At 49.7% G+C, this 285,407-nt stretch overlaps 2 protein-coding genes across 3 annotated transcripts; one reads left to right on the top strand and one right to left on the bottom strand.

The window, feature by feature from the left end:
• Positions 1 to 86,723: 86,723 nt before the first annotated feature.
• Positions 86,724 to 236,248, top strand: TOX2 (TOX high mobility group box family member 2). Of its 2 annotated transcripts, none has more exons than XM_032127045.1 (9): positions 86,724 to 87,289; positions 146,945 to 147,010; positions 174,830 to 175,075; positions 210,924 to 211,163; positions 215,493 to 215,720; positions 225,508 to 225,588; positions 227,374 to 227,781; positions 229,055 to 229,185; positions 235,039 to 236,248. In XM_032127045.1, the coding sequence occupies exons 1-9, from the start codon at positions 87,140 to 87,142 to the stop codon at positions 235,073 to 235,075; spliced, it is 1,587 nt and encodes a 528-aa protein (XP_031982936.1). In that variant the 5' UTR covers positions 86,724 to 87,139; the 3' UTR covers positions 235,076 to 236,248. The 2 variants fall into 2 exon arrangements, with proteins under 2 accessions (XP_031982936.1, XP_031982937.1); XM_032127046.1 differs by lacking the exon at positions 86,724 to 87,289 and adding an exon at positions 87,762 to 87,937 and having other exon boundaries at positions 235,039 to 235,282.
• A 28,999-nt stretch (positions 236,249 to 265,247) lies between these two features.
• SNTA1 (syntrophin alpha 1) lies at positions 265,248 to 278,868 on the bottom strand. Its single transcript, XM_032127191.1, has 8 exons — positions 278,561 to 278,868; positions 276,066 to 276,251; positions 269,068 to 269,266; positions 268,772 to 268,979; positions 268,573 to 268,703; positions 266,658 to 266,854; positions 266,396 to 266,583; positions 265,248 to 266,124 (listed from the first exon to the last, which is right to left on the bottom strand). Exons 1-8 carry the CDS (start codon positions 278,829 to 278,831, stop codon positions 266,032 to 266,034), a joined length of 1,473 nt encoding a protein of 490 aa, XP_031983082.1. The 5' UTR covers positions 278,832 to 278,868; the 3' UTR covers positions 265,248 to 266,031.
• Between the last annotated feature and the right edge of the window lie 6,539 nt (positions 278,869 to 285,407).

The following is a 285,407-nucleotide window of genomic DNA, read 5'->3' as shown; positions in this document are numbered from 1 at the left end:
GGGATTTTTTCAGAACAGTCTGGGATGTCTGAATTTCTTCTGGGCTCTCAGGGTGTTGCACCCTGCCACAGAACATGTCCCAGGATGCTGGTGGAGGTGACCTGGGGTGCAGGGAAGGGACACAAACCAGTCTAGGAGAACTGGAATGCTGCTTCCTCTTCCTCATGGACCACCCATTCTTTGTTCTCCACACCAGAGCCCCATCCAAGGAGTGCCTCTGTGGAGTGACAGGACTCATGTCCCTCCATCCCTGTGCAGGAGTGTGTTCGTGCTGACAGGGTGGGGAAGAGCAATTCACTGTGTGGGCCTTGACAACTACATTTTTTTATGTCAAGCAAAGCCAGAAGCTTGAACAAATGCCTTTGTGGTGACAGAGTGAAAGGGCTGCACAATTTTTTCTTCATTCTGACATAATGAAAAAAGGCTTTTGACAAAATCCATTCTGCCCTTTGAATGAAGTTATTTGTTTGACTAAATGCACTGACTCCATCCAAATTATTTATTAGACTTGCTTGACATTGCAGGCAACCTGGATTCCTGTAGGGCTGGGTGTGAGAGGTGGGCTCTGGATTAATCTCATCAACTGATAACAAGGCAAATCAAGCAAAGAGATGCTTTTTACTTAAATAAAAGAAGGGTGGTGGGAATCCAACCATTGCACACCTCACAGTATCCATCTGGTACACTCTGGTTGGACTGTGTGCTTCCCCCACATCCAGGACACCATCAATGAGGTTCATCCCTGGAATCCTGCATTAATATTATTGTCAGCACTGATTTTTCAGAGGTTTCACAGGAAAAAAAACCCCAAACTTATGTGCTGGAAGAAGGATTCCAGCTCCTCTCCCTGTGGGATTAGAAGTAAAGAAGGGAAAAGAAATCTCTGCTGAAGACAAAGGAAAAGGAGAAACAGGAAATAAATAATTTGATGATTCTAAGTCGTGGTGATGCAGGAACAAGGTGCTCCTCCAGTGCCACTGAGTGCTCCACCAGCAGAGCCGAGCTCTGCAGGATCCATGGGGTGTTTAAATCCTTCCAGCCACTACGACAGCCAAACCCAAGTCAGTTGTCTGCCTTTTCTTGGCATTGTACGTGAGAAGAGCAGGCTGGGTGGTGTGAACATTCATCTGGGTCAATCTTCTGTTCAATGGGACTTTTCCATCAACTGAACACAATTTTTTACCCCTATTAATATGCGCCCCTCACTGACTTGGTCTGAGCTGATCCACGCTCAGTGGAAACTACCGACATCTGAGATGCTGACTCTGAGGTTACTGAAACTAAACTCAGCCAAGCTGCATGGAGGCAAACAGCCCTCTGCCCTCCTCACTCTTCCTCCTTGCCTGGTGCTTTTGCGGTGCTTCTCAGTTGGGGTTTCACACCTTGGGGTTAACAGCTCCTGTCTGGTGCTGGTGGGTGGCCAGGGCAGGCTGGGATGGGCACCTTCAACTCGACCTTGGAGTTACTTTTTCTTGAAGTCAAGGATCGTGCGTCACAGGGAGCGGGACCTTCCACTGACGCAGGGGGAAAAATTAAATCAGTTGTTTTGCGGCTCTGCAGTGCTGGGAATGGGGCAGTGGAAAACCCAGCCATGCCGACATCCGGGGTCACACTGACTAAACCTGAGAGCAAAAAAAGGCAGAAAATCTGTGGAAATTACCAGGCAGAGTGAAACCAGGGGAGGAAAAGCATGCAAATTTCCACACTTGACTTTGGTGCGAGGATCCTGCGTTACGGGAAATGTTTGCCGTGGGGCTATTAATAAAACCTGCTGAACAAATACTGAGCCACTAAACAGCTCTCCTGCACATTAATAATCAGATCCAGGGTAATATTTAATATAGCCATTTAGTCTGTAATGGACTAGCTGTTCCTTTGCTTTTAATTACCACTCTCGTTTTAAGCTAACTGTACAAATTGGCAAGATTTATGAAGCATCACTGAACACCATACCTCAGCCTGCCTCGTGGCTCTACGATTAAAATGCTCATTTTTGAACTAGATTTGTTTAATCCTCTAAAGAACCCTTGAAGTCATTTGGACAAATATTTTAGCCTCAGTTCCTTTCTGAATGAATGTGGGTGCAAGGGAGATGGAGACCAGTTCAAAGTTGGTGCGCAGCAGCGACCGTGACACTTTGTCTGACTTTTAACGGGCAGCACAGAGACCCTTGGGATGTTTCTGGGACGAGATGGGCATTTCAGCTTGATTTCCATTCATGCTTTCTACTTTTGTCCTCTTGCTTCACGTGAGCAAGTCCATTGCTTCTGTGAGCAAGTTATCCCAAATTTATTCCAATGGTTTGTGGGTGGGAGCAAGAGCTGCTCTTCAGGCTGTCTGAAGTCTCCAGGTTTCTCTGGGTTGGTGCAGTGCTCACTTAGGTTTGTGTTTTAAATGCTGTTGTTGGAGCACTGCACCAACATGGAATACAGACACTTCCTTTGCATTACAGAAGAAGTTACTCTCCTTGAGGAGAAACATCACTGGTTCTTCCTTAGGAGATCAAATGATGAACTTGAATCTTTGCCATCCACCAGGAGACAGCTCCATCCAGATCCTCACAATGGGCAGTGAGTTATCCAGCCAAACCTGACTGTCTTCTCCCTCTATCCCTAGGTAGAAGTTGGAAGCCTCTGCTTTCTTTCCGTGCACATTCCCAGTAATCCAGCTGTGGAAACCAGGCGGATTATGTGAGGGCAGTCTGGGCTGGCTGAATCCTGCCTGCCTCAGCTCTGGTTCATGTAGGGTGTCTGTGTTCAGCTCCAGCTGTGTGAGGAAGACAACCTTTGATGCACGGGAGTTGCTTATGGAAAAGGAGCCTTGCAATGTAGTTTTTATCAGGGCTAAGGCTGTTCCTTGCCTTGGAACAAAGCGGAGCAAGAAGCTGCATCTCCTGGTATGGAATGGGAGATGACACGTCCGCTCTGCTGGAGCACAGGCAAACAGGCACTTGCCCAGGGCAGCAGCCTGAGGCACAGACAGGAGTACACATGGGATGCTCCAGGGCTTGTGAAAGCTGCTCCACACCCCTAACAGCTCCAAAGTGAGAACAGGCTCATCCCCTCCAGCACAGCTTTCTGCAAAGCCAGCAGGAGGGAAGCTCTTTCTCTTCCCTCATCACCTCCCTGCCTTCCTGGACCCCTCCTCTGCACTTGCAAATATATTACCTACATTTACCCCCTTCTTCCAAGCAGAGTGGGGCCTCAGCCAGCCCCACGTGTTGCCCGGGGCTGTGTCTGCTTTGTGCACACCCAATCCAGCAGCCACCCTGTCCCTGCATCCTATGACCTGTCATTGTGGTTCCTTCCGTCTCACAAAGCGCTGGCGCGTCTCTCTAAGTTTCATTTCTGAGCAGGGCAGCCTGTGTCTACGAGGAAATGAAAACTCGAAAGAGTGATTTGCAGTCCCAGCAAGCCCGTCACTCACAGGGCTCCTTTCTCACCCAGCCCACCTGGTCCTCACTCCGGGGTGTGGGAGGCTGATTCAGCCCCTGCTGCCCGCAGGGTCCCTCCCGCCTGGCCCTGGCACTCGCACGGGAAACCTCCCGGGGCGAGTGATGGGGGAAATCGCTCCTGTGGCTACCGGAGCCCCGGCAGCTCTGCAAAAGCCACTCGTGCTCGTGCTGGCACCTCACGCCAAGTGATGCTGCCCCAGCCAGAGACAGCCCCGGTGCCCCGCTGCTGCCCCGCTGCCCCGGCGCTGTGCTGGCTGCTCTCCTGCTCCCTGCCTTGCTCCTCTCCCTTTCACTCCTTGCTTTTCTCCACCACTCCTGCATCTGGTTCTTTTACGCTTCTCTTTCTTTATCTTGTTCTTGCCCCACTCCATTTTCTTCTGAGGGAAGGAGAAAAGTGTTGGTTCATAAACGGCCCATTCCCCTCTGACAAAGCACTGCACGTCCTGGGGGTGAGGGTCTGGGCAGAGGATCCCCCCATTCTTTGCACCCACTCGGAATCAGCTGTCATGGGCAGCCTGGAAGGTGTAAATCACGGGAAGAGCAGCCCCCACACCATCTTCCCAAGCTGGAAGCCTTCCCAAGTCATGCTGCTGCAGTGGTTATCTCCATGACAGCAGACTGAGCTATTCCAGCTCAGCTAACTCTGCCTGATTCCTGCAGAATCCTGTGGGGTCTGCTACAAAGGATCCCAGGCCCCACCTAAAGATACCAAAAGTGGAAGCTTCAGCTCTTCCTTTATGAATTTTTCCCAGTGCTGTTAACTGTCATCTGTCCTGAAAATGTGTTCCTGAGTGTTCCTGGGTGGAAAATGTTCATACTCAGCTTCCAGCCTCTTCTTGCTCTGCCTTCCCTTGGCAGAAATGTAAGCTCTTTAGTATCAGACATTTCTATCCCAGCTTAATTTTTATTCTTTTCTTTGACTTCTATAAATGTCTCATTTCAAGATATTTTTCTTGCTCTGTTATGATTTATTTGGCTGTTCCCTGGATATTCCAACATCTGACTTAATGTAGGGATGCCAGAGCTCTACAGTTCGGTTACACGAGTTTCAGGGAGTGCTGGGAGCAGAGGTAAGACAACATTCTCTCTCTCTCTCTCTCTCTCTCTCTCTCCTCTCGCCCCTGTCAGAGATACCCTGTGTGCTGCAGCAGAAATTCATGTTTAGGTGCTCGACCATCCCTCAAAGAGCTTTGGCTCTGGGTAGGTCCTGCTTGGAGCTCCCCTTTCCCAGGATGTTTTTTCCCCAGGTGCAACTTTCCATTAGGCTGGATTAAAATGATTTCCTTTCCTCTCCTTTCGATTAGGCCCTGTTTTCCAGGTGACACCAGTGTCTCCAGTGATGGTGTGGGACTGGGTCTGTGCTACTCACCAGTTCACCAGGCTGTGTGTGTGACCTGTGGGTCTGATCAGCAAGACTGCTCCAGGTGTTTGATGGAAGGATTGGAACTGGACAGCCCTCTGCCAGCTGTCCCTGCCACCAAACACTCTTCCCTCTCCCCCTTCCCACAGTGGCTCCTCTCTGGCAGCTTTTTCTCCCTTGCAAATTCAGAGTCAGGGCGCAATGTCAGTCCTGCCTCCATGGGTGGGAGAGTCATAGAATGGATTGGGTTGGAAGGGACCTTAAAGGTCTGGTTCCAACACTTTGGGCACAGGATGGAGGTTATTTTCCAGTTGTTATTAGAAATCATCCTGAAGTCAATCAATAACTGCAGACTTATATGTGGGGTGAGACTCAGAGCCTCCAGCAGCTGAAGGCAGCGGTGTAACAGCTCATATCAGACAGCTCTGCCTGAGACAGACAGTGTGAAATTACCTATTGAGTGTAAAACCCAGAAAGAAAGTTTTTTATGCGGGCCATGGCCTGGAGCAGAAAGTCTGTGTCAGTTTGGGTTTTTTTCAGTTATTTCCATAGATTTTTTTAATGCTCATAAAAACCATCCTTCCACTCTGTCCTGGAATAAGGAGACTGGCAGTGGCTGGCAAGCAGCCTGAGCTCCTGTCTGCTCTGGGATCACCCAGCTTTTCCCTGGTCTGGAAAACTTTCATAAACAATAAGTCTCTGAAAGAATAGGACTGGAACCACTAAAAGGAGGTAGTAGACTGGAGGGATAAGTCATATTCAATTAAATTTCAGAAAAAAATTGAGCATCCCGTCCTACTGTGTGCAATTATTAAAACACCAGGAACAGTCTTGGAAGGTGTTGGTTTCCCTCTCTTCACTTCCACAAAAGTGCTGAGTGACTTACAAGAGAATTAAGTCCTGCTACTCTCTTTTGCCTTCTTCTGACTTTTTAATTTGGAAGGATCAGTTTTTTCTTCTTGGCTCCACTCACAGGGAAAATATTACTCAAAAAAAGTACTTTTTAATGGTAAAAAAATTATCTTTGTGGAAACTGAGGATCTGTTTTGGTGTATCCTGTGTATGAAAACTTCATTGGAGAAAATATAGTCCTCACATAAAAGGTTTGGTTTCAAGTTTTAGGAGTCCTGTAATTACCAAGATTTTTATTAAGAAGTCTAAAATAGAGTCACAAAATACTTATAAAGCTGTAGCTAATCCAAAGTGCACAATATTTGAGTCACAGTATTTGAGATTTTGATTTTTGAGCCAGGTCTGTGATCTGCATGCCAAGGAGTCCTGGCTCAGCTGGGAGCCCTGACGTTGTGTAGGAATCTGAGGCTCAGGGGTGAGGGATGGGACCTGATCTAGAGCCACCCATCCCAACTTTCCCCCAAAGTCTGTGAAAGGAAAATCTATGGAGCCTTGAACTGGAGTGGATAAGGAGGTCAGGAAAGAGAAGAACAAGGAACAAGTGAGAACTTGAGTGTTTTGAAGGCCCACAGTAGAATTCAAAACTCCATCGAACCAGGAGGTCCAGCACTCCAGGAAGTCCATGCCACTCCATCACTGAAAGGGGTGAAAAGAGTGTCCCTTTGGATTGTGCTGTGCCTGTCTGACTGCACAATGGAACAAATCACCTCAGCAAGGGGCTCTGGAAAGAGGGGGAGTTGTCTTGGATTAACTCCCATCACCACAACCCGCCTCCATTAAATCTCCCTAAGTCAAAGACATTTCTCTCCAAACTAGTGAGAATGCGTGATAAAAATCCCCGAAAAGGTACCTTTAAAGACAATAGGTGCTTTAATATTTTTTTCTTTTGCAAGCCTCTGAGACATTTGTGTGGGATTCTGTTCTCAGGTACATAAAAGGAACTAAAGACTTAAAAATGTGAGTAAGGCAGTGGAAAATAATAACACAGGCCAGTAGCCCACACAGACTCGAGAAAGTATCACTGGTGTTGGCTGCAAATGAAAAAGTCACGAATAAGCCATGCACAGATCCCACCATGGAGCTTGAAAATCTGTGTTTTCATCAAACTCTGCCACTGCTTCTTCCAGAAAGACAAGGTTGCCCCATGTCTGTGCTCCTCACAATGTCTCTCATGGCCACTCATCCCCATTCCTGCAGGACCATGCCCAGCAGACCCAGCTCATCCACGGGCACAGCAGCCCTGTCAGGAAGATGTGCCACAGGTCATGGAGACGAGCTGCTCGTGCCTCAGCTCCTGGGTGGAAAACGTGCATTGGAGACAGCCCGGAAAATCGGCGTCCTCTTTCCATTTCCCCCTTCCTCAAGCTCATTATCCCCGTGTGTCTCTGCCTGGAAACTGGAAAGGAGTGAGTTGCCAAGGTGAAAAGCACTGCTCAGCCCAGGAGGATGGGTGTGCTCCAGGCAGCCCTGCTGTTACCAGGGGCCTGCACAGGACTTGGGGGCACTGAGGTTTCATCTCCAAGGCAGCTGATCCCGAGGTGTTTGCACCACACATCAAAGCCCTGGGACCTTGTGAAGTACCTGTGCAGGTTTCCAGATGCTCAGGGCACCAAAGTTTCTCTAGGTGAACGTTAAAGCATGAACATTTATGATGGCAGAGTTAGGAGAACTTGGAAATCATAGAATCACAGAAGGGTTTGTGTTGGAAGGGACCTTAAAGATCATCTGATTCCAACCCTCAAATACAGCTTTAAAGGAGAGAGAGAGAGCTCAAGGCTTTGGAGTAGGCTCCAGAGGAGGTGTTGGAGCTGGATGCACACCTTGAGTTCACTCCCCAACAGGAGCTGCCGGGTGTGGTAGGAAACCTCCTTCCCTGTGCAACACCTGAGCTGAGCCCCTAAACTCTCAGAGGCAACAAGTGCATTTTAAGACCATTTCATCAATACTTCAATCTGGGAAACAGATTTGGTTTTATTTTGAAATCCCTCCACCACCACCATTTTCTTTACAGAAGCTTTGAAAGAAGGTATTCTGTCACTGAAAAAAACAAGCCTAAAAGGGAGAAAACAGTTTTTAAGAGTAGGAAATACATATTTAATGAGAGATTAAGTCAACTACTTCAAAAGAAAGTGGATTAAAAATGTTTCTGGGTTGTGGTGGGGGAGAGTGGTGGCTGTAAGTGTGGGAGAAAGCCAACAATAACAGAAATGAAGACAGGCTGGGACAGCTGGGGCTGTTCAGGAGACCTCAGAGCACCTCCCAGTATCTGAAGGGGTCCTCCAAGGAAGTCAATGAAAGACTTTTCATCAGGAGCTGTAGTGGTAGTACAAGGAGTTCAAACTGAAAGAGGGGAAATTTAGGTTAGATATCCACAAGAAATTTTTCCCTGTGAGGGTGGTGAGGCCCTGGCACAGGCTGCCCATCCCTGGAAATGTTCCAGGCCAGGTTGGACCACCCCAGTCCATGCAGAACAGACCATAATCCCCCCTCCCTGCCAATGGTTTTTGAAGCAGCGTTCAGCAGTGCTTGAGACACTGAGCTGAGCATGGAGTAAAAGGTCATTTGGTAATACAATGCTCACTTCCCACACACCCATTTTCGCTTGACTAGAAACTGATAATAAGTTAACACCAGCCCCAAACAGTGCACACGGGCCTCAGATATTAATAGAGGGTTTCAGTATTGGTTTGAGATGAAAGCAGTAATCAAAAATAGGTGTGGGTGCATTAGGAATATGAAATAGGCACCTTCACAGAGAAGACTTGTAGCCACAGGAATCCTGACTTCATGGGAAGTCACAAGAGTCTGCAGTCAGCAGTTTCCAGAGCAGATGCACTTGTCAGTCCTCCCCAGAAAACAAGGGATTCCTCAGGCTTGAGCCCAGCCTGGAGTTTCCTGCACAGCTTAGGGAAACAGGCTTAGGGTAACTGGGAAAGGACACACCCTGCTGCTCCCACTGGAGGTTGATCTGATGGGATACCCCGTGCTTGGTACCCATGTCTGCTCACTTGGGGTTAGGAGCAGCCTCAGCAGCATTCAAGGGACTCATGATACATCATCAAACATCACTCAAACCGAGATAATTTTCCTGCGAATTCCAGGCTGCAGAAAACACATGGATGGGAGATCTCCTACTTGATTTTCCCTTTCCAAGCTAAGGGATGCACCAGGGAGAAACGCGAGAGCCAGGCAGAAGGCAGTGCTCTTGGTTCTCAGGGCAGGGTGGGTCCTTCTCATTCCCTGAGTGCTGCTCAGGTGTTACCAGCTCATGCTTTTTTTTTGTAGTTCCACCCACCAAGAGGATGCTGAAAACATCATCCTTGGACAGCCTGACACCAAGAGAGAAATGCCTTTTTTTCTTACTATTTTTAAATCCCGTGATACTTTAAACCCACTCATCTGGAGCATGAGCCATGATCACTTGATGCTGACAGAACCAGAAATGATCACAGTGGCTGTGCTTTGGGAATTGTCCCTCCAGCTGAGCTATGGGGAAGAGGGCATAGCTCCAAGGGAAAAGAGGAAGGAAAGAAGGGCTGCAGACAGCAGGGCCATGCCAGTATCCTTGGGGGAACAGAGGGTGCCTGTGAGTGCTCAAAGGAAAGGAAATTGTGGGACATTCAAGGAGGAGGTGGAGTTTCCACTACACACGCGTAAAGACAAGAATGTTGTTCCAGGTGCCCAGTCCTGTTTCAAGAGAATGCCAATGGAGGAAGCACTGGGAGAGGGAAAGGAAAGAGGTGGAAGGGATTCTTCCTCCAGTGGCAGTTCCCATTCTGGGCAGGGTTGTCCTACATGGCACAGACTCCTTCCTGCAGTGCCAGGCTCTGCAGAGGGAGTTTGAGGCAACCAGCAGAGCGCAGGCATGGCAGAGGCAGTGCAGGGACTGGGATGGGGTGGGAGAGGTGACAGCACTGTCAGGGTGTGCTGAAAGGTCTCACACAGCGGTGGTAGTGTCCCATCTGCAGGAGGAACCCTGTCAGCAAGTGAGGTCATCCTGTCTGAGGTGTACAACAAGCTCTGCACCCAAGAAGAGTGACTGCACAGCTCAGCAGCTTCTCACCACTTCGGGACTGACCCAGAACTCACTTACACTGGTGGGTGGTGACAGCTTTGCCTTGGCTTTCAGATGCTGCTGTGTCACTGAGTTAACCTTTCCTCGGTCACTGGGGGCTTTGGTTTTATGCTGGTGAGTCAGGAGAAGATGCTGATCATCATCATCACTGCAAAATGAGTTCTCGGTTGTAAGTCAGCCAAGTGTGGTGTTGGCTGGCTAAGGACATCTTGCAGAAATGGAAGCACACCCTTGAAGAGATGAAAGAATGCCTGCTAGAAGGGTTTGGGCTGGATGGCCAGATTTGGTCCACAGATGATATTTTACCCTCACCAAATCCTACCAGCAGGGTTTCCAGGCACAGTTGTGGCGTTGTTTTCCTGATGCTCACAGTAATTTCCCTCTTCAAAACCCAAACCAAAAATAAGGAAAATATTAATTCAGGATGGCCTCAGATATTGGAGTTCTGGCTCCAGAGAATCTTCAGAAATGACTTGGGATCATATAGTGTGCAGTTTTGAGCCAAACTTGACATAACTATGTTTTTAATGTTCCCATTAGCTTTGTTGCTTGCTAAGAGCAGTTTGGGTCTAAACACTCAGCTTCACACCCCTCCTGTTTTTTAGCTTGACATCATGCCCACTTCACTTTTCTTTGGGTATCTTTCACAGTTGCATCTGGGAATCTCAGTTAAAAATTTAAGCCACAGGAGTTCCAGTCAAAAGTGCATAAATCTCTCCTATGTGAAAGTTTCCAGATCATTCCAAGGTGGTTATATTAAACCTCCCTATTAGTAACAAAATATCATCCTTTTTGGTAAATAGAGTAAACCAAATATTCTATGATTTTTCTGTACCTCCACTGCATGACTAAGAGCTAAAGGCAGAGCTGATGGGACCAAAACATTTCCGATCTTGGGAAAAAAACCCCAAAACCAATCAGAACAAGTATCTCAGTGAAGATATAATGGGACTTCCCATTCCAGGCCACTTCCTCTGTGAGAGGGAATTGGCAAGAATCGGAAGCACAGTGCGTGGCCTGTGCAGCCCCTTGTGCTCATCTGGTCCCCTGAATACGTCGAATGTGAAATTCCATCTGGCAGCCATGTGCACTCCAAACACATTTGTGGGGAGAGGGATTGCAGAGCTGTGGGAGGCACTGCAGAAGCTCTGCCTGTGATGCTACCGGAGGAACGGGCACAGAAGATAAAACAATACCAGCTAATGCTTTGCAAATGAGGGTTTTACGGGGCTGTGAAAGGTGGAGGTGGTGAAGGAATAAGGTTTTGGTTGCTCTGTTCTGCCTTTGAGTGTGGTTATGTCCTGCCCTGCTTGCAGCAAAGGGCAGCTGTCGCTCTGGGAGCAGAGGTTGTGGCAGAGGGCTGGAAAAGCAGGAGGGGCTGCACTGGTACATGACTCTGAGCTCGCTCCTCTTTGATCTGGTGTACTAAATATGATCCTTTTGGTTGAGCTCCGTGCTTTGATTACAGGCTAAGAGCTGCGTGTGTACTTAAACGCCTGAGCAAATAGAGTGAACTGTTCTTGGAAAGCGAGCGCTCGCAGTTTAATTTATCTCACTTATCCCTCCAGTCTGGCAGCTTATAAGTAACTGCTATGATCAGAGACAAGTTGTTTCCCGTTCTATCTGGAGGCAAATAATAGTTTCACAGAAAGGGATCTGACACTCTCTGTACCTAAGTGCTCCTCACACACAGAACATTTGAAAATCACGATTCAAGTGCCGGGTGTCAGGCGAGGAGTCAGCCTTGGCTTTTTGTGGGGAAGATACTCCCTGGACCAGAGCCAGCCCGATGTGCCATGGATCAGGTACATACTGAAGGTAATGAGGCAGCAGCAACACAACTACCACTGTGTTCTTCATAATAGGGACTAATGGGGCATTGCTGGAGAGTGACTGATGCCATGGCTGTAATTGTGAGACGGATGTGTGAATTTAATAGGGCAGAGATTAGAGAGTAATCAATAAGTCTGGGCCAGAGCCCTAATGGAGCTGATATGGTGAGGAAATGCTGCAGAGCAGAACTATCTTTGCAAAACAGCTAAAATTCCTAAATGGTGTTTCAATGTTGCCTTCAAGAGTGATGGACAAGGATGCTGTACCCCTGAGGATGCAACCCCCAGAGGGGGGATTTATGGATGTTCCTGAAATGCTGGCTCTTCCCACAGGTAAGATACACACCTTTTACTCAGGGACCAACATCTTTGGTGACACTGCTCAAAACTGAGTCCCTTTCTTCACACACATTTTGGTGCTTGCTGGGCTCCTCACAGACCCACCTGCTCCTTTACAATTTCCCTCAAGAGCTGACACCAGAGCAAACCACATTGCATGGGATGAAAGCCCAAGCTATGTTTTTACAAATGGATCCATTGGCTACAAAAAATACGTGGGTTTTGAGTGAAAGCTCAACCCAAAGGGCATTACAAACATGACTCAGTGATGCCCCTGGGCTTGGGGAGGGTTGCACCACAGGAGGATATCTCCATCTTCTGAGGACACCAAGCTAGAGTAGATCTGTCCCACTGTGCACGAAGGATTCTTTGTAAAACAAAGTGGAAAGAGGCACGTTACATCTTTTTATCTGAATGACACTAGCTTAGGTAATAATATTTTACTCCCTGTGGTGCTAAGCAAGGCATAAATCCTCTGAGAATTGAAGTAATAGACATAAACCCTCCCCTCTCTTCTTCCCCCTGTGACTCCACTCCTCTCCACTCCTGTATTAATGGATATTTTATATCTGGAAAGAATTCAAGAGCCTGTAGTAGGTAGTTAAACATCCAGATGTATCAGTAATAATTATGCTCAGCTTGGGGAGGCGAAGCACTTGAATAACAGGCATGGTTTCCATGGATGGCTACAAGATTATAAACATAAAATTTATAAGTGGAATGGGAACATTTGGTTTATTTTCTCTTCTCTTTACAATCACTGCAGTTTAAATTGAAAACAGTGAAGGGTAGCAGAGCCATGCAACAACCTGAAGACTGTAAACAAAATAATTCATGTCTTACTGATGGGATATGGTCATATAATCAGTAAATTAATTTAGCCTACTCTAGTTTCACCATTAACTTTCTATTTTCTCATTTCAATGGCATTTCCCTGCCCCATTTATGTCTCTCCTCAATACATATTGTGCTATAAACCAGAAGCAAATATCTTGAAGGGTAAATAAAGAGGTAACAAGTCTACAAAAAAGATGTTATTGAAGTACATTAACTTCTACTTACTATCTTTTAAAATTTTCTTCATCCAAGATTCATTTTTACTATTTGATTGGTTTCCAATATAAAAGTAAAATGCCAAGATATTTGATTTTTACACTGAGTCCTTAGTACCTAACAGCACCAAATGTTTCCCTGAGACAAGACAAGTATTTATGACCTGGAAAGGAAGGAAAGGCTTGCAAGCCTGAGGATATGAAATCAGGATGACTCAGAACAGGAGCTGGAAAATCACTTCAAAAGGTCTTCCTAGCCCTGCCTTGGACAGTGGTTGATCTAAGCCATGATCTGGTAAGAGAGGAACAAATAATTCATATTGATTTAAAGCTGTCTTTGCTACAAAACAAAGCAGACACCTGATATCCATGTGCAAAACCTGTCTGTGCAATAACGCATCTGTGAATGTGTGCAATTAGTGCAATTAGATGGCAATTTATATGTAAATGCCCATCCAGTCAAATGTGCCTTCACTTAATTTGTGAATACACTGGAATATAATTTCAGAGGGGTTTTCTGCATTTTCAAAACCCGCCCCTTGATAACTGAGTGCAAGAATCCCACAGTGCAAACCATGAGTGCGGGGCTCTGATGGGGCGAGGTGCCAGGGCAGGGGTCTGTCCTGGGCAGTGCCATTCCCCTGGGCCGTGCCAGGGAAGCAGGAGCCAGCTCACAAGAGTGGGTTGCACCCTGCATGAGGTGCTCTGTCTCCCTGTGTGAGAGAGAGAGCTGCTGTCTCATCTGCTGGGGGATCTCTCCCTGACTCCCAGCACTGAGGGGCTGGAGCACCTCCGACTGCTGCCTCAGTGCTGCCGTGTGTCAACTCAGGGAGGTTTCAGGAACCCCATGGTGTGGGTGTAACGCCCCTGATGGAAGTGAGATCTCCCATGAGCCAAAGCCTGGGGTAGATTTGGGCTCTAGTCTCGAACAAGAACAACAGTGGGGTGTTAAAGCTGGGAGCTTTGCACAGGGATGTGGCTCATTGGCCATGACTGTCCTGAGAAAGATTAGGCTATCAGTCAAACCTTGGCTCTCACCCACTGTCCTCAGGTGACCATCAATTCCCCTTTGGCAAAAAATCCCATGGTAACAGTTCTTTGTCTCCTCGACAGGCACCCGAGGACAGAAGGACCTCAACCTCTCCAGCTGCCAGAAAAGCACAACCTCCTCCCTCATCTCTGCCTTGAGCAGCTGGGGAATTTGGATGGGTAGGACCCGTAGGTCCATGAGAATTGATGGTTGTCTCAGGTTACCATGTACGATGTCATCAAAAGCGTCTATTCTATCACCATCTTCATGAGATGTTGAAACCAGCTGGGGCAGGGTTCTTTATCTCTTCCATGACACATCCCTGATAACTCCCTCCAGGCCATATCTTCTGCTAATGGGCCACCAAGCCTCACTGCATGGCCCATCAAGTTACATCATCCCACCGGGAGATGCTCCGCCCAGGGGGAGGAACCGAGCGTTCCTGCCTGGCTGTAAGCTGAGGTTTGGAACAGCACAGGCAGCCCTGACCTCCTGGCTTCCCAGAGGACAAGAGCTCCATAAGCAGCACTGGACCTGCAGGGGAACACCAGACCCTTCTACAGGATCACGGCTTCAGCAGAGCCACATCCATCACTTCAGCAGGGCTGCAGCCACCATTTAATGGGGCTGCTCCCACGCCCTGCCCGGCAGGTGCCAGGCTGTGTCCTGACTCTGGCAGTGTCTCTGTACCCCTGCATTGATTTTAATTTTCCCATTAAATTGCAGTTCTGACTTGGGATCTCTCCCTGCTTTGCTCTCAAACCAGTAGAGCAGTGTATATCAAAAGTCTGTTGGATGAGGTAAATAAAGCACAACCTCTCCCCCTGACACAGGTTAGAGGAGGCTGCTGAAATCTCTGCTCATGGAGAGGACAAGCAGCAGTTGTGTGAGCACAATATGCAACGTGCACATTCAGGTTTACCAAGAAGAGGATAAATTTTAATAGCAGGAATATTTTAACTGTTCAACATGTAAACAGGGCTCTGTGCTGAGCTGATCAATGCTGCTTTGCAGACCACATTTGCCATGGTGCTATATATAGTGTTCCTGGAGTTTTATTTAATAGGATGGTACATTTGATCCTAATGTGCCATCTCAGAAATAATGAAGCGGAAAAGATCTTTATCTTCTGTGAAAGTTGCAGTTATTGGCAGCCATTCAGAAAAAAAATAAAAGTAATTGCACAATCTTTGGCGATATTGTATTGCTAACTGATTTCAGTGTGAAGCTTGGGTGGTTTTCATTCTGAGTTAATCAGGCAATGGACCATATATGTTGCAAATACATCACTTTCAGACACTCTCCACATATTGACAAATACAATTGCTGGGGCTGCTGCCTGAACCAAAGCTTTCTGTATCTTTGGATCCTTCTTTTGGAGCAAAATAAATAAATAAGCGAGCAGAAGAAGGAGGACTCTTCACAATGTGCTAAAAGCACTCCTCTTGCTGGAGCACGGCACTGTTCGCCATTCAGTTGCATTATTTTGGAGCAACTGATGCAGATGGCTCAGGAACTGGCATGTTTGGGATTGCTCAACGTGCTAAATATAACTCTGGGCCCTAAATTCAGCAGGACTCAGTGATGCAGTGATCACATTTTAGTGCTGCTACCTGTGGCACAGGACCTGGACACCTTGTGAGGAGCCCTCAGCAGCCCCAAGGGGTACATGTGGCAAGCAAAGAGCAAGCCAGCAGCTGCTGAAGTGGCAGGAGGTACTGGGGAGAGGTCTGCAGGGTTAGCAGACCCCCTGAAGATGTGTCTCCATGACTCCAGGATCATGATGGCTTCTCCACTGAGTGTCCAGGTCCATCCTCCAAGGATGGCACCTAAGCCGTGGGGCGGTCTCCATGCTGAGAGGAGGAGGCAGCACCAAGGCCTCCAGCTGAGCAGTGAGTTTCCACTGCACCCTCAGTCTCAAGCTCAGTGAGCATGTGAGGGGCAATGCAGGGAGTTTTAGGATTTTGAGAAGCTGTACTTTGAGTTTGTGCCCCAAAATGCTATTGAAGCTGCTTGGAACCTTCTTGTGAATCTAGTTCCATAAAACCTTTGAGCATCAGGCTTTCCTGAGGGCTGGATGAGCTCACCCTTCTCTCCCTGAGGACCTTCATTTTCTGAACAGCAGAAGCCCAGGATTCTGTACTCACACACATGTGAAATTAGGTACTGTGCACACAGTTGTGGGACAGATGCGGGCATGGAAAAGCAGGAGCACAACACCCCCAAGTGATTCCTAGCCCTGGAGTCCCAGAGGCAGCTATGGGGACAGCTGCCTTTGTGTCACATAACCAGCTGGGAAATAATCAGCGGTACCAGTGGACAGATGGTTCCCTCATTGCTGGTAGTAGCTGCAGAGCCTCTTTCTCTTCTGCTTTCTGGCAGGGCTGGTTTTGCCACCGTTCCTTCAGTTTGTGCTGGAACCTCGGAGCATTACCAGTAATTCATTGGAAAGACAGTGAAAAGTGATTGAAGAATAATACTTGTCACAAGAACACTTCCTCACAGGGTCATGGGTAGAAAGTCTATCCATTTCTAACAATATTCCCTGAAAGATATTTGGAACCAACCTGGATCCCTTTGTCTACCTATAACTCGTTGGTGGGTCACCTCAGATAGGTGTTACAAAGTAATCTGGTTTGGAAAGGCTTTCCCAAAGTTTTCTGTGTCACTCACAACTCAGAACAGGACCCTCCTAAAGGTTGGGTGAAGTTGCTCATGGTCATATCCAGTCAAGTTTTGAAAAGTTTCTAAGCATGGAGATCCTTGGGGTGTGTAATACAAAATCCTTGTTTCTTTACACTTCCTGATTTACACAGCACAGAATTCCACCAAGAATTTGGTAATTTGGGTTGGTTAGAGGCTTTGATGATGTTGCAAAGTCTGTAGGAATAGCACTTCTCACAGAAACTGCCCGAAACAACATCACAAAGGCCATACCTCCCCAGCATGCAGGAAGCCAAGCAAACACTGTGCAGTAACATCCTCGGAACAGAGGGACAGCCAGCACTGGCACCATGGGCAAGGGCCCAGCTCAGAACATGAGGCCATGGCCTTCAGGGCAGGAACCTGCAGAGCCTCATCCTTCTCCGGGCTCTATCACAACCTGGAAATGTGGGGATGGTGCCTCTGCTTCACTGTGTTTATAAAGGGTTCATCGTGAGCTGCAGGTCTTTCTGTGAGTAGCCATGAGCTGCAATGGAGATAGAAAATCATTTGTCTTACAGCAGAGATGTGATGTAATGAGAATGACGAGGACTGGACTATTTCTCAGCAACCTCCAGGGGATGAGTTTACCTCCCTGACTCTCTGCCTTGAAGATATGTCCATCCAGGGGTGTGAAAAACATCCTAAAAGGAAAAATGATACCTCACATGCTAAACCTCTTTGTATGATCACATCTCATCAGCTGCTTGGTGTTCACCGTCCTGGACACTGGGTACCTGCCCTCAGCATCCTCTAAAAAGGGGAGTTCAGGATGAGCATGGAACTCATCCTCCGCAGAGCTGGGAGGGGATGTGGCTCTCTACAGTCTGCTCAAGCTTTTCTGCCTTTGTGAGTGTGTTTCCTGGGAGTTTTGAGGCTCTGTTGGTTTGAATCCTGTTACTGTGAAGAGTTCCACAGGCTCAGTGATGTGTTCAGCAGCTTCCCCCCTCTGCTTGGTCATGTAAATGTCAATGTGAATCATCAGGACAGAAGCAAGAGTATCAAAACGGCTGCATTTCCTGTCCCAGCAGCGACATTTAGAGCATTATTCAAGTCAGTGATGGTGATAGGGAGGACTTGCAGGAGCTTATCAGAGGATCCAAGTCACAGAAGACGTGTGGTAAAGGGCACCAAATAAACAAAACCATGCCAAAATCTGAGGTGTTTCAGCCTCATTCACAGCACACACATCTTCCCTGGGCTGTTCCTAGAGATCTCTCACCATTTCCCTGCCTTGGGCTGCCTCAATGCTTTGGGACAGCTTGGCTTTACCTCCAGACACTTTGGGCTGCTCATGGATGCTCCACCCCTGCAAGTGTTCAAGGCCAGGTCAGATGGGGCTTGGAGCAGCCTGGGATAGTGGAAGGGGGGAGGTTGGACTGGATGGTCTTTAAAGTCCCTTCCCAATCCAAACCATTCTGGGATTCTCTGATTCTGTGGAGAACTTCATGAATGCTTGTGGAGGGTGGGTAGAACCCACCCTTTTATTGTACTCTCACCCCAAAGGCTCCAGACACCACCCTCAGCACAGCCCAGCCTCAATCCCTGCTCCCCAGCACCAAGGCAGACAGGGATTCCTCTTGAACCCTTGATTTTTCATCGGGAGAACATTTGTCCCAGTTAATCCACATGTTTAGCAGGAAGGATGCTGCTGAACTGGTAGAGTTGTTTCCTATTTTCCTTGACTGAATTATGTACAGGAGCCTCTGTGCTCCTACTCCCTGATTTCAGCACTCAAGCTTTGATTGCCATCTCAGTGGTCCCAGTGAAACCTGTTTTTCAGGGATTTGTTATAAAAAACAGTGAAATTCCCTTTGGGGCAGTAGCTTGACAAACACTTAATCAACACAAAGATGGGAGCTAAGCTCTAAATGATCCATTTTCAATCAGCTTCTCCCTCAGATACACTCCTGCTTCCAAGATTTAAATGAAGAAAGACTTTTTAGGGAAACTAAATTAAAAATAAAAAATCCTCCCTCCAGCCCCCATGCTGGCAATTATTTCTTCCATCCTAAAAAAACTGGTACAGACGCTCACTGGAGCGAACTGATCTGAGCAACCCTGTCTAAAATCAGTAAAAGCCCCCTTAGGCAATATCTTTTAGGTTCGCTATTTTCTTCTCTGAAACTTCTCGCTGTGATTTGAAGCGAAGGAATCTTTCTCTATTTTTAATCACCTTCATCATCATCTGTGCTCTCTCCTCCTCCTCCTGACTCCCTCCTGGGAGCTGCCCGGCTGTCTGTCTGTCGGTCACGTTTGGAAGAGTGACAGATTGCCAGTTGGAAGGGAGGCACAGTCTGGGAGTGCAGTCTTTAGCTGATAATAACTATTTCATCAACATCATTTCTCCTGTTTTACAAAGCGCAATTCATAAAAAGAAAACCCTCTCGGAGGTTCTCACAATACATAAAAGCATATAAATAAAATATAAATGAAGAAAACAAGACACATTAATTACATACAGCAGAACAGGCTCATCTAAAAGCTTGCTTGTCAGTTTTGATTTCAAGTTTGCTGGTGATATACTGCTTTTTATAGCTGCTGGAATAGAGCTGGAGAATAATCCTACCCAGAGATGAAAGGCCAGTATGGCTGGAGCCTGGACAGCAGGGCCACACACAGGCCCTGGGGTTGGGTGAACAAGAGATCCAGGGGGAACAGAACTTAACACACTGAACTACAGAGGATGAAAAATGATGGGTCCATTTCAAGGTGGGATGGAGACTTTTGAAATTTGATGGGGTCTGAGCACAAAGGAGGCACATAGCAGGGGAGGTGGGCACATCCCCAGCCCACCCAAAGCTGACCAGCCGCCTTTGTGCACCTGATGAAGAGTGTTGGGAAGGGACCACGAGTTTAATTAAGCCTGGGAACATTCATGTGTGTATGAATCAATGTCTCTATGAGACAGGGGGAAGTGCTGACGAGAGCCGCAGGGGCCAGCAATAATTCATAAGCGGTACAAAATGAAGCTGGTCATGCAATTGATACAGAGGCACAGCATGTGTTTGCTCTGAGGGAACACCATGCCAGGGGTGAGGAAAGCAGGGCTGCAAACTGCAACCCTAAGCACTCCTGGGGGCTCTTCCCCAGCTCCAGCCCTGCTGGCAGGGTGCTGGGATGGGCTGTATCTGCAAAAGTGGGAAGTGGATGGTTAAAGACAGAGTTGAAGCACTAAGAGGGACCAAAGTTTAACGGAGTGGAGTCACAGGGCAGAGAACTCACTGCAGCTGGTGCCACCACTCTTGGGGTTATAGGAGAAGAACACACAAGGTCACTGCTGTCTTGTTTTCATGCCATGGGACTGAAGGAACGCCCTGATGGGGCTGCTTTGGAATAAGAGATCTCAGCCAGGAGGGCTTGAAGACTGTCTGGGTAAAAAATGTTTGGCCAAGCAGGGAGAAATGGTGTGGGGCAGATCTGGGCTAGGGAGTAACGAGGTGCAGACTTGACACGATTTCTTTCACAGCTAGACAAAACCTGTTCTGTAGGTCTTGGGTGCCAGAAACATTTGGAAAGTTCCTACACCACGCAGAGAGGCCTTTGAAAAACTTTGTGCCGTCGTTTCTAAACCTTGCATGCAGGCCCAGAAATTCAGCTGCTCGTGCTTTGTGAGGGCAGGCCCAGAGGCTATCGCTGTGCCTATCAGTATGTGAGGGACATGTGGATAAACATATGATCAAATGAGTGTCACAGCTCCCTGGTGCCGTGCCAGGCAGCATCTGTGTCAGCTGCTGGCAGGGACTTCTGCAAACTTGCGTCTCTCTGCATCCCGGAGTTTATCAAAGATCACACAGCAGCCAGCAGCCTCTCGCAGCTGAAAGACCAAATAAATCTGCTCCTTGTCTCCCAAGGTCTTTCCTCGGGTGCTCTTATCTGTGCCAAGAGGAGCAGCGATGTGGGAGGGCGGTGGGTTCGCACACACTGTCTGCACCCCCTGGGCTGCCCGTCTCGAGGGTGTGGAGATGGTGGAGATGCCTGGCAAGGGCTGGGAAGGCAGCACAAGGCTCTGCTTTTCCATAACAGCCACAGGAGCCTCAGGGAGGGAGTTTTCCATGTAGAAGTGGGATGGATTATTGCTGGAGTGGAGGGACTGTGGGCAAGCATCGCCCTACGACCTTCGCTGCCTTGAGGACCTGCTAAGTGTAGGCTCAGTGCTGGTTTGGCTTCATTCTTCTGGGTGTTCAGGATGTGACCACCCTATTCATGGAGCTGGCAGGTGGATTTAGTGCATTTTCTCTCAACATTAACACTACTGTATTGGCAGCCCCACTGGGGAGCAGTTTTAGAGAAAGCTTAATTTGGGTGAAAAAATTGCAGGCATCTGAAAACACGGAATGCATTCAGGCTCATTATGGCTATGTAACCATCTTCAAACTTTGAAAAATATGAAACACATCGCTTTCATCATTTGAAGTTAATGTAGTTTTATTGAAAACATTGTTAAAAAAATGAAGAAAACTTTGAAATGAACAGATCTATTTTGGGCCAAAAAAAAGCATTCTGTTTTCACCATGAAGATTTTTTGCCTGATATTTACTGGTTGCAGTACCACTGGGTGGTTTAGATCATAGATCCCTGTGCCACGATCTGGGACTTCCTGGCTGTTCAGGATGCCAGTGGGGAGGGACCTGCAAGGCTGGTGCAGCTGTGGAAGAACACGGTCAACGTACTGGTGGCTGTGGATGTCTGTGCTGGGCCACCAGGGCCCAAAGTTGGGCAGCGCCTGTTCACGGGGGTTCACTGAGGAAAGACATGAACCCATTGGATTGAGTCCAGAAGGGGCCACAAATATGATCCAAGGGCTGGAGAACCACTGCTATGGAGACAAGATGGGAGAGCTGGGGGTGCTCAGCTGGAGAAGAGAAAGCTCTGGGGAAACCTTAGAGCCCCTTCTTGTGCCTAAAGGGGCTCCAGGAGAGCTGGAGGGGGACTTGGGACAAGGCATGGAGTGATATCCACAGAGTCATGGCTTTATACTGCCAGAGGGCAGGGTTAGATGGGATATTAAGATGAAATTGTTCCCTGGGAGGGTGGGGAGGCCCTGGCACAGGGTGCCCAGAGAAGCTGGGGCTGCCCCTGGATCCCTGGCAGTGCCCAAGGCCAGGCTGGATGGGGCTTGGAGCAGCCTGGGACAGTGGAAGGTGTCCCTGCCCATGGCCAGAGGGGTGGCACTGGATGGGCTTTAAGATCCTTTCCCACACAAACCACTCTGTGATCCAATGATTCTGTGATCAGCTGCTTTTATTCTCCCAATGTCCCAAAATCTCTGCTCTGAAGTACAAGCCCAAGATGGGAAGCTCAGCTCAAGCGTGCCTGGGCCAGCAGCAGTCCCCAGCTGGGCTGCATGTGGCAAAAGCTTGTTTAAATGACGTTAAACTACTGCTGGTTTGAGAAACCCCTCTGGGTCTCAGGTTGTGAAGTGCAAAGGCTCCCTCAGCACTAACTGCTGTCAAATATTAATGCAGTTCCCCTTCCAGCTCTTATTCACAACAAATTTTCACTGCAGCAGGAAATGTTGCTACCCACAGCTAGTCTGAATAGCAAAAATGTGGGATTAATTGACAGCTGTAAGACTAAACAAGGAGGCTCCTGACTAAGATACCATTCCCTGCCAGGGGAGATGCCGTCACTCCTGGCGTGAACAGCAGTGAGGGGCAGGGAAGATGCCTCCAAGGAGAGAGCCTTCAGTGGGATGGAAAGGAGGGTTCTGCTAAAAAATCCCATGGCCTCTTGACAAAACTTAACCTCTCCTGCCGGAGTCAGAGGTGACAGGACACGTGCCCAGTGTTGGATGGCACAGTGATCCCCACACTGCTGCCACCGAGCCCACGGCGCTCACTGCAGCATCTTCTCCCTCCCACGCGTCCCTTCTGCTCCTCCTGCCTCCCGCAGAGGTTGCCCTGAGAAGTGCAGGGCTGCAGGGAGCATGAGGAGCGGGTCGAGACAAATCCCAGTGTTACTCTTGTTCCTGCATACCCCAAACCTTGTCCTGGTCTGTTATCCCTCTGCCTTGGCAGTCTGGTCTTGTTCTCCAGCCCACTCACTGAGCCAGGCAAGGTGGTTGGGGAAGTAATGATGCCTTAAGAGGCCACCTAAAAGCAGAGACTAGACAGGAGTAAGGGAATAAAGGCAGGTATTTATTTGAAAGGCCTTCAAAGGTACCCCTGGGGAGCCAGAGGCCACTGCCGAGATGGACCCCGAGATGGACGATGGGTCACGAGTTCTTCACACTTTTTTAGGTTTGGTTCATTTGCATTGCAGTGTTAATTCTCCAATTAAAGCTTCAGTTAATGATGTCATTCCCCTCAGCTTGCCCCCCTCTCAGAGGCTTTTGGTTTATACTTTTTGGGCCTAGGACAGTCTGGGTGTCCTTGGAGAGCAGGCCTGGAGAGGCTTTGTTATGTCTGCCCAGCATGAGAGAGCGGAAGTGAACAGGCTACAAGGAACTGCAGAGTTACACACCAGGCAGTGCAGGAGTTGAAAAATATGAAAGTTAAAACCTAAGGCATCAGCAAAGCCTCACCAGGAGCCAAATCCACTCATGGTGGCAGCTCCTAGGATCAGGACCTGGTCTCCCCTGAGTGCATATCTGAGGCTTGTCTTGCTGCTTTGCTCTGGAGTGGAGGAGCAACAGGCGTTTGTCACCAGCATCTCTCAGCATCTCCCTGAGGATCCACGCCCTCCTTCCTGTCCTTGTCCCCTGTGTGTGCTGGCTCTGCTTGGCCACAGCCATAACCCCTTCTGTCAGCCCTGAGGAGGGATGGGGGTGTTAAAAAGGTGTTAGTTTGCCAAAGGGAGAACAAACCGTGCTGAAGTCCTGTCTCCACCAAAGGCCTCTCCCCCTAAAGAGCAGCAGCAGTTTCTGAGCTGAAACCGTGCCACAGGACACGGGCCAAGGTTGTGCAGATGGAGATGCTGCATAGACAGGCCTTTTCTGCAACCAAGCAAGCCCGAAATAACAGAGTGCATGAGTCCATCCTCCCTCTTTACTGCAGCCTTCATTTCCTTCTGACTCATTCAGTCTGGGTAATGAATTTTCTTTATTAGTCAGAAATCAATTCCTCCTACTCCTGACCAGTATTCGATGCACTGTGCCATTTCACGTTATCTGTACTTGTGTCTGGCCTGCCACAGAATGTGGCAAGGACTGGAAATTTCAAGTTGAGGGGGCTTGGGAGGCAGTGAGAGCAGGATGGCCTGTACTCCACAAACACCAGAATTCCCCATTTCAGATTTTGACTGTAAATTTCAGATTTAATCCCACCTGATTTCTCAGGGTGAAGCACTGTTAGTGGGGAGGATGGGGTGGAGACACAGAATCATGGAATCCCAGAATGGTTTGGATTGGAGGGACTTTAAAGATCATCCAGTCCCACCCCCTCCCTGCCATGGGCAAGGACACCTTCCACTATCCCAGGTTGCTCCAAGCCCCATCCAGCCTGGCCTTGGACACTTCCAGGGATCCAGGGGCAGCCACAGCTTCTCTGGGCACCCTGTGCCAGGGCCTCCCCACCCTCACAGGGAAGAATTTCTTCTCAATATCCCATCTAACCCTGCCCTCTGGCAGTGGGAAGCCATTCTCTCTTGTCCTGTCCTTCCATCCCTTGTCCAAAGTCCTTCTCCAAAGAATTTTTTTTAATATCTCCTGGAAAATTCACAGAAAACCTTTACATTTTCAGTGGTTGTAATGGCATATAACCAGTAAATATCTTTGCCAAATATGACTTCTCTCCTTTTGCAACAGTCAAAAAAAAAAAGTAATTCTGGTGTTACAATTCTCCATGTAATGTGCATTTGCACTTTTCCCTGGCTGTATGTGAATCTGAATGCCACAGATATTCCCAGTTTCCCTGTGTGGGTAAATGCTGCAATGTAGGAATGTAATAAAATCCCAGGGAGTGTCACAGGGGTCTGTTGAACACACACAACTGCAGTGTCCTGGGGAGGATCTAACCAAGCCCTGGAGAACATCTGACACCACAATTGCCAGCCCAGCCCTGTGAGTGATTCCTGCAGCTCTTCCCTGCTTTCCTTCTTTTTCCCCACAAATTGCTCCTGGCTCCTGCTGGGTGTCAGGAAGGTTAATGGAGAGGTCAAAACTGGGCAAATACTGGAAAAGTTGAGTCTGCAAGGTAAATGTGGCTGTGCAAGGCCAGCAAGTCTCTGCTTCTTAGAAAAAAACCAAACTAGTTCAAGGTTTTCTTTTGACCACAATGAAAACAGGGCTCAGGAAAACAAATTATAAAGTCAGAGAGAGAACTGATAAACTCTGCTAGTCCTGCTCAGTGCTTTGCATTTCTTCTCAGTAAGAGCTATGAACTTGTAAGGTTTTCACGTTCAAGGTAGCCAAAATTCTTGTAGAAAACAGGAAATGAAAGGAAGGGTCCTAAATACATATTGAGTGCTCATTAGAAGGTTACAGATTGAGACCTAAACGCTGCAATAGCTCTGCTGGGAAACTCCAGTGACCCAGACCACTGCAATCTGCTTTGGAAAGCCAGTCCAAGGAGAAGCAGCAGCAAGAACAAGTCCAGCCCCTCTTTCCCAGGAAGGTGTTGTTAGGAATGCAAAAGGTGATTATTTGTACTAAATTTTTGCTGGTTTCAAAGGAATGCACCTGAAAAGACTCGTGAAGGATGAATATGGACAGCCCATCAGAATGGAGAAAAGCAAAGCTCTTTTCTGCAAAAGAGGCAACTTTGGAAAGGAGGAAAAAAAAAAAGAAACAAAACACAAGTTCTAAAGATTTGGGCCTGACTGGGGGAGGGATTTTTTTTTTTAATTACAGGCAGTAGTGAGGGGTCTGTAAGCCAGGCAGTAGTGAGGGGTCTGTAAGCCTGTACTTTGCAGTAAGGAGGAAAGAAATCACACTGTTCTACGAACAGCAGCAAGGGTTTCCCAGAAAGCCCAGAAGACTCCTGATCCTGGATGGCACATCGATCCAGCACTGTCCTGCTGTGTTGGGATAACCAGGTGCCATGAAGGCATCAAGAGAGCTGCAGATTATAAGGTCGGGGGGAACACTCTGATCAGAACGAGATACTCAAGAAAATGTTCACTGTTCAAGGTGAATCACTCTCAAAAAGAGAATTAATGCTAAGGAAACACTGAAGACCTCTGGCAGAAATAATCTCCAGCAGCCTGGTGTATGAGGCTGTGAAGAAGGTGTTTATTTATAGAGCTCAGCAGAGCAGCTTTCCTGGTGATTGATAATGTTGTCTTAATGGATCATCCCATGTGGGAATCCAGGTGAAGAATCTCCTCCTGTTTCTGGGTTGAAAAGGGGAAATGCAGAGCCCTGCTGGGAGCAGTGAGATCCAGGGAACAGGAGCTGTTTATCTCACAGACCAACCTGCTGCCTGTGCTGGTGCATCTCCCATGTCCCAGCTTCTTGTATGTCCTGCTTGCTGCTCCTTTTCCCTATCCCAGCTCCCTGGAGTTGTGGGAATGAGGGAGATCATCACAACCCCGTTCATCTTCCCACTTGAAGAGTGTCATGCCCTGTGACTTCCACATCACCTTGGAGGTGACAGTTCTGCTGAATGTCAAGTCCCAAGCCTGGAAGAAGAGCCTGCAGCTCGTCCCAGACTGCATGGAATGTGGTCCCGAGAGCCTGGCAATGAGGAATGGGCCAACTAAGCACAACAAAGCCATTCAGCAGGGGAAAGAGGGTTGCCAGTGTGGGAGCTCTGGGGTTCAGTCTGGACCGGGCGTAGACGAGAGATCTCTGAAGTCAGATCTTGGAACATGCGGTTTATTGCAAAGGGCGTGGGTACAGGGGCACTGCTTAGAGCTGCAGCTGCAGCTCTGAGCAGGCCCAAGAGAGCAAGAGAGTAAGCGAGTAAGTAAAGAGAGAGAGAGAGAGAGAGAGAGAGAGAGGAATGAGAGTGAAGAAGAAGTGATGAGAATAGAATGGAATGGTGAAGTCCTGGTTACAATACAATAAATCATCTTCTGTACTGAATATTCTAATTGTCACTAACCAATCTAATACAAGATACAAATCCTATAGCATTTACATACAGCCTATAAGAGTTCTTATATTACCATAGAGTGTTACATCTTAACTCCTAAAAACTACTCTTTGGACCCCTTCTGCTGAGCTAGTAGGGTCTGCTCTGACCCTTGGACCTGCCTGCAAGCAGAGGGTATTGTTCAATCAAGAGGGGATTACCTTCAGTCGGCCATACCATTGTTTTCCAGTTGTTCAGTAACTAAGACTTGGTATTTCAAAAATGGCTTTCATTTCGATGTCGCCTGTAGTTTTCATATTCCCAAAATCTTTTGTCAGGCAATCATATTTATAAGGCTTTCCTGTTTCATCTTCCCCAACATGCCAGGATATTTGGAAGCTGACAGCCTGAACTTTGCTGTAGATGCTCACCTGCCAGGCAGCCCCACACGTAGGCAAGGCATTAAAACATGACCCTGAGCGGTGTCTCATGGGTTGGAGAGATGAAAGTGGGTCCATCTGCAGTGGAGTCCATAGAAGTGCATTCATACAGGGAGCAGGAGGTTGTAAACCACACTGGTAAAGATTTTCAGTGCTCACTTCCATCTCTGTGGCATTATTTCATTCCATCTAATCAGAGCTGCCACAATAAATTTCCCAGTCTCTGATAGAAGTCTGAGAGATACACACAGACAGCTGACAGTGAATTCAGTTTTGAGTCTTTAAAGATTTACCTCTTTCTTTCTCTAAGCTGGTTTTCTTGTGTTCAGTGACAATCCAGGAAAGGTGAGGCATGGACACATGCTGGAGTTTTCAGCAAAGGCAAGATGTATCAGCATTTGGGTCACAAGCTACCTTTAAAACCAAAGAATAATAACATTTTCTGAAAGACACGTCTGCAGGCATGGTCTAAAAACATTTTAAAATAATTTAATCTTACTGACACCTTGATGACAGGATAGAAGCTGAGTTTCCAGATCGGATGAAATTTAAGGTGAAATGGTGAGGTCTCAGCCATTCTTTCTTCTGGCTTTCTGAGGTTCTTGATTCAATGGACATCTCTTGGACAATTAATTTTGGGATTTTTTCAGATGCCATCAGAGATGAAAGCAGTGTTGGCCCATGAATGGCACCACTCAGAACAGCTGTAGTTTCTACCCAACCTCCATTGCTGGGATGCCAGCACCTCAGAGACAGCTGAACCCTGGGATCAGGATGGTTTTGGTGGTTAACAGGCCTTGAGAAATTTGTGGCAATGTCAGAAATCTTTAACAAGCCAAGTGGCTTTCTATTTACATATTTACATCTCTCACCTGATCAAGGCTTGCTCCTAAGTCCCCATTCCCTGACAGAAAACGGAATCTGGTTTTTTTTTTGCTTTGACTAGAGCTGGGTGAGCAGAGCCAGCATCCCAGAGAGGGCAGCTCCAGGCAGGGGACTGCTCATGAAGATATTTTGTTTTTCTTTCACAAACACAGTTCCTGGTGCAGGTATTTAGGGAACAAACAGTCCTTTTGTAGACAAAATATAACTGGTTTGTCATTACCTTGAGAACAAACTGTTTGTCTCTCCAGTTGTAAACACACTGAGGACAGCTATTTAGTCCTGCCACTACAATTAATAGTAATTTAGGTCACTTTTGCAGTACACACTGGCTGCAGATGTAGTCTCCTGGAGTTTCTTGCTGTCCTGGTAGCTAAAGGTTAGAAGGAAGAGAATGATGTACCACTTCTTCTCTACAACCCACAACTCACACACCAAAATGCAGAGAAAATGCTGCAAGCAAACAGCTCCTTTGTGTCCATGCGTGTGTGACAGACAGAAAACACACCCGTGCTTTCCTGGCAGAACATTTCTTGTCAGGCACCAAAGAGGCCAAGAGCTTATTTAACTGAACATGAGAGGAATTTGCAAATCACTTGGGTTTGCCACCACTCCCAGCAGCCTCACAAATGTAAACTCTTCTTCCTCCCAAACTCTTCCCTCTCTGAGATCAGACACTGTCATGCATCATGTCCTGTGCTAATTTTTCTCCTCTCCAATTATTTTCCAGCAGGAGCCATATATTTGTGGGAGAGAAAAACTCCTCCTCTAAGCAGTTTCTCGCTGTGTTTCTGGGTCATCAAAGATCTGATGTGCTCTAAGGAAGAAGATAAGTCAAATTCTGCTGTTCAGGACTGGAATTGAACTCCTTGGCTTTCTTGGCTGGCCCATTATAGAATCATGGAATATCCTCAGGGGAAAAGGACCCACAGGATCATCCAGTCCAGATTCTGGCCCTGCACAGACACCCCAACAACCCCACTCTGTGTCAGAGAGCATTGTCCAAATGCTCCTGGAGTTCTGTCAGCCCTGGGGCTGTGATTGCTTCACATCCACCCCCAAATTTCCTGACCTGTGTGGAAAGGCCCCTTCCAGGTGAGTGTGTTTGCACCAGAAAAGGAAAAACCCCAGGATTTCAATACCATCAGGCTGCAACATTGTTCCTGGCCCTCGTTGTTCCTGACAGCACAGGCTCAGCACTTCCATTCATCCATCTTTCAAAGTTTTGGGGCTGTTCCTCTTCCAATCAATCAGCTTCAAAATACTGGGTAGAAAAGTCGTGACACCCCGACCTTTTAGGTTGGAGAAGAGGCAAAATATCTTTTTTGCAGATTGCAAGAAGCAAAATTTGGCTTTTCCGGCGCCCATTAGCCCCATATTTTATACCAAATGAGAGGTAACAGGAAAGAACTAAAGTAGCAGTGGGTTTCAAGGAGAGGGAGGTTTGGTGCTGGTGCAAACAAACAAATGTAGAAGGGATGTACAACAGGAGCGTACCTGGGAAAAGTAAGAGGAGTTCCCCAGTGCTGGTGGATCCCCAGGTGTCCTTTGTTGTCCAGGAAAGTCTGGGAGAGAAGAGACCTAAAAGAGAGCTCAGATTGGAGCCCTGGAATGGACAGATTAAAAAAAAACAACTCCGGGAAAAATGTAAAAACAGAGATTATTCACTCTGCACCTGTATCCCCTTGCCTGTTGCTAGCAAAGGATCGTCCTAGCCTTTTGAGAGAAATCCAAGGGCTGTTGCTTGTAATCAGACTAATATTTGACAGCTGGAGAATAATAAATACTCAGCTTTCAGACAAGCAAAATGTTATTGTTTTACAAAATCATAACTTGAGTGTGGTAATTAAAAGCATTTTCATCAGGCATTGCCAATTCCGCCTACACGTCAGTGCTCACAACAACTTGTCATCCGGGTGGGAATGGATCCCAAACAAGGGAAGAGCTTTTAAAAGTGGTTTTTCCCTATTATTTTTAGACCATTTTCTACAGTTTTCTGGATTGCTGGGGAGCCAGGAACCTGCAGCTGATTAAACCTGTCTAAGAAGGGGAAAAATAGGGGAAATTTCCTCAAGTAAAGAGTTGTGAAAAGGAATATAACCAACTTTTCTCTGTGTCTGTGGTGGAGAGGGGAGAATTCAAAGGGCTTCTCTCATGCTGGGAAGGATCAGGAATGTAGACAAGAATTAAGGAAAAGTGGCTTTTGACTCCAAGGATAGTGAAGCACTGGGGTGGATCAGCTAGCAGGGCTGGGGAGAGAGGGAGAGGATATAAATGGGAGTGTCCAGTACTGAATTATAAAAGAAATAAGTTTGATAGGTTTCTGTCAGAAAGAACAAATATGAAGGTAATATTGTTTGGGATTAAATTTGTGAGGTCCCTTCTAGCCCCACTCTTTGGGATTTTTGCTAAAAGGCAGACTTGTGTGGCCATGTCTCCTGTGCCTGATTCAGAGCCAGCTCACAGAGCTCCTCTTACACCTTCAACTCACTCCTTGGGCATCCAACAGGCAAGCTCTGGGGTCTGGCATAATAAAACCTGCTGAATCTTTTGGCTTTGCCATGTGCAGGACACTCCACAAACAGGATTGGGGTCTGATCCCTCACCTTTAAAATGCAGGGAAGTTGCATCTAGCAGGGCTGGCATGTCCTGTGCAGGTCTGTGAGGGCAGGCAGGGAGCAGCAGGCAGCTGAACTGCTGCATATGGAAGGCAGAAATCCCCGAGGGCTGGCTCAGTGTGTCACACAGTGTTCACAGAAACACTTGCCATTGAGTCTAATTTATGATTATCCCACTCACTTCAGAAAATCCTGTTTATTTTTCCAAGACATTAATTTTTCTGACCGCAGAATAATTTTTAACCCAGTTTGTAGTCAGATGCCTGGAATGCTGCTGCTGCCTACGGAGCACGCTGCTCCTGGTGAGCACCTGGCACTCGTGGGACATGGAAGGATGAGGACACAAAGATGGGCTCCCACCAAGCCACCTGCTCCCCTCTGCTCTGCCTGATCCATTCCTTGTCTCAGGGTCTCCATCCCAAGCACCTGCTGTGCTTTCAGTGGAAAAAATTCCCGTGATATAAGAATTTTGTGTTGAAGTGGTACCTAGTAGAAGAAAGAGAAGATGGACAGATCACATTGCTGTCCACTGTCCCTTGTCACAGAAGCTGTGGTGGCACCACTCTGGGCTATCTGACCATCCTGTCTGACTCTCAGTTTAAGCCAGCTTTGCCTTCCAGAGCAGGAAATGTGCAGTACATCCATAACGACATTCCAGCAGGCATTGTCTTGTTCCCAAATTCCTGTGTTCATCCTGTACCAAGAGCAAGGCCATCTGGAGCAAGCCTGGATTCACCACAAACCTTTTCAAGCCAGCCTGAGGAAGGTTTTAAACTTCCTGGTGCAATACATTTTGCTAGGAATACTTTTTTTTTGCATGAAGACTTTAATAGTTGGCCCAGGCTGTTCTCCCCTCTGTGGGGGAGATCACCATTATGACCTTTGTATAATTTATTTTCATACCAGGAGGAGATGAGTGAAAGAGGTCACATGTAGGTAACATTCCCACCACCACTGCCACTTTCACACTGCAGCCTCAGCACTGGAAAACAATTGCAGCCACCCTGGCTATTCCCCAATAATCAATTTAACCTCCTTTAATTAAAGCAGAAGATGGATCATCAAGCGCCCATAACCTGCTACGAAAGTGTGTTTAAAAGATCCCTTCCAGTCACTTTTTTTGGCAATAGATGAGCTGATAAACTTAAAACTTTTAGGCTGGGAAGATCATATTCCAGAGTTCCACGCCACCCATGGGGTCAGGTTGGGATTTTAACAAGAGCTGGTTGCAATGCTCTCTGTGTGCCATGACTGCTGTGCCAGTTTGCATTGCTGGCAGAGATGAGGGCAATGGCATTGCTTTCGAGAAATATTTTCTGCAGCTAAATATTTTGTTTGGGGAAGTAAATTACTGCTGTTAATACCAGTTTTTAGCTGCAGACAGCAGGCTTATTTTTCCATCTCAAGGGAGATGGAGAAACAGCCTTTGGGTGCAGCTTTGGAAATGCTGATGTTTGCCCTCACCCCTCATTGGCTCTTGCAGGTGTGTGACCTCTGTAGCAGATCATCCCAACATCCAGTTTTCAGAACATGTCATTAGGCTGGAAAACAGCACTGGATCCTGCAGGGAGCTGCCTGGAAGCCAGAGTTACTCCACAATGGGCTAAGGACATCCTAGAACACTGGCTTAATCCATGGATTGTAACCCAATCCTTCTGGACTGGTTTGAGGACAGGATTCCTCCTCCACTGGGGTGGGGGAAAGAGACACCACTGGCCTCCCCTCCTGGGGCTGCAGGTCTGGATGCTGGGCACTGCCCAACACTTCTTTCCCTGACAGAAAAGAGAAAAAATTTCCTAATTCCAGGGAGAGATAATTATCCCAGACCAAGTCCTCGGTCTCTAATCTGCAAACAGCTGCCAGTACATAATCACCCTGCTCATTAAAAGTGACAGTGCTCCAGCTCCTCGCTTCACCCACACCCTCTCCTCCTGCACTTGCCTGACATTCTGTCTCATCTCCTCCTGCTCCTGACTAAGAGAGCTGATCCCTTTCCAGCAGCACCATGGACAAGGAGAAGTGGTGATGGCTCTTCCTTCTCGTGCCCTTTCTGGAAAATCAAGGCAGAGCTGAGCCCATGAACCTCAGATCATCTCTGGCTGCCTTTTGCTGCTGCTTGGGCCTGATCCTAATTCAGGCCCAACTGCATCCAATTGCTCCCCCATATACAAATGCTCTTCACTTGATCCCAGTGCCAGAGCTGTTATCAAGGCCATCACAGCAAAAAGGACTGAATGTTTCTGTGGATAATGAGAAAAGTCACTACAAGGGAGTGAAGTTCTCCTGGTGTTGGGACTGGAGCAGAATGCTCAGAGCAGAAGCTTCTTCTCAGTGCCAGGAAGCTACTGGTGTCTCTGTGGCATTGGGACTGTCTCAGCTCTTCTTCCTTGGAACCTGCTCCTCTCTGACACTGCTCAGACACAGGATATGGAGGCACATCTCCTCTTCTACTTTTACTCAGCAAAACTTTAAAAAGTTGTTCATCTGAGGTGTCTTCCAGCCTCTTCTCTCAGCACAGTTCCTGTCTAGCACAAGCTGAAACAGCAGCTAGCACTGATGTCTCCCAATAAACATTTGCCTGTTGAAATTGCCCTGTTTTGCAGATGTTCTCATGTTATTCTGAATTAAATGAGACACCAATTTTCTATTTGGAGCAGGTTGATGTCTCAAGCTGCCTGCTCCTTTTGGAGGAGAAATTGGGAAAAAGAAACGCCTGCTGAGTGGCAAAAAGCCTCCTTCTGTCTGTGTCTCAGGCACAACTCTGTGTGCTCGTGTGTGTGTGTGTAGAGCTATGTGAACTCCACTTGCCAAGGTGGAAATGATGACAGAAAGCCAGAGAAAGGTTTCATTGGCTCTAAAATTAAGGCACCTGCAGGACTCTTGCGTATAGTCCCATGGGAAGTGGGTTTTGAAGTATCTGGGGCCAGTTTTAAAGTCTGATTTTGAAGCAGCTCCAGCCTGTGTGGGAAAGGCTCCTGGGAAGCTGCTGTTGGAGCTGTCTCTGCCTGCTCTCCCTCATCCCTTCTGGGGCCAGCGTTGGGCCTGACATCCTAATAGCTGCAAGATCCAGCTAATCCCATCACACCAGCGAAATGGCCCTAAATCATCCTTGTCTGATTCTTGACTCCAAAGAGACGTTTCATGGGTGATTGTGAGTGATACAGTGTGTGGTAATGGATGTATTTAAATGGGATTTATGGGTGACACCTGTCACATAGACCCTTCCATCAGTGACAGGCTGGAGAGATTTACACAGTGACACTGAGGTGTGAGCTGCTGTAAGAGCTCCCTCAGTCACTGGCAGAGTGTTGGAGCCTTACAGAGTTCGTCAGGAGCACAAACTGGGCTCCTTTGGCCGCTGGCTGATACAGCACCAGACAAAATCAGTGGCAAAGACTTGAGTGCATCATGGCATCTGTCCTTAGAGGATTTCCTTAGCCCCAAAGCTCTGTTTGCCTTTTCTTCAAATATTGTGGGAGGTGTTTTAGTCAGTCCTTGGTCACAAGAGCTTCACAGGAGCAAGCAGCATCCCATAAGGGCCCCACCACATGATTTCTCCTCCCTCCCATGTGCTTCCCACAGTTCATAGTGTCCCAGAATGGTTTGGGTGGGAAGGCAGCTTTAAAGTCATCCAGTGCCACCCCCTGCCATGGGCAGGGACACCTTCCACTAGCCCAGGCTGCTCCAAGCCCTGTCCAAGCTGGCCTTGGGCACTGCCAGGGATCCAGGGGCAGCCACAGCTTCTCTGGGCACCCTGTGCCAGGGCCTCCCCACCCTCACAGGGAAAAATTTCTTCTTAATATCCAAAGTGGATCTATCCTCTTTCATCTTAAAACCATTCTCCCTTGTCCTATCACTAATTGCAAAATGTCCCTCTCCAGCCTTCCTGTAGGTTCCCTTTAGGTACTGGAAGACTGTTCCTGTTTGCTGGTGACTCTGGCTGAGGTGGACACTCCCCCAGCTGTGTCACCAGGCTGTGTCCTCCATTCCTGCCCAGACCACTCAACCCAGCCTCCTGCTCCCCGTTTCTCCAGGATCCACCCTTCTGCCTGGATCTCCAAGCTGAGGTTCCAAATGCTCTCCTCCACCTCCTGCTTTCCTCCATCTCCAGAAGACACCTCTGCCAGCCCCATCCAGAATATCCTTCCTGCCTTTCCTGCTGGAGGATTAGTGGGGATATCTGCAATGAGATTATTTCTAGGAGACCACTGACACTGGCCTGGTGTTACCTCACCGTGTCAGCTCTGCTCAGGCACAGCCAGGCTGCACAAAGCTTCCAGGCAGGATTTCTATTGTTCAAGATTTCATTTTGTGGGGGAAGACTGGTAGATTGTTTTGGTTTTTCCTCATTGCTTTTTCCCCAAGATCTGTCTTTGGCTGTTTATGTGAGGCAGTTCATATCACAGCACTCCCAGACACACACCAGGCACGGATCAAACGTGAAGTCACCAATCAGTCTAAACATGCCCAGTATTCACAATATTTTGCTCCCTGAGCTATCAAAGGCAGCTGGATCCTACCTTGAATTGACCTGTGGGAGTTGAATGTGCGAGAACATTTTCTCAGCAGCAATGATACATTTCTTGCTTCTTGAGCTTTTGGGTTTTTTAATATATATCTTTATTCTGCCGTAAGGCAGCCTTGGATTTGTAAAATTAGCCTGTCATAACAAATTCATGTCCTCATCAAAGGCCGCTGTTGTGCTTCCTCCCAGACTGGAGCATTCACAGACTAAAGCTGCATTATCACAGTAATTTCAAAGTTCAATAGTGTACTTTCAAAAGCAATTGCTTTTAATGCAGTTTGTTACATAACAGCAAATTTAGACTTACACTTTCCTCAAAATGAAAATTAAATTCTTTAAATAGTAAGTCAGCTCCTGTTCACTCTTGTCTTTGCTTTTCTTATTCTAAAATGATCCAGCTACACTTGGTGCCCCTGAAAGTGCAAGGTTAGAAGGACTATATGAAGTCTTTTTAGCACAAAAAAAAAAAAGGGATTTTTAAGCCCAGAGAAAAGTGGATTCCACATTTTAAATCTCTCAGAATTCTCAAAGGTCTTTCACATCACTCTCTGGCCTGAATGAGAATTTGTGCAGAGAGCTCCAGGGCTGACTGGGATTGAGAGTTATGGATGGCTGTGCTGGAGATTGGGGTTGATGAGAAGGGGATATTGATGGAAACCTTTCTGATCAGAAAAAAACACTCAGCAACACTAAAGTCCTCCTCCTTCTGATGCAGGACACCACCTTTATTCTGCTGGATGAGTCACAGCCCTCTCTTGTCAGCATGGAACAAGTTCATCTCCTTCAATTCTTGTCTCCTTGCATTTCCTTGTTGGGATTTTTCTCCTGGCTCCACAACTTCTCTTCCATTTCATTGGTCAGGACACTGCCTCCTCCTCCAGGGTATCCATGGGGATGCCCATTTTGGCCATTTCTTGCCCACAAAGAGCAGCACAGCCTTTTCTTCTACACCCACTCAGCATGTCCCTCTCTCTGCCTTGGATGGTCTTGCCTGAGATCCATCTCATTTTTTTGGGAGGTGCAGAGTTTGGACATGTCCTACTCAATGAGCCACCAAGAGCATCTGTAGCTGGCAAGAGAAAGGAAGACCTTGGGAACCACAATTAACTTGACCTTTCTGTTTTATGTAGTTGTCTTCAGAAATATCCTCAAAACCACCTCGATATCATTCTGCAAATCCATCCTGAAGACTTCCTTTCCCCTGGCAGGAAACCACAAGTCCTGGGTGCATTAAAACCATCATCTATCACATTAACCAATTAAATCACACTGTTTGGTTGTATTCCCTCCTCTTTCTCTACCCCCTATTTTATTTTCCTGTGGTTTATGGTTAAACTGTAAGTTTTGGAGGTGCGGTCTTTTAATCAAATTTGTAATAATAATAATAATAATTTGACAATACACATTTCTAATTAGTTGGGACAGATTTTGATTTGTGAATCTACACGGGAGGATGCTGGCTAATAAATGTTCAGATTACATCCCACTGGAATCACGAGGAGATTTTCCTTTGTTTTTCACAGGTGCTGGCTTGTCTTGTAATATAATTTGGGGCCACAAACGCTGAGCTTGGTTACTGCTGAATCAACAATCCATTGTTTTTTCTGAGAGCTGTGGCCTAAACTGTCAGCTTTGGGAGCCTAAAGGCTCTTGAACTCAAGATGCTGATCATCCCAAACCACCATCCAAATGCAAAGACATATAATAATTTATATGAATGTGAGCTGAAAAGCTGCTGGAATTTGAGCCTTTAAGTCCAGCACTTACTCTGCCATTAATTAAGGTTATCTCTTTATTAGTCATTTCCCTTGTTAGGGCTCAGACAGCACCAATCCTAGTGAATAGAAGATTCTCTTAACCTTGCTTTTCTTGGCAGTTTGGGAAATTATAGTTTATTGGTGGCAAATAAATTCTTACCAACTGGTGCTCTGAGTTACTCAGGGAAAGAAATGAACTGCAGCAGATCTGGAGCTCTCGGGCCTATCTGCGTGCTGGGGACAGATTTTATCCAGCCTCTTCCCTTAAAATAAGCTCCATAATCAGCAGAGGTAATGTGAGAAGATGTAGCAGATGGGCTTTCCCAAGGAGCAGGCAAACAGCATGATCCATGTGGGTTTTGGGAAGGGTGTGTGTGGAGCATCGAGGAAATGAATAGAAACAGGTGCTCTCTTTTGAATAGTGATTTCTGGGCTTGAATGCTCAGAGGTGTCAAGGGGTTCCTGGTTCAACCCAGCTGTGGGAAGTGGGAAAAGTGTAAAGAAATGGGAGCAAAAAGGGTAAAATTGGTTCCTGAGGTCACTGTCACCCAACACCTCTTGACTCCTGTGTAATGGTGATTCTCACCCAAAAATGTGCTTGCAAATACAAGGAAATTGCCCAAGGGGCTTCCATGTTCAAGGAGGACCTGGCTGCTGTGGTTTGGAAATAGGGAAGGCTGAGAGCACCCATGGGTTTGCCACCAGAGTAATGAAGTTGGCTTCTCATGACAAACCGACGACTTGGCCATTCAAAAAAAGTTCAAGGGCCTCTGAAGTTTTATACCTTTGCTAAAGGCTGACTCAGTCACAGAAGAAATAAAATTTTGGCTCCTGGCTGCCTGTCATTCCTTGCTTAATCATCTCAGCATCAAGGTATGTTGGAGCATCCGTGCTCCAACACAGAGGTGAACCAAGACCAAGTGAGTAACAACGAGCAAAGAGTGAAAGCAAAAGGCTGAGTATCTCAGGATAAAGTTCACAGGATGAATTAATGAATGATTTTCATCGAGAAATGAGAACTATATTCTCCAAGGAGATTACTCACAATGAACAATTCGATCAGCTCCAGCCTGAAGAAAGGAAAAGGGGAAGAATAAATAGTCCTTCTCCAAAAGGAAAGGCTATTAATACTGCAGTGTCTTAATGGCTCACACGAGGACCATTGTTATCAAGTGTATTTATTAATAGCCTGGATGCCTGAGCATTCATCTCAGTGCATGGGCAGTGAAAAGAAAATTTGTGGATAAATACAAAACTACGTGAAATGATCAAGTGTCGAACGCTCGGTTAGGAAATTCCACAAGTTCCATGATGGGGCAGTGCAGTGGCTGAACGAATTTGGTGCATAAAAGGCAAAGTAATGGGAATTGGAAGGGACAATCTGGACTATTTATGTCCATTAATGGGTTTTTAATTGACTGTAACTGCCCAATAAAAGCTCATCATGGATGTGAAATGCGATGAGAGCATCTGCCTGGTGTGGTGTGCAGAAGCTGTCAAAGAGCAAACAAAATCTGTGAGCTAAGAAAGGGAACAAGGAAGAAATGGAATCAAGCAAGGTCCTGGAGGGTCACACTGCTGGAGACCTCTGTGCTTGGATGCTCCTCTCCAGGTCCCACAGCACTGTAAACCCACTGCTGTCACCTCCCCAGCTCAGAACAGCAGGAGCTTGGGGGAGACAGCCACAAGTGAAAATTTTCCAGACTTCAGTCCACCAATGTCTCAGAGAAGTCTCTGTTTTCCAGCCTTGACACAAGCATGTTATCTCTGCCATGAGGTCAGATCCCCTCCTACACAGGGGGGATTATTCATAGAATTATTTAGGTTGGGAAAGACCTCCAAAGTCATTGAGTTCAACTGTTAACCAGCACTGCCAAGCCCACCACTATCCCATACCCCCAGGTGCCACATCTGCCCCTGGTGTTCCCCACCCTGACCTTACATAAATGAGCTCAGGACAGCAGCCATCAGCCCTGTGCACTGTTAGTACCAAAATAGCAGCCAACATAGAGGGAACTGCTCCAAAACATCTTCCAGAGTTGGAGGTTCCTCAGGACCCAGCAATGTCCTTCAGCAATCCAGGTTCCTTGTCTTCCTTTAACAGCACTAATTACCTGCTCACGCACTGTGCTGAACCATTTTAATGTTTTAATCCCACTTCCCCAGGCTCCTTCCTTTGGAAAATGAATACCTGTTGTGGGGAGGGAATTTTGTGATTCTTGCATGGAAATCCCTCCCTGTGCGGCAGCAAATCCCAGGCAGCAGCATGGATCTTGTCTCTCACCCCTTCCCACATGGATTCCTCCATCACCTGTTCTGCTTCTGCGGCTGCCTTCTGTGGTTTTCACAAGTCTTTTCTTCCCCTCACCTTAACCAACGATAAACTTCACAGTTTCTGTAGGAGAAGAGGCTCTTCCCTCACCTGCCCTGTCCCCTGGCTGCCCTGGGGTTGCCTTCACACCCATGAGATGTGTTTGATTTGGGTGTTTGCAGGTGCTTGGGGGATTTGGATTATAAAACTTTACATACAATTTCATGTGACCCTGAACTGCAGTGCTGGCTTTCTGTACCTGCTGTTTGAGCACCTGTCGGCAGACAATGAAACTTCTCCAAGCTTCCTGCTTCAAAATCTTCCCTTATCCTAAGCCTACCACGGTGGACAGGGATGTTTGGCAGAACATCTTCCTTGGAGTACAGCTTGTCTTCAAACCCCTTCCATGTAGTGCACTTAATACACGTCATGTAGCTCTCTTCCTTTTCAGCTGCTCCATGCGCTAAGTTAAAATCCAATCTCATGCCAATTCCATAAACAAGCTTCCAGCTAGCATTCTCTCCTCTACTCCCTGCCTGGGTACTTAAAATCTTCCATCACTCTGCTCTTTCTACATATTTTATTGTTGGCTCAAATCACCTCCCAGTCCAGTCTTTATCCCCCGTACAGAAAAGGAGAGATGGTTTTCCCATCTCCCCATTTATTGCATTTTCATCTCATAAGGTATGTGGCTAAGCGAATACTCATGGACAAATCCTTCAAGTAAAACTGATGTATGTAAAATATTGTACAAGCAGCAGTGATAACTCCAGTAAGGAAGGCCCCAAATCTGCATAATTCCACTGGCCTCACTGGAGCAGGTCTTCATACGAACCGAGGTAGATGGAAAGTGTTTCCAGCATTGGCCACATTAGAAATTGCTATTTTCAGGTCCTATTAATAAGCTTGCAAAATGTTGTCCTTTGGGCTGAAATTGCCTATAATCAGCACCTATCCCACAGTGATTTCTCCCTTGTTTTGAAAGTTTGTGCAGAATTAGGAGATCTGCTTTTGAATACAGTAAAGAGGAAAATACCTTCTTTTTTTTTAAGTCTTTCTGACCTTTTTTTCTTGGCAGCTCTACAGCTGAATTGGCTGTGGATTGAAAGACGCAATTTGGCAGGAAAATAGCCCTCATTGGGGAGCAGTGCAGGGCTTTGTACTGCAGGAAATTGGGTTTGATTTGCCCACGCTACAAGTATTCAAAAATTGCAATCCGACCATATGCAGTGGAGGGCTTTTGCTAAGCTGATTAGAGGACATGGAGACCAGGGAATAGGACTCTGCATGAGCCAGAGAAAAACGGAGTTCCTGAGGGATGGGCAAGGGGACCCCAGTGTGGTGGAGAGGGACGCTCAGCTCCTTCCACCCACAGCAGAGAATCCCAGAACGGGTCAGGTTGGAAGGGACCACAGTGGGCTCATCTGTTCCACCTCCCTGCTCCAGCAGGGCCATCCCAGAGCACAGGGCGCAGGATTGTGTCCAGTCAGTTCCTGAATAACTCCAGTGAGGGAGACTCCAGCCCCTCTCTGGGCTCTGCTCAGGGCTGGCCCTGCCCAGGGCAGCAGTTCTGCCTCCTGGGCAGGGCAATTGCCGGGCTCAGGCCCTGCCCGTGGCTCTGGTGCCGCTGCTGGGCCCCGGAGCAGAGCCCGGGCCCTGCCCTGAGCCCTCCCTGCAGCCAGGGACACCCAGGGCTGAGGGCCCCTCTCAGCTGGGGCTCCTCTCGAGGCTGAGCAGCCCCGGCTCCCTCAGCCTGTGCTGGGCACGGAGCTGCTCCAGGCCCTTCCTCAGCTGCGCAGCCTCCGCCGGCCCCGCTCCAGGAGCTCCCTGGCCCTGCTGGGCTGAGGAGCCAGAGCTGGGCACGGCACCCCAGAGGTGCCCCCAGGGCTGAGGAGAGGGGCAGCATCACCGCTCTGCAGAGGGCAGGAACCGCTCCTTCGTGTGAGGCTGGGCTCGAGATGGGCATGAGGCAAGAGTCATCCACAAGCTGCCTTTAGGTCCTGAGCAGCCTTTCCCCCAGCTCATGCTTGTGGTTTGATTTTATGTGTTGAACAGTCCCGTCTCTGCTCCCCAATGCCTGTACAACCATGTTATTGCCATGCACAGGAGCCATGCTGCTATTTTCAGTGGCTTTTTCCTGGTTATTTGAGACCTTGTAGGATTAGATCCATACTGCATGATGAAATAAAATTTTTCCCTAGGTTGCCTTGAACACTGGGAAAACTGAGTCTGCAGCAATAAACCAAATCCATATTTCTAATCCATTTTAAACCAGAAAGGAGATTTTTCACAAATTTCTCCAGCTATGAAGATTCTTCAAATCCCCTTCAGTCCCTTTAAATATTAAATCATTCTCATGCACACACCAGGCATAGCCCATCTCAAAAAGCAGGAATACTGGCAAATCATATTCACATGCACATTCTTCAGAGCAGTTGTTAAAATTGTGGGTGAGCTGACTGAATTAGTGGAACAGAATATTTGACTAAAATAAAAATATCTTTGGGCCTGACAACTGGAAATCAGTTTGCAACAGTGATTTCTGATAGACAGTTGTACTGCATGAGCAAATTCCATGCTTTGGGAAAAAGGATCAAGAGACAGGATGAATAAGAGATATAGTTAATAATAACTAAGCATTGAAAAAATTATCCTTCTGAAACATGGTGCTGGCCATCCTGGACTGCTCCACTCTCTTTGATACAGAGCTGTGTTTTCCTAGCAGAAATAATTAGGTTTTAATTCAGATGTAGTTTCAACACCCTTCTTTCATGCTGGTTTTTAGCTTGCTCTGAAAATCTCCCAACTGAAACCGAAGTGTGGGGATAAACTAACAAGTGACCAAATAAATATATCCACAGAGAGGGAGAGATTTGATTAAATGGAGCTCTTCGCATTGCAAACACCTTCCACTGTGATTTGCCAGGGAGATGAGGATGAGTTGTTGCAGGACGAGTTTGTCTGATCCATGCCCTGCCCACAGCCTTCGTCATTCATGGCCACTCACTGAGATGTGCAATTCATACATTTTTTTTCATTCTGCTTACCAATACTTCCCTCCTTCTTCACAGCATGAGAGCACACAAAGCACTAAGAGGGAGGCAGCACTATTCCTGCCCTGCTCTGCAGCACAGAACCCATTAATTGCACTTTTGGATATGAAGCCCAATTAGGTACCTGCATATAGAGCTCAAAGCTCTTTAAATATGCAGGAAATGTTCCCCTAACAAGTAGCCTTCACTACTTGGGAGATGCTCTGGGAAGTTCCCAGTGACAGAGGAGTGGCTTTTCTGAATTCACTGTCATTGGGATGGGTGATTGTGCTTGGGGTAAAGGTGGCAGCAGCTGGTTCAGGCATGTGAGGGCTGGGGCTGCTTTTTAACCCAGTTCTGAGGAAATCCTGCACCTCCAGGAGTACTGAAGATAGTGGCAAGGAGGATACTATTATGCAGCTTGATATGAGTTATAACTCAATGAAAAACCTAGACCAGGGTCCCCTGAGATTACACAGGTGGTCATTGAGCCCCTCATGTTAATGCTCTGTGGCTTTGCTCTGTGGCTGCACTTCTACCATCACACAGTGATCATATCCACGTTTTTCTTCCTTGGCCACCTGCTCCCCCACGACACTGGACATGTAGGGACAAAGCCATGGCATGATTTCCTGCCTCTCCACCCATGTCCTTTAATTTGGATCTAATGTTGTCTTTTACTACCTGTCCTCAGTTCTCAGGGCACAGATGAAGAGCCACGGGCTGGGTTTCAGGGTGAGAGGAGGTAACTGGTGCTTGCAGCAAGCCAAGTGTCTGTGCAGGGTGAGGGGAGCTCGGGATCACCCAGTCCAGCTCCCCCTGGCCACGCTGTGCTTTGGGATCCAAATGTATTAAACAGAAAGTGAGCTTAGGAATGAAACTGCAGCTCTTAGGACCAGCTAATCCCGGTCGTATCAGATTCAGAAATGGCTGCTGATCCAGAGGAAGTGGAAAGAAGAGCCCTTAAGAGAGTGAATTTATATTCTGAGCTTTTGCTTCTCACTCACAGCTGTCTGAAAAACATCACTCCCGCCCGCCCCGAGCTACTCAATGAGAAGAGCACAAGGAGAAGGAACAGCTCAGATCTGGATGGGCTGTTTGTCAGGTATGAATTCTCTCATCCAGCCACTCTCACTTCTATTCAGCACATGTAATGAATGTCTGAAAAATCTGGAAATTTATGTTCAGATCAATGGGAGCTGATTAATTACCTAAGATGTATTCAGATAACAGAGTTGAGAGGAAAAGCAAAGGCAATGCTTTCAAAAATGCTCAATGAAGTAAACCAAGTACATTGCGAATATGTTTAAAGGATAAGTGCAAAGACGACCCAGGCAAGCGAGGTATCAAAGAAAGGAGACATCCGAAAGCCAGTCTTACAATCAACAACATAGACATGAAGGAGAAAAGAAATCTCTAAAGCTATTAAAAATCTGGAAGCCTATTAAAAATGGATTAAAAAAGGTACAAGGAAATCAAATCAAGAGACATGGAGTGGCACTTGCGAAAGAAACTTTTAACGGAGTGGAAAAATTACTCTGTGATCCAAGTGAATTTAAATAGTGGCTCCAGTGATGATGGAGAGCAGCACTTTCTGATTTCACAGGCCAGCAACTACCAGATGGAACGTGGATGTTCCTTAAGTCCATGGGAACGCTCCAGGGGGTTCATCCTGCGTGTCCAGCTATGCTGTCCTCATCTCAGCTGATCAATGATTCCAGTGATACTTGAAAGTCCAGGCTCTGCTCTGCCTCCTGCTTCAGCAGCAGCACTGATAACCTTGCCCATGTCTCAGTGGTGTATTTTGAATGGGGAAGAGCCCCGTGAAAGCCAGCCAGAGCAACAGAAGTGCAAGTGAGAGCTGAACCGGTCTCCCAGCTCCTCCCTGCACAATCAACACTCTCAACACCCAGGAGCTGCCAAGGGCCCTGCAGAGATGTGCCCAACCTGCACTTCTAGATACAGCTCTGAGTGGGTTTAGGCTCTTTGTCCATGGAGTTGAGTCTGAGCCGTGGAAGGGGGTGAAAGCTGAGTTAATATTCACACAGAGAAAGCTGATGGATTGATGTCCAGTCTCAAAGCACAGCCCTTCTGGAAGGGACCAACATTTTACCCAGTAAGTGATGGGGAATCCCCTCTGCTGCAGCATCAGCTTCTAGAAACACCACAGCCAAGCACCAATATCTTGGGTGAAAGCAGGTGCTTGTGGAGGTTAGAGTGGCCTTTCCCAGCCCTGCCCTTCCAGGTAAATAGTGCCCAGGCCTGGCATTCCTGTCTCTCAACTGAAAATCTACTGGCAGTTCTATTTTCCCTCACTTTCAGTTTTATTTTGTCTGTACAAACATCAACATTAACACCCAAAACATTACTTCAGTGGCAAAGGAATAATAGAGTTGCCACAAAACAGGTGATTTTCCCAAGGGAGTCATGAAAGGTTGAACATTCAGAGATCCTAGAGGCACTTGAGTGGTGACCATCATTGCTGCACCTCCAGGAGAAGCACCCAGGCAAGTCTGGCTGTGCTGAGCCACACCTTTCACGTCCTGCCCATCCCCTTCTTTCACATCCCCCTCCCCAGCTGTAAGCCCAGAAGATGAGAAAAGACCTCCAGCATCCACACCACAAAGCCCACCAGGAATGTCTCCATCTCTTCTCCAAGCCAAGGTTAATTTCCTCCTTCCCCTCATCTTCAGGAGACTTTTCCAGATCATTACTGCTCTTCTATTAAAAATCTTCTCGTAACTTCCCAAATGCTTTCATGGCCTTCATGCTGCATTTGTTCTTGTTCCAAGACAGTCCTTTAGCTTAAGTAGTTTTCTCCCTCCTCCCTGTTTATTCCCCCTTCTCTCATTGCACTCAGGGCTCTTTTGGTCATTGTTTGTTCCTCCTGCACAGGCCAACCCTTCCTCTCTCCGGGCAGATGAGCTCAGCCCCTTCCAGAGCCTTTCCCTGCCCATTCCCATCACTGTCCTTCAAGGGGTGAGAGGGCTGCAGAGCTCCTGGATGTGGTCACACCTGGGCAGGGATGCAGTACTCACATTCACCCATTCCTAGTGGGAAAAACATTGCCTGGGATAAGCCTTTTCCAGAGCTGCACCATGCTGGCAGCTCCCCATCCCCTGTGACAGATGAGTGGAAACAACTTTCTCTCCTGTTCTGTCATTTCCAAGTGATGAGGCCCAAGCTCCAAGCAGAAATTCCTGTTATTACTCCCAGCGTGCACAGCTCTGCACTTTGTACTATCACATTCCATTCTGCTTCTATTACTTCCCTCGTCAGGATCATCCAAGTGTTTTATTTGTTATATTTGATCCGATTTTCCATTTACCTTCGGGTCTTTAATTATTCTTTCCTTGCAAATTTATTCTGAGCTTTGCATACCGTTGATGTCTCTAGCTGCCCGGATCCTTTCTTTCTTTTTTAAAATAGGAGAACTGGGCTTGTCATTTTTTCTGCTCGATTTATGTAGTAAAAATCCCGGAGAGTGGACTCATGATTTCGTGTGCCAGTTCTTTCAGGAGTCTGGGTTGGATTATTTATTCCCCCTGGCTTCAGTGCATTAAAGCTCTTTCAGTTTTGCTTTCACCTTGGATGCTGAAATTTCCATTTTTATAAATCTCATGCCCATTAGTGATTGTTCCTGTGCCCTTGTGTCCTGCAGCAGCCTCTTTATTGAAAACTGAAGTAATTTTTTTCTCCAACTACATTTGTTTTTTATTTCATCCAACTTGCTTTCTTTTTTGTCTGTGTGACCTAAGATTTTTTATTTAAAATATACTTGCAAGTTGTAACTCAGCTCGAGTTTTGGCAAGTCTCATTCTAGTCTTGCAGTTTCTGCACTCTGAGGGGGTTTGTTGATTCATCTCCTGTCCCTTTCAAGGTCTTATTCCACCCCCTGCCATGGGCAGGGACAACTTCCACCGTCCCAGGCTGCTCCAAGCCCCATCCAGCCTGGCCTTGGACACTTCCAGGGATCCAGGGGCAGCCACAGCTTCTCTGGGCACCCTGTGCCAGGGCCTCCCCACCCTCCCAGGGAAGAATTTCTTCCCAATATCCCTCCTCACCCTGCCCTCTGGCACTGGGAAGCCATTCTTCCTTGTCCTGTCCCTCCAGACCCTTGTCCAAAGTCCCTCTCCAGCTCTCTTGGAGCCCCTTTAGGCTCTGGAAGGTCTAAGATGTCTTCTCTTCTCCAGCATTAGGAATTTCTGCCATAAATTCGATAGAACAACCTCTGTTCCCAGGGTCTGCAGGTGACCACAGCCCCTCTCCTTCTGGGAATACTCTAAACACTGTTTTTGATATCACTGGATAGCTGAAGAAACAGAAGTCAGATTGCCTTCTTCTGTTCTTATTTTGTAACAATAAGAGCAACCTTGTTCCCCTACTCACCCAACAGCAAAATCTTATGGCAACAACAAAATAAAAAACCGAAACAAGAAACTTTTCTGAGAAATTAGCAACCTTTTCTCCTGCACATGTGGTTCCTGTGGTTGGAGTATTATTTAAAAGAGCTCAGGTTACTGATATTGCAATTTAGATCTGACTAAAAAAAGACCCCTCTGCCAAAAGCTGAGGTTTCTCCTCTGCATTTCTTCTACTTGAAGGTTCCTCAGGTGCCTGAAAGTGCAGGTCTCTGGGTGGGTTTTAAATGGCCCAACCAAACAAAGAAAAAGCATTTTTAGGGTCGGCCAGTGTTTGAGAAGAGAGCCTGGAGAGTCTTGCTCCACAGCAAGATATTCTGCAGCAAAAAGGGGGCATCCTACACCAGCCATCTTCATCCTCTCTTTTGTTTATTTCTCATCTGTTTGGGTTTTCTTTTGGTTTTGGTTGGTTGCCTGGTTTGGTTTGGTTTGAACGAGATTCATCATTTCACTGAAATACTACGACTAGGGAGGCACAGCAAGCTCCACTCATTTTTAGAGCCCAGTAGGAAGCATTTTCCACCCCAGTGAAAAGTGCTGAGATGTTAAAAGACTTTCCCAACTCATACCGAGATGAAACCATTGTTGAAACCATCCTTATTAAAAAGAAGAAAGCATGATGTCCCTGAGTTTAGGGCCACGCAAACCTGGACCCAGCTCTGGCTTTTCCTTGAGCTAATCCAGCACCTCATGTCCAACCCAATCCTGTGTTCCCTCAGGAAGCTCAAGATTCTGCTGTCCCCAACACTTTTTAGATGTTCCAGGAGGGACGGGAGTCTCCTCGTGTCACACAGAGCCAGGAGAGCAGAGTTGCTGGGTGAAACCAAGGGAAGAATGAATTCCCGTGGGTGTGAGACTGGGGTGGATGGGAGAAGGCACCTCAGGGAGAAGGGAAGGCCGTGGGAGCAGCAGAAAGGGATTGCTGAAAGGCAGGGGAGGATCATATGAATTGAGAAACACATGCACTCACCATCTCAGGCACCCAGAGATTTCCCAGCTCTTGATTTCCATATGGGGGAACCTCACTGAGGAACCACTCTGGGGGGGCCCAGTCCAACCCCAGCTCTCCTGACGGTCCTGAGGGTCCCCTGCTGCTGGGTCCTGCCAGATACATCCTGCAGATCCCATTTGTAGAGTCCCCGAATGCTGTGTTCCATGACACAAAGCTGTTGGGACAACCTCATAAATCTGTCTTTGGAATGACGAGTCAGCTCTACTGCAAAAGGGAATGAGGACAGAGATGAGTTCTTTAAGTGCATTTGGTCAAGAAAAGAGTCCTAGTTTTTGTTTGAGCCGTTAACTTTCTTCACAGTGAAATAATTCCTTTACTAATGAGGTCCAGCCCAACTTAGGAAAAGAAAGTGAGTCCATTCATTTGTTATTCCTCTGATTAACGTGATTTTAGGCAGTGATTTTTCCCTATCAGACCTCCCAGATGCGATTATTTGCCAGGCAATAAAAGCTTTTTCTAATGAAAGCCAGCGTGCACTAATAAAGACTAGATTGGCCTTGACAATGACACCTTTTGCTCCAATTCATGCAAAAACTGCCTGAGAATGATCTTAGGAACACAGGGAAGTTTTTGTGAGTGCTGTTGGTGGAGCCCATGACACCACTTTGTGAGGGATTTTCCGTAGGCTGCATTAGTGGGACTGGGCCAACGCAAATCTCAATCTGAGAGCTCATCACACACTAATTTACTGCAAGTCCTGCTATAAATAATGCATCCAGCAGGGAGCTGAATGGCCCTTAGTGGAGTAATGCATTCAGGCTTCTTCCTCCCACAGAGGCCAAACCTCACGTCTGTGCTGGTATCAAAGGAGAACTTTTCCAAATCACCTTGGTGACTTAGGATCAGGATAGGAAAGACTCTGGGATTTAGCCATCTTACATCTCAGTCAAGATATTTATATCTCTGTCAGGCTATTCCTGACTTTATTGTCAGGAAATGCTGGCTGGAAAGCAGAAAGCAGGCAAAAGATCTGCTTAGATACTCCATGGGGATGAGATGTGGGTTCCCTGTGGGGTTTTCCAGTCACTCCAGTGAGGGCCACCAGTGGAGGGGAGGACAAGAATGGTCACAGCTGCACTGTCCCTAGTGCTGCTGGAGAGGGTGGTCTGAGAGACCCTCAGGGCAGCAGCAAGATGCTCTTGGCAGGATGGGGATGAGGACTTGTCACAACCTCAGTCTAACACCTGCAAGACGAGAAAATTATTGGTCAAAATTGATTTTGAGAAATGGGCTCAGAAGATTTTCTGAAAACCCATTTAAATGCCTTTTTTCTCCCATCCAAGAGGAGGATCCAGGTGATCCAGCCTTCCTGCCATTGCTTTTCCTGTGCAGTGAGGGTGAAACCTGGAGCTCCTCGCAGAGCTGTGCAGTCTGTGCCTCTCCAGGTTTTCAGCACAGGGGCGGTTTTAGTGACAGACTGGGTATTTTTGGTTTCTGTTCCACCTCTTCTCTCTCAGGAATCTAAAGAGATCTTGGCTGACACCTTCCCTGCCTTGTGTGTTGTTTTGCTTTTTTTTCCCTCCTTATTCTTTCAGTTAACTCCCTCTTGTGTCCCCTTAAAAAACCCTGAGGGAGCTCTGGTCTTTCTACCCACAAACATGCTACGGCTGTGTGGGGTTTGTACCATTCAAGATGAATAATGTACATTCCTTGGAGTTTTCATGCCTTTCCTTCCCTTTACTGGCATTTCAACAGTGCCACAATTTTTTTGCAGCCTTCCAGTCTCTGACACAACAAGTTCTCTTGCTCCCTGTTTCATTGTGGGTATGTTTTGGCTTCGAGTCCCCTCACGTCCTTCACAAGGGCGGTTTGCTCTCTCTGTTCATGAAGTTTCCATGGGGCAGGAGAGGCATTTCCGCAGGCCAGGAATCAGTGAGGACCCTACCAATCTCCAGAGTGTCCCCAGGATGTGGAGGCTTCTTCTGGGGAGTGAGCTGAAAAAGCAAATAAAGAGAGTTGTGTTGCATGTTCTACTTCGTCTTCACCTTGGAAGGGTGTTGTGCACGTACCTGGGTATGGAGCAGGGATGTGCTGGTGCAGGTGAAGGTGCCACGTGCCCAGGGATGGTGTTGATGGCTTTCTTGGGCAGAGATCCTCAAACCAGAATCATTTTTGCCCAGCATGGAGTGCAGGGGTGAAACAAGACCATGCTCACACCCAGTGAGGCAGTGCCTGAAGGCCAGATGCTCAGAAGCTGATTTTTGCCAGTTGCTCTGAAGAAAACCTTTCAAACTCTCCTAAAAATTACCGTATAATTGATGTTGCTCCTTGGGACCCTTGAGATGTGTTCTCCTGTTTGTATGACAGCGAGTTCAACAACAACATATCCACAAGCCCTGAGAAACAGCGCTTGGAGTCTGCCCTTGGGATCTAGTTTGAGATGCAGACACATCAGGGGCACCCTCGGCTGCCCGGGGCCTCCCCTTGTCCCCTCCAGGCTCCACATCCACTCCTGCCTTGCCCATGGCTCTTCCTACCCCACAAACTCCCCATCCCCAAAGCCGAGCCCTACAACAAGCACTGGGGCTACGGGGTAGGAAGAACACAGGTCCCACTCTGGGCAGCCACCACCACCAACTGGTATCAAAATTCAGCCACTGGAAACTTGGGTTTGAGTCAAATCCATGGTTACACCATGAGAGTCCCCAGCTTATTAAGCACGGAAGCAGCAGCCCAGCTTTGTTTGAGAGAGGATTTAGGAAATGTAACAAGCTGTTTTGCTGTTAGATGCTGAAAGGGGAAGAACAGAGCTGTAGTAGTTGTGTTGGTTGTTGTTTGTTTTTTTTCCCTGAGTCCCTTTTTATCTTTTGGCAGCCCTTTGTACAATTAAATAGCTCCACGGGGATGCCATATGTTGCCAATAGTTTTACACTTCTCAGTAGTGGGAGGCTGGAACACTTTCCAAATTGACATGATAGGAACCCATTACAAAATTCTTCTCTAAGAGGAAGGGCTAAATGTTCTGTCAAGGAACTGAATTAAAAATAGACCAACTGGTATTGTTATCTCCCCAAAAGAATGCACTTGGCATCACGCACGACGTGGTACATCTGGTGGTACATCTCTGCTCCTGGAAGCCCCAGCAGGAGCCTGGGGGGCTGTAAGGGGTGAGGGGCAGGGCTGGGGCCAGACCCCAGGGGAAGAGGGGTCGCTTTGGGACCTGCCTTCCTTTCCCTACAGCAGCTGAACTATGTGGTCCAGCCAAACCCACTGCCCTGGGCAATGTGCTGTCCCAGAGATGTCCCTGCCTGCCACCATGGAGGACACCACAGGAGGACCTCATGGGACTGTCTGCACCTGCCTAAGCTCCAGCACCCTCCAGATAAGCTTTTTCCTGGTGTGCTGAGCACAGTGCCGCCCAAGTGCTCCTCCTCAGGTCAAAGCTGGGAAGTGTCAAATCCACTTCAGCGCAGTCCATGGGTGCAGCACACAAAACCTGCCCCAGATGGATTTTACTTCCCTTGTGAGGGTGGGCAGGCCCTGGCACGGGGTGCCCAGAGCAGGTGTGGCTGCTCCATCCCTGGAAGTGTCCAAGACCAGGTTGGATGGGGCTTGGAGCACCTGGGAGAGTGGAAGGTGTCCCTGCCCATGGTATTTAAGCTCCCTCCCAACCCAAACCACACTGTGATTCTACAATTCTGTGAATTGATTTTCTCACCATTTGTTGCCTTCATGAAAACAGCCATTTTTGCCCTCCCCCACCTCCCCCTTACCTTTGGCTGCCTTGTTCTTTACTTGTTTGCTCAGTGACTCCTCTCTGCAGGGCGGGTTGCTGGTTCTGCTGTGGGACCCGTGGGGACACATCCAGCACGCAGCTGTGGGCGGTGGAAGGGGGATCTCCTAATAACTTGATAACAGATGTTAAGTAAATACCACATACTGGAACAAAATGCTTCACTTCACCCTCAAGCAGGGTGGGGTTAACTACCAGAACTGAGTTGTTTACCTTGGGCTGAAATGCCTGAATAGGGGGACTTTGAAAATCTGCTCCCATTAATTGCTGGTTTCCACAAGGGCTTCTGTTCTACGGCAGTGACAGCTTAAATAAGCAGAAGTATTTTCTTTTTGTCTCAGTTATGCCTCTCCTACACTCCTAGAGCATCATTCACACAATCAAAAATTGCCAGTTTGCCGGGTACTACAATGGCAGTCAGAGCTGCCCCTTTATTTACTCTGATGCTGTGCTGTTATTGAGTTAGTTAAAAAAAAATAGATTTCAGAAAGCCTCTGTGATTCTCTACCTGAAGTTTCTGCTGAGAAACAGTAAACCAGCAGCAAAATAAGGAGCCTACCAGGTGGCAATGTTGGGTATGGGTGAATCGGTCTGGTTTTGGCGTACCTGGCCCTGGGACTGAGCCATGCCAAGCCTCTCTGGATCTCTGGGATGAACCTGCTCTGGTGTTGTGGTTGTGGAGTGTGTGCTGGGCACAGGGGAGCGCTGCTCAGAGGAAAGGTGTGTTAACCTGGCTGCACGACATCTTCATGGGGTTTGGATGCCTCTGTGAGCTCAGTGAACATGTCTGTGCTTATAGACCTCTGTAGGTCTCTCTGGAGCCGTGTCCAGGGGCAGATGCAGCAGGAGATCAGCAGTGTAAAAGGCACCCAGTGGCATAATTCAGACAACTGGACTATTACAGTTGCCAAAACAAGGGATTTCTCATGTGTCTGCCAAAAAAACCCCCTCAGAGGACAGTACCTAGTGGGGTAGAGCACATCCAGCATCCCGCTATAGCAATGTTATTTTGGCAAATTATAAGTTAGAGCGCAACATGCTCCACTTTTTTTTCCCTTTTTGCCCTGGGGGTCTCTAGATCAAACGCCACCTCAGCTCCTTCTCCTCCATGCATCCCACCATGACAGCCCACAGCTACAGGGAGGGCTGGTCCCCACCCTGTCCCCCCTCACCACAGAGCCTTTGAGTGCTCCCCATGGGCTGAGGAGGCCTTTGGGTCACCCATTTCTGGGGGGATGCTGCGAACCCTCCGTGCCTTTGGTGGGAGCAGGTATGGACCCACCTGGCCCTGAGTCGAGTCCAAGCCAGTATCTTGCCCTCCAGACAGGAGGAAGTGCCTGTAGGCTAGAGTAAGTCAGCACTTCAGCCTCTGAGACCAAATCCAGCCTCAGGCAGGTGGAGGATTTCAGGTTCCCTCACAGAGGAGCCTGGACCTGGCTGCTCTGGCTCCCCTTGTGATGCTGCCAAATTTGAACTGGGCAGAATTGAGGTCTTGAAGGACTGCACAGAGTTGGAGTGGCTTCCCCCTCTTCTCCTTTCTGGGCCCTGAGTGTGGTCCCACACGGGAGGATCAAGCCACCCCTGGAGGGGGGAGATCCATTGTGCCTTTCCTGGGATCTGCAGAGCTGCTTGGCTCATGGAGGGGCTGTGGGGGAAACCTGAGCTCTCCCTGTGCAGCTCAGGCTGGATCATCGAGTTCTGTCTCCTCTGAAGCTCAATGAATCCAGAAAACCATCTCCCCTTGTCATCTGTGCTAAGAGATTCACAGCACCTGCACAAAAGTGCTTTTATGTCTGCTTCATGCATATTGAGAGTTGACATTAAAAGAGGGGGAAGGAAAGAACAATCCATTAGGATCTGTGCACTAAATCCTAGATTTCAAACTGACACATCTAAAAATACCTGTGATATGAAAGCAGATACAGCATGATAATTATATACTGCAGGTCTATTGTACCATTGTGCTCTATATGGGATTCCAGGAGCAAACCAGCCTGGTTTAAGTGAGGAGCCTTGCTGCTGGATGGATTAATATCAGCAGCATCTCAAAATGCTCCAGACCCTGGACCTCTTCAGTGCTGGGAGTTGGCACTGGGTGGCTCTTCCTTGCCCAGGTTTGATGTATTTCTTTGAAGAGTCCTTTGGTGGCTGGCCTGAAACCAGTTTCTTGTGTGAAGTGGTTAGCATCTGTGCCTTCCCACTTTCTGGAGAGATTTCTCATGTCCTTGGATGCGGTAGAAAGAACGTGTCATGAAACTACTGGCCTTGGGTTGGCATGGGGGAGCCACCCAGGCTCTGAATCATTTAACCACGGGAAAGGATGAATTTTGTGTGTTTCTGGCAGTTTCCTGTAGTTAAAAACTTCAGTGAAAATTAAGATTAAATTGTAGGCTCATTAGTTAATGATTTAATTTCATATAAATAGACCCAGTAAATCATGTTCATTATTGCATAATAACACAATGATGTGTTTGTTTGTGTTTAAAATGATCTCCATAAGATGCACCATCCGTATCCCTGCATATGAACCATCTCCCAGCTTTCCCACTCTGACTCAGTGACAACACGGGACAGATTTGCCTAAAAATCAAGCCTGCTGCAAGAAGTCTGCTGCCTGCCTGAGAAAACATGGAATATCCTTTTCATCCAGGCAAAACAGCAATGCACTGGTTTGGAAACAGCTACTGAGGGAGCAGGAAGGAAGACAGACCCACGCTGCAAAGTCCCTGGTGTCACCTGAGTGTCCCTGGTGCTGGGATCTGTGTTGCATTTTCCACCTTGCAGTGATTCTGAAAGCCAAGTCCTGGTCAGGTGGGGTTGGAGAAGGTCCCATTCCTTTGGCAAAGGTTTTTTGGGAACCTCTAGCCAGCTCTGCCAGCCTCACCTTCCACTTCCACTGTGATGATAGTTGTGGGTTTAGCTGGAGAAGAAGCCGGCTGGGATCCTCCAGATGAAAGACTCTATAAAAAGGCAAGTTATTCCCTGTAATTTGAAAGTATTGCCAACCCCAAATGTTAAAAATTTCTGAGGTTCCCAAACCACGAGAACCAGCCAAACTGTCACAAGGTTTTCACTTTTAATTGGAGCTCCTTCTTGTTTTCCTTCTGGTTTCTAGCCTGGGTTTGGGACCTGTTCTCATTCGCAGTGAAAAGTCACTACGAAGCACAAACTCTCTGGGTTTCAGAAGCGAAACCCAAATCTCTCCATCACGTGTCTCTCTCAGAGATGGGGCTTCTAAAATGTCAGAGAGGGGGGAACATCCTGACAACAGCTCCAGAGTGGAGCATGTGCCCCTTTGGTTCCCGTGCATGTCTCACACGGCTCCTTGCACCTCTGCCCCCCTTCCAGCCACTCCCAGAGGACAACACGGACCCCAAAGGCAGCTTTGTCCTTTCCCTAGGAGAGCCAGGGCAGCTCTGTGGGAGGAAATCACTCCTCCTGCTCTCTGAGAAAACCACCTGCATTTAAGTGGGTCAAAGAGAGCTGTGAAGTTCACACGTCCCTGCTGTGAGAGCAGGGCACATGCGACAGGGAGGGTGCGGATCTCACCTCTGGTGCTGAGCTCTGCTGCCAGCAGAGGTGGCCAGGACAGGGGATATGATTGATATTGGTGCTCAGTGCTAGAAAACCCCTCAGGAAAAGCCCCAGAGGAAGGTGATTCGTTTTTATAACTGCTTGTTGCCTAACAGGGATGGTCTCCCCCGTGTCCACCCCTCTCCAGGCAGTGACTTCTCTATGTTTTAGGGGTACTAAAAACAAACACCACCCAACCACAGTGTTCCAGAACTGGGGTTTGAGCCTCTTTGTGCCTCTTCCTGTGCTCAAACCACAGCTCAGGCTCTCAGCTGAGCTTCTGAAGCACCACAGCACAGGCAGAGGTCTGCTCCCACAGACCCACCAGCTGAGCCATATGAGCAAGGGTTACAGTCCCTTGCCAGGGCACAGAACCTGGCTCACATACCTTTCCTCAGCAAATGTGGGAAACAGATCCCAGGTCTTCCAAATCCTTCATTTGTGCTGTTCTAGAAGTAACTCCCACATGAGGCATGGCCACTTGTTCAGGATGCTGAATACGTGGTAGGAGCATGAGTTGGAAATGAAACCTTCAGGGGCTGAGATGGGCAGTGCCACACTCCCAGCGATGAAAGGGCTGGAATGGGATCCCCCAATGTGCTGTGGAAAAAGCTGCACCTCTGTGCCTCAGCTTCCCCCTCTGCTGCTTCTGGAGACAGGATTCCTGAGAAATGCTGGATGAAAGGCAGGAGTAGCAAACCTGAGAGGACAGAACAAGCTCAGATTTGCTTAGGAACCCCCCTGGCAGCAGCAGGAGCTGCAGACAGCTCTCTGAGGTGGACAGGGATGGCCCTGGGGATGGGATTCCCTTGCCTTTGGGGCTGCTTTACCATTACAGCTCTTTCTGTCAGGCTGCTTCAGCATCTGCCCAGAGCAATGAGGCTTTTTCCCCAGTGGAGACCCCTTCTCTTAGCACTGACAAGACCCAGGCCTCGAAGGAGGAGTCAGGGAGCAAAAGGCTATGAGGTGGGTGAAGATAAAACACAATTTCAGTGACTGTGTAACCCTGGCTCTCTCCAGACGTGCTTTTTCTTGCTTTTCCTCCCAGCTTCCAAGAATCTGTCACAACAGTGTTCCACTGAAACACCTATCCCTGGCAGAAACCTTACTTTAGTTACCATTGTTTGTACAATTTCCTATGAATATACGCTGCTGTAAGGACTTCCCTGCTTGTTTACGGTCACTCACTCTGCAGTGCATCTCCTTATCAGTACCAGGTGTGTGTGTAACACCGAGAGAAATTCTCAGAAACAGCAGCTCTGAAATCCTACTAGGAAATTAGGACAAAGGGAGATACTACATCTTCCCTTGTTATTTTTTCAGAGAGAGGAAAAGAAGTTGCAAAGCAGGAAGAGAAAGGGGGTTGTGTGAGTAGCAGAAAAGGAAAAATACTAGGGGGAAATTTAAAAAACCACATGTGCATGGAGAAGGAAAAAAAGAAGGGTTAAAGGTGGGGGAAGGCAAAGCCACCTGTCCCCATGGGCGGTGCCTGGGCTCTGTTACTCGATGGCTCTGCAGCAGGTGCTGCTCTGATCCCACATCCCGCCCTGCTCCACCGATAACGGCCCACAGCACCCCTGCCAAGGGCCTCATCCCAGCATTTATGGCTCTTTTCTGTCTCCAAAGAATCTCTGGGTGTGGAGCCCCAGAAACACGTTGTTTGTAAACCGCCTGTGAGGACAGAGGTGCGCTGTCCTCCTCTGCTTGGGCTGGCTGAAGAGAGAAAGGAGGGAAATTTGGGAGAGAAATGAAATAAAAATGTCCTGTGGGTAAACTCCAGAAATCCCGTGTAGCTTGGCTGCTTTTTATAGGATTAGCTACTCCTTTGCATCATCACATGGGGATAGACCTGTCAAACGACCACAGATTACTGTCGCTATTAAGGTCACCTACAGGAGCTACTCCGGATTCCCTCTGATAGCACAAAACCTGAATCTATTCAAGCAATGTAAAGTAAGACAGGCTGTGACAAATTTCTAAGCTACTTCCCCGCCGCTTATCCCGCCTCAGCCACGAATCTCCGCCGTCGGTGTGCTGAGAACACGGAGCAGGGGCTGGCAGGGTGGGCATGGCCAACGTTCGGGAAAATCAGGCATCTCCTGTGTTTGCTGACAGGAATGAGAATGATATTTGTTTTCTGATAACGAGGCTGGTACTTTGCTCTTTCGCAAGGTAGTTTGAAAAGCAGTTACTCTGGGGAGGGATTTAACTCCTTCCAATAACCACTGTCCCTGCCTCTGCCCACGGAGATGACATAAAACCTCGTGAAGCTCCTAAATTCTCACAGATATCCAGATCCCCTCGCTGAGGGGAGGAAAGGTCCATCCCAAATGAAGGTCATTACTGCTGAAGTTTTTAGGAGTCTGGCAGTGACTGTGTTTCACAAAGCATCTCATCCCTGAGAAAAGTGCTGTTGGGCCTGGTGCCTGTCTCTGCTCTCACACCTTCACGGTGGGAGAAGGAGCCTGGGAGGACCATTTGGGATGCAAAGCCCAGCCCCATGTGGGGACTGGTTCCCTGGTGATTCACATCCTATGGGAGGAGTGGTGGTGCCCACACCACTTTCTTTGGTTGAGGCACTAACTAGTTAATCAGAGAAAGTCGACTAGGAAAAAATTATATTGGTGAGCACTCTTTGCCAAGTGACAGAAAAAAGATGGTGATTCATTTCAGGGGGTAACTGTAGTTCAAAGCTCCTCAGAGAAGGTTAACTACTTGTGACGATATGCCCAGAAATAATTTATTTGGCAGTGGATGAGAAAAGACAAAAAAAAAAGTTGAATACACTATTTTTGGATAGTGCTGGTGAGCCAGGACCAAGGAAGGAGCAGAACATATGGATGGGTCCATGCAGCCAAACCCTGATGGGGTGGTGGGTCCCACACACACCTACACCCACAGAGCACTACAGGGACAAGCAGGAGCTGGGCCTGCTTGGATCCTTGTCCCTGGTGTGCCCAGCCCTGTCCCTCTCCCACCCTCAGCCTCCTCGAGTTTCCATGCTCCGTGGTGGGCATGGGGCCAGTTTGCTGGAGGAGCCTTGGAGAAAGAAACCCTTGATCAAGGGGTAAAATTACTTGGGAAGTGAGAGCTGTCATGCCAGGCAGAGCCGGAGCAAGAACCCCCTGATTAGTATTCCTAGAGCTCTGCACATTTTCAGGAGAGAAGCACCTACATTTAGCAGCCAGAGTAAATATCAGGCCTTAATATTGTGTGTTAATAGACTCGCTTTTGCAGCTACTGATGACTGTAGTTTTGGAAAATTTATTGTTGCTATAAAATGAGCCTCTCTCTCTTCCCTCTCCCTCTCTCTTCTGCTAATTGACAAAGAGGCCCAGTAATTAAAGGACAATAAAAGTTTTCCAGTAATTAGTTTCTCTTGTTTGGTTACAGGCCATCAATTGTTCTTTAATAATACCAATCGTTAGCATGCAGTAGTCAGTGGGCTCTCAAAGGCTTCTGGGGCACAACCACTTACCAACACTACACATTCCATTCCCATGAGGGCATCCTGCATCCAGCGGGAGATTAACCCTCTCCTAGGATGAAGCACTGCTACGCTGCCTTCATGTTTTGGGGTAAACAGCTCACATAACTAATGACCAGGAGATGGCAATTAGGGAAAGGTAATTATCTGTACCTGGGGAAGAGCACGGGGTAGAGCAGCTCACGTGGGCACAGGGCAGGGCTCTGGCAGCCCGGGGTTCTACCTCTGTTGGGAGGCTGCCCTTCAGCACGCCCTGCCCTGCTAAAATTCATGGCAAAATATTCTTTCAAGGTCTAATTTTGCAGAGGGGCATTCCCACTGATCCCAGAAGGATTAAAGGATGAAGTACTGAAGGGGTTCTATAAGAAAGATGGGGACAAACTTTTTGGCAGGGGCTGTTGAGACAGGACATGGGGTGATGGTTTTAAACTAAAAGAGGAGAGATTCACATTAGATATAGGAAGTTTTTTGCAATGACAATGGTGAAACACTGGCACAGATTGCTCTGTGAGGAGATGGCTGCCCCATCCCTGGAAGTGTCCAAGGCCAGGTTGGATGAGGTTTGGAGCAAGCTGGGATAGTGGAAGGTGTTCCTGCCCATGGCAGGGGGTGGAATGAGATGAGATTTAAGGTCCCTTCCAACCCAAACCTCTCTGGGATTAAGTGACTACTCTGGGATAAGCAAATCCCAGCTGATTACAACTTCGTATCTGCCTCCCTGAATGCTGCATTTAGAGCTTGAGGCTGAATTTGTTTGTGAGATTTGGCACCCATCTAGGGAGGGCTGGAGACAGCATTCCCTGTTGGCCTCTTTTCCTTTGCTGGACCCAGCTGAAGCTGAAATGAGAACAGATCCATAGAGACTCTCTCCAGGAGAGACCTCAGCCCGCAAAGATCTCAGGCTCTGACCATCCCACATCAAACTTTAACCACAAGATGAGGTCCCAGTTTAAAACAGGTGCTGAGGATTCCCTAATGGTGGAAGATCCCACATCCAAGAGAAGTTGCCTCTGACAGCTCCTCCTCTCTACTGATGGTGCAGGTACCTCATCAGGCCTGGGTGTCTAGCCTGGACTGAGATCCCAACCCAGCTAAGCTCCCTACCACCCACCTGCCTAATTTCAGGACAGATGGATTTGAGGGAAGTACTTAACAGGCAAAGAAGAGAGAAAATCCTTCTCCTCCACAAGGTTTTTCACGGGCATCTTACTTATACACCTGACTCGCAATTCATTTGGAAGTTGTCTCTCAAATGAAATCCTTCTTTGGTTTTGTGACTGCTGACAATCTTCACTGATGTTGCTGGTTTTTTCATCACCTTGGACGCTGTGGTTCCTGGAGCCCTGCCTAGCAGTGTCAGCCACCAATCAAAGGGAAAAAAAAACCAACCAACCAAACAAAAAAACCAAACCAAAACAAAAAAAAAACCACCTGAATCTCAGCATTGCAGAGGACAGATTAAAAATACAGCCTTCAAGTTTCAGAAAGAAAATTAAAAGCCCCTTCCCACCTTTTATTCACACTGAGATACAGATGAATTCTCATGGATTTTTTTCCCTAAGGCAGAGACTCACTTTGGGGAGATGTAGCTCCCAATTTCTGAGTCCTCAGGCTTGCAGTGGAAGGGAATTTTGCAGCACCTCTCAAGCTGCAGCCTTTCCCTAACATTCACAGCAAGCTGGATTTATTATTTCCTTCTCTTATTCCATCTTCTCCTCCTTGCCTCCTGCAGCAGGTCCAGTGGGAGCCAGGAGAAGTTCTCCAAGTGATCCTAAACTCACCTCCCTGATGGAGCTTTTATGGACAACTCTCAGGGATGGGGTTGAACATCAATGGAATCCAGTGGAAGCTGTTTCCAGGGAGCAAAAAGGATCCCTGCTCACAAGCTGGAGTCCTCCCTGGCCTGGAGGAGCTCCTCTCCTGCAGGCAGCTCCTGCCCTGCCACTGCCTGTCTCTGCTTTCCATCAGAAATTCCTCACGTGCTGCAGCTGAACAGCCCGGTAGGCTCCCATGAAAAAAACCTTGATTTTGTCTAATCAGAATTTTCTGACATTTCCTGGAAGATTCCCAAAGAGCACTCAAACACTTGAGGAGCCTGGATCCTGGATGTGATTCCTGTCCATAAATAGCCAGGCTGAAGTTCAGTTAAATAATCATGGCATCCAACCGTGTGGCCCCTGCCAGAGCTTGGCACAGGCTTGTCGCCCTGAGCCAAGCACAGCGGGGTTGTGCTGGGGTGTCTCAGCCTTCCCACTGTGTCTGCCCAGCTCCTCTTCCTCACTGTGTCCTTTTCTCCTCCTCCTCACCCTGGGCACACTCGTGCGCCAGGAGGTGCTAAGGGACAGCAGCCCAGATTCCCACAGCTCTCCAAGGCTTGGGGAGGAGCTGTGGAGCTGCAGAGGAGGCTGGGGGGCACCAAGGTCTGCAGGGAGGTGGATGAAATGTGGGCAAGTGCCATGAAAGGCTCCCAAGGGTGGTTGGTCTTGCTGCAGGGCAGGAGGGAGATGCTGCTGGTGCACACCTTGGGTCTCAGGCACTTGGCTCTGCAGGCCCCTTGTGGCCTTTTCTCCAGCGCAGATGAACACTCAGCAAAGCCCATCTCCCACACAGACCCCAAAACCTTTTCCATGCGGTCCTCAGATTTTCCATGCAGTCAATGGATTTGCCTGCAGTGAGTCCAGGTGAAGCTGCAGCACCACACAGCGAGACTTTGTCCATAAAATTCAGGTACAGCTTCTCCCCTCCTCATTTCAGGCTTCCCTTGGTCCTTGCCTTGGCACAGGTTGCACAGTATTCCAAGGGATCTGCTGCTGTCCCCAGGGCTCTGGGCACCTGTCCCAGCCTGGAGGCCACTTGCAGGCGGACACCAGGAGCTCTCTGGATGGACCACCCAGAAATGAGCCCAGGGCCACTGCAGGGGGCTCTTCATCCTCCCTTCCTGCCCCAGCCCAAAGAGTGCAGAGGTTCTACTGACACCTCCCAAGGCACTGAGCTGCTCTCCCTCAGCCATGGCAGACTCTTCCAGGTCCTCGTTAAACACCTGCTTTCCCATCTATCTCCTACACATTCAGGATTAGACAGGAGCTGAAAATCATAAGCAGAGAAACAACTCAGAGCATCATTCCTCCTCTTTCTCAGCCTCCAACAGCTGATTTTTTCAAGGAATCAGCCTAGCTCCATCACAGCTGGTGTTAAGGCATGGAGCACGTCCAGCACGAGGGATAAACCTGGAATGTGACCTTCCTTGTGCTGAGATGGATCCAGCCAGCAAGACTTTTTCTCTGTTTGTCACTGTTTTCCTCTGTGGCATCAGATTTTGGGACTCTTCCAGCAGTTCACTAATGGAAAAGATACAAATGCAAGGGAACATGGATAATGTACTGATGTTTCTGCTTTCACCCACTCCCCTAAACGCTCCCTGGGAGGGAGCTCATCAGAAATGGGGGGTGCAGATTCTCCTTCAGGCAACTTAGCAGCAGCGTCCTCTTCTTCTACAGTGGCAGAGGTGTCTGCTCTTGCAAAATGCTGAGTAGCCTCAAATCCTGCTGCAACCAGACAGGATGGGGAGCAGCTTCTGCTGCCCATGACAGGGCCCTGCATGAAGCCAAGCACCTGTCATCACTTCACCTCGATTTTTTTTCAACAAGAGGGATGAGTGTTATCAGACAAATTCTGCACAAGCAGTTTGCCCATTTCTGCCTGTGTCTGGCAGAGGGAGGGGGATCTTAGAGACACAGGCTGAATTCTTCTCTCCATCCACCTGATGCAGCCCTGGCTTGAATCTGTACCCCATCCTTGGCTTCAGGGATTGCAGAGTGAAGGAAGAGCTAGCTGTGTGTATAAAGGAATAATTCTCTATTACCTCTCAGTCTGGATGATGTGACATCTCCTTGTGGGCAGGGCAGGGTCCATGCACTCCTCCCTACATCTTTGTAGAATTATTTTAACCTCAGTTTAATCTGAGGGGAGCAGGTTGAAAGGAGAAAACTTCGGTGCATGCAGTTATTATTTCAGAGAATCATGGAATATCCTGAGCTGGAAGGGACCCACAGGGATCACCCAGTCCCACCCCTGGCCCTGCACAGACACCCCAACAACCCCACCCTGGGCATCCCTGGCAGCGCTGTCCAAATGCTCCTGGAGCTCTGGCAGCCTCGGGGCCGTGCCCATTCCCTGGGGAGCCTGGGCAGTGCCCAGCACCCTCTGGGGGAAGAACCTTTCCCTGATATCCACCCTGAACCTGTGATACTCATCAATCTGATAAAGTGATAACTATCAAAATGCTGTGGGAAAAGCTGGCAGGGCAATTGGGGCATGAGAAGCTGCTGGCTCAGTGCTGGGGGGCTGCAAAGGGTTTACATAAAGATTGGCTTTCCCTGTTCTCCCTATCAAAATGAGCTTCCCAATATCTGGGTTTGGCCCTGCTCCTGGAGTCCTACGAAAAGGCTGGACACATCTTCAGACTGCGCAGATGTGGTGGAAAGACAGGGGAGGAATGGTTTTGGCAAAACCTGAGGCGTATCAGAAAACCCATTTCTGAGACATGGGTCTTAGGGAAAATAAGTGTAATTCAGAGTGTTTGAAGCATCTCCTAATGCTCTTTCATGTCATATCTCAGAAATGGCTTGGCCTAGAAACTTCAGATTTGTTTAATTCAAGAGCCCTTGACGTAATCTAGCACACATGAGGGCTTCTGAGAGGCTGCAGTGCTTATTTGGAGTTATTCTCTTCTGAATTACAAATATATTAGTGTTTCACCAGCAGCTGTGACAGTGAAAAGTTAAGACAGGCTTTCCAGACTTTGTAAAACAACCTTGGAGTCCTTTTCCAAGATCCCTGTGTCAGACTTGTTTCACCCACAAAAACGGTGCAGCAAGGACTGCTGAGAAGCACTGGAAACCAAAGCCAGCCCTGATGCCTACATCTGCCAGACCTCAAACTTGCTTTTTTCCCTCAACTAACATGGAATTCCTTTCTCCTGACTTCAGTGCTCCACTCTGGTGTCACTGCTCCCCTGCCAGGTGTGTTCACAGCATCATCCCAGAACTGTTTGTGTAGGAAGGGACCTTAAAATATTATCTCCTTCCACCTCCTGCCATGGGCAGGGACACCTTCCACTAGCCCAGGTTGCTCCAAGCCCTGTCCAACCTGGCCCTGGACACTTCCAGGGATCCAGGGGCAGCCACAGCTGCTCTGGGCACCCTGTGCCAGGGCCTCCCCACCCTCCCAGGGAAGGATTCCTTCCCAATATCCCATCTAACCCTGCCCTCTCTCAGTGTGGATCCATTCCCCCTTGTCCTGTCGCTGCAGGCCCTTGTCCAGGAAATACTGTAATAGACAGGCTCAATGCTCAGGCAGAACCTGATTTCCCTCCTCCCAAATGCCCTCAGAAGCCCTTCCCTGGGGTTGCCCACCTCTACTCCCCTGCCAAGCGTGTGCCACCTTCTTTTTGTGGCCCAAGGGTGGGCTGAGTTTCCACTCATCACCCACATCCCATTTCAGCCAAATCTAAATAAAACTAAAAAGTGTCAGACAACTCCTGGCAACAGTTCATCTTAGAGAAGGAGGAGGGAGCCAGCATGAAGTTTGGGAAGAGATCTATTTGCAGTAATAAAATTGGAAAAAAAAAAAACCCTAGTGAAATTTATTTCCTCTCTAATGGCCAGGGTGACTGGGGGAGCGTGGATTTTTTTTTTTTTAAATAATTATCGGAGCTAAGGAGAGATGTTGTGGACAGGGTGTTAATTAGACCTGATATACTTGGGTATATTGCATTTCATTAGGAGAGTAAATAACCCCAGCAGATTTTAATCCTGCTGGCAGTTCGCCAAGTGCTGCAGAGGGATTATCTTTGAGGGTTAAAAGTAGGCCAAGGAGCTAAAAGCAGCCTTTCACGAAAGAAGAAGGCCAAGGATCCAGGTTAGGAGTGGTAGGCCAAAGCTCTGGGATAATCAGATTGAATTCCTCGCCAGAAAGTACACTAAAAAGGAGATAAATCCCAATTGCCTCATTTCTGCGGGCAAACAGGAGGGAGGCGAATCTGGGCACTTTCTCCAGCTGGAAGGGAAATGTAGCCTGATGTTGTTTGTCTTATCAGCCCCGGGCTGATGGAGCTGCTTTGGCTGTGGGGGCTGAGGAGGGGGAGCCAGCACTGCTGCCAAGGAATCCTGAGGGCAGCAGAGACCCCTCGGCTCAGCCACAACAGAGGGGACAATGGTCCTGGGGTGCCACAACACCTCTGTGGAGAGGGGAGAGATATCCCCGTGGAGAGGTCACCCCAAAAGCCTTCAGGTGCCTCACAGCTCTCATGCACACCATGTTTGTGACCCCTGAGTCATTCACCGGGGAGGGGACGCTCAGGGGAGAGGAGCAGAGTGACCCTGCTTTGCTTTGGGTGGGATTTTAGGGCAGTCTCAAACAGCCAGCATTCACTCTATAGGGATTTAGTTACTTCTGGAACGAGCTTCTCTGGTACAGGCACGCATGGAAATGAAGCCCAGAGGTGAGGCTTTAAATTGACAGGAAATAGGAAACTCTTCCCAGTCCTGCCTGTGGTGTAATTGCTCAGAAATTGGGGGAGCTGACCCTGTGCTCCCCCAGGATTTATCTCAGAATCACAGAATGGTTTGGGTTGGAAGGGACCTTAAAAAATCATCTCGTTCCACCCCCTGCCATGGTCAGGCACACCTTCCACAAGACCAGGTTGCTCCAAGCCCCGTCCAGCCTGGCCTTGTTTGCTGCAGCTGCTGCTTGGGAGCTCCTTCTCGGCAGAGATCGATGTACTGACAATCAGCAGAAAATGTGCAAATAAAAGGTAAAAATAAGCTTGAGCTGTGACCTTCTCAGAGCCTTCAGGAAGCAAAAAGAGTTGAAGGAAGCGAAGAGGGCCTGCAGGGTGAATGGCCATGTCCCACTCTTCATCTGCCTCCTTACTGCAAGCAAGTTTTGAATGGAGAAAATCAGTGCTGAAAATTTCAAGTTTCAAAACTTTTCAGCCTGGAAATGAGGGAGAAATTAATTTTTTGTCCTTTTCACTTGGGAGTGTGAGTTGTAAATCACTCGGAGAGCTATTTCAGGGCAGGACTGGAGTTTGGTGATAGGATGGCTGGATTGCTGTGACAGAGCTTAATTCAATTAAAATGCAGTTGTATGCTGAGAAGGGACCCAGATTCCTCACCAGTGACTGCAGGGAGCTGCACAGATGTAGCCATGGGAGGGAATGACACCATTTTATGATCTCAGCTGTGAGTAAAGCTGTTCTAAACGTCCTGTGCCCACAAGTCATGACAGTGCTGGTCCCACAAGAACGCCTTGCAGTCAGGGGATATCTTTGGTTGGAGAAATCATGGCAAAACCAGTTTGCTAAACAAATGAAAGAACTGGAGAAGAGCAAGAACAGCTAAACATCCCCATCCACTGCAGTGGGGATGAGAAGAGCTCACTGGAGAACAAGTCTCAGTGGCATCTTTGGTGTCTGTGGTTCCTACCGTCCTTAACTGGGCTGGAAATCCTGCTCATGGGTCCTAGACTTTAGTATGAAACCAGTACTTCCAGTCTGGATCTTCTCCTACATCCTTGATGTAGTGATCCTTTGGAAATGAGAGGGGAATGAAGCCAACCCAAAGGGAGGAGTAGATGCCAGGGATGAGTTTTGCATTTATTGGGGAATCAAGCCTAGGAAATTGTTTCCTTCCCACATGGCTGCTCGTAATTCCCCTTTGGAGATGGTGCTCATTAATGCCTGAGAGGCCTCAGTGCCGTAGGTGGATGTGAAATAACAGCAGAGCATCTGTTAGGAGGTCTCAAAATACCTAATGCTTCGACATAATCATTACTTCTAAAGCTGAACAGGGATTTGGAATGTTAAAATTTGAGAAAATTAATTAAATGTAAGTTCAGGTATGGGAAAGGCCAAATTTCAATGGGAAAGGACTCCCACACAGTGCCTAAGAGCATGGCTGATCAATTCAAGAGGTATTTGTTATTCAACCATAGGAGAGAATATTGCTAGAAACAAAGGATTCTGTTTGTTTCTTTACATCTGTTAATATAATTTATTTTGTACATTTCTTTGTATTTTATTCATATGCTTAGATATAAAAATATGTATTTATATTTATTTATAACATTGCTAGAAACAAAATCTTCTCCTGTGTCATACCTGTTACATCTCTTACTCAGGATAGCAATCCTATACAGAACCTGATTTTCATGCTAGTTTTCTGAAATCACCGTGATTTAATCACAACCTTAAAATTAAGAATATTGAAATGTTTTCCTGTCCCTGACTTTGATGCTGCCTGTGCCCAGCACTGCTCCCTTCAGCCAAAGGGAGCAGCTGTTGGTGCTAAGTGAGGCTACAAGTGAGAAAGCAACACAGCTTAAATGACAAAATCTTTTTAATTAGGTACAAGGGACTAAACTATTCATCACATAGACCTGTTCCTAAAAGCCCCAAACTGAGGTGAAGAGGTGATGGATGATGAAGCACAGGAAAGAATAGGAAGCAAACAGCAAGAAAGGGATTTAGTGGCTTTTATGACTGGATTACTCGAAACTTTCACTTGTGAGCCCTGACTCAGCCCCAGGGAGGTTCTGTAAACAAGGATTTTAGCACAGTGTCCACGTGGTGGGATAAGGTGTTTTATTGCCCAGCAGTTTAAAAAGGCTTCATCCTCTAAAATATAAAGTATTAAAGGGGTTAGTTCTCCAGCTTTGACAGGTGTGTGTGATTCCCTCTCTTGGATACCAGGTAGGTGTAAGCTACTGAATATCTGTTGTTTTGGGACTATTTTATGTCCCCTGGGTTTGAGGTCAGGTGATAATGCCTGGTACAGAGAAGGGAAAATCAGGGTGCCATGTGTCATTTAAAAAAGAACAAGTTAGGAGATGGAACAGCAAGTTTGGGAGTAGAGAGCTGAGGGGATAATTTGTTTAGTAAAAAGGCCATGGAAGGGAAAGGCCTTCTCCCTCATGGAAGGGAAGAGGTCTCTGAAGAGTATCAGGAATGTTTATTCCCTGAAGTGTCCGGGTTGGAAGAATTCCTCCAGCCAGCATGCAAAGCTCTATCTGCTGTTGCTGTCAGTCACACACCAGGCTGCTACTGAACAATTAGTATTGTTTGCAGGCAATTCAAGAGTGGAAAAAGTTCTCATGATTAATTTGGAGCATTTTATTAGAGATAAAACCAAATTCCATGTGATTGAGGTGTCCAGTCATAAAGCTCTTAAAAACAGTCAGAAAAACACTACAGCTGAGGCTGTCTGTCTGTCCAGCCAAATCCTACACTTTGGTTCGTGTCCAAATGGCTTCTGGCCATACATCAGTAACAGAAGTGACTTCAAATTTATTGCCCACCTGATACTGATGCCATGATGATTTTTTTCCTTTTCTTTTATACCCCTTTTATATACCTTTTTATAGCTTTTTCTATTCTTAGTGGTTTTTAGCCTACATTCTTAGACTTATTTTGTTGAGATAGGAGACTCAACATCTTAGAAGCCCCAGACCCCAAGGTCCCCTCCAGAACACATTCTGTAAACTAAGATAGAACCATCCAGGGGATGGAGAGGGGGGCTCACGTGAGCCTCTCATTGGGGAATCTTTGATAGATTGCTAATTAGTAACACCTATAATGTTAGACCCGATCTATCATGGGTGGGCATTGTGGGGTGCATTTCAGCACATTCCATCTGGACGTGGTGCACCTGAGGGTCCTTAAAATAAATACTGAGGTAAAAACCCCTTTTTCCTTCTAACTGTGTTTGATTCTTGATTTTAAGACCAGGCAAAGGCATCAATACCAACCGGGTTTGAAGCTTTGCTCAGGGGTAGAAAACTGTTCCTCCTGTGGTCTGGCTTCGGCTGGTGCTTGGGACACCTGTGGCAGTTGGGCTAAAATCAGGTTTTCCCATAATAATCTGTTTGAAAAGGACGCTCAGGAGGAGATGCCACTGGCTGCTGGAGATGGAACAGGAATGCGATGGGACAGGAGCACAAGCACCAGTCATTTAGTGCCCAGCTTTGCTCAGTAGGAAGCAATCCCACTTTGCCTCCATTAGTTTCAGGATGCAAATGAAGAGAAATGAAGTCAGCTTTCAGGTTCCTGGGGATAGATGACATTCATTCACTCCGGCATTCAGCTATTTCTGTTGTTTACATTTGATGCCTCTTATAAATACACAGTTGCTGATTAAGAAGAAATATTTTTCTAAAGGTTTGCTTAATTTTTCACTTCAAAGTCAATCTTTAAAAACCTCTCTGCCATTATCAAGCCTGCAATGGTTTCATCCTAATCCTTCTTACTCTCTCCATTCTTATCCTTTGCTGAGGGGAAATGATAAAATTTTTTCTGACACAGAACTCGGATCCAGTGCTGAAAGATAAGCTGTTTCAAAATAAAATCATGGATTTCAATTCCAAGCATTGGTTAATATTGCCATTTTTATAGATCCTTTCCTACTGCAGATTGAACAAAGCATATTAGCTAAAAGGCCTTCTCCTGGAATAAGAGCTCATACTTTTCTAACCCTCCTTCTTCACTCCAAGTTTCCACTTCTAAGCATTGTCTTTCTACAGTAATGAACATCCAGAGATCCAACCCAGCTTTATAATTAAAAATTCCGTCCAAAGTAGGTCTGGGAAACTTCCAGTGGGTGAGAAAGCTGTAGGTGAACTTAGGTTTAACTGGTAGCTGGGTTTGTTCTAAGACTATTTTAAGATGCTTAAAGCTTCCCTGTCTTAAAAACTGGCACTTAGATCTTGTCAGACACACTGACAAAAAGAGAGTGAAAAAGGATGCACGAGTGGCCTTGAGCACCTGTCTTTGCAAATTCCACGGTCTTTCAGTGCAGTTTGCATTGGAGTAAAGGCTGTGAGTGCTTCCAGGTAACAACCAGAAAGGTCTGCCCAAGGGTTCAGAGGAAATTGTCTTGTCTATTGGAATGAACTGGCCCAGCATGGTTTTTTGGGGTTTTTTTGATGGGTGTGACCTGGAATAGTTTCACAAGAGTCAATAGCATTACCAGCTGGGGAGTGCTGAAGCAAAAATCATAGGAAAATGTAGGTTCATAACACAGATTTAGTTAAATATGCGTGTTGAGATGGAACCAGAGGGTGGGAGGTCTGCTCTGTTTATGCTCTGGCTGTTTTACTTAATTTTGGGGATGAAGCAAAGCATCCCTGACAGTGTGTACACACACCAGCCATGAGCTGGGCCTACAGGGTAGGATACATGGATTAATCTAAAATATTGCGTTTGCTGCATCCTTAGTATCATCAGGGAAGTGTTAACCCAAGGAAGGAGTGATGGTTCTGGGGCTTCAACTTTCCCTCACCCTATCTCTCTGCTCCCTAATGGACACTGATATGGAATTAGAGCCTGCAAACAGCCAGCAGACAAACCCAGTGCCTCTGGGTTGCTTGCTCCTTGTCCAACAGCCAAAAAACCATGGCAGCAGCTGGAGCTCTCCCTGGCCCTATAGGGATTGCAGCAGGACTGTGCCAAACCACAGCCTGCCATTAATAGCCCCACAGATCACTGCCACAGGATCCTGCCCACCTAGAATCATGGAATATCCTGAGCTGGTAGTGACACACAAAGATCATTAAGTCCAACTCCTGGCCCTGCACAGGACAGCCCCAAGAATCCCACCAAGTGCCTGAGAGCATTTTCCAAATGCTTCTCGAACTCTGGAAGGCTTGGGGCCACTTGTCTGTGGCTACAACCACTAAAGCACTTCCATCAGCCAGTCTCCAGCTACAAATTGCAATTAGCAACACCATATTACAAATCCAAGTGGTAAATAGTCCTGGAAACTCACAGCCAGGCTGGAAGCTCCTGCCTTTAAATCCAAGTACAGCTGTGACCAACACCAGGTTTGTAAAAAGCTGGCAAAGTCCTGCATTGCTGGAAGTTGTTCCAGTGAATGCTGTGTGCCAAGAATATTGTGTAGCTCTGAGGAACATCTCTGTCCCACAAAACCTCCTGATGTCCCCCAAATGTTCCTGCAGGAAAACAAGAGGGTGTCCTGGTTACAAGAGAGGAGTGCCAATGTGGATGTAACCAATCTGTGCATTCTATTCCACTCTGCCTGGTTTTTGACAAATTGTTCATGATGGGTTATTTGCAGGAGCTGCCCGGTGCACCCCGACTCCTCAGGCTACGAGCTGGGTGTTAGATGAGAGAAGGAAGAAGAGGCACACCCTGCGAGGCAGGGCAGTGTTTCTTTCCCTTCACAAAGAACTCAGCTATGATAACTCCTCTCTGGGGAAGCACCAGCGCAGTCCGACCCAGCCAGAGAGGTCTCTGCTTACGGGCCATCCTGGGCTCAGTGGCACCAGCACAATGGGCAGCTGCAAGGGCTGAGACCATCAAGGACTCCCAAAATATCCCATGACTCACAGGATGACATCACTCCATTGTGAATCCCCCAGTCCAGCCCTGGGGAAGGTACTGAACATTTCTGGAAGTTTGGAGACTGGGGACACCGCACACCACTACTGGTTAGATCCAGAGGAGGACCAGAACTTCCACAGGATCACTGCTTTCAACTCCAACCATAATTTCAACAGGACTGCAATCACCACTTGATAGGACTGTGATCGCCACCCTGAGCAACAGGGTTGTACTCTGAATTTGCAAGTTTAAGCTGGTTTTTCTGTATCACTGCATTTTTTGTGATCTTTCTATTAAATTGCAACTCCGACCTATAATCTCTCTCAAGGTATTTGCCTGGCATTCATTTCTCCCCTCCCAGTTTACTTTCAAAGCAGCACAAAGGTCTTTACCAGCATTTTGGGGTTTAGCAATGCTGAGGTAGGCAGAGGCTAACCCTCAGACCCCAGAAAAATCATATATTCCCCTGTAAACCATGAGACACCTTAGGTCAGGTGTCTGAACTGGGACCCATGTGGTGGACAGAGCAGATGCATGAAAGACTGTGGGGTTACTGGTGTCAGACTGCAGCTTTTCCCATTGAACTTAATATTCAGGAAAGGTAAATCAGGGAGGGTGGAATGTCAGGACTTTCTGCCGCTGGTGTGGAAAATGAAGTGTAAAGTCACAGAGTCAATGAAGGTCTTACGTACCACGTAGAGCTGCTTGCACAGGAGATAAGGGTGGAACTGTACATCAAAAGCCCCCTTGTCCCCTACTCCAGTGTCTGTCTGTTACAGCAGGGATACTGCAACACGTGTATCAGACAACGAGGCCCATGGAAAAGAAATATACATGGACTGATTCTTGGTAGATGTTTCAGAGAGATATTTATTTCTCCAACCGCATGGCCGGAGCTCTGCCAAGGAACTGTTCAATCATGGGACCTGAGGGTCCTTGCCCATGCAGGGGAACACAAAACAACCAACGGGGAACGAGGCTGACCAGGGCCAGGGAAACCCCCTGCCTCCCCCCCAGGGCCCCTCTCCCAGGACGCCACAGCAGGGGGGAGGGTCCCAACACTTCACCTGTTTATTTTTAACAAAAAGAGATTTAAAACTTAACATTGAAAACAACTGGATAAACAACAAGAACAGTTTTAAAACAAAACAAGCCACCCTCCTGAGTCTTTAAATGTCCAAACAGATTCTCTGGAACATCTTAAGGCTGACAGAGGGGAGACAGGACTCCCCGGGCATGCTTTGTGGGGAAACTGAGGCAGGAGAGGGTTTCTTCCATTTGTACCTGTTGGAACTCTAAACAACAACAGATAATTTCTTCCCTCCCCCTCTTCATCCCCCATTCGGCATTGGAAAGGGATTTTTGGGGAAACAATTGGCAAAGGCATCATTTTGTGAGGGAAACTATGGGTGAAAAAACAGGTTGGGAACACACTGGGGGTAATAGGATATAGGGTAAAAGGGAAAGGTGGGATTAGGAAAGGGAGACTGTAGGGACTGTTTATAATGCGGATATTGTCTAACATGACTATGATTTTTAGCATATATACTGCCTTTCACAGAAACACCATCAAGCCCAGTGACCTCTGCTGCTTGTAACCCTTTTCTACCTTGCACAATTTTGAACTCTACTACTTCTCCTAAACTTGGGATGTATTTTTCAGGGTTATTCTTTTTAATAGCAGTTCTATGAATGAATATGTCTTCCTGGTTGTCACATCTTGTTATAAAACCATAATTTTGTTTAACATTATACCATTTTACTATTCCTAAAACCTTAGCTACGATGATTTTTTCCTTTTTCCGAGTGGCTGCTGTTTTCTGTCTCGCTGTGTTCTTGCTTTCTCTTTCTCTTTCGCTTGCTCCCATGTTGGAATTGCCAGGGCTGCTGGGGCCGCTGGAGCTGCTCGTGCCTGCGCGCTCTTCCCGGGGTCACATTCGGGGCCGTGCGGGCCGGGCCAGGCTGCGCCGCTCAGCTCCCTGCGCGCTGCCGGCTCTGCTCTCAGCTGTGCTGCCGCTGCCTGGAGCCTCACCCACGTCTATCCCGGGCCCCCAAGCGACAGCCTCCTGTGCCCTGCTCCAGCGCACGTTTCAGCTAGGCACGGCTCCGCTCCACAGCCACCGCTGCTGGCCGCTGCCCGCGCACCGCGCCTCTCACGGGGCTCGCTCCACCACGCGCTGCGCGGGGCCGGGCGAGCACCGCCGGGTCCCGCCGCTCCCGCCGCGCCTCGCTCCACTGCCGACACTGCAGCTCGCGCCTCTTCGCCTGTGCGCGGGAACTGCCTCGCTGCTGCTCGCAGAGCACTTGGTCCATGTGGCCTGGGTCGCACGGGCCCTGAAGCAGTTTTAACTTTGCAAGGACACAGCTGACATTGCTTGACAGTCTCAGTAATTAAATAATATTCATGAAAATATTCTTCCATTGGCATATATTTTGACTCAAAAATTAACCATGTCCAAACAGTCTTCCAAAAGTCTTTGGTAAGAATCAAATCTCAAGAAACATAGAAAAAGTTCTTAACTATGCCAGGAAGTGTTTCAGTTCTTTTTGAGCTTGAATTAAGCTAAAATTTACAAATTGTTGTTCAAGAACCTTTTCAAGTTTAAGATAAATGTCCATATGCAGCTCTGAGAGCCAAGAGTCTTTCCACGGTTCCTCCATAGTTTAGAGATGGAACAGCAAAACAAAAACAAGAAGAGAAATCCAGAGATTACTCACAAATCAGTCGCTGTAGGGATCGGGGATCATTCTGCTCGCAATTCTGCACCATTTGTTACAGCAGGGATACTGCAACACGTGTATCCACAACGACGTCCGTGGAAAAGAAATATATATGGACCAACTCTTGATAGATATTTCAGTTTATTTCCCCAGCCCACGGCTGGGGCTCTGCTGAGGAACTGTTCAGTCATGGGACCCAAGGGTCCTTGCCCATGCAGGGGAACACGAAACAACCAACGGGGAACGAGGCTGACCAGGGGCTCGGGAAACCCCGTGCCTCCCCCCCAGGACCCCTCTCCCAAGACCGCATGGCAGGGGGGAAGGGATCCTGACATCTGTCCTCACCCAGCATATTCCCAGCTTTGATCCAGATTTTCACTGCTGATCAGAGATACCTTTTCTTAAGCAAATTTTGTCACAATCAATACATTCCTAACATTTAGATGAATCCTAAATGTCTAATTTTTAGGAGGTGTCATCCAAAACCCCAAACGCAGGCCCAGCCTGATGTTAATGAGATCTGAATTGTTGCTTTCAAAGCGTGAAATTGGTGGCGATATCTTAAGACTGAAAATGATACACTGGCAGCAAGCCCTGTTTCGTTTGAGAGGGGGGTTTTGTTTCACAGCATTGATGGGTCTTACTTGTTGTGTTTTGTACATAAAACCTCTCTACCCATTAATGACACCAGGAGGGGCTTGCCCACTTTGGTGACTTTTGTGTTTGGGGGCTATAACCATCAGTTCATCTCCGTTTCTGCCACACTCCACGTTTTCTAGTAACCTTTGGGAAGTGTTCACTTCAATTTTATTCACCAGAGACAAAATGCTAATCTGCTGGCACTTCACATGGTGAGGGAGAGAAGGAGGGGAAGGAAGGAAGACCTATGTGATCTATTCATTCATTATTCCACGGCACATGGGAAGTCATCTCTTTACATGATTGACCTGCCTGGATTTGATTACAACACACAGCTAACCTTTTCCAAATCTGGTGGTGTCGTACAAGAGAAGGGTTGAAGGCTGTTGCCATGGTATTAAGGTATCTCTTGAGAAAGAGGAAGGAAAAAAAAAAAGAGAGAGAGAGAGAGAGAGGAAATGATGCTTCTTTACTTCCTAGCCAAGTATAAACAAGAAACACACGCACATGTTTTTGTTTTGGAAGAGCTTTCAGCTTCTTATCGAGTCTCATCTATCACGGTGTTTCCTTGGGAAGGGAAGGACGAATTGTCTGCTTTGCAGATCAGTGTCTCTTCAGAGGGCGGGGAGGGGGGTGACAATTGGAGGGAGGGAAAAAAAAAGAAGAAATCAGTCTTGCCACCATTTATGATTTATTCATGAGACACGTGAGTTTTGCATTTAAATGTGACATTCTCATGATCTCAATATTGTATATGCAAATCTAAAGATTTCTGCATCTCTCCACATGCCCAGCTTAAGTCTCGCCTCAGATCCACAGCTCTGCAAATGTAAAACCAGAGAGGTTCACACAGCTTCTGCTTCTCTCCCTGTTTGTTCTGTGATTCAAAGACTGGAAGCAACACCAAACTGCTCTTAAGAGCAGGGCTATAATTTAGATGTCATTATTTTTTTAGTTTTTTTTTTCTGATAGTGAACGCTTGCAGGCAGGAAATTACCTGTAGGTTCATGAATGGTTTAACTTTCTGAGGTCTTGCCTTGCCTGAGGTTTCTGAGCCCTTTTCTCCTAAGGCAGGCCACTTGGGATTAGCACAGAGTCTGAGCCACCCTGAACAGAGAACTTACACCTTGAGCAGTGCCTGCTTCAATGCTCCAACACAGATGTGTCAGTTGTCACTCAATAAATAAGGGGGAATGACCTTGTTTGCAGATTTTTAATGACTGACAGAGTAAGACAAAAGTACCAACTCAAGGCCACGTGTAACGAGGCTTTGAGCACCCTGGTCTAGTGGAAAGTGTCTGTGGCAGGGGGTTGGAATGAGGTGAGCTTTGAGGTCCCTTCCAACCAACCATTGTGTGGTTCTGTGAAATGTGCTGATATGGAGAGGACCGGCTCAATTTGGGACACAAGCTGAACCTCAGTGACATCTGTCGGTCTCTGTCCCCGGCCAAGGCTCTGACTCCAGGGCCACTCAACAGCATGAGAGGTGTGAAGGCAGACGTCTGCAAAGTCACACAAACCCTGCTCCCAGCTAGACCAGGATGTCCCAGCTCCTGCCCAGGAGAGACCTTTGGCCCAGTGTTTGCAGGAGTGATTTGTGTGGGGAAAACCCCGTTCTGGGGGCTTTGCCTGATCCATGTGGCTGCAATGCTGCTTCATGATCTTCTTACTTAGTGAACCAACCAGAGCATAAATATTTTTATATGTTTTTGGGTCAGCTCTGATGAAAATATTTCTCTAATAGTTATAAATGAGCAACCCCAGCATCCATCGATAGCACTAAAATTTGTAGTTTTTATAGCACTTTCTGACATTCATCGCTCAGCACCTGGTTTTTGTCATATTGAAGCCAGAGCTTGCTGAAGTTGATCACCTTGTCTTCACTTTGAGGTCAGGGCCCATATCAGCAAAAATCTTCCTTTTGGTTTTGTTATTTTAAAGCCATAAATGTTTTCTAGCTATCCATATAGCCTAATATCCCATCTCCAACAACGACTGCTTAAGGAAACTGGAAAAGAGACAGAGCTTGTACTGAATGACATTTCACAAAGGTGTTATCTTAGATTTAGGAAAATCTGAATATAGACATTTCCTGATGTCATGTACTCAGGTCCAACTAATTGCTTTCGAGAACTTGTCCCTTTCAAACCCACCTGCACATTTGCTCCCCCAGTGTGTCAATGAGTGTCACAATTTAATTTCCTGTGTGGTAGATTACTACTTCTGGATAATTTAATTCTGTTGATGCCTACTGTTTTTTTCCTTACAAGCATTAATAAAATAGTTGTTCCTGAGCGTCCTTCTCTGTGCTGCTCATGATTTTAGGAGCCTGTGTCGGAACTCCCTCAACAGTCTCTACTCCAGGCAAAAATTCTTATGTGTCTACCTGACCTATTAGGAGCTGCTCTTATGGAAGCAGCTCACAACTCTGGTGCTTTGAACTTGTCTTTATAAATGTTCCGGTTCTCCAATATCCTTTCTGAAAGGGAACATTAGGGCTGCCTGCAATATTTACAAAGATGGTACAGCAGGAATTTATGCACTAGCAAAACGGCTTTTTATGTTCAGTGTTTCATCCCATGAACCCCAGCATTCTTGTTGCATTTTTGACCATCCCTGATTGCTGAGCTGATGATTGTTTTGGAGAACTGAGATCTTTCCCAAGTGACACAAACAGCCACAGCCTATCTCAGGGCTGGCGTTGCTCTGCTCTCATTTGCAGTACGTGGCATTTCTTGTCTTTGAATTCCCTCTGCTGCTGCATCGTGCCTGGTTATTTGGGTGGCTGTCCCACAACACTTCTCCTCCAGCAGCAAAGCTGCTCTAGGAATATATCTGGATACTTTGAATTGTGTGCAAACATCTTTGTTGTCTTAATTGATCTCCTTTCCAGACCAGTGATGACCACACAAACCCCAGCTCACATCCCTGTGGGGTTCCCCTGGCCACCTCTTGCTCAGGTGAGACCATCCTTTTTGTCCTTTGTTTCCGATCTCCAAACAAATTATTTATCTCCACAAGGCAACCTGCTTCCAGCCCATGACACTGGCTCAGAGCCCACAGTGTGACTGTGTTTTCCTCTCCCAATGATCTCAAACTTGCATTCAGCTGAAAGACAGGGAAAGATTAGCAGGAGGGGGAAAAATCTCTGGAATTAAATATTTTTTTAAAATAGGGGTTTTTTTCTGTCATTCTCACATCCTCTTATGCCACATCTTCAGTACTGACACAAGCACCTGAAGCAGCACAATTCATAGCTGGCCACACTGGGAGCCCTGTTTTAGCAGGCAGGGAAAAGAAGCTCGTGCAGGGATTCCATTGTTATTTAAAGACACGTTATCAGTTTTAGCCTGCACTTAAACACGGAGAGAGAAAAACATTGCTTTGCAAAGAAAAATAAACCCAAATATGTTGTCCTAAATTCAGACTGACTTTCTTCATTTACTTGTGTTTAGCCTGGATTTAGTGGCCGGGGTCTGCAGCCATGCTCAGCTGTGCTGAATCAAAGTGGTTTATTCCCGAAAATGCCCCAGTGGTGCATTTTCTCCTGCCCAGGGCTCTCTGCTCTGAGGAACATGAGAGCCTGTGTGCTGAGGGTACTGCTGGAACACCTTTGGACATCATTTGGGGCTGATTTTGTGAAGAATCATGAAATCCCAGCATGGTTTGGGCTGGAAGGGCCATTAAAGACCATCTCATTAGACTTTCTGCCATGGGCAGGGGCACCTTCCACTCAACCAGTTTGCTCAGAGCAAGAATGAAAGGGACAGGGGGAATAAGCAGAGCTGTTGCACACCCTCAAACATGATTTAATTCTTGCAGGTAGGATTCACCTTGCTAAAATCTGCTCATGCCTGCACATTCACATGGAGCAGGGGTGTGTTCTTCCCACCAATGAAGAATGCACTGCCTTGCAGACCTTGGTTTCTGCAAACGTGGCCCCTGTGAATGTAATCAATGTTGTGCAGAGCTGCTGAAACCGAAAACAAAGCCAGAATGGTCATTGTGCTAAGTTTGGGTTCCTCATTGTTCATTGAATTACATCAGTGTTTTCTTTAGTTGCACAGTCAGCTGGCAAAGGTTTGTTTGAAATCTCGAGACTCTCCCCTTTCAGGGGAAAACATGAATTTCCGGAGATGTGGGCTCTGCTCTGCATCACGGAGCTGGCGCTGCCATGGCCCAGGACACGACGTGGCAGCCCAGCCAGACCGGGGGCTCAGCCAGCCCACGGCCCCTCAGCCAGGGCTGAAAATGCTGCCATAGGAAAAAAGAGTTCTATTTTCTTTTTTTCCTTTGTATTTAACTTGATCTGCTAAGTAATAATTTAAAAAAAGGTAATTATTAAAATTTATTTTGTAGAGGATCCCTCTCCCCAGCTCATGACCAGTGTTTTGTCTTGCTGGCGTTTTGTTAAGGTGATCCCACAGGGTAAAAATCCTGCTTTCTCCAAAGACTCCTTGGATGCAGAGAGTGAGCAGGGGCTGCACAGCCTGTGCTGCCAGGGCACTTCCTCCTGGAGGCTCAATGCCCTGCCTGGTGACATGGTGAGTTGTGTCATTGTAGTGTGGGAACTCCTGAAATTCCCCCAGAAATATCAGGATGGGAATCAGAGAATAGTTTGGGTTGAAAGAGACACTAAAGATTATTCAGTTTCGGCCCCTGCCATGGGCAGGGACACCTTCCACCAGCCCAGGCTGCTCCAAGCCCTATCCAAGCTGGCCTTGGGCACTGCCAGGGATCCAGGGGCAGCCACAGCTTCTCTGGGCACCCTGTGCCAGGGCCTCCCCACCCTCACAGGGAATAATTTCTTCCCAATATCCCATCTCACCCTAAACTCTGTCAGTGGGAAGTGATTTCTCCTTGTCCTGTCCCTCCACCCCTTGTCCCCAGTCCCTCTCCAGCTCTCCTGGAGCCCCTCTAGGCCCTGGAAGGGGCTCTGAGTTCTCCCTGGATCCTTCCCTCCTCCAGGTGAACACCCCCAGCTCTCCCAACCTGTCTCCAGAGCAGATGGGCTCCAGCCCTTGGAGCATCTTTGTGGTTCTCTTCTGACCCTCCATGACCCACTCCAGCAGCTCCACGTCCTCCTGGATGCAGTGCTACAGGAGGGGTGTCCTGAGAGTGGAGCAGAAGGGAAGAACCACCTCCCTCAGCTCACACCAGGACACATCTGGCTTTCTGGAATGATGCCTTCATGTGTGAAGTCCTGCAGCAATGCTGGGACAGGGAATGACTGAATGCTTCAGAGCCTCAGTACGGATGGAGTCTGGGTGTTCTTGGGTGTGGCACGCACGTGCTTTTGAATGGGAGCCATTGCTCATTTACATTTAACTTAATTTCCCTCTAAAACTCTGATTTTCATCATCCACATCCTAACTTCCCCCAGAATGGCAGCCCATGCTGTCAGAGCAAACTCTTCTGGAAGCTGAAGTGGTCGGAACAGGAGCTGTCAGCTGGTAGAGTTTGGCTTTCTGCAAGTTGTATTTTTGTTTGATCCAAAGGGTGGACTGAGGGGCTCAGCCTGCACAGCACAGCTGATTCCAGGCTGTTTGCCTTGCTCAGGGATGGGTTTCTTGCCTTTTTTCATTGTGTGGAGGAAAATAGTGATAAAAAGGCATAATCTGGGATGACGTTTATTAAGAATCAAAGCAAAAACCCATTTTGGAGAAAGCTGTACAACATCCATGTTGTATGAGTTTCCTAAGAAGCCTGAATAATTTAGGAAACTAGGGAAGAGGCTTTGTCAGATGTTGTGATGCTGCTTTTATTTGTGCAGGCAGATCTTGTATAATAACATAGAGAAACTGGCCAAGGTGGAACTCCAGCCCAGAAGACCAAGGAAAGGAGGCAGGAGTAAAAGGCAGGATGGAGAAAAGGGCAGTAAGGGCAGCAACAGTGAGTAGGGGAAGAAGAACAGGAGCAGAGACTAAAAGGAAGAGTGTGGGTTGCATTTCATCAGGGTGCCCAGAGCTGAGGGCCGAGGTCTCTTCAGCTGGGCCTGAAGCAGACAAAGCTCATCCTGCACCACTGATGGGAGGAGGCACCTTTGTAGTGAAAACTGGACTTAGCAAGGTTAACCAGCTTGTGATTTGTATTAATTTTGCAACTTCTTTCTGCAGAGAAAGAGAGGTGGGGGGGAACAAGTTGAAAATATTCAAAGTATCTCATTGCACGTTTTAAAAATGAACCATTTTCGGTTTCCACTTGGAAAGAAGGCCTCTGTCTCCTCAGCAGTGTAATTATCCCATGATAGAAAGGGCAGGAAGTAACCTGGCACTGAGCTGAAAGTTCTGTTTCAGGCAGGGGACGTTTTGGGGTTAACCCATGATAATTCCCTGCACCCTCCCTGGCATTGCTGGAGTCTTTAGTTCTGCCATTTAAATGAAAATCCATTATTTGTCCAGCTCAGCTAATAACACGAACCAGCATTTCCATGGGCAGCAGAAACCCTGGAGGAAGGCTGCCAAAAGCCCAGGGAGTCAGAGCTCCTTTTCATGTCCAAAGCTGCAGCCTCTGAAATGCTTTAGCAATGCCATTACAAATGCCTAATGTCGGACCTGTGTCTCCCTCACTCCATTAGCCCTGCAAGGATGATGACAAACCATCTGAGGAAGCAGGAGTCATCCCAGGTCAGGCTGAAAGGGCTAAAAACCTCTGACAATCTCCAGGTTCATTAAATTTTTTTTTTTTTAAAAAGGTAACTTTCTGTCACTAGGAATGTATAGTATAATATAATATAATATATATTTGGCAAGTGGAAGCTGGGATGTAATTTTAGCCTTGATTCTAGCGGTGTATTTTGGGTTGTCGAGCAGGGGTGCAGCCTGTCTTCATGTGTGGGAATACATGCAAAACCATTTTTAAAGTGTAGTACATGTGCTGCACTTCAGCTCAGAGGCTACCCTGGGAAATTCCCACCCTGCCCCAAAATGCCCAGTGATGATTTGTTGGGTGAAAGCAAAAGCAGAGACTTGGAAACACAAGAAAAAACCACAGCGATGAAACTGAGCTAAAATGCATTTTGACATTTAATCCTAGATCAATTGGCAAATCTCACAATAGATATTTTTTTTCTCATCACCTTGGCAAAGCAGAGCCATGGGGAACTACCAAAAAAAAAACCAACAAAAAAAAGAATTAATTTTGAAGATCAGCCGCCAATCTTCTCCCTGGGCTGAGGGTGAGCATGGGAGCTCCCGTGCACTGTCGAAATACAGAATAAGTTTAGAGAAAACCCAACTATTGCAAGCTCAGGAGATCATTTATAAAACAAAAGTCACTCTCTTCCGCATTGAGGAGTCTGAGAGCTGCTCTGAGAAAGATTAATCTTCTGGGTAGAGGAGGGGAGTGTTGGCTTCACCCCTCAAAATGAACCGATGAGATGATTCAATTGCTTCACTTTCCGAGCGCGAGCCCGAACACTCACTCAGAGCGTGGTTATAAGAAATGACTCCTTTACTTCAGGAGGAAGAAACTGAAGAAACTGTTAAACTTGGTCACAGTATGTGACATCCTTGAAATCAAAAGCAATACTTCTTCTCAGCGACTGCACAGTAAAATTAAAGATACGAAGCCAAATTCATCTCTGGTGTAATTCTCTTGCCAGTGGCTGGGGAGACACCTGGGATTAATTTCCTCTCTTATACAAGTGGCACAAGACCCTGACAAATTGTTTCAAATGTTTTTTGTAGCACTTAGTTAACAGAAACCTTATTCACTAAGTGTCCCACACCTGGGAAATGGAGTGGCTCCAAATGTGCCTGGCTGAGGATGGGAGCTGGGGCTGATTGCAGCTCCCACCCCCTTCACGTGGGCACAAAGTGGGAAGCCCATGTGAATGTACTGATTTCTCATGGAGAAGAAACGCCTCTATTGGGGAACAGGTGATCAGGGAGGGAATGTGCACCTTGGCTGTCTGCCTTGGTGAAGGGACAGTCTTTGACTGGATCTGTGGGCGGAATTATTGCCCTTGCCCCAAACTCCTGGGTTATCCCATGGCACCTTCCCCAAAGGGTGACAGAGCTCGCTCACCCCTCTGTTCCTGAGATCCTTCTGTTTGGCTTTGGGGTAGACCTTGCAAATTCTGTGTGAGATGTATTTCTGCTCCTGGACATACATTCCCATTCTTTGCTCACAGTTTGCCTGTGGAAAGCTTATGTTTTCCTGGAGGAATTCTAAATGGCAGTGTGGTGTGCCGGTGCTCAGCATGCCAAGGTGAGAGCTGGGGCAGCGCTGTCCCAAACCCCCCCAGATGGATCAGGCCTTCATCTCCAAACAGTCCTGGGTCCTCCCTCCTCCCCAGAGCACAAGTTCCTCTCTCCTCTGAGCCACCCTTATCTTGCTGCCCCAAATTTGCAGGAGCATCCCAGGCCAGGTCAGGTTTAAACAAGCACAAAGCGTTCAGAGTCTTTTCTTCCTGTGGAGCAGCACGAGGAAGGAGGGAAGCTGCTACACATCCCTGGGAAACGAGGATCCCAGGCAGCTGAACAGGCAAATAATGACCAAAGTCAAATGCAAACTCAGGATGGATGTGTATGCAGAACCCATGGTCAGGGTTTTCAAGGAAGCCACCTGCAGCTGACTCCCAAGTCTGCTTCTGGCAAGTAAATTCGTTTCCTACACATCTTGGAGGCTTTGATGCTTTGGAAAATCAGGAGTGGCTTTGGGTATGGGTTTAAGGAGGTGAGGTTAAGGACAAGGTTCTCCCTTGCCTCATGCGTTGAAACCTCTGGCCAGCAGAAGCAAATACGTGTGACCTTTGAGAAGATCCTGAAGGTGAGGAGGAAGGTTGCCCAGAGAATCTGTGGCTGCCCCAACTCTGGAAGTGTTCAAGGCCAGGTTGGATGTGGCTTGGAGCAACCTGGGATAGTGGAAGGTGTCCTTGCCCATGGCAGGGGGTGGAATGAGATGATTTTTAAGGTCTTTTCCAACCCAAACCATTCTGTGATTCTATGAAGAAGGGTTCCAAGGTTTGATGCATCAAGGTATCCAAGCACTTGCATCATCTTGAACACAAGAAGAAACTTGCTGATATATTTTACAGTATTGGGACCTTTTGTCTTTAGCAAATTCATGTTAATGAAGATTTTTTTGGGGGGAAAATTATTTGCATCAGCCAGGTTGGTATTTGACCAAAGGTGAGATGTTTTCACTCGGGCAGAACAAAATTGTAAGTCAGTGTTGTCAGTGTCCTTAATACTTCCCTGTCATGTTTGAGCTTGTTTTGTTTTGTTATATTTGGGTTTCTGGAATGTTTTATCCTATCAATGACATTAATTATGGAGTAATTGCCTTAGTAGCATGTAACAACTCCCTTCTTTTTTTTTTTAAGAGATTTTCACACAATGTGTAAACTTTGCTGTGTATGTGCTGCATTTCTTGTGTCATGAGATAACGTGTAGACAAAATAATGTTTTTCCTGTCAGAAATTCAATGGGCATCTAAAGCAAAGTGACAGGTGGTTAAATAGCTGCATTTAAAGGATGTCAAGAAGATTTTTTGGACAGGTACCAAAACCCAATGCCAAAAAGAAGGCCTAATACCATCTGTTTTGTTAGCAGAGAGATGCAGTTTTACACTAGATTTTAAACGACACGAAATGCCAAATTCATAACCTTGTTCTGTGGATTGTGAATGTTTCTATTTACCAGCACAGCTCCTGACCCAGAGCCCACACAGGTAAACGAAGACATTTTCAATCAGCTCCGTTTTAAAGCCACAGGAAGCTCTTTAGCTGCATTTAATTTTGTTTTGTATTACATGTAAATCCAGATGCAATGTGGATTTAATTAATCCAATTTCACTGCATTTAAATGTACACATTTGCATTGTGTTTATTGGCAATTGGCTTTATCCATTTGTTCAGCATTTTTTGTGACCACTGAAACTACTGAATATTTAGAATCCCTCTACTTGCAAATGGGAATGAGTGGTGTAGCTCTGAATTAAATCATTCTCAGACATAAACTGGGGATAAGACTAAAATGTCAAAATATAGCTGCATAATACAGTGGGGAAAATGATATCAGTATTTTAAAGTAATAAACTGCACTGTGCTAAATTATTTTAAAAATCATTTCAGCAGGCTTTTTAGATGGTTTGTTGAGAGGAGGAGGACTACTTTGAAACAAATAATGAAACTGATAGATTCGGAGGCTTTTTCCTGCTTCTGAAAGGTGCCTTTGAAATGATGATTGTTCAGGTTTAGCCTAATATTTAGAAATACTCACTGTAGAGTTTTCCCTTCTTTGTGAGGAGTCCGTGTGGCTTAAATGGGATTGCTGAGATAATCACACTCTGCTGTTTCTGTTCCAGGGCTAACATAAGGCATGAAATGTGAGTTGTCATGTTGGGAGCTCGCTCCTCTTTCAGCCACCCAGCCAAAGCAACTGCAAACGTTCTGGGGTTTGGGGGGACTCGGCTGGGCAAAGAAAGGAAAAGACACCGCTGTTTTCAGTCTGTTTGGCTGCTTGGCTCAGGCCTCTTGGGGATCCTGCAGCTCCAGTGGTATTGCTGGTTCCTTTCAGCCACCCCAGACCACTCCTGTCACCTGTGAACACCTGGGCAAAACCCAAAGTCTTGACCTTCTGTAGTATCACAGCAAGCCCTGATAACAAGTCTCTCCCAATCTTTTTTACAGGCTCCCTTCAGCACTTGGAAGGGGCTCTAAAGTCTCCCTGGAGCCTTCTCTTCTCCAGGCTGGACACCTCCAGCTCTCCCAGCCTGCCTTCAGAGCAGATGTGCTCCAGCCCTGGGACCGCCTCCATGGTCCACTGTCGATCCTACGTGGAGAGGTGCTAGAGGAGAGCAGGAGTTCACACAAATCTGCATCTCCTGGCAGACCCCATTTGCCCAACAGCAGAGTGCCACAGGGACAGAACACATTGAAACACGGGGAAAAACAGGCTGAAGGAGGACTTAGCAGCAGGCACAAGTTGGAGGCTTTCTGGACACGTGGTGGGGCTGGGCAGGGGCAGGAGCTGCTGATGCATGGGCAGAGAACCATGGATGGAGGCTGGAGACACCTGTGGCTCCCCAGGCCCTGGCCAGGGGTGATGCTCAGCTTCACTGGGTTGTCTTCTTCTGACAGTCTGAGGAGGAGAAGCACTGGAGACATGAGGTGAGCTGAGAGAACATTCCTCTGATGATGAGCATTCCCTCTGCCAGCTTCCCTTGGCATATATATGTGTATACATACATACATATATATATATATATATATAAAGCATTCTGGCTATTAATAGCAATAACACTTTGTAACACCGGGTGTCTCAGATCAGTCTCTGTTCGAGGTCTAACAGAGGCAGATGAACGTGCAAAGTTTGACTGGGCTGAGCGGGGTAAATCTGAGGAAATGGGGCTTCATTGGGAAAAAAATGAGCTCTGAAAGGGTCTAAAAGGGAGCGATGGGGTGTCTCAGGCACTGCAAATAAATTGGGTTGTATCTGCTGGGGAGTTGCTGCACATTTGGTGATGAAATGTGTTCATTTTTGTAGGAAACAACGGAATTAAATCCTGCTTTTAGTGGGAAAGTCAATTCTGCCTTAACTGCAAAGCCACTAGCAATGACTCCACAGTATAGGAAATATAATAATTATGATAATTAATAAAGATAATAATACAGTCAAACCTTGCTAATGACTCAGAGGCTGCTTACTAATTACTGAATTTTGTGGATAAACAAGCCAGAATAATGCATCATAAAATACACTTTGTTCCATTATTTTGACATCTCTCATTTAGCTTTAATTATTTATACTTCCTAATATACCAGTCACTCTACTTGGGAAGGTTTTACAAAAATAATGAAGCTTTAATAATGTGATATGTCAGTTCAGTATTTGCTGAAACAGGGAGACAGGAAAACCAGTCCTTTTGGGGAGTGTGTAAATCAGGAAGGGCACAGATCAGTGGAGCTCAGATATTCAAAGTTTTAATGCAAAATATTAGACATCTCTATTATGCCTTTGACTGGGAGCCCTCGGAGCAGCTTCCCTGGTGGAGAACTCCTGAAGCCGATCTGCTTTGCTGCTAAATGCAGAAGGATCAATGCTGGCTCCCCAGAAAAATCACACGGTTTGAAAAATAATAATAAATGTGAAGCAGTTTTTGTGCCCAAGTCAATTTTTATCCTTAAATCAATTTTTTCCACCACCACGAGGGCTGAAAGCTTGTTTTTCATTTAAATGAGAGCTAAGGTTTTTACATAATCACTTGATTCCTGGAGCTGGCATTCCCTCGAAAGCCCAGCCCGCCTCCCCCCTCCCTGAATTTGGCAGGAACTGGCCCTACTCTTGCAACGAAAGACGCTGGAGGAAGAACTCAGCATTTATTTAGCTCAGTTTTCCAGCTCCAGAGAGTCCTGAAGGGTGCATGCTGGAAATGAGCCTTCGGAGTCATGAGGGTTTTTTCTTAAAAAAAACAACGAAAAAAAGAAAAAAGAAGAAAAAGGAAAAGAAGCAATTTCTCTTGGAGATTTGCCAGCACTCTGACTCTACCAGCCCCGTCCCAGCTCTCTGCCAGCATACGGATCGGTTGCTGCAACTTTCAAGCGTTTCCCTCTGTCTGGGGATGGGATAACGTACTGCAAAACCACTCTGTCTATAATACTCTCTCCCACTGAGCTGCTTTTCCAGAGGGATCTGTTGTGAGCCTCTGGAAGGGCGCGGGAGAGCGCGGAGCCTGCGGCAGCTGGGCAGCGAGGGGGAACCCTGCACGCCCAGCCTTTTCACCTCCGAGCATCCTCCCTCCCCACGGGCGCATTTGGGTTTTCCATGCTGCTGTGCCCTGAAAGTCCTTGCCCGTGGGAGTAGGAGGGGGATGCCAGGGAGGGTGGTCTCGGATGGAGCTGCCTTCCAGCAGCGGGAATTATAAAGACTGGGATGTGTGGAAAGCCGAGGTGGGGGGAGAATGAGGATCTCTGTGCCCTGGGGAGCAGGAAGCCAGCGCCGGGTGCGGGGTTCAGCCTGGCTGTTCTCTCCAGGCTGGGAGAGCGCATGGGGAGGCGCAGGCCTTTCGGAAATAGGGCGCAGGTAGGGGTTCTAAATGGGGGACCTATTTGGGGTTCCTACGGGGGTCCTACTTCTGCTGGATCAGCGCGCTGGAGAGCATCCTTCATCAGCGGGTGGGCACCAGGTGCAGAGGGAAACGAAGCTGCTGGGCACCGTCCCGTGTCAGGAGAGGGCACACCGGGCACGGTGCGGGCTGTGGGGCACAGAAGATGTGACAGGGTCCCCACCGGGCAGCGGGAACCGGTGGGCTGCTGTTGCAGCCTTCCCCTCGCCGGGGCGGCCGGGGATGAAGGACGGGGAGCGCACCGGGCTCCTCCGAGGGGCTCCAGCGGCGCTGCCCGCGGTGCCCGAGCCCCCGGCGGCGGAGGAGCCGCCCGGCCCCGCCGCGAACAATAGCGGCCCCGGCGCGGGGCGGTGCGGAGCGGGGCGGGCCGGGGGCCGCCGCCCGCCCCCCCGCGCCGCCGCCCGCCCTCTCCCCGCCCTCTCCCCGCGCCAGAGGCACCGCCGCCGCCGCAGCCGGGTCCATGCCCGCTGGAGCCCCCGCCTGCCGCCGCCCGCAGCCCCGGCATGGACGTTCGGTTCTACCCCTCCGCCCCCCCCGCCGTGGGCTCGCTGCCCGGCGCGGACCCCACTTGCCTCGGGCCGCTGGATTATTATCACTGCAACAAGGTACCGGGGGGCGCGGGGGGTCCCCGGGCTCGGCGCGTCCCGCCGCTGCTCCGCGGGCACGGGAGCGGGGGACGGGGACGGAAAGTGCCAGCGGCGCCCGGCTCCTGCGGGAGGGAATTTTGAAAGTGGTCTGGAAGCGGAGCGGGGGGAGCCGTCGGGGTCCCGGGCCGCCCCGCAGCGGGCGGGGGCAGCCCGAGCCCGGGGCTCTGCTCGGCGGGGCGGGCCGGGAGCCGAGCGCGGTGTCCGTGTGTCCGTGCCGGCTCGGTTTAACCTCGGCTCCGGGAGCGCTCGGCCCGGGGCGATGCGCGGGCTGGGGGGGTTGTTGTTGCGATTGTTGTCGGGTACTTTTTCCTGTTGTTCTTCGCCGTGTTGTTGTTTTGCACCTTTTTCGCGAGCTGCGGAGCCACCGGGCCGGGTCGCGGCTCCTCTCGAGCGGGGTTCGGCCCCGTCCCTCGCCTCCGTCCCCTACCTGCCTGCGCTCTCCTGCGGAGGGAGCACCATCCCCGGGCTGGGGGTGTCCGTGTGCCCCCAGACCTCCGTCACCCGCATTTTCCCCGCTCGCTGCAGCTGCGAGGCGAAGCACCCTATTCTTGTAACGGGAGAGGGATGCTCAGGGGATATTTGAGAGCGCGGAGGTGCTGTAGGAAATTTCCCTCATCCTAGAGAAGGCGAAGCGAAGGGGATGGATGCTACTTCAGGGATAAGGAGTTCTCTGCGAGCATCGCCTTGCTCGGTGTGGGTAAACAGCGCTGATGTTTTCAGCTACAAAGCCGTGGGATATAGATCCCTTTGGAGAGACTGGGATCATCCCAGACGTAATCCTTGCTGCCTTCCGGGCCAAATTCGGGTAATTGCGTTGAAAAAAAGTTAATAAAAAGAGAAAATGCTCTCCTGCGTCCGTACAGCAGCTCAGGATGCTCTCGGCTCACCTCACTGTTGTGATACTTTGGGATCAAACTCTTAAGACACAAGCAGAGGGAAAGGTGTTTGGCTTCCCAGACGCGGCTAATTAATCTTTATGTATCAAGATACGTATTTAACTGTTCGCTGTCATTTGGCTTATTTATCTCTTTTTATTAAGCTGTAGCAAACCGAACAGTTCTCGTTTATTTTGAGATGCCGGATTATACTGAAAGGAAACAACTTTCGTTGTTTTCGCCTGTATGTGCGTACTGCTGGCTTCAAAGTGTTTTATTGTCGTCACCGTTGCTCTTAAAACACTAAATATGCTCTTACAATACTAACGAGAGCTGCTTCACCTGGGAGCAGGACATTTGTCCAGCTGAAACATCAGCCCGTAGTGTGTGAAAGCAGAAATCTGGGATCATGTGAGCGTGTGCCACTGGCAACTGCGGCTGCCCCCAAATCCTGCTGGCTTTCGGAACTCGGTTTTACCAAGAAGTTGTTGGATGTCAACACGGTTTACTTTGCCTTCCAGTGGTTTGTGCGGGAGCTGGGGCTCGAGGCCGTGCTCGCAGTGTCTCAGGCTTGGGGCTGCGGGGTCCCGTGTCCCCCCGGCAGCGCCCGGCCGAGCCTTTGGGGCGCGGGGCCCCTCGTCGTCAGCTCATCCGTGGCCTGAATCCCTGAGATTAGACCCGGATTAGGCGGTCGCAATTGATCCACAGGTCCTCGCTGCCGGGAGGCTGCAGGAAGTCGCCTCTTCTGGGTATGCAGCGAGCTCAGCCCCGGCGGGTGCGATGGGTGCTGGTGCTGGCCGGGGTGGATGGGACACCGGAGAGGAGCACCCCAGGTACTGACCACTGCCACCAGATGCTGCTGTTGTCACTGCTACGGAGGATCTTAAGGCAGCGGCAGAAGAAAGGAAGTGACTTACCCTTTGCTAATAGTCAGGGCGCTTCCCCCTCCCCTCCCCGCTTCTTTTCTTTTCTGAGTTATCAAATGACATTTGCTGATGCACAGCCGTGCACGTTTGTCTGTGGCATGAGGCCGCTGGAATGAAGCCAGGAATGAAATGGGCTGACTCTGTTTCCCTGACAGACTGCAGGTATAAGGGTTGTAACTTCAGCATCAGACCGTGGAGCAGGAGGAAGTGTCTCCTGCTGCTTTCCCTTCGGATAACTCCGGCAGGTGCGGGGTGGGACCCAGCCGAGGATCACCAGCAGCCTGCTGTTCTCTTGTGCCTGCCATGGAGAGCACTTCCTGAGCGCTCCTGCTTCCTGGAGCCACATGGGATACTGGGAAACTCCAGAACCTCACACCGGTCCCAACCCCATTGCTCCTGTCCGGTGCTGGTGGCTCAGCCCAGGGCTGGGCTGAGACAGTGTCTGCCTCAAAGCATTTCCACTTGAAAAGCTACCGAGGAGGGTAGGGTGGCCTGGAAAAATCAGAATTCTCCCGCTATGGTGTGCAGATACCCCGGACAAAATCCATCTCTAGGAAGGACCTGGGCAAGGAGAACTTACAGGCTCTTTGCTGTCCTCCTGCTTCCCTGAGTTTATGGGGGGGCTCTAAAGCCCGTTGATTTAAAAGGCTTGTTTTGTTCAGGTTTTTTTTCTTTTGTTTTGATTTTCCCCTTCATTTATTTATTTATTTATTTAGGGGGAGGCAGCAAAGCTGGGCTGTGCAGTGTCACTGTGCATAAATAACTCGCTGGGAGCACGGCGGAGCTCTGCCATCGCCGTGAGCTGCCTTAGCCCAAAGCAGCCTGAAACGTTAATGGAATTGTTTTGTGCACTTACTGGACATGATATTGTTACCGGGAGGTCTCCAGTCTCGCCTGCATGCTGCAGTCAGCCACAATTCCTCTTTGCAGCTACACAGGGGCCTACTGCATATCAGCATTTCCATTTCTGAAAGGACAAGGGGTGTTTAGAGGGGTAATGAAATGGGAGTGTGTGTTCAGCAGAGGCCTCCCCAGAATAAGGGCATTTTCACCCTTTCTTTAACTGCTTCCACAGCACCCCTGGTTTCCCTGGAAGGGCTGGCCACTGGGAGGGATGGAGAAGGTAGTGAGGGGCTGGACACCCACAAGTAGGTAACGAGAGCCCTTCTGCCCCATCAGACAGGGTGAGAAGGAGCCCTCCCTGCTGCCGACTGCATTTGGTGAGGAGATCCGATGGATCAGGAGTGCTGGTGGCATCGAAGCCGGTGAAAAGGGCTCCCTGTATAAACCAGTCCCTGTCACTGGTGATCCTGCACGGAGCAGCCTGCCATGGAGCTGGGAAGCGGAGCCGGCCCCAAACTTCCCGGCGCCCAGGGAGCTGCTGCTCGCAGCCTGGAGGACTGAAGCTCCTTGGCAGGATTTTTAGGGCTGCAGAGTGCTCAGCCCAAGGTGTGGGGGTGATAAGGAGCCACCTGAGAGGACAAGCTGCAATGAGCATTTCCCACTTCAGAGTGCTGGCCCCTCCATCCTGTGGGCTGGATCCAGGACCTGCTCCATCACTGGGGCAGTAGGAACACCTCTGGTGTCTGCACAGGACCACCAGGGACTGGGGAGGTTCAGCTGAAAGTGTGAGGAGCCCTCATCCAACCTGCGACACCCGTCCCTGTCATCGGCCACCTGAGCGCTGCTAAAGGAATCACCTACCTCTGTTTTGGGTTCCTCATTTACATTTGTGTCTAAAGCCCTTTTTCTGTCCTCTCTGGCCTTTTTCCTGGGGCATTGGTACCTGCTGCAGATCCCTTCCTGCTCGCTTGTCAGGAAAGCTTTCACAGGGTTTTGAGCTGTTTGTGTACAGTGCTGGTGTTTTGGGTGAGAGCACCTTGTTCCTGCACCACCTAAGGGGGTGTTGCCCCTTTTGGGGCATTTTCCCATCCCTCCAAGTGCTTTGAGAAAATGTGGGGATTTTTCCCACTTGACCTCTAGGGAGATTCTGCAGCTGTATTTCACAACATGTAAACCATGGTAAAAAAATGTGCATTTTAGTAACACCGAGGCTCGTTCTGCTCTCAGCAGAGCTTTAGCACCAGGATATGGTGTGCTGGCTGATGCACCAGCATGGAAGGGTTTTTCCTAGATCCTAAATTGTGTGGGGGGGTCCACAAAATTCAACAGGGAGTTTTTCCTTCTCAGCCCAGGCAAAATTGCCGTGGCAAGGGAGGCCTGTGACAGGAATCCTGCCAGAGCACGGTACCCTGCGCTCTTTCATGCAGGCTGTGCAAGGATGCTGTGATGCAGGAGGAGTGATCCTGCTCCCTGCTCCCCAGGGGCATCTTTGGGGAGTGAATTATCATCTCTATTCTTCCTGCAGAAATAAATTTAAATATAAATTCTTCCCGGTTGCTTCTGGTGTTACAACGATCAGACTGGGTCAGCACGATGCTCGATTTCCCACCAGCGGAATTGATGGGGATTGATGGGGGGCAGGAGGAGGAGGACCCAGCCTGGGAATACCAAATCCACACTGCTGTGAGACCCTGGGAGTGCGCATGGTCCTTGGGAGCCCCTGTGCTGGGGGGCCCTGTTATTACCCCTGCAGCGTTTCTGTAGGACTCATCAGCACCATCAAACCTCTCCCCAAATTTTCCTAGTAGGATGCTGCAGCTTTGCCTTTCCAAACACACCCTGTATCTTGCCTTTTAGGCTGATAAATTGACAACAATTATTTTGCCAATACACTGTCATAAATTATGGATAATTAAAATCTACTGGTCTTGTGATGGGTATTAATCTGCAACCAATGCTCTCTTCTTCTTTTAAGAACCCTTCAGAAATGGGATCTGAGCTGGTACGAGCCGGAGTCGATGTAGCAAATGCATTTCTGTGAAATGTTCTGTTTTGACTTTTACAATAAATTGTACATTGCAGTGATAAACATGGTCCCTTTTTCCCTGTTCCAGAACTGCTTTGCCATTCTGGAAGATAAAATGCATTCTTTCCCTTCCTACTTCCAAAGCCAACTCTGTTTTGAAGTAGCATAAATCTTTCCTTGGAGATGGAGGATTTTGGATGGAGAACAAAGTCCAGCAGATTTTTAATTTGGGGCCCATCTCATTCTCATTTGGCAGGCAGCTCCTGTTGATTTGCAAATGTAGGGGTTTTTTTTTCCAATTTTTTTTCTTTTAGGCCCTGAATGTAGGCAAGGGCTTCCTCTGAAAAGTGTTTGAGCTACTCAGTGGGACAACCCTGCGTTCTCCAGAGTGGTCTTTGATGGGTTGCTCAGCAGAAAGTGTTTGAAGCTCCATTTTTTGCCTTGGGCTTTAAGTCAGGGATTGGGAACTAAATAATGAATGTCCATCCATTCATAGAAAATGTTGTTCTCTCTGCATGCACAGAAGGGAGGCTTTAATCTGGTTGTTTTGGGAACAATGGGAGATGTTTTGAAGACCAGTCTGACTTGTGTATAACAAGATGTTTGTTTGGGCTGCTTCTCAATAACCTTGTCCAGGGCCTGATCCATGGAAGTCCTTGTAGCAGAGGAGACATCACGAGACAAAAAATACAGGATCAAAACTGTACAAGTTTCTCTGATTTATTTATGATTCCTCAAATCAATGATTGTCCCCTGAATCAGTGTTCCAAAGCCTGTGGGTGTTACATCACCGTGACTGCAGGGTAAATCCATGAACAGCTCTGTGCTTGGACCTCTGAGCCTGCAGCAGGCACCAGGATCAGCCTGTGCATCTGTAATGGAGAAAGCATTCCATGAATAAACTGTATTTCCCTTGTAACAGACCAGAGCATCCTATAACTTGGGGAGTGCACGGCTGATCCTCGTGCCAGGCCAGTGGGAGAGCACCTGGAACCTTGCAGAGCTCTTCCGCCTTTTCCTCGTTGTGAGGGTGGGCACTGCCCGCTCCTTTCCTGGGAGTCGTTGTTACCCCTGTGAGATTTCTGCAGCATTTGCAGAAAAATCTCTATTTTCCTTCTGCCTTCGCTTTGCATCTCTTTCCTGCTGGGCACAAGGAGTGTGAGGTGAGGATGCTCCACCACCACGGACCAGCCTCACTGGGAGGGGGGAGTGTTTTCCCCTTGAGGTGCAATTTTTCCCTATTACGTTTGTGCTCCTCTGTTGGTTTTTTTTTTCACAAAATGAGCTCCAAATGCTTTTACCATAAGTTGGGTTATATCTCGCAGTATAAATGAAGCATATAATTGTGTTTTCCTAACAGCTCCACATTAAAAATAAGTTATTGTGTTGCTAATGTGTTTTTCCTGACAATTTTCCATCCGGTGAGTGCGAGGCTTCTGTCTGAACTGTCATGCAGCAGCACCTCTGCCTCCTCTTGAGCTCTGATTCAGTATTCCTCAAGTCAGGCTGAAGTGTTAGTGTGATTAGAGCTTTCATACTATTAATCCCTAATTGGAGGTTGGAGCTCTAATGTTCCACCTTTGTGATTTTACACTCGTTTTAATATAATTAAATAATGCATAATGCATGTTCTATAATATTGCACATAAATTATATGTGACATATACTGTATTCTACGGTGTATATAAATTAGCTGTTATCTAATAGATGATCTAAATTATATGATGTATTATATATTGTACATGTCATTATAGTGGATACTTGGGGCTACAAAGCTCAGCTTCAGCAGGAAGAAATCTCCCAACAAAACTTACTGGAACAAGCACTGATCACACCACCCTTTAAAAAACAGGAAAAAAATTGGTAGAAAACAGCATTAAATTGCCTGATTTTGCAGCTATAAGACCAGATTTAAATATATTAATTGTCTGCCTCCCCCATACCTTTTCCTATTGTTTCCCTCTGGAGGTTTTGTTCTGACGGATGCCATTTCTTCCCTGAAAAATGGCCCTGGCTGCCGCGGTGCTGCAGGCGAAATCTTTGCGTTGTGCCACAGAATCTCTCTCCGCCGTCCTCATCTTTTGCATGGATTGCTTGACCTCTGCAGATATAATTAAATCTCTTCCTGACGACTGTGAGATTGCAGCTCGGCTCCGTGGTGAAGGGAACCGGGAGGGAAGTGTTAAACGGGGCCCCGGGCCAGGAATTGTTCTTATGGAGAAGTTATTGGAGCGCTGGTTTGTGTTGGTAGCTGCACGTGGCTCCAGAGGAACCTGACTTGCAGAAATCGGGCCAGCCTTGGTCCAAGGCAGCTTCTTGACCTCTAATTCTGGGCTGGACGTCGACACAGGAGGTTGAATTTTGCCAGTGTTTAAAATGTAGAAGGTTTAATTCTTTTCTGTTGGTTTGAGGACTCAGCCCCTTGCTCTCATGCTGCCTTTTTCCCTGGGTTCCTAAGGATCTCATGACCTCGCAGGTGCTAGAAAAGGGGGGTGACAGTTTGAGGACCTGTGGGGTGGGTGGCAGAAGTTGCTGCGGCTCTGCCCTGAGCCTCGTCTCCCCATTCCTAACGAGCATCATCTTGCAGGCAGCAGAGACCCTCAGCCTCGAGGAGAAGGTCTGGGACAGCCCTGGCACTGTGGTGCTCAGGGGAGGTGGAGGACAAGCCCTGGCATGTGCCACCCTCCCCTCTGGTGATGTGCCACCATCCTCACTGTCACCCAGGTTGTATTTTCCCCATGACCCCATGGATCCTGTTCCACCCCCAGTGGCAAGGAGCACTTTTTTATCGGATTAGCTGGATCACATTAGCAGGTTTCTCTTCCCACAAAACCTACCGATGAGTCAGAGTTTCCATCCCCGTCTGGGCTCGTCAGGGAGGCTCCATCCCCTTTCTTTCCAGCTGTCTGCCTGTGCAGGGTGCTTTTCCTCTCCACTTTAGAAAAAACAATCATCTTCCTCTCCATCTCTGTTCTTGCCAGTGGCCAAGGCTGGGAGATAAGAGCTGTGTCATGGCTCTGCCTTTTATCCTCTTCAGGAATGGCCTAGATCTCCCTCTCCAGAAGCAGCAGCTCAGTTCAGGCCCCCCCAGATATTTGGGGGTTATTTTAGGATTAATTTGAGCCACTCTGAGCATCCCTTGCAGGAGATCCAGGTCCGTGGAGAAGTGCAAGCAGAGCCTGGGACATCTGAAAGGCTTCTCTCTTCCAAAGATGTGGATCTCCATGTTTATACCGATGTAACAGTTTCACCATTCCAGCCAGGGTCACCCAGCAGTTTATTCCTGAACATCTCCCTCTCCCTGGGAAGGTGGTAGGGCTGTGTGGGCTCTTTGGGAGTTGTCAAGCCTTTTGAAAACCCTCCAATGCAATAGTTTTAGTGTGAAGGATGCTGCTGCGAGGGGGAGGACTTTGTGGTAGAGGAGAGCTTAGCCTCATGTGGTGCTGGTCCATGTGGGGAGCTGGTGGAGCTCAGTCCTGTTCCAGCAGTGCAGGCTGAGCTCCTTTCTCCCCTGAGAGCTGAACTCTTGGTCAAGGATGAGCTGTTTGATTCCATACACCATCACCTCTCCTTTGTGCCGTGGGGAAGATGCTCCCAGGGACCTTTGTGGTGCTGTGGGAGGGTGCAGGGCGGGCTGCTGAAAGCCCCCAATGTAAGAAGGACGTGGAGCTGCTGGAGCCAGTCCAGCGGAGGCCACGGAGATGCTCCAAGGGCTGGAGCCCCTCTGCTCTGGAGCCAGGCTGGGAGAGCTGGGGTGTTCACCTGGAGAAGAGAAGGATCCAGGAAGAGCTCAGAGCCCCTTCCAGGGCCTACAGGGGCTCCAGGAGAGCTGGAGAAGGACTTTGGACATGGGTCTGGATTACAGCTCAACAGGGAATGGCTTTAACCTGCCACAGGGCAGGGTGAGATGGGATATTGGGAAGGAATTCTTCCCTGTGAGGGTGGGGAGGCCCTGGCACAGGGTGCCCAGAGAAGCTGTGGCTGCCCCTGGATCCCTGGCAGTGCCCAAGGCCAGGTTGAACCGGGCTTGGAGCCACCTGGGCTAGTGGAAGGTGTCCCTGCCCATGGCAGGAGGTGGCATGAGATCCAGCCCAAACCATTCTGTGATTTTGTTGCATTGCTTACAGTTACTGAACCCTAACATATTTTTCTATTTTTATCAACAAATAACAAATCCCTTCCCTGTTTCTCAGTTTTCTTGGGTGCTCCCTTGAACAGAGGGACTTTATACACTGAGCCATCTCAGAACATTGTGCCTGGAGTGGAAGAATGATGTATTTTTAGGGAATTAGATCTGTAGTCTCTACTGTCAGAAGAGGGGCAGCGTGCCCTGGAGTCTTCAACAAAAAGAGGAGAAACTTTGACAGCATGGAAATAAAATGTACGAAAATTTTAGTGACTTCTAACTGAATTATCTTGGTTTGTCTCAGCTTATGCAATGGCCCAAAAAAGTATTAGAATACTGTATGAAGAAGAAGAAGTACTGGGAAGAGGTGGGACATAAAGCACAGAAACTGGGGCTTGTAGCGCTGGAAAATACTCCCCCCCAGTCGGATCCTGCTCTGTTTGTCCATGCTCAGCCTAGGAAGGCAACTTTTCCCCTGCTACATTATCTTGTCTCTAAATGGCGTTCAAAGGAGAAGAAGAATGTGCTGTTAAAAATATCAAACTTTTGGGAATGGCTGGCAGACTTTAGCACTGATAAGCATTGCTGATTGAAGATCAAACAGCCCTTGAAGAAAAACCTTCCAGCGAGCGCCATGGGTCCGGCCCTGCAGCCAGACAGTGAGGTCAGCCTTCAATCCAGGGATATTTAGGGACCGACACTGGAATTATGGTCTGGGCTCCTCTACCCCAGACGGATGCTGGCGACATGGTGGTTTAAACTTGATAAATCTGTTCAAGCTGAGAACAGCATTTATTACGTGCCAAGAGTCTGCGTTAGTAGGTGGTAGTTTTATATATCTAATTTTTTTTCCTCCACTTAAGATAAAGAGGAAAGGCTGCAGGTCATAATGTGAACTGAAGACTGCTGGCATTTGTTTTTTAATTAATTGACAACCTGCATTTCTGTGTCAAGGTGGCAAATTAATAGTGGGTGGCCATCTGTTTGCAAAGCAGATAGTTCTGGCTGTGCCAAACATGTGGAGTATTTAACCATTTGATTTAAATCAGATCAGAATGGTGGTGGTTTGAACACTCTATTAAGTTGGTTTTTCCATTTAAGTGCTGGGCTTTGAAAAGCGGAAAAATACTGAAATGGTCTTTTTAGCTTCGTAAACTTGCAGGCCTTTAAGTGAGTTGTTTGGCATGTTTGGCCTTCTTTTTAGGAGAGGCCAAATCCTGGTGGGAATAACAACATGGAGCTTCAATCACCTGTGGAAGTGGGGTACCAAGTCTGTGTGAGAACACCAAAGAAACAAATACATGTTAAAAATCAGAAAGCAGCTCAGGCTGCAAGAGACCTCTGGAAGTGTATTTGAGCTAATTTCAATAGCACCTTCTGGGATTGAGATGGCAGGAAAGAAAAATATCAATAGATTTTCTGCTCTAATACAGTGAGAGTCTCAGTGGTGGTGGCTGCAATCAAATGCTAAATAGAAAGTTTGCAATAAAAAGGGCTTTAAGTTAGAATTAATAAAATGTGAAATGCCTCGTTCCTTGGAAAACATGTGGTATTGACTGAGATTTAGAAATATGTCCTGGGAGCAGGGATCTGGATTGCAGGCTCCAGAGCTGGCTCTGGCATCCGTTCCCTGCATGCATTCCTATTATTTATTTATTATATTTTAAAAAAATTTTATTTTTTGCCTGGAAAGGTCACAATGTGCAAGATTGAGAGGAAAGTCGTAAAGAGCTGGAATCAAGGGCAGCCTTGCACAAAATGATCATCCTCTTTTCCCATTCCTTCACCTTCCTGTGCTGTGCATGGCAGGGGGATGATCTTTAAGGTCCTTTCCAACCCAAACTGGATTCTAAGCCAGGATCCTTGTATTGCAGGAAAATCCAAGTTTATCATGGAGACTTTCCTGATCAAGTTAGATTTTAAGTCCTGCTATCCAGAGCTGCCCTCCAGAAGCTCCACGTGAAGCCACGGATAGTTCCCATTTTCAGGAAAGCACTGCTTGAATTCCCTGGGAAATGCGAACTTTAACATCCTCGTGTTTTGAGGAATTGTCTTAGGATGTTGATGAAGCTCAACTGGAGCTTCTCATTTGCTGCCAGAGATGGAAATCTTGGATAGCTCAGAGGCAGGAAGAGCTTGGTGCTGGATCTGGGGCTTGAGCTTGTGTCACTGTCACCGTGCCATGAGCATGGGGACAGTGCCAGCTTGGAAGGGATGCTCTGCTTGGCACAAAAAGGTCTCGAGAACAGGCTGCTTCCTTGCTTAGCACAGTTACAGCAGGAAGGCTGCAGGACCCACAGGCTCCTGGAGAGCTGCTGGGGTTCTTCCCGTCCCTGGGACACCAGGCTGCAGTGCCGAGGGACCAGATGTCCTCAGAAGCTGTGAGATAGGGCTGCTGGTTGCTGTCCTGCTCTCTGGGTGTGGGCATGTGCTTCCAAAAACGTGGAGATGTGGTGCCTGGGGACATGGTTTAGTGGTGGCCTGGGCGGTGCTGAGTTGATGGTTGGACTCAATGATCTTGGAGGTCTTTGCCCACCTTTATGGTTCTCTGATTTTCTGATGGCAGTGTGGGACATACAGCAGGACAGGGGCCAGCTGGGCCACCTGAAACTGGGGGCTTCATCCCTTCGGCCATTGTGGAGCCACTAACGAGGCCAGTGGGATGATCCAGCCTTCCATGGGGCTTCTCTGGATTTGGTTTGGGCTCCTTGAGGCTGTTCTCCTGCCAGGCCAGGAGTTGGACTTTGATGATCCTTGAAAGTCACTTCCAAGTCGGAATATTCTGTGATAAACAGAACCTCCCAGAGTGAAACCCAGCAACACCAGGCTGAGCTGAGTTAAAAATGAAGACACTTGTGTGACTGAAGGTTTCGGAGTGCCGTGCGTTGCTGGGCACAGTGACAGAGCCAGGCTCTGCGGGGCTGGTTGGCCAGTGAGCTCCATGCCTTGTGTCCCTGCCTGAGCTCTGGGGAGCCCCACAGTTAGTGGGAGCTGCTCATCCCTCACAGCCCTGGAGCCCCGTGAGGCTCAGCTTTGAGCCCTGGTCATGTCTGAGCGTGGCAGGCATGACTGGAGCACCTTGGTGAAGCGCAAAGCTGGGTGGGAAGGAGGTGATAATGGAAAGTTTAATTCCCTGCTCGTCTCAGCCACGATTTGGGCTTGGTTTCCCCCTGCGGAGGCTTCCCCTCTCCCTCTCTGCTGTCCAAGTGTTGCTTCTGTTGCATTTGCTATTTATTTTCTCCCTAGCCTGGGGGCTGCTGCGAGAGGTGTCTCTTTGCTCTGCCGGCTGTTCCTGATGCTTCCTTTTCCTTGCTAATACCAATTGTTTCTGCCAAAATCGCTCAGTGGTGTTATGAAAACCTCGAATCACACGCTAACGCTCCGATCCGGGGGCTCCCAAAGGCGCTGGATCGGATTCGCCCCCGCACCGGCTCCGCTGCCACCAGCCTTGTGCTGTGCCAGGGGTCCCCTGGGCTGCTGAGCCAAAGGGTGGGGTGGCACTGGCCATGACAACCCCGGCCATCTGAGCCAGCGTTGCCACTGTCACCGGCAGCTTTAGTGGGAGGCAGGAGAGCTCCCTGTGAGGCGCTCAGGGCTGGGATTGGAGCTGTTTGTAGGGCGCGGTACCTGCGGAGCAAAGCTGTGTTTTCAGCACACGGGTTTGTAGCGGTGTGGGTGGATGCTCTGGGAGGGTTCTGCTACCACTTGGTGCATCTCCACCCCATCCCTGCCCTCAGTCCAGGGCAGAGCCTGCCTGAGCAGTCCCTGTGCTTGCTGCCAGCCAGCTCGTGGAATTGGAGCTCCCGGAGCACGTTCATGGAGATACCGTGTTCCTCCAAGGCTCCGGGGTGGGCACCTCTTCTCCTCAGCCAGATAGTGTTCTACCCAAACCAGTTATTCACCTGGGACATGATATTAGCAAAATCCTAATGAGTTTCCAAGTGCTGCTTTATATGATTTGGCAGCCAGGATTCTCTCAAAAAAGAAAGAAAAAGAGAGAGAGAGATCCACCATTGCTGTGTGCCCAACCTCTTCCCCATCCACTCTACTGCTTTTGAGAGATTAAAAAGAGATTAAATCCTGCTGAGCTGGCAGGTGATGTTGATGAATGTTTGGAGGGGATTAGGGTAAATCCATTCCTCCTTCTGATTAAGCTCAAGATTTGAACTCATTGATAAAATTTGTCCAGGTTTTACCTCTGAAACCTCCTTTGAGCCGGTGAAGGTGTAAATGAAGGCAGAGGTTGTTCTCAGAGCAGAAATGATAATAAATTAGCTTTTGTAAGGCTGATGGAGGTTTCAGATTGCTTGGCATCTACAACTGTTGCAGTGTCCAGTTAATCCTCACTGCCACAGAATTAAAGGATGCCCAGGTCGGTTCCGTGGCTGGGGGAATCTGGCCTGGTGCTCCTGCTGCAGTGCAGCACAGCTGTGAGATGCTCTGCAACAACCAACCTGCCTGTGCAGGACCCTGTTTCCATGAGGCACTCGAGTTCCCACTAAGAAATGCCATTTCTCAAACTAGGGATGGCATTGAATGGACACAGCTGTGGATTGGGGCTCAGGGGCTACATCCAGCCAAAGCTGTCTGGGTGTTCTGGCACTGTTTGGGTTCTGTGGTGGCATTGCAGTGGGACTGGAGGTTAAAGAGGATGTTCTGGTAGCCTCCAGCAACTGTTGGACCCTCTGGTGTATCTGCATGCATCCTCCAGCATGGGGACAGGGATGGTGGGACTCCAGAGGGTGTTCCTACAAGGTGTCCCAGAATCCAGAGGATTGTCCTCAAAGGAACACTGAACCTGCAGCGTTGCCATTTGGGCCGAGGAGCAGTGCTGGGACTGGCACCAGCAGCGTGTGCTGGGTGGTGCTGGGGCTGCAGGAGAGGATTCTGATTCCAAAGATGTATTTGGAACAAGGTTCAGCATCAGCACTGAGCGACTGTCCTGGTGGTGGGAGGAATAACCTTCACTTCTCCGTGTTGCCCGTGGTCAAATGAAGCCCTTGAGGTGCAGGAAGAGCTGCTGGGAGGGCAGGAGGGCAGTGGTGGAACCTCCACCCTGGAGGAGTTTTATAAACCAGGGCTGGGCATTGCTGCCAGAGCTCTGCACTGCCCATGGCATCCATGACATGGCAGAGAGGGGGAAAAGCTCTGTGCAAGGCCACTTGGGTGGTTTTGGTGAAGAGCTCCCACCTGCTGCTCTGTTTGGAGTCTTCCCCTGGGACTGCTCGCTCCAGAGGGCATGGCTTGGTCATCCCAGCTTTTCATCCCACCTGTGCCCACCTGAGCTCTGAGTTTCCCTGCATGGAAAGAGTGGTAGCAGCGGCAGCTTTGGGATAGCAGCTTGCAGGTATCTCTGTGCTGCTGAGCAAAACTGACATTTAGGAATCACCTGGATACAGGTAAAGGTGCCAGGTGACTGATGCTGGGTGTGACCTGGAGTTCTGGGCTCTGTCAAATAGGGCTGAAGTCAGAGGTGGTCTGGACAAGCAGTGTTGTGGCACGGAGGACACCGGGATCAGGCTTGTTCCCTGTGGAGCAAATCTGCTCCCTCTGAGCTGCTTTGGATTTATCCAGCCATAGCAGCAAACACAGCCCCCTCCCAATCCTCAAGGATGCTGCTGGGGTGGGTAGGAAGCCTGATAATGTCACAGACAACTGGGAATACTTTCAAGAACATAACTGGGAACAATTTAAAAATAATTTAGAAAGAAAGAATTTTTTGTTTCGGTGTGTCATTGGATTATATGCTTCTCTAGAAAGCAGGAGGAAAGAGATCTTGAAATTAAATGTATTATTAGACTTCCTTAACTCTCATTAAGGAGGAAGATTTGGAGGGAAGTGTTTTCCAGTTTCTTCATCGTGTTCCTGCACAAGCTGGTGTTTGCCAAGCTGGTATTCTTGACTCCTTCAAGAAGAGCAAAAATGAAAGTTAAATTCCTTGTATATTGGAAAAGAGCATTTGGTATCCATTGTTTGTGGTGATGGTAGTTTGTTTAAAATAAAGTTACCTTTGTATTTGCTTAGTTTGACTCTAAACAGGAGAATAATGGCTTTCATAATGTCTCTGTTAGAGGAGTATTGTTTGAAAGCACTTTGGGCTTACATTAGTTGAGTGCAAATGAATTCCTGCTCTGGAGCAAGCAAACCCCAGCGGGGCTGGATGCTGGGAGCTGCCAGTGTGATGTGGGGATGTGCATCACACAGGTCTCTGGGGGCCAGTTCTTGATGTAATTCTTCATGCTCCTCATCTTCCCTCCTCCCTTCACTCACCTCAGTGATGCAGCATCTCACCCCCACAAATAGGTTTCACATTTACATCTGGAACTGGGGGGCACTGGGCAGCGTGAGGAGGGCAGCCAAGAAGCTTTTCAGTGCTTTAAATAAAGCCTCTCCATGTGTCAGCACATGAGTAAACAGACTTTGGTGAAATAACTTCTATGTGCTCATCTGAACAACAGCAGACACTTGCAGTTTGGGGGATTTCTTGGTTTGCTTTTTTCCTAACTGTGATGGGAAAATGGGAAGCAGTAGGAAAGCGCTCACAGCTGGCGCTCGGTGTGTCAGGAATTGCACCAGTAGCTCTGGGGTGTGTGAGGTGCCTTGAGTGAGCACCAGAGGCTCCTGTGCACCCGTGTCCAGAGCCAGCTCCCAGAGCTGTAGATACACACACAGGGTGGGAGCTGAGGCTGCTGAAAACTCAGCACAGGCTGCTTTTCCAGCAGTATCCAATGATGTGGCTGCTCCTGGATCCCTGGCAGTGTCCAAGGCTGGGTTGGACAGGGCTTGGAGGACCCTAGGATAGTGGAAGGTGTCCCTGCCCATGGCAGGGGGTGGATTGAGATGGGCTTTAAGGTCCCTTCCAACCCAACCCACTCCGTGGTTCTGTGTAACACAGCAGGTGTGAGGAGAACAGCAGCTGGGGGCTCTGCTGTCCCCATGCCCATTGCAAGCAGCTGTTCAGACCCGTGTAAATGTTCTGTTCAGCCACAGAACAGCATGGCAGGGGACACATGACACATGCAGTCAGGGACCACCTGCTTGCCTCTTTTCCCTTCCCAGAAAATAATGAGGACATTTTCTTAAAAAGCAGCTAAATGCATTAGAAAGAGAAGCCCAGATGTCTTTGTGCAAAGGTGCCAATGCTTTTATTTTAAGCTTAATGTTGCGTTTAGTTTGTTATCTGCGAATTATAAAACGTGGGTGGGGATGACTTGGATATCCTGCTGGAGGGATTAGCTCCCCACTGTGAGCAGGGGCTGTTTTCTGTGCAGGGCTGGCTGGGATGTGCTGCTGGGGCAGCTCTGGACTCTGGAGCTCTGTTCCACAGCTTCCCCCAGGATGCAGCGTTCCAGTGTTCGTTGTGGCAATGCCCCTTTTCTGTCCCAAAGTGAAACAGAGCTCATAGCTGGTGCGAAGCCATGAAATTATGGGTGGTAAAATGCTGTGCAAGCTCCAGCTCTTGCATATTCGGTTCTTAGAGGGGGCCAATAAAGATGGGGACAAACTTAGGCAGGGCCTGTTGCTATAGGACAAGGGGTGATGGTTTTAAACCAAAAAAGGGTCAATTTAAACTGGATATAAGGTAGGTTTGGTTTTGTTTTTTTCACAGTGACAGTGGCAAAATACTGGCACAGGGTGCCCAGAGCAGCTGTGGCTGCCCCTGGATCCCTGGCAGTGTCCAAGGCCAGGTTGGACGGGGCTTGGAGCAGGCTGGGACAGTGGAAGGTGTCCCTGCCCATGGCAGGGGGTGGGACTGGATGGGCTTTAAGGTCTCTTCCAACCCAAACCATTATTTCTGGCGAGGAAGTACCCAGAGGATGCAAACCTCCCTGCCTGCTTTGCAGGCAGATGTGCGGTGGTGGCTGTGGAGTCTCCCAGCTCTGCATGAGCAGAGGATACAGATGAGCTCTGCTGGCTTCCTCTGTGGCTCCTGTGGGTACAGAGCTCTGTGTCAACTTAGGAGCTCGGGTGTTGGGTATTGTTGCAATGACGTGTGGCCCAGCAGAGTTTTGAAGCCGCAGCTGAAGAAGGTCCTACTGGGCACTTAGGATGGTTCCTAAAAGATATATCTGAGATGGACAAAGAGTGTGGATGTGTGGGTGTTTAAGGGAGAGAGAAATCATACTCCTACCAGGGAATTTCTTTCCAGGGTTATTTTTCAGAAGAATCCCAGTGCTGTGAGTTCTGCATTACCAGTGTGGACACATGGTACCCCAGAGCAGAGCAGGGCCCTGCCCTGTGTGCTGGGACAGGTGTCTGACACCAGACTGGTCCTCCCTGTCCTGATGCCAGGGAAATCCATGTTCTTGCAAGCCCTGGCTTGGTGAGATTGCAGCTGGGCTGTGGCCTCTCCCTCTGCTTTGATGGGGAGTTTGCACTCTGGGCAATCATCAGATAATCATAAGAAAGTACAGAGGTGATGCAAGTGAGAAAGTGTGGTTTGAGCTCAGCTTTAGCTTCAGAAGACCTTGAGAACATCAATGCCATCAGCATCCTCCAGCTGTGTTACACAGAGGCTGATGCAGGCACCAGTGGTTTGCACCAGGCTGCTGCCCTTGGCAGAGGCTCTGAAACAAACGGCACTGGTCAGACAGCCCTGGGGGGCTGCAAAAAAATGTGACTTCAGCCATCAAAGAGTCAATTCCACCTCTGAATCCCTGGGCACTGTGGTTGATTAATTTGTGGAGTGGGTTCCTGAAGCATTCTGAGGCACGTGGCTCTGGTTTTACCAAAATCATCAAAGCTGAAAAATTCATCAATCCTATTCCTTCCTCCCAGTGACCACACACTTGGCAAAATTCCCCCATTTTCCTTCCTCTTTCTCTGTGTGTGAGGTGTCCCAGCTTCCCACATGAAGGGCTGCAGGGAGGAGGATGCTGCCTGTGCTGTGGGATCCCTGGGCACTGCTCTGAGCCATGACAGAATGGAGCTCCAGCTCTCCAGGCTTGCAGGATGCTCCCTGTTTAGCATGTTGTCTGTTTCTTTTCCTTTTGGAAAACTGTGGAAAAAAATAGTAGAAGAGGAATTTACCTATTTTCAGGCTCCTTGCCTTGATCCAGTGGTGAAAGGGTTAATGGGAGAGGTGGCCACTGGACTGGTAACCACTGTCCCCATGGGTTTTGCTGAGTTCCTAAGCAATGAGCTTCGGCTCTGGAGTAAGATCCATGGTTTTGGTGAATCTCATGGGCTGCACAGCTGTCCTGTGTCCATAAAACTGGGGCTTCTCAGGGAAGGGTGGTGCTGACAGAGGGAATTTCCCCAGTGCGTGGCCAAGTCACTGCTGAGTGGTGGCATCAGAGGAGGGTCCCTGGAGCCCCCACAGGGTGTTGGCTCGGATTGGTGTCTCTGCATCTGCCTGGGATGAGGGAGCTGTGCAGGGGAGGAAGGGGTTGAGGTCAGTGCAGTGTCTAACAGCGGTGAGCACCTGGCTGTGCAGGGAGACCTTTCTGTTGCACTCTGCTCTTTCCATGTAAAGGATTGCAAAGATCAAGCCTGGGCCAGGACAGAGACCCCACTCCCCTGGCACAGAGGAGGTGCCCAGATCCGTCTCCAGGCCTGTGTCCTGTCCTCAGAGCCTTCTCTGATACTTTGGGGCTCCAGCTTGTGTTCCCACCTTCACCGATCCTGAGCACCAAGGAATGTGTGAATGGGAAGGAAAGAAGCTCCAGTTTACCCACATTTGTCACACTTGATATGAGCAGACTTTAATAATGAAAAAAAAAGAAAGAAAAAAAGAAAGAAAATCTTCTAGCATGAAGCCCAAGAGATGGGTGGATTTAAGTGCTATTAAGAGATTACTGGTAATGCCCAGCTGTGTGTGTTGGTTCAGCTGCGAGGCAGCAGCAGCAGCTCAGCAGCACAGTCTCATTCCTCTTGCAAGTGCAGCCCATCCCTGAACTGTGGAGCCCCATCTCTTCTCAGCAAAGGCTCTCTGGTGTCCCCATCTCCTCTATCTTTTCCTCTCTGCTTGTTGCATCAGGCTCCAGGAGCCCTGCTGGCAGCATCCACAGGGATGGGAGGGAAGCTTTCCCTGGGATGTCCGTACTTTGATCAAGATGCCACTTGCTGTGGGACATGGACCTGCAGCCCCAACATTCCTGGTGTTGAAGGATGAAACAGCTCCTGGCACTGCTCCTCAGGAAGTTGTGGCCTGAGGTCAGGGTGAGGGGCCTCAGGTGGAAGGTTTGTGTTCAGTGGCTTTAGTTTAAGTCCTTCACATTTCCTATCACAGCTCCTTGATGACGATGATGATGAGTGCTTCTCTCCACCAAGTCACTTTTGGTGGTGAATTAAATCATTGCATTTCCCCCCCACCCTTTCCAGTATTCAGTGTTCTGAGCTAAATTAGAATAGGAATCTTTTCAAACCATTCCCTTAATAAAAGTATTTAGTTAATAGATGATGCATAGCTCACACAGCTTGCAAGAATCTGACATGGGGTATCATAATATTATGATATTTAACAGCAAAACCTACTGCATTATCAACTTACCTCTATAGCATGGAGGAGGCAACAGCTGAGGCATAAAAACTAATGCTTCAGTGTGACAGAGCTAAAATTGAACTTGGCAATTACCGCGTGCCTGATTCGCAGTATTGTGAAGTGAAGCTACTATATAAATCAGCTCCAGTAATCACAGGGTTTAAAATTAGTCAGTTACTATTAACTCTGCCAGTGTTAGCATATGCTGAAGAATTATAAAAGTGAAAGGTATGGAATATCTAAAGTACAGGTTTAAAGTAAACCACTTGAACAAGCTCCCAGTGGGAGGATTTGAAGTTCATGCAGAAGTGAGGTTTTGGATACTCTGACAAAGGGTTGTGGAACACATTTAATTGCACATTGCTGTCTAATCTTTTGAATGCTTAACATCCTTTCGAAAGCACCTTTTCATGTTCCCAAGACTTTCACAGTTCACAGAGGGTAGAGTGATGATTGAATTTAATTTTTCCTCCCCTACAGGATTTTTTTTTCAGAGCAGCGCAATTCAAATAGTTTGCAGAGCTCTTCAATGCCAGGCATAGAAAAAAGGAAACAGCAGGATAATGTTTTAAAATCATTATGGGGAAGTGAAAGGCTGCTCTGAGCACAGCACAGAAATTAGCAACTGCTATGATTGCTAAATTTTTATTCCATGCAAAATTCATGGAATTTGCTGCTATGAAAAATAAGGGAGTCAAGTTATTTAATAGGATTCTAAATTATGTAGGACACACAAATATTTTATATGGAGCAGGGAGCTGTGTGTGTTTCTGTAGGAGAGCGGGGGCTGGGAGCAGCTCTGCTGGGGTCAGGTGGCTGCTGCCCTGTCCAGTCCTGCTCCCTCATTCCTCTGCTTCATATCAACGTTTTCAGCTCCATTTTGGAATTAACACTGTTTTGGCCTCAGTGACACCTGACTGTGACGAGTGTGCTTGGGTCTGTGACCTCTGGAAGCTTTCTAGGAAGGGTGAGGACAGGCAGCTGCCTTGCAGCAGGGTCTGTGCCCCTTGCTCTGGGCTTGCTCTGTCGGGGGACGTGTCACCACGTGCTTCCTCTTCTGATCACAGGGACCTCGTGCTTGTGGCTTTTGTTGTCGGGGCTGTGCTGTCCCGGGGTGATTCTGAATGAGTTGCATCCAGTGTCAGAGTGATGGAAGGGATGGCACAGTCCCCCCGGGTCTGTCAGCCTGCCCTGGGCTGCTCCAAAAGGATGCTCTGGCACTTGGTATCATTTCAAATGCCTCAGTCCCTGGTTTCTCCCTCTTGCATCCCCTCCAGGGAAGGTGGGCTGCAGTCTGATGGGGTTTCCATCAGAAAAGCTGGATGCTTTTCCTGCCAGTGGATCTAACCCCCTGTTTCCTTACCTTCCCCACAGCTCAGGTTGAGCCCACAGCATCCCCAGCACTCCCTGGCTTTGCCCTTTCCATGTCTGACCTTCAGATTCTCACATAAGTCACGATGACTTTTGTGGGTTTTCTTCCCATGATTGCCTCCTGTCCATACTGTTTTGTTCAGTCACACCACATCTGGTTTTCCAGGATAGGCACCTTGTGTCTTGTTTCTGACTCCAGCGAAGTGGAAACATTGCAGCAAATCCGTGCTTTAGTCTTTCTTTACTTTTAGTCCCCCCATGTGTCCTAATTATTTAGTGCAACTTGTTCAGCCAGTGGTTTTGAAGATGCTCCTGCTCTGGCAGGGATAAGGGTCAGATGACACTCATTTTTCTCTCTTTCTCCTTTTTTTTTTTTTTTCCCCCTCTTTCTCTCTTGCTTTTTAAAATAGAGAAACCAGAGGAGTGGCAGCAGCTGGACCATGCCATGCTCCTGGCAAAGAGCACACAGATGATGGTTTGTTAATCAAGGTGCAGCCTCATCAGATGGAATTACAGAATCACAGAATGGTTTGGATTGAAAAGGACCTTAAGGCTCATCTCATTCCACCCCTGCCATGGGCAGGGACACCTTCCACTGATCAACCTGGTCAACCTGGCCTTGGACACTGCCAGGGATCCAGGGACAGCCACAGCTTCTCTGGGCACCCTGTGCCAGGGCCTCCCCACCCTCACAGGGAGGAATTTCTTCCTAATATTCCACCTGCCTGTGCCCTCTGGTAGTGGGAAGCCATTCTCTCTTGCCCTGTCATTCCATGCCTTTATCCAAAGTCCCTCTCCAGCTCCCCTGGAGCCCCTTTAGGCCCTGGAAGGGGCTCTGAGCTCTCCCTGGATCCTTTGTTTCTCCAAGTGAACACTCCCAGCCTGGCTCCAGAGCAGAGGGGCTCCAGCCCTTGGAGCATCTCCGTGGCCTCCTCTTCGCTCACTCCAGCACCTCCACATCCTTCTTACTTTGGGGCCTTACTTTGGGGTGGATACAGCACTCAAGGTGGAGTCTCATGCGAGAGGAGTAAAGGTGCAGAACCCTCTCCCTGTCCCTGCTGCCCACGCTGTGGGATGAGCCCGGAGGGATGGAGAAGTGAACACCAAGGGCTGTTTGGGTGCTGCTCTGCACGTGATCTCAGAGCTTGTTCTGTGCTCTGTGATAAAGACTGATGCCTGTGAAGGTCACTGTGCACTGATGAGCCTGTTTGCCATCACACTGGGGACTTTGCATTTTGGAAATAGGCTCCGTTATTGGCCTCATCCTCAGGAAGGCGTTGCTTTATCAGTCAGAGTTAAACCTTGCTGCGTTCCATTAGAGGGTTTTGAAATATATAATTTTCAATTGACTGGTACAGGGTAAATTGCCCCCATTCTCTCTGCCAATAACTTTAAGATTCATGAAGAATTTATCAGTACATTTAACACTTCCACTGAAACTCTATTTCGGAGGTTATGGAAATGAGCTACAAATGAAAGTCACAATTCAGAAAGCAGGAAACATGCCTGTGAGTGAGGAAAAGGCTGTCACTGGCATTGTGAAGAAAGAGAGGTATAAATAGGGCACTGGGTTAGAAAGCAGGAAATCTGCGTGCTGTGGGTTTTACTTGGAATTTCTTCTGGTGACCCCAGATAAGATTGTTAACTCTTGTCTCTGCAGGCAGTTGTACGTGCTCGTTCTGGGCTCTGCTTCTGGCTTTTGGGATTGTCTGCATGAGCTGACTGTTTGAAAGGGGAGCCGCTCCATCAATCATGGGCGTGTGGTTTTTGTGCTTAGGAAGGATCACTTCACCAAAGACTGGATTCCTCAATATTTCCTGTGGAGTAATATTTAGTCCTGTCCCCACACTGCACAGTGAGCTCACGGAGAAGGCTCTGTCCTTGCAAGCAGCCAGGGGAGGGTGGGTGTCACAGACATAAGGACAATTCCTGCTGCATATCAACTTGGTGCAGTCGATGACCACAACTTCATGTTCGGTTTTATTTTGATAGACAAGGTGAAATAAACATTCTAAACCAAGAGGGGTTTTCTTATCTCCTTGATGGGCCCGAGAAGAGGCTCCCATGTGAGCCATGGGTGTCCCTGTGTGTCAGTCCTTGCCTGCAGCCTCCTCAGGACCGAGCAGAAATGGCCCCAGTTACAAGGCTGTGTCCTGGGACATGTAAAATTCCAGTTTCTGAGGTTTCTGCCCAAAACATGCTGTGGTGTTTCGGCCTCCTACCAGCACTGCTGAGTGTGTAGTGTCCTAATCAACAGAACACAATCTGGTGTTTGTCACATCCTTCAATATAACGTTGTTCAAGCGTTTGGGATTTTGTCCAACAAACACCAGATATGCCAATAGTCTGGGGGGAGCCACCAAGGTGGACAGCTGGAATGGGAAAGGCAAAGAGGCGGGAGGGGTTATTGCCACTAAATAAGGCACTCTGCAGCATCCCACCGCAGTGAGGTGCAGGAATGTGCATTGCATCATGGAATCATGGAATGGTTGGTTTGGCTTGGAAGGGGCCTTTAAATGTCACCCAGTCCAACCCCCCTGCCATGGGCACCTTCCACGAGACCAAGCTGCTTGGAGCTCCATTCAATCTGGCCTTAAACACTTGGGGTTCAAGGCTTGGGGCATCTTCGTTCTCTCTAGGCAACCTGTGCCAGTGCTTTACCACCCTCATTGTAAAAACCTTTGCTAGTATCTTATCTAAATTCACCCTCTGGCAGTGGGAAGCCATTCCCCCTTGTCCTGTCCCTCCAGGCCCTTGTCCAAAGTGTCTCTCCAGCTCTCCTGGAGCCCCTTTAGGCTCTGGAAGGGGCTCTAAGCTCTCCCCAGAGCCTTGTCCAGGTGAACAGCCCCAGCTCTCCCAGCCTGGCTCCAAAGCAGAGGGGCTCCAGCCCTCGGAGCATCTTTGTGTCCCCCTCAGGGGAGATGGGGCTGTTAGAAAAGCCATCCCACCGTGGTGTTTAGTGCCTTCAATCCATACTGAGACAAAACTAAGCCTGTGAGAAGGGGCCTGGCCTCTCTGACAGCTCTGCTTTCAGTTCCTGGGCTGGCAGCTCCAGAGCCTGTGTAGGTCAAGGGGTCGTGCAGACCTTTAATAAAATGACAAGTGAGTATGATAGTTCTGCCTGTTACCGGTTGTCAATTTGGCCTAGGGAGTTATTTCAGGCTTGTGCAGCCTAAAATTTTCTCACAGCCTGAAATCACATCTCCAATAGAAATAATAACCTCCAATTGCTCCCATCCCTGCATGCTCTGTAATAAACAAATGGTGCTTCCCTGGAGGTGTCACCCCGGGAGCGCTGGCGTCGAGGAGTGCTTGTCTCATGGATGAAATTCAGGAGTCAGGATGTTTCCCATGCAGCTCCTGACTCTGGAGAAGTTGGTAGCAGTGGATATATTTTGGTCTCGGCTCTGTTCTCCGAAGGTTAAAACAAAAAGAAAAGGTGATGATTGCTTTGTACCTGGGCAGGGGGGCCTGGTCACCTCTTGCAAGCTGAATCTGAATCCTTCAGAGGAAAACATGAAGGATTCCCCATGTTTCTTATTCTTCGATGTCCCTTGTCCTCATGCACCATCTCGCTGTGGATCCCAGTGCTTTCACAGGGACATTCCTGATGCCAAACCTGTGAACTGGTGACTCCATGCAGCCAATCACTTTCCTGTCTTTGACTACAATGAAACCCCCAAAACTGAGCATATTTGGAAAAGGATTTGCACTGCCTGCATGGCCCTTTGCAGAAGCTGTAGCTGAAACTGGTGGGGACAGAGCAGTCACACCCCTGTGTAAGCAAAAGCAGAATTTGTCCTGTCCGTGGAGCACACAAACATTTGCTCTGTGGGCTCTGCTCTTCTCTGTGCAGGTTGTTTTGTTTCCTGTGGTGTCTGTGCTGCTGTTGAGGCAGTTCCACGAACCTCCTGTTTCTCCCAGGGCTTGTTTTCGTGGCAGGTGTTTGCTGTGATAAAATATTGATGGGGAGGAGGAAGGAAGGCTCTGTGCTCTGGCTGGCCCAACCTCACATTGTTTTTCAGGTGGGAGGTACAAAAAGGGTCACATGGTGATTTTAAAATCAACCAGGGTCAAGATGGAGAGTCTGGAGGACCTGTGGAATTGGAATATAGCTGGGTTTTGGTGCAGCTCAGGATAACTCTGTTAAATGCCTGCCTTTGCCTGAAGTTGGGGCTGGATGCTGGCAGGGCTGCTTGGCCATGGATAGAGGGGCTGGGTGGCAGATGCAGCGAGGTGTCCTGGGATGATTTGGGGAGCTCAGCAGGGTGTGCCAAGCTGTGCCACTGCACTGGATGTCTCAGCAGCTGAGGTCACCATATGGTCTTCAAATGCCCCAAAATGCAGCGTGTTCCAGCTCTTGTTTTCTTTGTTGATGTCATCAAACTGTAAGAAAAACTGAAAAGGCATCCTAAAAACCAATGGGCTCCGATGAGCAGAGCAGCTCTTGACCTGTGGCCTGCCTGGATCCTTCCAGGAGGAGACTCCAATGTGATGCCAGCCCATGGCACGTGGTGGGCACGGGCTGAGCCCCAGCCTGGGTGCCTGCTGCCCACCTGTGGCAGAGGAACTGGCACAGGTGGCTGCTGTTGGAGCATCCCCTGCTTGGCAGCTGGGCTGAGGGAATGAGCTGCTTTGCACCCCTGTAGGACCCACTCCTGATGGTGAAGGGACACTCGTGGGGCTGGGACAAGGAGCTGCATTCATTTCCTTTTAGACTCATTACATTGCTGCTTTTGTGCTCTTGCCCAACCCTCTCCTGCCTTTTCTTCCTGCCTGCTCTTCCTGCCTGCTCTGATTTTCTGCCCCAGCAGGCTGAGGCTTCCCCAGCTGTAACTAAAGGTGGAGTGCAGTGTGTGTAAAGTGATTTTGTACTGGACAGAGATGCTGAGTATTTAATACCCAACCTGTAACCTGCAAGCAGGAGAGTTTCTCCCCTCCGTTGTACGTGGCAGGTTGGGCAGGTAGGACCTTGCTCCATCACATTTCTGTTTCTTTCTGTAAATAATATGTTGGATGATCCCTCTCCCTTCCCAAGAAAGAGCAAACCCTGATGCCTCTGGAGCTGTTTTGTGGAGCATTGAGAAACATCGATGTGAACACGGTGAAATCAGGAATGAAGGGAAGAAAACCAGATGAGACAACTGTGAGGGTGGAGAGTTTCCTCTGGCAGTGGAGATGGGACCTTGCTGCAGCAAATGCAAGATTGAGTGGGGTTTTCAGGAGCTGTGGGAAAGTTGCACACAGCAGGGTGGCCTCCAGTGAGACCAGTAAAGCTCACTGGGTGGCTGTTCCCTGCCCACACACTGCAGGGCTCAGCAGCTTGGCCTTTGGTATTTTATTTTTAATACAGATCTGAAAATAAACCCTGCTTTTGTCTTAATTGAAACAAAAACAGGAGGTGAGTGCCCCAGAACTTCACTCTGCACAAGCTTTAAGTGGCTGTGGGTTTTGTTTCTAGCTACTTATAACCACCCGATGAACCGTTTCTGTTGGTTTCTTTTATTTTCTTTTCTATTTTGTTTCTTTTTCTATTTTCCCCACGTGAAGAAAGGCTGAATTTTTTTCTGGCCAGTTCGTAACTCTGCTGTTCCCAGCTTTTGCCAGTAGCAGCTGTGTTCATCCTGGCTGTAAGCGAGCGTGCCCCAAATCCATGTGCACGTGCCAGGTCTGAATGTGACCTCCAGGCAGGATGTGAAATGACTCTAAAAGCCTTTCTGCAGCAGTGCAGGTGGAACACACCGTGGATTTGCTGCTAGCAATGACTGATGGCAACAACATGAGCTGCAGGGTGAGGGCTGCAGTGCCCCATCAGCTGCACTGGAATTGCCAAATGCCACTGGGAGTCAAGGACCTCCGTATGGGCATGAGGTACTGTCCACTCCTCTGTGTCCAGGTTTTGGCTGGGATAGAGTTAATTTTCTTCTTAGTAGCACAACACAGGGCTGTGTTTTGGGTTCAGCATGAGAATAATGCTGATAACACATTGATGTTGTAGTTGTTGCTAAGCAGTGTTACCCTAAATCAAGGACTTTGCCGTTTCCCAGTCTCTGTCAGCCAGCAGGAGGGAGCATGGCCAGGACAAGTGACCCAAACTGGCCAGGGGGATATTCCATACCATTGACCATCATGCCCAGTATAGAAACTGAGAGGAAGTTGGCCAGGAGGGACCAGCTGCTACTGGGCACTGCTCAGCAGGTGACAAATGATATCACTTGTCTTTCTTGGGTTTCGTTCCTTTCTCCTGTTCATTACAATTACTATAATTAGTACTATTAAATTTTGCTTTATTTCAGTTATTAAACTGTTCTCATCCCAGCCCATGGGTTTTACTTCTTTCTGCTCCTCCTCCCCATCCCACTGGGAAGGGGCAGTGAGGTGGCAGCTTCCTGGTGCTGAGTTGTTCTCTGGGGTTAAATTGCCACATACCTGCCGCAACTAAATATCTGCTAAGAGTTAAATAAATGTTCACTCACTCCTTGACTAAGGAGAGATAGACCTGTGCTCAACTCAAAGGGACAGCCAGCAGCTGATCCATGGGTTTGGGGTGTATTTTTGGTTGTTGCAGTGACCACTTCTGCTTCATACTTTTTTTTTTCCTCATTTCTATGTTCCTTTGGACTTGCTGTCCCTGTTCCTTGTCACTCGTGGCCTGTGCTGCCCAGGGACCACCAAAATCCAGCAAGGGCCTGTGAGAGCTGATCCCCAGAGTTGTTCCAGCCTTTTGCAGTTCTAGGCAATACGTGGGTTTAATTAGTCATTATCCAGACACCTTCTTATATGGGGAGTTTGGGAGTTTTTTACGCTTTCCCAAAACAGTAGTTCTTTCAGAAGAAAAGGTGTTGAACTGGTTGTCCTGGCCAGCTGCAGCAGATCCTACAGTGCAGGATTCTGTGAAACTAGACTGCTGTGACTGCTTGACTAAGTTGGCATGTGGGTATTGAGAGTAAATGCTGGAGCAGGGAGGAAGATGAAAGTCAAGATCTGCTCTGGTTGGAAAATGGGAGATACTTGCTCTCTTCAATATTCTGCTCTTAAATGATGATAACAAGATGATGCCCCTTACTGCAAGCAATGGAAATGCAACAAATGTTTACCTGGTTGCAAACCTAGATCTCGTTGAGAAAGGGGATTAGCAGCTTTTGGGGAGTGATATTCCAGCTGGGGTTGTCCTGGCTTTTAGTTCTTTCTTCCTTGCACAGCTTTAAAGTCACAGTACCCAACTACCAGCTTAATAAACCATGGATTAAAAATGCCTCAGTCCTGTCTAAAAACCTTTGAATCTGGTAATCAGAGAACCACAGAATGGCTTGGGCTGGAAGGAACCTTGAAGAGTATCTGGTTCCACCCCCTGCCATGGGCAGGGACACCTTCCACTAGCCCAGGCTGCTCCAAGCCTCATCCAGCCTGGCCTTGGACACTGCCAGGGATCCAGGAGCAGCCACAGCTTCTCTGGGCACTCTGTGCCAGGGCCTCCCCACCCTCACAGGGAAGAATTTCTTCCTCATATTTAATCTAAATCTCTTCCCCTTCATTTTAAAACCATATTGCACCAGCTGATGGAGCACAGACTCCTAGCTCAATATTTCCAGGACTTGGTTGTGGTTTCTGCATTGTTCTGCTGGGGACATGCTCAGTGTTAATCATAATTTGTGGCTGGCATTGAAATAGGCTCAGGAAGGAGCTGCTGGTTGCCTTGGTGGCGGTGAGCAGAGCCAGGGAGCTCACCTCTGCAGGGAGGAGTGTCCCCAGAGCATGGGCACCTCTCTGTCCTGCCCTCTGCCCTCGGCCAGGTCAGCCCTGGGGCAGTGTTTTGTGCTGGCTCGTTCTGTTCTCGCCCAAAGAGATGCCAGCCCCTGCCGTCACTGGCATCTCCTTACAAAGAAACGCAGCTACTTCTTATCAGATAAGCAGGAGAACATTTCTGATAAAGATACGAAGACAAAGTCCTTTAGATAAAATTTGTGTGAATTATGAGGCCTCTGAAAATAGCTTGTTCTTAGAGGTTTGCAACCACTGGCGTGATGCAAGACAGAGAGTCCTTGTTTGTCAGCCCGGTGGCAGATGTCAGCTGAAGGATGTGCTGAGTTACACTTGGTCCGTGTGCCAGCAGACCTGGCCAAGCCTGTGAGCCTGGGTGAGGTTCCCGTGCCACTGATTCTCCTGGCCGCTCACAAATCGGGTGTCGATGCCATTGTGTTTCACTGAACGCGACGCCCTCGAGGTATTGTTCAAGGAGCAGTTCTGTGTGGCTGACTTGCAGCCTGTTGGATGTTTGCAGGCAGTTTGGCGTGGTTATTTATTGGTTTTTGTGGGGCTTGTGCACAGCTGAACAAACGAACGCTCATTCCTTCGAGGGTTTGCACGAAGCACCTTGGAGCCAGCTCGAACGAGCAGCCTCAGCCTTGCTCTGCATCCTGTCAGCTGTCCTGGGCTGCACCAGGAGAGGGGAAAGCAAAGTCCCTTCCTGCAAAGGAGAGAGGAAAAAATAGTTGTCTCGTTAATAAGTCAATTGGCAATTGTATGTAATTTTTAAACTTTATTTGAAGGCTCCTGACTCAGATTACCACTCTGTAACCCTGCCTGTTTTGGTCAGAGGTGTTGCTGCCACGTGCCCCGAGCTGGGTCATGGCTATTCCCCCGGCCAGCTTGGGATGTGGGATCAGCCCCGACAGCTGCGGCAGGTCCCACTTAGGGCATCCTCCCACTTCTGGGAACAGCAGCTGCAAGTGCTGGCCCCATGAATTTCTATTCATGGAAATACTGTTTATTACAGAAAACAAGAAAGTTAAAGATATTTAGCAGTAATAAGGCCATCACATTATGTCACGCTCACCAAATGTTTGACCAGCCTGCCTTGTGGTGAGCCCCACCTTCCTCACAGCCACAGAGATCTGTGTCTGGCTGACACAGCTCTGATCCCCTCACTCACCAGCAACTCATCCTCCTCATTCAAAGCTACCTGTGCTGGCCCTTCCCCTGCTCCTGGGGCACAGTGGGATTCCCTGTACCCTGCTGGGGTGTTCAGGCGAGAGCCTGAACATGAGTGGCATGAGCTCTGTGCCCCTCCAGCTCGTGGTGCAGAACCACATTGTCAGCGTGTGGTTACGTTCTTATGTTCTCTCTCTCTCAGTGGGAAGGATGCACCCTGCGAGAGGGGAAGGGTGCAGGACCTTCATTGTTCTGGTCACCACACACCCCAACCACTTGAAGCCATCACTTGCAGATCGTTATCCTGCGCTTCTGTCACGTCCTGTAACCACCTTCCTCTTCCGATCGCAGGAGCGCAGGGCGAGATCTGGCGGGGAAGGGCAGTGACTCCCCAAAGACAGAGGGTTTGAGGGTTTAAAGACAATTAGCTTTGATTCTTCTGTGTGTGGCACGTGGCTCTGGACCAGCGTGGGACTCAGAAGGCAGCAGCCCCCCAGCTGGGCAGCGTTTCAGTGTTGATTTAAGCCTTTCCATCAGGCGTGAGGCATTTGCCATGATCCTGTTAATTTAACAAACCTTTGGAGCGATTGCTGCCCTGCGAGCCGTGTTAGGATAAGGACATTCCCTCAGGCAGGCAGATCAGCATCCAGCCCGAGGAGTGGCAGTGGAAGGAGGGCATCCCTGTCTGAGCAGAGATGAATGAAATGATGCTAAAAGCCACGCGAGGGGGAGCCCGGTGCCGGATCCTCCCTGGGCTGGGCCCCAGGTGAGCTCGTGGCACGATGAGACAGATGAGCAGGGCTCTGTCTGGGTTAGCAAAGCCTACCAAGAGCACATTCATTACTTATTTATGCAGCCCAGATCTTGGTGTGACGCATGCAGCACAATAGCTAAAATGACAGTAATTAGAATGGATCCGCACTCAGTGACCCAGGGAAAAGTGAAAACCCAGGGAGATAATCACGAGCGAAAGAGGCAACACACACCAGAAAATAGTGATGGTTACAATTTGAATGAGGAAACGAGCTCCTAAAGCAAACTAGCTCCTGGAAATCCCATTAACGCTGACAAATATCCAGCTCCAGGATTCGGGAAGTATCACAGTGAACATCTGTTCAGGTAAATAATGAGGATGAATCCAGTTGCTGTTTGGAAACGCTGCCTGCTCCCCTGCTTGAGGTGAGCCTGTTAATGTTCTCTGCCTGGTAAAAGTGCCTGTGCTCGTTACAGTGCTAACAATTATAATATTCTCTGTGGTTGGGGATTAGGGAACACCTGGCTCCCACATTAACTGCAGCGCTGAGGATAACCCCCGCCCCTCGTATCAGGGATGATGGATTGCCAGAGAAGAGCTGGGGAGTGGTTTTAAACTAAAAGAGGAGAGGTTTAGATTGGATGTTAGCCCTGGCACAGGTTGGTCAGAGCAGCTGTGGCTGCCCCATCCCTGGAATTGTTCAAAGCCAGCTTGACCAGGACTTGGAGCAGCCTGGTCTAGTGGGAGGTGTCCCTGCCTGTGGCAGGGGGGTGGAACCAGATGAGCTTTGAGGTTTCTTCCAACCCAAACCGGTCTGTGAGTCTATGAAAATGGGTGAGATTCCAATAAATTCAAGTCTGGATTCTGTTTTGATTTGTTCACTGACTGTTGCAGGTCTGATTTTAAATCTGAACAAATTTTGTCCTCTGATGTTTCTTGAATCTGTCTTGGGTTTGTTTACTTTTCACAAGGAGGCTCAGCTCACGAGCTGAAGAAGTCCTGAAAGGTCCTCTCTGGAGACAACTTTGCACTTAGCTGGCTGGAGAACTGACTTATTTAGCATCACCATTTTGCAGGCACCCAGCATAAATAATTTACAGCCATAAAAACAACCCTGGAAAAGAGCCTTTCTCATCCAGGAGTGCTGGAAGCATCGCACTGGCTTTGGACACGGCAGTCCTGTGGAGTCTCCGAGGTTTTCTGGTTGGCTTTGAGTTTTGTGAAGTGGAGATGGATCAATCCATCCACCAGGACATGTGGGATAGTGCGTGCCTTTGGAGAACAGCCTCTCCTCCTGCATCCTTGGTGACACAACAAGTGGCACTGTCCGGCTCCTTTGGTGCAGGAAAATAAGGACAGTTTGGTCCAGGTTGCCTCTTGGCCAGAGAACAAAGCTGTAGCTGGATGGGGAGAACATTCCAGGCTGCTCCACATCCACAGGGAGTTGATCAGGGCTGGGTCAGATGCTTTTCCAGGGCTTTGTTCATGTTCGAGGCCCATTCATGTGTAAAGGAAGTTGGCAGCTCTGTGTGTGCGCCCAGTGGTCCTGCCCTCCACCCCCAGGAGAAACATGAACACTTTTGGGACAAAAACTGCTGCTTTTCAGGGTGCCAGTGAGAGCAAGACCACCTGAGCTACCCCTCAGAAGTTGACTGCTGTTTAATTTTCTGTCATTAGTACTGATGCTGAGGGGCTCATGGTCTGTCCTTGTCCACCCCTGGCGTGGTGGTTTTCATCTGGGACAGGCCAGTGTGCCTTGGAGCAACCTGGGATAGTGGGAGGTGTCCCTGCCCATGGCAGGGGGTGGAATGGGGTGGCCTTTAAGGTCTCTTCCAACCCAAACCTTTCCACAATTATATGATAAACTGCGAGTGATGGAGCTAAACAGGGAGGGCTTTTTCCTGAGTTGGGGTGTTTTGGCTGGAGCCTGGTGTGCAGAAACCAGCCCAGAGTGAGCAAGATGGGATCACTTTGATCCCCTGAGCATGCAGAGCTGCATTTCCAGGTCCTGATGCCATCCCTGCCATCCTCCATGGAGTTCTTTGCCTGCGACAGGACACCAGAATTTTGTCTTGGCTCTGTTTGCTCACCAAAGGCAGTGCTGCAGTGGGAAAAACTGCAGGAAAAAAAGAGCTGGAAGAAATCCTTCTTATTTTCTATTGTTTTATCCTTGTAGTAGGATATTTTTTTTTTCTTTTCATGTAAAGTGTGTTAAATGTTTCAGAAGTGACAGGGCTGGGCTGGGACCCAGCACATGCGGGAGAACAAAGCGTGTCAGCAAGTCCCTTGTCCCCTGGCTGGCTGACAACCCTCTGTTCTGGCTAATTTTTGGTGTCATCAATCACAAGTAGCTAGACAGCAGCCTCGGTGTGCCCTGTGTGCACCGTGGAGCTCATTGAGTGACCTATTAGTGCTTCCAGTTAATTCTGGTGACATATTTATAGCAGGGAGATCTACAGCACCGATTTCCTACAGGACACATCAGCCTTTGACATCAGATTAAGTTATAGAGTCCCTTTTCCTGGCTGGATCAATAGGCAGAGTCAAACAGAGCCTCGTCTATATGCAGATGAGGAGGATTAGATTAAATCGGCAAATGTCAGTAATGGCTGTTTTTCCCACCAAGGGAAGAATAGGAAAGGGAAAATTTCCATCATTAATAATTGAAGTTTGGGGGGGGGGGGGGGGGGGGAAGAAATGAACGTATCATATACCGCTCCTGCAGATAACAGGGCCCTGCTTTTGCTGATAATTCTGTCTGGCAGACAAGTGCTAAAAAATTATTATGATTATCACTGGGTTTCTGAATCTGTTATGAGTCTTCTGCAGCCATGGAATATTTTAACAAATGGCCTTTTGTAGCAGAGCTGAAAATACTATCTGTGGCACAAAAGTGTCCGTAGAGAAATACAGACAAAATAGTTGGAAATGAGATTGGTTTAATTTGCCAAAATGAGGAGAATAACAAATTCTGGTGGAAAGCAGCGTGGCTGGAGTGGGTGGCTGTCTCCCTCACCAGCTCCCAGCATGGCGGGCACTGGCCAGAAATCCTTCCCTGATCCCATGGAAGTGCGCTGGGGCTTGCTGGGTGTCACAGTGCTGCTCCAAGAGGCTGCCCAGGGGTGAGCAGAAACCTCCAGAGGCAGTTAAAAATGAGCCTTTTGTGTCTGTTTGCAGTGCAATGTGTGAAAATGCAAAATTCTACAGGCTCGAGAAAGACTTTCCTGCTCTTTTTTTGCGTTTTCAGGGAAGGCTCCCAGTGGTAGCCCAGGGTTTTCATGTGCAAGCCATATCTGCCCATTGTGCTGGCAGGGACCCACATTCCCATCCAATGTCCATGAAACATTCTGGTCCCTCTTCACTGCTGCTACTCTTCCTGCTGCCAATAATTTCTCCAGGCTGCACAGCACTAGGGGTCGTGGTGCTCTGCAGCAAAGATCTGTGCTCCGTGCTCCCTTGGCTTCCAAGAGCCCTAATCCCAGCAAGCATTCCAACAACAACAGCCCGTGTAAATCACACAAGAAATAATACATGGGAAGGAGTCAGCGTGAATTTCTAATTAACTAAATTTGCAACTGGTGCACACAAGTTAAAGGGCATGTGATTTATCACCTGTCAGTAAAAATATTGGTTGTAGCTTGTGCTTCCAGTGCTGTGGTGTGTGCAGAGCTCAGCTGGGGAGTTAAAGGGCATCTGATTTATCACCTGACACCAGCCATATTGGTTAGAGCCATCACAGCTGGGGTGGCACAGACACCACATTCCCATCGTCACCAAATCGCCACGGCTTGGGCATTGCTCCAGCAGAGAGATGGGGAAAAGGCTTCGTTTCAATAAATAGATAAGGAAAAGAAAGAGTAACAGCTGCTTTACCCAGCTGGAAGGGACAACTGGAGAGCAGTCAGTGCAAGGTGAGGCATGATTGGCCTGGTGGTTCCCCAAGGATGTTGGTTCCATCCTTGGAAGTGTCCAAGGCCAGGTTGGACAGAGCTCAGAGCAACTTGGTCTAGTGAAAGGTCTCTGTCCATGGCATGGTTGGAATGAGATGATATTTAAGGTCCTTTCCAGCCCAAACGATTCTATGATAATTCTGTAAACTAACTCCTCTTCTTTGTCCGTGGAAGTTTGAGTTTGTTGAGACCACACTTTGGGAAACCTCTTTGAATCCAAGCTCCTTCCTAGATACTGGGAGCTCTGATTGTGCTTCCTGGCCTGAGCAGAGCTTGAACTTTTAATACTTACAAAAACTAGATCCTTCCTCTTCCCAGCAAAAAGATGAAGGGGCTCAAGCTGTGTGCTGTGTTGTGGGGCCTCTTCCCTGTTGAGTTCCAGTGCTGTGGGTTCAGGTGCAGGAGGTTCAGCGCAATTTCAGCATGACCAAATCAGCCTGGTTATCTCCCTACGTCGGGCTCCAGTTTCCAGGGGTCTGTGAAGAAATCTGGGGGGACCAAGTGTTTACTGCACATGGAGGGTTGGCCAAGCTGCATTCCAGCCTTTGGCATCAACACATACTTGAGAGTATCACTCTGCATTTCTGTGTCTGTGGTGTCCTCTTTTGTCACCTGGTAGGCTTGAGGAAAGGTTTGGGTTTTATAGGCTTTTCTCAAGAATTGAGTCATCTCTGAGAAAAAGCAGCTGTAGCTGGAAGTGGAATAGATGAGTTCCTGCTCTTCCTTGTGAGTCCCCACCAGAACAGTGCTCCTGTCAGGCACAGGAGCTGTGCTGCTGGAGAGGAATCCTGTGAAATGCTTCTTCCCAGCTCCTTGTGACCTTCAGCAGGCACTTTGGGTAGTCCATCACCTCCTGGGGTTTGGTGACGTCTGCCACGTGTCTGTCAGATTTAGTCATCAGTGGTGTGAGAAGCGAGGCCAACACAGTTCACACAACTGAGCTCCACCAGAACATCAACCTGTTGTGCCTGCATCATTCTGACCTTAGATGTTAAGATTGGGGTAAGGTTTGTGTGTGATATGACAGTTTTTGGAGTATCTAATGGAAAATCCTGAAAGCTTTTCTCTCAGTGTTTGCGTGTGTAGTCATTGCTGTTGGCTGCAAACTCAGAGGATCCGTGAGAAAGCTCTGTGGACCACAAAAACCTCATTACCTAATGTCTGGAAATACAAGACATGTATGAGTTCAAGTAGGAGCTACAGTAAATCATGAGGCTCTTGAGGATGGAGGAAACTCTTTTAAGTGAGCTTTAATTACCAAGCTTGAAAAATCTCCCAACCCAGTGCTGAGTAGAAGTCGGTGCTGACTGGAAGGGTTGGGTGCTGAACCTGGTGTTTTCAAACCGAATCAGTTCCTGGATGAGGCTTACAGAAAGCTCTCAGATGATGAGCAGAAGCTCAGGGTGGTGGGAAACTGTGTTCCTCACCTGACTGCTCCCCCTCCTGCAGGTGAGTTAGAGCAGGTCCTGTGTGGGGCAGGGAGTGAAGCCCTGCCTCCAGCTCATCACCCAGCTCTTCTCCTGGGCTCTCCACTGTAGTCTTGCCTTAGTTCCACTTTTTTTCTATGTCCATCTCATTTTTGGGTTTGCTCCTTATGGTCCCTGTGACCCACATGCCAAGATTTAGTTGCGATGGCGTTTGGTTTTTTAAAGTTCGTACTCTTCCTCTTGCTCTGTGCTCTGAGCATTTTGCAAATCTGGGCGATTATTTATCAGGACAACCAAAGTGCCCTACTAACAAGGGAAATATTCCATCATCTTTGTGTCTTTTCTACATAAAATAAAAGTCTGGTGGAGTCTTCCACACTCCAGGGTCTCAGAAGGAGTGCAGGAATGAAAAACAGGCCCTGCAACAGCGCTTTGCTGCTCCCTCGGCTGAAGGATGGAAGGAATCAAGGTAACACGTTTATTTGACAGGGAATACTTTGTGTACTTGTGTAATCCGTTGATCTGAAAATTAAATCACTTTCTTCTTCATCTTCCGTGCCATTGATCTTGGAGTCATTAGTGGAGGTACAAGGCGTCACGGTGACATGTCCCCTGCCTCGCACAGCCCTCGCGGAGCACAGCGTGCATCAGCAGGTGCTTTATTCGTGTGAGGCAGTCTGGGCTGGGCTTGTCCCAAACCACTGCGAGGGAAAAGAAAAAAAGAAGAGTTGTAAGACTCTCACAAATGTAGTCTATTTTCCCTAAGAGTTCCCCTTTCCCTGGTTTTGGAGCTGACTCCCACGCAGTGGGCTCTGCTCAGCTGCCTTCAAGCTGGGGTTTGTGGTTTTACAGTTGGGTGCCTGTGGCTGGGGGGAGTGGGGGGAAGTGGGGCTGTTATGGGGTGCAGGAGGCTGCAGAGCAGCACCCACCTGCTCCCACAGCTCCTGGTTTCCCAGCCTTGTGCCAGCCAGGCTGGTTCAACACCAAGGGAGCAAATTGGGCCCCCAGTCTCAATGTTCATAGGTGTATACATACATGGTTATATATGTGAGGCTCTGGTGTTGTCTCTGTGTGTGGATATAAATACAGAAGTATATAATACCAGGTGTGTGTGTGAATTTGCATGTGTGTACAGTATATGTGTAATTTCCACAGTATTTTAGCTCAACCTCACTTACAGTATCCCCTCGTTGTAGGAATGCAATCCATTTGTGCTTTAGAGATGCAGACAAAAATGAAAAGTTGACAAAGTCCACTGGAAGACTTAAATACAAGGTCACCTTGAATCCTGTTTACAGAGCAACTATTTAAATAAAGCAATTGTTTCAGTTATATTATATTGAGATATTTCAATCTAAAGGAGGGGAGATTTAGATTAGATATGAGGAAGTTCTTTACGCAGAGTGTGGGGAGGCCCTGGCACAGGGTGCCCAGAGAAGCTGTGGCTGCCCCTGGATCCCTGGCAGTGCCCAAGGCCAGGCTGCATGGGGCTTGGAGCAACAAGATTTAATGGAAGGTGTCCCTGCCTTCAGAAGGACAAAGGATGGCTTTTGAACAAAGCATCCCAGCCCTGCCATCCATCATGGCAGGAGTGGCTGTGGGCACCTTGCCACCACCCTCTCCTGGGGCTGGCACCCTCTCCCTGCATGTCCCCCCTCAGCTTTCCAGAGAGAGCTTTTGTGCTGCTAAAGCTGTTATTTAAAACCCTCTTCTGCTGCTTTATTCCAGCTGTGAGTGATCCCTTAAAAACCATAGGCTGCTTGCCTGTGAGTGCTTTTGGGATGGAGGCAGTGTGAGACCTGAGCAGGGCCAGGGAGTGCTGTGCCATGGCTGAGAATAGATTAAAGGAAGGTGGGTATTGAAAACATTGGGCGAAATAGCACAGCACATGGCATTTAGGATTGAATCCTCCAGCAGCCTTCCAGTTGTTTTATTGCATTTAGTCACTATCCCACAGGGATGGACATGCCCAAAAGGAACAGGCTCGCTCCCCACCATGCTGCTTCCCCTACACCTTTCCCTACACCCTCCTCCCAGTTGGATTTCCTCTGTTGAGCAGGGTGCCAGGTAACCAGGGACAGGTGCCAAGAAATCAGCCCCATGTTTCTGCTAGTGCAGAGCATCGTCCTGGAAAGCAGAGCACAGGGCTCAGTGTCTCCCACCACTGGGAGGGATAAAGAGAAGGCAAGATAAAAGAAACAATAATATTTTTACACTTACTCTAACTCAGGTTCAGTTTCATATTTCATTAATTATTGTTTTGTCATGTTAGGAGCCTGGGGAGGAAAACATTAATCACAGGTTTTGCTGAGTGCTGTTTCAGTAAGTAAATTAATTTCAGACAGGAAACTTGTTTGTGGATATTTGGCTCCTTCCCGCTGTCAGCAGGCGAGCTCGCCGTGCTTCCCGGCACCCTGCCGAGGCCCAGCCACCCCCTGCCCGACTTTCTGGCACATTTTTGTTTCAGGATTCACTGTCACCACAGCAAGAAGAGCTTGCAGGTCCCCTTGGGTTTTCTTCTGCTTGTTTTTGTTCGGGTTTTGTTCTTCAGTAACTTCTGGCAGAAGCCAAGGCGAAGAGATGCTGGGCATGGCTGGGACAGGAGGTGGTAGCACCCATGGGATGCTGCAAAAATCCAAACAGGTCTTTGCAAAACTCCTCTGGCCTGAGGCAGCTGTGTGAGAGGAATCTAATAGGCAGGACAGAGCATTGCCCATTGCTCCTGTCCCCTCTCCATCCCAGATCACTGCTCACCCTGGCCATATCCCACATCCTTCTCCGGACACAGGGCTGTTCCATCATCTTTATTTGCGCACTCATGGCACTGGCGAAATTCCAAAGGCGCATTCCCATCTCTTTTTATGAATCAAAGCCAGCATTTCTTTGTCAAGGAAGAGAGCCCTGAGGTAGATCTGGTTAATGGCACTCAGCAGGTTCCCCCCATCCCCATCTGAGAAGCAAGCAAGGAGCGTTGCTGGCTGAGTGTGGATCAGAGCGGTTACACCTCAGCTCCCCAAGGCAAACCTCCCAGGTGCTTATTTTGGGAGAGGGCTTTACATCCTTTCTCACTTCTGGAGTTTGTGACCCCAGATAAAAATAAATACCATGTAACTGCTCCTGTTCTGGGTTATTTCTGGCAGCACCACCAAGTAACTGAATTTCAGAGGGCTGTGAGTATGTGTGTGTGTGTGTGTGTGTGTGTGTGTGTGTGTATAAACCAGTAGATCTCAGTAAGATAATCAATAATATGCAAGAGGAAACCAGAACTTTTTCCATTGGTTTTATCAGATATTGTGGTCAGTAGAGGCAATTCAGAGCAACTCGGAACCCGATTACATTCATTCTTCCTATAATCACTCCATCTGTTTACCATATTCAGTTAAAGTGGCTTGTTTGCTACATCCGCTCTGCTGCCAAAATAACCTCGTTTACTCTTGCAAACGGCTTCTGCTGCTGCTGCTGTAGTGTTCCTGCATTGCAAATACATTCTTGGCTGCAGCCCTGAGGTTTGGATATACTGTTCTTTGAATCCTGACGGGGAGTTGATTGGTTGGCAGCTCATTCACTTTCAAATACCATTTGAATGACAGGAGGCTGGTTTGGGTTCTTTTGGAAACATGGGCTTTGCTTTCACCTGCTGTGGAGCTGAGCAGTCTCTGAGCTCCAGGCTGCTTCCTTGGGGTGCTGGTGCTCTGTTATTTCTTTTGTGGTTGCCATTGTTTTTGTTGGGTTTTGCAAATTTAAGCTTCAAACAGAAGATTCTGTTAAAAATACTCAGGTTGCTGCTTGATGGAAAGTTGGACATGGAGCTGGCAGGAGCCTGCTGCAAGTGCAGGGTGCAGGGGAAGGGTTTGCCTGCACAACCTGCAACCAGCAGCAACCAGCAGCCTTGGATCTGTGGGATTGGGTTGTTCTGCTCATTTCCTCCTGTCCTTTGTTTTTGCTGGAATCATGTGCGGGAAGCGCGGCTGGGATGGGTTGGTTTGGTGAGAGGTGTTTGGGTGATGCTGGAAGAGCTATCCTGTTTGGGTCCTGGCATGTTTTGGGTTGGAAGAGACCTTAAAGATCTTGTTTTAATCCCCTGCCATGGGCAGGGACATCTTCCACTATCCCAGGTTGCTCCAAGCCCCGTCCAACCTGGCTTTGGGCACTGCCAGGGATCCAGGGGCAGCCCCAGCTGCTCTGGGCACCCTGTGCCAGGGCCTGCCCACCCTCACAGGGAAGAATTTCTTCCCAATATCCCATCTACCCCTGGCAGTGGGAAGCCATTTCCCCTTGTCCCGTCCCTCCAGGCCATTGACCAAAGTCCCTCTCCAGCTCTCTTGGAGCCCCTGTAGGCCCTGGAAGGGTCTCTGAGGTCTCCCCAGAGTTTTCTCTTCTCCAGGCTGAAAAACCCCTACTCTTACCCTGTCTTTACGGGAAGGAGGGCAAGGAAACCTGGCCAAACAATTTAAACCCTGGATTTTTGCCTTGCATTCTTGGTCTTTGCCATGGCCCAGCCCTCGCTCCTTACCCTTGCATGTTGAGTGAACCTGCATGAGCACTGTTGGTGCAACCACAGTTACCTTGGCCCAGCAGCTCCCTGGTCTCCAAGGACCATTGGCCAGGTTGGACGGGGCTTGGAGCAACCTGGGATAGTGGAAGGTGTTCCTGCCCACGGCAGGGGGTGGAACAAGATGAGTTTTAAGGTCCCTTCCAACCATTCCATTCTGGGATTCTGTGATATCACCATGTGCTGCTCCATTTTCTATCACCCCACCTGGGATGGGGGAAGCAGACAGTGCTGAGCACCAGGAGGCTGCATCCCATGGTGGGATTTCATGTCGCCCTGCTGCGCACCTGGATCTTGTCCTCTCCCTCCTAGTTAGGCTTTGCTCCCCTGTGTGAGGTGCACCATCACTCAGTGGGAAGAAGGAGCTTTGTCTCCTTGATGCTCAGGAAACCGCTGTGGAAACAAAGACCCCAAAACAACCCAAAGCAGGGATGGTTTTATGGTGCTTTTGAGTTTCTCATGCCTCTTGGCTTAGAATGTGATTTTAGTGCTCAGAAATGAAACCGTCTTGAAAACATTGTGGGGTTTTTTTGGTTGTTTAGGTGGGCAGAGCGAAACTGCTCATAGAGAGAAATCTAAAGCCAGAGGTGAATTTGTCCCCTTTTGTTTTCCTATAATTATTACCTTCTGCTTCAAGATATGTAAGCATTTTTTAAGCCTGAAATTCTGCTTTCAGTGTACAAAGCCCTGATTTGTTTCACTATGAATTGTGGCTCTGACCCAGCCCCAAGTGGGAGCTGCATCTGCATTACAAAACTGGAGATAGGAGGCTGAAGTGGCAGGACAGGGGGATTCTCCTTTCAGTGAACTCATGGGCTTTGCTCCTTGCCAGGAGCATCATGAAGTGATTCATTGCTGTGTTGGAGATAAGCACAATTATCTGGATTTCACATGTGGGGACCTTGACAGTTTTTAAATGAGCCCATTTGGGGCAAGATTAGAACACTTTTTCCCAGGGCACTGGGAGTCCCACCAGCTCCTCACGCGACCCTTTCCCAGGAATAGCCCCCATTCTGGGGACTTGCACCCCTGCTTCAAATGATTTGCCAAAACTAATGATTTTATATGTTGTCATAAGTCTCTGCCACCTCCTTTTTGGAGAAAACAAGGCCTTTTCCTTTTTTTCTCCCATGAAACACCTCTGTGTTTCAAATGTCCTCTCTTGCCCCAGGGCTTTGGTTTCCCATCTTTCTTCCCTTGTTTTCTCATCTCTCTCTGCTGAGAAGGGGGGGAATGGAACTGAATTCAGCACCTGGAGCCAAGTGTGTGCTGACAGTTTGGATAACAGCGTTACAGGATTTTCTGTGTTCTCTTCTCACCTGTTATTTTTGCTCTCTATCATTTTGATATTGCCGTGCTTTCAGTGGAGGTTTGCATGGGGCAGCTGACATGATTGCTGGTCTTACCACTTACTGCTCAGAGAATTTACCCCCTGATAAAATCTAGAAGGATTTCAGACCCCTCCTTCCTGCATGGAATGCTCTGGATTTGTCAGCAGGGTTTCTCCTGCTCTGATGTTCCCTTCTGCTTGGCTAGGTGGCTCAGAAATTCCCAAGACTTTGCCATTTGTAATTAACCTAAATAATGTTCTTTTCATCTGCAAACTTTGTTTCAGTCTGCAGCCTAGTTTTCAGGTCATTAATAAAGATATTGGGCAGCAGGAGACCTGGTTAAATACTTCTGCTGGTGTGTTGTTAATTATTTCCCTCTCGAAAAATGAGTCCCAGGCTTTAGTTTTGTCGAGGCCCTGAGCAGCGTCAGGTCTGTGCTCAGTGTCACCCGCATCTAAAGCCCAGTTTGGTTAAACCAAAGCTCAGCTTGGTATGGGAACTCTTCACACAGTCTGGTAATAATTTAGGCTTAAGTCAGTTCCTTACAGAGCAGCTGTACTGAAATGAAATGTCAGCTGAGAGCATCCACAGCAATGGAGGTTGGTGCAGTGAAAATGCACCTTTATTGAAATGGGCTGAAACTCGAATGGAGGTGGGTTCAAAGCTTCACATTTTCTTTGTAGAGAGCTCTGAGAAGAAATCTTGGAAAGCATCAACACATTGGCTCTCTCAAAACCCTCATCGCTGAGGGTGAGCCCCAGGATGCTCTCTGGGACCGTCGCGATCTCTTACAGCTCCTCTGGCTCTGTTTTGCTGTCACCAGTCTTCCTCATCCTACCACAGCTGCCCCTTTTTTCAGGTTTGCTTTCCAAGCCTCTCTTATGACCAGATGTGGCATTTGCCAACCCTGAGCTCTTTTTCAAAGCAGCTGCTTTTGCTGGTGATTTTGTGCCTGTCACGTTTTATAGGCTCCTTTGGGACTGTCATGCTCGGAGAGGCAAACCTAAAAATGCTCTCACCATGACATAAGCTGGAGTTTAAGCTGCTGATAAAATGCTTGTGCTAATGGGATGTTTGGGGTGGGTGGTCTGAATCCTTATCCCCCAACATCACCACAAACCCTGGCTGGGAAGCCTCAGAGAAGGGCAGAGGGATGTGATTGCTGTCATCCTCTTCACTGGCTGATGGGAGCACGGCTTAGCAGGGGTGGGAGAGCAGAAACTCCCCGGGAGGGGCGCAAGGAGTCTAATTTCTGAATTCAGAGGATAATAATTAAATGCCCTCAGGTGCTGTACTGGATCAGGGGGCTGTCGGGTGCCATGTCCCAGGCTGCTCTGAGAGCCAAGAGATGGATGGGTGCGTGGATGGATGGATGGATGGATGGATGGAGGGATGGATGGATGGATTGAAATCATGTACCAAAATGATGGTCTCTGGGCTGCCTGCAGTAAATGTCTCCCCGCAGGCTGAAACTACAGCCCTGGCAAGCAGCAAAGGTAAATGTGATTTGCACAGAAGGTGTTTGCTGGGGGCTCATCTGTGTCAGCACTTGCAGCTCCTTCAGAGCCAGCCATGTTGCCTCTCGTTTCCGCTCTGACTTGCAAAGATTTATAGATATATTTTTAGACTGAATATATTAATACACTCCTTTCCAAGAAATATAAACGATGAGCTTCCTGCTCTCTGGGAGATTCATTATGTTTTGCTTAAAGGAACCAAAGTTGCTTTCCTTTCCAATGAGCACACAAGTGTCTGGTCCCACTTAGCGACTGGAGAAGGTGATTAATTCCTCTGGTTTTGGAGGCAGCAGCGAAACACGGTCTGGAGATGCAGAACCACCCTGCAGCCTCGCTGGGGCTGAATTATCTGGCACAATGGAGCCTGTAATTAGCAGGTGGAGAAGTTGCTGCACGTGGAGCATTAGATCACAGAAGGACAGGTTACAGGGCAACTGAGGAAACAAAAGATTAGGCCCAGGCAGTAACAAATAAAGTGTTTTCATCTCTCCAGGATGCTTAAATCTCTGTAATACAAACTCATATAAAGAAAACCTTCATTAATGTAAAAGAGTTCAATCAAAACAGTCTGGGCCTGTTGTACCACATAACATGCAGCACTGGTATAATTCCTGCTGCTCTCTGTCAGAGCAAGGAGGATTCCTTCTCTTAACAGTTAGGAAAATTCTGGAAGTGGGGAAAAAAAGGTATCTTTATAGAGGTGCAGGTGAAATATAAAATGGAACATATTCACTAGAGGGCCTGAAATCTTGGTGTGACTTCCTGAATCAGGATGCAGAGTATTGGTGGAAATCACTTTTCCCCATGAAATGGTTTTGGAGAAAGTGTGGGATACTAATTGTGAGCTAGTAAATGGGATCTTTTTAGGTGTCTGACTCAGGCATGGTGGAAACCTGAGCAGAGAGTCCTTTTCTCTGGAAACATGGGGATCAAAATGATCTCATGAGACATCAAAGCTGACTCGAGTATCATCTCGTTAAACCCTGCATTTGGGGATGTTGTGTCTTGGTGTGTTTTTACAGCACATCCTTCCATGCCCCTTGGAATGTTTCGAGCAGTCCAGCTCTGGGGTGGTGCCCATCCCATGGGGTGTGCCCATCCCATGAGGTGGTGCCTGTCCCCTGTGTGCCCTTGGTGGCATCACACCAGTTTGAGAAGCAGCAGGACTGGGTGCAACTCTGCTGGTTGTCCCTGTTGGCACATTCCTACCTCTCTGTCCACACACCTGCGGGGTGGCACGTAAGGAGGTCCCCTGCCCCCCCTGTGCTGTGGTAAGGAAGGAAAAATGGCTTCTCCTACTTGTGCCTTGACCTTGTGGGCACCTTCTTGCCCAAGGCCACGCTTCGTGGTGGCACTGTGGAGATAACTGCTCCTTTGGGAGCTCTTTGGTCAGTGGATCCATCCTTCCTGAGCTGGATGTGCCTTTGGAGATATGCTCCTGATTCTGAGGCTCAGGAAGAAAATGCGACCAAGGAAGAGGGGAAAAGCTGCTGGTGGTGCCCTGTGCCAGCCTGCCTGATCACCTGGGCTGTCCTGGGTTTGACCAGCAGAATGAGTCTTATTGCTGAGAGCATGAGCTCTGTGCAGGAGGGTTTGTCCCTTTGTGCAGCACCTGGTAAACTCTTCCTGGCGCCTGGCTGGAGTGGGGCAGTCCATGGGCACAGTGGTTATGGGACAGTCCCTGCTGCTTAACCCCACTGGCACAGACAGGATGGACATCCTGGGAGGTGGGCAGTGGGGCAGGGCACCCATCTCCTCAGGCTTTCCACGGCACCTGGCCTTGCAACCTCTGTTTGGAGGTGCTGGCGGCGAGCGCGCTCAGGGCCAGGATCCATCCCAAGGATGAAACTGTGCTTATGTGGAGAAAAGCCAGACCCAGCAATCCATACACAGCATCCCTCACGTGTGCTGGTGGGAAGTGGCCCACGGTGGGGAGGGGTGCTTGCAAGGACCCGGCCCTGGAGTCCCTTTGGCTTGTCAGGTGATGTTTTCTCCTCTGGAGACGGGATGAAGCCCATGCAGGTGACTGCTCTGCCAGCCCAGCCCACACGGTGGACAGCAATATTCCATAATACCCCTCACAATTGTTCCTTTAACAGGCGTTGCTTGGATTATGTATAAGAATTAATAAATATTAGAGTGGATTTAAGAAAGTGGATTTAAGAAAACCCTTTGGTGTTGGGAATTGTGACTGGCAGCCAGCACCACTGAGAACAGCTCCTCTGTGTGCCCTGGCAGGCTGAACGTGAGCTTCTTTTCTTGTAAGGCCCATGCTGGGCTCCTCAAGGCCATTCTGGTGGCAGCTCCAGTGTCACTTTTGTGGTTTCTCAGGCAGGGTACAGAGTGCTGGAGCACAAGGATTTCAGCAGGGGTTAATGTTTCTTCGTTGGTGTGGCTGTGCTGATTAGTGCCTGCACCCACACAAGTGACAACAGCCAGGCCTTGGCATTCCCTCCCCATGGCGAATCCACAGCAGGCCAATTTGGGGAGTGTTACGAACCCTGGAAGGGGTGGCACAGCCATAAATCCTGCACGATCCGAAGGTGAGGGCTGGGGGAGGAAGATGGGAGCTCAGCTTGTCAGGGCAGCTCTTACGTTTTCCCTTTGTCAGCGTGAGCTAATGTTGAACAGGGCAAATCCTTCCCCCCAGAAGGAGCCTGGCAAGACCTTCCCGGTGAATATATGAATAGCAGTTGGGTAAACAGTGCATCTGAATTTATGAACGATTTGACACCGACAGGCTGGAACGAACTCTGTAATTTTATTGTGCTAGATTTAGTAGGTCAGACATATACATGCCAAGTCAGAATGACATAGAAAACCTTTCTAAGTCAAATTATTGCTTGAAAACTTCTCTTTTTCAAAGGCAAGGCCATGAGTTTTCATGCTTACTCTGACACATTTTCCTTCTAACAGTGCAACATGAGTCTTCAGGACAGGATTTGTCATGTAGAAGAGAGAAAGAAACCTGAAGAAGGGGGATACTAATTTCTTAATGAAGCAAGGCCTTTTCTGGCCACCTCTGCTGTCCTGAGATAGAATGTTGGATACCTGACTGGCAGGAGTTTAGGGCAGAAGTTGCAACACTGAGCATATTCACACTGTGCTATTCCCAGTGGTGCTAAAACCTTTCAAGCTCCTGGGTCCAGCAGCTACCAGCACCTCCAGCCTGCCTTTGGAGCCCTAACCCTTAATAAGATGGGAAATTATTTATTAGGAGCTTTTTCTCCTCTGAAGAGGTTCAGGGAAGGCTGGTGAGGTTTGCACATGATGGCTCCTCACCGGAGCATTGGAATGGGGCAGAGCCACGCTCTGCTGCCCTGCACACTCCAGCAAGGAGCCACAGGGGTGGGTGAGGTTGGAAGAATCCAGGACCTCAAAGTTGTCATCCTGAAGCTTCTTCCTGCTCTGGTAACTCCTGAGTGCGAGCAAATGCAGTTAGAAGGAAGCCTGAGTTGTTAATAAAAGCTTAGCTCTTCTTGTGGGTAGCTTGTTTCAGAGTGCAAACAGAACAGAACAGAACCAGGGCTCCAACAAGAAGCACAGAGGGCTCCCCACCACACTCATTTGCTTTGGGGCGAGCTGAAACGGTTTTGTCCTCTGTTGCTTGTGGCCATTCTCTGAGATGTGGCTGGCTGAGGATCTGGGGCTGGGCTGGAGCCCAGCTGTTGGCAGATGCTCAGCAGTGCCCGGATCACGGAATCCTTTGGGTTAGAAAAGACCTCCAAGATCATCAAATCCAACCATCCACTGAGTGCCACCGTGCCCACTGAGCCACACTGGGACGTGCCACACCTCTCATGTTTTTAACACTTGCAAGGATGGTGATCCCTGGGCAGCCTGTTCCCAGCAGGAACTCCCAAGCAGAAGTCGTGCTTCCCCTCCGTAGCCAAAGGCAAGCTGCTGGCATATCACCCCTGCTGGCTTTGCTCCCTGTGAAGAGTGGGCACCCATCCCGTTCCCAGGGCTCCTCCCTGCTCCCCTCCACCTGCCTAAGGTGGGGGCATTGGAAATAAATGATCTTTGAAGGCCTCCCAAGCCAAACCATTGCATGAAGCTGTGGTTAACCCCACAACAGGGCTGGGTGCAGGTGGGTGCCATCACCATGGGCATCCCACTGGCTCCTTGCTGACGTTCCCACTGGAGCAGCACAACCCAAACTCCAGAGGTTCCAAACAGATTTTTCAGCCCAGTCCTGACCTACTTGAAAGTAGCTTTTGCCATCCCAGGGAAGTGGGTAATGGGAGGCTGCAGTGCCTTCGGAACAATTACAGCTCACAGCAGTCCAAATGAAAATGTTTGTTGAAAACAACATGTGCATAATTAAGGCTTAATGAGCCCTTGTCTGTTTGGAATCTGCAATTAGATTTATAATAGAAAATACCAGCAAATGCCAAATAGCTTTAAAAGAAGACGAGATAAAAGATAATTTTGCTGCAAATCTATAGTAATACTGTAATTTAATGAGCTGGAAGTGTTGCAGAGAAAGACTGTAAGAGCTTTGGACGAGTTTGTATTGTGTGTGTTTATCTTATCTGCCCATTTCCCTATCTATAAAGCTGTCAGTCTTGCTTTTAACTGCTTGGAAAAAGGCAGGACTTTGCTAAAATCAGGAAGACTCCCTTTGTTTATTTTTATTTAAGTCATTAATTAGTCGGGCAAAGCTGCTCTTTTCTCATTCTCATCAACATGCTTTAAACTCCTTCTTAGGGTTAATAATAGTAATAATAATAATAATAATAGTCATAATAATATCTTTATTCAATTATTTACAGTGAGGCGGGGCATAATAATAATAATAATCAGAGGTGGTTTTTTCTGATTAGTTTCATTAATTTTAATGAGTTTTTAACTGTCTTTTCAAGATGTTGACAATTTTCAGCACTAAGGCAGATATTTAACAAGTAAACCTGAGGCCAGCTTGGCTGCAGTAAGCACAGAATACCTTTAGCCCTAATGAAAAAGTTAGAGGGCCGTAAAATCTGGTGGAAAGATTAATAAAGTGAACAGAGGGGTAGCAAAAAAAGGAAGAAAAGCTGAAATTGGAAGTGCTTGAGGGAGATGGTTGGGATATTTTTTCATATTTAATAGCTGAGGCTGGGAATGAAGCTTTGGGTGCTATTAAAGGAATCACAGCCATGGCAATGGGATGGTGGGGCTGTGATGTGCACAACCCCCTGGAAACACAGCTCAGCAGCTTGGTGTGACCAGCCTAACTCAGCAGTTTGTGAAACAAGGCCACAAGGATGTGGTGGTGCTGCCTGGGGAGGCACCTTTCCGATGCGATGTTATGGCCCGTGGGAAATGCTGCTGAGCTTCAGCTTCTGTAAAAGCCTGCCTGTGCATGTCCTGGCCCTCCGGCGTGTGAAGTTCCAGCTCTGGTGCTGTGTTTGCAGCTTGGGTCGTGCAGTTCCAGCCTCAGCCTCGGCAGCAGTGATGGGAGCCTGTGCACCCCATGTGTCTGCCCCTTCCCAACCCTGCTCCTGACCCGCTCCATCCGCTGCTTCCCATGGTTTTGCCCTTCTCAGGGACATGGAACCACATGGTTCCTCTGGATCAGGTTGCCCCATCCAGCCTGACCTTGCAATTTCAGAAATTACCTTCCTTATCATCCTTGTTTTGGGGTTGGGTTTTATTTTGTCTTTAAAGACCTCAGTTTTCATTAGTTTTATTCTCTTTGAGTCAGGAACATGTCCAAACATTGTGAAATGGATTGTACTTTGTCAGCCCTTTTATTTTTTTTTGCAAGTCATTCTATGTACCACTGCAAGAGTATATTTGCATACAAAGTGGAGTGCAGAACCACAGAAAGCAGGTTTTTGCTGGTGCCAAATATCTGTGTGCTGGAAACTATTTTCTAAATTACTGGCATGGAAGATCTCTGATTTTTTTTTTTTTTTTCCCTCTCAACTAGCTGGTTTTGCATAATGTTCCCCATGGTCTTGAAAAATCAATTATTTTTCCTTATGCTTTGCAAGAGAAGGAAATAGACAAGATCCTGAATTCTGGGGGGCAGAAATGTACTTTTGCTTGGAAAGAGGTTTGGGTTGGAAGGGACTTTTAAGCTCATCTCATTCCACTCCCTGCCATGGGCAGGGACACCCTTCAGTAGACCAGGTTGCTCCAACCTGGCCTTGGACAGTTCCAGGGATGGGGCAGCCACAGCTGCTCTGTACAACCTGTGCCAGGGCCTTACCATCCTCTGAGAAAAAAATTTCCTGATAATATTTAATCTGTGCTCAAAGAACAGGGGCTGTGAAGTGAATTAAAGGTACTGTTTTCCTTTGTGAATATCAATTGAGTAACACATGTGATTTTAGGATTTATTGGAGTGAGTTAGGAGGTACTTGGGATCCCGGTTATTTACCTGTACAGCTGCCAGCAAAGCACTGAGATTAGAAGCAAAATACATGGTCTTAAAAAAGTGCCCAGCTTTGAGGCATCTCCTCCTCACTCCTCTGACAGCTCAGTTCCTTGCTTCGTTATTTACTCGCTGTGCAGTCGAGAAAAGATAAATAGAGATTTCCAAACCCATTCCTGCTCCACGTACATCAAACCCAGCGTCACCCAGCCACTGCTTGTGCTGGCAGCTGCCACCTTCGCTCCCCAAGGAATTGCTTTGATTCCATCCAGGAATTCACTTCAGGCGTGCAGCTGAGCATCGCTGCCCATGCTGCACGCTCCCTGGGCGAAGGGGACCCAGTTGCAGGGTGGGAAAACTTCCCTGCTTAAGGTTTCTTCATTCCCAGCTGCTCCCTCGCCTCCTTGGCTATTCCAGTGCCATGTGCAGCCCCTCTCCAGTGGCACCTCTGGCTGCAGCCAGGGCTGTTGTTCTGCTGTTGAAATCAGCATCTCCATAAAAGACTCCCAGAGCAGAGCCAGGCTGGTAGCTGCTTCCCAGGCACACAGGTATCGACTCTATTTTTATCTGAGCCCCGAGGTTTTATCTTGCAGAAAACAATGTTTCTCGGCACCTTTGACGCTGGCACTGTTCTAGCACAGAGTCTCCGCAGCTTCTTTTAGATCTTTGCATGTTTTCTGCCTCTCTCAGTTTCCTGTGAATTACAAGTGTTGCTGGAGGAGCAGGCAGTGCAGTTATTGCTCCTCAGCACTTATTGTATTTATTTAATGCACACCAGGCCAGTGCCAGGATGGTGCTGCATCCCTGATCCCCTCACCAGGTTCCCTCAGCTCTCCCGCTCACTCAGCTGCTGACGGGTGAAGGACCAGCTCAGCGAGGGCCTGGTAGTTATATTTTTTTGCAGATAAACTCCTCGAGCACCTGTGATAAACGGCTCCGGATGTGCTTGCCGTTTGGTTTCCAGAAGGAAGTGATGTACATGCCTGAGCCTTGCAGCGACAGCGCTGCAAAATAAACAGTGTTGAGCTGGTCAGCGATGGGCTGGGGAGGTCCTGGGTGAGAGCAGCGGGTGCTGCTCACCTCCCAGCAGCCTGATTTCCTCATCCATGCCCAGACTTGGAGAGAAATCAGGAAGGATTTGGTTTTTGGCTGCAACTCTAGTGAGCTCTTGGTGCCATGGAAAAGGATGGAGATCTGCTGAGCACTCAGTGCACCAGGGCAGCTCAATGCACCAGCAGCAGCTCTCCCCAGCAGCATTACACCAGGCTAAACGCTAAACACAATCATCTGAACACAGTCAAAGTGTATTAGATCAACATCTGCCTTCAGGGGCAAAACCTGCTAAACCGAAACCCCAACCCCTCCTCCATGCACAGCGAGGTGCAACCGTGAGCAACTTTGGCCTTTAAATTCATCACCCTTTCTCTGAGCATCCTTCTCCTCAGTGCAGCTGGGAGAAGAAGGGGAGGCTGGATGGGTGGAGGATTAGCTGCTCTGTGCTGCTTTTGCTTCTTGTTGGAGTCGCACGAGAAAGGGTTAAGCAGAATTTTGATCTCTGCAATATTTTCATGCTTATACATTCTGTTTCTCATTTCCATGACAAAGATGGTAGGAAGAGCAGAATAAGGTACAGAATTTGCAGAGCAATTTTAAGACTGTAATGAGAACAGAAAATAGTAGGGGGAGAAGAATTGTAATTAGAATATGAAATGGGAAAAAAAATTAATCTATTTCCATGTCAGTCTTAAGACTAAATTCTGCTGCTCCCTGTAGCTTTCAGTGGACGGGTTTTTTGTGTGTGTATGTGAAGAGCTTGAACTCCTTTGCAGGCTCAGAAAGATCCAGGTAAATGAGTTTAAGGCCTCATTCCCCCCCCAAATAATATAATAACAATAATTTTGTGTGCAGCGTTGACAGGAAGCCAGCCGGTCTCTTAGATAAATGAATGCTGTCACTCGAATAGTGGTGGCATTTCAGGAGAATAAAAGGGGGTGCTGCAGAGGTTTTGGGGTGAAGGTCTGTGTGAGTATTCATGATCACGTGTCACAGAAGCCTCCAAACACCAAATATTGCCAGTCCTGAGGGACATCTGTGTGTCCTGAGCCCCCCAGGCAAAGCTGGGCCCCCCACGTGGGGTTGTGCAGTGCCTGGCCCAGCTGAGCTCTGAGTATCTCCAGGGATGGAGATCCCACAATGATATTTGACCACCCACATGCTAAAAAATGAGATTATATCTGCCCACAGAGCTCCCAGGAGCCCACAGGTCTGGGTTTATTACTCATCTCTCATTTGTTCAATTGCTGTTCTGGATCCTTCTCAGCCACAGTGTCCTTCAGCAAGAGGTGGTGTTGTTGGGCCCAGCACAAACTTCTCTGGAAGGGCTTAATTTCACTTGCTAATAATTTCGGTGTCTGTCTCCTTGATTTCAGGCTGTTAGAACCCTGCTCTCATTTCATTTTTTCATGTACATCTTTGCTGAGCCCCTCTAACACCCTTTTATCCCTTCCTCACCCCTTTTTCCTCATCCACATGTGCCATTCCACACCTCGGATCCTCCTCGCAGTTGCCCTCTCTCTTTCTTCTAACAGTACAGACGGCAAAATAATACTTGATCTTTCATTCTTTGCTCTTTTCCTGATTGTTTCTAAAACCTGAATGGCATTTTTGGCAGCTGCTGAAGGCTGAGCAAAAGTTGGAAGTGAGCTGTCCAGAACAGTTTCTCTTCTGGACAGCAGCAGCTATTTTAAGGCCCATTGTCATGTCTGTCGTTGGGGTTGCTTTTCTTCAGTGCATTACTTTGCATTTATTGACATTAAATTTAATCTTCCATTTCCTCAGTGCCACTTAGTGCAGCGAGAGTCCTAATGCAGAGCTATTCAAAGGCACTTTTAGTTTCGGCTGGCCTGAATAATTTCTGTCTCATTAATAAACTGAACCCTTGCAGATCAGTTATGTGATGAGCTGGATAGATTTTAGTGCAGGTGGGTCACAGACCATGATCTTCTTGCTAAAACCTACGGAGTGTCTTGCTGTGAGCAAGAGAACCTTGACCTGGGTCCCATGACATGTTGGGTTTTGGGGTTTAGAGCTGGTTTTCGAGGAACCTTGTGAGAAGTCCAACCAGAGAGATCAGTTCACCTTTCCTAGGGGCTTGCTGACCCTTCAGCAAGCTCTAAGTGGGCTGTGAGGCACAAGGTCCCTCTGTTGGCTCCCTCTAGGCCTCCTTGGGGTGTGTTGGAGTATGACAGGTTCACGCTGAGGGAGTTGGACATGCTGGTGTGGAACCTTCCCCTTCCCACTCCAGCTGGTTTGGGAGTACAGACAGAAGATCAAACATTTAAAATCATTGAATTATTTAGGTTGGGAAAGATCTATGGGATTGTTGGATCCAGCCATTCCCCCAGCACTTCCAAGGCCACCTCTAACCCATGTCCCCAGGTGTCACATCCATGTCTTTTAAATCCCTCCAGGGATGGTGGCTCCACCACTGCCCTGGGCAGCCATACCAGAGCTGGACAAGCCTTTCAGAGAAGAAACTTTGCCCTAATCTCCAATCTAAACCTCCCCTGGCCCAGCCTGAGGCCGTTCCCTCTCCTCCTGTCCCTGTTCCCTGGCAGCAGAGCCCGACCCCCCCGGCTGCCCCCTCCTGTCAGGGACTTGTGCAGAGCCACAAGGTCCCCCCTGAGCCTCCTTTGCTGCAGGCTGAGCCCTTTCCCAGCTCCCTCAGCTGCTCCTGGGGCTCCTTTCCCAGCTCCGTTCCCTTCCCTGGGCACGCTCCAGCCCCTCAATGTCTTTGTTGTCATGAGGGGCCCAAAGTTCCCTCCCACTGTTTTAGGGCAGGTGGATGAATGTCGCTTGGCTGTGCAGGTTCCTTAGGATTTCCTTGGTTGGTTTGATGTTTTCCTTCTGGCTATCCCAGTGTGAGAGCTTCTCAGATGGGTCTTTCCAAGGGAGATGCTTCAGTTTCAGAATTTCTGAATACTCACTCCATCAGTGTCCAAGCTGGTGCAGGTCATTCCTTCCTTTTCCACCTGGTTGTAGTTTCTTGACAGCCTCTACCATACCTTGGTCCCACCAGCTCTGCAGGTTTCCTGCTCCTGGTGTATTTGAGAAAAAACTGCTACTAGGCTTTCATCCTACTTAAAACAAACAAATCAACCAAACAAGCCACTTTTTACTGTAAGGCTTTAAGCCTCGAGACTTCAGCTACATCCATCTGAATTTCCCCAGGGATAATGTATGAGAGTATTGACTGCTTGTGGAAAACTCAGCCCCTCAAAGCCCCGGTGGCTCCTGTGGATGCTGGGTTTGTGTTCTGCCTCTGACACCTGCTGTGGGGTTGTGCTCCCTGTTAATGCCATTTGTCCCCAAACAAATCGTGGTGCGTGGCCGGGCTGGAGATGCCGAGCTTCCCTCGCAGGGCACTCCTGGGGGGAGCCGTAAATCTCGTGCTGAACTCCTGACCCTCCCTGACAGGATCAACTGAGGGGCTAGCCAAGCATTTCAGCACACAAATAAATAATGCTAAGTAGATCACTCCGGGCCAGAGGTTGTGTAAAGACCTTAATGGGGGAACTGCAGTTAAAGAGATTAAGCTAACCTCAGCCATGTATTCCCTGAAGAGGTGGGATGCTAAATTACTCCGGCAGGAATTTGCTCAGCCGGCAGCAGCACTGGCAGGGGCAGGGCTGAGGTGAGGATTTGACATCCCAGAGGTGTGTCCAGAGAGGATCCTTACCAGGACCAGCATCCTTGGGTCTGAATGCCTCAAAGGGCTGAGCCTGGTGTGCAGGAGCAGCATCACGGGGATGCAGGGCATGGAAGTACCACGGCCAAAGTGCACTCACAGCAGAATGTACCACCCAAACAATACTGATAAAAACCACTTGTGGATAAAACTATTTCTGTAACACTTTCTAAAGAAGAGTTATGTTCCCCCATGGTGGGAACGGTGCCATTGGAAGCAGCTGAATGAAGCCCAGCAACACATGGGCTGCAATATTTTTTTCTTTAATTTTTTTTTTTTTTTAATGAGGAGTATTAAATACAGGTTAACTGTGATTTACAAGTTTTCTTGGGTCCTAACTTTTATTCACTAGAAACCTAAAGGCATTCCTTGCGTGGCATTATTTTGGGTCACTCTGTCTTGGTGCCAGTGGTAGCTGAGGTGTAGCTTGCTGGAAAACAAACCCAGCTGCATTCCAAGAATCTCCCGTGAAAGGTGATATCCCCAGTGCACCCAGTTTGGAAATGAGGTTGTCATGAGAGGGAACCTGCTGCCCATCTCCTGTGTCCTGGTACAGGGAGGCAAACCAGAGGTGAGTGTTTATAGCTCTGACCAGTAGGAACCACTGGAGGCATCCAATTTGTTCTTAACTGGTCATTTAGTAGCTCCTTGATGCTGATGGCTCTTAATTACTGCTGGATTTGTATTAGCAGTCCACATTTTCAAGCTCTAGAACCTCAGTGGACTTGCAGTTAAGGTGCTCTGGTCTAGTATTGCCAAAAATTAGTGGCAGAATTTAGGTAAGACCCCTCCAAAAACAAAAAACTCAAAAAAAACCCACAAAAAAACCCACCCAAACACACCACACATAACATAAACTTAAATAAAAAGTTTGGAAGGATTTTGAGATCTTGCAGGTATCACAGAAGGTATTACTGGTGTGAACTTGGCCAGCATATTCTGGTCGAGTGGAAGGTGTCCCTGCCCATGTCAGGGGAGTTAAACTGGATGATCTTTAAGGTCCCTTCCAACCCAAACCAATCTGTGATTCCCCTGTTTCTTACAGAGCTGAAATTTCCATCTCAGTTCGTGGCTCTCAGGAAATAAAAAGGATGTGATCAGATTCATAATAAAATTGTACAAGCTGGCAGTGCCATCCAGGAAAAAGTAACACCTTCCTGGAATCTTGGCAGGAGGTTGTGTTTCTTTCCACTGGGTCCTTCCCAGTTAGCAAACATTTGTTCTCCCTGTTTGCACAGAGCTGGAGATCCCACAGCTGCTGCACGTTGGGGTCTGTCCCAGCCTGCTGCCTGCATTTGTTTTTCTTACTCATATTCATCCTGCTAACATGGGACCCGTGTGACCTCTGGGCACATTTACAGGTTTGAAAATAATGCTGTGGAGCAAAAATAACAAACCAAAGTGAGTCTAGAAAAGCAATAAAAGTTTTAAAAGTGCTTTGTACAACAACATCTGAATTGAGCTCGGTGTATGGGCTGATAGAGCAGCAGCGCCAGCTGCAGCTCCCCTGGAAGAGCCGTAGTAAAAGAATTCTATTTTTAATTAAATTCTTCATGAAAGACTGAATTTCAGAGGGTGATTCCTCACAGAATAGAACTGTCCTTTTATCTTTTGTTTGGACCCATAATACTCAGTAGGTTGTCCCATGGAGGGCTGCAGTCATGGCTTGGTCTCCATCACCCTGCTGTCCTTGGAACTCCCTCTCTGAATGGGGTTGGCAGCATCCATGTCCTTATCCATCAGTGCCAGGCAAAGCCACCTCCTACAGCACAAGATGGAGTCTTGCCTGTCCTTTGGGTTGGAGTTCTTGCCACCTGCAGACCAAGGCAGTTCAGTGGAGTTCATTTGACTTTGCTGCCAGAATTGTGGAATTTGGGGCACTTTCCCTTCCTTTTTCCCTTCTCTCTCACCCTTCCCCTTCCCCCTTTTCCTTCCCTTTTCCTTTTTCTTGCCCTCTTTTCTTTCCCCTTCCCTCCTCAGCTTCGTGCTCATTTCTTGCAGGAGAGGGCAAGAATCAGCCACAGCCACTGCTTTGTTTAATAAGCTGCTCCTATTAACCACAGAATGATAAAATTAAGGAATTGCAACCGAGCACAGGGATGATAAAGACAACAAGAGCACAAGAGGATGTTCCTTTTGAATTAGGACTTGAAAATGATCCCTGCCACATCATTCAGTGCAGGTTGGATTTTGGGGTAAGGAGGATGATGAATGGCTGTATCCAGGTCTGGAACAGGAGCTAGAGTGAAGGAAAAAAAAAGGAGGAAGCATTTATAACCAAGGGGAAATATTAAAATTTCTGTTTCTACCATAAATTTACCTGGAATGATGGGGTTGATTGTTTTGAAGTGCATTCCGTAGCAAAACAATAATGAGAAGAGGGAGGGCACATTACTTATCTGCTCTACCTGGCTGCTGCATAACTGGCAAACATCTAATTGAAAAAATATCCTGATGGGAGAATTTCTAATAAATTTGTTTGCACCCTCATAGCCTGGAGGAGAGGGGAAAAAAAATCCGATCAGCAGTGGGGAAATTCCAAAGTTTCCATTGCATTTCGAGTCTTGATTTTCAGGCTCGCTGCTCAGCCTGGCAATCAGAGGAACAGTAATTTTGAAGGCAGGATTCATTACAGTTCTTATGAAGGCATCAAGGGCAGAAGGAGTTGTGGAATGGAGGTATGGGAACAGTAGAAAGCCATAAAAAAATACATTCTGGCAAGCAGAAGGGTATGGAGAAAGGAGAGTGTTTGTCCTGCTCTGGGACAATCCCTAGTGAAGGATACTTTTGGTTTGCTGAACGTAACTTTCAAGGTAATTTTTTTCCTGGAGAAAAAGGCTGTAGCCGGGTGTGGGTCGCTGTCTTCTCAGGGGTAGCAAGGGGTAGAATGAGAGGAATGAACCTCATGTGCACCAGGGCAGGTTTAGATGGGATATTAGGGAGAATTTATTCACTGAAACAGTGGTCAGGTACTGGAACAGGTGGCCCAGGGCAGTGGCGAAGTCACCATCCCTGGAGGGATTTATGAGAGGTGATGTGGCACTGGGGGACATCATTAAAGGTGGCCTTGGCAGTGCTGGGAGAATGGTGGACTCAGTGGTCTTGGAGGGCTTTTCCAAGCCTAGAGATTCTGTGATTCTCCACCAACCTCTGGCACCTCTGCTGCCAGTTCAGGTGCCCCTGCTGGGGTCGGTTGGGTTGTTAGAGGGTATTTAGACTGCAGAGCAGGTTGGGTCTCCGTGCCTGGAAGCACAGCAGCTCCAGCTGGAACTGGCACTGGCTGTGCCAGTGACCATCTGGCAGGTGGAGGGAAATCCAGTTTAAAGTGGATGGTACCCAGCTGTCTTCTGGGGAAGTTGTTTGGTCCAGTGCTCATTGCATCCCACAGCTCCTGCCTCACTGATGGATTTTGCAGAACCCAGCAGCTGCACAGGAATCCTCTCCCACCCTGCTGCAGGTATCTCTTAATGAGGGCCACAATACCTGCTCCAATTTTGCAGCTTTTAATTGGTTTGCTCTGCTGTGCCAGAGGACAGTTTGGCAATTAGAGGATGTCTGAGGCCAAGCAGAGCCCTGTTACCCCCACTTGGCTTTACTAACTCTGCTGACTTTAATAGCTAATCCTGTAGCTCTCCGAGAAATGGAAGTGTAATTAATTGTCTAGGCTGAAATTCTTCACCTGGTTTTATTTAGATTTCACTTTTATTGCTCTTAATATGGCCACTTTCTGTTAAGGCATAACTGGAATCAGCTTCATATCAGAGAGTGAGAGAACAGGCGAGGGGTGAGCGATCTCCAATTCATCATGCTGCCGGTAAGGGCAGGAGGCTTGGCTCTTCTCCTTGTTAAGTGCAAGGTGTCATTCACAGCTGGTACCTCCATCCTCATCTCGGGAGTGTTTTATGGCACAGCCCATTTTTATTGCCATAATTAATTTGTGAACTCAGCCTTGAGGCCTGCCCCTGCCGTACTTCGAGCCGGAGACAATCCTGGAGGGCTTTTTTCCTTCCTTTGGAATCAGAGTAAAGGAAAAGCTCCTCTTGTAGCTAATTAGTGAGAAGAGTTGTAGTTCTCCATGGGGCTTTTGTGGCCTGGTAAGTGGATTAGCAGCTGGGAACTGGCTGTGGAGACACAGGAGGATGGGCTGTGCTCAGGCTGCCTGGCCCAGCCATGGAGCAGGGTCCTGGCAGAGCAGGCAGGAGAACAGGAGATGAGGGGATGGATGTGTCAGGAGGGGCAATCAGGCTTTGCACAGAGACCCCTCCTGAATGCTCCAGAGTGATGCTGCATTGCTGCAGTAGCTTTGCTTTGGTGTTGAGGGTAATGCAGAGGTCTCTAAGAGGATTGCATGGGACCTGCCCAAGTCCTGGACATTTCCTTTGCTGGAAGTTGGCTTTTAATATCTGATTGATGGTCTAGTAGGAATTTTAGCAACAGCTTCTTTAGGGTGATCTTTGCTGCAGCGTACATCTGTGGGTTCACACATTTGATTTATTTGCTTGAATTGGAGTGGTTCATTCTTTATTTCACTGAAAAGATCCCATATCCATGCTATGCTAGCATGTCCCATTGCAATAACTGGGATGGTGGTGTGCTCATACACGCTCCAAAGTGTTAAAACAGCAGCTCAGGGTTTTCCTCTGGGAATTCTGGCTCTCAACATGAAGAGCCAGGAAGGCATTTGGGATGCACATGAGCGAGCTGTGCAGATGGCATTTCATTAACTCTTTCTTTTGCCTTTCTAGTTTGATGGGGAGAACATGTACATGGGGATGAACGACAACGCCCAGGAGTTTCTATCGGCCAATCAGGTAAGTGTTGTTTTGCTGGGGTGAGATTTTTAGGGGGACTTAGGCACAAATTCCAGGAGCTCTCTGTGAATCTGTCCTCCTAGGATATCAGGAGGGCCCATGGAGGAGGTCAGAGCCCAGCTGCTGCTGAGGAGCAGTGGATGCACTTGGTAGAAGGAGTGGGATGCACATCCATCCGGGTGCTGCCTGCCACTGGAGCCTGGCTCTGCTGAAGAGCTTTGCTGAAAAGCTTTGCTGAAAAGCTTTGCCTCAGCATCCCTCACTCAAAATGAAGGAACACTTGGTGTTTCTGGACGCAGTGAAGTTTCCAAGTATTGTGTGGAGTTCAGGTGTCTCCTCCCTTCATGTGGAGTATTTCCTGTAGCTAAATAGATTAACAGTTAGGGGAGAAAAAGGAATCAAAGGGTTCCTGTTTTGGAGCTAGAAACCCACGTGTGGGGGACCAGAATAGAAGTGTTCATGTCTTGCAGGCGCCTGAGCCTTCCCTGGGCTTGGATACACATGGAAAAGACATGGAGTGGGGCCCTAAACCTGTGTATGGGCTGGAACATGATCTTTAAGGTGATCTTCCAACCCAATTCTGTGATTATATAAAGTTAAGCCCGTGTTTAGGTCCTTCTGGGACAGGAGGACTTCAGCACATGCTTTTCTGTCCCCCTGCCCTGGAGATGAGAGATGGTCCCTGTGCATCCCTCAGTGCTGGCCTGGCATGGTTAGAGGTGCTGCACCCTCAGCACGAAGCACCTCATCACGTGCAGCCTTGTGAGGGAAGGTGACAGTTCCTTGCTCACACATTCCAGCATCCCATTTTTGGTTGTGTTGGGCTGCTTTGTTGACCACAGACACACCCCCGTGGGCCGCCCCCTGGGGTTTGGGTCATCACTATGGATTACAAGGGTAGTGAGTCACGCACGGTGCTCCAGTAGCAGCAGGGGTTAAACTCCATCCATGTTACACTGGGAATGGGATGAAATCCTGTAGTTTGCCTCCTTGGAGCATGGCAGTGCATTGGCTCATTGCTCAGGAGAGTTGCTCCTGCCTTGGCTCTGGAAGCTGGCACTGGAAGCCGTTGCCACCATGGCATGGGGAGAGGTTGTTCTTGTGTGAGGAGCATTTCCAGGGTGGGGTAGGAACAGCAAACTTCGTGCTATTGAGTGATTCAGCAGAAACAAATACATGTTCAGCCAACAACGGCAGGGGGTTGATCATTAGAGCCAGGAATTGCCAGAGGGTGAGTAAATATGGGAAGGAATGGGGTGATCCCGAGGTGCCCCAGCCAGGGCTCAGCCCTGTCCCCCCCAGGCTGTGCAGAGCCACAGGTGGTGGATGCTCACAGGGCAGTTGGTGTAAGTACTTTGCCTTTAAAAACCCCCAAGGGACAAGGATTTGACAGCCTCGCTGGGAAGGGTTGGCAGTGCTGGCAGAGGGACCAGCCACAGTCCCTGGCCATGATGTGCCAGCAGGATCAGGCTGGATTTGGGCACAGCCATGGCCAGCATGAGCCATTTGCGTTTCCTTCTTAGCACCTATCTCATCCCGTTTCCCTCACGGCTGGGCACGGGAGGGAAGTCAGAAGGGATGCTCTGGGGTTTGCTGCACCTCAAGGAGGAAAGCAGGGATTACCATGTGGTGGAGGATTCATGTACTGAGTGTGATCCCAGAGAAAGATCAACCAAACCAGCTTAGATCCCTGTGACCTGGGCAATTGGAGTTTACTCTTCATTTGCTCTCTGTTCACTTGCTGACCTTTATTTCCTATTTTGGAGTAACAGTTAAGGACGGAAAGGGAGGAACCCCCCACTGCAGGGATGGCTTTGTGCTCAGGAGCTGCTCTGATGCTTTCTGCACCAGCAAAAGCACTATAGGGAGTAACATGCAAGATAAATGGGGAACTTTGCCTTGTTTTGCATCCCCAGTTCCCTCGCTGTGCTGGTGTGGGGCAGTCAGAGAGGAGCTGGGAGTGGGACCAAGGAGTACAAGGGTGCAAGGTGGCATCTGAGGCTCTGTGGGAGGCTGCAGTGACTCCCCATAACCTCATCTGGTGTTCCAAGAGTGTAACTGGAAGGGAAGGTGAGGATCCCAGTTCATGGCCTGCAGGGATGCCAGCAGGGGTTCACACCCAGCATGAGCTTTGGCCGAGGAGGATGGGGAGCAGCTTCCTCCTCACCCTCCTTCATCCTCATCTCCCTTTATTTACCTGCACATCAGCATTTGTTTACTGGTTTTACAGCCCCAGCCACGACTTCAGTACTAATGACACAACTCTGTTATTTAAATGGGGGTTCCAGATGGCTTTTTATTGTTTGCTAAACCTGTTGTAACCCAAAGGAGTACATTAAACAGCAGGAGGGGAGTTTCACAATCTCACCTCAGAGGCTGCTGAGCCACCAGATACCTTTACAGCTCGTGTGGGATGTCCAACAGCCCTCGGGTTCCATCAGGACAAAGGCAAATCTTACACACTCAGGACTGGAACCATCACACTGCAGTAGATGAGCCTGGTGGGTTGGGGTTTTTTCTCCATCATGATCCTGCAGCTCCCTGGCAGCGGCTTTGTCTCAGCTCCTTGTCTGGTATTTGATCTTAAGGAAGTTCTTCTGTTCAGCCTGGGGGAGAGAAGGCTCTGGGGAGAGCTCCGAGCCCCTGCCAGTGCCTAAAGATCTGGCAGTGCCTCCAGGAGAGCTGGAGAGGGACTTGGGACAAGGGTCTGGAGTGCCAGGACAAGGGCAATGGCTTCCCACTGCCACAGGGCAGGGATGGATGGGATATTGGGAAGGAATTGTTCCCTGTGAGGGTGGGCAGGCCCTGGCACAGGGTGCCCAGAGAAGCTGTGGCTGCCCCTGGATCCCTGGCAGTGCCCAAGGCCAGGTTGGACGGGGCTTGGAGCAGCCTGGAATAGTGGAAGGTGTCCCTGCCATGGCAGGGGTGGGATGAGATGATCTTTAAGGTCCCTTCCAACCCAAACTTTTCTAGGTTTCTGCAGTTTCTCACAGCAGAGTGTGGTAAAGCCAGGATCAGGGTTCACTTGCCTCTCTCCTTCATTATTCCCTGCCCAGCTGCCAGCTTTGGGGGAAAAAAGAAACAAAACCCCACAATAAAACCCTTATAAAACCCCCACAAAGCACCCTCCAAAGCATGTGGAAGCTAGGTGAGCTGCTCCTTCCCTTCATCCTCCTTGTTGGGATGGCTTTTGTGCCATGGCTGCAGCTGCTGTCATCCCAGAGGGGATGGACTCAGCTGAGGACAAAATGCAGAAATAAAGGAGCCTAAAACATAATGAGAGCACTGACAGCTCACGCCAGCACAACCTGCTTGGGGAAAATAATTCCTCTTGTTCCATCAAATAGGAGGGACATTTGACCCCAGAAGTGAGTCAAATGTGAAATGTAATTCAACCTCCAACAGAGGCCAGAGTATAAATGCAAGCTGACATCTGATCAAACCATCACGGACATTTGACCCCCAAGATGAGTGAGGTATCTCTTGTGTCTCATGGAGTCAGCAGAACATCATTCCTCACCCCTGTCAATTTTCCTTCTTTCTTTCCCGCCCCCTTCCCCAAACAAAGGCAAGGAATTAAGTAATGCAAAAAATCCCAAGGAATACACAGATACAAAGTGCTCTGAAAGATGAGTAAAAATGCAGTGGTGCTGGTAAAAGAAATAAAAACACCTGCAAAATCAGTAGGAAAAGATATTTATTAAGGTCTTTGTGATAAGGAGAGTAACACCAGGAAAGGGAAAGGCTGGGCAATTCCTGAACAGGAATGAGGTTGGTTTTATTTGGCATCGAGACTCTTGCACTTGCAGGAAGAGTCCATGGGTGCTTTAGAAACATGGATTAACTACAACTGGGAATCTCCTGTAAGAAGGTATCATCATCCCATGTTCTGGGTGAAGAAATGCAGGAGCTGCCGTCTCAGGGAGCTGGGGATGATGTGAGGAGGTTGTGGGGACTGCCAGGCCCTGGCATGGCTTTGGGGACCACTGTTCCTTGGCTTTTGGGAGCAGGGATGTGACTCTGTGCCTGGTCAGTGTAGGGACATTATGGAAAGCCTTAGGGAGGGGTGTTTGCTGCATTTCCCCACCCTCCGTGAGTATCTCTGGCTGCTGGCAGGGCAACAGGCAGCTCGAAGGAGGAAAGAGCTGATTATTTGTCACTGGACAGTTTGGATCCTGTGCTCTGCCTAATCCCAGGAGATCTCAGTGCATGGCTTATTCCAGCTGAGCAACCAGCCCGTTTCTGTCCCAACAAGCTAATTTGTGTGACTCCTCATGGAAAGGCTGTTCCACAGCAGTGCAGTTTGTTCAGACCAGGGAGAGCTGCATCAGTAGCTCTTTGCTTTTGGAAATGAGGGCACAGACAGGAGCCACTGCTCTACTGGTAAGAGTTGAAAACCTGAGAGTTCAACTGAAAATAGGAGAGTTAAATTGACAAAGTTATTTGCACATCATTTGCTTCCCCTGATGCTATTCCTGTGTGTTGCTCTTGCTGGCAGGCTCATGCTGCCCATCTGTGTACCAAAAATGTCAGGTCTTGGCTGCCAGGTTTGCACAGCAGCACTGAGCAACCTGGTCTAGTGGAAGGTGTCCCTGCCCATGGCAGGGGTGTGGAACTGGATGGTTTTTAAGATCCAACACAAACCATTCCAGGATTCTACAGCTGAAAAAGCAGGATGCCTGGAGAAGCTGTGGCTGCCCCTGGATCCCTGGAAGTGTCCAAGGCCAGGCTGGATGGGGCTTGGAGCCACCTGGGATAGGGGAAGTTGTCCCTGCCCACAGCAGAGGTGGAATGGGATGTGCTTTAAGGTCCCTTCCCATCCACCCATTCTGGGATTCTATGACTGAAAAAGGCAGGATTTCAGCCAGTGCTGGTGAGACACGTGCTGCAGATGACAGCAGGTGTCTCACCTCCTATGTAGAGCAACACAAGGGACTTCACCTTGGGGTCTGGGCATTAGGGTGACACTGGGTAACTTGTGGATGGGGCTGTTTACACTTACACTGCCAAGAAAGCAGATCCATGGGCAGGGATGTGTTTCTGTGGGGCAGGATAGGTGTAAAATAGAAGGTGGATTTTCCCTGGCTGTGTGTGAATCGAGGAGCCCCGCTGGGCATAGGGGTTTTGCTGACACCCCAAGGGAGATGCAGTTAAGAGAGATGATATTTGTCCTGTGCACACACATCCACAGCATCTGTCTCCAGCCGTGCCCCTGTACAAACCTGTGTGGGGTTAGCCACGGCCAGCCCTTCCCGTAAGTAAAACCTTATAAAATGAAGGTCTTGTTGCCTTTGTAAAATTACAGCTCAGGCCTGTTACTTTGGCTAGAGAAGGACTGTGAAAAAGTCCGTGAGAACAAAAACAATTCGTTTTTACTGATGAGAATGTAGTATCAGCAGAAGCAAGAAAGTTAAACAGTAGAAGGAGAAAACAGCAACATATCTGCACCTGTTATTTTTCTGAATGCTTGAGTGCTTATGCTATAAGTAGCCAATGGTAGTATGTTGTAGTTAGCAAGAGCCAGTGAGTCTGTTGTAATAGTTTAGCAGCCAATGAATCTGTAACACGAATGATAACCTACAAAAAGTGCATAAAAGAGGCTGCTTTGTTTAATAAAATGGTTTTTTGGCCCTTGAAAGAGGCACTGTCTGTGTGTGTCGTGACCGCCCCAACAGCGACATTCCCGCACACGTGGGATCCATCTGCAGATGTCCCCACGTGCCTGGATGTATATAAATCAACATTTATCTACTGTATCTATTGCCCTTTATCTCTCTGCCTCCGTATATCTCCAAGCTGGGGTCTGTATTAGCCATAATAGATACAGTGAGTCACTGATCTGGTGGGTCAAATGGTCAGGGCTCTTTGATCAGCCGTCAGGATACATTACTACTGGGGCCTCCGGTGGGGCTGGAATTACAACTTACATTTGACTCATTTCTGGGGTCAAAACGTCCCTCTTATTTGATCGAATGACAGAAATTGTATAATTTGTATATATCCCTGAGCCATATGTGCTCTGAGTGCCACTCTAATGTGTTTTATAAAGGCACAGCTGTCTTGGTGACTTATTTAAAATGGGATTTTGAAGTAGTCTTCTTGCCGTTTAATGTCCTCATTCAGGGTTACACAAGGTTTATCAAATAATAAATAACATTTAGAACATTGCTTTTAACATAACAATGGCTTTGCTGGTTATAAGGAACTGGGCGATCCAATAAAGCTGTGTTTGGTAAATAAGTGATAATGCAGAAAGCAAGGATAGGATAATTAGAAATTAATTATGTGCAGGAAGCTATGGATACCTTCCTCATGTTCTGCTGAGGCTCCAGATGAGACAGAGCTCCTCTTGGCAGCCTCTGCTATAAAATATGCCTTCAACCCCTGTCATAATACTGGCAGACGTGTTGTCCTCCCACCCATCTTGACTGAATCACAGAAAAATGTCAACACTTGATGAAATAAACCTGGGGCTGGGGCAGATCAATGTGAGTGCAGGAGTTCCCCATCCCTGCTGGGGATCACGGGGCCAGAACACAGTGACTGAAGTGGCCATAGAGCCCTGGGCAAAGGGAGGGTAATTGGGTGCTGCTAATGAAGGTGAGGGTCACCCTGCCCTCATTCTTGCTCCTTCCTCCAGAGAAGGAAGCTGTAAAATGGAACCAAGGTGGTCTCTGGTTTGCTGTCAATCAGTGGTGGGGCTGCTGTGGCACTGACAGTGAAGTAACAACATGCAATTACTCAGGTGTGAGATGTTCTTATGGCAGTTGGTCCCTGACCGACCAGATGAGTGAATTTGGAAGAGTTTCCAGCACTTTGTTTGTCCCACAAAGTGCAGTAGGTTGCTCACAGTCACCAGAGCCACTGCCTTGAGCCCAGGATTGCTCCACAAGGAAGGCAGGAAGAACCCAGGAGATCGTACACATGGCTAAGCAATTCCTTAGGGCAGGCCTTCTCTTGAGTGCTATTGTAGGGTCTGCACAGGAAATTAGAGCCCATGGTGAGGTTATTCTTTGTGCAATTTCCACTCAAGCCCTCTAATGAACTTTGGTGTTTCTAGTTAATCCTTTACACACGAAGAAACTTGTTTTAACTTTCATGGAGACACAGAATGGATTGGGATGAAGGCACTCCTTAAAAGTCATCTAATTCAAACCCTCTGCAAGGAGCAGGGACATCTCCAATCAGATCAGGTTGCTCAGGGCCCTGTCCAAGCTGACCTTGGATGCTCCCAGGGATGGGACATCCACAGCTTCTCTGGGCAACCTGTGCCAGTGTTTCACCACCCTGTGAGGGAGTAACTGAGCAGAGCGGGTTTGGGCTCTCCATATTCTGTCGATTTTTGGCCTGATCTGTGGATCACAGGAACAGATGATATGAGAAGTTGTTCAGTGTTAAAGAAAGTCACTTATGTAAGTGAAGGTTTTAAAAAAGGGGCAATATGGTCTCCTTTTCTGAGGGGGCATGGAGAGCTCTGGTGCTCCTGAATCTCTGAAAGCAGTCTTGTGGTCTTTACTCTCTTGTACCTGTGCAGAATCTTGGTCTCTTCCAATCTGCAAATAATCTGTATTTTCGAAGCCTGGAATTGGCCCCAACAGGGGCAGAGCAGACCTGAAAGCAAATAGCTGATGACTCCCCAATGCCTTTACAATGATATATTGCAAATACTGCAAGAACATAGAGCTACATGTGTACAAAAGACCCCTGGTGAAGAGAAGAGAGAGGTTTGTATAGACTCTGAGTTGAAAGAGGATGACACAGAGTTTGGGAGTGTGCACTGCAGGCCCCCATGCTAAGATACAGATTTTGCTCTTTCCCTGCTGTTCTTTGAGTAATACTGTATAATTTCATATGTTGTGCTGGAGAAGAAAAAATAGAGGGGAGACATTGATACATCCTAAATGCCTTCCTCAGCAGACGACTCAGGAAGAATCTCATGTACTATTTTAGAATGAACAATAGAGTGTTACATGTCATTTATTATATTCAGCAGCTAATGGAAACCCTTCCAGGCGGGGTTTGGGGATTGAGCACAACCACAGCTGATGATCCAGGCTTGTGAATTTTGCATGAACTCCTGCGTGACAGTGGAATTTTTGAAAGGTGCAGTCAGGAAGCGATTCCTGCAGCTTAGTCATAGCAAGAGAAGGTTTTACTGCTGGTGCAAGGCTGGCTATAGTGTTTACATAAAATAATAATAAAAAACCCTTTGGTATTACAAGCAGAATGAACATCATCTTTAACCCTTGGTCTCATGGGACTCCTACGTTTTAGCAATAGAGTGTTTGAAAAACAGCCACCAAGCATCCCAGTGTGAAAAACTAACGCAATTCAGCCATTCTAGACCAAAATGGATGGTGTCTGCTCCTGTTGCATTCACTCTGGGAAAAAAAAGGGAAAAAGAAATAGCATCTTAAGCAGCTGAAGACACCTGTCAGGTGGCACGGAGCATCTGGTAGAGATGGCAAACACTGAAACTGTTGAATTTCATGTGTAGATATTTCATCAAGGAGATTGCTGATAGGTTTAGGTTTAGGGGCAAAGGCAGGAGGGAGAAGGAGATCTTCAGGTGCACTGGAGGACACACACCACCCTTGGCAGCCTGAGGGCTGGGCACAGCACTCACCACTCTCCAAGGTCTCCCTGGAGACCACAGCCAGCTCTGGCCAGTCCCAGCAGTTACCTTTCCTTGTCTTTCCCATGTCTTTCCAAGGTTTTCCAGGATATGAATCAGCTCAGAGACTATTTTGACCCAGTGCTAAAGAGTGTTTGTATTAAGCAGCACATCTGGTTGTAGCCCTTGTTCTGTGAGGTGTGGGATCAAAACGTGCCTGAGGATCTTCAGCCAGATCTGGGATTTCTTTTGCAGTGAAAAAGTCTATAAACAGTGAAACATTTAAAAATTAATAATAAAAAGCCAGTCTGTGCAGAAGATTGGCCCAGGGCCGGAGGCAGCAGAGCTGCAGCTGGGGAGGTGGTGGGAACCCAGGGGCTGGCAGAGAAGGAGCAGCAGGATGATGTCCATCCCCCCGAGAAACAGCTGCTGCTGCATCTTGATCTGAAGGTTTACATATAGAAAATACTGATACCAACATGAGTTCTGATAGAGGACTGGACATGGGTGGTCCTTGATGCCAAAATGCCATCGTGCCCACCAGTGGGGCTGAAGGAAAGGTGTATCCCAGATCCCAGAAATGCTCCCTGTGTGCTGGAGGCTGAAGGAGATGGAGTAACTGGGACTGCTTCAGAGCACCATGGGGCGCAGCTGAGGTCCAGTCAGACTGAACAGGATCTGCTGGCGTGCAGGGTGACTCCTGTGGCATGAGGACACATGCTGGCTGTCCAGCAATGCTGCTGGGCTTGTAAAGCCAATGGCTCATAAAAGAGCAGCAAATGACAGAGGAAGGCAGTGTGCTTTAGCCAAGAAAGTGTCACTTTATCAAGGATTTCCCATGTGCTCAGCACTGCTGTAAAGGGACTGCACGTGGTGTAAAGAGAGCCACTGATGGTCAGCATGGCCCAGGGCAAGGTCCTGCACAGGGGACAACCTGGAGCAGCTCTGGAAGGAGCAGATCCCCTTTAAAGCACAGCTCTCAGGTTAATATGGTGCTTATGTGTGCTTTAAACCCTCACTGGGGCCCCTCTGGTCAGCTCCTGCTGCTCCTGGGCTGGTCTGGAGTGGTGGCAGTCACTTCAGCCAAAGGCAATCCTGGAGCTTTTATCCACAAGCTGTTTGTGCCTTCGGATCCTCCAGCTCCTTGTGCTGAGCTACTTCCTCGGCACGTGTCTCCCGAATTCCCTGCTGTGACAGGGAGCCACGTCTGTGCATGCCAAGGGTTGATGCTGAGCTCTGCCAGTGCAGCCCTATCGCTCTCGGGGAGCTGTGATGGGCAAGGATTTCCTCCTGTGTCCTGTTGCAGGGAGTTGGGTTTGGCTCCTGCAGGGGCTGGTTTGCTGCTCTAATGGACCTCTGGGGAGTCACTCTGGATAACTCTGTTTATTTGTGGAAATGCAGCTCCGTGGGCCATAGCAGTGTGGATGAAAATACCCAGCCCATTGCTCTTGGGATTTCCTTTCCCAACTGATTGATTACTTCTTCCCTCCTCATCGGAGACCCAGCCCGAGCCGGTGTTTGGGTCGGCTGTCACAACACGGTGATTAACAGAGGAGCCACTTACTTCCAGCAGGAAAATGTTATTTTCCACCTCAGCATTTGGATGAAGGCCTGGGCAGAAAGGAAAGCCCCTCTGTTGCCTTGGCTGAGGACAGAACGAGCCCTTCTCTGTGTCAGCTCTGAGGCTGCCCTGGGCGCATGCAGGGTTGGGCTCCATTCCAGCCCCATGAGAGCAGGACCAGCAGCAGAGCATCTGTATCCAAAATAGAGTGGCCAGCAGGATTAGGGAAGTGGTTGTCCCCTGTGCTGGCACTGCTGAGGCACCTCGAGTGCTGTGTCCAGTTCTGGGCCTCTCACGACAACAAAGACATTGAGGGGCTGGAGCATGTCCAGAAAAAGGGAACGGAGCTGGGAAGGGGCTGGAGCCCCAGGAGAGGCCGAGGGAGCTGGGAAAGGGGCTCAGCCTGGAGCAAAGGAGGCTCAGGGGGGACCCTGTGGCTCTGCACAACTCCCTGACAGGAGGGGAGCAGCCAGATGTGGGTCAGGCTTTTCCAGGCAAATATCAATAGAACAAGAGAAAATGACCTCATATTGTGCCATGGGAGATTTAGATTGGATATCAGGAAGAATTTCTTCACTGAAAGGGTTGTCAGATGTTGGAGTGGGCTGCCCAGTGAGGTATTGGAGCCCTCATCCCTGAAGGTGTCCAAGGAACACCTGGCCATGGCACTCAGCGCTCTGGGCTGGGTGACAAGGTGGCAATTGGTCACAGGGTGGACTTGGATATTGGAGGGCTGTTGCAACCTGATTGACTCCGTGATATCAGGGCTCTGCAGGCACTGGAGGATGATAAGGGCTGTGTATCCCAAGTGCAGCCATCCAGCTCCTTTTGCTCAGAGCCAGGCGTTCACTCCGACCTCTCCTCGCTCGTGAGGTTGGGCAGAGCAGGGACCTGAGTGGGCTGGGAAGAGAGTGCCACCAGTCCCTTGTGGTTCTGCTCCTTTGGGGAAGGCTTAGATCTCTCCCTCTCAGGGGACACACCAGGCCAGGCTGGTCAGAGCCATGGTGGGAACCACAAATCAGAGGCATTTGGGAAGCTTTGCCAGGGAGGTGAGCTCTGGCACAGGACCCAGCTGAAGGCTGCCTGTCACAGCAGCTCCACGAGCTCCACGTTTGGTCCATGCTCCCATCACCTGTTTGGCACTTCTGCCAAGGACTGTGCGGGGTCTCACCCATCACTGACACCACTTCTGTGATCAGCAGCCTCTGAGCCAGCCTGAATTAAATTTATCTCAAACTAGCAAATCCATCAGCTGCCATCAGAAGTGCCAGCCCTGGTGCTGTCTAGCTCAGGTATATACATCTGTGTACACTGGAAAGGGCAAAATATGACTTGGCTTTTATTACTTTAATTAAAACATGAGCGAAGAGTATGAGATTCATATTAAATTGTATTTTCCTGGCTGCTGTGGGAAGGAGCTAACTGATCTGATTACCATGAAGATTACAAACTATCAAAGTGAAAAAGAGCTTTTTGCAAGTATTTCATATTAAACCTTCAAACATAACACTTTAAGAATAATTATAGTTGTATTACTGGAAAATGATTCATGAATTCTGAATAAATATAAGACCCTTAAAGGGAAATGTTCCAAGACCACAGTTTTCATTCCAATCTGATGAAATTTAGTATCATTTTGCAGCTGTAGAATAGAATGAAAAAAAATATGTACATAGACTGTATTGAATATGTGTCAGACTAAACTAATGAGATTTTTTACATCAACTCTGAGCACGAAAGCAGACAAATGGAATAGCCATCCTCATTTTCTATAATAGAAAGCATCTAAAGGGAAGGCAGAAAGGATCTTACTGCTCACAAGTCTTTATTCCACCCTTGATTGTTAAATAATATATTTTAAGTTCTCATATCTCGCCCGCAGAATGTTTGAACTGACACTAATGGGTATATAAGAGAAAAGAGTGAGCTCTTAAAAAAAAAAGTGAGGAAGGGCTAGGATTGGGAATTTTATTAGTATTCCCAGTGGGCTGTAATAAAGATACTTTTCACACAATACAGTGAATGTTTACAGCAGACAGTTTAGTTTCCTTCCAACAATTATGAGAGAAATTGAATCTCAGGAAATGTTAGTTTTCACTAAAATTAGACATAACAATAAAGATACCCCTGAAAGTTTATTAAGGAGGGGAAAAAAAAAAAAAAGAAAAGAAAAGCCATCAGTCTCTGGAAGACAATTTAGCAAATTTATTTTAAGAATTCCAGATGACTTCTAAACAAAACCACACACCTACGTAGCTCTGAGCGCTCAGGCTCCCCATGGGAGCTGCTTTTCTCTTGAGAAGCTTTTTTCCCCAGGCTTCTTGAATTCCTAGTGCATTTTGGGGGCGAATACCCAAAAGGTGCTTGTTTGCAGCCTGGATCCAGCTGGAGGACGATGCCCATCACTTCTGCAAGTAGATGGGGCACCAGGTAGCAGCAGATCATGTTTTTTGGGTACAAGTCAGGGTGCTGCAAGCCTGGGAACCCACACTGGTATTGAGAGCAAGTTATTGGGTGCTTGAATGCAACTTCAAGAACAATCTGACCGTGCTCAGGCAGAGATGCTGGTGATGCAGAAAAAAATAAATAAATAAAAAAGGAAAGGAAAGCTGCTCTGTAAAGTGCAGGAAACACTGGAGTGCTCTGAGCAGCTCATGTGATGGTGTTTAATTTTTGAAACACCACGAGTGGAATATGCAGTGGAATTCTGCCTGTCCTGATTTCCAGACTTCTGCATCGAGGAGTGCTGCAATACCCCTGTTAGAGACACCTGCCTTCCTCTCTTTTTGTCCATGCAATCCTCCATTTCTGACTTCTTTCTCGCTCTGTTTCAGTCTGGAAAGAGATTCCTGTTATTTGCTACCAAGAATAGGGATGGGAGGAGAAGTGGTGAAAGCTGATGCAGCTTAGCTTGCAGACATTACTTCTCTAGTAATTTTCCTCAGAAGGATCTGTCCCATTTTGATGCTTTTTGGTGACACCAAGTGGGACTCGAGGTGCCCAGTTTGGTACTAGAATTGGCAATAGAAGCACTTGGCTCTGAGTCATCCCAGTTTATGGAAATATCTAGGCCTTGTGTGGGCTTGGATTTGACAGATAGCAGCTGCAGCCCTTGAGTACGCTGGGAAAACGTGAATTTTTACCACGGGGTTGATGTTTTGGCTTTGTTATGTGCAGCCCTGTTTTGCTCAGAGCCTCCCCCTCCTCTCCATCAGCATCCCTGCCTCTCATTTTGACTCTTCCACTTCTGTCTGTTCCCCTTGGAACAGTTCAGGTTCTACCTGGTGTGTGTCTAAACCAGTGAAAATAACAGAAAAACCTCTCCAGCTGCTCAGTGAATGGAGGGTTTCAGTTGCTTTGGCCTCTGGAGAGCTGGGGCTGGTTTTCTCTTCCCGCCTCATGCCTTGTGTGTTGGGTTGGGCGTTGTGGTCGTGTGATGATGGTTGGGCTGGTGTTGATGTGAGCCCTCTTGCACCTTCTTTTCCTCTGCAAAGCCATTCCCTGTGTCCACAAATGTTGTCCATGGCCTCTAGAGCTGCCAGTGCCCGTGCTGGAGTTGGTCCCAGATACAGGCTCCTGGCTGTGAGCAGCAGATTGATGCCCTGGCTGTCCTTCTAGATGGACAGTTGTCATTACTTTGGGGAGACATTGCTATTTTGATTATTAAGGTGGCGGTTTTCCTTTTTGCCTTCCTCCTGAAAGGATGGCTCCTACTCTCACTGCTCATTTTGTCCAGTTTGCTTAATGCTTTAGAAGGAATTTGATGAGTATCTGATTTAGGACATAGATGAGCCTCTCACAGCCATGTGTGTGTTCCTGCCTTTTTTTAGATACCACAGATAAGCCTGGTTTTATTAAAGAAAAAAAAGTTGTTAAAATTGTTAAAGATAAAATCTGTTTGTTTCCCAAAATTCACATATTGGAGGTTTAAGGCTGAGATTTTCACGCCTACACTGGGGAGTTGGATACTTGGCCATGCACCATGTTCCAGTTCTAACAGTTCTGTCACGAGTCTCTTGGTGCTTCCTGCTTTCCCTAACAGCCCCAGCACCTTTGTGCTCCTGTGACATGACAGCTTCTGCTACGGATAAGGGAGGAAAAGAACAAAATTCTTGGAGCTGTGGTTGTGGAGGAAGAGTCATAATTGTGGCTCTCAGGAGCTCAGTAAATGCGAAGGAGGTAGAGAGACATCCTGTGTGATTATCATGGAATGCTTTGGGTGGGAAGGGACCTTAAAGTTCATATGGTTCCAACTCCCTGCCATGGGCAGGGACACCTTCCACTATCCCAGGCTGCTCCAAGCCCCGTCCAGCCTGGCCTTGGGCACTGCCAGGAATGGGGCAGCCACAGCTTCTCTTACCTTGACATCCCATGGACTGGGAGTAGTGGGTTCAGGGGCTATGGTCAGTCAAAGGTTGGGCTTGATGATCTTGGAGGTCTTTTCCAACCTCAGTGATTCTGTGATTCTGTGACTGGCACGTTGCTGAGTTCTGTATATTTAGGATCTGCAAGGAGTGTGACATCCCAATCCCATGGGAAATCTGTCATAGACCTCCCTTGGCCAACCAAACACCATCACTGCCATTGAACTGGGTCGATGCTCTCTCTGTCCCACCTCAGGGTTTGCTTTGGCAGAGCTGACTCAGCAGTATTTGGCTTTGGCACATCTCCCACATGCTGGAGCCAGATTCTGGGGCTGAGGGTCTTTGGGAAAATGTGGGAAGCTGATTTATCACCCCGGTGATTGCAGTTAATTTCCTTTCCCCATTTCGGCAGCTTCCTGGCAGCCTGAAATGTTTGGCAGTGGATGGATGGGTGAAGAATTTCAAGCTGCTCTTGGGGGTAAAGAGTAGAGAAGGGAGGGAAGGATGTGGCATTTTACAAAGCTGTGGTGCATTCTTAATTTTAATAAAATAAATATAAAGAAAGGTAAGCAGCACCTCAGCTGCTGAGGTGACAGGCGCTTAAGAAGGACTGAATAAATACATAAAACATATTTGCTGAAGGCATTTGTTGTTGGAAGTTTAAACATTAAACATGCCTCCTTCGTCTGATACCATAATAAAGCAGGGATGTTCAAAGAGCCATTAGCGGTGCTCTGACTTCAGCTTTACATCTTCACTCATGTACCAAAGAACCTGCATTACATCAGCAATGCCTCCGTGAGTTTTGCCCCCAGAAGGGAGGGATTTCAATGTGGGCTCAGGCTTTTTTGTGGTGCATTTCCCTCTTCCTATTGATCAATGTGGCTGTTTTGGTATTGTTTCCCTTGTAAAGTGCTGGGGCAGGTCCACAGGAGGCAGCAGCTCTGCCTTTGTCCCGCTGTCCCCAGGCTCAGTAAGTGCTGGCTCGGGGCCTGATGAGACAAATAAACAGGTTTGTGTATTTAGGTTTTTAAATTACAGGCTAAGGAGGAACACAGATACTCAATCTATTAAGAACTAACTAGGTGGGTGATTCAGTACCATTTGTGTAAATGGCACTAACTCTGGTCTGCCTGCACAATTTATTAATACTTCACGGGAGGAAAAAAAAAAAATTATTTTAATCTCATAATGGATGATGAGCTGTGAAATTGCTTCTGCAGCAGCTGGGCACCCTGGGGGAGGTGCTAGATTGCACCACATTATGCAAGCCATCCCCACATCCCTGCCTTCCTTGTGCTAATCACACACATCAAATCTGGGTGATGGGGAGGGGGGGACACTGCTTCTGCTGGGCTTGATGTCTTTTTGATTTCTTAATAGCTACAGTTTTCTTGTCAATTTGCTTTGGGGTCCCAAGCCTGGCTTGGGAAGCGCGAGGCCTCAAATCTGAGTGGATTTGTGGTGATGCTTTGTGCTTCAAAGGTGCTGGTAGAGGAAATAACAAGAAATGTAGCAAAAGTACCGGGTCTGGTCCAGTGGGTGATGATTTAATCCGGCTGATAGCCACACTTTGAAGGGAAGGGCACCAAGAGCTGTTACTGCTCTTTGCTCTGCCTTCATAGGACTGGGACCATGAGCAGAACCAACATCCTGAGTGCTGTGGAGTCTCCACACTAAAAGCAGAGCCTGGGGTTAAGTGCTTTGGTTCTCTGTGGGAAGATGGTGCAAGGGGAGCAAACCAAGGGGTAGTGTGGGGCATTTAGGAAAAAATTGTAATTGTCCCTTTAGGTCCAGCATGGGATTGTCGGTGTTGGCTTCACAGGCGTGTGGTGGTGTGCTCTTGGTTGTGTCTCTGGTGGCTTCCCACAGCACTCCCAGTGTGCCCTGGGTGGTGAGGGCCACGCAGGGCTTCTTTGGGAAATGTCTCTTTGCAGATGAAAGAAAAACACCAAACAGGGTATATTTTGGGGTAAAAGAAGTCTGGCTTGCAGCTGGGTTGTGTTGCCATTGTGGCTTTGCTGGGGGATCTTGCTGCAGACCACAAAGCCCCAGAGCAGAGGATGGCTGTGAATGCCACGTGCCACTAGCAGGACATGTCTTTTGAGATGAAACTTTGGAAAATGCGGTGCAAACAAATCTTCCGTGCAAAGCATGGCACAAAGGCTTTGTTTAATCCTTTAACTCCACTCCTTCAGTTTGGAGCACAAGGGAAATACTCTAAGACAAAATCTCAGAGGGAACAAGCGTGGTACAGAGTGTAGTTTCCTTCCTGCTCTGGGTCCTTCTGGCTCAGCTGAAGCCAGGTTGAATTAATTTCTTAGAGTGCTTTTTGCTAATTCTTCCTTGCCTGCGCCTGTTTTTGGGCTGCCTTATCTCTTGACCTGCTTACAGTGCATTATACACCATTGTGTAACATACCCTGGGCTCAACACTCTCCACCAAATCCATCCAGCCCTACAATGGATTGCTGTGAGTGCACTGAGCTCATTATGCAAGTTCAGTATGCCACGAGACAAAAAAAGACAATTATGTAAAACCTGTACTCAAATAATTCCCTGAAATGCATGATGTTCTTGAGTAGAATATGATATTCCTTGTATTCACTTCCAGGCGAGATCCTAGGGAAGAAAAGAAATGGATTTGTATTTGTGTGGCCTAGTCAGTCTAATTTTAGATCCCATTGGCTGCTGTCTCACTGGATGTACAGAGTCTTTAATACATTTTAAAACCAGGGAAAAATCATTATAAACAATTTTAAGGAGGCTGATTGTGAGGCAGATGACAGAGGCTGCTCTTTGCCAACGTGGAGCAGAGCTTGCACGTCTCCTGGCTTTCCCTGGAGCGTTGCCACGTTTGCTCTGAGAGACTGGAGAAGAACAGCCACGAAAACACGCAGTGAAAGGAAACAGTTCCCTTGTCAGCGTGGGTAGATAAGGAAAAAACAGGTGAAGTGAGCTGCTACTCTGGGTCATCCAGGAGCAACTGTGCATCAAACGTGTCCCACAGCCCTGGCCCTGCATGTGGAGACACAACAAAGGGTTTTCAGGAGCCCTGGTTATCACTGATGTTTGTGTAAACCAATACTGAATTCTTCTGAAAACACTGTCAGCAGGAATTGAGCCTTAATATCCCATCTGGATGGGGCTTGGAGCAGCCTGGTCTAGTGGAAGGTGTCCCTGCCTGTGGCAGGGAGTAGAACTGGATGAGCTTTAAGGTCCCTCCCAACCCAAATTTTCCGTGATTCCACGATCTGCTTGCTTGGGAGTTGAAGGTCTTTGCTGCAGGGACATGGAGTTGCCATGCAGAGGAGGTACCTGGTGGCATGAGAAGGTGGCTCTGCAGGAACAGTTGTGCCAGCAGGCTCATGTGGAGCTCCCTCTGGGGCATGCGGGGCGCTGGCAGGGTCCTGCCCTGCCCTCTCCTATGAGGCAGCTGCTGCCTTGCTGTGAAAGCAAGAAAGGCTGAGAAATCTGATTACATTTTTTTCCTCTTTATTCCTGGGGGTATCGACTTCCAACTCATTTTTGTCTGTGCCACTGGGGAATTAGGGGTCTGTCTGTCTCTCTTTCCTCAGGAGGATAAACACAGCATTCCTAATCCTTTCTATACCACTGCGTGCTGCACTGCTGCCCCTTCCCTGTATATCTGCCTTTATGGAAACCGTAACCTTTGCTTGAACCAGAGACTTTCCTGAACAAGAGCCCTTTGGGATCTGAGTGGGCTTTCCTGGATACATTTTTAATAAACACAATAATTTGACTGCAAACCCATTACCTATCCCCTGTTTGTTCTACGGGATAGTCATTTCCATGCCTGCAAAAGCCACTAACTCACAGGGCAATCAAAGGAGGAATGACAACCAGGATAAAATTGGTCTGTGTTGTGATAAAGCCGTCCATCTTCACGTCGTGCTCTGGAGCTTTATGTATTGCCTATAAATAATGGCCTCAAAAAGATATTAAATCTTTAGAAAAAATCAAGCCTAATTGTAACTATATTTTTGTTTTCCATTTTGGTTTATGTACAGTATATGACTTCTGCGGAGACATTTTTATTCCAGGAAAATGACAGGCCAACAAGAAGCCATAATTGCACTGATTTTTAGAAGTGCCTGCATTACTACAGATCTGATGTACTGCAAGACATGAATCAGAAAAATTCTATTAAAAAATCTCTTGAATGGCTGACACAGGAGTATTATCCACGATGATTAATTTGACTTGGTCATTATGAACACAGACAAGTCTGACAAAATTGCATTTCATTCCCCACTGAATTCATAAAATCACTATACACATAATAAGAAGTTATAGTTCTCTGCTATCCACTATTCTTGACAGGATTCCAGTTCTGGATGAGATACTGATTAAAAAAAAAAAAAAATAGAGGCAAAGAGAGAGTTGGGAGCCTTTTTGAAAGCCTACAATAAGGCTGATTTCTTTTGCTATAAATTGTTCATAGAACTCCATTATTTTTAGCTTTTTTTTTTTTAGTGAAATGGTGATGCAGGTCAAGAGCAGCTTGGACAATATCAAACCTGACTGTGAGCTTGTGGAGGGGATGCAGCAGAATGCCCAGGCTGAATCTCAGGAATTTTTCATCCTTCAGATAATTATAAATAATCGGTACTTTGTTCTTCATTTCCCATCCACACAACAGACAGGTCGAGGCCAGAGACTCCTGAGAATGTTGTTTCTGGCCTTGGTAGCATGTAAAATAACCCCCCAAAATGCAGAATTGGATGCAAGCCTCCAAAAAAAAATGTATTTTGGTGTGAACTGAGATTTTCTGTTCCCTGTGGATATTGTTCCCTCCACAGCCCCATCCTGCTGAGCACTACAGCAACAAAACACAGCCTTCCCTTTGCCACTGTGGCAACTTCCCAAGGATATCAAAGGTTATTAGGACAAGCAAGGATGTTTAGGACCCTCTGTGCGCAAACGGTTTTATGAAACACATATTTTGATAAAATTTGTAGAAAAGAAACCTTTTTTGAGCTGTCAGATTTGGTTGAAACCATCCAGCAGGCTCGGCTTTGGGAAGAGCTCTAGCTCCAGGACTGCACAGGATCTATAGGAGATGGGAGAAGGTCACCTCATGTAAAGTTTAAAGGTATAAACATCCAGCTGATTCAATGGTGAAGCCATCCAGAAGAGCTGGGGTTGACCTAGGCATGGCTTTGTGCTGCAGTTGTGGTGGCATGCAGGGTCTGCATCAGAGCAATGCCCACAGAGTGGGAGAAACAGGGAGTGGGGAGCTGTGGGTTTGATCTTTGGGACAACCAACACTTGCTTGTGGTTTTTGAAGAGAATAACCTTTGCTCTGGAGGCAAGCTGGGAGAGCTGGGGGTGTTCAGCCTGGAGAAGAGAAGGCTCCAGGGGGACCTTAGAGCCCCTTCCAGGGCCTAAAGGGGCTCCAGAAGAGCTGGAGAGGGACTTGGGAGAAGGTCATGGAATGACAGGACAAGGGTAATGGCTTTAACCTGCCAGAGGGCAGGGATGGATGGGATATTGGGAAGGAATTGTTCCCTGTGAGGGTGGGGAGGCCCTGGCACAGGGTGCCCAGAGCAGCTGTGGCTGCCCCTGGATCCCTGGCAGTGTCCAAGGGCAGGTTGGACGGGGCTTGGAGCAGCCTGGGATGGTGGAAGGTGTCCCTGCCTCTGTCAGGAGGTTTGGAATGAGATGGGCTTTAAGGTCCTTTCCAACCCAAGCCATTCTGTGATTCTATGATTTTAAATCCCACTACTCTGGATATGGAAGAGGAGCACACTCAGAGGGAGGAAGAGCCCACTTTCCCACAGGTTCCCTGCTGCTCTGCTGTGCTCCCAACCTCTCGCTGAATATCGTGCAGACACATCCAGGGCACATTTCTGTTCATGCAAGAACTCATTTTTTCCCTTTTCAACAGCATTCCCCTAGTAAAAAACCTGAGCATGTGAAAATTAATGTAGCAGGGGCTGGGAACACTTCAAAGACAATTTGTAGATTGTATGTGACTGACTGTTAATAAATACTTCTTCCCAGTATTTATCCACCTCTCCCCACATAATTCATTGGCCCTGGTATTCACACAGATCTCCACGTGCGAGGATGAGGTAAATCAATTTCCATTCCTAAGACCCAGAGCTGCTGACGCAGAAAATCAGCACTGCTTCACTTCTTGGCACAGGCCTTTGGGAATCACAGGTGTGAACAGGAGCCCTCTGCCATCCCTGCCTGGAGAAGGGGTGATGGAAGGGGCAGCCCTCCTGGACACCCCACAGCCAGCACCCATCCATTTCCCTTGCTGGCCCCAGAGCATTTCTCTGGAGTTTGCAGTGGCCAAGTGACTTCCACTTTCTCCTGCCACCTCAGCTGACATTTCTGTCCCTGTGGCTTCAGTGCCTTGAGACGAGCAGAAAACCCCTCTGCCTTCTGTGCTGGGGAAACGTATCAAAATCTCCTTCTTGATAATAGGATCATGCCTGTGTGAGTAAAGGGTGTAGTGGGAGAGATCGAAGGCTTCTGAGGAAATGTGGGCAGCTGGTCCTCAGGAAGTTTCAATTTTACCTTTTTCCTTGTGTTTGGACTCTTTCTGTGGCTTAAGGTGTTCTCTCAACCTGGAGTTCACTGCAGTTGCTGTGACCAGTGGCATGTGGTGAATCTTTTAGATGTGTGTAGGGAGTAGGGAATGTGTCTGTATGGCACATCCATCCACGTGCTTCTCTGTGTCCTGACTCCATCTGACACATCATCCAGCTTTGGAAAAGTCGAGATACCCCCAGAACCACCTGGCTGCTCCTCTGCAGCTCCTTCCCTGTGTGGTGCTGGTGAGAGAGTGCTCTCCCTGGGACACTGCCCTCAGCCCTGGGAGTGGGGTCCTGCTGGGACTGGGTTGGGATGATTGCCATCACTGCTCGTGGGATGATGTGGGCACCCCATAACCCCCATGTGCTCCTTGTGCACACCGGGAGCTCAAGCTGTAGCACCTCTCAGCCTCACAAATATCAATGTTTTCCTCACTTTGCAGACTTGCCAGGCTGGTTTGGGTCTCTTCAGACCCATCTCATCTCTGAAGTGTCAGGAGGGTCGCTGTGCTTTTGCATTAGCTCCAGGAAAAACCCAGTTGGATGAGGAATGGCACAGAGTCCATGGTGGTTTGTGTCATCAGGATAGATTGCACCAGCCTCGTATTTCCTTGTACCTTCCCAAGAACAAATGTTCTCTCTCAGGCTCGTATTTACTGTTGAATGCCTTTTGACAGGACAAATATTTACCTGCAATAATACTACAAATCTTTATCCTTCTCACTGAGAAAAATATTTCTCTGAATCAATGCTTGGCTGCAACTCCCGGATCCTCACGGATAATCACACAGAACATGACTCAGTGGAGAATTGGGGTCACTGGACATTTGCCATGCTGCCGAGGAGGAGAATGGTTTTCCAGGTCCTTGGTCAACTCATGTCCTCTGTGATTTATACCAACATGCAGTGCAGAGATGGTGCTGCCTGGCTGTGGAGTGGTTTGTAAAGGAGGACAGCGCTTTCTTCCCCTTCCAGGAGGGGAAAGGCAGGAGGAAGCTAAAGGCATCATTTATAGACATGCTCAGCATTTGTCACTGCCTGCTGAGTCACCTGCATGAGAATTTGTAGTGGTTTTTAGAACATGGCTTGGTTGAAGCCATGAAGATTTTTTGCCTTTTCTTTTATACCCCTGTTATACCTTTTTACAACTTCTGTATTCTCAGTGCTTTTTGCCTACATTCTTGGCCTTGTTTGTCAAGCTGGGACTCAACATTTTAGAAGCTTCGTAGCTGGGGATCAGTGTGCCCCAGACCCCAAGGTGCTCTCCAGAACACATTCTGTAAACCAAGATAGAACCATCCAGGGGAAGGCTCCTTGGGAAGGGGGGCCCACTTGAGCCTCTCATTGGGGAATCTTTGATAGATCTGCTAATTAGTAACACCTATAATGTTATACCAGATCTTTTGGGGCATATTGGGTGGGGTGCATCTCGATGCATATGAGCTGGATGTGTGCACCTAAGGATCCTTAAAATAAATACCAAGGTAAAATCCCTTTTCCCCTTCTAACAGTGTTTGACTCTTGATTTAAGACCAGGAAAAGGCATCGTGGTCATGGCTTTGGCTGAGTCACAGCTGGTCCCTAAGAGCTGCTTGACAATCAGACATCTGGACGTCCCTTGGCCCATCCTCCTCTTTGCTGTGGCTGCTGGGAAGGCTCCCCCAGGCTCAGGGATCTTTTGTTATGGCATGCCTGGTGGGAGCTCGTGGGGGCTTGGCTTTATTTACAGTCCAGGAGGAGGTGCAGCACAGGAGCAGAAGGTGAAGCAGCAGCAACATCAAGAGTTGTTCTGAGTGCCATGGCAGAGGCTGAGCAGGGTCACTGTGCCCATCAGGCCATAACCCACAGATGTGCTCTGTGTTTGCAGCAGAGGAGCCGCCTGCCATCAACAGAGCAGTCCCCAAAGCTGCCTCCTGCCTGAGAGCCTTCTCCTGCAGGCCCCGGGCATTTGGGATGCCTCGTGTCCATCTCTGTCTCCCTCTCCTGAAAAGCATCAGGGAATACAGCAAGGCCGGGAGATCTTGGCACGTTGTCCCTGTCGTGGGAGCAGTGTTGGCAGGAGACCACACTGGGGGGACTCCAAGACCTGCAGCTCAGCAGTGGGGCCTGGCTGTGCAGGTCAGCCCCTGCTCTTGCCAGAGGTTCAGGAAGTCTGGCTTTCCCCTCAAATGATTCTGAATAAAATGTCCCCAACCCTGTGCTGTGAGCTGGGAGGGAGCAGCCAGTTACCTGTCCTGAGTCTTCTTGGTCCTGGACATGGCCGGGGTGTCACCTTGCCAGGAACCAGAGCCTTTCTCTCCATTACAATCCCCCCACATCACCTCCTCTCCAGTCCTCTGCCTTCTGACCCTGAATCTGCACCTGGATGGAGATGGTGCAGGGACCCCTGCTCAAACTTGGATTTCAAGATGGAAAAATTGTTTTAAAATACAATTTTGCTACTGTTGGAGGTTGGTTGTACCTGCTGCATTGCCATTCTGTGCCATTGCTGGGGGATTATGGGGCAGAACCAGGTTTATGAGGTGGGGAGGCCCTGGCACAGGGTGCCCAGAGAAGCTGTGGCTGCCCCTGGATCCCTGAAAGCGTCCCAGGCCAGGCTGGACGGGGCTTGGAGCAGCCTGGGCTAGTGGAAGGTGTCCCTGCACACAGCAAAAGGGTTGGAATGAGATGATCCTTCAGGTCTCTTCCCAGACTATTTGATGATTCTGTGATAACCGTGGGGCTGTGCTCAGGGCAGTTAGATCCTATACAACCCCTATAGCTGGTGCACAGGGGTATTTGGGGGGCTGAAAGCAAGGGGGGCACTCAGAGAAGGGTCAGTCTCGCTTCTCTGACAGGGCCTGGCTCCATCCTGTGCCTCCAGCCCACTGCAGGCAGGGCTTCCCTGCTCCAAGCAGCACCCGGCATCGAGAGGGTTTGCAAGAGGAGACTCGTTGTTTCCGCTGATTTCAGTGTTTTAATTTGAAGAGGAATAATGTGTAATCACAACAACTGTCATCTGTTTGACAGTGGAAAATCCTCGATCTGTTTTTGTGCACAGTAAATGGGCAGCCATTCAGCAGCACGAGCTGCTCGGCGCTCGGAGTCCTGGTGGGATGAATGGCTTCAGACCAGCCCACTAATCTAATTTGTAATGTATCCTTAGAACGTATAATTGGCTGTTTAATTTAATTCAAATTAACATAAGAATAGGAAATATAATCTGCCACAGAGCCCACATGGCGGTGGAGGGGAGCACTGGGTGTTGCTGCAGAGGGGTTGAGGGGACGGCTCTGTGCACACCGTGTGAGACCGCTCCTTGTGGGGACGGAGCTGTCACTGTGGACATGTCAACACGTGCTGTGCTGACAATAAATCACCTCTTTTCCCAGCCTTCTGAGTGTCTGCGAGCCTCATCCCCCTTCCTTATCTTTCTGACCATCTATTTAAAACACACATAGAGGGAGGGCAGCCCGCTTTGGAAAGCTCGGTAGCGACAGGGTGTGAAAGCTGGCAGGCGCCGAGTCTGATTATGTTGATTGGATATTGTCTAATCTGATTTTGATTGTGTACAGCTTTGATTGTAATTTTGATACGTCTGCAAAATGCTGTAGCTATTCGGAAAGCTTTGTGATTTAAACAGGTCTTTTTTTCTTTTCTCTTTTTTTTTTTTTTCCCCTGAGTTGAATAGAACAGAGGCAGAAACGTGCCTGGGGGTGAGCAGGGCGCTGGGGCTTTGGCACTCTGTACAAAACCACCTCAAAGCCCTTGGGTGAGCTGCTCTGCAGCAACACAGGGGACTCATAGTTTTGAAGAGAGCTTTAGGAAACTCTGAGTGGGTTTTACATAATTTAGTTAAGTACAGCAAAGCCACTTGCTTATATACCTGATACCAAAATAAACCAGCTGGAGGAACAAGTTTGCTGTGCGATGATTTATTTAAATCCCTTTCTGTAAAGCATGGAGTGAAATCCTCTTAAATAACTGGGAAAGAATCAGTGTACCTCGAGGAGCATAGTCCAAATGGAAACCCAGCTACGAGATGTATTAAATGGGATCTCTCTTTACATCCCCCCAGCCCGCTGCCTTCCCTGTATCATAACATTAGACAGAAGCTGACTGGAAAAAGAGCTGGGCTTGAATTTCCCCTGAACAGTAACAGTTGGTGCAGGGCTCTCATGGCCCGGGGTCTCTCTTGTCATGCTCCTGTTTCCCTGCTGCCAGTGGGAATCTCAGGCAAACACGAAGCTTTGGGTCAGACATACAGAACCTGCTCTTGAATCACAGAATCATCAAATGGTTTGGGTTGGAAGGGACCTTAAAGATCATCACATTCCCACCCCATGCCATGGGCAGGGACACCTTCCACTATCCCAGGTGGCTCCAAGCCCTCTCCAGCCTGGCCTTGGGCACTGCCAGGGATCCAGGGGCAGCCACAGCTTCTCTGGGCACCCTGTGCCAGGGCCTGCCCACCCTCCCAGGAAACAATTCCTTCCCAATATCTCATCCATCCCTGCCCTCTGGTAGTGGGAAGCCATTTCCCTTCTTCCTGTCTCTCCAAGCCCTTGTTCAGCTTCCCTCTCCAGCTCTCCTGGAGCCCCTTTAGGCCCTGGAAGGGGCTCTAAGGTCCCCCTGGATCCTTCTCTTCTCCAGGCTGAACACCCCCAGCTCTCCCAGCCTGCCTCCAGAGCAGAGAGGCTCCTGCCCTTGGAGCATCTTTGTGGCCTCCTCTGGACTCTCTCCAACAGTTCCATGTCCTTGTCCCGTTGTGGCCCCCAGAGCTGGAGGCAGCCCTGCAGGTGGGGTGTGCTGAGAGGGGAGGAGAGAGGCAGCGTCCCCTCACCTCCCCGCTGCCCACGCTGTGGGCTGAGCCTGGCACACAGGGGGTTTCTGGGCTGCCAGGGCACAGGGCTGGGTCATGTCCAGCCTTTCCTCCACCAGAATCCCCAAGTCCTTCTCTCCCAGGGCTGTTTTCAATGTTTACCTCTCCTGGTCTGTGCTCCTGCCTGGATCGCCCTGACACAGGAACAGCTCCTTGAGCTTGGACTTGTTGAACCTCGTTAAGGTCCTGTAGCCCCACTTCTCCAGCTTGTCCAGGTCCCCCTGGATGACATCCTGTCCTTCTGCTGTGTCAACTGCTCTTTTTGTTTCTTTCTGCAGTGGGGTGATGGAAGGTGGGGGGGTTCAGCTATGCAGAGGATGAGCCTCTTCCAGCCGCAATTGTGGGGTGAGGCAGGAGTGACCCCCTCAGAGCCACGGTTCTCCCTGGCAGTGCCCTTTCACCAGTCCACAGATCCCTCCTTGCTCCCTGCTGCCTCTCCCACTGACTTCTGTACTCCACTTAAACACAGGCTTTATTTTATTTTGTTAAGGACTTTCTCCCCGCAGCCTGCGGTGCTGAAGAGCACAAATCCAGGGGTGAGCTCTGGGACAATGGATTATTAAAGCCTACAGTGCTTAAATGGTTTTTAAACAGCTGGGGTTTTGCTCTTAAATCAAGTATTAAGTCCAAATCCAACCATGAAACTAGGTGATCTGGGAAATTTAGCTTTAGCATGTGTATAATACTATAGCTAATCAGAATTTCATATGCTACAATAATATGTGAAATAGTAGATGTTTAGAATAAGGCTCCTCTGCCAGAGACTCATTATATTCTGCATTGATAATTAATAATTTTGGATAGATTATGAAGAAAAAATGCTGTTGTCTGAAGTCAAAATGATTGCCCAGGTGCAATAACATTTTTTATATAAATGGGAATGCTTAGAAGTAAACAAGCCATGAGAAAACATGGGGAGCAGACAAGAGTTCCAACATCTCTGCATGTTCATGTCACCTCGAGGGAGCGTTATTAGGGAGGGGAGGGAACGCTTCTCCAGATGAAATTTGGGAGAGGATATAAGGAAGGACAAATCTCCATGTGTGGTGAAGTCATGCAGGCTTTCTTTAAAGGATTTTCTTAAAGTGATGGCCATGTTTCCAAATCTCCCTCCCTGGTTGTAGCTGGAGTTTTTGAGGATTCAGCGGGAGTTAGGACAAGAGAAAATGGCTTTAACCTAGCAGAGGGCAGGGTTAGATTTGGTATTAGGGGAAAATGCTTTACTCTGAGGGTGGGGATTGGTTGCCCAGAGAAGCTGTGGCTGCCCCAACCCTGGGGCCAGGTTGGACGGGGCTTGGAGAAACCCGGGATAGTGGAAGGGGGGTGGGACTGGATGGGCTTTAGCATCCCTTGCAACCCAAACTGTTCCATAATTCTGGGAATTTTGATCCCAAGTAATTGTTATTTCTACAGCTCTAATTCTCACAAAAACTCTTCAAAATACCAGCTGTAGGTTGAAAGCTGAGCTGGGTGCCCAGAGAGAGACTTTGACCCAGGAAGGCTGCAGCTGGTCAGGCAGCAGCCGTGCCCTTCCATGGCTGTGATCCAGGTGTGGAAGTTTCTGCTGAGGTTTTGGGGGCTTTAAGACGAGTAGGGATGCAGTGTGGGAGAGGGGAGCAAGGGGATGCCTCGAGTGGATTCACAGTGTGTTCCTGATGGATGGTGCAGTGCTGCCACACTCACACTCTGTCTCCTAACTCATTACAACCTGGCATGCAGAGCTGGACATGCCTTTTTTATTACAACAAACCCATTTCCACTGCAATCTGTATTTCTTAGAGAAACAATCATTTTCCTTTGCTGAAGCAGCAAGGCAGTGACACTTTGCAAAATGTCTCTTTCACGTTTCAGACCTACAACAGTCAGAATGAGAGCAACGAGGACTACGAGATCCCTCCCATAACGCCTCCCAATCTCCCCGACCCGTCCCTCCTGCACTTGGTGGACCACGAAGCTGGATACCACTCCCTGTGCCACAGCCTCCCTCCGAACAGCCTGATCCCAGCGTATCCCTACCAGAACATGGACCTGCCGGCCATCATGGTCTCCAACATGTTGAGTCAGGATGGGCACCTCCTCTCCAGCCAGCTGCCCACGGTCAGTGCCTTTCCCCTCTCTGTCCCTTTCCCCAAAGCTGCTCTGTGTTTCCAGCCAGGAGGCAGCTGAGCAGAGAAGGGTGTTGGGGATGAGCTGTTTGCCGTGAGGGTTGGGATGAGCTGGTGCTGCCCACCAAGGCCGGGGTGTGTTGGCAGAGGGTGCGGTCACTGTGCTCATGGTACAGTTTCACACTTAGTTTGGGGTCCTCCTGAGCCTCATTAACCACTTGGGATCTTTTCCCCACGAGGGTCTTTTCCCCCCTTTGTGGAGCATCCTCCCTGAACCGAGCAAAGTGCACGTGCCCCATCCCCCAGGGCAAGGTGACCCAAGCCAAGGGTGCCCCCAAGCCAAAGCCCCAACGCCCTGTGTCCTTTCTCTTCCTCTCTGCCACCCCTGTCCCACTGCCAGGGTGGCACCGGTGGCACCAGCAGGAGGAGCACGGGTGCTCCCTGAAGGGAAAGCTGTCCTATTGATTTCAGGGGGAACAGGATCCCTCCTCGCACTCACAAACTCAAATTGCCTCCTGGCTCACGCCGTGGGAAGGGGATACCTTGCAAAGGTTCGAATGACTCATCTGCAGGGATAAACAAGGCTGGGATAATGAAGTAAAGTGAAGCTCTGGGAAGAAACTCCAGGGCTAATTAGACCTTCTGATGCTTCTGCATCAGCAGCACTGAGGAAAGGCTGTGAGTTGATTTTGACAGTGATATTGAATTAACACTGCTGCTGTTTGATACCATTTTCCTCTTTAGCAGCGTTAGCCCTGTGGTTGGTTTTCGACATTGTTTTTCTCTAAGATCATTGATTTTGAATGACATTGATATCAAACAGAGTTAATTTTACTTAAAGAGCATGGCTGGGAGCCTGGCCCTGCCTGGTTTGGTGTTGATTGCTTGAATAGATAAGGGTCTGAAAGGCATTGGTATTTAAATATTTAAATGGGATATTATCTCTTAGTCTAGGAAAATCCCAAGGCTTTCTGAAGTACTGATGAGTCTCTGAGTTTCATTGTTAGTGTGTTTAAGAGAAATATCATGTTCTGCCCATCAATATTGAACAGAGGCATATTTCTATGGAATTAAATATTACTTAGGGCTCTGTGTTACCTTTTAGGTTCTTAAGTGATTAAAACATTCATTTCTGAGACAGAAAGACTCAATTTCAGATGAAATATTTTTCCTTGGTTTAATTTAAAGCACAGCCCCTTTGCCTGACCCCTATTTTCATAACATGATAATTTTATCCTGTGTTGATTGTCTCATTTTTGAGAGGTGATATTGCACTTATAAATCACTTTCTAAAATACCTAAAGAAAAAAAGAAGAGGGGGATTTATTAAGCAGCTTCTCTGCGTCTGAAATAATTTATTTTGGAGTAGTCCTTGGGAAATGTTCTCTTTCTTACTTTATGGTACTGTTTTACAAACGCAGCGTGGTGACGATAAATCAGGGCTGAGCCAGAGAGGATAAGAAGGGGCCTTAGTGGGCTGTAAACGTAGAATAGAGAGATTAAGATTTGTTTGCCCCTTACCACAAAAATAAAAAAAGTCCAGTGAACCCTGAATTTCCCAGCTGAGAGTGAACTGGAACTGTTCAGTTTTGGAAACCCTCGGAGCTGTGATACATCTGCAGAGGTCCCAGCAGGAAAGGGAGCTGTGTTGCAGTTTTAGGTGAGAATTAAATCCTGCCTTTTTTCCACTGAAAAGGAACACCTTCTGTTCCTTTTGGTGGGAAATTGAGTCTCCCTTTCCTCCAGCAGCAGCCCACCATGGCAGCGTTGGTCCCAGAGCACACCTACAGCTCCTGTTAGTGCTGAGGGGAGCAGCGCATGCACGTGAGGGCACAGAAAAGTCCTGGAGAGAAAGCACATCTTAAACTCATATGGTTAATACCCAATAGCACCTTCCAGTGCCTACAGGGGCTCCAGGAGAGCAGGAAAGGGGTTTGGGACAAGGGCCTGGAGGGAAAGGACACGGGGAATGGCTTCCCACTGCCACAGGGCAGAGATGGATGGGATATTGGGATGGAATTGTTCCCTGGGAGGGTGGGGAGGCCCTGGCACAGGGTGCCCAGAGAAGCTGTGGCTGCCCCTGGATCCCTGGCAGTGTCCAAGGCCAGGCTGGAGAGGGCTTGGAGCAGCCTGGGCTAGTGGAAGTTGTCCCTGCCTGTGTCAGAAGGTTTGGAATGAGATGATCTTTAAGGTCTCCTCCAACCCAAACCATTCTGGGGCGTGTTTGCCAACACTTGCAGAAAGAGAGGGATTATTTCACCCAGGCAGTGATGGGAGGCCAGTCTGGGAGTGAGCCTTGCCTGCACAGAGCACGGAGCAGGTGGCTCAGCGTGCAGAGGTTTTGGGTTTGTTCCAGGACCAGCGTTGCTCATGCAAATGCTGGAGCTGGAGCCTCTCTCCTCCCTTGCTGCTCTTTGCTGCAGCTCACACAGGTTTTTGCACACACAGCCATTTCCTGCCTTGGTTGCCACGTCTGTTGGTTTGAATACAATGACAAACAACAAGCAATTCATGGTAAAATGTTTAGACATTGGTCAGACTTCTGCTCTAAAAATGTAACTTGAGCCTTAGGGGTTTTTTAAGCCACAAAAGAAAAAAAAAAGAACAAATCTCTAACTGCTGATAAGACATGAGCCAGGACTTACCAGGAGCCATAGGATTGGTATTTTTTCTTGAGAGCTCAGAAGTGAATAAAGAAAATCCAGGTGCAGGTTGCTGTCCCCTGTATGTGTCTCTTGTCCTGGGATGCCCTGACATTACCCTCAGACTGCATTAAACCTCCCAGTGCCTCTCAAGAGCTAGTCTGCTGCTCCCATTGTGCAGGTGACCGACTCAGAGAGAGTTTAGTCAGCACAGAAATTCCTGTGGCAGGGGAGTGAAGGTGGATTTGCTGTGTGCCAGCCCCTGTTCCTGGCTCCAGCTCACCCATGGGCTGTCAGATGGAGACCCTCCTTTGAGCAAAGCAGCTGTGCCCTGATGGGGAAACCCCAAATCCAGCATCACTTCTGCTTCCTTATCCCTTCAGCAGCATCACCCAGAGCAGCCTCCACACCACCACCCTGCCCAACCGCATCTGCCCATGGACCAGCTCCACGTTTCCGTGTCATGGCTCTTCACTGCTGCTTCTGTCACTTTATTTCCTTTTTTTTTCCCCCAGCCATGAGTTTTTAGAAGTTAAGGGAGTTTTCAATCCCTGATTGGGGTGCAGGGAGCTGCAGAGCAGGGAAGCAGGGATGGATGGACAAGAGGAGGCAAAGTGATGGCACAGGATGTGATCTGTGAAGAACTGCTGGAAGGGGGTGGGGGAGGGCTGGGGCAGGGCTGGCACATTTGGGGAAGGTATTTTAATTTTTTGTGTTGATGACAAGAAAAAAACAGACAATTCTTACTGCAGGGGGTTAGTTTTTTCCTCTACTGATCTCTCTTTTTCTATGGGAAAAAAGGAAGGGAAGAGAAGGGAAAGAGGAGGAATGGCAGGAGGGAAAGAAAATGGGAGAGATGTGACTGTCACTGAGAAATGGGAGTAATTAGGGAAAGTTATCAAAGAGGAAAAAAACATGTTTTCCTTGGGAAGAGAATAACTTTGCTCATGGTGAACATCCCAGCAGTGTTACAGTGTGGACAAGCAGCAGCTGAGCCTTCCAGGGATCCACAGGGAGTCCTGCTGGGCTGGGATCACACTGGGGCCAGAATCTGGGGATGTGGGGAAAGCAAGGGAGGGGGCAGAGGTGTGCTGTGGATCAGTGGTGAGGTGGGTTCCCGCTGGGTTAAGGAGCTGCTGGGAACAAATGAGATTTCTGAGTGGATTTGGCAGAACATTTTTGACAGAAACAAAGGGCGCTCAAGGTCAGAGCCCAGGAATCTCCAACGCAGCACAAACGTATTTCCATGAGTATTGGACAGCAGCCAGGAGGGCTGGGGGTGCCTCTGCTTATCAGGTGGGACAGTGCTGGGGTGGGGGGAGCCAGGAGCCCCTGACTGGTGGGACAGCACTGCCCAGAGCCCCCAGCACTGCTCCAGGACCCCACAACTGTGCCTGGTCACAGGATGCAGCTACACAGTCCAAAAAAGCAGCCACCCTGCTCCCTCCTGCTCTGCCGTGGCCAGGGGCAATGTGGGCACAGCCATGTATTTCTGCATATGGGAAGAATCATTTTGGGCAGGTGGCTGCTCTTGTGAGCCAACATGAGCTTTGGAGAGCTGGCTGGAGAGACTGACACATCTCCTTGTGTCCACGTCTTCCCATTGCTTCTCACGATGAGAGATCTTTGTGACTCCTTTGGAGGCTCTAACATTTCCTTCAGCCCACTGGGATGACTTTTTTCTGCTCACAGCAAGCTGGTGCAAGGAGGAAAGATTTTGTTTCAGCTTGTTGAGTGGCATGAAATTATTTGAAAAATATTTAAAATCCTCCGAGGCAAAAAGAATATCCACGGTGTAAAATGTCACACTTCCAGTGAGCTGTGGAGCCCCTTTGGGTAGAGGTGAGAGAGTAAAACGGTAAATGGGGGTGAATTGTAGAAGCAAGGTGAGTGCCACCCTGAAATTCCAGAAGTTTTCAGTTGACTTCGAAGAGCTGCTCCCCAACACAACGGGGCTTTGGTGTGGAACAGAGAGGAGAGCCCTAAAACAAACCAGCAGTAACCCAGCTGCCTGTGTCCCATGTGAGAAATGGAAAAGTTGCCCTTTCTCAGAGCTGGGATGTGCATTCCCGGGATGCTGTAGGGCTCCAAGGACAAGCTTCCCCCCTGGTGCTCCTCAGGCTTTGAGGGAGGCTGTCCTGCAGGCAAGGTTGCAAAACCAGAACCCAGATTGCTCCAAACCCCATCCAACCTGGCCTGGGACGCTTCCAGGGATTGCTGCTCTGGGCAACCTGTGGCAGTTTTTACCATCCTCGTTGTAAAAAAACTTGTTATGTCAATTAAATATTGTCACAAAAGCCAAGAAAGCTGTGCCAGTCTTTCCTGCAGGCCGCTGGAAATCCATGATCCTGGTGGGCAGAACAGTTTATGTGCTGTGGGCAAATACTTCCGATGCATCAATACTTCCATAATTTTGAATCACTGCCTGTTAAAATAAGTTATTTAAAATAATCCATATCCCAGTGCAGTGTGCAGGCAGCATTGCCCTTCAAAGCAAGTTCACACTCTTCAGGAGAGCCTTTATAAATAAATAAACCAACAAGAGCATTGGTCAGGTCACCAGCAGCAAAAACTTCCCTGAGTTCCCCTTGTTTCAGTCCTGGGTAAGTTTTCACTGGCAATTTTGTGCTGTGAGCTTTAAGGTTTTGAATAATTCGGCTTTCTGCTTATTAGTGGTTCAGTATTTAAAAACTAAACTCCCAAACATGAGGTGGAAAATAGTAATAACACAACCCTACATGAAGGGTTCTTTGTATTAAGCAGAGCCCTGTTTGCAATTCCCTGCTAGTGTTTTTCTCAGAGGCAATAAATGAAAGAAATATGTCTTTTTAAATTTTATAAAACTCAGAAAAATGGTTTTAAACAGCTTTTCTTCACCTCCTATAATTATTTATTTTCAAACAGTCCTTCAGGGTAATGTTCCGTTTTCTTATTTCACACTCCTTTTTCTCATAAATGAACCATCACTTCAATAAATCATTATGAAAACAGAGACTAACACAAACCCTGAAAGGTTGAAAGATTTATGTAACACATTTATGTTTTCCATTTTCTCATTCTGGTACTCCACTGCTAAAGCTAAGCTAATAAAAGCTGCTATTAATATTTCTTGTTGCCTGGCAACCACAGAGAGGGAGTAATAGCTTTAGCTAGAAAAATAGATGACCGATAAGGAAAAATTCAATTCTTTTATTATCTCAAGGGAAAATGGGCTTTTACTGGAACATTATGATGTACGAGTGTGAAGTTGAATACAAAGGATATTTTTTCAGTTGTTTTTCTATTTTTAATGAACATTATTTTACCTTCACAAACTCGTTTAAGGCATTTGCCCCACCTACTTGTGAGCTTAATTTAGCAACACCCACACACGCTTCTGGCTTTAAGTATCTGTTGGCATTTTCACTTGAAAGCCCCTTCCCTCTGCGCCTCCCCCCGAGCTGGAGGGCTCTGTGATAAAATTTCACTCCAGGTCGGAACCTGGGAGACAAGATTCCCAATCAAAGAGCAAATTGTTCTTGTGTGCGTTCAAAACTTGCTTTCTCAGAGGAAGGGGCTCGTGTGGAGAGGTGTTTTCTGAAGTTTGAGGTGTCGTGGCTGGGCTGTCTGTGCTCAGGGAGAGCAGGAGTGACTACTGGTGCTGGAGGTACGAGTGCAGAGCTGCTGCCTGTGGGCAGAAGTGTGGATGGATCCCTCTGGGAATACCGAGGCTGGGGATGAACAGATCGAAAACAGCCTTGGGAGAAGGACCTGGGGGTGCTGGTGGGTGAGAGCTGGACATGCCCTGGCCATGTGTGCCCAGAAACCCAACCATGCCCTGGGCTCATCCCCCAGGTGAAGGGGGAATTCTGCCCCTCTGCCCTGCTCGGGTGAGACCCCAGCTGCAGAGCTGCCGCAGCCCTGGGGCCCAGCACAGGAAGGACCTGGAGCTGCTGGAGTGAGTCCAGAGGAGGCCACGGAGATGCTCCATGGCTGGAGCCCCTCTGCTCTGGAGCCAGGCTGGGAGAGCTGGCAGTGCTCACCTGGAGGAGAGAAGGCTCCAGGGAGAGCTCAGCCCCCCTTCCAGGACCTAAAGGGGCCTATAAGAAAGATGGGGACAGACTTTTTATCAGGGCTTGTAGCAATAGGACAAGTGGGAACGGTTTCAAACTAACACAGAGTTGGTTTAAATTAGATACAAGGAAGAATTTTTTTACAATGAGGGTGGTAGAACCCCAGCACAGGGTGCCCAGAGAAGCTGTGGCTGCCTCTGGATCCCTGGCAGGGCTGGACAGGGCTTGGAGCAGCCTGGGATAGTGGGAGGTGTCCCTGCCTATGGCAGGGGGGTGACTAGATGGCCTTTAAAGGTCCATTCCAACCCAAACAATTCTACCTATGAATACAGGTCCTCTTCTGTGGGAAAGGTCCTCCCTGAGTTTCCTGGTCATCCTGAACACCAGCAGAAGCTCCCTGTGGAGGAGCAGCCCCTCTTTTCACATGGCTGAGGCAGCTTCTGAGCAGTCCCTTGCCAAGCACTGCTGTGAGAGAATTGGGGTGATGTGGGTCAGAGAACAGCAGAGCTCATGAGCACTGGGCTGTGCATGAGAGGAGTGAACCTGAGGAACCAGTATGGTTCACCCATGGGTATCCCATTTCTGAGACATGGGTAACTAGGGTGTCATGATACACTTTTCACACAAGGGAACTGTTGTGACAGCTGTGAAGCAAAGCAAACGTGGGCTTTGCTTGATAATGAAAGGATTTCTCCCTGAACAAGGGAAAGGGAGGAGACAAGGTGTCACTCCGTCTGCCAGGCCTGGGAGAGGGTGACTGTCACCTGCCAGGGTGGAAATCTCACATGGGAATCTGCCTTTTTTCCTCCAAACCTGTCCAATCCAAACCATTCCAGGAGTCTATGTCCCAGAGCAGGGGATGCAGGACAGCATTCAGGTGGGCTCTTACCCACAGCCCCACATCGTACTGCGCTGGAAGGGCCCTGCACAGTGAACCAGTGCGTGTGTGTGTACGTCTGGCTGCAGAATTGCCTCTGCTCTTTTGGTTTTAGGTCACAAACTGGGTCCTTATCTCCCACTACTCACCTCTTGGCCAGAAGCCAGTGGGTTCCACCCCGAAGTGTACCCACTGCTCCCAATGAACCAGCATCTCTTCTTCACTGTTTGCATCCCCCCTTTTAACTATTCCATGGAAATGCATCCTCCTAAGCTTTCCTTTCCTCTCCTTGAGCTGGTCACTCTCTCTGATAAACCAGTACCTTCGGGACAGTCCCAGCAGCGAGAGTCTCCTCATCAGCCATACCACCCTTGGCGAGGGCGCAGGCGGATCCCGGAGCAGACGCCGGGTGAGAGGGTCCCTCCTGTTTGTGCTGTGCCTGCCTCAGCTGCCATTAAGCGCCGGTGACACAATTTGCTTTGCTTTTACAGCACTTTCAGATTGCCCCGCCTGCACTTAAGCCCGCCCTTAAGCAAACTCATGTGGAGCTCTAATCAGCGCGGTTTGCGTAAGGCCGGGGAGGAGGAGGAGGCTCGCGGTGAGCAGTGCATGTGTATCAGCGGTGTAATTAAAATATCAATTACGCCGTGTTGACAGCGTGCCAAATAACTGCCTCTCGTGTGTGCACTAAACTTAATCACTCCGAAGTCTCCTCACCAGGCCCAGCGCGGTCGCGGTGCCAAGCACAACACAAGCGCGGCGCTCGCTAAAGCGCGGCTGAGATATTACTTTGTGTAATGGTGCCGCGCTCCAGAGCTGGTATCATGTTCTGGAAATTATCTTTTAATGTACAATTTGTATTGCTGAGAAATGTCACTTACTTTGCAGAACGTCTCGCTGGCATAAAACCGAAGATTTATTCCTGTCATTTTTTTGTCTCCTCTGCCATGTTGATAATAAGGAGTCTACTTCATGTGCGTAATGCCTGTGTCAGTTTTGAAATTTGGGGTTTCATAAAAGACAGTGGTATAAATAAAACATCATGTAAATTAAAAACATAGTGGAAAATAAAATCTCTGAATTACGGGAGCAGATGTGATGAATGCAGCATGAAGGAGGTTTTCAGAACAATATCAAATAACTCCAGTAAATATGTTCAAGGAATGGGATGGATCTTTTTTAAGACCTGATACTGATCTCAAATGTGTTTTTCTCTAGTGTGGAGACATGCAGGTGGATGCCTGTTCTTAGCCCAGTTTTAACCCTTTAGGTTTAGGCTGTATCCATCTTTGGGGTGAAATTTCTTTCTCCTTCTTAGCAAAAATTCCCACTTCAGCAATTTTCCTGGGTGAGGTTAAAAATCCATTTTGCCTGCATCAAAAGAATCCTGCAAATGAGAACACGCTTTTCAAAATGAACTAGAGATTTGGAAGAGTTTCTTTGGAGTCTGGGACGTGGCTTTAGGGAAAGAGTGGCCCAGCATGGGCAATTCCCCATTTCCTGGTGGAGGATTTGTCACCTCAGCCCCAGGAGCTGGGGCTGGTGCCTGGATGGGCTTTCCTCAGCTTCTTGGGCTCTGCTGTACTGTGGGATCATCTCTGCCATCTTCTTCCTCCCTATCATAATTTTTTAAAACACAGGAAATTATGTCAAAATTGGCATGAGGAAAGATAAAAATATGGAACAGATAATGTTCAGAAAGTGTTGGGCTTACCCTTGTCCGTGCTGACTAATCTGGGGCATTGTGAAATGTCTTGCCTTTAGTTGCAGCATGAGATAAATGATGCCAGAACATCTCTGCTTAAAGATTGGTTGCCTTTGGTGCAACAGTTTTAGGCGTGTTTGAACCTCGGGGATCCCAATCCCTTTGGGAACAGTAGGTAAAGATAACAGTGATGTCTTTCCAGGGTCTCTCTGCTATCCAAGAACTGGGTTTATGCAGCAGCCAGGGCTGTGTGTGTGCCAGCACTGCAAAAGGTTCATGTGAGAGCTGCAGGCAGGATCCTCCTCCTTCCTTGAAGTGTTGGACAGGGCTTGGATCAACCTGGTCTAGTGGAAGGTGTCCCTGCCCATGACAGGAGAGTGGAACGAGATGAGCTTTAAGGTCCCTTCCAACCCAAACCATTCTGTGATTCCTCTGCTCCTCACTGAATGTACTCAGCCCTCTCTCAGCTGATTAACCAGAAGCTGCTTCACCCTCCCTAAAATGCAGCCTTTGTGCCCTATTTTGTGCATGTGACCCAATGGTGCAGGTCATCCGAGGACTTGTTTTTGTTTGGGTCGCACACAGGAAAACTGAGACATTTCCAGGCAGGAATAATCCCCAAGGCACGTGTCTCTGCACCTTCTCCTGCCTCCCATTCCTGCTCCCAGACCGTGCCAACAAAGCTGAGCTTTCATTGCCACCTCTGCACTGACAGCAAGGGCCTAATGTGGGGAAAGGAAGGTGGTTTTGCCAAAGAGATGGAGCTCCCTGCATCCTCCTGGAGCTTGCACCCTATGCCACCATTGTTTGCTGTCCCTTCTGCCCCTGCTTCTCCCCTGTCTTCTCATTTCCATGGGAATAATGAGATGTGGTGGCTGTGGGCCTGTGCCAATGCAAAGAGTCTCCAAAAGACAAGTGAAGGGTTTTAATTTTCATCATAACCTCTGCCGCACCTTCAAGTGTTAACGTTCCTACGTGTGTTCACACCCCACATCATAATGCGACATAAAGTCTTCTTTGAAGTGCAGCAGGCAGCTGTAAATAGAACAATTTTTTGCCACTTTTTAACCAGCATCACCTCTGATAGAAGAAAAACCAAAGTAGCTTGTCTGGCAACTCTTTGTCATCCATCTTACGCATTTTGATCAATGTTGCAGCCCATCTTTAATTGCCTTTATCCCTTTGTTCAATCATATTTATCTCATAGCTGTCACTGGCCTCCCCTTAACATGTTACCAGGGTGCATTAACCTGCTCCAACAATTACTCACTGCCCCGGACAAGGAGGGGCTGTGTAACTTTGAGGTTCATTCCCAATCACACATGTGCTTTGCTTTCCATTGCTTTTCCAGAAGTTTCAGCCCCAAATGGCCTTGCAGTGACTGGTGTCGGTGCCATTCCCGTCCCGCCCCGGGCAGGAGAGCACAAAAGGATGGAAATTTCCACGGCTTTTGTTTCAGCTGTAGAAGTTATGATGACTGTTCACTGCTGTAGGTGTGTGCACGTTGAGTGAGTCTTTTTGTGTCGTTTAAATGGGAGCTGTTTTTAGAGGCAAATAACAGAAAGTGCTTACAATAAAAATAATGGGCTGTAACAGGCTTTGTTATGCAATGAGGAGATCAAAGAGCCACATCAGCCACTCGGCTGAGCGCTGGAGTGACAGGAGGAATGGTCCCTAATTGGTAGGTAAGATTTCCTCAGCTGGTAAATAGAAATGGTAATCCCAGCCCTTTCAGAGGAGTTTCCCCCTGCCAGTGGCCTCGGCGGGGCTTGCTGTGAGTGTGAGTGATGGTGCGGAGCAAGGGAGAACACAAACAGCAATCCTGAGGCACATGTCCCTTTCTCCAGCAAACACTCCCAATCTCTACCTGCATTTTGGGTGTGAATCTGGGAAGGTCCAGCTGCCAAATTCAGATCCCACTCCAGAAGACTGAAAGCTCTGAGTGTGAGAAGCACACCCTGGAAAAAACTCCGGCAGCCCGTGCTTCTGAGTGGTACAGGCTGAACCACTTCACATCCCTGTAGCCCCGAGAAATCAAAGTTACCATTTAAATGAAGAGAGCTACTTGAGTCCTGCCTCTGTGAAGAGGTGTGGGATGCAATGTCAAGAGAAATTATAATGATTGCTACAGATGCAGCTTGTCACAGAAAGAGAAAAATGTTTCTGCATCTGATGCATGGCAGCGAGCCAGTTGGTAATGTTATATGTCCGAGTGTTTCACTCGGGCTCTGCTGGCAGCAAAGCATTCCTTAATGCTCTGCTGGGCTCTTACATTTGTCTCCCAGTGCTGCAGAATCCCATTAGGAACCTCCCGTTTACACCACGGAAATTGTTTGGTCTGTGCTGAGGGCGGTGCGAGGAGGGAGCCGGGTATTGCTGCAATCCTTCAACATCCGCGGGAATCGCCGGGGTTATATTTCTCACTTATCTCTGCTGCGGTGGGCATTCCTCATCAGGGATCGAGGTGTCCTGGAGCCTGCAGCAGGCAGCTGTAGGATACCAGAGCACTGTTGGAGGGAGTGGGTTCTGCTCCTTTTCCCAGGGCTGACCCCAATGTCTTTTTGTCCGAAGCCTGGGTATCAATTTGGAGTTAAAAGAGTCCAAAGGTGGGTCTGTAGTGGCCAACATGGGCAGTCCTGTCCCACCAGGGCTGTGTTGGACATGGTTGTTGCCCATGGGTACCTGTCTGGTCCCTGTGGAAAGGGGCAGCAGGGCAAGTGGAGCTGATGGAAGGGGAAGTGGCAAACTGGGAGGAACATTCCTTCTCCTTGTGCTCCTCCTGAGGCAGACATGGATGAAATCAGGGCAATTTGAGGTGTTGCCACAAAAAAAAGGGACCAGCAAAGTACCAGGGAGTGGCTGCCCTGACCCAGGACCTTTTCTGTAGAGGAGAAGTGTTTTTTGCCAATCTCTTCCGTTCTTGATGTTATTTGGCAAACACTAAAAAAAGATTGAGGACTTGGGCACCTCATGATTTGTGGGGGTCTCTCAAGGTTTTCTCATTACCCTGGATACTCTGTTGTTTATGCTTTTGTATTAACGATGCTGAATGTAGGCAGTGAGGGATAAAACTGGAGGGTGACACAAAGAAATTGGACATATTTGGGACAGAAGAAAGGAAATTCACAGAGATGTAAGCATAGGAGGGAAATGGACTGCAAGATTGCAAAGACGGTTTGTTCAGCGTTGATAAATGTGGAATTAATGCATGTTGAGGAGAAAAATATTCACTATTCATAAAGCTTGCAGTGCTCTGGACTGATGCCAGAAAGTACGTCAAAAAACCTTGTGCGGGGATAAGGGGCCAGAGAACAGGATAAACTCATGGAGGGGGATGGTTTGGAGAGTTGTACGCTCTGTTCTGTGATGGTCATCCCGTCTCAGGCAAGAGGGAGGAAAAAACGAGGCTCAAAGAATAGAAACTGAAATGATTATGGGTATGGAAAGATCCTCTGCGATGGCAGATGCTCAGTTTGAGAAGAAGGCAGATAAAATAATTGAAAGTATAAAAGTGCATGGGATACACGAGTGAGAGCAGCTACATCAGGAAACGTCATGGGAATTGAGATTTGGGATTTCAGAGCAATCAAAGGGAATACTTTTGTCCACATAGGTGAGGATAAACTCTGCGACTTGCTGAGAGTGAGGGTGAAAATGAAAATGACAAAAACACATTTTTTAAATGCTTATGGATCTACCAAAAACATGGGGAGTTGCTGTAGTAGATGTTAAAATGTGTGTTGGTGGAGAGGTGAACGTTGTTGTTACCTGCAGTAAATTCAAAGCTGATTTCTGGCTGGAATTAATCTGAAGCTGGGAGCACCAGGTCCCATCTCACCTGTATCATGTCTTATTCCAGAAGGGAAGGTGTGGTGGAATGGGACCATCTCTGCTTTGGGCTCCTGGGAGCAGTTTACACATACTGATTTTGCCATAGAACATTGTTAAAAACCAGTGACTGCATCAACTGTGACTCCACTGTTACATAGAAATGCAAGCAATGTCTCATTTTCCTCTGCATCCAAATCCTGGATCCTCTTCTCCTTGACAGGGTAGGGATGGAGATTTGGGCACACTCCCAAATTAAACCTCATAGTATTAGTAACTCCTTCTTACTCAAAACATTTTTAACACATCTCATCAACATCCCCTTCTCTAGCATAAAGAGAAGGTCTGTCCCAGTACCTTTTTTGCAATTCCTACTGCTGCCAGGCCCTTGGGACAGACCAGCCTTTGCAAACCACCTCTTTGAACGTGCACTTTCCACGTGGGCCTGGTTTGCACGTGCAGGACTGGTCTCTGGAAGAGCCCAGCTCCAGCTGTTAGCACAGGTTTTGTGCTCTTGGTGCAAAACATCCATCTGCCACTGCCAACCCACCTGCTCCACCACAGAAGGTTTCTGCCCAGTGCTGGAGACAATCCCGCACATAGCTCCAAGTTTCACGCTGGTTGGGCTTTCTCATGGCACGTTTCCAGTTCTAAATCAGTTCTCTGTGTCTGTCCTAGGCACTCTCGGATTATTTCAGCCTGTGCTTTTTAGCAGCAGTCTACAGACAGTTGGCCATCTGGTTGGCATTAATCTGGGGGAGGAGGAGGCACGTCTACCTGCAGGAAAATGACTTCCCTTGCAAAACAAGTCCTGTCAGCTTTCATGTTCCTGTTGAGCTGAACCAAGAACACCCAGTTCTGGTGAGAGAAGAAAATGGGATAGCTGGGACATAGTCCCTGCCCAGTTGTCCCCCGCACAACCCAAAGCTGGGATCAGCAACTGAAGTTGAGCTTTAGCTTTGATTTTCATGTCTTGGCACCTCGATGAGGTGGAAGGTGCCTGACCCCTCACCCAGCATGGTGAGGCAGGTCACTGCTCAGCCTCCACAGCCAGCTGGGGTCAGTTTGGTTGGTAATGTCGGCTAATTCTCTCTTTTGGGAAGTCCGATCCTTTTAAAGCTTTTGTTTCATGGTGGCACAGGGTGGGATTCTTGGGGTTGGCCTGTGCAGTGCCAGGAGATGGACTTCAGTGATCCTTGTGGCTCCCTTCCAGCTCAGGATATTCTATGATAGGATTTGTGGCTACCACAGCCTCACTCCCCTTACAGCTGCCCCATAAGAAAATACATTTGGGGTTGTTCTTCCTCTAACAGAGCTGAGGGTACAGTTAGGCCCCTGTGTGGGATGTTGGAGGTGAAAGGTCCAGAAATGAACCACATTGTGGAGCTCAGAGCTTCTGTGGATACTGAGCAAATATTTGCTGGTGACAGAATTGTCTTCATGGCCCAAGAAGTTACTCCAGGGCTCTCCTGGGGTGTCTTAGATGCCAGGCAGCTGTAAGTGAAGAAGAAGGTTAATTTTAAGGCCTCCACACTGCAGGCTGAAGGATAGAAAGATCTGTACTTATGGGTCCTCATATTGCCTTCATCCCATCAGCTCACTGAGAGGACCCAGCACTTCTTGCTCAGCTTTGTCTCCTCAGGGGATTCATTTCTTCTTCGTCATCTGCCTGTTCCACCAGAATTTCAGCCCCCTCATGGAGGCCAGGAGATGCTCTATGACATCTACAGAGAATCTGAGAGTTGCCCTAAGAATTAAACCCAAACAGCAGAGACCAAGACAGAAAAAAAACGGGGTTAAATCCTTCCACCACAGCACATACTGAACTGTGGAGTCCTGGTTGTGCCAGGAATCCCTACAACTTGTCCCAAGAACATCACAAGGCAGATTAGACATCCCTGTCCCACCTGGGGTACGGCTGATTTTGAAAGTCCTCCTTTTATAATCGAGCACATGTAGTTCTGCCATGGCCGTGCTGGTTTACAAGGCAGAAATCCAGTTCCTGGAGGGCTGGAAGCTGAAGCTCAGCACGGAGTATTCTGCCCTGATGAGGAGATTGTATTGATGCCAAGAGGAAGAGCAATTCCACTGCTGATTCCCGGGATGTGTGTGTAGCTAAGCAGCATGAGGTGAACATTTCCCCTGCTAACCCCGTGGCTACTCGTTTTACAGTCAAGATCTGTAACATTAAGCTGGTTGTGGAAGGGCTCCCATGTGGAATTCTGCCAGCAAGTCCAGCAAGTGGGACTTCTTTCAAATGGGGTTTTTCTCTGGCTTCTCACAGTCGCAGAGCATTGATGAAATGCAGCCTGATAGAGCCTCCCTGGTGTGGATTTCCAAAGAATTTGATGGAATAGAGCCTGGATCTGCTAGGATCACACAGAGCTGCATTCCTGGGCTCTTTGCACATGCAAGGGATGGTTTGTGTGTGCCTGTCTGTACACGTGGCTGTTGTGCACCGATTTTAGGCCTGCACAGGAGAACTTCTCTCTCTGCCAATTCTGCCTTTTGATTTTATGCTTTGCATCTTACGCCTCAAAAATCCAGGACTAAATTGAGGCCCCTTCGACAGTTTGGATTTCCTGATCCATAATGGTTGATGGGAGCTGGAATTCTCCTGAGTGACAGTTTGCTTCATTCCCTTTTGCTTTGCTTTCTCATTGAAGTAGAAAAGTCATATACAGTACAATGGCTTTAGTGCAGTCAGCAGCAATTCAGCCATGCTGATTTATTTGAGCCATTCACTGAGAAGTCCTGCCCTGCACTGGAAGTGCTGGTGCCCGTGAATTTCATGTTGATTTTTACTGTTGCTCGTGACTGGTCAGAGGTTTTAGTTATTACAACCAGATTTTTTTCTGTTGTGTTCCCTGGGTGATGCTGGACTCAGTTAACCAGCTGTCCTTGGAGGATGCATGGACAGAAGTGGATCTGGCTGGAGGTTACTGCAATTTGGGAGTGGGGTTCTTGCAATGATTTTAAATCACTGTATTTACATTGCTGCAGTGCTTGTGTTGTTGTTGCCACCTGAGCACTGTAAATAGGTGTGAGGAAACAAGCAGTAACATTTTTAGCACCTGATCGATCACTTGGCACACTCAGACGCTGTGTACACCATGAATTATAATAACTGGACCTCAGTTATAGCTCACATTGAAGGTTCACCAGGGACAAATTAGAGGAATAACTGCAATTATGGCTGTAGCAAGATGGCTTCTTTGTAGTCCATCATCTACAGTAATTCAAAAAGAAGCTTACAGAGTCCTTGGAAAAAAAAATTCTCACTGGAAAAAACAGGTTTTTCAGCCAAAGTCAAGAATAAGATTCCCAAGTGCAGGGCAGTGTCAGTGTTGACTGCAGACTATAAAAATACTAAGTACCAAGCCTGGGTATTTTGTTAGAAACATTCCAAAGGTGTAATGCAGCACATTAGTAAGCCAGCTTTGTGGAGTGATACCCAGGGTGGGCCTGAATGAGTCCCCCAGGTTTCTTTCAGAGTCAGAAGCTCTCCTGGAGTGTGATTCATTGAACTGTCTGAAATACCTTCCCTGGGATGAAGCAAATGTCTCTGCAGGGATTCGAGGAGGATCAGACCCCGGCTCAGATGCATTAACCCACATTTTGGGTGTCTGTGTTTGCACACGTGGTAATTTTTCCAGGAACAGTTTCATGTTGGAAGTGAAGCTTAGTAAAAAAATTCACATTCTGTCTTTGCAACACACTGAAGAGACACGAGTAGACATGGACATGGCAAGGAGCAGCTGGAGGTGGGAGTGAAATCCTGGTCCTCAGAGGGCAAGGCAGTGATGGGGTGGGATGAGCAAGAGCTGAGGTACAGGAGGGAAGGGGCTGAAGGGACAGAGGATAGCTGTGATTTGCAATCTCTTCAGCTGATACACAAAAAAGGAACTTCATAGAATCATGGAAAATCAGGACAACATTTGCCAGCTTCCAGTCTGCTGGCACCTGTCTGGTTTCCCAAGACTGCTCAAAAATTATTGAGTGAGGTTTTGTGATGACATCAGCAGCTCTTTGAGGATTCTCCCATGAATTTTGCCAGGCCCCATGGATTTGTAGGGATCAAGCTGGAGCAGCAGATCCTGCACGATTCAGGATCAACTGGGAATTGATCATTCTCACAGTCCTGATCCTCCAGCTCCAGGCACTGAGACCACCCTTGGTCCATCATCTGTGTTGAAGACAGAAGCAAAGAATGCATTAAACACCTCTGCCATGTCCGTGTCTCTGTTTGTGAGGGGACATCATCACCGCCATCCTGGAACTCACTGATGTTATTTCTACACTGCCTTTTGCCATTAATACATTGGAGGAATCTTGGCAGCATTCCCGCTGGTGTCACGAGAAGGGCCATTCCTCAGTGCATCACCCACTGCAAAGGCAAAGCAGCAGGACACGACCCTGCAGCTGTGCAGCAAGGGAGGTTTCCTGTCTTCACCTCACGTTTCTGAAGGGTTAGAACACCCAAGAGCCTCGTCTGCACCACGGTGCTGCAGCCCAGCCATGGCTGGGTGAGCTGTGTGTTCCAGGTGTGCCTGCAACTGTGCATCAATCCCATCCGGCTGAGGGAGAGTTTTAAAGGGAAACATTGAGCGTGGTGTTCGCTAAAATGTCAGTAACAAAATTCTTCCATGGATCAGGAGTTTCCTTCCCATTTTCTCCCACATTTAAAACCTGACAAATTTTAGTTTCAATGCACTGTCCGTCCTGCCTCTGCAGATTCTGCTTCTGGGGTGGAGGCAGCTCTTGGAGCCGTCAGTCTCACTTGGGCCACAAGATGAGGAGATCCAAAGGGAACATCAGTAATGACCCACCCTATTTAGGGTGCTGGATACAAGGATTTACCCACTCCCAATCCTCAGGGCTTCAAGCTGAGCAAAGTGGCTTTTCCCAGTGTGTGTGAGTGCAAATTGCAAGGCTGGATGAATTACAGCAGAGTCTGTAGGAGCTTAGCCACCTCTCTGTTTCTCAGGGAAGCAGATCGAGCCCTGGATCTGGGAGCATAAAGGAAAACATGTCGGAATCATTCATTGACATCACCAGGAGCGCTGCAGCTCTCCGACTCACGTCAGAGCTGGATTGATATGGTTACAGGAGAGCGTGTGGCTTTTAGTATTCTGGGAGAGCTGCTACTGTGGCAGAGAAAATTATTCATGGATCAAAAAAAAAAGAAAGGCATTAGCTGTACAAAGTGTCAGGATTGTCTGTGTTCCACCGCGAGGCTGAAACGAGATGCCAGCTGTGGTAAACGAGAAACAGCTGGAAGAAACACCAACAAAAATGCACAGATTAGTCTTGAAAGACCCTTGCAATGGAAGCCAAGGTATCACTTACTAATTTATGGGGAAGTACAGTGGGTGCAGAGCCCCGAGCTGACTCACAGGCAGGTGAACTGGAACAAGAGGGATCACAACAGAGCAGTGGAACAGTCGGATGCTTTCTGTCACTGGAAATAAAGGTTGAGGTGAACAGATGATCTGCCAGCCACAAAGCCGTAATTAAGAGATGCCAAAACAGCTTTTTGTTCTACAGCGGGGGGAAAAAGAGAATGCAAAGATCACAGAGGAGACAGTGGTTCCTGCCGTGCACGCAGAGGAATACAGGAGGGAATAATCTTCCCTGTGAGGAACCACATTCAGATTCCAACAAGCAAATGCTGCACAGAACATTGAGTCCTGTGGTGGAGGCATACCATGGAAAAAGGAGCAGATACAGAATTACCTTAACGCCTGAAATCTTTTAGTTGGGTCCATGGTGGAGTGTTAAAGTTTGACTGGGTGAGTATTGCCAGTGGAGCCGTGGGTGGTCAGCAACAATCCACTGTCTCCACCGGTGGACGTAAAGCTGGGTCTAAAATACCTGTAGGTGTCTGGAGGAGGTACCACGGATGCATTTCAGGGTTAGGAACATCCAAATACAGTGCTGGAGGAGAAGCACGTGTGGACTTTGCTTTCCTTGAAACTGGGCCTAAAATCCTTCAAGCGATCCCAGGCCACAAAAACGCCACAGCCAGAAACAACTTTACAAAAACATTGTTTCGTGAAACTTCTGCGGTTTTGAAGCTGCTCGTTCAGCTGAGCCATCGGTAATTAGCGTTTAAACACTCTGTGAATATTCATTAGCTTTGCCAACTCTGCTGGCAGAGGAAAATCACTCGTGGCATCCAGGAGGGGTCGGTGGTCAAGACCCTGGGCAGGGATGTCTCCGGAGGGAGCTGGGAGCTGCTGGGGATGCCCGGCCGGCTCTCCCTGCGCTCACCTGGGGACACGGGAGCCACAGAGCAGCTCCTGGGCACCGCAGCCATCAGCCGAATCTCCTGCTGGGATGGATAAACTGCTTGGCCTTTGGTCTTTCCATTCATCCACGTGCTAATGAGATTACCCCCCACCACACGGGGACAGCGATACAAGCCCCTGAGCAAGCCAGCAGGGTTTGGTGTGTCCGTGAGAAAGTCCTGGCTGGTGTTCTCTCCAGAAAAAAATTCCTGTTTTTTCTGGGAATAAAGCAACAGCTGCTGTTATTTCCCCACCTGGCAGCTCCAATCTGAGAGGGTGGAAGTCAGTGCACAGGAGGGAACATTTGAGTCTGGAGGGTTTTCCTGGACCTCACTGCACTGCTGGGAACACTCCGCAGCCCTGGAAGAGTCTGAACCTCCAATACCTTCGGTCTCATGTCACCAACCTTGTTTGCAAGGGAGAGAATATTTTAATTTCTAAATTTACCTTGTGTGTTATGTGGTGCTGCTGAGAAGCCACAGCCACCGAGTCCCACGATGTCATTTTTACAGTCTCTGGTCAGAGCGGGATCTCGCTTTGAAATGAAAACGTTCAGGCTTAAAATAGAAACCCACCCAGAATTGTACAGCCTCGTGAGAATGACTTTTTAGGGCTGCTAAAAATGCCCCATTAAAAGACTATGAGGTGCTGCAGAGCCATCAGGCTGCCGCACAGAGGGATTTTATGGTTCCTGCATTTTATTTCCTAATTTTGACAGACCAAAGGCTGGAGAGCAGAGAGCAAATATTCCCAGTAGCTCCAGTTATCTCTGTATTTCTCCTGTGCAGTGGGAGCAGGGCACAGCACAGCTGCTGGGACGCCAGCTCAGTCTCGGGGCCACCCCACAGGTGTCACCCCAGGATTTGGCCTGGGCAGTTGGGAAAGCTGTGGTGCCAAAGCTGTGACGTGGCCACACGTGCCAGGCTTTGAAATCCTGCCAGTCCACATGTTCAAGGCAACCAGGAGGGAAAGGAGAGCCACCCAATATTAATTATGACTTTTGAAGCTTTGCCTAATTACATTGTCTCTCTTAAGACAACGACACAAATATTTATGAGTGGGACTTTTTATTCTCATTGTAATCAGTGACATAAATAGGTAACACCTTTATAAAGAGTTAATAAAAATGTGTCAACACAAGCTCCAGCACAAACTATCGAGCAGTGTGCAGTAAAACATTCCAGTGTTTATTGTATTGATTGAATATTCATGAGATGCCAATTTAAATTACAGTTCACAACTGTTGCTGTGTCTAATGAATAATTTAAACAAGTGTGGCCAAAGAGATTTCAACGCTGCATTAGCAAACTGCAAGGGATTAAGCAACAGAGAATTTATAATTAGCTTTGTATATCCTATAATAAATTCATTGGAAAGATGGTTTTAATTATCCCACATGTTAATTCAGAATTCAGTGCATTAATTTTCGATTGAAAAGTAACCCTTTCTTCCCAGATAATGTATTTGGTTCTTCTTCCTCTTCTGCATCTCAAGAAGAGAGAATTGCAAGTGTGGAATGGCTTAATTTTTGCAAACTCATCCATCGTGACACAGCATTTGTACCTGCCCATCTCAGGCCTGGAGCAATTCCTTTTTTCCATTTCCAGCTGGGGAAGCTGACACCAATGAGATCAAATCCCTTCCTACAAGCTGGATCCAAGAATCCTGCTGGAGCTTCTCCCATATTTATGTGCTGCTGCACATCTTCTTTGATACACTCATGGCTACTTGGGCAATATTGTCAGTTCCTGGCAAACAAGTCTGTGAAAGTGATAAAAGTTTTTGGCAGTCGTCTCCTATAAGCAGCTTTAGGGTTTTGTTTCAGAAAGGAGAATGTGTGTAGATAACAAGTGTAAACCCCAGAGTTTGAGCTGAGGTTGCTGAATTCTTCAGAGCAGAACAGGGATGGTTTTGTCTCTATTTGTCAAGTTTATAAAGAGCTTTTTCTGGGGGAGATTGGCCCTTTTGCCCATTGGGACAGAGGCTGCAGAGTCCCTGCTATTTGTCCATATGCAGGACAAGGAGGGCAGCAGCCCTGTGCCTGTGAGGGGCTGGGGGCTGCACTGACAGCAACAACAGCAGTGTTGGCTTTGACCTCGGGTAACAAGGGGACAGCAACATCCTCAACAGCAGAGAGGCCTGAGCTCCTCATCAGTTGGTGCTCGGCCCTTAGAGAGCGTGAGAATTTTTTGTGCTTTTGATGCCATGAAGATTTTTTGCCTGTTCTCTTATACCCCTGTCATACCTCTTTACAACTTCTGTATTCTTGGTGCTTTTTGCCTACATTCTTGGACTTGTTTGTTCAGCTAAGAGACTGAACATTTTAAAAGCTTTGTAAGTAAAAGATAGCGTGCCCCAGACCCCAAGGTCCTCTCCAGAACACATTCTGTACACTCAGATAGAACCATCCAGGAGAAAGTTCCTTGGAGAAGAGAACTCATTCAAGCCTCTCATTAGAGAATCTTTGATAGATATGCTAATTAGTAACACCTATAATGTGATACCAGATCTTTTGGGGGTGTGCATTGCAGTGTGCATTGAGGTGCACCTAAGGATCCTTAAAACAAATACTAAAGTAAAATCCCTTTTTCCCTTCTTACTGTGTTTGACTCTTGATTTTAAGACCAAGAAAAGGCATCACTTTTCCCTCCACCTGCTCCCCCTAAGCCATCCCTTCACCTTGCTGGTTGTCCCTAAAGCCTGTTTGTATATACAGACACAATTGTAGCTCTTGCAGAACCTCAACACTTGTGCTGAAACTCCCTGGCCAGAAAAAACCTGGGAAGTATTCCAAGGAACATAAATCCTTACACCTCCGTGAAGCCACCCATGCTCAAAGCTTGTCTGGGAAGCTCCGAAGATGTCTCGTGGTGCATGTCGGGGAGGAAAGCGCTTCCTTTCCAGGTGGTTTTGTTTAATTCCAGGGCAGCAGGTTAATGAGATTGCTGGGATATGTGACTTGATCTGGAACGTAAACACGAGCCTGGCACGTGTCCTTGGTGTCTGATCAGATGGAAATGCAAATGCGGCGCCGAGCGTGGTGCGCCATCCAAAATGTTTTGGTGACACAACGTGCAAGACAAAATAACGATCAATTTTTTAATTGAAATGTTTTCTGTTGCATTTGAGTCCTGCCATATCCATCTAATCAACAGCCTGGCACCGAGGGGAATGTGCCTGAGCCGGAGGTGGAAGCTCCTTCGGGAGCGTGGAACACCCAGGGCTGTCCCAGGAGCCACCGGCTGCATTCAGACTTCCCCAAAGACCTTAATTGCTGCTTTAGTGCCTCTGTCTTCTGGGTTACTGGAGTTACTTAAGTTGATGAATGGAGAGCATGGCTGGAATGCGGTAATGTTGTTGTTGGCACTTATTGATTAAACCTCAAGACTCAATTGATCAAGCTCCCCAGTGCCGGCATGTAATCCCAGGGGGAAAAATCAAGCCTTTAATGGGGTTATGCTTTACTCTTGGTTTACCACTTGGGGTTATATGTTTTGGGAGGGAAGGAAGTGTTTGTGATGGCCTGAATCCCTGCTGTTACCAGGATTAAATGGAGACTGGCAGTAGGAACACTTGTTATTGTGGCAACCCAGTCCTGGGCAGACCCAAGCCTCATTTAATATGGCATATCTCACCTCCAGGAACTGAGTGTCTGGGTGTTAGAAGGAAATAAATGAATCTCTGAGGTGTTTGTTATCCATCATGAGGAAGCCCAAGAGGACAGAGATGCTGCTGGACTGAATACTCTTCCCCTGGTCCCCCTTAATACACTACATTTAATCTAATAAACTGCATTGCACAGTGCAGGCAGTGCAGCAGCTCAGGTTGATGCTGCTGCTGGAACCTAGGTGAGCACTTCCTACATCTGTATGGCATCAATTCTGCACTTGTGTAGGTTTTGGCCTGTCTGTAACTTGGAAGAGCAGCCGCAGTTATATTGGCTGGCTAAGAAATGAGAAGGATTTGCCGTTGTCGGGAGTCAGAACAGAAGTTACGGCATCTGGCTCTTGTGGCGGGAGTCGGTGCTCAAGTTTCCCTTCCCTGTTCCCTCCTGCAATTAATTTTGTACATTCAGAGTCGTTTGGGCTTTTTCACACCTATTTTAAGAGTGTTCAGCATTTGCTGTAATTAAAGGCAGGAAGATACCAGACTGTGCCTTCTGGTAACTGTTTGTGTGACGCAGCAAGGTCGTGGCACATCCTGCAGCTCTCGGAGGTTCCGCTCTGCAGAGCAGGAGCATCACTGTGCTGGTGGAGAACTGGTGTGCTGGAGGTTTGGTTTTGTCTCAAATTGCTCCAGCAGAGCTGGGCTTTGAAAATCCTATATTTTCCCAACACATATTCAGCCATAGAACCACCTCCCTTCCCTGGATGCTTGTATTCCTGCTGATAGGAGACTCTCATGAAACACTTATGACAAACTAACACAATAATCCCAGCAATATCTGGCTGCAGAGGGAAACTGAGTGGGGGCAAAAAGGGGGCAGCTCATTGCAGATGTGCAGAAGAGCTGTGGTTTGTGTGCAGATGTGGGATCAGCACTGGGGACCCAACTCTTTCTAATGCTGCAGCATTTCTTGTGGTGCTTGAAAAGTGGGCTGTTAGACTTTGCAATCGAAAAAAAGCCTATTAAAATTCATTCACAGAGTTTAATCCCACTGGGATGAGTTCTCTATCTAGTCTTCCCAGTTTCCTGTTGTGTTCTAAAATTGCTTCTTTTTGCCTTCTTCTCCTTCTTCTTTTTTTTTAATGCTCCATGCAATAAAACGTGGAGGTCTCTCATTACCTGCGAGTCTATTGCTTTATGTGAATGCAATATCTAAAATGTGTGAGAAGAGCCAGGAGAGACATAAAGCAAAGGGAAGCTGGGAGTGCAGAAAGGCTTCAATCAGCTGCGCGAGCACAGGGAGAGGGCAATAAATGCTGGAGGAGGTGAGGGGGCCAATGTGGGGAAGGGGGAGTGTTTGTGCAGCCGTGGGTGAGCGGGGTGTGCAAGTCCCATGGGTGCTCTTGCCAATGTTAGTTTTTATCCCCCTGAGAAGCAAAACACCTGGATTTACACAATCCAGCATCTTCTCCATCCAAAGGGAAGCTTCTTGCCCCCCTGCCAGGCTGGGCATCGTTCCATGGTTCTCACCAAGTGGTGCCCAGGGGTGTCCCGGGGTGCTCTCCCTGGGGAGAAGGATGGGGAAGGGCTCGGTGTGATCCTGCCTTGGCAAGGGCACACAGCAGAGCACACTTTGGCCCTGCCCATGCTGCTTCCACAAAAATTAAATTAAATTATTGGCCTCCAATCCATCTGGAGCAGAACTTTGGTCCATCCCAGCAGTTCAAAGTCTTGTGAAAAGAAGGCTGAGCTGTAACACAGGATGTTAAACATCTAATAACATCGAGGATGTGGTAACCCACCAGGAAAAGCAAACTCCCCAGGGAATCCCTGTCGAGCTGCAGATGGAAAAAACTTGCTGTCTCTAGTGTTTGCCTGCTTTCCCTTTTTTTTTTCTCTTTTTTTAATGCTTAAGGTTATTTACATGACACCAGATCTCTGCTTCTCAGGAATTTATTTGTGTCTCAAATCCTGTCCTTGACCTGTGGGATGGCTTTGCTGGGCAGGTGATGGTCCCATGGGGTGCACAGCTTAGCAGGATCCTAAATTCCCACTCATGAGCAAAAGGGCACCTCAGACATGTGGCCAGGGACCACCTCTAGCCCCACACAACATGTGGTGTCTCACCCCAGCCTTGGGAAGCAGCAAGTTCTATTTATAGAGGCATTTGTTGTAGAAGGTTTTAACGCTGGCCTCTGACTCCGTGTTTCACCTGTATCTTTGGGATTAAAAAGTGAAAGACAAAAATTAAAGAAAATCTGATATATAAACAGGTCTGTCACTGAAAGATCTTTTCCCCTTGCTTGGAATGGCTTTGCCTCACTATTACACTCAATTAATGCTACAAAAACACTCCATGAGACAGTTTTTCTGCTCCTCCATCCACCTCGAGTGTGGAGACAGAAATCCAGACTAGGAAATTGTTCTGGATGGGCTCCAAGGCTGATGGAGACCCTTCTCAGTTCCCAGCACCCTCTTGGCCCCCTCAGTCCCTCACCTTCACCCATGAATGTTTTATCACTTGCCCCTTTTGCTTCTCTTCCCCTCCATAGCTGGTTCTCCCTGTCTTTCCAATATACATGTAGGGGGTGTGACAATTTTATTACGTTTTATACCCCCCATGGGCTATAAAAGAGAGGGGCTCAGGGTCTGCTGCTGTTTAATTACCTCCCAGTGCCCATTCCTGGGAATTCTGGCTGCAGCTTTTGGCGATGGTGTTATGGTGTTATGCCTGGATGAGCGTCAATTCCCTTCCTCTACAAATGGGTTTTTGCAAAATCGCTAAATAACGCATTCAGAAAACAGGCTGGAAATTAATGGGATAGATTATTTGCAAACATGTTCACTGAATTATCAGGCTTGTTCTTTATCCATAAAATAATGTACTTTAAAAAAAAAAATGGAGTTTATTGAAGATGTTATTTACAGACAGTTTCTCCAGCTGAGAACTGCGGGAGCACCGATGGAGCACATGCACAGCCCAGCTGCTTTTCCAGTGCCAGGGGCATCCCACCTCCTCCAGACACATCACTGAATCCTGGAATGGTTTGGCTTAGAAGGGATCTTAAAAGCCATCCACTTCCAGCCCCATGCCACGGCTAGGGGCACCTTCCAACAGACCAGGGATTTTTCCACTAGAACCAGAATTTTGCTTGCGTTTTTCTGGGCTGTTGGGCTCACCCCTGGCCCTGGGAAATTGAGTTTGACAAAGGACACGTGCTGTCCCTCTCCCAGTCCCCACAGGAATAGTCACAGCAATTCCTTTCCTTCAAGCAGTGCCCCCTAAGACTCAATGGTGAAGAGGCAAGACACCTGGAAAAAAAGTCAGTGGAAGGCTCTGAGCACCCTGGTGGGGTGGAAGGTGTCCCTGGAAGGTGAGCTGTGGGGTGTCCACAGTGCAGCTGAAGGGGGGTTGCTGGAATGCAGGGGTTCAGCTGTATGAAACAGCCTCAAACTGCACCAGGGAAGGTTCAGGTTGGATATTTAGGAAAATTTCTTCACTGAAAGAATGGTCAAGCACTGGAACAAGCTGCCCAGGGCAGTGTTGGAGTCACCATGCCTGGAAGTGCTCAAAAAACATGTAGATGTGACACTTGGGGACATGGTTTAGTGGTGGAGCTGGCAGTGCTGGGTAAGGGTTGAACTCAATGGTCTCAGAGGGCATTTCCAGCCTTGGTGATTCATTCTCTGCAGTCCAGGTTCCCATCTCAGCAGCTGGTGGGATTTGGGACTCAGGGTGGGCCAAGCCCTTACAACACTTTGGTCGTCTCCTGAAGAAGGAGCACCCCAGCTGAGGCTGCAGGTCTGCAGCAGGGCTGGGAGGGAGAACAGCTCTGGAGCCGTGTCACTGACACCTCGAGGTGCTTGGAAACCATAACCTCTTGCACTCTGTGTAATCACTCCACCAGCACAAGAGAGAGGAAAGCCCAACTCCTGCCTCCCTGCCACTCCCAGGGGGTGGGAGTAGCTGGGATTTGGAATGTCCAGCCTCGTGGACATCTCTGCTGCACCAATCCACAATAATGCTCTTGCTGGCAGATGACCACGGTGGGGGTTGAATCACAGGAAAGTAACAACATTCAGTTCATGCCATGCTGAGCTGGTTCCTTCTGGCCGTGCCCTCCCAGCCCCGGGAGCGATGACAATATTAAGGAGCAATATTCCCTGTTTGCCAAGCAGAGTCTCTACCCTGTTTAACACCACAGTTCTCACCCAGAAGTTACAGTTCTTTCTCTTCTGATGAAGTGCTAATTGTGTTTGGAGGATTCCTTCCCCTGTAATAGCAGGATATCGTAGCACGAGATCACGGGCTGCCAAAGCGCCGAGCTCCGTGTGTCAGGCAGGTGCTTCCCAACACCAGCCCTCAGTCATTCCCTCCCCTGCCTGCTGCAGGCAACTTCTCTTTGTGGGGAAAAAAACCAGGCAGAGGTGATCAAGGCTGGAAAACATAAGGAGCAATTTACACAGTAACAGAAGCGGATCAAAAAATCCTCAGAGACGAGGAGACAAAAGTCATCTACAACCACAGAACGGTTTGGGTTGGAAGGGACCTTATAAACCATGTTGTTTCAACCTCCCTGCCATGGGCAGGGACACCTTCCACTATCCCAGGCTGCTCCAAGCCCCGTCCAACCTGGCCTTGGGCACTTCCAGGGATCCAGGGGCAGCCACAGCTTCTCTGGGCACCCTGTGCCAGGGCCTTCCCACCCTCACAGGGAACAATTCCTTCCCAATATCCCATCCATCCCTGCCCTGTGGCAGGTTAAAGCCATTCCCCTTTATCCTGTCCCTCCAGGCCCTTGTCCCCAGTCCCTCTCCAGCTCTCCTGGAGCCCCTTTAGGCTCTGGAAGGGGCTCTGAGGTCTCTCTGAATCCTTCTCTTCTCCAGCTCTCCCAGCCTGGCTCCAGAGCAGAGGGGCTCCAGCCCTTAAAGCCTCCTCTGAACTCACTCCAGGCTCCACATCCTTCCTACACTGGGGTCCCCAGAGGTGGGGGCAGCTCTGCAGGTGGGGTGTCACCAGAGCAGAGAGACAGGATCCCCCTCTCCCCCTGCCCTCACTGTGCATGAGCCCAGGATACAGATGGGTTTCTGGGCTGCCAGTGCACACGGACAGGTCATGTTCAGCTTCTCATCCACCCAAGTCCTCCTCAGAGCTGCTCTCAGTCCATTCCCACATAAACACAACTGGGAGAAGCCCTGGGAGCCTTGTCTGGGGAACACTGTGTGGCTTTAGGGTGAAGCTTCTTGTTTGAAAGCATTGCATTTGGAACTGCCAACATTAATTGGAAAGATGGGGGTTTTATTTAAAGCACCTAAACTAGAAAAGTTTCTTTTCTCCTATTTGTCTGCTCAGGTTCCCTCTAAGCCATCAGGCTGAGCTTGTCTGTACATGGCTTCAGATAAGTGACTGAGGAGCTCTGCTAATGCTGGTATTTAATAATTCTTGGAATATTGGGGAAGCTCTGGGGGACTAGAAAAGAGCTAATGTGCAAATATTTAAAAAGGGAAACAGAACAGCCCAGGTAATTACAGACCTGTCAGTCTGTCATCAATCCTCAGCAAAATAATGGAGTGGCAGATCCAGGCCTCAATTAATAAAGAATTAAGGGAAGGTAAGATAATTAATGCCAATCAACATGGGCTGATGGAAAACAAATCTTGTCAAGCTAACTTGATATCTTTTTTGATGAGATTACAGGTTTGGGTGATAGAGGTAACAGTGTTAACATAACATACTGAGACATCTGCAAGACATTTGACTTGGAAGCACAAAGTCTGTTGAGAAAGTGGAACAATACGAACCCAGTGTTGCACAGGTTTGGTGGGCTGGATTGTCACTCTGTCTTCCTGGAGGGTTTTTTTTATGTTTCTGCCAAAGGAAGCATGAAATAATTGCCAGCAGAGCTGGCAGATGATGATGCAGTGAGCAGGAAGGTGGCAGAAGACAGATGCAGAGCTTTTGGCATGGCCTGGTAAGCTGATCCCAAATGAAGGATATGGGTTTAGAAAAACAGTATTGCCACCCTTGCAGGAGCAAAAAAGATCTTTCAAGGTGAGGACTCCTCTCCTTATAGATGGTGGCTCTGGAAAAGGGGTGTGAGATGCTTTGGGTGGGTGCTGCTGAGGGAGAAGTCCAAAAAGCATCCAGAGCAGTGAGCAGGGTGGGGAACATGGAGAGAGTGCAGAGCTCTGTGTCTTTGGCCAGAGCAGGAGGGGGTTGATGGTGCTCTGCAAGTGCTCTGGGGAAGGACAGAGTGGTGAGAGCCTCCAGTCTGGCCAGTGCTGGGGTGTGGGCTCCAGGGCTGGCAGCACAGGCTGGCCATGGACGCTGCACTCTAGGCTTGCTCCAATGTCACAAGTGAATCCACCCCCCTGGGCAGCTTCTGAACCCCACCCGACAGGGAGGGGTTCCCCAGCTCCTTGCAGCCCTCCTCTTTCCATCCCCTCCTCGTGTGGTGCCCCAAGGGCTCTCAGAGATGCTTTAGGTCCCCTGTGTCACAGCCACCACAACAAAAGCAGGAAGGCTCATGAAACCGAGGGCTGGGGAAAGCTGTGCCTTCAAACCTGCCCCAGGGCATGTCTGTGTCTCAGAAATGCTTTTTTAAACCATGAATGTGGATTCTTCCTCTTTGCTGCCTGGCTCTGAGTTCAGAGATGCTCCTTCAGATCATGTTTGCAAACTTGAGTCTGGAAAACCTTTCTTTTTCCACTGTGTTCAATGAAGAGAAACTGTAATTTTAATGTAGATCCAAAAAATTTCCATGTGCCCAAACCCCCAAAGCTGGCACCAGCGGTTCCCTTGGGCTCCTGTGCTGCTGCTGCTGGGCCAGCAAAGCCCCCCCATGGCATCCTGGAGGGGGTACAGATCCCCAGGAGCTGGCAGAGGGTGCTTATTCCCTCTGGGAACTGGATGCATCCAGGAGGGAGGTGACAACCACAGCTGGGAACGTGAGTGCGCAGAGAAATCCTCTGCCGTATGAGAAATGCCCCCCCACCTCTACCAAAATAAATTACTTCCTTTTTAAATCCTTTCCAACTGTTCCCCTCATGTTCGTAATAGGATGATCGGTGGAACCAAAGATGTGGCTGTTACTTTAAAGGATAAATTAGTTTGACTCTTAACTCAATAATTAAAACTGTTATGGCTATGAGCCTGCAGGGATAATGTACTATTATTATAGTCATTTGTTTCAATTAAATGCTTACTGATTTTACAATAGCAGCTGGGCACCTGTGTGAGATAGCTATTACTCTGAACAAGACATCTCAAATTCCAGCAGAAATTTGTCACTGCACTAAAGCATTTTACATAGACCATGAAAGTTTATTAGGAGCAGTTACAAATCGGGAAGAGGAGGGGTGGTAATTGGGGATATATTTTCTTATCAGCTCCTCTCTCTCCTGCTCTCTCTCTTTTTTAAGTAAATCATCTTTAAGCATTTCAGCTATGGTGATGCGTTTACATTGAAACTTCAATACAGAAAAAGCCTGCTGGGAAAACTTTGCTTCAAAGCTGTTCAGCAGATAATTCCTCTCCCTGGTTGATTGTGATTATAATGGCTTGTTCTTGGGAACAAACCCAAGGAGAGGGAAGCTGTGCTGTGGATGAGCCTGGTGGCTGCCCCTGGAGTAGCTGCTTGCCTTGCCTGGGAGGAAGACCCTGGATGAGGAAGGCTCTGACAGCTCAGCTCAGCTCACCCCACCTGTGTTACCTGACCCTGGGAAGGGTGGGAGTCCTAGAGTCATGGAATGGTTTGGGTTGGAAGGGACCTTAAAGACATCTCATTCCAACCCCCTGCCCCGTCCAGCCTGGCCTTGAACACTGCCAGGGATCCAGGGGCAGCCACAGCTTCTCTGGGCACCCTGTGCCTGTGTTTACCACCCTCACCAGAAAAAATTTCTTCCCTATATCTACTCTAAATCAACTCTCTTTTCGTTTAAAACCATCACCCTTTGTCACAACAGGCCCTGCTAAAAAGTCTGTCCCCATCTTTCTTATAGGCCCCTCTAGGCCCTGGAAGGGGCTCTGAGCTCTCCCTGAGCCTTCTCTCCTCCAGGTGAGCACCTGCAGCTCTCCCAGCCTGGCTCCAGAGCAGAGGTGCTGCAGCCTTTGGAGCATCTCCGTGGCCTCCTCTGGACTCTCTCCAGCAGCTCCAGGTCCTTCTGATGTTGGGAATCCCTGGGCTGGGGCAGCTCTGCAGGCGGGGTCTCACCTGAGCCAGGCAGAGGGGCAGAATCCCCCTCACCTCTGCCCACGCTGTGGGATGAGCCCAGGACATGGTTGGATTTCTGGGCTGCCAATGCACATTCCCAGGTGATGTCCAGCCTCTCATCCTCCAGCACCCCCAGGTCCTGCCTGTGCAGTGGGGTCAGACAGTGTTGTGTGGCAAACTCCAGCCAAATTTCTCCTTTCCCTGCTCCTTGGGTAACATCACAAGTGGTTCAGCATGGATCCCACCCGTGGGACTGCAGCCCAGCCGAGCAGGCAGCAGGGCTGGGGCAGCTCGGAGCAGCACTGCTCCAAGGGCAGAGCACACCACGGGGGAATAACACAGGAGCTCTGGATTTGTGCTTCTGCCACCAGAGCACAGTGTTTGTTCAGGGTGCGGCCGAGACCAAGGAAGGTGAGAGAAGGACAAAAATCCCATGGAAAGCAAAGGCAGAAGGTGGTTTTCGGGGTGGGACCTGCCTCAAGGCTTCAGTCAGGAGTTAGGATTTAGCAGGAGGCCATTTCATGACACAGCCATCCCTGCCAGATCCTGGCACCTGAGCCCCGGGTCTGCTGGCTGGTGCTCCACCCCATACTGCTGGAAAGAGCTGCTTTTTACATTAAAATTTTGGGGAACAGTTAATTTGAAGCTGGGCTTGACACACTTGAAACATTATCTGTGTTAGCAGAGCACCCCAGTCCCTGACCGGGCTTTTCCCCATGGCATTTGTCACTGAATTCCCCTTCTCCCCAGAAACAGGGAACATGGACCATGTTTTTCTCTCCTTCTTTGGATTAGCTGGAGCGTTTACGGGCCTGATATGCATATTCATTAAAAGAATTGAAATATTGTGGAAAAAAAGAAGCTGTCTTTGAGTTAGCACAGCCTTTGGGAATCTGCTAAGTAAGATGCACTTAATTACTTTAGCTATGACTACATCACATTACACTCTGGGTTTCCTCTCTGAGATGCAAAACATCTTTTGAGCACAGGCTGCAAACCCATCCTGAGCCTTTTGCAGCACCTCGTGGTGAGCTTGTTGTGCTGAATTCCCGGGATGGAGATGGGATCTGACCTGGCTCTCACAGGCCCTGCTCCTGAGGAAGGCGCTGATCACATTTGGAGGGTGGTTATTTAATTCCGTGTTTCCGTCGGGCGCTGTGGTGCTGCCGAGTGCTTCGGGGAGGGGAAAGGCATGGGACAGCCCCACTGAGCCCAGTGCTGGGATTGCACCTCACAGGACCAGGTTGTTTTCTTTCACACAGGGAGCGTTGCATTCATTACCTCCTTTCACTTTGGTTTGCCATGATCACAATTTCATTTGCCATTTACTTGCCTGATGAGGCCATTTGCTGCAGGGAAGCATCTCAAAATCCTGCTCCTGGGTCTCTCTTTTCTTGGGGGGGGGGGGATATCACCTGCTTTGGGTGCCCCTGAAATCAGTGTCTGCAGGATCCTGCAGTGGGAAGCAGGAATAATCCTTTCCCTGGCTTGAGTCAGGGCCATCCTCACCCTTAATCCTATTTGAGGAGCTCCAGTGCTGCACTTGAACCGCTCACCTTCATTTTCACCCCAAACATGTTACATCTGGAAAACATGAGTGGCTTTTCCACCACTGCTGGGGAGACCAGGAGCCATCACCAGGAGTGATGGGGAGGTGGCAACCTGGTGTGTTGCTTCCAAAATTGCACTTAAAAAAGAAAAAAAAAAAATAGAAGTGGAGAGAAATGCAGCAAGTGCCAAATGGTGGAGGCAGTTCCTGCCTGTCCAGACACTGCTCAGCAGGGTGCATGTGAGGAGCTCTGCATGGGTCCTGCAGAGCCTCCTGGATAGGGGGAGAAGAGATGGAGATGTGGGAGAGGAGAGAAGAACCAAGAATATTCAACTAAAACCAGTTTCTTGTCATACAATTGTGGAATGCTTTGGGTTGGGAGGGACCTTTAAAGCCCATCCAGTACCACTCCTGCCATGGGCAGGGACATCTCCCACTGTCCCAGGTTGCTCCAAGCCCCGTCCAACCTGGCCTTGGACACTGCCAGGGATCCAGGGGCAGCCACAGCTTCTCTGGGCACCCTGTGCCTGTGTTTTACCACCTTCACTGTAAAAAACTCCTACCTTATATCTAACCTAAATCAACCCTCTCTAAGTTTAAAACCGTTCCCCCTTGTCCTGTCACCACAGGCCCTGAGTAAAAGTCTGGTTTTATGGGGTCCCTTTGATGAGGTGAAGAAATTGAGAGGAATCATCTCACTAAGATATCCTTGGAGGGGGACATCCCAGCACAAATGCTGTGTCTCAAGAGGGGTCTGTGATGGGGTTGTGAGCAAGGGGCTTCTGGAGGGGTTCTCTGAGCCAGGCTCTGGTTCCTGGTTTTTTCTACAAATTTTCAGAGGCATTTACAACACGTGGCCCATATCCATAATTGCACTCCTGGACTTGTTCTGCTCTGATGCATAACTAACATGCACTGTAAAGAAAAAGTGTGTGATTACATATTTAATGGATAAACAGAGCCGTTGTGGTCTATTGGCCACATAATAAAAGTTTCCCCCAAAATTGTTTTAGTACAGTATTTCCTCGGAAGACTGCTGTGGCTGAAACCGTGAGCAAGCTATTTTAAACTTCAGAATTTTTGAAGCCACGTCTCATAGCCTTCCCCATTTCTCCAACACCCGTCTTCTAAACTTTCCCTTCATTTAAATTTAAAATAAGGACAATAAATTATTCTTTTCCTTAGCAGCTGGCAGATCTTCTCCAACTTGAAAGGTCTGGATTAAACTGACAAAACCCAAGACAAATGTACATTTTTTGGCTGGGATTTGGGAATAGCTGGCTGCTCAGCAGATGGGTGCTGTGTTCCCACCTTGCGTGGTCCCTGTCACTGCCTGTCTCACCCAGGCCCCTCCCATGACTTCTGCAAATTCAGTTTTAAATGCAAAAATTGCCTCTCTGCTGCCTCCTGTGTTGCCCAAGCCTGGTGTCCATCCCCATGGCTGCATCATCCTCGATGTCTTTATGACCAGGAGAGGCCAGAGCTTGGCAGTAAGGCACATAATAAGGTTTCAAGGGCACATAATAAGGTTTTAAAGGCACAAAAATCTCACCATAGTTAAGCTCTATGCCCCTAACCAAAGCATAGTTAAGCTCTGTGCCCCTTTGCCTCTAAGCAAAGCCAGCCCTGCTGCCTCCTTGACACCACCAAAGCCAAGGGCAGCAATTCAGTGCGGCCCCTAAGACAGCCCCAGTCACGCTCCTGCTGTTGAAATGCAGGAATATATTTAATTCCTGTGAGTTAAATCCCTTCCCTTCACAATTAATGCAGAAGAAGGGCAGATGCAGGGAAATCTGTTCCCCTGACACTGCTCCTCTACTGACGGAGAGTCCAAAGGAGAGCAGAACGTTCTGTCGGGTGTGGTGTAAAGCTCTTGATTCCTGACCTGCAGCAGTAAATCTGGGTTTGCATCTGGATTTATGTCCTCTGAAGCCTATGGAGCCCTCACAGGTCTTCCATGGGTTTCCTTCCGTGTGTGTGCTGCTGATGGAGTTGGCAAAGCTCCCCTGGTAATGAGAGATTGCACTTCAGAGGGCTGATTGGGAGCTCGGGTCTTTAAATTCATGTTAGCATTAATCAGATTAATGTAGAAGGGGAAAACTCTGGGAAACATTTCAGATAGGGTTTGCCTCCCTCACACTCCATGGCTGGATGAGGCTGTGCAGGAGCCAAACTCTACTAGATGGGCAAGGATGGATCCTAGGGGAAAATGGGGTTTTCAGGGAAAATGGTACAAACTGGAAATGGGGTCTTGGCACAGGAAACAGCAGGGTTTGTCCTCATCTCATCTTATCTCATCTCATCTCATCTCATCTCATCTCATCTCATCTCATCTCATCTCATCCCTTATTTGCTTCTTGGTGTACAGGAGATGGACCTGCTGGAATGAGTCCAGAGGGAGGCCCTGAAGATGCTCCAAAAGCTGGAGCAGCTCTGCTCTGGAGCCAGGCTGGGAGACCTGGGGCGGGTTCACCTGGAGAAGAGAAGGCTCTGGGAAAACATTAGAGCCCCTTCCAGGGCATAAAGGGGCTCCAGGAAAGCTGGAGAGGGACTTTGGACAAGGTTCTGGAATGACAGGAAAAGAAGGAATGGTTTTAAGTTATAGGAGGGTAGGTTTAGATGGGATATTAGGAAGAAATTCTTCCTTGTGAGGGTGGGGAGGCCCTGGCACAGGGTGCCCAGAGCAGCCGTGGCTGCCCCATCCCTGGTCCAAGGCCAGGTTGAATGGGGCTTGGAGTAACCTTCCCTTCTCCTCATGATTTGGCCATAAATTGCTCATTTATTAACCTTTTTATCTGACCCCTGGTGGGTGCCAGCCGCCAGTGGTCCCTGAGGCAGGCAGGGGCACCTTCTGAGCACACAGACCCACACTCAAAGCTGATTTAGCACCTCATGGGCACAGCAATGGGTGCATGGTGCCCAGCTCTTGCCTCGTGTGGAAGGGATCACCAGGAAGACTTTCCCAGCTGTGTGGACCAATTTAAACAATAAACCAGCCTCAAAGTGATTTGGCAGTATGGCAAATAAATAAATAAATGAATGAATTTTGTAGTCACGAGCGATCTCCTCCTCACTCAGATCCAGGAGATGGTGCACTCGGACGCCGCGTCCTACGAGTCCAACCGCCAAGTGCCGCTGCTCAACCGGCCCGGAATGCTGGGCGGCCCCATGGGTGCCCTCAGCCAGTCCCAGCTCATCTCCCAGATGGGGATCCGGAGCGGGGTCACCCACGGCTCCCCCTCGCCCCCGGGAAGCAAGTCTGCCACCCCATCTCCCTCCAGCTCCACTCAGGAAGAGGAGACCGAGTCGCATTACAAGGTACGTGCGGTCGCGCTGGGTTTGATGGGGAATGGCGTTTTTCGTTGTCCTAAAGAGCATAGACTTCTGGCCTTGTTTTTATATTTATAGTGGGAGACTTTCCCAAGGAGGAGGGCACTGTTCCCAGCCTAGGGTGAGGCCCAGCGTGGCAGGCTGGCATTCACACAGCGGGTTTGGAGATCAGAGTTGTTCTTCTGCCTTCACGTTTTACCAGGTCCATCAGGCTACAGAATTTCCTGGGATGATTATGATGAGCAAAGCAGGTTCAGGGCTTAGGGTCTGCAAATGCTTGGAGCTACATTAGATTTCTGGTGGTGGGTAGAGAAGACTGAAACAGGAAAGGAGCTCATGGTGGTATTTAACTGAGCTCATCGGACGTGGCTTGCTAAGGAAAATGAACAGGAATTAAAAGAGGAAGAGTCTTCTGCCTTTTTGTTCAGCCAGGTGGTGTTTGAAGTAGTCAGCAATGTCCCAAATGGTCTCTACAGCCAACAAAACTGCTGCTGAGTGTGACACCAGCAAACCCAAGGAATTCCTGGGGGTTTGGGCACGTCTTGGTTGTTGTCCATCTCTCTCCAAATGCAGCAGCAACAGCCAAACAACATGTGCTGTGTTCCAGGAGCCTGTGGCTGTTATTTACTGAGAGCAAAACTGCAGCAATCACCGTGCCTCTGTGCCTGCAGGGCAATCGCTGGGCTCCTTGGGGACTCTGATTAAAGCCTTCCATGGAAAACCTTCTCCTGGAAGGTGCTGACCCAAGGCACTGGTATTGAAACCTTGTCCCACCAAAATAGGCTGTTGTGACAGGGTTTGAATGTATAACCAGAGCAGCAAACAGTGCACGGGCTGGAAAAGTAGGAAAATGCTAGGACTGAGCAAAAACCTCTCCCTCTTCATGGAAATCCAGGAAAATGGATTCCCATCAATCCTGTAGTTTTTCATCCATTGCCAAACTTCACTTCAGATTGAGGCATTTCAAAGCAGAGTGCTTGTGTGGGTGGAGAAACAGCTTCAGTGGATTAAAACTGACAAGAACGGTTACACGAGGTTAAAAACAAATGGAATTTTTCAAACTCTGTGATTCCATGTTCACTGTGGGATGGGTTGTGCTGCTGGATCCCGTGGTCTGCCATCTCCCAAAGCCTGCGTCACAAAGCTCCAGGCAATGACCTGGGAGCTGAAATCTTCCACATCAAGAGAAAATGAGTTTCGTTTAGTGACACACCAGGTTCAGTCTCTCTGCCTCCATCAGCACCACCCAACTTTCCTGTCAGCCCCCCAGGAGTCCCTGAGGAGGACACAGCTTCAGGGTTGGATCTTCTGTTTTCTTGAGCCAGTGGTAGCCATGGGGTAGGAAGGGTTTGGAGATGTCCAGATGATGACAACTTGCAGAGATTAGAATTTTTCCTAATCCTTAAGGCAATCCCTCTCATTCTTCTGCCCTGTAAACCCCCCAAACAGGTGGGAGTGATGTGTTTGATGGAGGAGGAGATGCTGAGTGTAAGGAAAGCAGCAGACCCACGTTGTGGCCTGCAGGTTTCTGTTTGCTTTCTCTGTCTGCACAGCTGCTGCCTTCCCCCATCAGTCATGTTTCACGTGGCCATTAAGGGCTTTTCTGCAACAAGGCATCAAAATGACATTCAACAAGCAGAAATTAATCTTGTGAGCGAGAAGGTCACACGTGAAAGAAATTAGTCCAATGCCATCAGGTCCTTCAGGTCCAGCTGGTCCTCTGAGCCAGGGAGCTTATGAATTTCAGAGGTCTCTGAGCCTCACTGGTGCATTTACCTGCTTCATAACTTGGGTGGTGGGTGCACATGCACTGAAGGGAGAGGTGGCTACAGCCCAACTCCCAGCTGGATTAGTGGTCACTCTCCATAGTTATTAAAATAACTATGGTGATCACAGTCGTTAAAATCAATGCCCATGAGGTTTCAGCTCTTCCTGGGTTCAACATCTAAAAAGGCACCAAGTTTCTGGGCTCACATCATTGCCCCAGTCCACATCTGTCATCAAACAGACCTTCTGCCACCTCTCTGGGGCAGGTCCAGTGCTGGTGGCCACCATGGGCAGGTGGCCACACTCTTCATCCCCCTGCCCAAGCCTCCCTGGTCCCTTTGACCGTGAGGATGACCCTTGGGGGTGCAGATGCTCTGGGGCAGCGAGGCACTGGCTCACTGGGAGTTGACTTTAGCCATGAACATGGTTCAGGTTGGTCAAGCCTCTTCTGAGGTCCAGACCAGGCTGTTGTCTCCTCCCAGGTGCGTGTCACACCTGGGAAACCCCAGGAATACCAAACCCTGATCTGCTCTGCTCCCTGCTGGGGACTGGTGGCTCCAGGCAGCCTTGCAGCATCTGTTTTCCTTAAAGCCCATGTGCTCTTTGGTTCTGCCTGAGCTGTAAATCCAGCTGGGGTTGTGCTGCTGCTGTTCCAGCTCCTTGGCTTGGTCAGTGGCTGTGTGGGAGCAGGTCCCCCATGGCACTCCACTGAATCAAACAGGATCACAGTTAGTTAAAATACCATCTCACTTCCTAATGGGCTGAAGCCCTGTCATGCATTTTTTTTTTCCTTCTAATAAGCTGGCCTTTCACCTCCAGGCCTCCCATTCAAGCCCATTTGGGCAATTTTAAATTAAATGCAATTTTTTTGGTCTCTCTGCTCATTCACTAATGGTCACTGTCTGTTTGACAAATGTCACTGCGCTGATACTGAAATTAATGACCAGTCAAGAGCTGCAGAGCGGAGAACGGGAACGCTGCTGCCCTTTCCTCCCCGTGCCTGCCCTGTGCCAGCCTCTTAAATCCTGGCACTGCCAAGCATGTGCTCAAATTGACAAATCCATCAGGAGAAGAGGCTGTTTGTCCCCAGCTCGGCTGGAGGCACAGTTTTCACAAGATCTTGGTGTTTAGACCAATATCTTTCCAAGCAATTCAACAACCTGTGCAGCTGATGGCAGTGCCTTGAGCTCAGGGTCTGCAGGTGGAGGGGCTGGTGTCCTGTTTGCCCTCAAGGATGCAGACATCCAGCCAGTACTTTTATTCTCTGTCATCTGGTGTATTTTGGTTTTCCTTCACTATAAAATAAGGGTAATGGTGCTTCCCTGTAGTGCGAGCTTTCACTGGCCACAGTTAATGCGTTGAGAGCTTTGATGGGTATCCAGATGTTTTCCAGGGTTTTTTTCCTTTGCACATCCTCTCATGGAGGCTTCTGCAGTCCCCTGTATTCATAGGATCACAGAATATCCTGAGTTGGACCCTCAGGGATCACCCAGTCCAACCCCTGGCCCTGCACAGACACCCCAACAACCCCACCCTGGGCATCCCTGGCAGCGCTGTCCAAACGCTCCTGGAGCTCTGGCAGCCTCGGGGCCGTGCCCATTCCCTGGGGAGCCTGGGCAGTGCCCAGCACCCTCTGGGGGAAGAACCTTTTCCTAATGCACTGCACAGGGCATCCAAGGGAGACTGATACAGGATTTTCTTTCCATGCTGCCTTCGGTGGAAGCATCCTTGTTTCCAGCCTTGCTGTTTTACTTCCCAGCCCAGTGGCAGCATCTCCTGTTCCCTGTGTCCTGCTCCCCTGAATTCCAGCACCCATTGGGCACTGAGTGTGGACAGGGCCATTCCTGGTCATCGTGCTGCACCCGGATCAGGCATAAGAGTGAACAGCACGTGCAAAGCATTTCATTCATACAATTAAAACAGTTCAATTCCTGCATATTCCTCTGGATAGGAGTACGTACATGTTAGCAGGATGGAGCAAATTTTGGATGGCCCTGGTGTGATGGTTAATGTGGTGCTGGTGTTGCTTGGTCAGTGCTCAGAGCCCTCCTGGAATGGGGGGGTGAGGGAAGTCAGGAGCAGCTTGCAAAGGGGGCTCACTGGGATGCAAATCAGAAACCATGTGGAAGCCAAGTTTGTGGAAAACTGATGGACTGCTAAAGCAATTAGCTAGGAAGAAAGGCATTTGAAGAGGTTCCAGAAGTGGATCAAGGAGTGAGTGAGCTGGGGAGGAGGGTGGGAAAGGAGAGTGACGGGTGATGAGTGTGTGGAAAGCCCTAGATTTGGAGCAGGAATAAAGGGGCAAACCCAAGCTGTGAGCTGGTCTGCCAGGAGGCACCAAAGCAGGCTCAGGCATCCACCAGCAGTTTGTGCAATGATCCAAGAGGCTCCTGGGGGACAAAGAGACCCCCAGGGCTGCTGGCCCCTCTCCATGCTGGGACCTCTCCACTTCCCATTCCCCCTCTCATCTCCTTGGCTCAGTAGCTGTAGCAGGCACTTGTATCAAACCACTCCCAGATGACTGCTAAGGTTCCTCTCTTGGTTTTACAGGCTACTGGAGAGAAAAGACCCTCAACAGACCTGGGCAAAAAGCCCAAAAGCCAAAAGAAGAAGAAAAAGAAGGACCCCAATGAGCCTCAGAAGCCTGTTTCGGCCTACGCCCTGTTTTTCAGAGACACACAAGCAGCCATCAAAGGGCAAAACCCCAACGCCACCTTTGGGGACGTGTCGAAAATCGTGGCATCAATGTGGGACAGTTTGGGAGAAGAACAGAAGCAAGTGAGTTACTGAGTTATTCATTTCTGTCTTTCAGCTCTGGAAATGTGCATGTCCACAGCGCAGAGCATCTTCCCCAGGCATGTTCAGGGCATGGCCAGGAGCTCCCACAGGCTGAAGTGCTGGACCAGAGGCTGTTTTCAGGAGCAGTGCTGAAGTGCCCACTGTGCAAAATTGCTGGTGTTGAGTGGGGAAGAGCAAATTTTTATGACAACTAATTATCCTTGATAAGCTCATACTCTGCAAAGCCATCAGTGGCCTTTCCCTGACATGGGGTTTACAGCTTGAGATGCGAGATGGGTTTGTGTTTGCTTATTTACTTACAAGGAGTGACAGCCAACCGGCTAAACACTATTAACTCCCTGTATTGCTGCCTTCAAACCCAACGTTCAGGCTTTAAAAGCTTCAGAAGGAGATGCCTGAAGTGGCCTCACAGAGGAAACCTTCCTGCCCCAAAGCTGTCAGCCACTTTCCGCCTGCTTCATGTGGAGAATTCCAGGTCCTGCTTTCCCTGCTTGGTTGCTGCTGAGTTGGTTACAAAAGCCTATAATTGCTTCTTGCCTGTTGAGAGAACCCCAGGGAACACTTCCCGGGGCAAGGATGGCTTTTTATCAGGCAGAGTGAGATCTGACACGGTGTGTGATGTGTCCCAGACCCAAACAGGCTTTAGCTGGGAGCCCTTCTCCTGGAGCCTGGCCACAGCTCCAGTTGGGTGTCCATGGCCAGCACTGGAAGCAGCTTCATCTGGGGAGAGAGCAGCAGGGAGGGGGAAAATCATTTAATTGGAAGTTATGGTAGGAAATAGCCTTGATTTCTACCCCACATTGAGTCAGGAATAAGAGCAGAGAAACTTCAGGGATGAAAGCCCTTTTGCTGCTTCCTTTTCTCCTCTTTGGGTGGATTACTTTAGGATCATGCAGGCAGAAATTCCTCATCTGAAGAGGGGAGCAAGGTCAGGAGGGTGACCCCAGCCCTGGGAAGATGCAGGATAGGGGCTGGGTTTGTGCTGTTGGTGCAGGGTGTGGGAGGTTCAGGAGTGTGGAAAAGCTTTATGTCAGCTCTTTCTTCTCCCTGCATCCCTCCCAGCACCTCAGTCTGCCCCTCCTTTACTCCACCTGGTTACAAACATTGCCACAGTTTGGGCACTGAGCGTGGCTCAGAGAGTGAAAGCGCTGCTGCGACCCTGACTCAGCGCTGTGCAAACGCTCAGCTCTTAATTAACAGCAGGGATTAAACCAGCCCGTTTATCTTCCCTGCTAACTCTCCCTCCTCCTTCTCTTTTATGAGCTCGCAGCAGCCTCGCCGTCTCTTTACACATGCTTTCTAAGTGGCTCCATTTCTCCCTCTGTAATTGATTTAATTAAGTCATTTGTTCCTTGTCTGAATGCTTAAATATTAACTTCCTGGCTTTGTCTCCAGCTGGATACTTCTCTCCCACAGCAGTTACCTCCCTGGCTGGAGGGACACAATTTCTCTTTGGCTCTGGGACCCTATGGCTGGTTTGTGTGATGTGGCACGTTCACTGTGGAAGCGTCTGGCTGCAGGAGAGTTTATTTAGCCCCTGTTTGCTTTCCTCTGCCAGCATCCCTGGTGAAGCTTTTTTTAGGCTCATGAGGCAATGCAATGGAAAGGGAAAACGGAAAAGAAAATTTTAAAATGCCTTAAATATGTGAAAACAAGTGCCTGGGCTGTCCTGTAGGTGTTTCCTGCCCAGGGCTGCAGGATATGGTGCACACATTCCCAATGAAGGCAAGCAGACATTCCAAGTGCTCTCCTGGCACATCTGGAGAGGGGATGGTGACCGAGCAGTGCAGCCAGGCATCGCTGGCCAAAATCCTGCCACCACCTGGGAGTCCAGCCTGCCATGTGGCTGCACCAGACTGTGGGTCAGCCCAGCAGCAGGCAGGATTGTGCTCTGGGGAGGGGTGGAAAAGCTGGAAAAGGGAAGTGTTTCATCAGGGACACAGCTCTTAGCTTTGTTGACAGCAGTGGCTTCATGTCCTCTCTGCAGAGAGCAGCACAGACGACGGCCTGGGGAAAAGCCAACACAGAGATGGCACAGCAGGCAAGCAGGAGCCAAATCTGGATGCTTTGGCTCAATTATCACCAAAGTTGTAGTTAAAGAACACTTCCCCTCTTCCTGGCTTAAGAGAGGGTGGATTTGAGGCTGTAGGATCTGCTCTGGAGCTGGTCCCGCACTTGGATTTCCAGAGGTGCAGACCCCAGCCCCACCACACAGTTACTGAGCAGTTCTTTGTAGCACTGGAGTTTCTGCTTCGGATGAGATTTGCACTTTATTCTGTGCCTTCCAGTGGGCCCAGGGTGGGCCCAGTCCTGGGTATGCTTTGGTTCCCACCTTGCAGGAGAGCAGCAGGCAGGGAGCAGCCAGAGAGGGGGTCCAAGGGAAGCTGGTCCATAAACCCAGGGCATTTCGTGATTCCCCACACATGAGCAGCCCCTGACACGTTCCTGCTGTGCCTGCTCCGTGTCCATCCACCCTTCCCAGCTCCATCCTGCACACAGGGGGTGCACAGAAGTGGGGTGGCCCCCGTGCCAGTGGCACAAGGCTGAGGGAAGCCCAGTGCTGGTGGCTTGTAGCCATGCCAGCCAGTGCCTTGGGCTGGGAAGGGTGGTCCTGTGCCCCATCCAGAGCCCCAGCCCCACTCCACAGACACCTCCTGGAGCATTTCTGCTGGAAGCAGTGACATGCCACCCCTTTGCCAGGTAGCCCTGGCCAGCACACAGAGGGTTAATCCTCTGCCATTTGTGCTGCTAATGATTACATGCACTGTAATATCAAAGCTGTAGCTATTTATTTGCCATTGAGCAGGTGCTGCTGCTCCCACAAAGCAAATTTGCTTTCTCCTCCTGATGAAACAAGGAAAATAAAGGTTGCTCACGTCCCATTTCAGATATGGTTTTTTTTTCCCTGTGCACCAGCTGAAAGACAAACACAGAGAGGGAACCAGAATGCATATTATGCAAGAAACCATATAATCTAGCAGCATCTTTGATTTGGCTGCTGCTGTCACAGACACGCATTTCACAGAGAGGCTTTTTTCTCCCCCCTTTCTTTTGTTCTTACTGGTTTATCATTTGTGGCTTTGTCATTTTGTTCCTTCTTCTTCTTCTCTTCTCAGCCTCTTCACAATGAATCTTCATTTTCCCTCTGACACACTTGTATCTAAATTTCCTTATTTCCTGCCTTTTTTTATTTATATCTGTTGCCTGGTGATTTGATCATGCTGTGGAATACAGGATTAGCAATCTCCGTGTCCTTGGGTACTGCTCAAGGACACCTGTTCGGCAAAGCACCGTTTTCCTCCCCATTTTAACCCCTTCCAGTGTGGCTGTAGCACAGGAGTAAATAACAATACCTTGAATATCCCCAGCACTGCGTTAGCAGGACGTTGTAATCTTCATTCTTCAGCAGCTGGCGTGGCCCTTCCTAAGGAGCTTACATGGGAATCTGAAGAATGTGACTCAGGGAAAAAAATATATATTAATACATCCTCTTTGAACTTTGCAAATAGTTTAGCAGCTGTTCCTGTAGAGATAGCTTGGACTTGCTGCAGAGTGAAATGCTAATTCAGCCATTAGCATCCAATGGGGTACCTGTCAGAGGAATCTGCCTGCAGCTCCAGGTCCCAGCTCCAGAATCCCGTGGTGCCTCGGTGGGAGTTTTTCCCGTGAGCACATCTCAAGCAGCGTTCCCCAGCAAGGTTTCAAAGGGCTGCCTGGTTTGACAGAAATTAGAAGAATTTGAGCACTAGATTGGAGCAAGCGCTGCTAATTTCCTAGGAGGATTTTCCCCTGGCACGGACAGAGTGCCGGCAGCCCAGTCCCGGTCTGTGCCACCCACAGCCCCCTACTCTGTTTCCACAGGGCCGCCATGGGCCAGACCTGCTCAAGAGCAGGTGACACCAGCCCTGGTGGCTGTCCTCCCTCAGGGGGATTTCCTGGCAGTGCCAAGCCTGGAGACTCCCCGGAGAAGTCGCTGGTGGGATTCACTCTCCTCTGCCAACTTCTAATCTTCCCTCTCTGAGCACCTCCCTGTTCCCTGGTGTATTTTGGTGAACAGGAGGTTGGATTGGAGCCAGGCAAGGATGGAGAGCACAGAGATCAATGCCAAGGTGGCAGCTGCAGGAGTCTCTGGAACCAGCTTCTTTTCGTCAGCAAATCCAGCCACAAAGTCAAAGCACTGGGCCGGTGTGTCCACAGACCCTGGGGACTGAGAGCAGAGGAACCAGGGAGCTCCTGAGCAATCTGCTGAGTGAACCCTTGGCTAACGCAGGACTTCCCATCTGAAATGAGCAAAGATTGGGCAAAACCAGCATTTTCAGTTGGGTTTTTGAGTCTGGGCGCTCCCCGAGGACACAAAGGTACCAGAGATGAGTTCTTGCTCATGCTTCACCAGGATCAGCTCAGTAATGCTGAGTGACTCCGTGGCCAGATGCAAGTGGGATTTTCAACCACACAAATGCACAGCCTGGAGAACAACACAGCTCCAGGCATAAAGTCACACTCCAGGGGTAAACTACCCAGCAGAAGAATTGTCTGCTCAGCAGAAAGTGATAGATCACCCATTTAATCAGATCCATCTGCTCACTGAACCTGATACATCAGCTGCTGACAGGACACTGCAGGTGACTGCAGAGGGACAGAGGCATCGTGGGCCAGCTGTAAAGTTGTTCTGTGGAAGAGCCACCAGAGGGGAGAGATCCCATGGGAACAGCCGTGCTACAAACTGCCCAATTCCAGCTTTGTACCAGGTTGTCAGCGCCAGAGCCACCATGGGATGAAATTTCCTCCTGCAGCCCCAAAGCCCTGGCAGCGAGGGGCTGGAAGGGTCCAAGCAGTTGCCCTGGCCTGGAAGGAGGTTTCAGCATCTTCTGGGCATCGAGGAAAGCCATGCACCAGAGAGGAGTCAAAGCACCAATCCCAAACAAGGCTTCAGGAGAGGTCTGGTGGAGAGCAGGATAACAATGGGGAGGATGTGAAAGGTCAGATGTGCTCTCCACGAGTGTTACTTTTTGTCTTGGAGAGCAAGATCCGAGGTTTGGAAGGTGAATGGTGTGTGCTTTTCATTGGAGGTTAGGGTTTGGATCTGTCACCCTCCTGTTCCCTTTGGAATCTTTAGTGGATTGTCCTGGGAACACGCTTGTGCCCTCACATGGAGCGAGGGGTGACTTACACCCCATGAAGTTGAGGCAGTGGAGAGCAGGAATCTCTCAGGATGCTTTAACCAGTGGTAATTCCTGCTTCATTACAGGCTCCTCCGTTCATTCTCCAAAGGAATTGCTCCACAGCACTGTGTCTCCACCAGGATAAAGCAGGAGCTCTCCTGAAACCCTGCAAATACTTCCCATAGCCAGGGTCTTCCCTGTAGGTATCCTCAGGGATGTTGACCTCAAGACTCACACTCCAGACCACGGCTTTTATTCTGAAAGCGTAGCTTGGGTTAGTTGTTTTTAATGGTGGCAGGGACAGAATAAGTCTTGCCTGAGAAGGGAATACAGAGGGGGGTGCAAGGAGGTGAGGAGGAGCTGGGAAGGAATAGGGATAACGTGTCCGTGTTCCCTATTTGCCTTCCCAATGGCTGTGGGGAGGATGTGTGGAGAGAAGGGTGAATGAGGCAGGGAGGACGTGCTTTGAGTCATCCCGCGAATAAGCCATCAGCTATGGTGATCTCAAGACTCAATATCTTGCAGGAAAGTGCATAATGGTTACAAGAAAAACCCTGCAGATTTACAAGCAGAATAAAAGCCAAATTTACACATCCGGGAGAAGAAAAAAACCCAGTCATGGAATCATGGAAAGGAGGGCAAGGAGGGACTTAAGAGGTCAACCAGCCCATACTACTGCCTGAAGTCAGGATCATCTCTACTTAAGCCATTCCTGATGGATGTGTTCCTAATCTGTTCCTAAACCCTCAGTGGTGGAGATTACACATCTCCCCAGGCAATGTCTTCCCGTGCTTAATTATCCTTACTGCTCCCAAGGCTTCCCAGTGCTTGCCCAACATTTCCCTTGGTACAACTTAAGCCGATTTTGCCTCTTTTCCTACATGCAGAGGATCACTCCGTGCCTCCTTTGCTGCATTGTGGTGGCTCCTCCTGGTCTTCCCTCCCAGCTTTCCTCCTGGAGACCTTTCCTGCACTTCCCATCTCTCCTCTCCTGATGTTCTACCTCTTTTTTGAAGCAAAACACCCCGAACTCCACTTGGGATTGCAGCAGAGACCTTCCAACTTGGGGTCAGTGCGCCCCTTGATTTTTTGGGGGAGAGTTTGAGTTCTCCTCATCATTCCCCAGGCTTGGGAAGCAGCATTCCTGCTGGAGCAGGAGGGCTGGGATGCAGAGGTTAGGGATAACAGCTCTGGCTGTCACTCAGTGCCGGCGCGACACGGAGCCGCTCGTGGGCGTCAGCGGGGTTTGCAATAATTGTCTTCTCTAATTAACTGGTTATCAAACAAGAACATTTCATTACGGCACAATTACTGGCTGCTTTGCTGAGACACAGAGGTGTCAGGATTACGATCCCAACATATGCTTCTTACAGCTCTGATTTTTTGTTTTCATAATCACTAACCATTTTTGCTTCCTCCCCACCCCCCTCCCCAACCCACCCACTCACTTAATGACTAATGAATCCTCCTGCTAATGAATAAGGAAAATAAATCAGTGGGCATGGCAGGTTAGGAAGAAAAACATGCAAAATATTTTGAGGATCCTTAAATCTGATAAATTACTTCAAAATTAAAATCCCTGGGAGAAAATGGGATTTAATTAGAAAGTAACATGGTTTTGTCAATGTTTAAATTAAAATTTTAAAGGTTATAAATGCTGTGCTAGAGCTGCCAAATCACAGAGGATTTGTGAGGAGTTTTGTTCGGATCCCACGTCAGCGTGGTGATTCCCCCGGGACAGAGAGCTCAGTGTCCTTCACGGAGCCCTGTGTGGGTGCAGGAAGCCGCCATGTGCAGGGCAGGACTGCAAAATTCCCAACAGGAGACCCTTAGGGATGGTTCTTTACAATGAGGGTGATGGCACAGGGTACCCAGAGCAGCTGAGGCTGCCCCATCCCTGCAAGCGTCCAAGGCCAGGCTGGACAGGGCTTGGAGCAAGTGGGACAGTGGAAGGTGTCCCTGCCCCTGGAAGGGGTGGATCCAAATGGTCCCTTCAACCCAAACCATTCTGGGATTCGATGATTAAAACCCAGGTAATCCACCAGGAATCTTCCAGAGCTTCCAGTTCACTGGAGAAACATCAGTGAGCACAATCCCCGAGCTCACCCCATCACCCTTCTTGGCTGCCCTGCTCGTGGCCAGGCTTGAGCCAGGGCTGGCCCAAGGAGCACAGAGGCTCCTGCTTGGAGCAATCCCCTCTCCCTTCAGCAGGATGAGCCACCTGGCTGCCCCTTCCCAGTCCTGCTGCACCAGACCCCACCCAGCAGCACATCCCAGTACGAGGGAGATCCACGTGCTCTAAAAGAGACCAGGACAGATGAAGAGTGCCATAAAAAAAGGGTTTAGCAGGAAAAGCAGGTGATGGGGATGAAGACAGGCACAGGTTTTATTGGTTATAAATTTATTTGCATTCAGGTTTAGGAAGTCTCGTTTACCTGCCCTCTCACTGTCCAGAAATTGCAGGTTTTTCTCCAGGCAAGTCTTGCTAATAATTAAATTTGTCTCGGCATATCTCTGAATATTTTGTTTTCCCACCATCCTGGAAAAGAAAAATGGTAAAACCACTCTTGTATTTTGCCATTATAGAGGAAAAATAATTAAATATGTTCTCCATAGATCAGCATCCAGCTGTGGCCACTCTTAAACACTGGCCTGAGATACAGGAATTCTTATTTCATTGCTGGGAGGGCATCAGGTACCACACTGAAGAGCATCCACCAGCTCTGCTGCTGAACACAATAAATTCTGTGCTGCTGTGATGGGCACAAACCTGCTCCAGTGGAAGGTGTCCCTGCCCGTGGCAGGGGGATGGCACTGGATGAGCTTTAAGGTCCCTTCCAACCCAAACTGTCTTTGATTCTATAATAAAAGATGTGGAGATTGTAGAGAAAGGTAATAGCTTTTATTAAGGGCACTGATACAGTTTGAAGAAATAGTTACTTTTCACAGGCAAGCTCTTCTTCAGGCTGACATTTTGAAAAGCAATTTTGTTCTGAATGGAGCAAATATAATATTTCCTGAATACCATAAAGCCAAAGACAAACTTAGGGAAATGCTCCATTTCAGAAAATTGCCGTCTGAGACCTCCAGTGTGTCGAGTCAAAACGTTTCATTACAGGACTCGCCGTGGTTTAGCAATGAAAATAAGGCTTTAAATCCATTTTTAATAGAATTTATCTGTACTGATTTTAAATTCACATTCGGTTCAGCTGCTGGAAGGTTGCTCTCCCTTCAGAGGTCAGTGTTGGGAGGGAGTCTGGGGTGCTGCCATGACCGTGGAAATTTGCAGGGGAAATGAGCTAAATCATAAAATTGTGGAATTGTTTTGGTTGGAAAAGACCTTTAGGATCATCCTGTCCAACTGTTTGCCCTGCACTGCCAAGGCCACCATGTCCCCAAGTGTCACACCCATAGGTCTTTTAAACGCCTCCAGGAATGGTGACTCCACCACTTCCCTGGGCAACCCATTCCAGGGTTGGGCAACCCTTTCCATGAAGAAACTTTTCCCAATATCCAACCTAAATCATCCTGGCGAGAGGATGTGCCCATGAGCCTTCAGAGTTTCAATTGCTGGAAACTGTTGTCGGTTGTAGAGCAGAATTAAATACATGCAAATCTGTTCTAATTGAAATCAACTTTCAATGCATCACTGAGGAAGGCTTTGAGTTTCCAGCAGAGAAGAGGGTTGGTGGGTGGTTTTCCTGGGAGTTTCTGCCTTTATCCTGAAATTTTTATTCCCTTTTAAATTAATCCTCTCGCTTACCCAGTTAATCTGTGTAACCCTTCAGGGACTCACTGCTGGGGACAGGCTGGGTCACACCTTTATTTTCTTGAAGGTCTTCACCTCCATGTGGAGGACCAGGATCCAGGCAGGAAGGGGGCCAGCACTGACATGATCAAGAGGCATCTCTCATTATGGGGAAAGATGGAAGAATAAATCCTAATTCACTCCTCCAAATCTTGTATTTTTTTTTTTTTTCCTTAGGGAATCAAACTTTCCTGCTTCCCTGCAAGCTCCAGCTCATCAAGTCTTTAGATGAGGTGAAAATCTCAGCTTTTATAAGATGAGAAAGCAGTTCCCAGGCTGGCCAGGCTGCAGAGTAGAGCTGGAGTTTTGAGCTCTAAAGAATTAATATTGGGAAAGCCAAAAAACCAAATGGGTAGTTAAGGAATTCTGACTGTTTCACCTGTTTTTAAGCTAGTCATCATCACAGAATCATAGAATGGATTGAGTTGGAAGGGACTTTAAAGACAGTCCTGTCATTTGAGGATTTTGACTTTTGTTTTGCTCTTCCAAGAGCCTGGATCACTCTTTACTCTGCTTCCTGTTGGGAAGAGATTTCGCTGTGTTCACAGATGGTCTCTCTTACTAAATACCTGTCTAAACACACAGACTGCTCTGACCAGAGATGCCTCCAAAATTCCCAGCATGGTCCAATCCAGGGGCTTCATTTTCTTGGTTTGGGGTCAATTCCTCTGCAGCAGAATTTTTTCATGCACACGGCCCCACCGAAGGGGGGTCCCACTGAGCAGCTGGGGTGCAGCCAAACCTGGCAGCCCCCTGTTCCCTCTATTAATGATTGTCCATTCCTTGCTCCTTTCAGGCATACAAGAGGAAAACAGAAGCTGCCAAGAAGGAGTACCTGAAAGCCCTGGCTGCATACCGGGCCAGCCTCGTCTCCAAGGTACAGAGGGGTTACAACTCACAGAAGCCTCCAGGGAGAAGCAAATTTATCAGAAATGCTGTGTAATTGTGATATCAGAACTGATACTGGCATTAACACCTTCCCAAGGGGCTGAAAGAGGGGCTCTGCAGCACGGTCAGGGCAGGAGCTGGGCTGTCATCTGCCCTTTAGCACCCTGCAGTGAGACCCCACTTTGGATGGGTTCAGCAGCAGGGGAGGTTTCATCAGTGCCCCTGTGTGGGGTGAAGGGGTCTCTGCTGCCTGTCCCCACTGTTCCTTGCCCGCTTTCAGGGTGTGAGTGCAGCAAAGGGGTCAGGAGGACAAGGTGACCTCAGGGACTGGTGCAGGGGAAGGTGACACCCAGTACTGGGCTCACTGGTAGCAGCATCCTGCTGCACCCTGCTCCATGAACTCGGGCTGTCCCACCTGCTCAGGAGCCCAGGTGTTGCTTCTCCTGTGCATGCTCAGCCTAGGGCAGATTTTTAGGGAGTTTTAAGGAGTTTTTAGGGAGTTTTATGGAGTAAGACCCATAACTGTGGGTTGATGAGATGTGAGCACATGGGTGCTTAACACACCATAGCCAGGCCAAACCCAGAGAACCCATTCCAGTGCCTAACAGTGACATTTCAGGGCATTTCAGGCTCATACAGGGACTCCCAGTGCTTCAAGACCACACTGGGGAGCAGTGATGGGCCCAGTCTCTGGACATGGGTGCCCATCCCAAGGGACCTCACAGCTTGCCTTCCTCCACACCTCCAGAGAGGGGACACAGGCATTTTTTGGCTGTGAATTTGGGGTGGCTCCCGTGGAGCTCAAAATCTTCCTGGCTCAGGGGTAATGCTGCCCATGGGTAGTGAGTGGTCTCCCCTCAAATCTTCTCCTTGGTACTACACCACATCCTCAGAGCTTAATCATCACATTCAGCTGCCTTGGGATTTAATGTGATCTCCCAAATCACCCATCATCTGCAGGATCTGTGTGGTGGTGGTGAGCTGGAAAGGCTCAGAGCCCCTGTGCAGACCGGTAGCTCCCAACTTCTCAACAGAACAGCAGCAAGGACAGAAAAAAGGGGTGGGAAGGATTTGTTGGGGATTTAAAACTCTTGTCAGTCCCTCTGGAAGCCTCTGAGGGTCTTGCCTTGAAAGTGCCTTGCAGCAGTGTGGGACAGGAGTCGTGGAAGGCATGGAAGTCATGGAGGCATGTGTTCTGTGGCTTCATTTTCTTCCCAGTTTCTCCAGCTACTCTTCTGCAAAACTTTGTTTTGACCAAAGCAGCACAGTGTGGTCCTGACTGCTGGGTGAGAAAGGATCAGTAGTATCACTGCAGAGCCCATCACAGGACAAAACCCTCGGTGTCCAACCCAGAAAACTTGCCCTTGTCCTTCTCTTCTTCCTGCCGAAATGAGGCCACCACTGTCCCGTGCATTATAGATCCACACAGGGTGGGGAAAGCAGAGGGTTTGTAGACCCATTTCCCCGTTGGAAGCAGCAGGGATTTGTCACCCACCCAAAGCAGTGAGCTGCTGGTGGGCAGTTTGCCTCTGCACTGGTACATTCCCCTGGTGCTCCAGGCTCTGCCAAAGGCACGGTTGAGCTCCTGGGCTTTAGTTTTCCAGATATGGATGCTGAACCCAGCCCGTGGCCACCCCACTGGGAGTTCATGTGCTGGCAGGTGGCAGAGGAGCAGGATCCACGGGGAGCTCATCTGGACAGATGGGTATCTCAGGATGCATATCCATGTTTCCTCTTTCCCTTCCTCACCACCCTCCATTCTGTTTTCCCACAGAGCTCCACCGACCAGGGGGAGACGAAAAGCACCCAGAGCAACCCCCCTTCCAAGATGATCCCCCCGAAGCAGCCCATGTACCCCATGCCTCCGCAGGCTTCCTCGCCCTACCCTGGCCTGGGCTCCTTCCTGTCCCCGTCGGACCTGCAGAGCTACCGTGGCCACCCCCACGCCGGGCTGTCCCGGACCCTGCCCTCCAAGCCCCTGCTGCCCAGCATCAGTGCCTCCCCCCCGCCCTCCTTCCAGATCAGCCCCCCGCTCCACCAGCAGCTGTCCTTGCACCACCCGCAGAGCTCGCTCCTCAGCCAGCCCCTCAGCATGCAGCAGGTCCCCCAGCAGCCCCTCCTGTCCCCCCCCATGGCACTACAGGTACAGCCCCCCATGAACGCCTCGCCTCCCGGCCAGCAGGTGAGTGCTCGGGGCTCTCGTGGGTTTGGGGTTGTTGGGTGTTGGCGTTGTCCCCAAGGGAGTCTTCCCAGAGATGGGAATGGAGCTGGGGAAGGGGCTGGAGCCCCAGGAGCTGGGAAAGGGAGCAAAGGAGGCTCAGGGGGGACCTTGTGGCTCTGCAAAAGTCCCTGACAGGAGGGGGCAGGGGGGGGGTGGGGCTGTGCTCCCAGGGAACAAGGACAGCACAAGAAGAAATGGCCTCGAATTGTGCCAGAGAATGTTTAGACTGAAAGTTAAGGAAAATTTCTTTGTTGGAAGGGTGATCAGGCAGTGGAACAGCTGCCCAGAGAAGTGGTGGAGTCACCATTCCTGGAAGCATTCAGAAAATGTGTGGATGTGGCCCATGGGGACATGGGTTAGTGGTGGGCTTGGCAGTGCTGGGTTAATGGCTGCACTCGATGATCTTGGAGGTCTCCTCCAACCTAAATGATCCTATGACTTCTCCAGCACAGGGATTGGGCTTTAGCTCTGCACAACGAAAAGTGGTTTCTGTAATTTGGTGATAGCATTATAGGGGATCCTCACGATCACTCATTGGGGTAGGAGCTGTTGTTGAGGGCAGCATTTTGCGAAACTTCATTCCACATAATTTGTGAATAAAATATAAAATATAAAAATAAAAAAAAAAGAAACCACCCCACATTGCCCTAATTTGGATATTTTGGAAAAAAAAGCATGTTCTTTGTCAGGTAAATGCCACAAATCTGGTTTCTATACATTGCCTAATGGATATAAATGTAATTAAACCCACCCCAAAAAATGGGGAAAACTGATCAGCTTTCAGCTAAAGCAGCCCCTCAGTGTCCTTGCTGAAGAGCCAGTGGTGGCAGCTCAGGGGAACAGTGTTGTTCGTGTGTCTGTCCCTTGTTCCTGAGCACTGGGATGGGTATCCCAGCACGGCACAGCAGCTGAGCTGCACTGCAAGTGGGACACTGGCTTTGGTGGCCAGGCTGCAAAAAAACCTAAAGGCTTTTGTGGCTGTGTGCCCTCCACAGCCATTGCCAGCCCTGAGGAGGGAGGTCCTGACAAAAAGAGCAGGGAAGAGGGATGTAAAATGTGCATTGACACCGTGGTCTGGGCTTGGATCCCCCCTCTGTCCCTGGGGCTCCTCCTGTGCTCTGCCCTGACAGCTTTTGGGGACAATGCCTGTAAATGTGATTATGAGCTATTATTACATCTGCAGTTCTCTGCTCTGTATGCTCCTGTAACCCTCCTTTTCCTCTGCACCCTGCAGGACTTCTCCCATATTTCGTCTGAGTTTCAGAACAGTGTTGGACCCCGTTCGCCTGGTGCATCAAACCCTCCAGGAAGCACTGAGTGGGACAGCGACTACCCCAGCAGGGAGTGTGGGGTCAACCACTGCAGGCCAGTAGACAAAATAGCTCACTGCTAGTGCACATCTGGGCTGGGACAGTGAACAACAGCTCAGTGTCTGCCCTAAAATGTGCAGCCAGTTGTGGTCAGGGAAGTTCAAGGCTCCCTCATTTCTGTAGGCTCACTGAAGTGATGCTATGGAAGCAGGTAGCTTAAAAATCATGGATAAATTCTTTACTGGACATGAGAAGATTTAATTTTTTTTTCTTTTTTTTATTTATTTCCGTTCCATGGAAGGGTTAGACACATTTCCTTCTGGAGCAGTCCCCCCAGCAGAGTCCCTGGAGGTTTGAAAGCAGCCATGTCCATAAGGCCAGGCCTCAATGTGGCCTTCCAGTACTTAAAGAGTCTTATAAAAAAGTTGGAGAACAACTAATTTCAAAGGCAGATGGTGATAGGACAAGGGGGAATGCCTTTAAACCGAAAGAGAAGAAATTTAGATTATATGTGAGGAAGGAATTGCTCCCTGTGAGGGTGGGGAGGCCCTGGCACAGGGTGTGCAGAGAAGCTGTGGCTGCCCCTGGATCCCTGGCAGTGCCCAAAGCCAGGTTGGATGGGGCTTGGAGCAGCCTGGGACAGTGGAAGGTGTCCCTGCCCATGGCAGGGGGTGGGATTGAGATGGTTTTTAAGGTCCCTTCCAACCCAAACCATTCTGTAATAAGTAATGTCCTTCTGCTCCTAAAGCAATTGCCCTTCTCACTGAGGCCACAGCCTCCCATAATTGTCTGCACCAGCAGGTCCCTTATCATTCCTGGGCATTCACCCTGACAGTGCAACAAATCCTCAGTCCTCCCCAGAGCCACAGGATGCTCCATGCCCCTGCACCATGCAGGAAAACCCCACAGACCTCTGCAGAGATCTTCCCCTTATGCCTTACAAGCTCTGGCATGAATGTGCCAGCAGGCCGGTCCCTTCAATGCTGCTCCAATTCCCCAAAAAATGAGAACATCAGGTCTTAAAGCTGGGGAACAGGGAGGGTGTGGAAACCACTTCCAACCTCTGCCTAACCCACTGCTCTTGGCTCAGCCCTAATAGCTTAGAGACTCTGTTGTGCTCCATGGAACATTCCCGGGGTTCCCTGTGGGAGCAGGCTGGGGAGGAGGCTGGATACCATCAGTGTTGATTTTCTTCAAGTGCTGGAACATGGTGCTTTCAGCAGAGATAGCAACCCGCTCCAAGGCTTTTCAGAGCACGGCTCCTGTCTGTGCCAGCAGAACACTTACAACTGCTGGGCTGGGCACAGGCTGTGCAGGCATTTACTTCTTCCAGGGAAATAAATAACTGGCTGATCCATTAGAATATCCCTGCTGTCTGCCTGACATGGAGAGGTCTGACCTTTGCATGCTCCTTCCTGAAGTCTCTGCAGACAGCGTGAAAGAAGGAACATGATCAGGACCTGGTTGTAAAAGTCACTTCACACGGTGAAGCTAAAGGTGCTTGGAGGGTGGTGGCACATGGATCCCAATTCCCAGAGGTGCTGGGCAGATCCCAGGGATGAACTCCCCTAGAAATAAGCGTCACTTCTTAAGGGATCAGCTGGGAAAACATTTGATTCCCTCTGCAAATCCCACTGCCTGGGTCCCATGCAGAAAGCCCAGGGCACTCCAGAAGCAGGTGGAACGTTCCCATAGCAGTGAGGATTGAGTTCTGTGTTGCTAAAACAAGCTCTGTGGCATCTGGCTGGAGTGCCACACTGTAAGCAGAGGGCCCATGCAATTCATTATCAAAGCTCATGCATTTCATGCCTTTGTCACAGCAGAAATATCAAATTTCATGGGTTTATCGCAGCTTCCTGGGGAAAAAAAAAAGTCACTCTAAAACCAGACATTATGCAGAGACTTCCAGATAATTGTTAGAGTAGATTATAGCAAGGAACTCAGATGGATAGAGATCAGTCCTGCAGAGAGTGCTTAGTGCACTGAAAAATATCATAGTGTCTGCTCAGGAAGGAGCCCATCTCCTGTGACTAAAGACACAGGAGCTGCTGGCAGCCAGTGCCCAAAGCTGGATTATTCTCATTTGTTGCAAAGCCTGGTGTGCCAGCAGTGCCGTCAGCTCCTGCTTCTGCTGCCCTGGGATTTGCAGCCTTGGTTTCCCCTCTGCATCACCTGGAGCATTCCCAGACATCTGCAGGGCTGCAGTTCCCTGGGTCTCAAGGTTGCTCACAAGCCAAGAAAAGAGATGATCTGGATCTCCTCATCCAGGGCGAGGAACGATGGGACAGGGGGGAATGGCTTCCCACTGCCAGGGGGCATGGTTAGATGGGAGATTGGGAAGGAATTCCTCTCCATGAGGGTGTGGAGGCCCTGGCACAGGGTGCCCAGAGAAGCTGGGGCTGCCCCTGGATCCCTGGCAGTGTCCAAGGCCAGGTTGGATGGGGCTTGGAGCAGCCTGGGACAGTGGAAGGTGCCCATGGGAACGAGATGAGCTTTAAGGTCCATTCCCACCCAACCCACTCTGTGATTCCATGATCTTCCTGACTCTGCTGCTTTCTCCAATGCACTTTGTACTAATTTCCAAGTGATGTTCAAAGTTGTCCTTGGGCTCCTCCACAGCACCTTGCCATGAGCTGGGTGGGTCCAACCATCAGCAGAGCTTGAGCACAGCAGTGATGAAGGAATGTCTCACTGGGTTTGGTTCGTCAGTGCTGGCCTAGGTCAGTTTGGGAAATCTCTGGATCATGTAATGGCCCATTTCAACCTCAGAAGTGCATTCAGCTTAACTGCAATTAAAGCAGCACTGTGAGGAGCAAAATCTGGCTGGAAAGAGAAGAGATTATTCCTTGATGAGATGTAATTCAGCTGTAGAGTCCCAGATTCCTGGAAGAGAGGATCGTCCCAACCTCCCCAGCACACAGAAGGCCCTGTTGGGTTATGATTTTTATTTCATGTCTAACCTTGATACTTCTTTAGCTTCCAACATCTGTTGGCACTGGGTTAGCTGGGGTAAAACCTCCCAAGCCTCGTTTTCTTTTGTGTTTGTCATCCAGATAACTTCTGAAAACCTGACAAGGTTGTCTTTCTCTCTGTCCTTTATCTAATAAGGGAACTGCTGTAGGGATTTTTGTTTCCCAGCCTATCCTTGCTAGTTAAACTGCCATCAAAAGACACTTCTTCTCTCATGCCCTGCAAATTCTGGGATCCTGTGAGCAGACACTCCTTAATTCATAACTCAGCCATTCTGGAGAGAAAGTTTTAAATGTTTCTTAGCTCCTGCTCTCCCTATTCTTGATGACTTTTTGCTTACTGACTTCTATCCAATTTTCCTGGCTCTTTCTGGGCTGAAGCCCAAGTTGTCCTAGATTGTGAGCAAAGACATGGGGAGCATTTCTCAGCTCCTGCTTGGTGTTTGACTATCACTTCCCACAAGCGACTGCAGCACACAATTTCAATGTTTTTTTTGCCACCACATCACAAACTCCTTTCCCAGTCCCCTGTCTCCCTCACCTGACAGCCTGATCCTGGCACTTGCTCTTTCCCAGGCATTGGATTCCTCTGTTTCACAGTGATTTTCTCCAAGGGAGCTCCCTCACCTCTACCAGAGGTGCAGCTTGGTTTACAATCACGTGCAAGTCTTCCTTAATCCTTAATTAAATCTTAACTCCTCAAAGCACCTCCCTTGTTTTTTCTGCCTTGTTTTGTGATTACAACTCTCTCCACACCTTCTTCTGGGGTTGTGTCCTTTCCATCCTAAAACATTCTATGATTTACCTTTGTCCCCTCACATTTAGGTATTTTTGGGATGACACTGAACTGGATTCATCTTTCCACATCCTCTCATTTGCAAGGCACGGATTAGGTTCTTTTTGGCTGCCATCCTTTAGCAACTTTTCTCCCCTCTTCCCACTCTCCTTTAGGCTAAAAGATGGGACACTGTTCATTACACCTTGTCCAGTCACAAAAAACCATGTACAGCCACTAGATCCAGACATTTACAACCTCCCTAATTCTTTCCAACAATGAAGTGATCCTCTCAGAAGGGGAGGGAATTTTCCAAATCAGGAGCTAAATGAGCAAACACTATAAAAAGGCAAAAATAACCCATCACAACTGCACTTAGTTTGGATTCAATTATTTATGGTAATACTTCATAATGAACTGGGAAATGCTCTGTAGTGTGTTGTGTAAAATTAATGAAGTTTTAGGACTGGAATACCTCGCTGCCACTCAGTGGCATTAAATCTTCTCTGAGTGCAGGAGCAAAGACTCTGCATTTTAAATGCAGATTATAGAATGTGGAGATTAGCAAAGGGCAGGGTCTGGACTCTATCAGAAGCCAGCTCCATCAACAACAGCCCTGCCTTGCTGTCTGCCCCTTCCCTGTTATTCCACTCACAAACACACCCACACCAGAACCTCCCAAGCCTTTTAACGTTCTCCACCACATTTTAAGGCCAAGGTCTTTATGGAGCCAGTGATGTTCCCATCATGTCTGTGCAGGTGATAAACCCCACTGAACCCTGGGTTTCAGAGCAAGACCTCCACAGATCATCAGCCAGGGGAGAGGGATTTCAGCCACTTCCCTCCCTACTGTGTTCTGGAAAAAAGAGCATCTGGGCTCCCTCTTTGGGCTCTCCTTGCGTAGTGTCCGAACGAGCACACTTTATCCAAAAGCAGCTCTCTAAACCTCCATGGCTCAGCCTCAGGTGTGCTGAAGCAGGGGATGGTGGCCCCGGGGCTGATGCCAGGCAGAGCATTCCAGCATTATCCAGGTGGGATCTGCAGGGACACCCAGAGCTGACCCTGCCCTGTAACCTCAGCAAGAGCAGCAATTAAGCCAAGAAGAAACTGATACTGTAGCTCTTACAGTTAATGAAATTGAGGAAGAAATAAAATTGCACCCAACTCTTACTCTTAGGGGGACCTTCTCACTCTCTACAACAACATGCCTGAAATTTAGGGTTAGAGTTAGGGTTACCCCCTAGGACTAGGGTTAGGTCAGGGCTACCCCTTGAAAGAGGGTGTAGCCAGGTGGGGGTCGGTCTTTTCTTCCAGGTAACAAGGGGCAGGACAAGAGGAAACAGCCTCATGTTGCACCAGGGGAGGTTTAGATTGGGTATTTGGAAAAAAATTCTACAGGGAAAGAGTGTTCAAGCATTGGAAGAGCTGCCCAGGGCCGTGGCAAGGCCACCATTCCTGGGGGGCTTTAAAAGCCACGTGGATGTGACACCTGGGGACGTGGTTTAGCAGTGCTGGGAGAACGGTTGGACTTGATCTTGGAGGGCTTTTCCAACCTAAATGATCCTGCCGAGCCTCTGCCTGGTCCCCCTGTGTGCAGCCCCCCCTTGATGCCTTTTTCAACCTAGAAATGAAACAACACACACTTTTGAAATAATACTTGTGTGGGAGGTGGTATAAAGGTGGATTTTTATTGGAGGCCTCCAGGGGCAGTTATGGTGCACACAGTTTTTGTAGGTTTGGTAAATTAGCATAATTGACACAAAAGCACCAATTAGGAGCACAAGTGATGATGCAATTCCCCCTCGAGTTAAGGCCCTTCTAATTCTTCCCCCCACCCCTGGCATGGGACTGTACTTTGGTGATGAAAATGTGTCTGAAGAGCTGTTTCTCTGCCTTGGTAGCCAGGGAGGACTAAGATAGGAAATGGAATACATTTTGTCTTTCTGCCTAGGGGAAAGGGCATGGAAAACTCCTGGGAAAACCAGCCACTAATACAACAGGCTACAAACACACATGTACAGAGAACCTAGACAAGAAAAAAACAGGGAAAAACCAAACCAGCAACACCCCAAAAGCCACGGCGTGGGCACAACCCCTGTGCCAGCTCCTCCCCAGCCCCTTCCCCGCCCGTCTCACGCCCGTCTCTCTCTGCTTTCTCTTACAGCATGCTGCCAAGGGACAAGGCACTCTACCTCACCTAAGGCTCAGCATCCCTTTGGGAGGAGGCTCAGATGAAGGACACTTGAGAGGGTCTATCCTACAGCCCACGTGGGGAGGCACGAGCAGGTCGGACGGGCGGGACAGCTGCCACTGCACCTCGGCGCTGGCTTCGTTTCCAGGCTCTAAGAGCAGTTTTCTTCTTTTTTTCCTCTTATTTTTGAACTCTAAATAAAAATTTTTTTAAAAGTCTACTTTCCGTGGAAGCCCCCCCCCCCAAAAAAAACCCCACCTCGTAAATCGCAAAGAACAAAAAAATAAACAGAGAAAATTCAAATTTAAAAAAAAAAAAAAAAAAAGAAAAAAAAACCTAAATAAGTGCAAAACCGGCAAAAAAAAATAATGAAATTAAACTAAGGACACCGTTTTTCTGCTTGCCATCAGCTTAGCTACAGACTATTTTCCTAGTGAACTGCTTTTAGACGCAGCATAAACCCAGGTCTGGTGTCCTGCAGCATTAGGCCAGCTCAGTAGGAGGATGCACTCTTTTGACTTGCTAACAGCACTAAACTTTGTGCAAGAAAATGTGAAGTTTGTGTGAATATTGTACATGCAAAGGCCTTGGACGGTCTGGCGAAAAAAAATTACAAAAATAAATAAAAACTATTGCTAGGTAGGTGGGGGAGAGAGCAGAAGGCAAACTACGAGAGGACAAATGTGAAAGAGATCATGAAAATATAATTTGTTGGATAGTTGTAAGTAGTTTACTAAGTGTTTTAGAGCTGTGCTAAAGACATCTTTAAGATTTTTTTGTGAAAGAAATTAGTAGTTTACTTTATAGTAAAAGCATTTTATATTAATTGTAGCACATTTTTTAGTTATACATAGAAGGGAGATGTGTATAAAAAACCAACAAAAAAAGCCTGCCAAACTTGTTTCTATTATTTGTACAGCAAGAAATGGACAATTTATATCCATGTTGTATGGCATTATTATTTTTTTCCGGCCATATGTCCATCTATTTAAAAAATTGCTGACAATGATTTTTGTCTATTTATGAAAAATTAGAGAGCATAATTACAGTTTCTCATAAGGTGCATTTTTGGGGGTTTTTTTTATTTTTTATTTTGTTTGAGGGCGCTGCTTTGGCAGCACCTGGCACATTCGGTTCACAATGCTCATCTTACCTTTCTTTATAATAAAACGTATGAAAAGTAGAGCTGCAGCAGTCTCTCCTTATTCTGGGGGACACCCTCGAAGTGGCCCCTGCCTTGTCCTCCTCAGCTTTCCATCCCTCCCTCCTGTCCCATCACATTCTCACCTGCCCCAGCCTCTTCCCACTCCGCAATATCAGAGCCAGATTTCTCCTAAATATGCCGTGATTAAAATAAGGGAGGGGGGGGAAATGGAACTTTATGAAAACCTTCCTTGAGTTATCACGGCGAGGAGATAGGATTCACTCCAGGGAGAGCTGCTGGGATGTGAATTCTTTGTGTGTGTGGCAGGTAAGTGGCCTTGAGACTCTGAAATCGCAGCAAGCAGGTTTCCAGCCCTGGGAGAAGGTCTGGACAGGATCAGGACTGGGAGTTTTGGTGACACCAGGTCCTTGCGGTTGGTCCTTCTCTGAAGGAAGGTGTCACCCATGATGTCCATTCCCCTGCACCCCAGCGGGCAGCGCCAGCTGTGTCACCTTTGGGTCACTGTGACAGTGGATTTGGGGGCCTCCACTGAGCAGGTTTGTGGGACAGCAGTGCAGAGAGCCACTGAAAGGTGACCTTGCCAATTTAGGAGGAACTGTGCAAAGCAATAACCACATTTTTAACAGATTTTTGGTCACCTGCCTACATTTCTGCAGGGCTGCCCTGCTGCCTCTGCTTCTCTCAAAGGGCTGGTGGCTGCTGTGGGGCACCACGGGGGGAACAGTGACCCATTTCCAGCCTTTGGGATGTGGAACCATCTCAGGAATGAAGGGCAGTTGGCTATTAGAGAGCCTGGAGCATTAATGAGAAATTGTGAGGCTTTCCAAACCACTTTAATCCCTACTAATCTCTAAATTTGCATGGTAGCAGCTGTGCTTAAATGGTATTCCAGCTGTTGGCTAATTGTCATGGACCTGGAATTGCTCCAGGGAAGCGACTGGGAGTTGAGCCTCCCATCCACCATCACAGTGGCTCACAGATTCACAGGATGGTTTGGGTTGAAGGGACCTTGGAGCTCATCTCCTTTCACCCTCTGCCATGGGCAGAGACACCTTCCACTGTCCCAGGCTGCTCCAAGCCCCGTCCAACCTGGCTTTGGGCACTGCCAGGGATCCAGGGGCAGCCACAGCTTCTCTGGGCACCCTGTGCCAGGGCCTCCCCACCCTCACAGGGAAGGATTTCTTCCCAATATCCAACCTAAATTTAAACCTCTTTCGGTTTAAATCCATTCCCCCTGTCCTGTCACTATCTGCCTTTGCTGTTCTCCATCTTTATCAACCTCTTCAAGTGGTGAAAGGATGCATCCAGTTCAACAAAAGGGTTCAACCCCAGCCCTCAGGGTCAGGACCTGGGGCTCTGGGCCAGGCAGGGATGGTGTGGCTGGGGGAGCTTCCCCCTGCTCTGAACCCTTGGTCTGTTATTAACAGTAGTGGAAAATTCAGTAGCTGGGACTCAAGAAGCCTCACAGCAAGGTCAGCTCTACCTAAACCCTGTCTTTATGCCTAACCTCCCTTTAAAAACCTCTAAATTCCAGGCAGATAACCTAAATCTCTCTCCCTACAAAGTAAATCCCTTGCTTTGGAACATAGGGAAGAATTTATTGCTTTCCTTGTTGTGGTAATTTTTCCCAAATTTGAAGAAGGGCATTGGATCCCCTCCACCTCCTCTCCACCTGCCTGAGCAGTTGCAAAGGCAGAGGTGGTGTTCCGGAGCAGGAAGAGCTGTGGAGCTCCCAATTTTAGTCAAAGAGCACCAGCTGGATCCTCAAAAGGCTCTGGAACAGCTTTGGGGCTGGGGGCTGGCAGGACAGGGGGCAGGACCAAGGCAAGCATTCCCAGACTTCAGGCTAATGATGGAGAGGGATGTTAAGAGGCAGCAGCAGGGAGAGCCCTGGCTAATTGACTTTGGTTTATGAACACATAATTAGCAGCGCTGCAGGATGTCATAGGGGGTGTAACAAACCTCAGCAGCAGCATCTCAGTGGTGTTAACCCTTCGAGCACAGCCCCAGGTGGGTGCCTCTGCACAGCCGTGCCTGGCTCCCACAGAGTGGGGAGTACCCACCAGCCTCGCACTGCCCCATCAGGACACAGCCTCCCACACAGCCAGGAGGTGTGGAAAGGGTCTGTGGATTCCCCTGGGGCACCACCCTGAGCTGTGCCCATGGCACAGGGCCATGAATGCCCCAGCAGCACAGGGAGGACACTTTGTCTCTGTTACATCTGTGTTATCAGTATTGAGGTGATGGAATGGAAGGGAAAACAGCCCTGACAAGCAATATTGAGAGCTATATGCAAGAAGGATCAAAGGAAAGGACTTCATTTGACAAATCCCAAGTCGCTGACAACTGCAGCACGTGCTGGGAGGAGGGGCCTTGTGCCAGCCTTGGTGAGGTCCTGATCCCTGCCAAGAGCAGACTTGAACCTTGGCAAGTGTCCGTGCTCCCAAAGGTCCTGGAGTCCAGAGGTAGAGTTAGTCCATGGTGAAGGAAATGAGTTGTAACCCTGGGACTTGGCTCTGGGCACAGACCCCAGACACGGCACCAGGACCCCCAGGCCGGGCAGTGCCAGGCAGAGGTTGGATGTCAGACCCAGCACGGGCTGCACAGCACCCCCAGCTCCTCTTCCCAGACACACCTGTGCTGCACCAAGGTGGTGGCCACCATAATGCCCACACTGCCACTGTGGCATGGCCCAGCCCACGGATGCAAGAATGGGATCATAGAATCACAGAATGGTTTGGGTTGAAGAGACCTTAAAGCCCATCTTCTTTCACCTCCTGCCATGGGCAGGGACACCTTCCACTATCCCAGGTTGCTCCAAGCCCTGTCCAACCTGGCCTTGACACCTCCAGGGGTCCAGGGGCAGCCACAGCTTCTCTGGGCACAGGGAAGAATTTCTCCCCAACATATAATCTAAATTAAATTTCCCCTCTTTCAGTTTGATCCCATCCCCCCTCATCCTGTCCCCACAGCTCCCGAGGAAGAGTCGCTCTCCTGCTTCCCTGCAGCCCCTTCACACACTGGGAAGGTGCTGGGAGGTCTCCACACAACCTTCTCTTCTCCAGGTTGAACAGCCCCAAATTTCTCAGCCTGTCTCCAAAGGGAGGTGCTCCAGTGCCCTCAGCAACTCTGTGGCCTCCTCTGGACTTGCTCCAACAGTTTCACACCCTCCTTACATTGCAGGCACCAGAGCTGTGCCCAGTACTCCAGGCGGGCTCCTTGCTGCATGGTGCCAGGGTTGGGATGCGAACCTCAGCAGGACCAGCTGTGCTTCACCTGCCCTCTGCCCACCACTGTCCCCAGGGGGTGGAAAGGCTCTGCCCACCAAGCAAACATGACATGAGGCACCTTTGCCATCTTTCTGCCAACTGCAGAGCCCAAAAAAGAGCCCATGTCTTGCAGGGATGAAGCACAGTCAGTTTGCTTCCATTCCATGTGCTCCACCCTGCAGCGGGAGGTCTGTGCAGTGGGAGCCCCAAAAACTCAGCATCCCCTTGGCAGCTCATCACACGGTGCAGGCAAAGTGCTGCCTCCAGAACACGAGGAGTGCAAAGCTATCTGTTTGAATGATGATTTCTGAAGGGGAAGAGAGGAATAACAATTCCTCTGGATGAAATACTGTGCTGGCCAGAAGGGTAATTTAGAGTCAGAGTTGAGATCTGATGTTTTATCACTGTCTCCTCAACTCTTCTTGACTTTCAACTGCAATTTGATAAATCAGCATAATACCTGGCACAGGAATTGCTGGTGATTTTATTCCTAGTGGGGTTACTCTATTACACTGCAAGCACATTAGAGAGCTTTCTGCTGCTCTGCCATTATTATCGTGGGGACAGAGGTCAAACAAAGCAGGACTTAGTAGGTGGTTTTTTTGCAGTTGATACTGGTGAGCTCATTTCAGGTGTTTGTGCCACTGAGTGCTTCCAGCAGCGCTCAGCCTGTCTCTCTCTGCACCTCCATTGCTCCCTGCTTTGCTCTTCTCCCTGTGTTTATGCTCCTGTCATGGCTCCAAGGCAGCAAAATCCAGGAACGCACCAGAAGCCTTACCTAGAGATGGCAGAAAGGACTGGGAGATGCTGCAGTGCTACCCTTCCTCATGGCTTTTAAGGTCAGCCAGGTGGGGCACCTGCAGCTGCCTGAAGTCACTGCTCAGCCACGGAGGCAAAATGCAATTCCTCAGCCTGTGATCCCATTAAAATTTTATGATGAATGAAGCTTCTTGCACTGCGAGTCTGTGGGAGAGAGTAACACATTTACTGCTCTTCAATATGTAATTAATGCACATTTCATTGCTTCCCAGATGAATTTCTGGTCACGGGAGGTAGCTGTGACTATAAAATAACACTTACTTCAGATGGGATACAGACCAAAGGTCAGTGTCTTGTGCAAAGCCAAGAGAGCCGTGCGTGCCCAGGGCCGTCCATCTCCCACGGAGCTGCTGCTTGTGGAAGGCAGATGGAAAATGTGGATCCATCTGTCCTAGAAGGTCTTCTGGAGTTTGATGTGACTTCATCCTCCTCTTACCTCTCTGCCCCATGGCTGAGCATCCCTGTCCACAGTGCCATTGGGACACCCTTCAGCCCAGCAGCTGTTCCAAAACCAGGTTCCTTCAGCTCCTCAGCCTTTCCTGTGGCTCCTGACAAAGGGAGAAGTTAAAAATGCCACCTATTAGCAATAAACAAGCTGAAAATCCTATTGGTCTCTGAGAAATTCCCCTCTGGATTCCCTCCTGATCACCCACAGGCTGGTCACAGCTCACTGTAGGCACATCTGGGGGATGTGGCTCCCTCCACCCCTGACTTAATTCTGCTCTTCAACCCCATGGGGAACAGCAGGACCATTGGATGCACCCTACATCTGATGGGAGCAAAAGGGAGCAAGGAAGACTGGCTGGAGAGAGCCACCTGGGCTTTCAGACCCACCTGGACGGCAGCCAGCTTCATCCAACATCCCTTTGGGCTCCATGCAGCGGGAATCTGGGAGCTGCATGACAAAAGTCAGACTGCCTCTCTCCATCCCCTTGGGCACATGGAGCACGCAATCATTTCTGTTTCCTGAACAGGAGCTTGTAAATCCCACAATCAAATGGAGGCCTGGAAGAAGTCCCAGGGATTTGGGATTTCTCCAGGAGACAGACCGGCTTGGGGGAAGTTAGCAGAGAAACAGGATAAAGGCATTTCAGAACATATTGAACCTTTTTTTTTTCTCTTTCTGGAGTGCACAGACTGTCAGAACAGGAGATACCATCTCCAGAAGCACTACACTGCAAGGAGCTTTATTGGCTTGGAGCACAGTTTATACCAAATTTTTTCTCAAGCAATTTACACAAAATATTTCTGTAGTTATGCAGAGGAGTTTTTATAATTAGAGCTTTATTTGAGTGCTTTAATTGTGGCTGGTCTTTTGAGTAGTCCTATCCTTTAGGAAGCTCATCCTGGCTCCCACTCACCTCAGTGAATGTGGGATACAGAGGGAAAAAGGCCACAGGCACTCCCCCAGTTTTCCTACCAACACTCTGGAAATGACCCTTGGGGAGGCTCTTCCAGCTTCTAAAATTATCCAAGGAAAAAGGTGGGACAGAGTGGATCTGAAGGCCTTTTCCACCCTCAGCTCTCATCTCCTGGGAGCTCCTTGTATCACCTCTCTCCCTGAGCCCTGTGAAGGGCCACAGCTTGGCTGCCATCTCTGGGGAGAGCCAGCCTGCGAAGCGAGGATGGATTAATTAAGCAAGTCACACTAATTGCCCTGACAATGGGCAAAATGAGTTTCAGCCCATGGATTGTCCCCCTCGCTGCTGTCACCCAGGTGGGCAAGTCCCAGCTTCCCTGCTGGAGCTGCAGCAGTGCCCACAGGGACTGTCCCCTTCCCTGGAAATCAGAGGGAAATACAAGCCAGCCACAAAAATAAAACTCTAAATTTTTGAGGGTGTTTCTGCTGAAACACCAAGGGCACTCAGGGTCTTTCTCAGTACTCAGTAATTCCACTGGAAACATTCCCAAAGTCTACACCAGGTTTTGGGCTCCAAATATCAAGAGGAAAAAAACAGCTAAATATCTTATTTTGAATAATTGAATAGCAATCTAAAGCCATGGTGCAAAACAAATGCATGGTTCCCATTTTACAGATTAGAAAAATTTGATTTCTTTCTCCCCTCTCCTCAGTAATTCAAACTTTCAATCAAAAGTTTCATGTTTTTATGTTGGTTTTTCTTTGACCCCTTCATAACACTGAATGCATTAAAGCAAGAAATGCCCAAGAATTGATTTCTTTTCTTTCCTCTGCACTGAAATGTCTCAACACTTCACTTTTTCCCTTTCAAGTTGCCATTTTTACACAGTTTCAGGCATTATTTAGAGCTATAGAGTTGAAAAGACTCAAAAACCTGGAGAGAGTACGTCTCCCCTTCCCTATAAACACTTGCCATCCATCCCTTTGTATTCTCGTTTTTGGCACAGAGGAAGAGAGCAACGAGAGAGAGCAAAGGCAGGAACCGGAGACATGAATAATTTCTTCTTTCTCAGAACCCGAAATGAAAGGAATACAGAATGAGACATAAACTTAAAAATTTTTTTCTTTCATCTAGGAATTTCCCATGAAAAGATAATAATGCACCTCCACTGCATCCTTCTTTTCAACTCCAACACACAAATCCCTGGCAGGAAGGCAGGGGAATATTGAGTCTCCCAGGGGAGTGACCAAAACCCTTTGGAGGATCTGTTGATCTGGATTTGCACAGACATCAGCACCCTGGAGATCTGGGCTCTGCAGGATGCTCCAGGTAGGGCAGCCATGCATATAATCAGTCCAGCTCTTTGAGGGTGGAGGGAGCACAAAATGGGTCATTTCTTCCATGCTTGGATGTTCACCTTGGGGACACTTTGCTGCTTTAGAGTGAACCGTGCAGTATTTCCTTCTGGAGGTGGAAATAGCCAGACTCTGCAGGATGTCAGAGCAGAAAGATGTGTTCCAGAAGGATTTAGAGCAGTCATGGAATGGTTTGGGTTGGAAGGGACCTTAAAGCTCAGCTCATCCCACACCTTCCACTATGCCAGGCTGCTCCAAGCCCCGTCCAGCCTGGCCTTGGACACTTCCAGGGATCCAGGGGCAGCCATCCTGTGCCAGTGAACACCCTCTGAGTAAAGAAATTCCTCCTAACCTAAATCTCCCCTCCTTTAGTTTAAAACTCTTCTCCCTTCTCCCGTCACTGCCGGTGTAAAGCTGCTCTCCCTCTTTTCCATAAGCCCTCTTCAAGGCTGCAAGAAGGTGTCCCCAGAGTCTTCTCTACTCCACGCTGAGCAACTCCAGCTCTCTCAGCCTGTCTTTGTAGGACCATCAATAAAAGAAAGTGAGGGTTTTATCAAAGTGCTCCAGAAGGAACAGCTGATCCTTAGTGCTTTTGGAGGGCTTAGATCAAGCCAGAGTTATGTTGTAGCATGATAAGATGGTTTTTAACTCCCTTTTTTAAACCACCAGGCAGGTTTATTCACCTGCTCATGGAGTGAGTCAACCCACACCCAACCCACCAAAGCACACTGGTGTTTGAGGGTGTCTGGACTTGGTTTCATGGCAGTTCTGGGTCCTGGAACTGAGCACAGCTCAGCATCAGCACACAGGGCAGGGCCTGGCATCAGATGCTGTTTGGCCTTGATGCTGATGGAGCACCCACAGCTGAGCTCTGCCGCTCCCCTGTGCATTTCTGCACAACACTTGAGGAAAACCACTTAGTTTGGGGAACAGCAGGAGTTTGTCTTGGCAACCTGGCAGCAGGGCTGACAGCTCCCCTCAATTCTGTGTCCCCAGGAGGGGGCTGGTGTGGTGGTGTTGCCATATGAGGATTAAAAAGGGCTTCAACACATTCCTGGACAGCAGCCCCATAACCCAGGCTGAGAGGAGTGGAGGCATTCCCACATCCATGCTCAGCACTGCTGGTGGGGTGCACGGGGAGTGGAGTGCAGGATACAGCCAGGCCCACAGCCAGGCTCTCCCACAACAGCATCACCCAGCACTGCTCCCAGAGACACAGCCCATGGCCCTGACCCCACACAGCTGCAGAGAACTCCAGTGGCACTCCAAGCTCCTTGGGAGCCCCGCCTTGTCTTATCAGGACCTAAGTATTTGCCCTAAGATAACCTCCAAGAACCAAATCCCATTAAGTGCTGCTTGTCTGGGAACTGGCTTGACCTTGCCAGGTGCAAGGGAAGAGTTTGGCTGTGAGAAACCAACGTGAGTGAAGGTTTTCCTCGAAGCTGGATGATACAGAGCTCAGCTGGCAGTTCCTGGAGAGCCATGGGAGCCTTCTGTTCCTGCAGCTTTCCACCATTCCTCCTAATTATGATGTTTTAAGCACAAAATCTGCTCTGGGGTTTGAAGCAGCAGTGAGTATCATCTGCTGCCAGCACGACACTGAATGCACAGCGGGCTCAGCAGGGCAGGGCTGGGGGACATGTGGGGCAGGGCTGTCACAGGAGTTTTGGGGTACACAACCCACATGGTCACCAGATGTTTTATCCCCACGTCTCTTCCTTGCTCATGGTGGGGCAGAGGTTTATTTCACAGCCCCAGCAGTGAATGTGGAGGGACCTCAGAGCACCTGGTGTGACCATAGCAGGGTTTGTTCTGTGTTTATAGAACCAAATCACAGAATCACAGAAGGGTTTGGGTTGGAAAGGACCTTAAAACTCATCCTCTTCCACCCCCTGCCATGGGCAAGGACACCTTCCACTGTCTCAGGTTGCTCCAAGTCCTGTCCAGCACAAGAGTGACCATCCCGGTCTGGTGGCTGTCCAGGACTCAGTAACTTGTGTTTTGGGGCTGGGAGAGCAGAGCACAAGCAGCTGTGCTGAGCCACATCTGTGCAAAACGGCTGCAGCAGTCACAGGACAAAGCCTGGGAGATGCATTTAGATCTTCTTTGTTGGCCTTGTCTCTGTGAAAACCCTGAGGAGTTTGTGAGGCTCCTGTGAATGCTCTTCCTTCCACACAGGGTGGAGAGGGACCAGAGGAACGCAGAGAGAAAATGCTTTGGCAGAAGGACATATGTGAAAACTGCAAAAGTCCCATCCCTGGCAGTGTCCCAGGCCAGGCTGGACAGGGCTTGGAGCAACCTGGTCTGGTGGAAGGTGTCCCTGCCCATGGCAGGGGGAGGAAAGAGATGAGCTTTAATGTTCCTTTCAACCCAAACCATTCCAGAGCTGGAACAGAGGCGGCCCAACAACAGCTGGAGGAGAGACGAGACTTTCAGAAACTTGAAGAAAAGCTCTTTGCTAAAAAAGCTGCTGGTGAGAACCCAGCGAGGAGCCCCCAGAAGCAGAGAAGCCCCACACCACAGGTCCCACAGCGAGGGACACGATGACCAAAAAAGGCTGGACACGGTCAGGGGCTCAGGCCAGCGCTGCCCTGAAGGTGGGAGCAGCCCAGCCCCGGTTATGCAAGCGGCAGGACAGAGGTTTCCGGTGATATTTGCAGGGAGAGGTGGGGTGCCTGAGGCGCAGGGTCCACCTCCCCCCGCAGACCTTTGCACTCCCAGCTTTGCTGCTCAGTTCACGATCTTGTGGTTTGAGACAATACAGGAAGGATGTAGGTGTTTGCAAGAAGAGAGAGAAGGAGGAGGGGGAAGGGAGGGAGGCTCCACAACCACGGCCCCGCCGGCTTCGCGTGCTGAGAGCTGCTCACCCACACACGCTATTAAAGGTGGTGACATTAATTCGGGGCACAACAGAGCAGAAAAGGGTCAGGTTCCCACCAGAGCTGAACTGGGAGGGGCAGAGATGCTCTCCTGAGTACCCTCAGCCACGGGTGATGGGTGTCCTCATGGCAACCCTGGTTGCTCTGCTGATGGGGATGAGCTGGGAATGCAGCAGGCAGGATGGAACTGAGGATGACTCTGTGACTCTAATTAAACAGCTGGGAGCAGGATGAGGTGCAGGCAGACCTCAGCCCACAACCCAAGGGCTGTAGGAGGCCCAGCAGTGTGCAGAGAGCTTGGGCAAGAGGCTGACAGGAGCCCAGGTCCTGCAGGTCAGCCCCCATGGACTTGCCATGGAATTTTTGATGACCAAAGGGATGGACCTGGCTCGTGCAGCCCACACAGGGCCCAGGGAACTGTGTCTGTCCCGCACTGGGCACTCTGGAAGGAGTGGAAGGAAGCGAGGAGCAAACAGAAATGAGCACTGCATCTCAGCTGGTAGCAGAGAACATCACAGGAACAGCAGCAAACGGGTCTGAACCAGGAGCATTCCGGTCAAACCCTGTATTTCCCATACATGGTGGAGTTCTGACATTCCTCCTGAAGCAGAATTGTCCTGCTTTCAGCTGGGATGGAGGGAATTTTCTCCTCGGTAGCTGGTTGGTGCTGTGTTTTGGGTTCAGTATGAGAATAATGCTGATAACACACTGATGTTTTAGTTGTTGCTAAGGAGTGTTTACCCTAAATCAAGGACTTGGCAGCGTCTCATGCTCTGCCAGCCAGCAGGAGAAATCGTGAGGGAGCATGGCCAGGACAACTGATTCCAAGTGGCCAGAGGGATATTCCATACCACAGACCATCATACCCAGTATAGAAACTGGGGAGGGACTGACCAGGAGGGGCTGTCACTGCTGGGGAATGGGCTGGGCATGGGTCAGTGGGTGGCGAGTGACTGTACTGGGCACCACTTGTCTTTCTTGGGGTTTACTCCTCTCTCTGTTTCTGTTATTTCCCTTTTAATTGCTGTTTTTGTTGTTATATTATTATTTTACTTTATTACAATTATTAAACTCTTTTTATCTCAACCCCTGGGTGTTTTATTTTTCTGGTTCCCCTCCCCATCCCATGGGCGTGGGGGAATAAGCGAGCAGCTGTGTGCTGCTGAGTTTCCAGCTGGGGTTAAACCACAACAAGAATAAAGCCAAATATTTGGGCTTGTAGATTTTGTGTACAACATTTCCCTTCAACAAGAAACCACACAAGGCCAGAGTTATTTTGAAAACTTCACTTTGGAAAAGTACTGAATTGCTTTGTGGAAAGATACCCTCACTTTAAGAGCATTTTATGGCATTGGCATTATGTTACTGCCGTGTGTCTAAAGTTGGGCTTATAGCAAGACAGCAACAAAGGAGCAAATGAGTAATTTTCTTTTCCAAGGAAACCCTTCTGGGCTTCACAGGCCACTGTGGCTGATCTCAGAAGTGCCAGGCACACCATGCAGGCAACGCTGGTGCCCCCCTGCCTAGGAAAGCTGAACCCAGTATGGTTTTCTGCACGGGGTTCTGTCCCAGTCCGACAGCAGGATCACGGCACCAGCCATGGGATACCTGCAGTGCCTGGGGCCAACACACAGCCCTTGAAATCAGGGGGCAGCTCAGCTCTGCCTCAGCACCCGGGGATGCTGCTGAGGGCCCCTGCCACTGGGAAAGGAGCTGGCAGCAATCCAGAGTGGGATCTGAAAGGTGTATCGCTGCTTCGGTGACAGGAAAGCTGTTCTCTCCAGCGGTGTTATCTCATCTATTTTGCAAATACAAATGTGATAGAAATCTGCAAAATAAGGAATATGCATTAACTTCTGAAAAGTTTTGACTACATATCATTATCTGTAATTTCAATGCTTTGATTTGCATATTCATAAAAGAAACATGCGGCTCGAACGTGTCAAAGGCTTTCAGAGGAGCACGAACAAAACCAGCAGACTTGCAGGCTCAGTGCTGAAGTAATTGCCAAGACACCTTCGCTTTCTCTGGTGTCAGGGTGATTTTGTGTCCCTGGGCTGGCAAAGTCCTTCCTTGATCCTGCCTGGCTGAGCTCAGTCCCAGGATGTGGGGAAGAGCTTTGGCTATGCCTGGTGCTGGTACCCACAGCAAAGAGAACTCTGTTGGAGAACACGTGGGCCACAGGCACCAGCAAAATGGCTCAGAGGGTTTCCAGCCTGGATGCTGTTTGCCCAGAGAAGCTGTGGCTGCCCCTGGATCCCTGGAAGTGTCCAAGGCCAGGTTGGACGGGGCTTGGAGCAGCCTGGGACAGTGGAAGGAGTCCCTGCCCATGGCAGGGGGTGGGATGAGCTGAGCTTTAAGGCCCCTTCCAACCCAAACCGTTCCGTGCTTCTGTGCTGTTATTCCGGCTGTGAAGTGACAGGAGATGCCCGGTGGGTGAGCCGAACCCAACAAGATTTAGGTGCTCGGGTTGGCCATGCCTCTCCCCACCTCTATCCGCGGGCACTTTCAGGGGTGTCGTATGTCCCTGATTTTTCGGCCATGTGACAAAAGCAAGCAAACCTGGAGCTGCTGTCCCTGCAGGCAGCGGGGAGGTGGCAGCACCTGTAGCACAGCTGATAACGAGGTGATAAAAAGTGCGGGTGACTCGGCTTTAAACTTCTTTCCATGCTTTTAAGCCGCTGAGTAGGTGAAGCCTCTGCAACTGCCACTGCGCCCAGCCACACTTTGTGCCGCTGTTCTCGGTATCACAGTGATGAGATTCCAGTGCTTTTGGGGCACTTGCGGTTCTTATCTGAGTCTTTCAATCTTTGCAACACCTGTACCCCACTTTTCCCTTCCTTTTCCTTATCCCCTCCACTTACAGAGGAAGAACTCACAGAGGTAGGGTCCCTGGGGAGGTGCATCACCCAGGAGCACCCAGGATCCCACCCAACCACTTGTACCCAGCTCCAGCAGCACCCACTGGCTCGGAGATTGCCAAGATGCTGGAGCAATGCCAGTTGCTGTCGAAGGACAGCAGGTGTGGCAGCGGGAAAAGGGGAAAACGTTATTTTTCAATTTCCCTCTGACATTTTTTCAGGCAGGGAGCAGAGGGGGTTTTTAACAACGGAGAGCAAAGCAGAGATGACAGGCTCAAATACACCCTGGCCTTCAATGTTGGTTTGGGTGGAGAGTGTGAATTTTTGCTTGCAAAAATAAAATGTTCTGGTTTTGAAAGCTTAACCCTTCCCCCCTCCCAACCACCAGAGAGTTAACCCTCAGCTTGGGGCTGAAACGTTCTGGCACCAAAGCATCTCCTGTCCTAAAGGCATCCCAGGTCTGGAGGGAAGCCCATATTCTGGCATCACTTCAGGGAAATCCTCCTGCCACCCCCATCCCACTGCAGCCTCCCTGGCACAGGGACAGGATTCTGTCACAGCTGGGGAAGCCAGTCAGCAGCCCCAGGAGCAGCTGGTATCCCAAAATCAGCACCTGGGGCAAAAAGGTTCCCAGAGGCTGCAGAGCTGAGCCCTGCAAGGGGAAAGGGCTGAGCTGGACCTGCCCCACTGCAGCTGCAAAGGCTGAACCCATCGCTAAGCACGGGCTGCTGGTCCCTCTGCCTTACAGGCACTTTCTTTTTTTATGCAGCTGCAAAGTCCCTCCACTCTGGCCAGTGGCCACTCACTTATGTGAGGCAAAAAAGAAGCCTTTGCTTTTAAAGGGAAGGCTGAAAATGGAAATGCTGCATGCTCAGAAAGCAAAACCAAGCAGCCAGAACACAAGATGTGTGACTGCAAATACAAGCTTTTCTGGTCATTCGCATGAAGGGTGTCAAAAATGAGGATTTCTGAACATTCATCAACTCCAGGGTACCAAGCTATGCCTCAAACTGCTGGTTCCAGGGCCTGGAGGGTCATTGAGCAGTGAGAAACTGGGCCCAGGGATGTGCCCAATGCAGTGAGGCTGATCTGGATACAAGAAGGAAATCGAGGGGCTGGAGCGTCCAGAGATGGGAACGGAGCTGGGAAGGGTCTGGAGCCCCAGGAGTGGCTGAGGGAGCTGGGAAAGGGGCTCAGCCTGGAGCAAAGGAGGCTCAGGGGGGACCTTGTGGCTCTGCACAAGTCCCTGACAGGAGGGGGCAGCCGGGGGGGTCGGGCTCTGCTCCCAGGGAACAGGGACAGGAGGAGAGGGAACGGCCTCAGGCTGGGCCAGGGGAGGTTTAGATTGGATGTTGGGAGAATTTCTTCACTGAAGGGGGGATCAGGCACTGGAACAGCTGGAGTCCTCATCCCTGGAGGTGCTCAGAAGATGTGTGGATGTGGCCCTTGGGGACATGGGTTAGTGGTGAACACGGTCCTGCTGGGTTAATGGTTGGACTGGATGATCTTGGAGGGCTTTTGCCACCTGGGTGACTCCGTGACTGTAGGATGCAGTGGGGCTGCAGTAGGCAGGATGGGCTACAGGGTACACACCTCCAGCTAAAATCTGCCCTCCCTGTCCCATTGTCCTGTTGGACTTCTGTCCTGCTCAACAGGACAGGATCACCTTCCTCAATACCAGCTGCTGTTGTCCCCCTTTTCCCATCTTCTATCTTGACCTTTCCACCTCCTTTGGCCCTTTGTCTAAACACCCCACAAGTCCTGGACAACCCCCAGGTTCTCTTATTCAGTCCCAAATTTCCGTGAGAAGAACCCTTCACCCACTCCTTCCTCTTCACCTGTCCCTGGTGAGCAGCTCCTCCATGGGATCCCATGGTGACAAGGACAGTGGCTTCCTTGCCACCCCTGGTAGTCCAAGAGCACAAATCTGGCCAGGTGCCACATGCAGGTCCTTCAAGTCTGATCTCTGCATCTATTTTGGCCACTAACCTGTTTCTTTTACAAATAATCACACGTGACATTTTGCAAGAAATTGCAAAGAAAAGGATTCAAAACCTTTTGTTAAAATGAACCATTTCTTTCAAATGAAAGAGTGGTGTTTTCATTGAACTTTTCAGCAGCAGAGAGAGGGGAAAAAAGCACGTTCAAGAGCTTTTGAAACCAAGAAAGTTCATATTAAAGCAGCAAACAGACCAGGGACTGGAAAGCAGCATCAGCTGAACACCAGCCTCCCCTCCATGGGCCCATCCCAAGGACTCCAAAGGCAAAGGTAAGGATTTAATGTGCAGCTACATCCACCCCTGCAAGCCAAGAGCTTGGACAGCCAGTGCTCCTTGCTCCTGCCTGAAACCAGCACTCCTAGGTGCACTTTTCAACTATTTTTGCTAGTCTTTGTGTTCTCTGAAGCTGCTTGAGCCTCCAGTGCTTCCATCCAGGGCTGCAGTTCACGCAGCAGAAGGAACAGGTCCAGCTGGCAATGGGAACAATGCAAATTGTTGTTTTAAAAATAATTTCCAATTTATTCCCTTCCCCGTGCTGCTCAGATGGGAGCTAAATTGATTTTTTTACACTGCCTTCATTTAATGTACACAGCTCTCTCGCTCTCTCTGCATCACTGGAAGGAACCTATGAGAATCAGTTAAATAAACACATCTGTGCTCAGAGCCCTGGAAATACAGAGTGGGCGACTCCCTGGGGAAACCAGAGGGGTTTGCAGAGTCCAGGAACAGAGCTCCCAGCTATGGACAGGCTTGAGGATATCACACCCAGAGGAAGTGATAATCCTAACCCTAATCACCCCCAAGGGATGGGATTCACTCTGGCGAGACCCCAGCTGCAGGGCTGCCTCCAGCTCTGGGGTCCCCAACATGAGAAGGACATGGAACTGTTGGAGCAAGTCCAGAGGAGACCTTGAAGCTGATGAGAGGGATTGCTACGAAGAAGGGCTGAGACAACTGGGGTTGTTCAGCCTGGAAAAGAAAAGGTTTTGGAGTAACCTAATTGTGACCTTCCAGTTCCTGAAGGGAGCTCACAAGAAAGAGGAAGAGAGACCCTTGAGAAGGGCCTGCAGTGACAGGACAAGAGGGAATGGCTTCCCACTGCCAGAGACTGGGTTTAGATTGGATGTTAGGAAGAAATTCTTTACTCAGAGGGTGGCAAGGCCCTGGCACAGGGTGCCCAGAGCAGCTGTGGCTGCCCCTGGATCCCCGGCAGTGCCCAAGGCCAGGTTAGACGGGGCTTTATGAATGTCCTTAGAGCTCTGACAGTCCTCTTGGAAGAGGATAATGCCTGGAACTGCTCCCATTGCCCTGGGGAATCAAAGCTTTCAACCAAAGGTTTCAACCAAAGGCTTATGGACTTTTCTGCTTGGAGAAACACAAGGACACTGTCCCCGTGGGTGCCAACCTCATGCCACAGTGCAAGGTGCTGTAAGAGCTCTGTGCCCCAGGATCAGGCATCTCGGGAGGGAGGGAAGGAGGGAAGGAGGGAAGGAGGGAAGGAGGGAAGGAGGGAAGGCGGGAAGGAAGGAAGGCGGGAAGGAAGGCAGGAAGGAAGGAAGGAAGGAAGGAAGGCAGGAAGGCAGGAAGGCAGGAAGGCAGGAAGGAAGGCAGGAAGGCAGGAAGGCAGGAAGGAAGGCAGGAAGGAAGGCAGGAAGGAAGGAAGGCAGGAAGGAAGGCAGGAAGGCAGGAAGGCAGGAAGGCAGGAAGGCAGGAAGGCAGGAAGGCAGGAAGGAAGGAAGGAAGGAAGGCAGGAAGGCAGGAAGGAAGGAAGGAAGGAAGGAAGGAAGGAAGGAAGGAAGGAAGGAAGGAAGGGAGGAAGGGAGGAAGGGAGGAAGGGAGGAAGGGAGGAAGGGAGGAAGGGAGGAAGGGAGGAAGGAAGGGAGGAGGAAGGGAGGAAGGAAGGGAGGAAGGAAGATCTGGGTGGTTATGGTGACAGCATGGCTTGAAGGAAAGTGCATCAGCTCCAGCTCCAAGGGTGGGGATGTCCGGAGACCGTGCAGCCTCCAGGGGAGCTGGAACAGCAGAAACACCACTTTGAAGTGGAAATTGCCCCTGGATTTGTCCCCTTGGATCTCCAGGAGTTATACAGGCAATGATGGATGCTTAAAGGGAGCTGGGAAGAACACAAAACTTCCTTTTTGGGGCCTGTTTTCCATACTGACTCTAAGTGTTTGTTGGATGAAGACCACGCTCCTGGAGGTATGGACCTAATGGATCTCAAGGAGCCACCATCTCTTTGCTGATGGCTCATAAAGCTCAGCTATTCAAGCATCAGGAAAACATGAACAGAGGCTTCATAAAGGCATATTTCCAATATACAGAAAAATTAATGAATTTGTCTGGTATCCTGCCTGCAAGATACATTAATTTCGATAGACAGCACTCAAGGCTTTAAGAGCCAGTGCTGCAGAGGGTGGACAGAATGAAAGCAAAGGAGAGTAAACAGAGGAGAGATTTCTAAGTGCCCATGACATTTGTTCAAATACTTTATTTCAATCAGCTTAAAAGGGAAACATAAAGCTGAGCTTGCTCCTAGGAAAGGGAATGAAATTGAAAACCAAGTAATGCACTGAGAGCAATTCAAAGGGAGCCGAGAGGCACCATCTGCTGCAGAGAGGGCACAAGCAGCCCGACAAGGGCTGGGCTTTGCTCTTCTCATGACATTTTTGTCTCCAAACACCATCTCACATTGTCTTGTCTGGAGAAAAGAAGCCACTCCAAAAATCCAGTGTCTGAACAACACTTGGGAGATTTTCACCTGCACAGACTAAGTGATTTCACATTTATTTTGCCAGATCCTGGGGGTGAGGGTCCAGGCCAGACCCTGCCCTTCAGGAGAGCATCCAGGGTTCAAAGCTTCTGTTCAATTCAGTCTAGAAACACCAAGAACCATTAGCAGGAAAAAGGAAAAAAAAAAAAGCAAGAACTGAAATATCATCTCAGAAAAGGTGTGAAATTCCATTTCAGCGCTAAAAATTCCTCTTTCCAACTCTCCAGCCTCTTCCATGAGCACACTGAGAGGAGGAGCAGTGTGTGATGTCTGATCTGGCTGTACTTTCCTGGGCAAAACCGTCTGGTTCCACTGGGAAGCAAAACTTGGTGAAAGCTGCTCTGATTCCAGTCACAGTCCCACCATACCCCATCTCCAATTCCCATCACAGCTCCACCATGTCAAGGCAGGCACTGGGCTCTGCCTCCAGGGCATCAAACCACAGCTCCAAGGGGGACAATGAGGTGGAAAAGTGGATTTTGGGGCAAAGTGATACCTGTGGCTTGGTTTCCAAGGAAAGTTGTGATTTTTTTGGTGTTGTTTGGAGAATAAAAACCCATCAAGCTGATGAAGAGGGAAGGCTGTTCGTGACCACCTTCTACAGTAGCCTGTGGGGTAAAAAGTGTATTTGTTCAGCAATGTAATTTACTTTTAGTAACAGGAGAAAAAGGTGAGGCTATTGATTTATCATTATTTTCTATTTGTTTGCTCCTTTTTTACACCCATTTAGCTCACTGGGTTTCTTTTATCTGAAAGCTGTCTCCGACAGGACCCAATACATCCAGCATTTCTATAAATATGTAAATATAAGATCTGTATGTGTAAACACACCCGCATAAATCAAATGGTAATGATGTGTGTATCTATATTTGTGTACATATAAAAGCTAAATTATCTCCAATTTATCCAATGCCCTTTCTATCTCCTGTGCTTTAAGTTCCTATGTACATACAGTCTTCATATTAATATGAAAACAGCACCTATGAGGAATACAGATAAAAGACTAAAGAGTGTTCCTGGTGGATAAGTCACTCCTAATTCCTTAATTTCTTTCTGCTTGTTCCCCAGAGCAAGCAGTGGAAGATACATAAATAAGTCTGCACATATTTATTTAACCTCCTTGTTTAGCCAGTTTGCATGGGGTTCGTATCCAAGGGACCTGTGCTGATGCCAGGAGGAGTCTGTGGTTCTCCCAGGAGCTGCTGCTTTGGTCCTGATCCAGAGCAAAGATTGGAAGTAGGAGAAGGAAAATAAGGATGCACCAGACAAGGTGAAGACTGAGAGGAATCAAAACACAGAGCAAAGCTTGGAATTACGAGCAAGAAAATAAAGTTACCTCAGACAAGGTAAAGGCTAGGAGGAATTAAAACATCCCGGGGAGAATCTTGAGCTGACTTTTCCTCCAGCTGGGTTTTCCCTGAGCTGAATTTTCCTTGGGAATGGGAGGATGGGAGGCTCACACCTCTCAGCTGTGTGCCAAGAGCTGGGGGTACGTGGGTGTCCCGCTGGCTCCAACCCAACCGCAGCACCCCGGCACCTTCCCCGGTCCCACACGCACTCAGCGCTGAACCTTCCGCGGCTGCAGGGGAAGGAAAGCCGAGGAGAACATTCTTCCTCCTCGTTAAAAATCCCGGGGCTGCCCAGCGGCACCCTGAGATGCAGACTGCCTCCCGAAAGGAGCTGCGGAGCCACCGCGGCCTCTGCTGCCCCCTCCGCCCTCTGCCCATCTCCCAGGAAGTTTTTACGGGAGCGAGGAGGAAGGAAAGCTCCTCCCGTAAAGGGCAGCCCAAGGTCTGGGGTGTTCTGTGAGTGTCAGCAAACACTCAAAGGGCCAAATGCTCCTTCTGGAAATGGGCACAAGCACCCAGGAAACCAGAGAGACCAGTTCAGATGATGCCTGAGCATCTTGAGCCCAAAACCCGCAGCTCATTCGGGCTCATTTCAGGATTTAGCAGTGCTCCAGCCAGCTGAAGCTTTGGATTTATCACAGAATCATCCCAGAATGGTTTGGGTTGGAAGAGACCTTAAAGATTATCTCATTCCAACCCTCACCATGGGCAGGGACACCTTCTGCTAGCCCAGGCCGCTCCAAGCCCCGTCCAGCCTGGCCTTGGACACTTCCAGGGATCCAGGGGCAGCCCCAGCTTCTCTGGGCACCCTGTGCCAGGGCCTGCCCACCCTCACAGGGAACAATTCCTTCCCAATATCGCATCCATCCCTGCCCTCTGGCAGTGGGAAGCCATTCCCCCTTGCCCTGTCATTCCAAGCCTTTCTCCAAAGTCCCTCTCCATCTCTCCTGGAGCCCCTTTAGGCCCTGGAAAGGACTCTAAGGTCTCCCTGGAGCCTTCTCCTCTCCAGGCTTTCCCAGACACCAGCTGCTATTGCCCTTCCGCACCGTCTATCCCGGGCAGCAGCGGGACCATCCGCAGCGAGACATCACCACCCTCAATTTCTCCTCGTTTGGTTGCAAGGTACGAAACTTGGGCTCGGTTGAAACGATTTCCTGCGAGCAGGAGGCCGAAGCGCGGCGGGATGCGAGGGATGGAGCTGCCGCACGGCACGAGCTCCCCCTGCAGCGCCCTGGGCACAGCAGCTGCGCCCCGCAAAACCCTGAACTCGAACCAAAATCGCCCGTTTGGAACCAAAAAAGCATCCCCCTCGCCACTGACATGGTGCCAAGGCGGAGCACGGGTGACCCCCGGAGTGGAAGGAGATGCTCGGAGGGTCTCCAAACCTTCCTCTCCGTCTTTATCCCATTTCCCGTGCCCGTTTTCCAGCAGCACCTAAAGGAGAGCAGCAGCCGGAGCTGCCGGCTCTGCTGGGGGGTCCCTTCAGTGAGGGTGACAGGGGGACAGACCAAGACCCCCATCCCCCTGCTGCCACCAGCCTCCAGCAGCCAGCTCCCACCTTTCTGCTCTGGCCAAGCTTCAGGAATATTTTTATAACGGCACATATTTTGCACTCTGTGCCGATAGATCTAATGCAGGGGGAAAAAAAAAAAACCAAAACCCACTGATATTTTGGGATGCCTGAAACAGACGTTTCCTAAATTTCCAGAGCCCTGGGATCGTTTTGGCTGGAGAGCCGCACTCTGGCCCATTGCTGGTGGCTTTGGATGCAATTTTGGATTTGCTCTCTAATGCAGAAGGGAAGTATTTATATATTTATAGCTCTGCTGGGCCGTGCTGGGCATTAACACCATCCTGGAGCCAAGAATCTCAATTCCTGCTTTAGACTAAGCTAACATGGATATCAGTGCCACCCCACGAGGGAAAAGAGGAGGCTGAGGAGGTTGAAAATCGTGTCCAGTGGGACCCAGAGGAAATCCCCCCGTGGCTGCAGGATATGGAGGTGCAGGCTCAAGCCCAGGTTATAGGGCTGGGATTCCTCAGCTCCCTGGCCCCGGAGTTTTGGTGGGAACATGCTCAAAGCATGAGCACAGGGGATGCTGGACATGCCACTGGCTGTAGCAGCATTGCCAGGGAGCTCTGCAGGCAACTTGTGCTGCTCTTCCTTTCCTCTAAACATAAAAGTTATGGGAATTACCATGTGCTCCACTCTCGTCCCCTGAGCTGAGACAGCATCCCTGGCATGGGGATGTGCTGTGGGGTAGTGGAGCCAAGCTGCAGTGCCCAAGTCCTGTGTTATCTCTGGCTCTCAAGAGATCCAGGATATTTCCTCCAAGATATCCGTGGGATGACTTCTCCCTGCTGCAAGGATGCCCACAGAGGTTTTATTTCAGATTCAGATTATTTCAGCCCCAAGACTGTGCTCTCCTCTGGAGAGGGAGCCCTGCAGGGGCACAGAGTGCCAGCAGCATCCAGGGATGCCATCTCCCTTCCCTCAGCACTCAGGACGATCCAAATATATTTCCAGGTGTTTTGCCAGGAGAGGTTTGCTGGGACAGTGCTGCCAGCCTGTCCTGGGTGGGTGTGAGCGTGGAAAGGCCACCACAGACAGTGTGCAGCAGGAGGAGGGAGAAATAACAGTTCACAGATTCATAGAATCGTGGAATATCCTGAGGTGGAAGGGACCCACAAGGATTATGGAAGTCCAGCTCCTGGGCCTGCACAAAACAATTCCAAGAATCCCACCATGTGACCCATTAAGGCATCCCAGCAGCAGAGAGGTCACAGCAGGAAGGATGCAGCCCATATTTTTGGGTCGGTTTTTTCCCTTTCTCTCTCCATTCCTAGGTCAGGTTACCCCCTCCATGCTGCAGAGAGCACCCACAAGAAGGGTCCAGACTGGGGGTGTTTTTACCCCACACCTCGGTGCTGTCAGCAGGGAGGACCCTGAGATGCCCCAGACTGAACCCCAAAACGCAGAGAGAGCCATGAAACAGCCCCAAAGTGCTGAGCAGCCCCAGCACTCGCGGGCTCCTGTGGCTGCCAGGACATCTCTCCCTCCCCTGTGCTTCAGATCTGCTCCTCCATGGACAGTCCTGCAGCCACCAGGACACAAGATGTCCCTTGTCAGGAGGTGCCAGGGCATGGGGACACGGAGGTCCAGCCAGGTGCTCCACACCTGGAGCAGGGTGGTTTTTCCAGGGTATCCTGGCCCTGCCTCCCACCCCAGGCAGGTTCAGACACATGGACTTCTCCACTGTGGAGGTCACCCCCAGCCTCTTGCAGGGTACAAAACCCTGGGTATCCTATAGGGGAAAATGCAGCATTTTTCTTCTCTCCCTTTTCCCAAAGTTTTCTGCAAACACATCCCTTTTTCACCACTGGGGAAATGCTGACTTGCCAGCACTGTTTTTCAGCCCCTTCACAGAATTCAAACCCAGGACAAGTTCAGCCAATACGCTTGTTCTCCATGATTTTCTCTTTGCCAAAAGCTCAAAGCCTTCCCCAAAAGCTGCTGCAGCTCCTGTGTCCCTGCATTCCAGGGGGATGTGATGCCATGAGGATTCCCCAGCTGACACTGCAGCTTTGGCTGCTGCCACCAGACCCCAGCAGGGCTCCCCTGCAGCCCACCCCCTCTGCACCAGCACAGCCCCTCCATCTCCAGCCTTTCCCAGTGGATCTGCATCGCTCCAGGTGCACATCAGGGTTCAGCTCATCCACAGAGGTCTCCCAGTCCCAGCACAGGAGTGTGGAGGAGGCAGAGGCAGCCGAATCCTGGATCAGAGAATATCCTGAGCTGGAAGGACCCACAAGGATCAGCAAAGAGCAGCTCCTGGACGGGGCCATGGGATGCCTCCCCATCCTCCTGCCGGGGCTGCATCCCCGTCCCTACCTGCGGAAGGTGGCAGAACTGCCAGGATCACTGTCTGGGCTCCTCTGGCTCGTTCCTCACTTTCCTGCACAATATTTCATCCTCCACCTCAGTGAAATGTATATTTCCCTTTTAAGAGCTCTCCTAGAATAATATATTTTTTTATTATCGTGACAGTGAGGGCTCCTGTTGCCATGGCTACGTGCCCTTTGCTGGAGCAGGAGCTTTCTGGGTATTGGAAATTCTGCAATTTTTCCTGATCTACATGGTTTGATTTTATTTTATTTTAATTTGATATTTATTCTCATTATCATCTGCTGAAACAACAGGTCATTTATATTGCATATGGATGTGTCCCCAGTACAGCAAAGCCTTCAGAAACAACCTTCTGCTTTCAGAAGGAATTTTTTGGGGGAGGAAAGAACCTCCTGTGCAGCAGTGATAATATATAATATAACAAAAACACGGGAACTCTGAATAGGTCTCATCTGTATCTCACCACATCATACATTAAATCCCATTTCTGGACTCCTGAATGAGTGTTATAAAACCAAGTCCAATTTTCTGTGCTTTTCATCCCATTGCTGTAAAACAAACCTTTATCTTCTGGTTGTCAATTGAGCCCCACTCCGCTCCTGAGCCTCTTGAAACCTCATCTATTTGAGAACACACGGAGGGAAATTAAATTGGATGTGTTAAATTGAGACACAGATAGATAGATAGATAGATAGAACCACTCCGTTTTTTACTCCAGCATTTCCTTACATACAAGTGCTATAACATTTCCATTTGGAAAGGGATCACACATGGATGAGGACATTACAGGAACTTTCCCAAAGATTTTCATTCCCTGGGATATATCATTGTGCAGGATTGTGCTCCTCTGCTGTCAACACACACCAGGAGGGATGCGCCCATTATACAGAAAGGGAAACTGAGGCACAAAGCCAACCCATCCCTGCTCCCGAAGCAGATGAGCAGCAGAGCTGGGGTGAAAACATGTGAATTTCTGCTGAATTTTCCTCCAGTGATTTCAGTAACAGCATCCAAAACACTGCCTCCTTGTCTCCTGGTGAGGAGGATGATCCAGGTGTCACCAGTGGGTTCTTTTCCCTGTTTCATCAGGACCAGGGATGTTGCATGAGACCCATTTGCTTCCCTCCCTCTGCACTCTGGGCTTTTATTGTTATTTTATTTTTAACCAAAAACAGTAGAAATGAGTGAAAGCAGACTAACATCACATAGAAACTCCTGAGAGAGCAAATACTCCAGAAACTTGAAGATTTGCCTACAAAAAGACAAAAGGTTTCTTACTTCACAAAAAGACAAAAGGTTTCTTACTGAAGTCTTAAAAGAAAGCAGATGAAGTGAGGTACTGAGTGGATTTAGCTGGAGCACACAGGAAAGTCCTGGGAGAGGACACTGAGCTCCTGGAGATGCTGTGATGGCAGGGAAATGGCAGCTGGGAAAGGGAAATAGGGCCCAACCCAAGAAGAAATGGGAATGTCCTCACCTGGTGATGGGAAACCAGGTAAAAGGTGTTTTTATGTGCCAGTGCTGCTCAAAGGGGCTGAGGAACAGCTCCAGCTGGACTGAGAGGTCCCACCTGGGCACAGCATCTCCCTGCCCACACCAGCCTGCTCTGTGTCCCCTGGACAAGGAGATTCCCACCCAAGGACAGGCTGAAAACTTCCCCCACCAGCTGCCCTGTGATTCTGGGGGACAGTCTCCCCGAGAATGGCACAGGTTAAAACATCCCCCCCAGTTTGCTTCACCTCTAATTCCAACGGGAGAAGAGGGTTGTCCATGACTCATTTCTCCTGCCATCCATGAGATTCCACATCATGGCCTGTTCCCATGGACATGGAGATGTCACATGAGCCACCTGGAAGGGACCCAGCACCACACCCAGCACTGGGGAGGCAGAAAAGGAGGAACAAGTGTTTTCCATGAGGAATGAAAGGCAGAAGAACATGGGAGAAAGCAGCAGCCCAGTGGGCCCAAGGGAAATTATCAATTATCAGGTCCTTGCAGGTTGGGGGCACACGCCTGCCTCCCATCCCTGGCTTCCAGCAGCACCCATGGAGTAGGATGGGGTGTTTGGGTGCCCCAAGCACCAACCCACATTTGAGAGCTGACCACATTTAAAGTGCAATTTTTAGGTGCAATTTGATAAAGGTGAGAAATAAGCCTTAAAAAAAAATCCTGCTTTTCATAGAATCATGGAATATCCTGAGTTGGAAGGGACCCACAAGGCTCATCATGTCCAGCTCCTGGCCCTGCACAGGACAACCCCCAGAACCTGTAGTTGTAGGCGCAAATGCTGATCCCAGTTCTCATATCAAATCCTAATGGGATGTCCCTGCACAGAACTTTGGTTTTTCAGCAAAGCAGCACACGGAGCAGCACTGGGAAAATACGGCAAGAGCATTTTGGATAGCTCAAGTTCTGTAATCAAAACAAATGCACTCATTTATTCCAACATTGTATTAGCAAAGGAAGAAAAGAGTCCTGATTCAGAGTATTTTGGACTGCTTAAGGCTATTTCTGGGATGAGGCTGTTCCTGGGCAGGGGAAGGGGAGCTGTGCTGTCCTGGTTTGCAGCCTGGCTGCTTTGGCTGCTGTTTGGAGGAGGCAGGAGCAGCACTGAACATCACGAGCAGCAGTTTGGGAAACCTTGTCCAGACACTAACGGATTTAACTTCACAAAGTAGCTCCAATGGGAAGTTATCCCATGGGAGAAGACCCTGCATGAGGACAAGGGGGATGGGTATAGGACCTGGGGGATCCCAGGGGTATTTTGGCTCCCAGAACACCCCGAAGTCCCACAGGCTTTTATCTTCACCAGGCAAACACCACTGATCAGAGCTTAATTCCCCCGGAGAAAGGTCTGGAAAAGCCCATCCCTGCCCAGGGATGTGCACGAGGATGGCACAGCCAAACTGCCACCATGGGGCACACGTGGGGCTGTGGAGCCAGGGATGTGCCACAGGATGCCCCAAGGGATGTGCCACAGGATGCACCAAGTGCTCATTTTCCAGGCAAGGAATCAGCCGAGAGAAAGCATCCTCGTTTCAGCCTCAGATCCCCAACACTGAACGCAGTTAAATGCAGGGCTCCCTCCTGGGGAAGATCCCTCCTGTTTACATCCATCAAAACCCAGTTTCCTCGTGCTCTGACCGGGCGATGTCAGTGGGATCACACAAACTCCAGGTGAATATTGACTTTGCAATGACACTGTTCTAGCCCAAACACCGGGCAGCCAAAGGGGGCCGGCACGCTGGCTGTCCAGCAGAGGCATTCTTTGATTCCCCTGCCCTGCAGCATGCTGTCTGCCAGGAAATTTTCATTTGGTCTCTCCAGCTCGAGAACCAATTGTAAATGTCAGTGCTAAATGCTCAGATTTAAGTGTTGGGTTGTCTTGTTTGATTACGGCGCTGAAAGGTCAGAGCTGACTAATGGAAAGTACAAGCGGTGTTGGGAGGGAAACGGTGTTCTTCTGGGGGTGAGCAAACACCTGGGGACAACCTAATCACTCTTCCCGCTGCATCTCTCTCTTCCCTCTCCAGCTCCTTCAGTCAGGGCCGTTTTTCAGGTCTCACAGCCTGGAAAAGCCATTTCTGGGGGAAATTCCCACTCGTGACGTTGCTGCCAGGGATGCCGACAGGGTTCCCCTATGGAGGAAACAGAGCTCACCTTGCCACAGCCTGGCTGGATTTGCTCCCAAAGGGGAAGGGATTGCACCAGAACTGGGCTGCTGTCACCCTCACTGGCATCAGCCAGCTCTCTCCATGCATGGCTCGGGCTTTGATGCCAAAGTCTCTGTGCCTCCACTTCTATTCCCCATTTTGGCCCTACTCTGGCAATGAGCATCCCAAGAGCTCCACACAGAGAGCAGAACAGGGATCTTTTCCCTCCTGCTTTCCCATTCCCCACCACTCACACATCTTTGAATTTCCCTTGCCCTGAACTGTTCCAGCTATGGTGACCAAATAAAACTTCAGCTGCCTCAAAGTGATGGAGCTGAGGAAATCTGCTTTTAACCTGAGCCCATTCCCATCATCCTGTAAGCAGAGTTCATTGTATTTATTTTAAGCTGCTTTTAAAAATATTAGTCCTTCTGCCTGGCAGGATAAAACCCTTAGGAGCTTCTACTCTTCTCCAGGGAATAGCGGGGTGGTCCCAAGCAGGAATGTTCATCACTCCATACAGATGCCATCCCGCACTGGGATCCAGCCCCTACTGCCAACCCCAAAACCTTCCCTGGACAGAAAAAATCAGTGATTCCAGATGTCTGGATGTTTCTGGACATTTACATCAATGAGCACTGGAAATTTTAGGAAAACTAGGAGTTTTAGGGAATAACTGCAATGATTTTTCCCCAAGACTCTGGGGTCTGTGATGAGCACTGGCCTTGATTCTATGGTGCCAGCCTGGAAAATACCCTGGGTGCTCACAGCACCCCTCCAGACATCTTCCCAGGAATCCAAGATACTGCTGGGCTTAGGGAGAGATCTCCAGCTACCTGACCTCCTTTTTCTCCAGGCTGAGCCCCCCCCAGCCCTCAGCCCCTCCTGGTGCTCCAGACCCTCATTATAATGAGACAAATTGTCTTATTCACAGGCCCCTTTGCAGGAGCATCCCTGGGGAAAGGATCCTGTTAAGGCATGGATGGTGCCAGAGGGGTGAAGAGGCTGAGAAACCACCATGAAATGTAGAAGGGGAAAAAATCCACATACTATCACCAAATGCAAAGAAATCCATGAAAATACATATCCAACTCCAAACTGAGCTATTTCCTTCCCAGCTCAGGCATGGAGCAGGATGGAGCCTGAGCAGCACTGGGAAAGTCAAAGCAGTTTGTGGTCCATAAGATTAATAGGAAATCTGCTCTGGATTGGGAGCGATTCCCTCTTTTATTGCAATGAACCCCAAAGAGTAATGGCTGCAGGGCAAGAAGAGGAAGGTAAATTGCAGTAATAATGTGTTTCCTTGTGCTGACATGCTTTTGATCATAGAAAAATACACCATCTGTTTCTAAATTACTCGTATTGATTTAACAGTTAGGAACAGGGGTGGGGGGGATCTCTTTTTTTCCTTTTGCAAATCCATTTTGTGAGGTCTCCTGGAAATCTGACAGTTATGTGCAATAAAAAGGGCTTGTTCATCATAAAAGATTCCTGCTGCCAGCCACGGGGCTGTGCTGGGAGGAACAGGACATCCCCTTCCTCTTCATCACCCTGTCCTGCCAGGAGCTGTGCAGCTGAGTGCTGGTGCACCCCACAGGAACTATTTCTTACACCAAATAAACTCTTCCTGTGCTGCTTCTTCCCTGTGAGGGTGCTGAGGCCCTGGCACAGGGTGCCCAGAGAAGCTGTGGCTGCCCCTGGATCCCTGGCAGTGCCCAAGGCCAGGCTGGACGGGGCCTGGAGCAACCTGGGCTAGTGGGAGGTGTCCCTGCCCATGGCAGGGGGTGGGGCTGGATGGGCTTTAAGGTCCCTTCCAACCCAAACCTGTGGTTCTATGGTTCCTCCCTGCCCAGACCACACACATCTCACTGCCCTTGTTGCTCTCAATTTCTATGGATTTCCTTCCCTTTTTTTGCAATTTCTCCCCCTGCACCCCAAAGGCTGCCACAACATCTGAGTCCCTGCCCTGGGGTGCAGTTCAGCACATGGCAAAACCACGTGTGTCGCCCCAACACCTCCCTCCATACTCCCCCCTGCCTGACATCATTAAAAACCACAGAATCAGAGAAGGTCTGGGTTGGAAGGGACCTTAAAGCCCAGCTCATCCCACCCCCTGCCATGGGCAGGGACACCTTCCACTAGCCCAGGCTGCTCCAAGCTCCATCCAACCTGCCCTTGAGTACTTCCAGGGATGGGGCAGCCACAGCTTCTCTGATATTATTTTGCTGCTAATCAGTTGCTGTTCCTCTGCCTGCAGCCTGTGTGTTTTATTCCCTGGCTAAGGGCTTTCCTGGGAGACTCCAGGTTCCCCCATGGGCAGGGCCAGTCCAAAAGGAGAAGGTTAACCCAGAACTTGGCACTGCAGAGATGCAAACAGAGCCCTTTCCCGTTATCCCAACAACTTTCCAAGCCTCTGCTGCTGCTCAGCCAGGCAGCTGCTTTTACTGGAAAAATTTAAAAAGCAAAACACAACTTATTTTGAGTTTGGAAACAATGCCCTCCTTCCATCGGGCACCTGGAAGTGTGGGGAATCCAAACCCATCTGTTATCACCAAAGCTGGCACTGGCATCAAGTATGTCCCTCTCTGCCACTCCCAGCACAGCGCTGGGCACCTTAAAAGACTTTCTGTCCCCACCTGAATCCCCCTGCAGTGTCCCCAGCACCACAAGCTCACAGCAGCCTCCAGGCAAATCCCTTCCTTCCCCTGGTGGAAAACACCCAAGACTCAGCCCAGGCACCACCCACAAACTGATTTTCTACTTCTCCAAGTGAAACCAAGAGACAGATCTTGGCTGCTGCTGGTTGTGATCTGCAAAGTTTATTTAACCCCCCCCCCAAAAAAGGCCATTTTCATGCAGAATCTTTTGGTTCATAAAAGAAGTCATTCCGCAGCAGCCACCTGACAACCCTCCCCCACAAACTGAGAAATAAAGTGACCCCAGAGTGCACAAAAACAAACGAACCATCCAACTCCAACAGAGAAAAGTGGTTCCTAGCATTCCACACAATATGGAAAAATTTGGCAAATACAGCTGATCTCGCAGTTCCTGTCCCTTTAGCACTTTAGAGCTGGCTTTGGCCTCCAGCCCTTGGGTTGCCTGTCTGGAAAACAGACACAGGTCCTTGTGCTGCAGGACCTGGGGACTCTCCGAGGGGTCCAGGCCAGGTGGGGAAGAGCTGCCGCATCAGCGTTTTGAAGCGGGCAGTATAAATATAAAACATGGATACAAACGGGTTCTTTGTACAGAAAATATCATCTCTCAAGGCACTGGGGTGATGGCCACGTGTCCACTCGTGGGCTCCCAACCGGCTTCTCCAGCCATCGAGGAAGGAGGGGGAAAAGGCACCGGAGAAGTCCTGGTGCTGCCATCCAAGAGGGGTTTCACCCCACTGCTGCCCCCAAACGCCCCCGGGAGGGGTTTTTCCTGGCTGGATGGTGCTTTTCCTTGGTGGGGGTGGCGTGATCCCATGGGGGCTGCAGTCTCCTTGGGATGGCTCGGGGCTGGGTTTGGCCAGGAGGGAGGTGCATAGATGGGCTGGGGGCTTGGGCTGCTCCAGCCGGCGCTGCGCTCCCTCGTCACGCCAGCAGCCCCAGCCGGGTCACCTTGGCCGACAGGAAGGAGTGGATGATGAAGACGATGGTCTTGGGGCAGGAGTGAAGGTCCAATTGCTGCAAAAAAGGAAAGGAGGCACGTTTGCAATGGGAAGGGCTGTTCCTGCAGCAGCCAGCTTTCAGCTAGGGACCACCCAGAGCTCCCCAAACCCACCACAGCTTTACTGGGGCCCTGGAAAGAGCTGCACACCCTGGCTGAGGCAGGCAGATGGGGCCATGTGTCACCCCCATGCCAGACAGGATGGGTGCTGTGAGCAGGGTGGGTGCTCTGCTCTCCCTCTTCCCCCAAGACTGGTGGGTGAGGTTGCTGAAAGCAAAGCCAACTCACGATCTCTCCCTCCGGGCCACCAAAGTCCAGGTAGAGCATCTTGGTGCCGTCATCCGAGGACATCTGCAGCTTCTCAAAAGGCTGCTGGAGCAGGATGGTCCTGCTGAGCCCGGGCTCGCTGGTGGAGATGGTGAACCCCTTGTCGATGTGGACGGTCAGGGTGCAGTCTTGCCCCTTCCACGTGCAGGCTGGGGACAGGGACAGGACAGGGGTGAGCTGGGAGTCCCACCACACCACCCGGGCTCCCCGGGCCCCCGCTGACCTGCCGAGACCTCCTGGGCCAGCTCGGCGGCGCCGTGGGTGCCATCCACCAGCAGCCGCGTCCACAGGGCGAGCTCTCGGGGGCTCTCCAGGCTGAAGAGATGGGTCTGCACGCCCAGGCGGCCGCCGGCGCGCAGCGCGAAGGAGCGCTCGGCCTCGTACAGCGCCGAGCCCTTGGCCGGCCCCGAGTGCACCAGCCTGCGGCACGGCCAGCGCTCAGCAGCGCGCCCCGCACCGCCCCGACACCGCCCCGACACCGCCCCAGCACCGCACCCCGCACCGCCCCGACATCGCCCCGACACCGCCCCAGCACCGCACCCCGCACCGCCCCGACATCGCCCCAGCACCGCGCCCCTCAATGCACCCCACGCCGTCCCAGCACAACCCCAGCACCGCACCCCGCACTGCCCCGGCACCGCCACAGCACCGTCCCAGCACCGCACAGCCCCGGCATCGCACCCCGCACCACCCCAGTGCTGGACCGCCCGTGCGCTGCATCCCTGCGCCGCAATACCCCAGCACCAACACAGCATCGCCCCGTTTCCCTGCACCGCCCCAGCACCGCACAGCGCAACATCCCAGCACCTCGCACGGCTCCTCAGCACCGCACCTCAGCGTCGCTCCTCACACAGCCCCAGCACAGCCCCAGCACTGCCCCGCGTCCCGCACGGCCCCAGAACAGCCCCAGCACGGCCCCCGCACGGCCCCAGCACCGCCCCAGCACAGCCCCAGCACTGCCCCGCGTCCCGCACGGCCCCAGCACTGCCCCGCATCCCGCACGGCCCCAGAACAGCCCCAGCACGGCCCCCGCACGGCCCCAGCACTGCCCCAGCACTGCCCTGCATCCCGCACGGCCCCAGAACCGCCCCGCGTCCCGCACTGCCCCCGCACCCCCTCACGGCCCCAGCACGGCTCCAGCACAGCCCCGCGTCCCGCACGGCCCCAGCACCGCCCCAGCACCGCCCTGCATCCCGCACGGCCCCAGCACAGCCCCAGCACAGCCCCGCGTCCCGCCCGGCCCCAGCACGGCCCCCGCACCGCCCCGCGTCCCGCCCGGCCCCAGCGCCTCACCCCGCTCCGCTCCGCGGTGGCCGCGCGGCGGGGCCGCCAGGGGGCGCTGCAGCCCCGCGGATGAGGCCCCTCAGCGCCCGCGCCGGACCCGGCCCTGGAGCCGCCCCCGCCCCAACCCCGCCCCGAGCCCTGCTCCCCACCCTGAAAACCCGCCCCAAACCCCGCCCCGAGCCCTGCTCCCCACCCTGAAAACCCGCCCCAACCCCGCCCCGAGCCCTGCTCCCCACCCTGAAAACCCGCCCCAACCCCGCCCCGAGCCCTGCTCCCCACCCTGAAAACCCGCCCCAACCCCGCCCCGAGCCCTGCTCCCCACCCTGAAAACCCGCTCCAACCCCGCCCCGAGCCCTGCCCCGAGTCCCTCCCTGAAAACCCGCCCCGACAGCCGCCCCAAACCCCCGCCCCAACCCCGAGACTCAGCACCACTGTCCCCACTGCCCTAACATCACCCCGGGACACTGTCACCATGCCCGCGCCCTAAATCCCCGCACTATGCCCGGGACTCTGCCACCAACCCTTGGACACTGTCACCATCCCCACCACTCTGACACCACCCCTGGACTCTACCATCACCTCAAACGCCTCTGCCACCACCGCCAGCCCCTGCCACCACCCTGCAGGTCCGTCCTGACCCCCAGCCCTTGACACCGTCCCCCGTCACTGCCACCACCTCGGGGGTTGCCATCGCCCCTAGGGCTATGCCCTGACCCCCAGCTCCTGCCACCATCCCTGGTCACTGTCACCACTTTGGGGGTCTGACACCACCTCTGGGTTCTGCCCTGACTCCCAGACCCTACCACTGCTCCCAGGGACTGCCACCACCCTATCCTTGAGCTGGCGGCCCCTACCTGGTGGCGATGAGGGGGTAGCTGTGCGTGGGCTTGCCCAGGGCGTCCCGGCTCTGCGGCAGGCTCCCGTACAACAGCAGCTCCTTCTCCGTGAGCACGGCCAGGAGGTTCCTGGTGCCGGCGCTGGGGAGCTGCAAAGGGACTGGGTCAGGGCCACCGGCAGCAGGGTGGCACGGGGTGGCAGAGGGCCTGGGGGTACCTGCTCGGTCAGCCAGCCCACGTGCTTGACATCCCGTCCGGCCACCGTGCCAGCCTCCGCCAGCTGTGCCCGCAGCTCCTCCTTCACCCGCGGCAGCAGCGCGGCCGCGTTGGCCTGGATGGCGCCGAGCCACGACTGCGCCGTGGCCTCATCCTTGGCCCGCAGGAAGAGGGCAACGCGTCCGTCTGCCGAGCACACCTCTAGGTACCTGCAGGGACACGGCCCCGATGAGTCCCTGCCCACCCTCGGCTCCCCGGGACACGGTGGCATCCCCGGCCCCAGCGCCACACGCTGACCTGTGCTCCGGGTCGGTGGGGAGGCACTTGCGGGACACGTAGCACATCTTCAGAGGGACACTCCGGCTCTCCCGGAGCTCCCGAGGGGGCAGCACAGGGGATGATCGCTTCTGCTGGGCAGCAGGAGAGGGGTCCCAGCTCACCGTCGGCCCCGCCGAGGAGTTCTTGAAGTAGGGTGAGATCTCCTTCATGTACTTCACTGGAAGAGAGGCAGCGCCCGCTGAGGACATGGCACAGGCCAGGGCGGCCTCATCCTACCCTGCTGAAAGCCCCTGCATCAGAGCTGGTGGCCCCTCTGCTCCCCAGAGCTGCCACCCATGGGTGCTGTGGGCCCCCTGCCCCTGTGGGTGCAGGGATGGCACTGGTGGGTGAGGTCACACAGGGAGTGACACAGAATCAGAGAATGGTTTGGGTTGGAAGGGACCTTAAAGATCATCCCATACCAACCTCCTCATTCCATGGGCAGGAACACCTTTCACTAGCCCAGGCTGCTCCAAGCCCCATCCAACCTGGCCTTGGACACTGCCAGGGATCCAGGGGCAGCCACAGCTTCTCTGCACACCCTGTACCAGGGCCTCCCCACCCTCACATGACACCTTGGACCCTCCCAGTACCTCAGGCCCACCATCCCAGCCTGGAGAGCTCCCCAAGAGGGATAGGAACGGCCTTTTCCCCCTTTTTCCTTCCCTTTAACCCAGATCAGCTCACGGATCCAGGCCTAAGCACTTCCCTGGGGCAGCACACACAGCCAGGGGTGGGGAATGGGAAAGAGTCCCAGGCCAAAATTATACAGTCCAAATTGTGCTGGTACAGCCAGTCCCGCTGCCAGCTGAGGAACAGCTCTCAAATACTCTGGCATGGCCCCAGGAAAAGCCTTGGAGAGCGTGCTCTCTGCTCGCACAGCCCTTCCCCATGAGCCTCAAACCAGGGACAAGAAATCAGTGCCCAGTGAGCCTGGCTCCAGAGCCACAGCCCTCAGAGCCACGCTGGGACGGCAGCCGGCTCCAGAGGTTTGGGGGAAGAGGGACATGAAAGGCACCACAAATTGATGGGGCCCCACAGCCACATCCTGAAAATGAGTTTGGCAATGCTGGCTAAAAAACTCCAGGCAGGCAGGGTGCCAGTCCTGGTCCTGCCCTGGGGCAGCATGGGACCAGCTACTGACTCCATGGAAGGGTTTCCCTTTGGAGGCCCTTAGGAAAACACCACGGGATAGACACGTGCCTGCAAGCCACGTCCCCAGCCATCCTGGCTGGTTCCACTCCAGGTCCAAGCCAGCAGAGTGGGTGGCAGGATGGGGGACACAAGCTTGGCTTTGCAGCCAACACTTGTAGGTGGCTGGATGGGCCCAGCGCCATCACTGCAGCCAAGCCACAGCAGCCTGATATGCTGCCAGAAAGGAGCCCCTTTCCCACCAGGAAATGGTCTGCACGCAGAACCACCCACTCCCAAACTTCACCTGGCCACCACTACCCATCTCCCACCTGTTTTCCCCAGTGGTCACAGCCCCAAGGCTGCCAGAGCTCCAGGAGTGTTTGGACAATGCTCTCAGACACAGGGTGGGATTGCTGGGGTGCCCTATGCAGGGCCAGGAGTTGGACTGGATGATCCTGATGGGTCCCTTCTGTGCTCTCCCCCTTCATTCCTATCCCAGTGAGCTCCCTAAAACCTCTGAGCCCTCACGGCCCAGCAGGAGCAGCGGGAAGCCAGAGCCCCGTGGGTGCTCCGCGGGACACGGCTATAAATGGCCACGGTGCTGTGCCACGTGGGCCAGGTCACCCCGCGGTAGCCCCGGGGCCAAGGCGGCAGCGGGGGGCCACCAGCCTCGTGCGCTGCGCCTCCCGTTGCAAAAATAGCCACGTTCCCGCAGGCATCCGAGCCGCGCTGGATCTGACCCGAGCCATTAATCTTGGCAGCGGGGACCTGCCATTATCCTGGTGCCTGGGAACTAATTGGAGTTCAGAAAGATGCCATTGAGCTGCTGAAACCCGAGCGGCGTCCCTGCGGCAGCCCCTGGCTCCCCGGGCACGCGGGGGACGTCACCGGCGTTAGCTGGGCGGTGGCGGGGTCACGTCCCGAGGGAGCCGTGGAGAACAGGAGCAGTGCCCAGTCTGGGACAGGGCACAGAGAATTAGGCAACAGGCAGCGCGTGTGTCTCGGGTACGTGGCTTTAAGGAGGATTTCAGGCTGGTCACAAAGCACAGGGGCTCCTGAGCCAGCACAGGAAGCTGGGAGGTGCTGGAGGCTGCAATGGTCCCCTGCCAAGGCCAGGCCACCATGCCATGGGAGCTGCTGTCCCCTCCAGTGACCCCAGCACTGGCTTCACAGCGGGCTGACTTATACTTCTGCCAGTCCCTTCACTGAAGTTGGTATTGAATGGATTCATTAATTACCTCCATCTCATTGAAGCAAACAACTCAGACCATATCATGCATCACCTCTGCTAGTGGTTAACTGTAATTCCCATATTGTTTTCTCTTCCTAACTAGCACCTTGTAGTGCTGGGGCTGCTGCCTGCTCCCTGGCAGCCTGCACCCTCCAAAAACCACTGGGCAGCAACACAGCCTGGCTGCTGTTGACCTAAAGTCACCTACAGCAGGCACACAGCCCTTGGTGGCTCCTGGGCTAATCCAAAGCTGCTGGCCCCCAAAGCCACGTGCGCTCTCCAGGGAAAGAGCCCGTCCCACCAATCCTCTCCAGGACAGAGGACAGGGGACAAATAGGACCTTTAACTGCTCAGGGCTTTGCACTAAGGAAAACTTTATTCCAGGGTTTTGGGGAACAGCAAGTCTCTGGCCACACAACCCATGCCAGAACGGTGCCTCGGCAGGGGGGTGGGTGGTAGCACAGGGAATCCCAATCACTGGAGCATGCCATGTGCCCCTGAACCCTGGAGGGAGCTGCACGAGGGACACGTTTAACCAAAGGCCCTGGGTCTGCCTCTGTGTTGCAGCCGGTTTTTTTCTCCCCAGCATGCCAGAAAGGGGCAGAACCACCAAAATTCCTTGGTTTTACTTCTTGGGTAGAAATTCTCCCTCTCCATCTGCCCATCTCTCACAAGGATGGAGAACAAGCACAAACAAACCACTTTGGGCACCCTGGATCCTGAATCAGCACAACCTGCCCCACACATCCCCATGGCTCAGCACTGCTCAGAGCCAAGCCTGACCCCACAGAGTTTCACTGAGGAGCCACAATGCTTCCTCCAGGCAGGAAAACAGACACATGGACACCCAGAGCAGGTTCAAGAACACCCTCCTGCTGCTTGGGTCACCAGCACACTCTGCTTCAGCCAGGAGGTCACAGCATGGATTCAAAGAAGAGTTCCAGACTGCATTTCTGGTCAGGAGTAGGATGGTGCTGCTGTTTCTCCTGCCAAAATCTTCCCAGCAGCACCTACACAGCTCAGGAAGGCCATCACATCAGGAAATCTTCCAGAGAGCTCCTGGAGATCCAGTGCTGGCCCCAGAGATGCTAATCCCACCTCCAGCTGGTCCCTCTCTGCTTCAGGATTAATGATGCAGAATTGGCATGTTAAACTGGGGGGCTCAGCAAACACACATCCCAAAGAGACGCCCTGAAATGACCTGCAAGCTCCAACCCGATGCTCTCATGTGCTTCCAAAAAGATCAACACAGATCCCCAGCACCCCACCCTGGGACCATGCCCTGCCCCTGGCTCCAAGCATGAACACGACAGCTCCTGTCCCAGCTGCCTCAGCTCAAGTCCTTCCACCCCAGGGAGGAAGATGCCATGCGGTGCTGCAGGGTGAGGTGCCACTGCTGTCCCTCCTGTCCCAGCACTCAGTGCCACATTCCATGCCCCGGCTCTTTATTAAACATTCCCCTGTACTGCACCACCAGCAGGGAGATCGTGGGACAGCCCTCCGTGCTTCCACGGGAGGAGAAACAAACCCAGGAAACTCCCCAGGGAAAGCAAAGCTTCAGAGCAGCATGGTGTGGAGATGGTAGATGTGCCCCATCACCTCGTGGCATCATCCCTGGGGCAGATCCAACACCTTCCTTCCCACGGTTATGGCAACCAGCACTCCGGAGAATCCCCAGCCCCCCCCTCTCTCCCAGCACCCATTTTTCTGAATTTTGAGCTTCCAAGCTATTACTTGGCCAAGCAAGCCCTAAAGAGCAGAGAACAGCCCCAAAAGCATCCCTGTGGCAAATAAATCATGGATGTGAGATGCCCACAGCTGCCCCCACTCCTCCTCCTCACTGCTCCCAGTTCTGCCCCCATGACAATACAGCACAGGGGCCTCACCAGGTAAACCACTCTTGTCCCCAGAACCCTTCCTGGGGCAGCTGGAAGGATGTTTATCAGCCTTTCGCCTGCCATGGAGAGTCTCTAGATTCCAAGCAATGAAAATAAGGAAAAAAAACAAGGGAAAAATAAGGCAAGGGAGAGCAACTCTCCCCAAAATAACAATGTAATATAAATACAGTCCAACTCCTCCTGCAAATACCAAGAGAGTAGTTTGGCACATCCAAAAAAAAATCTTGGCAGGACACACGGAGAGGTATCTGCATGTCCTCACGCCTGGGCAGCAATGACACCCTGAAGCCAAGCTGAGCAGCTCAGGGTGAAATCTGGCACGTGGAGCCACTGCTGATACCCACATGAAAACGCATCACCTCCCAGCTCCGCCACTTCGGGGAATCTCAGCCCAGCTCACTGCCCTGTGAGGAGGTGCCAGCTCTCCCAGTTTCGTTGCCTGCTGCAATGCCACCTGCAAACCATCCTAAAAACTCCTAATCCCAGGAATGACTGCAGCCAGGAAGGGCAAGGCAGCAAACAGACACTGGCTGCGCCAAATACTCTGTTTTAGCACTTAGAGCACCATAAGGAAAGCTGGAGTCACACCTGGCACCATGCGGGGACCAGAAAGTGTCTAAGTAATGTTAAGGTGCTCTTTTTTAAGTTCTGCCTTCTCCAAGCAGGAGAAGACAGCAGGGAAACCCTTGTTTAACACCCTTCAAGCACTCCAAGGCCACCCCCTGCCCTGCAGCCCTGCCACCCCTCCCTGGGGCAGGGTATTTGGCCAACCAGCTCCTGGAGAGCCACAGGGGTGGCACATACAAGGCAGAGGACACCCTGTCCAGAGGCAGGGCCACCACCTCCAGAGGGCAGTGACAGCCTGACCACGGCACAGTGCCAGCCCCACCATCCCCCTTGGCAGAGCTGCACTGTGCCAGTAAACACAAAAACCGAGGGGATGGAGATGTACCACATTTATCAGTGAAATCAGTGATCAGATGAGCAGCAGAGATCACTTCCCTGTTCCGGCTGGACATCAGATACAAACTCATCCCAGAGCTCCAGAGTGCTGTAGTGGGAGCCAGCCCAGCCTCACTCTCCTCCCAAGAGTACCTGCTGGGAGTTTTAATTAATTAAGAAGCCCAGCAGGTCATACCTGAGCTCAGCAAGCTACAGCAAAGGCCCTGCCTGCAGCTGCCTCCCAGGAGGGTGATCTGGCTCCTAGAGGATGGAGGAGGAGGAGAGGTCCAGGGAGAGAAATTGTTCTCTCCAGAAAGGGCAGCTCCTCTCCACCTCTGGCAGGACCTCTGGCAGAAAGGAAACCCACACCAAAGGATGAACAGAAAATAACAGAGGGAGGGTGGTCCGAGAGCAGCGGCTCCAGGCAGGAATTTCGCAGACTCACAAAGAAAGAAGCTCTTGTATTTCTCTTTGGTCAGAAAAAAACAACAAAACCACCCCACCACCAACCCTATCTGCTCCCTGCAGCTGTGCAGAGCAGCACATTCCTCCAGCTTAACCGTGGTCCTGAGACTCCCAGGAGAGGAGGAACCCACAGCAGAAAGGGCTGAGCAAAGCTAAAAATGAAAATCTGGAGCTGAGACAATCTGGGGAAGGCGCAGGAAAGCTGGGGCCACAGTGGTCGCTGGCAGCACAGCACACAGAACTCTGCTTTGTCCAGGGACAGCCCCGAGCACTGTCCCCAAATCAAACCTCCCTTTGGGATCTGGGAAGGGTCTCTGGTGCCGAGACCCCCTCTGTTAAGCAGGGTGACCCCAGGGGCTGGTTAGAAGTGAGGGGAGGGGAAGGCTCCTTTCCTGAGGGACAGATCTGGGATGCTCATCCCGGCCTGGCCGAGCTGGCAGAGGGTGGGCAAACATGGACAGATGTGATGTGAAGGGTAATCAGAGAAGAATGGGGTCTCTCCCTCAGGGCTCCCATGGCCCCAATCCATCAATCCTCACCCAGTCCTCACATAGGGCTTGAGGGGCTCCTGCAGTGTGCCAGCCCCCTCAGGGCTGGGAGACACCTGAAACCATCTGCCTGGTACCGAGGGAGCCTGTTCCCAGGGAACAGTCTGCTCCAGGGTGGTGAAGGCTGCATCCCTGGCATGTTTGTAGCCTCAGGTTCCAGGGATCGCGTGGCTGGGCAGCTCCTTCAGCTGCATCCCTGGGTGGGCAGCATCCCCTGGGTGGGCAGCATCCCCTGGGTGGGTAGTTCCTGAGCAGGTCCTGCCTCACCCTCCGCCTGCCCAAAGCCCACCAGCAAACCCCAAGGTGCTCAGCAGGAGTGGGGGGCCAGTGCACCCCCTCCCTGCTGGCATAAACCTACAACAGCCAAGGATGTGGGTTTAAATTAAAACCATGGGAAAAGCAGAAAATGTTTTCTCTTGCCCCAGGAACTGCAGACGTGGGGGTGATGCTGAGCAACGAAAGAATCCCAAATCCCAGAAACTTGTCCCACACCTCCCACTGCTGCCTGCTCGGGGACCCACAGCAGGGAGACAGAGCCTCTGGGCATGGAGCACTGGCACACACATCCCTCCCTCTTGGGAGGGAGACAGGGAAATCCCAGCAGTTACCTCCAGCTCTCCGGATGAGCAGACAAATTACTCTGCACATGTTGTTTTCCATTTGAAAGAGTATGCAAATGCAGCTGCAGATGATATGCCACCCCTGTGTCATCCCAGTACAGGAGGACCCTTCTCCCCCCATCACATCCTTGTCTCCTACCTTCCAAGATCACTTCCTTGCCCGTCTTCTTCAAGGCCTGCACAGCCTCATCGTGTGTGGCCTCGGACAGGTCAGTGCCATTGACGGCGAGGATGGCATCCCCCACGTACAGCGCCTCGGTCTGATCCGCTGCCAGCCCCTTAAAGATCTTGGAGATCAAGATGGGCATTTTATTCTCTCGTCCACCTTGAAACAGAAGAGACAGGGAGCAGTTGTGGCTGTTGGAGCGCTCAGAGGAGTGGGTGGGGAGGGGGATGCTCCAGTTCCAGATGGTCCCAGCAAGGCTGAGCCTTTCTGCTGGCACTCAATGCATTGTGCCAGGTCAGCCCACTGCCCACTCCCCCAGATACCCACAGGACACCTGCACCAACCACACCAGCCAAAGTACCATGAGGCTTTACAGCTGATGAAGTGATTGCTCCAAAACCACTCAGATTGGTCACAGATTATTCACAGAGCGAACACATAAACTGGCCATCTCCCCATCAGTTTTGGCAGGAAAGTGTGTCTTTATTTGCATTATTAATCATGTATGCTGAGCAACTGTCCTGGCTCCAAGGACTTCATGATCTCAACAGATAAGACAGCTGAACGTTTTTGGAGAGGCCAAAGAGCCTGGGAGAGCTGAGCCAACCTGGCTGTGTGTTCCTCCCCACACAGCAGCCCTGCTCCCCACTGTCCCCACTAAAATAATGCTATTCAAACTCCCGGTGGCTTCAGGAGATCAATTTGCACATTGACTTTTGAACCCGCAGGGAGATCCGAGCTGCCTCCGTGCCAGGGCGCAGGGATGCAGCAGCCACTGCCCACGGTAGCCGGGGATCAGCAGCGCCCGACGTGCCCTGCGCCCCAGGACAGCCTGTCCCGAGGAGTCTCCAAGAGATGATCCTCATCCCAGAGGGAGATGCTGAGCCCAGCCTGTTGTCACTGCCCGCCCCGGGCTGCTCCCAGCCAGTGCCACAGGCATTTCCTCGCTCAGCCGCCTGCCAAGCCCTGCGAGGGCTCCGGTTATCAGCTGTCAGAGGCCCAGGCGGGGGCTGCTCCGTCCTTGCGGCAGCGGCTCCTCTCCCGGCTGCCAGCGCCGAGAGCCCTGCCAGGGCTAAGAACCTGCGCCAGCCCGGCTCCCTCTCGGCTCCCCGCTGCCCTGCCAGCCCCTCGCCATGTCCCGTGGCAGGACATCCACCCCCCGGGTGGCACCCAGTGTCCCTGCGTGAAACACGGCTGGCACATGAACAGTGACATGCCAGCAGCCCGGTGAGGAGTGATGTCCTGCCCTACCAAGGTTGCCCCACCCTCCACAACAGCTTCCACTGCCCAGTTTTGATGGCAACTACTTCTTTTCCACACACGTCACTGCAAAAATAAAGTTTTAGCTGAACCAAGGGAAGTTTCTCCTTTCCTGGGAGAGCCACAGAGCAAGCAGTAACTTGGCAGTAAGGAGTGGTTACGAAGGGGGGTTTGTACTTCCCTAAAAAAGGGCTGGCAGGCTGGGGCACCCTGCAGACACGGCCAGCAGTGTCGATCCAGTTCCAGCACCCGCACATTCGCATTGCAAAACCTCCCCACTTCCAGAGGGAGCCGGAGGCTGCGTCTGTGTCCCCTCTGAGCTGGGAGGAGAAGCCACGTCAGGAGTCGAGAGCTGCCCTGTCACTCCCCCCGGGGCTGCCGAGCCCGCTGCCTCTCACAGCCACGCTTCGTGACAGCCCTGTCCCTGCGCCTCCGCTGCCCTTTTCATCCTGCTTTCACAGTTTCCAGCACGCTCGGAGCCGCGTGAAAACCAAAGGCAGGCAGAAAGGCAGGAACGCCATCCCTGCCCCAAGAAGTTTCCAGCCTGAAGTTCAAGCGAGTCTCCCCAAGGAGCGGGGCAGCTTGGGAGGGCAAGCAGGCATTACAGCAGCGAGGCTTCCCGCTCCTCCGCTTCCCGGGAGCACGCATCTCCACGCCCCAGTGCGCTGCTTCAACACCCCACCCAGCGCCCGGAGAGCTCCAAGGGCTTTACATCGCTCCCTTCGTTTCGCTGATAGTTTTAAAGGGGCATTTCCCGGCTCAGGAACACGGTGGGACAAGGACACGCCGGCCCAGCCCTCCCTTTGGCTGCAAAAGGGCAACTTCCGTGTAACTGGGTGCCCCCCTGCACCCCACCTGCCTCACGGGACAGCAGCCCGTGGGTGCGGGGGTCACTGGGAGCCCTCGCCGGCTCCCAAACGCTGGGTGTCCCTCACTCCGGCCGGGGCACGGCGGACAGGGACTGGCCGGTCACTCCGCACCCCGAATCATGGCTCTTTCCATGGCCCGGCAATGTTTCGGGTCCCGTCACTGCCACGTGTCCCCCTCCACGTCCTGCGCTGGGGCTGGGGGGTGTGAGGATCCCCACCCCAGCCCCGCTCCCCGCGGGGTTCGCTCCGAGCGAGCCGCGGGGACGGCGGCAGCAACAGGTCCCGGTGCCGGTGCCCCTCTCCTCCCGCCGCCCCGGGACCCCCGCGGCCCGGCCTCACCTTTGATGCTGATGCCGAGCCCCCCCACGTCCTGCTTGACTACGCGCACGGTGCGCCTGATGTTGGCGAGCGCCTCGGGCGCGGCGGAGCCCGGCTCGCCGCCGTTCAGCTGCGCCGCCGGGGCCTCGGGGCCGGGGCCGGGGCCGGGGCCGTCTGCCGGGCTGACCCCCAGCACGTCCTCGGCCAGGGTGAGGAGGACGCGGAGCCACTGCCCGCCGGGGCCGCGCAGCTCCAGCAGCCCGGTGCGCGGGGCGCGCCTGCCCGCCGCCATCTTCGCGCGCTCCGCGTCCCACACCGCCCCGCGCCGCCCCTCAGCGCTCCGCGCACCGCCCCGCGCACCGCCTGCCCCCGTCCCGCACCGCCCCGCACCGCCCCGCGCACCGCCTGCCCCCGTCCCGCACCGCCCCGCACCGCCCTGTGCCCCGCCTGCCCCCGTCCCGCACCGCCCCGCACCGCCCCGCACCGCCCCGCGCACCGCCTGCCCCCGTCCCGCACCGCCCCGCACCGCCCTGTGCCCCGCCTGCCCCCGTCCCGCACCGCCCCGCACCGCCCCGCACCGCCCCGCGCACCGCCTGCCCCCGTCCCGCACCGCCCCGCACCGCCCCGCACCGCCCCGCACCGCCCTGTGCACCGCCTGCCCCCGTCCCGCATCGCCCCGCACCGCCCCGCGCACCGCCTGCCCCCGTCCCGCACCGCCCCGCACCGCCCTGTGCCCCGCCTGCCCCCCTCCCGCACCGCCCCGCACCGCCCCGCACCGCCCTGTGCACCGCCTGCCCCCGTCCCGCACCACCCCGCACCGCCCTGTGCACCGCCTGCCCCCGCACCGCCCGCGCAGTGCCGCGCACCGCCTCTTCACACCCGGCACAGCTTCTCCGCGCCCCGCACCGCTCCGCGCACCGTCCCGCCCCGCCACTCACCGCCCCGCGCACCGCCCACCGGGAGAGACCGGGACCCCGGCCCCACCCCATTCCCTCCCTGGACGGTGCACCGGGATGCTCCCCAGTGCTCCCCAGTGCTCCCCAGTGCTCCCCGCACCGATCCTGGACACGGCTCCCGGTGCTCCCCATCGCAGAATGGAGCACAGGGAAGAGCAGAACTCCCCGGTGCTCCCCACTCCGTGCTGGGATAGGCAGCGGGAGGACACGGTGCTCCCCAGTGCTCCCCAGTGCTTCTGTCTCCAGCCCGGATGGGGGGACAGCAGGAGGGACACAGTGCTCTCCAATGCTCCCCATTCCTGCCCGTGAGGGACACGACTCCCCAGGACTCCCCTCTCCATCCTGGGATGGGGCAGCAGGAGGGATCCAGTGCTCCCCGGTGCTTCCCATTCCAGTGTGGGATGGGGCACACAGGGCTCTCCACTGTATCCTAGGTCAGACACCTGGAGGGCCCAGTGCTCTTTGGATCTCCACATTCCAGCCTGGGATGGGGCAACCGGAGAGACACAGCTCTCCAGTGCCCTGCTCTGGTCCGGATGGGGCACGGGGAGAGACCAGGACACCAGGGCCCTACTGCTCCATGGGACACTGGAAGAGCCTGGTTCTCCCCTCTCTGTCTTGGGATGGGGCACCAGGAGGGACACAACTCCCCAGTGCTCCTTGTTCTGGCATGACAGGGGGCACCAGGAGGACCTGGTGCTTCCCAGTGCTCTCCGCTCCATCCTGGGACTGCTATGGGGAGGGACACAGGCCCCCAGTACTCTGTTGCTTGTCCCAGGTCTGGCCCTGGACATTCTGGGTGTCCCTGTGCGGGGCTGTCACAGGAGGAGCAGTGGGAGCTGGGCACAACCAGGGCAGGAACCTCCCAACAGTCCCAGCGGGTGTTAAACAGGAGCCAGGCAGAGGGAGATGGTGTCTGCAGACCTTCAGAAGAGTCTGCATTGCTTTTTCCTTGCTTACCCTGGATCTTGAAAGCGGGAATATTTTGACTTCCTTGGCAGACACCCATTTTTTCTGCATTAGTTAGGAGTAGAAAATACCTCCAGGAGTAGCAAATCGCTCTTGGCACATCCCCTCTGCCCCTTGCAGAGGGCTTCAAGCAGCTCCAGGAGCCTCTGAGATAGCACTACTGAGGTCTCAACCCCTCTGGAAAGCACGGGATTTATAAGAATTCAGTAACATTATTGGCAGGCTGGGAAGGGGATGGAGAGAGGCTCTGGGTGGCAGAGGGGCTGCAGCATACGCTGCTCAGCACAGCCCTTCCCGGCCAGGGGCTGCAGCCAGCCCTGAGCATCAGCCTCACGCTGAGGAGAAAAATGCTCCCTCCCACGCAGCAGCAGCTGTGGAATTTCTTGAGGTTGCAGCAGAGGAAACCCTGAAGGTTATTTCTTTACCAAACAGACGGTTTACATATTCCTGATTTTCTCTTCGCTGAAATGTCCAGGGTTTAAATGACACTTTGCAGTGTGGTGCTGCTCACTGTGGTAAGCACTCCTACAGCATCCCAAGGATGTTCCCCTGTGATCCCATCCCCTGTCCAGCCCCTCTCTGGCTGCCAGTGCCTCTTGGTTTGGGAACAGCAAGGGGAATATGGTCCTTTGGTCCTCAAGCAGAGACAGGGCTCACTCCCCCTGTGCCACCTCCCCTGGGAGCACTCACTTTATTTTCCATCCAGGCAGCTGCAAACAGCAATTTGTCCAGCTTTTTTTCATTCCCAAGAGCTGCTTTTGATAATTCCAGCCTCTAAGGTCCCATTCCCATCTGAACCAGCAGCGGGAACACTAAGCACTGCTCTCAGTGCAGCAGAACAGCATCGTTTGTGCTGTTCCCTTTCATTTCTCAGCTCTGTGCCCCGAGGCAGGGATGCTGAGAAGCATGGCCTGGATGCACGGAAGCCATCCAGATGGTTCCAATGCCTTTCCCTGTCCTGCTGCTGGGATGGAGAAAGGCCCATGGTCCTTGGATCCAGGTCACAGCGCTTTGACTTCACCTCCTTTGGGGAAACAGCCTCACCCTGTGAGTGCAGCGAGGACGATGCTCAGGGACCCGCAGCAGAGAGCACATTCCACAGCCACCACTTCTGCCTGGCTGTGGGACCCCCTGCCTCCCCTTCTTCAGCAACTGATATTCCTGTGACAACTTATGTGCAATGGACACCCCAGGCAAGTGTTGCAGGTGGTGTCTTCTAATGGAAAGAGGGAGTCCAAAGTGCCCTTAAGACCCTGGTCCCAAATTGGGAGGCTGACCCTGAGCAGGGGGTCCATCAGGAGGGGACAAGTAGGGCTGACACGCTGCTGGAGTACCGGGGGCTTGGCTCCAGGTTTAATCAGAGACAGAAATCATTTGCTGGCTCCTCTGCACAGCTGGGCCTGGCAAGAGCTGTGGCCTGAGAAACTGGGACATGCCAGGGCGTTCTCAGAGATCTCAGTGGCTCCCAAGCAGAGGTCCAGCTGTTTTGGGGTTTTCCCACAGGCTTGGCTCCCCCAGGCTCCTCCACTTCGTTGTAGCCCTTTCCTGTCCCAGGGCACACGGTGAGCACCGCGAGCCCGCCCAGCTCCTGGAGTGGTCCCAGCTCGGTTTGACCCTCCCAAGATACCACGAGCATAATTGCTGTGCCGTGGAGCTGCGGGACAGGCGGTGGGATGGGAGGGCAGAGGGAGGAGGCTCCGGCCGGGGCTGGCACGCGGGAGTGAGCCGCAGCTTCCAGGCATGCCAGCGGCGTTCGTCAGGGCTCCTGTGAAAGCGAGCAGGCGGGGGAGGAGTTGGTTGAAAAAATTGCTATTCACAGAAATAGAAACTTCCCGCAGAAACACGCGTGCGTCGGTGACAAAAGCCCAGCTGGGAATTTCTCCTGGCAGCAGGAGCAGTGGGAGGGAAAGGGGCTGGGGAGTGCAGGAGGCTGAGGTGCAGGACTGGGGGTGCTGCCAGGGCCCTGACCTCGGCCCTGGGGGAAATTCCTGCATTTTAGCTGGAAAAAGCATCTCTTCACTCCATCATCCTCCAAACGGTCCCCAGGAGCAGGACCTGGCAGTGTGGCAGCGATGGGCTCCGTGGCCCCCACTCTGAGCCATCTCCTCCAGCAGAGCTTCCTCGATGGCTGTTGGGATGCTGCAGAGGGTGGGCAGGCCCTGGCACAGGGTGCCCAGAGAAGCTGTGGCTACCCCTGGATCCCTGGATCCAGGTTGGACAGGGTTTGGAGCAACCTGGGATAGTGGAAGGTGTCCCTGCCCATGGCAGGGGTGGGATGAGCTGAGCTTTAAGGTTCCTTTCAACCCAAGCCATCCTGGGATTCTGGGATTCCACGCTTCCCCAGATGATTTTCATGGCAGGTTTAAGCCATCCTGGCATTTTCTCTGCCTAATCTCTCCAGCCCCCTGAACCCTGTCGTTAAGCAGCTATTATTAGTCCCATTTCTTGGCATAGCCAGGAGCTGTGTCAGAGCCCACCAGTCTATTTATAGAGTGCTGTGAGCTGGTTTGTTACTTGTGTTAATTGAATTAATCCTTTCTGAAGAAAAGACTTGAAGAGCTCAAGTGCAGGCCCTGGGACAACATTCCCAAACCATGGGGATCCAGGTAGCATCTCAGGCCGCTGGATACCCCGACAATCCTTGGTCCTCAGCACCAGGGAAGGGCTGCTCTGCTCAGTGTCCCCAGGAATTCATGGAAGGGGATGGCACCAACCCTGCCCTGCAGGACTGAGCCTCGTAAAATCCTGCAAGGGATGGAAGGGAAATAGCTTTTATTATCTAGATAGATTTTAGTCTATATATTAACAGATTTAGGTATGCAATATGTACTTAACAGATGGATTCATCCTTCGCTGTGCAGGAAATGCAGAAAAAAAGTGTATCTGACTTTAGAATCGCTGGGATCTCTAAGTCCTTTAACTTGAGAGTGTTTCTGTCTGCTTTGGGACATAATTAGTCCCTACAAAGTTTCTTCCATCTCATGCAGGCTCTTCTCTTACAGATCCTTGTAAGATAACCACAGTCAGCTGGGCTCTCACGGTGGGAAAATGCTTTTGCCACTGCGTGGCAGCTCATATGTTATCAGGGCAGGATCATTTTATCAAGGAACAAGAGACTGGATGGGAAAAAGCAGCACCCAGAAGCTAAAATAATTTTGGAAAGGCAAAAGTTGTCGCACATTAAAGCCCAGTATTCACTGCCTGCTGCAGCTTTGGCTCTCCATGCTCCAAGACCAAGGGGCATCAGTAGCAGGGGTGTCAATGGACATAAATTAATAATAAAATCGGCACATGAGCTGCAGATTGTAAAATCCACTGTCATGTTTGCAGTTCAACTGGGCCATGTTTTGGTTAAGTTGCAGCTTGCAAATGAAAATGCTGTTTCCTTCCTGCCTGGAACTGGGAATAAGCATCTCTTGGACTGCAGAGTTGGTGGGATACACTGCCCATGATTCTGGATTCTGCAGCTCTCCTGGGGTTTTTATAACTCAACAAGTAGAACTTTGATAAATGTCACTTCTCTCTGCTGCTGTCACCTCTCTCTGCTGGCCTATCAACGTGGCACCACCAAGGTTGTGGACACCCCATCCCCAGAAGTGTCCAAGGCCAGCTTGGATGGGGCTTGGAGCAGCCTGGTCTGGTGGAAGGTGTCCCTGCCCATGGCAGGGGGGGTTGGAACTGGGTGAATTTTAAGGTCCCTTCCAACCAAACCATTCTATGATTTATGATTCCAAGCAGTTGTCTGGAGCACAAGGAGACCTTGATGGATGTGATTTCGTTCCCTGACTCAGAGGATGTTGCAGGAAGAGCTGCCTGTCCCAAGCACGGCACAGAGACACAGGAGGGATGGAAGAGCCTCGTATCCCAGGAAAAGTCTGTCTGAGCCCTGAGGGATGTGTTCCCACTTCCAGCTGGAAAGCCACCTTCAGTATCAGGTTTTTAAGTGCATCCTTCCGTGGGCCTTCACCTTCCCTGCAAGAGGCACATCCCTGCGGGGCGCTCCTGGCCGGTGCTTGGCTGACAGCCCCATGCTGCCAGGGACCTGCTCCTTCCCAGCAGCGGCCCGAGGGCCATCTCCGGGCCGAGGGCCATCTCCGGGCGAGTGTCAGCGTCGCTCCCTGGGAACAGCTGCAGGATCTCTCGCTGTCAGCAGATGCCAGCAAAGAGCCGCTCTGCAGCCACCGGCGCTGCCGGGGGCTGGGGGTGCCCGGGGACCCCCACCCTGGGCGCTGGGGCACCTTCTGTCCCACCGCCCCGTCCGGCTGGGCGCTGCCTGCGGCGGGACAAAGCCTTGCGGGGATCCGGAGGGGCTTTGCCACCAGCTGAGAACCCCCACGCTCAGCTCACAAATTGCAGCATCTGCGGCTGCTGCAGAACCGGCGGCACCAACCAGAGCAGCGGGACGGGATGAGCCTCTGGCTCAAATCACCAGGCACGGCTTCGTGCCACACGGGGGACAGGGGACACGCTGCCGCTGCCCGCTCAGCCTGCTGGTTATGAGAGTCACAGAGTGGTTTGGGTTGGGAGGGATCTTAAAAACCATCTAGTCCAACTCCGCTGCCCTAGGCAGGACACCTCTGCTAAACCAGGTTGCTGGAAGCCCCATCCAACCTGGCCTTGATGTCTCAACTCTGGGGCATCCACATCTTCCCTAGGAAACCCCGTCCTGTGTGCCAGGTGGTAAAGATATTCCCTCTTTATCTGGGCTAAGAGGGCACTGCGGAGGGATCCTCCCCTCTTCTCACTGCTCAGTTATTCCGGGCTCTGCGCTGCCCTAACGCCGGTTTTTGGGGGGCGGTGTCCAAGAGGATCCTCCACATGCCCTGACTTTCTGCTCAGCACGCTGGGCACAACCCCCCCACTCCCCTTAACCCACCCTCCCCTTCCTCACCCAATTCCTCTCCTAAGGACTTGGGAGGCACCTCCTGCTGCCTCCCAGCTTG

This window comes from Corvus moneduloides, chromosome 17, assembly GCF_009650955.1.
Source record: "Corvus moneduloides isolate bCorMon1 chromosome 17, bCorMon1.pri, whole genome shotgun sequence".
In the NCBI taxonomy this organism is placed as follows: Eukaryota; Metazoa; Chordata; class Aves; order Passeriformes; family Corvidae; genus Corvus; species Corvus moneduloides.
Note: the sequence above shows the minus strand (reverse complement) of the source record. Positions and strands in the feature narration are given on the sequence as shown.

Coding starts and splice junctions, on each gene's coding strand:
- TOX2 (XM_032127045.1), top strand. CDS start 87,140: ATGTGTGGAAAGCCGAGGTGGGGGGAGAATGAGGATCTCTGTGCCCTG. Junction 87,290..146,944: donor CTTTCGGAAATAGGGCGCAG/GTAGGGGTTCTA, acceptor TTGCCTTTCTAG/TTTGATGGGGAGAACATGTA. Junction 229,186..235,038: donor TGTGGGGTCAACCACTGCAG/GCCAGTAGACAA, acceptor TTTCTCTTACAG/CATGCTGCCAAGGGACAAGG.
- SNTA1 (XM_032127191.1), bottom strand. CDS start 278,831: ATGGCGGCGGGCAGGCGCGCCCCGCGCACCGGGCTGCTGGAGCTGCGC. Junction 269,267..276,065: donor CAAGGAAGTGATCTTGGAAG/GTAGGAGACAAG, acceptor CCTCTCTTCCAG/TGAAGTACATGAAGGAGATC. Junction 268,704..268,771: donor TGGGCTGGCTGACCGAGCAG/GTACCCCCAGGC, acceptor GTCCCTTTGCAG/CTCCCCAGCGCCGGCACCAG.